A 288,358-nucleotide genomic window follows, 5' to 3' on the forward strand; every position below is an offset into this window, starting at 1 on the left:
TTTGCTCAGCTGGACCACAAGAACTCAAGACTGATTAAATGGTTCCTTACACTCACAAGTAAACAACTTTACAAAGTTGTGCCATATTGATATGGAATTCTGAATAGCTTGTTTTGTACTTCCAATAGACAACTTGGGTTATGTTCAGACTGTCAGTCAAAAAATTCGATTTATGATTTCTGTATGCAAGTCTGAACATCCAAAAATCACATCAATTTCAAATGAATTTTTACAAATCCGTTTAAAATAACATTTATATGTTAACATCTTGTATTTGTACCACTCTGGTCAGATTTCAAGTCTTGTTTTTGTCTGTGACTTTTGACATGACGTAAAGTTCTCGTGTACATCACACGAACAGGAAACATGCTAGTTTGGTGGCGGAGGGAGCCATTGATGAGCCACAATCCTCCTCTGTCTCTGATGCTGTCTCATTACTTGTGTATTATTATATATCTATGTTAGTTTGATTCATTTCAACATTACCTCTGGGTGCAATGTCGTTACTGTTACGTTACAGATAAGAAAAGAGGATTGCCACCCGGACACACACATTGGGTCGTATCACTTGCAATATATAATTTCAATAATGACAGTAAAGCAGGAAGATTGGATTCTGATGGGATATGCAATAAAATTGTATTTGGACTGACAGTGTGAACCTAGCCTTGGACAGAGGAGGTGAGCATGTTCACATGGTATACTGAACTCCCATTAGGGCAAGCACATTTGGTTTTCCATGTACTCTTTCAAGTCATTAGTTAAAAGTTCTGAGACTGATGAATACTGCATGTCCGTAGTTATTCTGAGAGGTCCTTCATTATAAGTAACTCCCAAATTGCTCTATGTCTCAGTCAGTGATTAATTCAAATTAATTTGGACTTACCCATTTATTTCCAGAATAGCTGGTGTTCCTCTCCACACAACGAACATCTGCATGAGCATCATCGATGAACTGCATTCAGAATGTTAACAAGACACATCGTTAACAAGTTGGTTACCTGTAAATATTTAATACACACAACAATCATCTCTGAGACATAAAACACTCATGCTAAGATTTTGAGCAATAGGCAAAGAAAAACATTATAACAAAAAAGGAAAACAGGAAGTTCAGTGGTGTGGAAATACGTTGTAATTTCAAAGTGCTCTCCAGACAGGGTGAAAAAGAAATCATCACTCCTAAAGAATAATTTCTGATTCACATCTAATTTTGTGTTGGAGGGAAAACTCCCGATCCCGAGCAGTGCTCGACTCATTTCCCCAGACTGATACCCCATAATCCCTGTGCATGGTTATATCATTAAGGCTGAAACGTGTCTTGTTGTCATGAACCTCGTACAGCACATCATGCTAACATGCACATATTCTGTTGCACTGACCCTGTATTTTCGGTCTCAGTTGACTGATACCACAGTGGTCAAACAGTTGAATGCTTACATATACAACCACTGCTACCTCTGCAGCATTTGTATTCCCTATAGCTATTTGAAGCCTAGGAGACGCAGGCTATGTTGGCGAGGCCTGTGGTGAGGCCGGTCACGGGTCCTACTCCACGCACTGCATCAATCATCCCTGCCAAAGCTGTTTGGGATTGTTTTTCAATCTGTGTCATGGGCCCCATTTTCCCCCTCCAAGAACTGATACATTGTATTTATGCACGTCCTCAAGGAGTTTGATCATTTATTTGACATTTCCGAACCGTTCCATTTATTACTGTTTAATAATGGGCTTCAGAGTAAGAGGAAGAATGTTTATGGAAGGCTTTTAAACTATACGGTAGATTGTGTTTCACCAACCTAATAAATCAGGGTGTCTGCTCTTTTTTTGCATGGCTTATGCTATCAGATCTAGCGTCCATGGCCCTCTGTGCAACAGCATCGCTCTGACGTCAGTTATGTAACCGTCATCAGAATTGTGTCGTAATACAGGCAATAAAGTAACGTGTGCCTTCGTGATGAGTCATGCTAACAGACAATTGGCGCTAAAACCTCAGTAGAACATTTGCCATTTCATCATGTAATTTATGTGCATGTGCTAACTGTGGTTTTTCTATAACCAGTTTATTATTTGACGAAAGTGGACATTAAAAGACATGGCACCTCTTGACAAGTGTTATGTTGTGTTAATGGCACTGTTAATGACACTGTCATTAAAGTGTCACAGCAGGCGTGTTAAATTAAGCATTACTCCAACAGTGGGAAAGTGATATAAAAATCACATCTTTACTGAGTGCTGAGATTCAAAAAAGTTTGTTGCAAGGAAGAAAAAAAATTCTCAATTAATCTGCCGTCTGTTCTCTGACATATGAAAGTGGACCTACAGCTTTGAACAGATAAGACAGATGTTTGACAAGCTATTACATAATTACGTGGAATGTGTCTTTCGGGAATAATCCTTTGGGTGCTTTCTTTTTTTCACTCAAAAGGGCACAGCAGATGCATTTTTTACTGGGAATGTTGGATGAAAGTCTTGCAGCTGGTCTGTCAGGTCCTGCTTTCATCTCATGTTTCTTACCTTGTCCAGAACGCCCTTCATGTGGATTGAGCCCGGAGGAACATGAGAGTTGTTGTGATGTGTTTGTTTTCATTGCCGATGTCTTAAAATAAAGGCCCAGAATTGCCCTGACGCAGTGCACTCAGGCTGCTTTTTTGCCTTCTTCCTGAGCCCTCCTGGGCAGGTTGCCGGGATCACTCTGATTCACGCAAGAGCCTCCTGACTGACTGACTGACTGCGGGCCCTGCCAGAGCGGAGCCATGGCAGCTGATACAGTTTAGTGTCCCTCCCCATTAGCCTTCTCATCACAGGCCCGGGGAGCTGGGACACGCCACTGGACCCGGCCTGTTTTCATGCGTCGGCCTCCCAATCTGACAGTCAGTCCCTCTCAGGAAGCCAATGATGCTCTGTGAAGCAACCGCCCAATGATTTACAGCTTTCACTTTCCTCAATCTATACTGCTCTCTCTCTCTCTTCTTGTTTCCCACTATTTTTACTTTTTTTAAATGTATTCTTTCTACCTTCTTTCAGCTTCCTTTTTAATGCTCTTTTATCTGCTCATTTGCACAAGCACCGCATCACAATTGTGTATGAATGGTGCTGTATAAATAAACTTGCCTTGCCTCCCTCATTCCTGTGTTCTGTCTTGTTCTTTACTGCTCTCTCTCCCAGTACCTTGGTCAGCCCTCAGTGGGATGCAGTCCATCTGAACTTATTACCATTTGGTTTTGGTTTCCTCCGGTTGCCACCGTGCCACACCTATTGCATGTTTCCCTCAATGAAAGAGGTATGGCTCCTCGCTATATAAAGAGGTCCTGTTTGCTCTCGCCTACCCCAGTACACTTGGCCCTGTTCTTTTTTTTCCCCCTCCGTGTCTTTCATCGTCCACTTCTCCCTCCATGCACGCTATGCTGTGTAGTGTTTCAGCTGCAGTGCTGTGCACTTTGGCCTCTAGCACAGAGCTTGGACCGGTATGAATAGAGGGAGCGTGTGTCTGCCTCCCCTGTTTGCAGATTACACCGGGAGTGCGGCGCTCCACATCCCCACTTCTCCACACACTCCGCTCCAGGCTAGAAGGGATCCGGTTTTGGGCTCCACTCTGCTGCGCCGTCTACGCCTGCAAATTACCTCTCTCTGACCCCCCCCACCCCCACACCCCATATACAAACAACAACAGCGTCAGTAACAATAACTCTCTCCAAATGTGAAGAGGAACTCACAGGAGACACTGATTAAGGTGAAACATGTGGCAAAGCTCACCCGTCACTGTCTGTTTGGGTAGCAACATCCTACAGCCTGTAATTACCCCGCTGGAGATGGGACAGCCCCATTATCTCTCACCTAGGGCGTGGTACTCTTGAAGAATTCATATACGGCAGGAGAAATTATGTGTATTTTTGGAAGCCCTTCATGTCTGTGGCTTCCCTGTGGCAAAGGTAATTTAGCAGTTAATCCACCACCCCCCACACACACACCCCTTATATTTAGTATGCAAGCATTTTGCCCCGGTACACATTCCTCTTGTGAATCGAAATGGAATTTGCCTTATAAAATATGTTCTCTGAATAACCTCTCCCCTCACAGACATAACCGGAGTTTGTGTTGAGTGTGAAGTTCAGGGCGAGTTTAATCAGGGAGGCAGCTCCGCGGAAAAAAAAAGAGATATTTAATTAAAACAGCACCGCAGCCACGTCTGTTTTTCATTTATTTGTATATGAACTCACAACCATGTTTAGTGTAATCATGTCCGAGTAAGCACTTGTGCTGATGCATTTCCTATTGCACAGCAAGTCATTTGCAAAGCCATGAAATCCACTGATAAAGGTAGGCTGAGCACAAATTAACTATGACTAAAGTAATTAGAGTCGGGGAGCTGAGGCTGGTTTATATCTCCGACTTGGCCAGATGGAGGAATCTGTCATTGAAACAGACATCACCCCAGAGCATTCTCCTACAGTTTAGCTGGAGAGGCACACAAGATGTGAATGCCATCAAGAGCATAATCCCACTTAAACCGTTTGGAGTGGTTTTGTGCATTCAGGAGAGCCATGAATATGTGTGTATGTGTCTATGAGGGGGAAAAAAAACAGATGGGGCGTAACCTAACATCAGTCTTTTTCTGCCGTGACACTGACTTGATGGCTGTACCTGTCGTGATACCACAAGTCACCACCCCCCCTTTTCTCTCTCTGTCTTGGGGCAGGCTGCTCAAGCTAGTCAAGAGACCTGAATCGCGTCTTAAACTGGGAGTTGCCAGTTTTGTCTCTTAAATTTCTCGCTTGACTTGTCAGAGGATTGAGAAGCTCAGAAGGTGCTTATTTGCACTAATTAGTCTTCATCAGGAGCGCCCTCTCATCTGCCCGCCAGCGAGGCTCTGGTGCAGCCTGTCCGGGCGGATTTGCCTGACAGATGGTAAAATCTTCTCCAGCTTCCAAGATATTAACTCATTTTGGCTGAGTATCCCCCTATAAAGGTGGAACGGCTAATCGCCCGTTCCCTGGCCTCCATCTGAAGAACTGCCGTGATTGAGTTAATCCTCACTGAAGCCAGCACGACTATGTCAATGTCTACAGTAAGGCAGCTCCCTCCAGATCTCTTGTAGAATTATGAGCCTCATGCGTGTGCCCTTCACCTGACATCTTTAGGAAACACAATCCTACTTTTGCTTTGGTTAATGTTTAACTGAAGTGTATGAGTGTTGATTACCAAAGAGTCACATTACTGACATGTTCCGTGGCGCAGTTGCCTGGACGACAAGTAAAAAAAGCATTTGCTTTGCTAAACATTATAACTGTGTATTTATTAATCTCTGAAACTGTATCTTGTACGAATTCTGCAGTTTGAACTTTAAACAGTAACTGTTTATAACTGTCAAAGACTGTAAGCAATCCTGTCTTATCCCTATGCGTGCCAGTGTACTTGGACTTTAAATGAATATAAGAGCATGCACTCGCATTCTTTTCTATGTACTATATGCAAAACTACATAGATAAGTGTGCGCATGCGCGTGTGTGTGTTTGTGTGTGCGTGTGTGTATGCACGGGGTCCATGGGGATCAGACAGATAAACAGCACTGCCTTACCGCAACAAGGAATTGTAGGGGCGGGCAAGACCTGTCTGTTGGGGAGCAGAGGGTAGACACTGTACGGGCATGACTTATTCCAGGACGATTCTCAGTTAATCTCTCAGCTGACAGTTCCTGTCATCCTTGAGCTGACATTGCTCCAACACCTTATAGACTGGTTTACCAGGTGCCCAAGGATAGGCTTACACTTCAATTAGACACTGCTTTCACTGACAACAGCCCATTACAAAATGACGATGTGCTATTAATAGATTTGATGGTAGTATTAGTATTATGAGTGTATGAAGTTATGTTACGCCAGTGTGTAGCACTAGAATGGTTCAGTAATCAAACCAGACCTTCTTAAACCTTTGATTATAAGAGACTACAAGAGCTAAACATACAGTGTGTACATATACAGAGTATATCAATGTTTCTTGAGATTAAGATAAAACATTTCTTTATCTTTTATGATTTAACCATGTTCAGTAGTCCAGTAGGGTACACACATTATTGACTTTGCTTGCTTGTTTGTTTGTTTGTCAGTTTTTTTAATCATGTGTATTCTTAGAGTTTTAACATTTTGCTGACCATTATTGAAACGAGAAGGCCAGCAGTCCTCCCACCCACAAGAGCAAGAAAGAAGTTAGCACTCGTCTTTAAAGGGAAAGGACAACATAGGAGGTAAATTGTGCTACATGTCCTGCCAACGGCACTGAAAAAAAGTGTGTTTCTAAAAATATTGCGGCCAACACACTTCACTTCCCAAGACACGAGTGCTCAAAGCTTGACCGCAATTACACAAAATTACTCTATTTTCTCTTTTTCTTCATAATTTCCAGTGAAGTTGTAATTCATCAGCAAGTTTGTGTCAGCATCAGGCAGGCAAGGAGGAAAAGGGTAACGCCTCGGGCTATTTAAAGACCACGGTATTCCAGGTAGACATCCAAAATTTGCTTACTCTACCATGCCAAACATTTACCAAAAGTCCCAACGCAGGACACCTGAGACCGTGTCATGCCAGCCTTTGAACTAGGGTCAAAGAGAAGCAAGACCTAACAGAAACACAACCTTCACTATCAAACTGCACATGCACAGATGCAAGGCCGGAGAATGTGAACGTAAATACCATGAATCACTTTTTTCTGGCAATTGTATTTCTTACAATTATAAATACCATTCTTTACAATCAAGAATCCTGTCCTCTCTCTTTCCCTCCTGTCTTGCTTTGTGTTCCCACAACACCAGTACTTCTCAGATGGTCATGCGACTTGCACTGGACACACATAAGAAGAGAAAGCTCTCTGACACAAGAGTTTGCTCTTTACACATTTGAACTATGAAGCAGACATGTTTTTGTGGTTCACTGAGAAAATAACTGTTAATGCAGTCTGACCAAAATTGTCTGCGAAACCAATGCCGGCTGTTAGAGTGCTAATAACGTTTCTGTTTGAAACCAAATGAAAGAACTTTCCTTTGCCTTTTTGTACATCTCTGTCTCCAATACATTGTCCAATGTCGCAACCCCATACAGTTTTCTTCCTACTTCTCTCCAGGCTTGAAACAGCTAGGGGCACGGAGTGCCAGCATTCCACAGGAACAACTGCCAGACCTGCTGCCACCTCTCTGATGTTTGGGGATGGCTCACAGTGGTCTGGCACAGGTGGTTCACATTTAGAGGTGAGCCTATATATAGTCTGAGAAAACAAAATCCAGGTGTTTTTTCTGTATTTCTTTTTCTTTTTTTTTTCCCCTCCCCACGGACTGAACAAAGAGGCCAGTGCACAGCCAAGTTGCCTTCACTGTGGGTTTGTTTTATGAACAGATTCCCTTGAGTGCACAGGCAAGTTCGAGCCTTGCCAAGTGGGCATAGACCAGTGCAGATTGCAGTGTGCATCAGTGGGAGTTGAGCAGTGCTGTCAAAAACACCCATAGCTTCTAGCTGCTCAAGGGACGAGGGAGGTTTCTTCAGAAACTGGATGGAACACAGGCATGTTGGCCGTGAATTTGTGTTAATCTTCACACTTCCAGTTAGAATATTTTACATCATGTAAAAACAGGATTTTTTGTGCGATTCACATCCTGGTTTGATATCCAACCAGTCGTGGCTGATAAATAATCCACCAGGTCTAATACAAAAGCAATGTTTGACTTTACCTCAGGAAACTGCATAGCATTGGCCAATATCATGTTAAGTAGCAAATAAATATTACAGTGTATGTTTTATCCAATGTCATGTTTTGTGTTTTTTTGTTGTTAGTAGTGGTATTAGATAAATGCTGTAACCAGGGACAAATGTCTTCAATCATGTTTTAGGGAGAAATCAGCTGACTACTTTTGGTCAGGAGACCATTCAGGCAATGCCACGCAGGCCACAGAATCCATTCCCCTGGCTGTCTCCTAAGGCTGTCTCCTAAGGAAGCCACTCACAGCTCCAACCAAGCCGCTAGCCCACACAGCTCTACCCACTTCCACACTCTATTTCTCTTTTAAGCTGATCCTAAAGTCTGGGGTTTTGGAGACCGTCGGGTCGACATGTTGCCTCCGCAGTCCTGGTCCAGATCCACCACAAATCAAAACTCACTTCTCCGCCACCTATGCTTTGCTCTTCAGGGGTAGACTACATGAGAGGGAGTAGAGGAGGAACACATGCTCGGCAGAACAGCTTTTCAGGATCTTTTCTCATTTTCTTTCCCCCCACTTTCAGCCCCTCTAGCCCCGAAATCCTCGAGAATACATCTCAAGTTTTCACTTTATGGCAGGGTGCAGCAATACCCTGTGCTGGTGTCTGGATCTCCTGTCAACCATATGTCTGATCCATGTCCAGATGGCTGGGACGCCATCTCACATTCTGAAGTGCTGTTATTTCTTCTTAACTTTCTCTGCGCTCTGCTTTCAAAGCCTGTGGACATTAGAATCAGATATGAAATTCTCCCATAATTTTAGCCTTTTCGCTGTGAGTGGCTGTGGATGGAGGAAATCTCACCAGTGCCTCAGTAAATTTAACCACTGCAGTTCCTTTGTGTTTTGACTACCTCAGTGTTAATTTTGTCCAGGTGTGCTGCAGTTCTAGGGCTCAGAAAACATTCAAATGGAAACTCGCAGCCTTTAGAACAATACCGACCAAGAACTGATGATAGACAGGTTTTCCACTTTGTCTCAAGGACTGTGTCACAAAAAAAAGGCCCACGACTTTATTAAGTGGTGTCTGTGACAAATTTGATGATTGGTGTCTGACATTCTTGTCTAACTAAACTGCTGGCATGATTTACCCGCAGACAATCTGCTCCACCCTGTCTAATACACCGGATTAGGGTTCTAATATTTGTACTTAAGCTTTAAAAAAGGTTGCAGTACTGAAGCACTGCATTAAAGGGCCGTGTAGATTTATATTTAACATCCTGATGGATCCATGATCCCTGTTTGGATTTTGTTTTCTTTTTAAAAACAGCTCACAAATTTATAGCCAAAGTGGCTCTTTAAGTGCTGTTATATTTTATGGATTTTATTGGAATACACACGGCAACCAAAAACTCATTGTTGGAAAAAAGGAAAACAAATTTTAGATATGTGAGAAATAAGGAATCCTCCATTGAAAGACTGCAGATCCACAGCAGATGTGCCTAATACACAGTGTAGTGAATACTAAGGCAGAACTCTAATATTCTCAAAGTCTACTATTTGATGCCTTTACCAACAGGTACTGGTACTCGCTCTGTACTGCACCAGCCTTTGATTAACACAGTATGTGCACAGTATAAAAAGGGTACGTGAAAAGAGTTTTAAACTGGACTCTGAAAATAACAAAGCAAATTTAAATGAGCATGTGTGCGTGGACTATGTATGGTTGTGCATATTCATGTGTTGGCATATAAATTCAGCCCTACTTTTTTGTGATGTCCTGCCCTCCCTCTTTGTCTCACTCCCCTTTCTTGTTTTCTTTTTCCAATTTTTTTTTTTTTTTGTTGCAAAAGCCCTTCAGGAGCCAGATGTCTAAGGTCGAGAGGAAACACTAGCCAGACGAGGTTGGGATGAAAAAAGTAGCAAATGAAAAGCAGGTGCATGCCTTTAGTGTTGTTAGTCATGCACATCAAGCTTGTTAACCACTTACTCCTTCAAACCCCTCACAGGCTTAGGCACACAGGCCCTAATCCACCCAGTGACCAGGGTCTTAGCCCGAGCTGGCTAGTGCTTTTAAGTTGTTGCCCAGACTGTCACTTCTCTCTTGTTAATTTCTTGTACAGTAGAAGCATGGTAGATGCAATCATACACACATCAGATTAAGAACTTGGTGTGACAAAAAAAAGCTTAACATTCCAACAAAATGACCATTGTGGCTCTGGTTACAGATCCCCTTCATGTGCGGGCTCAAATACTGCAGTTCATTAGTGTTAAAACCCAAATTCCATTTCTTCAAGCTCTTTGTTTTAATTTTCTTGGTGGTAACATTAGGAGCACACCCATTTTTATGCAGTTTAGGGAGCAAGACAATGGACACATGTAGAACAAAAATCCCTTCATTAAACCCTACTCTGTCATAAAGTTGCATTACATAATAAAGTTGTCTGTTAAATTTCAAACAGATGGTGAAGACATGGCAATGATGATGAAAAAAAGCAACACAGCTGCCAAAGACCGGGACACTCAGATGTAAATGTATAATCTTGAACGAGTGATAATGTTTTCCAGTGGCCATGATAAGCAGGGCTGCTGCTAACCATGTGGGTGCCCAAATGCTAAACGTCTTTGCAGCACACTCCCTTTGACCCATGTGCATGCCGCCTCTGATTCAACGCAGGAAATGAATGACTTCAGGTCATTTCAGAGCTGAAACTGCTCAACAATGTACAGGTGGCTTTAGCAGTCAATCATTCATTCATTCACAAAGTTGAGGAGCCTAATCTAATGAACCATTTTAATAACAACGTGGCGTTACATCGCAGATGTAAAGACAGCGGCTGATGTCAGTAGGCCTACGCAAGAGGAGACAACTAGAGTTCACAAACCAAAAGTTAAAGGGGCGATTTCTCAATAAGAAGTAGAGAAGAGCTGACTGGAGGGAGTTACTGGCTAGTTTTCGATGAGAGTAGACTAGTGAGTCAATGTTTTGCTCCCAGTGTTAGCATCACGCTAAGATAAACAACAGCTTTATTGTGGGCACCAAACATTTTTAATTGAAGGCTATCAAAGACAACAAAGCCTTCCGATGGCACAAGAAAGTGATCTGCATCGTACAAGAGAGATTGTGTGTGTGTGTTAGATTGTTAGTCCTGAGTCTGATGTTAAAGGTATGATTCGAAGTGTATGTGTGTGGTGTGAGAGAGAGAGAAACAAAAGTGCAATTACAAAATTGTGGCTGGTAGTGGCTAGTGAAAAAAAAAAGTGTATTTTCCATTCCATTCCATATAGTAACCCTGCCTTGGGACCCGCGATTTCCCATATTCATTAAGCTGCGACCCATATTTTGTACAATTCAAACCATGAAATAAACATAAACATAGGGCCTACTCTCTGTATCCATAGCACATTAGCTATTATTAGTACACAAGCCGGTTGTTCTTTATTTACCGTAGTGTGTGTCGGTGTGTTCATGCATTATTTTTCTCGATTAACATGCAATACATTTTTAATGTGTTTTTTTTTTTTTTTTATCTGTATGATTTCATGTATATGTCTGTATGTTTATGGGGGAATTGGGGATAATCCATATAATATACAGGCACTCCATATAAATTAACATGTAAGGGTACCACAATTCTTCATGTTATTATTTCAATAAAATATATAATGTATGTAAAGATGTAATAGTCTGAAAAGTAAATAGTAGATTGTTGTTATCCATTTAATTTATTTGTATGTAGGCCTGCGTGTATGTAGCGGTGACCCTGATGATAAGATGTCTTTTCTCATTAAGCTGTCTTTGTTTCAGCTATTGTGTCACCGATGATTACTGTGTGCCTTTGCCATTGCTGAGGGACTCCATGTTAGAGTTGCTTCACTTCAGAATCAGAGGCTACAGCCAAACTTTCTAAATCCTCCAGTTCACAAAGACAATCATAGTGACTGCCCATTAACTGTCCATAAACAATTTGGAAATAAATAAAGAGGGTGTTCCTGAATAGTTTGTGATTTAATTGGAAGTGGTCATCTGCAGTTGAGCACGTTCAAACAATGAAGCCATCCCCAATTGTGCGTCACTGGTCAGGCTGAAAAGGGAAAATCAAAGACAGGCAAAGATGCAAGGTGTTGGTTAATCTGGCACAAACAAAACGTAGCATTAATTCTCAAACTATGAGACACCTCCTTAACTCTCCTCCCTTTTTCTTCAGTTCTGCATGACCTAGATTTATAATGAGAGCACTGGGTAATGAAACTGTGTCAAAAGCTGTAAAAATCACCATACTTTTAAAATTACAGTTTCACACAGCGAGCAGAAACAATTGTTTTTTAGGTCTGGCAGTATCTTCCTTCTCTCTCTCTCTCTCTCTCTCTCTCTCTCTCTCTCTCTCCATGGAATTAGGCTCTTCTATGATGTCACATTTGGGGATTTGTCTTAATGTGAGGTTTATGTTGCCAGGGCACATTAAACCAGAAATCAACCCTGACAGACCATTGAAGTGATTATAGTGACGCAGAAAAAGCTCACAACTCTCTTATCTGAGTCGGCAAGAATGGCATTTAACAAGACCAGCATTAAACCAGCATGTCCTGATCTCTGGCGTGTGGTTCCAACAGTCCCAAGGTGGGTCTGGAGGCTACATACTGCATGGGCACGTGGAGCACTGCCTACCTGTGCCAGGTGCCAGACGCCCAGCTGCCAGCGTCTCTTGTTTCATATCTCAGCTCTCAGTGTCCCACTGCTGTACAGTGGCTGCTTGACAGCTGGAATGGCTCTCATTAATCACACCCCTAAAAGCCCAGGTGGTTTGCAGTGGAAGCAGCACAGCATGGCGTGGCGTAGCGTTGACCAAGAGGGGCCCACTGGCCTCACCAGTGCTCCTGCCAGGCACTCGGAGAGCAGGGAGGTCAACAGCGATAAGTGCCGCCGTGATGGCTGCTCTCCAATCTGAGTCCTCTGGCCACTGCGCACACAAACGACCTGTCCTCCAGTCACCTCTCCCTCGCTAACAGCCATTCTCTCACCATCTGCTTAAAGACCGTGTTTTGTGTTTTCTCACCATGTTTTCAGGCCGTCTCCCTTGCCAGGAAGCACTAATTGACCTCTCCTACCACTGCAAGCCAAGCCATTGACAACCCCACTGTCCCTGGGTCACAATAGGGGGTTCTGCACTGCTAAGGCAGCTAATTCACCGAGTCCTGCATGTCCTGCTGTCAAAGCTGTTACTGATGTCATCACAATTAGGTAAGTATCTAATTTTCTGTTGCACCACTAGCTGTAAAAAAAACCATTTGCAACTGTTTACTGTTTTACTGTGAGAGTGTAACTTTTGAACTCACACTTTTCAAGAATTTTGGGATGAGAAGGACCACAGAAAATGATGGTTTGTGTTGCTCGTGTAGCTTGGTCGTATTGAAGCCATATTTCTTGCATAATCAATATAAGTAACAACCTACAACTAAACAAGCGTATTATCAAAGCAATGGCACTACCTGTTTAAGCTTGAGATTGCCCTGTTTAAGCTTGAGAGTATTTACTGTTGAATGTTAAAACTGGCCGCTGATGTTTCCGATAAATGACACCCACGTCATACAGATAGAACAATTTCATTTGGTAAATCATGGGCCCTAATTTCAGAGATGCGCACCACAAATGTATACGCACAACAAAGAAGGGCATTGCATAAGGTTATTTTGATTACTAGGGCACATTTATTTGGTAATTTCATAACCTACGCACAGACTTAAGGGTCTTTGAGGGTGGACCGCCGCCTCATTTGGATGTCTCTGATCAAAAAGGTAGACGCTGCATGGAAATCATTCTGTCATTTCCTTCTTTGAAATGTAACCTGCATCTTGCTTTTCAACATCTGGCAGGCGCATCTAATCTAATCTCTACACAGTTTGGCATCATAACATTGAACACTGATCATTTAACTTAACAAAATATGTTACCAAATGGCTATGTAGGCACCAATAAAATAATCCAGCAGTCTATCATTCACTGGGGCCTTAATGCGCAACTAAAAGTGAAAAACGAAAAGTAATTTTTTTTTTTTTTTTTTTTACAGCAGTCAGCTTAGACCATAAGCAATGTGTTGTTCTCCCATTTACCGTTTGACTATAGCTTAACATCTTTCAGTACTGTGGCAATTAAGATGGGCTTAAAGTGTGAAGGAACACAACTTCTCTGTCTACAAATGGGATAATTCTGTCAAATATTTGTTTCAATTTCACTTTTTATTACATGTTTTGTAGCTAACACAGGCTACCGAAACTAACATATAAGTTGACATTTCACAGTGGATCTGTTCAAACTGAATTTTTTTAATGTAAAATACAACTAGAGTTGTTGTGTTAGTGATCGTGCAACAATCGCCATCATCATATGGGTAGTGTATAGTGATAATTATTCAATGTCTATATGATGTTGAAGGCCAGAAACCTTGTATGCAACTTATTGTATGAGATTAGGGCCCATTGTGTCTGACGCATGCATCAATGTTACTAAAGTAATAGTAATTCTTTTTGACATTTTAATCCGGATATCTGATTCCATAATTGATGGAAATCCATCTTTTTAATGTTCCAGGTGACTGAATACATCCATTTAAATATAAATATGTAGTGATCATTCAGATTAATTTAAAGAGGATCCAAATCCATTTCCCCATAGTACCTCAATCAATAAAACACACAGGGTTTGTTGCCCTGCATAAACTATTATACAGCTATATTTATAATTTCAGATCATATGCAATACTGTATAACTAGACAACATTGAGTTGTGGTCAGACAGGTCATTAAAAATCAAGTTTATTGGAGGCTATTTTAGGCTTGAAGGAAGTGGTGGGATGACAATGACTCAAGCCTTATCACAGACTCATTTGTTACGAAACACTGGGTTTACTGTCCCCACCACCTCCCCCAGACTGGCAGTGGACAGGATGTTTATAGGGTACAGTACACTGTTTGGATCTGGGCTATGTTTACAAACTGAGGATGTCACAGCAACACTGGCCTTGACCTTTTGTTTGTTCTATTCATCGGCTCCCCGTTCCCACGGTGAGCGGGAGAGGGCCGCCGCGGCGCTCCGGAGAGGGAGGGGGTTCCGGTGGGGTGCCGAGGACTTGCTCGTGAAACGAGCTCTGGTTTTATTGCAGCTGACAGTAATGATGTTGACACTGTCGGTGGCTGGTGGCGTCACACCAAAGGGCCAGACGCGTTCGGGGTGGTTTGGCCAGTCACCTTGCGAGCAGGTCCAAAGCCCTCTCCTGTGTTTACAGCCGTCTCAGTGCGCAGTATGTGTGGCCTTGCCAGGGCCTCCCGACGCTTCCACAATAAGCCACAGTCCTCCTGGAAATGAAGGCATCACTCTGAAAAGGGCCGCGCCCAGCTCGCCGGCCTGTTCGCCGAGGCTTTAGAGCGCTCGTTCAGGGTGTCCCGAAGCTGCCCCAGTCTGGCCCAGTCATGCTCTCAGGTCACAGGCTGGGCCAGGCCTGGGTTCCATAATGAGGATTCTGATTCATGTCTTTAGTAATATCTAAGGTGAAGAAATAATGAAGCCTTTCATTGATTCAGTGTGATTTCATAAATTAGGGTCCACTGGTGTGCTCTGAATTAATAATTAAGTTAAGTTAAGAATACGTTTATTCTCAAACTGTTGAGTCTATTTATGACAGATTTGTTGTTGATAACTATTAACAACTAAACACATTACTGGAGTTATTATTGCTCATTTGCCTTAGGCAATAATTATGGGCTTATTTTTACCACATTTCTATTATCTCAAGTGGCATATACTAATTTAACGAGTGATGCTGATTGTATGAGTTGTGAAATGTGAAATAGAATACAGGGAGTTGTACTCGAGGCTGGATTACCCTCGCCAAGTCATCTTCTGTGCAGTTCCAGGCCCAGGAGAACCATTGAATGGGTCGCTGTTTCATTTTCAGGGACTCAAGGAGTTGTAGGCTTGGCTACTGCCAGGTGAGCGAGTCAGGCTCTGATTGTGATTGGCTACTGCCAGGTGAGCGAGTCAGGCTCTGATTGTGATTGGCTACTGCCAGGTGAGCGAGTCAGGCTCTGATTGTGATTGGCTACTGCCAGGTGAGCGAGTCAGGCTCTGATTGTGATTGGCTACTGCCAGGTGAGTGAGTCAGGCTCTGATTGTGATTGGCTACTGCCAGGTGAGCGAGTCAGGCTCTGATTGTGATTGGCTACTGCCAGGTGAGTGAGTCAGGCTCTGATTGTGATTGGCTACTGACACACAAACTCTGTTAGATCATTTTTGTGTAGATGGGCTAATGTAGTTTATAGGCTATTATAATCAACGTGAGAGGGCCATCTTAACTGCAGCATTATGCGCTAGCATATCTGTCGTCAATGATTATGGGTTTATATTCACCACATTTCTATTATCTCTAGTGGCATATACAAGTTGAACAAGTGATGCTGACTGTATGAGTTGTGAGAATAGAATAGTTGTACTTGAGTGTGGATCAGTGGCAGGCTCTGTTATCCGTAATAGATGCACATAGTGCACAGGTGACTAAACCGCAGATTTGGCGACTACATCCAGTCAAGTGTAAGACAAATACTGCAATAAAGGCTAACACACAAACATTGTAGATTAAGCTCATTACGAAGCAAGCTGAATATAAATATTTTGAACTAAAGATGAAAATATGTTTCATTTCCTAAATCAAAAGTACACATACACCAACTGGAGAATGCCCCCTTCACTGTAGTTTTAATGTAGCTATTTGAGGTTTTGTAATGCGCGTGACTCAGAAAAACTGAGGTGAGTTGCCATCTCTGGTGGTTACAAGGCATGACGTGTCCTTAGGTAAAGATTTAGGAATGTGTGCCCAAGCTGAAATTCCCCTCCCCTTTTTTCCTATGATTTCTTAACATTTGGCCCCCTTGCCCTTCTTGAACACATTAACTCAGTGGTTGCCAGGGGATCTATTAACGATTCGACTTAAACATTTAGCGTCCATTACCACACGACACATAACACTAAATAAACGCTATGCAGGGCCGGACCTAGCACATTTGGTGCCCTAGGCAAGCTTCACCCCTGGTGCCCCCTATTGGCCATTTCTGATATGCAGCAGCTACTTAGGCTAGCTTCGTTTATTGTTTCCATGGTAACAGGAGCCGTCTCAGAATAATCATCAACATTTATCAGAACACGAGAACAGAGGGCAAAGAAAACGGTGCATGGTCTTGGTCTTGCATATTTTAAATTGTGTATATGTACACAAATTTGTATATTTGAATGTGTATATTTCACTGCTATAAAAAAATAGAAAGCAGGTGTTTGATGTTTGTTTACATTTGTCTTCTCTGTCAGTAGTTTGAATTGTATGCTAGGCTATTTGCAGATTCGGTTCCATTTTTCCTAATGATGGACAAATATTCAGGGCCGTTCCTTCCAACAGGCGACATAGGCGGTTACCTGGAGCGCCACCCAGAATGGGGGTCGACATATATGTCTATGGCGATTAAAGCCTAACTATCGAGATTCTAAGTAACAAACTTTTTTTGGTACTCCACGTAGATCATAAAACCTTGAATATAAAAACGACTTAGTGAAATCGGTTGAGAAATGTAAACGCAATTGTGTTTTTTAACCAGAACAACCACAGCTTCACCATTTACTTGGTCAGTTAAGCTTTTATCGTTGTAGGTTTCTCATTTAACAGTACCCTATTTCAGGCAGCCAAGGGATGCCAGACTTGGTTCACGCCCACTTGGGGTCTATCGCAATGTTTTGGGGAAAAATGTACCAATCAACGTTGAGTGTTATACTGCACTGACTGGACTGTGAATGAGAAATAAATGCCCAATGGGCATGTAGAGGAGGCTTCTATGAAAACACACAGTAAATTGTCAGTGGGATCAGATCAGAATCCAATCTGAATCAAAAATAGTGACTGTCTAACATGAACAGCTAATAAAAGGAATTTCAACCAGAGAGTAGTTGGTCAGAGATCATTGTCGTAGTAAGCAATGGATGTCAACTTCGATTTTTTGTTGCAAAACAATTGTGTTAGGTTGCCATTTGAGAAACAGTTAAAAATTAAAGAGAGGGAGGCCGACGCCAGCTATTTCTTTAGTGCAAAAAACAGCAATAAAGCAATAAAAGCAATAAAAAATGTTTTCTACCTGAGGCTAAGACTGCATGGTTAACTGCTGCTAGCAACCTGTGGGGTACCACAGGGTTTACAGATTGAACTAATTTGGTTAGAGCAATTGACGAACACAAGAAAGGTCCCACGTTACATCTAGTCTTAAATTAAAGCTTTTCGGCAAAGTAAGGATTGACCAATCAAGCAGTTGCCATAAGTGTCCAAAAGCACAATAGCCAGGTGACTAAAACCTGTGAGATAATGAAGAGGCTAATCAGTGAGGTGTTGTACATCGGAGAGCAAGAAGTGGTATTTCATGGGCATGATGAATCTGCTCTTAGTCTGAACAGGGGTGATAGATCGCCATAGATCGTTTCGCCTCATTGAAAGGGAGGAGAATGCTACTGTTGTACAAGTAAGCTGGGCAAGAGCTGTATATATGTATAGATTTTTAATACCAATCATCCAATGTTTGTGATAGAGATTGTTACTTGGACTACCATATTATGAGGAGATAGCCTGGTTCCCAATGTTCAGTTTGTGCCTTTTTATTGTGGCACAAAGTGATTAGACACACCATTACTGTGAAATGTACGTAACGTTTTGTAGCTGTTGAAGAAAATAAAGTGCCATGGGTATATTAAGCATGAACGTTATGTCTTTAAGACAGAGTTACACCAGAGACATAAGAACGACTTATTTACACGATGGCAGCGGTCAAAGTCTTTTTGCTTAGGAAGGTTGTGAAATGACCTAGAATTAGCGAAGTGGCATTCATGATAAGAGTTGGTCGAGTTCTCTAAATGCTGAAAGAAAGGTGTTTGAAAGTTTCCTTACGCGTCTCCTTCAGCATTAGGTACACTGCACCATCCTTTTGAAAGAAAAGGAGATAATGCCGTCCCACAATTCCTTGCGGCAGCAACAACAAAGGATCATCATGACCCAGTGCAGTTGGATTCTATTAACACCACAGTTGTCTTTTCCTAAGTCCTTATGAATTCTCCTTCACATCTTACCTTGACCTCATGACATTTTCCATCGAGGACAAGGAAAAGTGGCGATATAGCCAGAGAATGGGTGTGATATGATGATGGGGCTGTTGTTCAGCTACTCGGTACAACTGCCTTACTGTTTCACAAATAAACCAACAATCAAGTTGGCATTAACGTTAGTTGAGTGATAGAGGCTAACGTTATTTTGCAGTTGAATGTGGTACTAACAACTATAAGGTTACAGCAGCAAAACCAGGCATGGCTGACATGAATGTACTCAGGCGTTTTGAGGCTTAAAGAAGAACTTTACTATTATTGAAGTAATGCTTATCATGTGAAAATGAACACCCTACCATGAAGACACACGTCAGACTCCATTGTAACGTTACTACAGTGGTCAACTTATATTCGTAACCTAGGAAACAAGTGTGTTGCCTTGTGCCCTCTGGTGGACAAACTGCCAGGTTCCATTAGCTTTGATGATAACATTCAATAAACAGATATTGAATAACAGTGCCACATTAGTGACCTTAATTATATTATTGTTAATTCTTGTCTCATACCTTGTATGTCTTATATGTAATACACTAAATGACTTATGGTGTGCAGGGATAGATCATTATTCGTACAGTATGGCGTGAAAAAAAGGACACTATGTGATGAATTTCTACAATGAATTAATTTAGTTAATTGAGTTCATTAGTGTTGATCCATGTTATGATCCATGTTGGCATTTCGTTCTTTAATACCTATTTAGCCTCCAGGCTACGTTTGGAATCCACACAAATTAAACCGGGCTTTGCAGCACTTGCAACTTCACTTGTTCAGCCACTGATGGACAGTCAGTCCTAAAACACAGAGAGAAAGAACGTGTGAATTAGGTGTTACTATCAATTCAAAGGGCATACATTTTACATGAATGGGCAGGACGTTTCCATAATAAATGAGATAGGTAACACTCCTATGACGCAGTTGGCTGAGGCTATTTCCTGCTAAGAGAAGAATAGTGCCTTTATCAACGTGGGTTGACACTCCACCACACTATTCCCTTAATTCAGAGATCATGTTTTAGGAGCCTGCATTCTCCACCATCACCCACTCTTAACATCTAGGACAATCCTGTTTGATTCATCAGTAATTCAGGAGAATATGATGACCAGTATCTGATGTCATCCAAATCCAGACATGACTTCTAGTAAACAGTCAGTGACACATTGTGTAATGTAGGGAACAAAGCCTTGGAGATTGACAGCAAGGCCTTTCCTTTTCGCAGCTCCCTCATTAACCAAGTTTTCCTATTTGCACAAGTCTCTTTGTTCTCACTGCATTGATCTGACTCACTGGGCATTGGGCTGGCCATGGACCGCTGCCGCAATTCAGTGATGTTTCAAGTGGAGTCCGTTCAACTTTCCCCCCATGCCTTTTCAAAGTGTTGCCGTGACTGTTTTTCCTATGATAACAGCTGTCTGTGCAGACTAATTAAGAAGAAAAAAAAGGGAGTGGTTTGTGGGGGCCCTCACCTCACTGTGCAGACACGCTGATGTGAACCAGTCTCTTGCCCACAGAGCGGGAGTGGGAGAGGGGGGTGGCGGGGTGGGGAGAGGATTTGAAGGGTGAGCAGCCAGCTGCTTCATTCCATAGTGCTCACTCTCCATCCAGCCTGCTAGCCCCAGCATCCTGCCCAGCCCAGCTCTGGCGCTTCCCTCATTCCCCTGTGGAGGTACGTCTGCACTCAGCCCACTCACAGCATTCTCTCCGTTTCCTCTCCCTTCCTCTCACCCGGCCACTGCGCTCTTAGCTAACAACCTCACACTGCCTCACTGCCTCCCCCCTCCCCCTGCCACACGTTTGATGTGGTTGCATACACTCAGAGATAGCAGGAAATAGTGTTTTTGTTCTTTGCTTTTTCTCAGGGTATTCTTCCTTTAGTCTCACTGTAATGAATGAAGGCCTGTGAGCCAAGAGAGGGTCTGGGAAAAGAGGATGTGAAAGGGGCTTTCAGAAGCAATGGGATGTGACTCAGGTCTCCAATGCAGGTAGTAATCTGTCTGCTGGCTGCTTGCATGGCCATTAGTGCTAATCTGGAGCTTCCGACATTACTATAAAGCCAAGCATGGCATGACTACTTTCATGCTCCTATACAGTCTATAGTATAGCTTTGTTTTCTTTTCTTTTCATTTGTTTTGTTTGTGTTTTGTTGTTGTTGCTCAAGTGACATGTTTAGAAAACAGTTACGCAAAAAGACTGGTCTTCTATTTTAAGATACAAGGAAACCCGATGCTAATAGCTTTCGTGCACATTACACATGACATCACCTTGTTCACTCTCTAACTAAAACCTCAACCTTAACCTGAACGCCGTGGTTAGCACCACCTGAGTAAAACAACTTCAGTTCCAGGTACAGATAGTAGCCATAAAATAAGGCATGTATAACAAATAGCGATAGTATTAACAAGATAGTCAATGAGACAGGTTGTTTACAGAGGCGCCACCCCTCATAATCGTCTGCCAAACACATTACATAAAATAGGCAGAGGAAATATGCAAAGAATTAAAGCCATGGAGCAGGATGCGGTGTTAAGATCACAGACATACTACTCGTCTGCGTCTAATGACTAGGTTTTAGTGTGGTATTCATGGGAATATTAAGTACCGATTGGAAGGAATGTTAAGTGATGGGAGGGTGGAGACAGATTAATCTCCAGTGGTTGATTGTGTTGCTTTTCAAAACATCTACTTAAGACACACATGCAACCACCTCTTTTCTTCCCAAAGAGGTCTTATTACTGAGTTCTACCTTAAGTTGAGACAGGTGGTAAAGGTGGTACAGAACATTTTGTTCACTCTCACACAGAACACACTGGTAGCCTGGAAGAGACCGTAGTCTTAATAATTAAATAATTAAGAACTCTGCAGACACTGAGAAAGACTGACAAAGGCTGGAAGAGACCTTAGTCTTAATAATTAAATAATTAAGAACTCTGCAGACACTGAGAAAGACTGACAAAGGCAATATATAAAACTCCCACAAAAGAAATGCATTTTACAAGCATCCATAATATATACCAGCTCTATTTGTATATGTCAAAGTTGCATACATATACATCTAACAGAAACGTGTAAGACGGGGTTGTGTATGCATTCATATGAAAGGTTTTCCACTATAAATAATGATGTTGTGATTAATCCACATTAAGTGAAAAAGCTTGGTACAGCTTTGGTACCTGGCACTCAGGAAGATAATATTTCACAGAGATAAAGTCTTATGTGAGATATGACACTAAAATATAAATCTCATCTCAACATGTTTGGGAAAAGAATTAGCGAAGCGAACATGCAACTTGCATACTAAAATCACATACATTTTGTGTACATACAAAGCACAATACAGGGTGTATCCCATCTTTGTCCATAGATGGTGACTTTCAAAGAACTGTGAATGTGCGTTTCCTTAGTTACCCAGTCTCCAAGGTAACAGGTGCTTGAAATGGAAAATAGCCACCTCTCCCTGGCTGGAATGCAGCCGTGACTGAGGAAGTGAGAAGGCAGGCATGGAGTTGGCCTCAGGCAATATGTGGGTGCCACAGCAGTTTCCTACTTTGTATTTCATTCAAACCTGCAAAGTGTTGGGTACAGCACCAATAGTGTTATTTAATAGAAAAAAAAGTGTAATTTGACAACATTTGAATTTGAATTTTTCTTGGTGAGATTTTTCAGCCTGGATAACAAAAAAGACTGGCTGGCTCTTACACACTCATGTGTATGTTGTGACACAACAGAGTTTTCTTGGTATTTCTGGGCAATAACCTGAGCTGTGAGGTGGAGGTATGTTTTGCATCACAGAATCCCTCCTATAGAAGGTATAAAATCTAAAACACCAGCCGTTACTAATCACTTTATTATGTATATGTTGGTAATCACCGTGAAGGATACTAAACTACCTCTTATTGATAAATGGTGTTTTTTAAGTAATATGCCAAGTGTAGTCTTAATATGTTCAGTAAACAAGTATCGTAACGGTGTTCATTATCGGACGGTGTGTGTTATCGGCAAACGTTCGCATTGTCATGTTAATCCATTATTAAACTGAGCATATCGATTGTTAAGCCATTATTAAGCTTAGCATTTTGATTGTTTAACAGAATGGCCGATGTTGGACACTGTCCGATAACTGACATAGCTACGCTAGAGAACAAAATATCCTTCCAACCATAACAAGGCATGGGTTGGGCCATACTGAGAGGTGCTCCTTTTGTATGCTTATGATCTATCATTTTTATTGTAGCATTAATTAAGTCACAAGAGGTGGAATCTAGAAGTTAGAATCACGCCAGGGTCAGTACAAGGAGGAGTCTCTCTCTCTCTCTCTCTCTCTCTCTCTCTGGCTTCTTCCCTCTCCCTCTTCCCTTTCCACTCTCTTTCACACTCAGTCTGTGTGGGTGTTATGAGCAAATGTGTGCCGTACAGTGGAGAAAAGGTAACAGCACTTCACTGTTTAAGAGAGGGGATTGAGAGATCATCATCTAAGATCAGATAAACATTTACAGTGTTTAATCATATAACAACAGAAAACTCAGAAACCTCTAATGGCAGCAAAGTAAACTGTAACACAGTTGGTGTTTGCACTACATTTTACAGCTGTTTGCACATTGTCAGAAGTGCCTACTCAGTTACATAATATCTTCATTTCACACATTGAACATTTTGTACCCAGACACCCAGTGTACATACTGTACATAGTGTGTCTGTATGAGCCATTTCTGATATATTTATAACATAAATCAACTAAACATATTCTGTTTTGAAGGCATTTTTTAATTTATTTTGGACTGCCTCTGAGATACTTGAGAAAAAAAACCTAGAAAGGAAATGTAGCATTATATCAGTGACACTTGGCCTATTCCGGTGGAAAAAGTAGAATGGTGTTCGAAGTTCTTCATGGGACACAACAGATAGCAAGTGCGAAGGGGAAAATTCTTAGACTGTAAAAAAGACCGAATGTTCTCTCACTCGCACACATCTGGAGGATTCGCAGGCCAGTTTCTCTCCGACCTCTGACCTCCGCTGAGCTGCTGGATGTGGCCTAGATGTCATTGCAAAGGCTTTTGTGTCCCCTCTGCTGAAGTCATGCTCTAAATTATCATCAGATTTCACTGGCTGTGAATCCGCTCTCCAATGATGAACATAATGGTTGGTCAGATCTCAGCTATACTTACATCACCCACAAGAAACGATATCCTTTTTAAAGTGGACCTCCACGGAGTTGTCAGGAAAAAGCTGTCATTTGAGAGACCTCCTGTAAAAAGGGAGGACTTGAAAGCTTGCCCTTTCAATGAGTCAACCTGGTAAATGACTAATGTCAGTTGGACAGCTAGCTTTAACTCAATTTTTTTACGGGCCAGAGCACTGCATTAGAGGAAATTAGGAAAACAATCAGGCTCAGACATTAATCAACCTCCTTTGTCTTTCAGGCAGGAGAAGCCAGCTTCTTTCGCAAGGGTTTCTGTTTTCTAAGAAACAGACTACGACCACTCCTAAATGGAGATTTGATTATATCATTCTAATACAAATCATGATTTGGTATAAAGACCTGCAGAGCTTGGTCTATATTAGGTCTATAAATAAGAAACAGGATTACGATATGAAATATGCTATGTCCGGTAATAATTCATATGGAAATAAATAATGTTATAGGAATGTGAATGAATTGCCTTGGGGCTGAACACTGTTTCTTTTGATCAGGGGAAAAAAGGACAGGGGTAAATTTTTTAATGTTGTTTTATCACACAAATCTATAAATTACCTTAAATGAAATATAGCAGAAACCAGGTTTACACTGTGCCAAGCGCCAGGCCTGAATCCAAGATTCAAGCAGTCATTCCCTTCTTTAAGTGGCTCAGAGTTTCTGCCAGGGCATCTCCCACGCACTGTATATTTTACATTCCACATACCCAGCTTTATTCTCTGGTTCACTCCTTCCTTTTTGTATAATCACAGACTTATGTATTGTCTGGCAAAATCCCCAGTACTTATCCTGAAATGGTGAATAGTCAGTCATAAAGCTCTGAGTCTTGCTCAGGGAAACTCATGATTATGTTACACTCACTGACAAGCTAACCTATTGATCCACTCAGAGTCTGCTGTCCCAGCCAAATCAGTGCTGGCCTGGTGAAACACCTCCAAGGCCCTCGGCTTGAGTCCCACACTTTTTATATGTCTATTTAGGTTTGTAATTGTAAAACATATTGCAGGGTTGAGATGAAAGGTTTGAGTTAAGCATAAGGCTGTCCCGGTGAAGTCCCTTTGCATGAAAGGTCTGTTAACCTGGCAAGGGTACTTGTTAGAAAATAAAGAGGATCTGGACATTTCCTCTGTTCAGAGTATGTTTCCAAAGACGACGGTGTGACTGCTTCTCTCCTTGCGTACAGTAAAGGGAGAAGGAACTCCTACAGCACAATATCTCAGACAAGACATCTTAACGGTCCCTCTCCAGAGGACCAGTTGCTTAAGAGTTTGCATGGATTCTCCAACGTGTCAGTGTTTGTGAAGAGGACCGAGAAGAGACCCAGACTCAGAATCGAATTATGAAAGAACATCTCAAGAATTCACCACATTCAGCTGGCACATAAGTAACAATTATGGGTGGTTAACTTAATGCAATGGATATAGGATCGCTAAGTGTGAGGTCTGGCACACTGCAGCAATATGGAGGGGCGGGAAAGTATGAGACAGTATGTTTGCCATCCTGTATGGCTTTTAAACAAACACTCTGTAATTGTTTATGTAGGCAGAGCATAAACAGAGACATACATACATAATAAGTCACTAACACAGTTTGCATTTAAGCTTTGTCTGATCATATTTTCCCCCTACTCTCACTTCTGGAAAGATCCACACCGAGACATGCGGCTGAGTTTTTCATGAACTCACACTGTGAATGGCTGTGTCATTTATTGATGGAAAAATGCTATGGTAAATACAGAATGTTTTGGTCATTTTTTTCATCGCTTTTCAAAGTTCCTGGGAGTGCTAAATGTTTTCAAAGTATTACGTTTGAAAGGCTGAACAGCCCTTCAGACAGAAATGGAGTGGATGTGCTGGCAATTTGAGAGATTTTGTAAAGCATCTGTGCTAGTTAACATACCTTTCATTATTGCCCTTAGCTATGGAAGGAACAACGTTAAGAACCTTTCAGGCCTCAGATGTAAGGGCTAACTTCTGTGGGTTAAATGTGAGCCCAGATGTGCACACACCCCTTCAAGTCGAATTTACAATATGTAGATAGGTTCACAATAATGCTGCTATGAGGAGTGAATGTGAAGACTCCTTGCATAGCAACACACAATGACAGTTGTTTCTGCATCTGATTTGTGTATTTCCTTGGTTGTGTTCACACTGAATAGCAACCAGTTGTAATTTCAATTTGTGAAACACAGTTGCACATTGATAGACATCAGGGGTATTTGGCGAGCAAGACTGTGTGTGCTGTCAATTTTTAATTTGTTCCCATACCTTTGAAGTGTTTTAATGAGCTGAGTTTGTTGTTCATATCGGTTGTTTCTGCCTGAAATAAGATGTTATTGGACTGCTTAACCAGCCTGACCTAGTGGTTACAATATCAGTTTGTTTTAATGAGTGAAGTAATCACTGGGGTGCAGTCTCATCTTGTTTGGTAGAATTTGTTTTTGGTGTGAGCACAGAGAGGAATTGATATTGCAGCGGGTTGGGTTGGCGAAACTTGGGGCATGCTGCGGAGCGAGAGACTGTGGGTAGCTCCCAGCATTCAATGTGGGCAAGAAACTGATGTTCTACCAGTTTGTATTGTTCTTCCCAGGACAATTCAGTCCATGGCTCCCTTTTGTGTTTGATGGTAATGTGTGTGATTTTGTCTGTGTTATGCTGTTTAATGCCAGTGTTAGTCCCTTATATTAGTTTTACTTTATCTGTCCACCATTAATGTCTTTGTCACTGTGAGGTATGCCCTGCCCTCCTGTCTTCCATTGTGTTTGTGTTTTTCCTGTGTGTGAACTTCAAAATACAAGGCTTGCAATGCAAGAGAGGCTGTCAACACTCCCTAGAGAGAGAGACCCAGGACACTACAATATGAGGGCTTGGGAATGCAAATGAGAGGATTGATTTCCAGAATGTTTAGCAGATGTTTGGTTTGGATTACGTGTTTACAGCTATGTGATCTGGTGTCAGATTTTGGGGTTGGTGACAGAGAGGCCATGACAAAGGCTCAATGGCTGTTTTTAAATTGGATCGACAGAGAGTTGACGCTTAGTTGAGTAAGCAAATCAGGAGGACCTTGGCCATTTTATTTTGAACAATTTTGACTTCAGTGCAGCTCGTCCTTCATTGTAGTTTTCAACTCAAATTGGTAATGTGTGTTTATGTTCTATTAGCTTTTGTTTGTGTGCAAGGCATTTTTCAATCAGAAAGGGTTAGTATGCTGTGAAAATCATTCTGACACAAGACTTTACTGCTGAGTCACATGCTATGTAGTGCTTAGGCCGTTGAGATCCAAACCGAACCTATTGCTGACATTTAAACAGTAAGTGAGGGCACCTTCAAAACAGTGCCTTTAGTGGCCAAAATTAACAGATAAATTAAATTCTCTTTGGGCCTAACTCTACCATAGAAAAGTGATTTCTGGCAGGCCTCAGCAGTCTTACTCTTTATAGCTTTTCATGCCTGATCACTGAATACTCCCACTGCCGCGAAAAACACCACTTTCATTTTTCCAAAATATAATATTATTCTTTTCACATTACGTTCGCATTACTTTAATCTTGCTTTAGTCTTTAATAGTAAGTCATATGCTGTATGTAGGTTTATGAAGCAGTTAGGCTGTAAAACAGTCACCACACATCATTACCTCTGAAACATTGGTGAGCTTTATGTTGAGAGCAGAAAGAGTTCAGAGGAAACCAAATACAGTATGGGGATTCAGCTTCTCATTCCTCGCCCGACACAGGTTCCAGGGATCTGTTCAGAATGCCTGTGAGGCTGTGTGATTACTATCCATAGACAGTGGTACTCCCCTGGTCTATCCAAAAACCCTCTATTTCTCTTGGAACATCAGACCGAAACATGAGAGTTCTCAAAAGAGGACGCCATTGCCAGACACAGTTTAGATCTGATTTGGGTGGTATGGAATTCTCCCATCAGGCGTTTTTTGGAGACTGATTAATATCTTTGTATTCAGAAACATGGACATTCACTCAGTATTTTTTTCTAATGAAACAATATGAAAACAATGAAATGTTATACACATGGCTGAAATGGACGGATCCCAAAAGAGCATAGTAGAGTAGAGCACATAACACTGACTAACACTGTTAGAGGAACAGTCCACCAATACACTTTTTTATCAAATTCAGTGAATTGCTCCTCGCGGTCCTGTAGCTGTCCTGTAAGGTAGACCTACACCATGGGGTCAAAGTTATCTTATGTTGAACTTAATTAGTGTGATTGCTCAATCAGACTAAGCCATCACACTATTGCTCTTCTTAAGTATTAATAGTGTGATTGCATCAGCGCGCATGTTATGATACCCCACATTAGCTTGCTGATATCTATCAACGGATTTCAATCACTAACCTCATGAGTTTCAGTCATGTTAACTTGACAGGTATACAGGTGACAAAAATATAATATAATGTCTTCTTCTATTATATCATATAAAATAGTTTCATTACAACGTCAGTTTATTCAAGCAGACTATGATTTGTTGCAATCTCTCATGAGCTCATGAAAACACTCCATCGCAATGCATAGCTCAGAGCCTAAATTACCTTTTAATTAGGAACTGTGCGTATAGTTAACCAAGATTATAGTTATTTCAAAGGATTTATTTTTTCCTCTAATGAGCAATTAGATTATATACAAAAAGTGGATGAAATTCAAACCATATTAGTTTAGGCTTAAATCAGCTTAGAAACAGCTGAGTTCACCATTGAGTTCATGGTGATCTTGTGCCTTTGCTGAATGGAGGGTTGCTGTGTATCTTGTGTCACAATGGTAAACACAAGATTCATGCAGGCATTGTGAACGTGACGCACTCTGCCCCATAACTTGTCCAACAGGGGGGTAGTAGTACAAAAAATCACAGTCCTATGATGCTGCGACGCAATCACACTTTACATTTTCGCCAGAAAATGCATCTCTAGGGCCGTTTCTATTACCGCGCACTTGCACACTTCAAACTTTCAGTGCTTAGGGCGTTCACACTGAAAGAAACCAGCAGAATTCAGGGCACTGAAAGTACTCTGATGGCGCACTGCAAACGGTCAAAAAATGCAGTGTGAAACGATGGACACTACTCGCTCTAAACGGGCGCCATCTTGGCTACGTAGCGGAAGAGGAGAAGCCCTTTCGGCAGCTTTTCAGGAAAGTTGACTGACTGACGCCTCGCAAATCACTTCAACCATTATTGCTGGTTACAATAACTATGTTATCTGATAGTGCAGTGTCTATTTCTCGGTAACTTTTGAAAAATCTAAGTGAGAAAACGCTAAAAGATGTACATTTACATACAAAACACGGCCGTCTGCGGAGTTTGGTCCGCCATCTTTGTTTAAAATTTCCAGTTGGCCGGAGGAAGCTGGCGCACAGATTTATGGGTAAAAGGCTTGCACATTTGTGTCCGTCAGTGTTCCATTTGAGACAAAACTAATCAGCGACAGAACGCACTACAGATGTAAGTGCTTAGTGTGTACTACGCACTGTATTGCAGTGTACTTCGTAAAGTGTGCGGTAATAGAAACGGCCAAGTTGTCTTCTTTTCTTTATTCCACACGTTATTTGGCGCTGCTCCTGGTGCGTTTGAGATATCAACACTGCTCCAACTCTGACACGTCCCTCCTGAGCTCATGTAGTGCTTTTGGTTGCAATGGTTATGACAATGTAACTAAATTTAGCAAGCTCGCTAGCTAATGGTAGCTTAGGAAGCTAAATAAACGTTTGGAAAGATCAATGGCAACATGGCTAATGTGTGCTAACAAGAGCTTACTAGATAGGGGCTAAGGACTATATTATTATTATTTTATTTCAACTAAAACCAGTTATGTTAACGAGCATAAAAACGAAACGTCTACATTTAAAAAGTTACCTTACCTTTCTAGTTAGCTAAGCAAGCAACCAGGCTGCAAGTATAAAGAGATAATAGCCTGAAATAAAGTTAATTTTCCCAAATCAATTTATTGACAACTGACAGTCTCGATTTGAGCACAACTTTGTGAATTATGATAAATGGCTGCAAAAGACCCTTAACCACCATAGAGAAACAATGGCCAATGTTAAGGTGAAATCCCATTAGTCTCCTATTGACTTAAATTGGGGCATGGGCTTTCTCTGTTCTGCATAAAGGGGGATAAAACCCCTCTCTCCCTTGCAAACAGCTAACACAGATGTTGTCGTACCTTTGCGGTTCTCACTCTGCCTCAATTCTCTCTGGTTACACTGTCTATCTATTTATCAACATAACAGTTTTGAAGAAATACGTGTATCTAACTGATGTTGAAAATACTTACATTACCAACCAGATTTACCTGCAATATCCCAATGTTGAGGATGACTACAAACTCGTTAGTCAACTGGAAACAGCAAAACCTACATCCTTTTGACACACAGATAACACTCACTCCAATAATATCTTCTGCTTTTTATTCATGCTTGCTTAAAGTTTTGAAGACTTTTTGCTCTACCTATTAAAGTGCATCACCACTCATTGTCACAAGTCAGCTTTCTCACAGACAGCTAGAATGAATGTTAATGTACGGCCCATTCCATGTCTTTGTACTACCAAAGTGGACCTATTAGAAAACTACAAGATTAGAAGAAGACTATAGACTTCTAATTTGTTCTCTTCAAAGACAGTAATCTAAGTATTATTGGCATTTTTTACACTTAAAGCCACCCAGGGAGGATGGGTATATTTGATTACACAGTCTTTTAACACTTTAGATCTTAAATGTAATAAATGGAGAGAATTTTTTGTCTTGATCGGGGAAGTTATCTGGCTTATTGCTACACACTTAATGAAGACTGTAAACTCATTTTTAATACTGTTTTACTAATCATAAAGCCTATTGTGTGCTCTAAGCATATGTGTTAGAGCTGTATAATCTGTAATTTCCTGAGATTAGCGATCCTCTGTTGCTGTTTAGCATTGACACTTAACATTTTCTTGTGGAAATGCATCTCTAGTTGTTACTATAGATTGTCTATATATTTTAAAAAAATGTTTATTAAATGATGCTCTACTACCTTGCATGTCGATTGGGTCTAGAATGAATGGATGGGTCTGGAACCATAATAAAGGGCCATTTTTTTTACATGTAAATGCATCCAGTCACACTGTTTTCTAAAATATTAACAGAAAATCTGCATCACACATGTCTGGTAACCAGCAATACAAGCAGCTTGTATTTGTGAATGAAAGATGACTTAAGTAAAAAAACTATGATAATCTATCATAATTTTTGTATCCCACCAGAAAAGGTTTAAAACTAGTGTTTAAGTCCCTCCGTAAAAAAAAAAAAAGATTAGTTTATTTGGCATGGGATCTGTCCCTGCAAATAAACTGCAGACTTTCAACCTAGTCCAGTCCTTGCATGTCCCCTGGTCCATTGTGTGGTGAGTTTGAAAGTAAAAACAAACTGAATTACAAACTTGCTCATAGCAATAGTAGTTCATGGCCAGAATAGTAAGGCGGAGAGTGGACTTTTGGACTGAGATGGCAGAGCTGAGTGATGAGGGCTTTCTTGGACAATAAATCCTGTGAGAAGATAGACAAGATCATAAAAGACAGGATAGCTGAGGACCAGGAATTTAATAATAGAGAAATGACAGGATAGTAAAGCCAACGACATGCTTGAAACAACCTTACGGTGAAACCAAAGAACTTGAAAACTTGGAAACTTGAATTGAACCAGAGGTCAGTAAATAGGTGACCTGGGCCGGACTCAAACTTGGGCCTTCATAAGCACTCTGGCCCATGCGCCCGACTCCTCCAACAGGTAGACAGTGTTAAGAGGTCCTACCAGTCTTGTTAAGCCCTGAGTAAATGTGAACAGGGGTGTGAAGTGCTCAATAAGCGAAGAACCTTTGTCCATGCAGTGTGCATTGAGATTGGGAAAGAGGATTTCCCAATGAGAGTACCGTGGGACACAGAACTCCAGATTCGCTCTCATCTGGTAGGAGAATGTCTCTGAGGCCCTGCCAAGAAAACCGAATGAGCTCCTTGGAAGTCTGAGCCGTGACTTTCCTCGCTGGAGCTTCTGGAGCACTTCAAACAGCAGGCCCACGAAGAGCCATGTGACAGATGCGCACTATGGCTTGCCTTCCCACTGGCTCTTTCCAGCTCCCCCTGAATCAGCACGGCTCACAGTGAGTCTGGCTACACCTGCTAAGACTACACTGACCAAAAGAAAATCCAAAGATATTTCATCTGCTTATTTATCAGCATGTCATTTTAGAATCTCATGTGATTCACTTACGGCAAAATGAATCAACAGATGTCCTTGAATGGTGTGATTTTCTTAGTAAAGACCACTCTGTGTAAAAGTGGAGAAATTGCTCATATAGTCCTCCGGAGGGAATTAGGGAAAACCCTTACGGATGTATGCAGCTTTTCCATGAAGACTTTTTCTCCCAGTGAGGATAACTTGCTACCTTCATTAATTCCTATTGAGTCATGGAGAAGTAAATACCAGAGACTTGCTCCATTGATTGTTTGCATGGTTGCTTGGGATCCTAATATGCACATCTGTGTTAAAATGAAGATGATATTCAACTTATGGTCAACATCTTTATTTCAACTAGCTACTGCAGCGCTGAAATGAACAACAGGACACTGTTACAAAGTTAGATGCATGAAGTGGGTCTCTGAATAGTAACTATTTTGTTATCTGCAAGTGGCACCACTGTGAAGGAATTGAAAGTAAAGTAGACTTTGATCAAGTGCAATTTTAAAAAGCAGAATACAAACATAATTATGAAAGCATAGGGTATGGGATGGTTCTTTATGAAACCATAGGCTGTGTATGGTTATTTTGCACTGCCACTTCACTTCGGATAAATATGATAATTTTATGTCAGAATGGATTTGGACTCTAAAGTTTCCTTTCAAGGAGTGCTCGGGTATCATGGCTGTGTTTTGATCTGGGGTAACTTTTTCTCAAGGACACGGCTGTGCACTTCCTGACATGTCATCACCATATGTGTCCGTCACATGGCTTCTCTCCCTTGCATAGCTGTTCCGCAGACCTCTCTCTAAATGTGCTTTGACATGCGGGGGAAGAGTAACTGTCAAGTTTTCCCCCTTAGCTTCTGGACACAGCATTCTCATCAGACCACAGCTGCAAACTTAGCTGTCCAGCCACCTGTGCTTTATAGGGGAGCGCAGCAATGAGAACTAAACTTGAGATATATGCACTGGCCTTTACTACAGCCCATGACCACTCTTCATTATGTCTCTATAACATGAGCATATAAAAGGTTCCTCTGTCATAAAATACACAGACACTTATGCAACACACACACATACACACACACACACACACACATACACACACACAGATACACACATAGAGGGCGGGGAAAATGAGAAGAGCTGACCAGTTGAATGACAGTTATTCTGAAATACTTATTGCATATAATACCAAGCACATATATGGTAAATGCTTTCTGACAAGTAAAGATGAAACGTAAATGAAAATGTTCTGCACTTGATTTGCAGACAAAAGAATGGCAGCTGTAAAGCATCAAGGCCACTGACCCAAGGATTATCAATCAGGATTATTAGATTACAGTACTGAATAATCAACCATTTAGAGGTCAGTTGTATATCATCAAAAATACAATACACTACAGAGTTGTTAATAAATAAGAAAATGAAGGAGTAGACCTGAAAATTGATCTTTCTGTTTTATTGACTAAGATGATAGAAAGCGAATTAAATTCAGGGAATAAAGTTGTGTTTCATATGGATATCGTAATATGAAAAGTATCAAAGCATTCTATCCTGTCCAAAGAAATCCATTGGCAGATTTAGTAGCTGCCCTGTCTTCACCTCAGCTCCACTTTCAAGGCTTCTTTGATAGGAGAATTCTGTTCATGCTACCCAAATAGACTAAATGTGTTTATATACGTAGAGTTATAGACCAATACATGTATAACGGGTGGCTGAGACACATCGGAAAAACTGGTGAGATTGAATTAATGCCTGCGATAAATATGTTACATTTTTTATTGTACACCCCTTTGATTTCCTGAAACGTGAACAACCAGCTCGATACCATCTGAAAAAAACTGGCCAATTTCCAGGAAAAATTGACAAATCAGCTCTTCCCTGCCAACGGTATGTGTCATTTGTTTACTATTTGTAAGCCTCTCCCATTCTCCCATTGGTTGAAATCTTACCCTCAAATTCAGATTCTGAAATTTCTGAGGAGCTTTTGAACAGGTAACCATATAACATGACAGTGAGGTGGAGGGGTTCACCTATGAGGGGGAGGCGGGTGATAACAGAGGACAAAGGGTGATAGCAGGAAAGAGGCTATCTGCGGGGGGGGGGACAATTGTAGGGACAATTAAGCCCAGGCAGCTCCTCAAGTATGGACCATTAAGCCCATGCACCTCCCAAAAACTCTTGTTCTGCCACTGCTAGGCCCATGGCGGAGCAGAGGGGCATAACAGGCCAAGTCATATTTTTAAGTTTACAGTGTCATATTTTGGAGATGGATATATTATATATTAATGTTTTTAATGCAAAATTAGAAAAAAGGCAATGGCATTTTTTAGACGCACTCTCTTTTCAAATCACTTCATCTTGAATGAACTTTCTTGACACTGGGACTGATTTTGTCAGAATTATATTAGGCACAAAGGTGAAAAATGTCTGACCCCCATGTATATTGTCAGGCATGTGCACCATGTGGTGTTCAAACACCTGTCCATTTGCGCTCTGACTTAATAAGTGCCATTTTTGCAGGACAATTTACTATTATTAAATTGATTATGTTTTATTTTACACTAAAATATTTTTTTTATGGCATCGATATTCAATTAAAAGTGTGCTGTAACTATGCCGACAACTGCATTTGAGTTCTAATTCTGCAAGACTGCACAAGCCCCTGCGCCTCCCCCCCTCCAACTTCCCTTGCCACAGCAAACGCAGTTTACACGTGCATATCAAGTGCCATGCGAACACAGTTTACACGTGCATATCAAGTGCCATGCGAACACAGTTTACACGTGCATATCAAGTCCACATCTCCACTGATCTACCTTCCTTGGCGACAGCCAGGTAACGATTCTGAGCCCCAGGCCTTGGCATTGTTTGCCACTGTTACAAAATTAAACCACTTTTAAAACATCTCAATGGAGCTAATGGGCCAAGTAGCCTAACTGATAAAAGGCTTGCTAGCATGCTAACTCTTTGGTAATATACTGCAGATGTGTAGTGAAAGGGACGTCAGAACTGCATAGTGCATAGCTAATGCACCTAGTTGGAACAACGGGTGTGTTTATCTGTCCTTCACATGGCCATATATCATTAAAATTAATATGAAGATGACAACAGTACTAGTTGCTTCTACAAACATGGCGAATTGTTGCATAATGTCTCTGAAACAAATAAGTATGATTTAAGCTTACATGGTAAGTAGTCTGCTATGCATTCCTATTTGGATATCAGCAACATTAGCCTTTTGGTCACCCCTTTCTTCTGGAGCACAGATAAGAGCTGTGGTCATGGACAACTGAAAAAGGAGAAATATAGGACACAGGCTATAGCTCATAAGCCTACTTGAAACACCTAATTAGTTAAAGATGTGTTACTGTAGGTTCCTTTTTTTTTGCAAATAACTGTTGGTGAGTGGAGTGCCCTTTTTTTTAGTTTGAGCACCTGCCCCCCTAAACGTCTGTGCAAGGCCCTGTACCTTCTAATGATTTGGCTATAGCTATACACATACGCTATAACGCAATGAGTCCATTCCACAGTTAATTTCCTGACATGTAATGGGAACCAATTGCTCACTCACAATGTTCTTTGTTACAAGGTGGCAGGTGTCTTTTTATTCAATCCATAACAAATGACCTTTCCATGAACCTAACAAGAAAGACGTTTGTGATTCAAATGTCAATCTCACACGGATCAGCTTGAAAGTAAGCTTCTCGCGGCAGCAATGGGGTTAACAGAGAGAGTGCATTGGTTTAGACACTAGTGTTCTGCTTGAAACAACAGCATAGGGGTAAGATGAAAGGCTGAGGTGAAGACATGGTGTCATTAGCAAGCATCATTTTTTCTCTTCTTTCTTGTGTTTTTCTTCTTCTTGTATCGATCTAATCTGTACATAAACACAGCTGTTGTCAAGGAATTCCAATCCAACAAAACATAAGCTGGCTGTGTGAACTGACCTTTGACCCAGCGGAGGCCTTTCCCCTGTGAGAAACCTACAGCGGGGTTGTTGCGAAAGAAATGGATTATCATCGCTTCGGTATTAGATTTCACAGAAGGAAAAAAAGACATCAGGGTGCCAATGCCAACCGACAGGCCTGCGAGGCTGCACTGAAATATTCATATTCTGTCAGTCCTCAGCATGCCACCCTCACCAAAGCAACAGGCCATCTGGAGCGGGTGGAGGGGACTCAGTTGACTGAATAGAAAGATCCAGTACGAACAGAGAAAGTGCCACTCTTGCAAGCGAAAAAAAAAGAAAAAGTCTCTGAAAAGAAGAGCTGAAATCCTTTTTGTGCGATTGCTACAAATCAGGTGTTTCTCATGGACAACCATGAAAGTGTCTTTTTTTTGAGTGTGTGTGAAGATAGCGTAACCTCTGACAGATTGGCACGTTAGGTTGTGTTTATGTGCCTGTCCAAGCATCACGTGTCTAAACTCTCTCACAGCTTTGTGGAAAATGAAACGCATTCAGATTAGGGATACCAGTGCCAGTTGGTCTGAAATTTTCCCACAGCACTCAGATGTGAGAGGAGGGGAGTGAAACTCTCTTGCTAACTAGAGCTGATCCTGAATGTGTGTGATTACTTCGCCGGAGTCAGTGAGCAGGAGAGGAGCAGCGCTTCCAGTCAAGGGGAACACACAGCATGAGTCTGCATATCCAAACAAAGCACAAACCCAAGGAAATCCAAAACAAATCTGCCCCGAAGCTCGTTTAATGCCCAGTCCCAGATAGGAGGGATGGGAAAGTACGACAGTGAGAGGAGAGAGTGCCTCATCCCACGAAAGATGTGGTCCAGTTCTAATTTATTTGTATTGTTGTTTTGTCTTTAGATCTTGGACCCACCTTTTTTCTCTGTTGTTTCCTATTGTTTGTGGAGGAAGAAGCTTGGCCTCCATTGAGTAACATCTGAGAAAACTCTGTTTTTCCAGGAAATTGAATAATGTGATGAGGTGCCTACCTTCCCGGAATTTTAGTTTATGTTTTGATGACTTCAGATGAAAGCATCCAAGCTGACAGAAAGGCTATACTTTGCATGAATAAATAAAGTGTTTAATCAGGGGAGCTAAGGAAGTCTCTAAAATTCCCCTTTATGCCAGCCCAAAAACACTAAAATGTTGCCCTCTCTCTAGTAAAAATAACAGTGAGAAAAGGGTAGGTTCACATCATATAATCACTATGGTTACTTGAAAACATAGGAAAAGCATAGCCATTGCAATAATGGAGAATTGGGAAAATGACTTTTAAGGAGACTGTCAGGCTTGTTTGAGCTGCACATTCCAGCCCTCACATCAATGTGAAAGTGCTGGCTGAGGTCTATCGATATCTGTCATCTGGGTGTTTTCACTGCTGGAATATGTGCTGCACCCCTACCCTGCATTCTGCTCTGAGGCTACAGGAGAAGCCATCCAAATGTCAGCCCCCAGGCTGGGATTCCTTGCTGTCCGTGTGTTTCCATTCCAGGCAAGTCGAGCACTTGGCTTCCCTAGGACAAGGGAGAGAAAGACCGCGGCCAGATGCTCCGGCAAGGGGACTCAAACGCTGCCGGTCTCATCACCCCATTTAACTCACTGGCGTGGACTGCCAATGGGGTATAAGAATGGCATCCGTGTTCATGGAAATCGCCCTTATTTAAACCCTAAACCTGAGCCTCGGCTTAGACCGCACATCAACACAGGCTCTCAAAAGGCAGCATGGCCGGATTATATTAATGGCCACATGTCATTGTGGCTCACAGCCCATATAGCATGTGCGCTGCCTCCTATATCTTTATATTCTCACTCACACATCATGGCCATATATTTGCATGACAGTGATGGAAAGCACTGGTTCTTTACTTCTTCAACCATCACTCACTGATCTCCTTTTAAAGCACCATAGAGGACCATATTCTGCAATCTGATGGCTATCTGAGGCCGTAGTGCAGCATAACCATTAAAGACGAATTTGTTGGAGGTCCCAAGGTCTGAGCAGACTGAATTGTTTGGGTTGAATACTCGTCTGATTTATGCATACGCTCTGAATGCATCCATTAACTCATATCCGCGGGACGCTCAGATTACCGTGCAGAGTTGATGGGACTCCTTTTGGCCTGTGAGCGTTTTTCAGTAAAACTTAAAGGTTTGGTCTGATTTGTGTGCCTACTCTGATTTGGCCATATCTCTGTGACCTGACTATGTACAGACCAGTCATAGCTACAAAAATGTGAGCAATGCAAAACAAAAAGGTCAAATGTGAAACGTGTGGTGTATAATGACTCTTACGGAATATAGGGGTCTGCCTGACTGGCCCGAAATTGAACCTTCACTGACTAAGCCCTGAAAATAAGAGTGCTAATTTCAGTGTTGGATTACCACAGTCTGCAGAGATGCACATCTTTTCACACAATAGACTCAATGGTGAAACACTATATATATTGTTTTATTTTAGCAGCTGACAATAATAGGGGCAATGAGGGCTTGGATGCCAGTTTGATCCTGGGGAGAGATTAGACTTAGCCCTAGATGTCTATCTGAGTTTGGCTGTAAATTACTCTGGCTCCACATAATGGTGTTGTGTGAGTGCTTTTCTTGTTTGGTGGTGAAAAGGGTGAGAGCGTCTGGTTGGTTGCAAGGCAGCAAGTTTATTTTAACTGAACAACATTGTAACTAGCCAATAGGCAGGTTTGATAATCTATTGTTTTTGTCTGCATTTGTCCCTGATTATGGTAGAAAGGGAGCACTGAGATCCATTTGGTCATTCGTTAAGAAAACAGCAGTTAAAGGGCGGCAAAAGACATATCCCTTCATATTTCAGTCTTTTACTGGTCATGTTTACTTTTTTGGAGATTTAGTAAAAAAAAAAAAAAAAACGTTTGCCTGGTAGAATGTGGACTCTAATTGTATCAGGCAGTACTGCAAACCAGGCTATGAAAGGTGGGTACAGTCCAAATGGTTGGGTGGGTATCCCAAATGAAATATATTGCCAGGTATGCTGGGTCAAAGGCTGCTATGTGTTTCATGGAGCCAGTGTCTGAACCTATCATTCTTTAGAAAAGTAAGTCGACCAGAGGGATTGATTTACACAAAATGAAACACAGAACATTCTTAGGATCCCTAATCCCTTTGATTTACAGCTACGTGCAACATCCTATCATTCCATGTAATATAAATATGTATCCATAGGACATTTACAGAGTGGGGGTTATCCCAATGAGAGATGAATGGTGTTTTTTTTTTTTTTTGGCTAAAGGTGTATGTTATTTTTTTATTGGCCTACATGGAATGCTACTAGTAATGAGTTGTAAATTCCATGACTAAACGTTGTCCCTCTCTTGGTCAATTCACCAAAGCTTGACTAATTCCAAGTGAAGATGAGCATTTAGACACAGAACAAAATGTTCTGGACAACGGTGATTTGCATATGAATGAAATGATGAAAACAATTACCAGCACAGCCACATGACAATCTGGGTCAATTAAGTGAATCATTTAGCATGTTAAGTCAGTAATTATATCAGAATTTCGAAACGTTTCATTGTTGAAGATATTCATCAGTGACCTAAAATGAGCTATGATTTGCAAACTGTTTATGATTATTTTGTGTTATAATGCTGTAATAAGATAGTGCCAACAGCTAGTGAAAAGATATTTATTTCTCCCCATAGGGATATTTGCCGGCCTCAGTTACTGTATTTATTTTGAATCATTTGACATTTGTTTTGGTGATTGAACTGTTCATGTATATTCCAGTTTGGAATAAAAGTAAAGTAATAACAAGCATGAAAATTAAACCAGCCTCAAGAAGAAAAGTTATTGACCTTAACAGCTGAGTTTAGATAAGAAAGACTAATACTCAAGACGTAATAGGTCCTTTTGTTTTGTTTCTCTGGCCATCTTCCTTCAACAACTAAAACAGTATCTGTAATCCTACCACCACTGCAACCACAGAAAGACATATTCTGGAAAGCCATCAAACCCAACACTAAAGTAAACACTGCTTTCAAAGCTTCCTGAGGAGCCATATATTCTCTGAAAACAAACTCTTGAGAAAATAACCCTTTTCTCTCACTACACTTTTCTCACGCAGGGCCGTGATTTTTTTATTTGCCAGCTGATGCTGAGTAGTGGGCCCTACTGGCCAACGCTTTGATGACGTGGCTCTGGGAACCCAGAGATGAGCAGTGTGTTCAACAGAGCAATTCAGGAGGTTTCCAGGACACAGCAGGACAGGCAGGGCGTGATGTCATTGTGTTGTGTTTCAGAGGCACTTCAGAGCGCTAGCTTTTCTTTGGGAAAGGAACTGAGGTGTGGGTAGGGTTTTGCTTTCTTAACCCCGTCTGCAGCTCACCCGCTGACCCATACGCAGGACGCCTCCCTGTCCCAGGCCCATTTCATCATTGTTTGGTCGGCTCGCAAACTCATGCTCCCAGGTTTAGTGGTGATGCTTTATATCATGTGATACAATGTACATTAACTTATTTATATCCCTACTTATTTATAATTCCCATAATAAAATAATAGGGGTTATCTGTCAGCAGCCTCTTGCATCGGGCTAAGTCTATTTAAAAAACTACATGCTACTAACACTTTAACCCTTATGCATACAAAGTCTCATTAATATGGCCTCAAAATGGCTGATTTGCTTTCTGCTAAATAGGTGAAGAAGGTATTACACCATGGAATGGTGGCATAGTAGAGATAATTTGGGGAAATGACAAGATGCTCAACTGGAAGAGACAATTTAAAAGCAATTTTCTCTCCAGTTGATGACTTGCAATGTTTATCCTCCACACACTCCTCGAGATCGTGTCAGTGGTGTGTCTGTTAACCTAGTCCTTTAACATGCTCTCCCTGGTAATATCTACATGCTCTCAGTATTATACATCTCCAAATAGTGGAAACACCAGTACATTATTTTTAAAGAAAATAAAAAGGAATTTCTGTCAGTCAGTTTGTTGGCTTCTATGCTCTGCACTTGTAAATACTAGTATTTACTTCATGGTAATTATCCCCCTCATCTATATTGAAGGGGACATTGTCACAGTATGAGGTAGATAAACAAACAATGTTATGTCACTATTCCAATATCAATGTGGCTCAAAGAAGAAAATGGTAATACTAATGCCAGGATAGTAGTCACAGTCCATGGATGTCCAAGGAGCTTAACTAATTACGCTTGAATACCTTGGAGCCTTAAACAACAAAAGCTTCACTTTGTATTCATCCCTCAGTAAAAAAAGACCTTGAGAACCGCCAATGTCCATGCAATGTCTGCTGTTATGGATAATATATCTTCAGTCTGCCTCTCTACGTTTGGAGACAGCAGGATTCTCTCCTCACTGAATCTTTGATGGAAAGCGGTCTTGGCTGTGCTCTGTGGCCCCTCCCCGGACTCACGGAGGAATCACCACTCAAGAGGGTCTTTGTTTGCACACATGCTAACCCTGTTGTCTTTCAGAGCACATGTTCATGAGATTATGAAAGCATGCCGTGGCCCCAGCTCATGATGCTAAAGTACAGTTTGCATATTGTGTCGTATGGTACTTTCTAGAAACCAAAACAACAACCACTCAACAATCACACAGTCCATTTATACTGTTATTCTTAACCTTCACATTTTTAATTAGTTTGGATAGATCCCCTTTACTAAAGACACTTCAGACTGGGAAGTTAAAGGATACATGTGAAATTAAAGGTCTTGCCTTTGCATGCTCAAGTGGTGGTGTTTGACTTCAAAGCCACCTTAAAGGACTTTCCAGGGTCCATCAAAATGCAAGTCCTTGACACCGTCGGCTTGTTCAGCGTGCATGTGCTCTGTCTTGCCACTGTGTCACACTAATTAAAGTTGCTCTCTGCCTGAATGAAGGGGTTATATTTCCCCTGAGATACTCAGTGCCTCTTGGACCACCTTCACTTAAAGAGATAATAAATATACAAATGCACTCAGTCAGAACACATGTTTATAGAGATTTTTAAAGGCTGGAATGTTGATCTCGGCCAGATGTGCTTTTGGAGTGTCCGATTTAGAAAAGTCTATCCAACAGTAAAGCACACAATACGTTTTTCCCATGTTTTTTTTTTTGTTTGTTTGTTTTTTTCCCCCAAAGATGTATTGGGTTGTGGGAGTGCATAGTCCAGAGAACACCTCATGGAAGCAGCTTTCCCATATTCTCACTGGTAATCTTACTATGTCTGACCTCAGTGTCTGCTGAGGCCATTCCTGGCCAGATTCGCTGTGAGTGACTATCTCTTCAATTCCTAAGTGAGAACAAGCTGAAAGACTACTCATATTCCAGTGGTGACCTTTCAGATGTACAGACGTGCTGCTGCTGGGCTGTTATGACAATGCTGGAGGAAGGCAGACTCAAAACATTTCATCTCAAATTTAGACAATTATCTCGAAAGTGAGTACAGTGTCATGCCTTTTAGACCCAAGGAAAATAGAATCCATAAGCCCTGTTTTTGTTGAGTGTATGAACCCGTACTTGAGGTTTTCCTCGTTGACCACATTGACAGATGTAATTTGCCAGAATGAAACCCAACCAACTTAAACAATAGAAACCCCACTTTCCTGATTTTCAGACACCTGTCTTCAAAGTTACATATATCGTAGAATCAGTATTCTTGAAGGTTCCTTTCAAGTCACAATGTCTATTAACTGATTACTACATTTTGTCTAAGAAGCACTCGCCTGTGTTCATTTGGGGCAGTCTTTCATGTGTCGAGCCACAAAGACCATCCCAGACTAGGCCTGAATGACTTCCATGTGTGCCGTCATATCATGACAGCATAAGAATTGCTTATCCAAAACTTTCCTTTGAAGTGAATAAGGGAGGAGACATGGAAGCAGAATAGTTGGACACATGTGATTTGGAGTGGGTGTTTGCTTGTCAGCTGGAACATTATATAAAATGCATAAATGTCCATGATATTGAATAGTATTACCATTACCATTGCATTTCATCATGTCTGAATGTCGAGAACAAACTATGGTTATAAAGTCAAAGGGAACATTGACGTTAAGCTCCGTACACACAGAGAATGACTAGCAGTGATGAAGCGACCGGGACGTAAATTAAATTTGTCGTCTTGCAGTAATGGCAGGCTATATGACCATTGGCAATGTGAAGTGGGATGGTACTAATCTTTGGAGATAAAGTTATCTTTATCTTTAACTTAACTGAAGCTATTGAGGCCACTACCACTGGTAGTGAGGGATGCTATTGACTGAAAGAGCTGGATGCCAGGACTGAGTTCCACAAACATTTCTTGGAAGGAAACAATGTCCACGACAATAGTGTATGCCTTATACTGTTTGATACATCAAAAATAAATTAAGAATGGGTAAAATGTTCCCAGTTACTGTTGCAATGTGAGGTTAGACTAGTGATATGTTTATTATCTTGTATATGCAAATATCAAGCTAGCTAACTACTGCTTGTTTCACTTGGAGGATACCTTAGCAACCTTAGAGGTTGGAATGCCCACTCGCGACCAACGATCAGCTACAAAGCGATGGACGATGAATGAATCGCTTTATATGTGGACGGGACTTTACTTTCTACTTTCAGAGACCCTAACATTTTGCTAAGATAATAACCTCTTTACCCTGATTGTGCCAGTCTTGGACTATGACTTTTCACTCTAGTGAATACCTACAAATGTACTCAACAAATGTTCATATAATAATCTATGAGAGACTGCTGTTATGTAAAATGTGATATAAACTACACTATGAAGCAATTCCACACACACACACATACATGTATATATATTCAAGTATTTAAATCTTGGTTCGAGGGTGTGGTCTATGGTCTATTGGTCTATGGCGTCACCCTTTAACCAAGATTTTAATACTTTTATCTGAATCTGAAGGATTTCTTGAATTAACATTTAGAGGCCAGTTACTTACAGAACTATGAGATTTAATGAGGACCATGTGAAACCAGGACCATTTCATTATATTAGCATGGCAGAGCCTCAGAAGCAACTTGGTTTGGACAGTAGAATTGTGACGTATCTTGCATTGTAATAATCTGTGTGTGTGACTGAATTAAACTGGAAGATATACTGTATCAGGGAGAGTGTGGTATATCATAATGAGAACCTTCAGTCATACAGTGTTATATTGTTTCTTGTTGCTCTGACTCAGATGTTTGGCTTGCATTTTTTTTTCAAGAATGGAGTGCTCAGGAAATGAGTTCGCTCCAAAATTTATTGGGTGTTCCTTTTCAGCTAAAATGTGCAATTTCTTCCCTTTGGTTTTATTGCATTCCAGGGCAACCTCAAAATCATGTAATGTGCTGACTCTGATAAATGTGACACGGCACCAGTTCAGAAGAGGATCACATGGGATTTCATGTTCTTCCATCTCTAGTCTTTGTAACCAGCCCGTGCATCCTCTTGTCAACCAGTTATGCCCACAGTGCTCTTTTTCAGTCATTTCCCCATTGTTGTGATCAAACCTTGTGCTTCGGGCCCTATCCTCAAACCCATTGAGAAGATGATGATTGGTCCTGGCTATGATGGAGCAACCGCACCAAGATGCACGGAGATGGATTGTGAAGGGGAAAACAAACAGGCTGAGATTAAAAGGTGAAGATAACTCTTGTTCTTGGATCAGTGTGTTCCTGGTTTCAGGACACTGGCACCAGGCCCCACTGGCTGGGACTAGAGCCTCTCGCTCAGGCTCAGGGCTCAGGCTCACGCCACAGTCCATCACCACAGCACCACGCACACGCTGCCCCCCCACTGATTAAAGAGAACTCTGGCAGAGGCAAGGGCACAGTTCCAGGGATTGCATATCCCTGTGGCCTCTGATACGCACGCAGCCATGGGATGGAGCGCCTATGCTGATTTACTCCTGCTTCACACGATCAGTCATCCTGCAACAGCGCTGTCTCTCAAGTTATGATTCATCTCAGAGAGAGCGAGGGGAGGCCAGATGAATAGCCCACGCAATCCATCCTGAATAGGAAGACTATGTATGTGATCTGGCTAAAAGGATTCAGGTGTTAGTCAAATAAACAAAGGTGAAGTAGAACAAGGCTGTTGTAGATTCAGCTGCTTTACCCCGTGGAGTGCCACAATATCATGTCATCAATAGCTGTCATTCTTATAAACAGTTTTCCATGCAGCAGCGGTAGGCCTCTCATAGAACCCTCAAAAAAGAAGGCTCCACATATTGTTTGGTGAGTGCTGCATGTTTGAAGGTTTCAGGTTTCAAATCTGTTCCATGTTTAAAATCTAAAATTCTGATCAACAAATCACATTATTCATGATTTCTTAAGTAATACAAGTAGTAAGTATGAATGTATAGGGACACACAGTATGCAAGACAATATGTGACCAGCTTCATATACAGTTGTGCTTGAAGTTTATATGTATGTTATGTTATGTATGTATATATATATATATATATATATATATATATATATATATATATATATATATATATGTGTGTGTGTGTGTGTGTGTGTGTGTGTTATATATATGACCTAAAACATCAGATTCGCATAAAGAGAACCCAATTAAACAAATGGGACAAAAATATTGTCCTTGGTCATTTATTTATTGAGGTGTCAAAAGTATGTGCACCTTTGCTTTCCGTATCTGGTGTGACCCCGTTGTGCAGCAACAACTGCAACTGAACGTTTCCAATAACTGTTGATCTGTCCTGCACGTCGGCTCGGAGGAATTTGAGCCCATTCCGTCATCCAGCTTCGACTCTGGGATGATTGTGTGTTTCCTCTCATGAACTGCTCACTTCAGGACCTTCCACAACATTTCTATTTGGATTAAGGTCAGGACTTTGGCTTGGCCATTCCAGAACATTAACTTTATTTTTCTTTAACCATTCTTTGGGAGAACAACTTCTATGCTGAGGGTCGATGTCTCGCTGCATCTTTTGAGATTCAGTTCACAGACAGATGTGCTGACATTTTCCTTTAGAATTCACTGATATAATTAAGAATTCATTGTTCCATAAATGATGGCAAGCCATCCCAGCTAAGATGCAGCCAAACAGGCCCAAACCATGATACTACCAACACCACCATGTTTCACAGATGGGATAAGGTTCTTATGCTGGAATGCAGTGTTTTCCTTTCTGCAAACATAATACTTCTCATTTAAACGAAAGTTAAAGTTCTGGTCAAAACGTTTTTTCCAGCAGCCTTCTGGCTTGTCCACATGATCTTTAGTAAACTGCAGACAGGCAACAATGTACTTTTTGGAGAGCAGTGGTTTTCTCCTTGCAAACCCCTCCTTGCACACCAGAGTTGTTCAGTGTTCACAGTTGTACCAGACTTTGATAGATCCCTGCTCTTCAAACCAAACAGGGCGCCCACTCACACCTGATTGTCACCCCAACCCCAACTAATAGTCTAATTTCACCTTCAAAATGAACCGCGAATCCTAGAGATTCACATACTTTTGCCACTCACAGATATGTAATTCTTGATCATTTTTCTCAATAAATAAATGAGCAAGTATCATTTTTTGTCTCATTTGTTTAATTGGGTACAATTCTAACAAACTTTCAGGCGCCACTGTATAACCTAAAATGACTTGATACTGTGAGAACAGAAACAATACATTGTATCAAAGGTAATTTCATGGGTTCACAAGCAATTTATATGAATTAATGCAAAATTCTTAATACATTTGTATTTACGGTACCACATCAGCTAGAACCTAACAAGGAAGGGTAAATACATTTTGTAATCGACTAACTGCTTCCAGTGGAAGCAAGCACTTTTTAAAGAAAATTGACTTTCTGACACAGAAAACCTGTATCTAATGAGGCCTTTCTGCGCAATTTGCTGTTAAATCAAGCAGCTCAAATCAGATGTGTAGGTATCAACATAATTATATCCATTCCTTCATATGGTTTGAATTCTTTCAACTGTCAAGTTTGTGGCATACTCATTGTTAAATGGATGCTATGAGCTTTTAGATGGCCTAACATAAGTAGGAACATGTGTGTGCTTTAGTTAGAGTGTTCTGCTCTTTAGGAGGTTTTGACACTATACAGCCCCCCCCCCTTACACATGCCCTTCTTCTTAATAGTTTCAGAAGACTAATGTCATTATTCTAGGAGGCTCAACTTCATCTAAACAGGTCTGTGTGTGTGGGGGTCTGGGAACATGTCTCCACATAACAGTTTGTAAAACATGAAAGAAAGTCATGCCACAGAAAGAAATACCACAACTATCTGTGTGTACGTGGAGGGGGGTGGGCGGAAGGGTAGGGGAGAATATTCCATGGAACATCCTCCATGGGCTGCGGCCTCTTGAGTGATACGGCATCCCATTGTTGGGGAGGAATGCTGTTTTCCCTGTACATGTAGCTACAAGATACAATTGCACTTCCATCACTCACACTGCATCACATTCAAGTCTAGCCATGGCTATCATTCAATTTTCAAACGTTTGCCTATCAAACGAAAGCTTTTTTCTTTACACAGACACACACTCAGACTCATCCCCATAGCAACTTAATGTTCTTCAGTTATGCTCCTGAGCTGCCCGGGACGGATCCACTCCAGCTCCATGGTTGTGCTTCACTCGATCAATAGGCAGAAAAAAAGAGATCCTCCGGAGAGTAAGATGGCTTGGTCTGCGCTAAATGACCAAATATGGCACACTTTGAATTTTAGCCAGAAAAAAACACCAGAACTCCTACTCAGACGTCGATAAGCTAGTTGTGTGCTTCAACTCTGCATGCACTTATGATAGTGTGTAGACCCAAGCCTCGCTCTCAGCCCTGGTTTAACGACAATATACAAGCATTAAGAAAACTATGGAGAAGGGCTGAACATAATTGGGAAAAGGACAGACTGCAGGTGTCCTATGACATAATGCGTAACTGCTCTAAAAATGATCAGGAGGCCAGGTATGACTTTTTGGCAGAGGTTTGGTCTAAAAACCACCATAGGCCTAGGGTCTTGCTCAGTACCATTAATCATTTTTTAATTCTTAACCCTTATAATGGCTGCACAACTTCCTCTGCACTCTCCAGTAATTACTTTTTCAATTATTTTGTTGAAAAAAAGCAGCTACCAACTGTCACAATATATGTTATGCCTCTTATCCTCTAGATCATTTTAATGTAGTGCCACTTTCCTTCCTCACTGACCTGGTTTCCCATATGAAACTCACAACCTGCCCCACAGATTTTATTCCACCCTGTCTATTAAAGGAGATGTTCCATGTTGTGGGTATTAACACATAACTGTTGTACCTTTCTTACCATTTAAGCATGCGGTGGTGCAACCTTTGCTTAAAAATCCTAATCTGGATCCAGATTCTCCCTCTAATTTCATGACAAAAATACTTTTAATACTTAATAATTTACAAAGTTATTTGACCGAGAATAGGACCCTAGACATGTGCCAATCAGGGCTCTGCACAGCACTGAGTCTGCCCTCTTGAAAGGCACCAACGATCTGCGGCTTACATCTGACTCTAAGGGCTGTTCAGTTTGGGGTCTCTTAGATCTTACAGCTGCAATCGATACAGTGGACCAAAGAGTGTTACTTGAGCAGCTGAAGCATTGTGTTGGTATTAAGGGAATAGTACTTCAGAGGTACTGACCTTTGTGGTCAATACTGATGGCATCAGTTCTAGTCATGATGATTTATAGCCCCTTTTTGACTGCCTTGAGGATATCAAATACTGGATGAGAAATACCTTCCTCAAACTTAATGAAAACAAGACAGACGTGATTATCTTTAGTTTTGGTTTGATTATGATATCAAATTTGAAGAAGATACATTCTGTGGTTAGTGCCTCATGTGTGGAATTCCCTTTGCCCAATACACTGTAAGAATGTGGTCCATGCTTTTATATCTTAAAAACTGGACCAGTTTACTGCAATCTATTTAGGTGTTAACCAGGAATGCCCAAGCTACAAGTAGTTGCTCCAAGATCATAGAAAAATGTGAGCATATTCCACCTGTTTTAGTTGTACTTCATTGGCTCCCTGTGAGGTTTAGGCTAGATTTTTACTGTTTGTTTTAAAGGCTAGGACTGGTCTTACTGCAGCTTATATTTTATTTATATATATTTAAGTGTAAGAGCGGTAAACTAAATGATATGACTGAACTGTGATGAAACACATCAATGCTAGTGTTAATATTGACAAAATTCCAATTCCAACAAAGGGTGAACTTACACATCAAATCGAAGAGTGATCAAGCTTTTACTGTTATTGGTCATAAACTATGGAATAGTCACATTTCATGATTTTTAAAACCAGATTGAAAACTCACGTTAATACACTGGCATTCACTTCGTTGGGTGAGATAACTGTGTTTCAAATAAAGGGGACACTAACAGAATCATACATTATGTTCTACATGTAAAAAAATATGAGCATGCCAACCGACATAACATCTCATCTCGTCACCTCCACAAAGGTGTGAAAGACCACACCAAAAACAGCTAAATGCACCACAATGATTCATTAATGAAGGGATCGGAGTTAGAAAGGGCGTGGGAGATACAATGAGTTGGCTTGTGTGTAAAGAATCCAGAAGTGTTGGATGACCTGTGTAATTGGACTACTTTTTCATCTAAAAATACCTCGGCAACATTCTAAAATTAGAAGGGTTCACATTGTGGTTTGTAAATTGTTAAATAACCTATTACTTTGCACTTAATTACTTATTAATGAGAGTTTAGTCAAGTCTAGATACCCCCCCCCCCCCCATACACACACACACACACTTTAAATTAGACATACATAAAGGAGCCAAATCCACACACAAATGCTAAGTTTGCAGATGATGTTTCAAGTAGCCTATGACTGTGAAAACATTTTAGCCTGCATATTTTCACTAGCTTTCAAATAGAACAAGACATATAGGGAACCAGGAAAGAAACAGTAATACACATAACACCAGTACATCATGTGAGCCATTTATCACCCAGCAAAATGGCATTAAGAGTACCAGTTTCAAGCATACGCCCCATTCACAACATATTTCAAACTTGCTCCTCCGCAAATGCTGTTTCTACTAGACACTTCTTCATTGTGCTCAGCTGTTCGGCACACTGTCATCTAACAAAAAAAAATCCCTAAAACCTCTGTATCACCCGCTCTGGATTGAGCGACCAGCTCCTCTGAGACTGGCAGACCACTCTAGCCAGAGTTGGGCTGGGCCGCTGGCCGCTGTGGGGACGAGTGGCCAGTTGTGTGTTTGGCTGAGTCAGACGTTGAGCTCTGAAGCGCTGCGTTACAAGGCCAGGTGCGGCCCATTAGCCCCCATCTGGATGCTATAATGTTGTACCCGGGGCCGGTGGGGCCGGTGGGGGGCGGGGCAGCATGGGCCAAACACACAGGGCCCAAATTAGCTTTACGATGTAACACTGCGGCCCCCCTCACATGTCCCTGACACCAATTAGCCATGCAGTATTTTTTTCCATTTCTTGTTAGTCCACTTAGCTGGAGGCCTTAACCACGAGAGGTTTTACCCAATCAACACTTGCCATGCATACACTACACATACACATACACACTATTTACATGTCAGCCCGTTGGCATGGACTCAGACACATGTTACTGCAAGTACTGATATGCCATTTTTACGTGTATGATCTATTTTTACATGATACATCCAACATGCAAGTTTTCATCTGCATTTTCAGTCAGTTTGCATTCTTTAAACATCCTTTAGCGTGCCCTGCCGTCTACCAGCGGATGCAAAGGAGCCATACTGCTAGTCAATGCTCAGGGATCAGCTGGAATTCAAAGGGGACTAGTTTAATCTGAAATTTTCCCCAAATCTTTCTAGCAAATAAACTTTCGGAAAAGAGGCGAGAATATACTGCAGGACGAAGCCTTAAAAAAACTCTCTCAATGTTTTTGTTTTTTTATTAATTGGTGGTTGTCATGAGACATTGGTGGTTGTCATGCTCTCCACTGCCATTTTGACCCTCCTGTTGGAAGTTTGAACCACCAGAGTTCCTTGACTGCAGAGTGGAAACTGCTATACATCATGGCACAAAACTGTGCCTAAATTGTTCTGCCAAGCTCAAAAGCAGAAACTATTTCTGGAAACTCCACTGGCTAAAAATAAAGTCTGTCTGAGGTTTATGGATGTGAAGGATGTGGCAAAGAATTGAACAAAGTGAAATCAGACAAGATAAACAGATAACAGGGCGAAATGATTCCCTTGTCAATCCCTCCATTGTTCCGTGATCTTCAGGAGGTACACTACACACGTCCACACCCCTATATTCAAGAAAAGTGCCATTCCATTTTTTTTCCAGGTGACTGCTGCTGCGTTATTTCCCTCGTCTAGACAGCATGAGCACAGGGGGACTTAAGAAAACACTTCAAACACAACGCTTACATAGAGCTTTCTCACTGTTGATTGATGAATTTATTTTCTTAAATTTGTTATGCTTGATGTACCAAATTGATTATCTTTATAATATTCTTAAAGGTCTCAATATTTGGATAAACGGATAGCACACCACTTGACAGCCTAAACAGATTAAAATACCTGGACATCATTGTGTAATACCTGAGTTGTGTGGTTATCATTTTTTGTTTGTTTTAGTGAGTTTTTGGAACACTCCCCACAGTACTAAGGTGCAATGGTGTAGAATGATTACTGGCACCTTGTTTTGCTTTAAACAGTCTTCCTTCCAAAATTCTCAAGTGGTGCAACATGATGTGATATGGTCTGATGTAGTCAGCAATCTTTGCATACTAGTATTGAAATGTGAAATATTTTACACAATAGGTATGAGAGGTGGGTGAGTGATGACATGTCTCAATGTATTCATATCCGCTACTGATACATGTACCAATGATACTGAAAAGGTTTTATCTCCTCAATTGGCAGTGGTATTAGGACTTAATACGTTTACATTTATGTTTACACAAGTTATGTGGTGACAGTCTGAATTCCAAAATGATTGTCCAGAAAATCAGTGACATACATTAAGCATGAGCCAAAATGAATAGGACATCAATTAAGAATACGGCAACCATTGTTGCCTGACAACCACAAACACACTGACTACTAAATTGCTACAGCTGGATAATGATGTGTGAAAAGCTCATTAGATTTCATGTCCTTGATACGTTCCAGACCCATGTTGGCCAAATACTAAAATGATTTACCACTCTACTCTGGAAGGCAATATTTCAAGAAGTGTGATGTTCTGTCCTCAGCCCCACAATCAAATGTTGAAGGACTGTTGCATAACCCAGTGACAGCGCCATGTAAAAGGGAACTCGTGTACAAGCTTTCTAAAAAAACGTTCATGATTAAAAAGATAAATACTTGAGCGAGTAAGTGGGCCTGCCACTCGGTACCGTCTGGCGGACTGTTGTTTTTCTCCGACCTCCTTTTAAAAAATGGCCAGCGAGGGCTTTTATGCATGCCACACCTTGTTAAAGTCTCCCAGAACCAGAAATCTTTTAAAAGCAGACTTCAACTCAATGTATTACTTAACATCTAATTTATGGGAGCAGTAGCTTTAGAGTGCTACCCCATGTCAACCCCATGGTGGTGGCGGCTGACAGCTCCACTGCCGTGCCAGGCCTGGAGAGTTGTATTGACGGGGTGGAGGTGCGGTGAGGAGAGGGTGGGGGGGGGGAGCTGTGGTGGACTGCACTCGTCCTGTCACACGAATTACACCAGAGTTCTCCGCTGTGGCCTGGACTCGGCCAACCCAGTGGTCACAGAAATGCTGGGGTATATACACTATATTGAGAGCGCACACACACACACTCACACTCACACACAAATACTTGTACACACACTCACACGCACACACACACACACACACACACACACACCATTTCACACAAGCAAGCTTAAACATCTGTTTTAAAATAGACTTAAATAAGACAAGAAGAGAAGGAGAATGCTATTGGTTTGTGATAAGCAGATTGTCACTGACACTGAACACAAACCTTTTGACAGGGATCTTTTGGACACGTATATCTTCATTACAGAGGAATCTTAACTCTGTGTTTTGATTTGGCACATCAATGACCACACATAATTGGTGGTGAAAACTGCACCCTGTTTTAGACCCAGCCATTATTACCCCCGCCAAGGAGGTTATGTTTTCATTGCCGTTTGTCTGTCTGTCAGCAAGATTATTCAAAAACTACCAACATCGCTTTTCCTGAAACTTGGTGGAGGGGTTGAGAATGGGCCAAGAAAGAACCCATACAATTTTGGAGCAGATCGGATCAAGGGGCGGATCCATGAATTCTGTTTCACTTTCATTATAATTGATAAGAGATTTGGCCTTGGCGGAGGGCTACACTCTCCCAGTGCTATTCTAGTTACTATTTAGTCTATTTTCATTGAACAAATCACAGATAGGAAGTAACCTTGGCCTTTCAGCGAAATGGGAAAGAGAGGGGGACGTCCTGTCTGCCAGCCCCTCGGAGGAGCTGGACTCCTTTTCCAGGCCGTGTGGATCTGGCTGGCCTCCACAGAAGCAGCACACCACTGATTAAGGAAACCGCAGGCTCTGTGACAAATTCTCCCGGTGCCATATTTTGGTCATGGCAAAAGCTATGTTTAGCACTGTTTGGTAAATTAAAGACAAATGTGCTGAAGGCCTGTACTACACCCCCCTCCTGGCCCGTCACGTTACTTGATTATCAACATTTTATGATTGCTTCTCATGGCCGTTGATCTTATCGGAAGGTAGTAGAACTTCTTTGTTCTGTGACATTCCTGTAAAGGAATGGAAGTGGAAATGTTCTTGGATTGTCTGTTTTAAAATGCACTCAAGTGTATGATTGAGGAAAGGATGGGTCCTGAACTTCCACCATAAAATCGAAAGATAGAAATCATTGGGCCTCTGAGACACAGATACAACATGACACGTATTTCTGAATGGAATTAGTTTGTTATTATTCACAATATTTAAAAAGAACGCATGGGCCAAATTGGCAGTGATGCAGATTCTTTACAAATTCTGGCCTTCTTACAGTCAATTTTGTGGTTACTAAAGGTCCATTTTGAAAAGGAAATGTTTCCTTTTGTTTTTACAGAAAATATCTTTACAGACAATGGAATGGTTCTCCGAAGGAATTTAAAGGAGATGGTTGTATGTTTTAATGGGTGAATCTAACATTTAATAAAATAAAGTCCTTAAAGTATTTCCAAAAGTGATTTCAAACACGAGTGTATTTCAAACAAACACACTAAACAATAGTGTATTTCAGTACTTGGAGAAAGATATCTATAACATCCACTAGACACTACAGTATCACAGGGTGAAATCTTCTCTCATATACTGCTAATCATGTGTATATCACAGCTGCTTCATTACTGGGAGGTTTTAGTGCTTTGTTTCTTAGTCAGAAGTTGGAACATCTTTAACTAAATGTATGGAAGATTAATCATTTTCAATTACATTACAATCACATTAAATCAGCCTGACATAAGAAAAGCTTTCCAGATTTCTCAATTGATATTTTTAGTTATTCACCAAGATTTATCTTTTCAGATTTAATACTAACACACACACACACACACACGCGCGCGCGCGCGCGCACACACACACACACACACACACGCACACACACACACACACACACACACACACACACACACACACACACACACACACACACACACACACACACACACACACACACACTTTGAAGCAGTTCATGTCAACTTGGTTCCAGATTCATACATGGAAAAGCTTCCTCGTATGAGTTCTGAGAAAATATTTTGATTAATTAAATGCATGATGGATCTGAATAAATTAGTTTCTTTGGATTGGTTCTGATGTCAAATCACAGGACACATTACATTTTGAAAAACACTACCATAAGAATTATAGAAGATAAATTAAAAGCCAAGTTTAGAGGAGTACGAGTAACACATCACTGCACAACAGCATTTCACTCTGACAAATATTACATCATTAGAAACCAAAACAAGATTATAACACACTGCCTCTATCACTCTGCTTTCGTTGATTAAAACTCGTACAAAAAAACAAAAGGTGCAGTGGTCTTCTATAGGCTCCAAAGCCATGTCAATCAAAGGAGTTTAAGATTCTATGTTAACAGAGTCGGTCTAAAGGGAAAAATCCAACTTATTTTAATTTCCCCTTTTTTAAAACCATTTTTAAAATCAATGACCATGGTGGAGGTTTCCTGGAAAGCAGATGTTGCTGCACATCTGCTCTCAGACTGCCCTGATTCGGCAGGGGGGGGGGGACGCTGAACAAGTACATGCCCTTGTGGTGCACTGGAATGATTGCACACAATGCAAGTGAAATAACCATCTAATGCGGACCCCCATACCCTCATACTCTAATGTACAGACGGATGCACGGCCTCACTATGTGCTGAATCATCATGTGTAATTTGCGACATGACCCAAAAACAGCAACATTACACCATCGGCCTAACTGCACAACACAAAACAGCACGCTGCCACAACGTCTAACACAAAACACATTCATGCTTTCTAACCTCCCTAATGGACATTCACAAATCATAGCCATAAAAATGAAACAATACCACAGCGCTACTCTAGGGCCACGTTGGTTTCTACTTGGAATTTAATTGTTCTGTGGATGTTTGGGCACTGTGATTGATTTGCAAGAAAATGTGTTACACATTTACTCAGACAACAGATGGTCTTCTGACCCAAGCCTTTTCCCAAGGAAAATGGAGGCCATATTGAACTACCATTACACCTCCCGAGCCAACTCCCTAAATTAGCCTCTTGATACCTTTCTCTTCAAGCTTGTTACTGTCATTGTATGGTGTCATAGGAAATACGCATTTTCTTGCAGACCTGTCATGAGGTAAAACGTCCCGTACTAAAAAGGTTTTGTCTGGCATCCTTGCTTTATTGAGGCCCTCAGTGTTTAATTTGGAAAACACTCAGCCTCTATATATGTTCCCCCTAGGTTTAATGTGGGTTAATATTCCAGATCCCAGAGCTTCCTCAGATCTTCTTAAAATAGAACTGAACTCCATGAGAAAACTCCTCGCCGTGCCATTGCTGAATGCACAATGCGATTGTACTGTACCTTGAAACCACAACGGAGATACTAGTCTTAAAATAAGCCTGCTGTTTATGTCTGTTGGAAAGAAGAATGGCGGCATCAGCCACTTTTCTGTTTTCCCTCCATGTAAAGGGTGTCCTTTCCACAGTTTGCCATGCTGAATTTATGAAGTCATAAACATAGCTCAAGATGACTTTCAGCACATCAAAGTGTCAGTCCTGCACCTCTAAGTCAACGTAAAAAGAAAGACATTTCCTGACAACAAAGGCACTAAGCACATCCTGAGAGGAAATGTAGCAGAAATTATCTTTAAAAATAAATCAAACACAAGGATACTATGGGTGAACTTTTTTTTTGGTCTTCAATTTTGTCTTCCTATGAAAGCAGAACTTTTAACTACAATCCAATGACCCATCCAAACATTTCAGACCTCTATATTATTCTTTGCCATAGTTGTAAAATCATTTAAAGATGGTATTTCGGACATACCATCTAGATTTTATGATTCTTGGGATTGTGCACCAGGAAATTTCACTGAACCAATACATCCTGCTCGTCTGAAAAGATATTACTTAGATAATTACCTCATCCCAGCATATAAACACCGGTGACATTGACATCTCTGCCTCACAGTAAGGAACTGTATGGACGTTAAGACCTTTCGCTGGTCTGCGGCCGGCTGCGCTCCAGCCAACAATCCCGCAAACTGAGGAGGCACTGGCAGGAAATCAGTGTCCCTTTCATCTCTTTCAGGGTGTAATTTGCCAAGTAATCACACGTGGAAAAACAGGCCCTGCCGTCTGCCCGGCAGCCTATTCTCATAGGCAGGAAAGCACAGAGACGACAGTCACTTCGGTGGAGCCAGAGACGCCGTATTTCACTCCCATCGCTAGTGGTAGAAAGGAGTTTGAAAGCATGAAAAAAAACAATAAATCAATACGAAAGTTGGATCCTCAAACACAACATAATTCTACCGTGAGACACGATGCAGTAAAATGAGTAGCCACACAGGTCTTGGTAATACGGCAGTGGGTCACACCACCCTGCATGCAATTCCTCTGAGAGCAAACCGATTGCTTTTGACCATTCCCCTGATTTCTTTTGACAGTCTCTGTGAAAGAGGGGAGGGGGTTGAGGGTGAAGGCATATATTCTGATACTGGTGGTACTCTGACTAATAGTTTAAAGTATGCACTTCTGTTTGTTGTCTAAAAGTACGGAATACGGGGATTGCACAGAAACATACATAAAAAGAGAGGAGGCAAAGAGGAAGAAGAGACAGAGGGACAGAGCTAAAAACATGAGCGTGCTCTTTTCGGTCCATCGTGGGTAAAGCAGGCCCGAAGCGTGTCTTGCAATCAGAATCCTAAATGTATCAGGATAATGGCTCAGCAAATCGTTCCCAGGCACTCTCGCTAGGTTTGGGGAAGACAGGGATCCGGGAGTAAATAATCGGATTTGGTTTCCTTTATCTCCCTGACACAGGGAAAAAAACAGGGGCTTTGAAATGCCATGTCTCCTTGTCATGACCTTTTGTTTACTCCCTGCAGTCTGCAGACGGGAGCTTTCGAATGCATCCCCCTGTCCAAGCACTCGCTGGCAGAGGCTCAAGTAAGCCCACTGGTGATGTGTGCCCGCTTTTTTCATCTCCCTACTTGCCTCCTGTGTTTATCCGAACTTGAACCCTCCCGAAATGAGGAGTCTGAGACGGCACTGTGAAGTTCATGTGGAAGTTCTAAGAAAGTAAGAAAAGTGCCCCATGTGTTAAAGCTTAACATTTTCTTTTACAGCATTAGAGAAAACTAAAAAAGTGCGAGGAATTTGGATGGATTCTGCACTGGCTTCTGACTTGTGAGGAATACGTATGCACATGCAGTGGGCACTTCTATTTTGACAATGTTTTGTCTCCGGTGTCATCTAGGTTGAGGCCATGCCAGGTCTCCACAAAGACAAATTGTGCGTGTGGAATGTCCTGGAGAGTATCCTAAAACACTCTCATTGTTCAGGCGTTCTCTGTGGTGACTTGCGCAGGGCTGTTTAGTGGGCATACTTGATCCCTTTCTCCATGTGGCTCCACCAAAACAAGGTATGGCCCTGAGTGGCCAATGGCAGACTTCAGACTGGAGGAAAGAATGTGCTGCTGTATTAGATGCCAGGGATGGAGGTGAGACTCAACAGATGACAGCAAAACAGCAACAGATGACATGGTGTACACTTATGATGTGATGTTGGGGTGTGCTGACAAGGTTAAAGACACCATGAAGTTAACAGAGATGGGATAGGCTTATCAATTATTATGCAACTGCAGGCCCGTATTGTGGTGCAGGTCACATGTACCAGCAAGAATATCAGATCTGGTGGTTAGTCTTATTTATTATGTCTTACACAAGCTGCTTCACACCTTGGTGAGAGGTTAAGTCATACAATGCTTCCACCTCCTGTTGTGGATCCTTATTTCTTTGTATATTTTAGGGAGCTTCGTCAAGAGACCATTTACACCTTCACGTGAAACGTGAGGAGTGTGTTTTCAATATAAATGCGATAAGGACTATGAATGCCTCGGGAATGCAAAGCTTTATTTAATCAATTACTGTTATACTATGTGAGTGGACTGTGCTATTTTTCTTTTAAGGCGATTATAAAACTATTTAATTGTAGTTTACAACCCTCGTAAACATCCAAGCCCCAGTGGGCAGATATGTAAAATATATTTAAAAGTTGTTTTCACCCTTGATTATTCCGCATTAACAAATTCTCAAAAGGGACTCCAGCTTGCATATGCATGTTGCTGGGTGAATAGGGGAAAATAAACCCATGTGCAGTCTTGCGTGCCTCTTTGGCTGTGCCAACTGCCAACTGAGAGCATGAAATCAGCTTTAATACTCCCACTGACCTCAATCCTTCAATACCAAGTTTCTGTTTCTACTCCTTTTCTCTATCTTCCTCTCTTTCATCTCTTCGTCTCTCTCTCTCTCTCTCTCTCTTTCTTTCTCTGCCTGTCTCACTTTCTCTGTCTCTCTCTGCTTGTCTTCATCTCTCTGAGCAAGGGCATCCTGTCTACCTGCATCTGCACCGGCCTGCTCTGAATGTGAGCCTCTCTGACCTTCCAGTTTGCACTCGCGGCAGCTGCTGGCTTCCATTTCACTGCCCCGTGGCACATGGATAGATTTTCACATGCTCCGATCCACCATTAACTTTCCACTGCATCTGTGGATCTCCTTGACCCCAACCTCTCTGTTTACCCCGGCACAGCCCCACATGTCAGTGTGCAGCTAGTTTATGGTGTATAGGTTTCTCCACGTATCTAATCATCGGATCCACAGTATTTACCAACTGGAATATTTTGTATGGCACAGATTGGAAGTTAACTACTGCAACTTATGAATAATTTGGATCACTGTTGAGTGGTTCTAGTGGTTGGTTAAAGATTTCATAGTCTGATGTTGCTGAAAGATGTTACAAAAGTTGATTCTCCATTGCAAGTCAATTGTGTGGGTTTTCCATGTACGTTAAAATAATAAACCACAATTATCTACTTATCAACATAAAATAAATGCTTAAAACATCATGTGCATCGCAACTCAGACCATGTCTGGTTAGTAATCCACATGCTTAAGATTTGAAGGTTGTCACTGCACAGATGCAATAAACCAGACTGAAGGGTCTTATAGGAGGAACACTCTGTCCCACACTCCATGGCTCCTCAGAGGAGAAACACAGCTTTCACATCCCATGAAAAAAAAAGTAACTTTTCGCACACCAAAGTGACAAATGTGTTTCTTGTTAAATATCAGACAAAAAGCCAAGCAAAAAGCGTACATGTGATTCAAATAAAAGCAATGCTGGTTCCAAGATTATCTTTAATGTTGTTTGGCAGAGGTGGAGAGAAAGATGATTGTATTATAATAGAAGGTCTGATTCACAAACCCAGGCTGAGGAGGGCAAAAGTTCCCTGCGAAAGCAAAAAAAAAAAAGGGTTGCGGGTGGCTTCCAAAAGTCTTCCAAAATGACCAAACAGCATGTGACACACACTCCTCACACTCTCATGCTGAGTGAGGAAAAGCCCCAAACCAGAACTGGTGACCTGGGAATGGTGTAAATGGCCTACAAATCAACTGAATTAATTGCCGTCGGTGCGTACATATTACTGTGTCTGCGTTGGAGAGGAATGATGGCTCGGTGTACATTACACAGACAGTTGAGAATATACAGCATTTTGTCTGCCATCTCAGTTTTGGAGCATGAACGTACTTTCATCATATTTTATAATGATTTCATATGTGCTAAAAAGTCTCTGCCCTTGATACAAATATAAGTCTCTTTTGATAGAGCAGTTTGGTAAACGGGTATTTTCTGCGCTCGGCCGAACAATGAAAGCCCACCCAATTTCTCACCCATGACCCTGAAGTCTTCTCTCTCTTGATCATGAGTCATTTTTGGTTACCAATCAAATGTCCATCTTTTATTTATTAATCCACAGCACAGAATAACCCTTCTTACTGAAAAGGCCAGGCCTGGGTGGACAGGGACTCATGTCCCCCTTGAGTGCTGCATGCCTCAGGGATCATACACAGAGAGCATGGCCTGAGACTGACGCAGGAAGGATGGCTCCAGTTTTAAAAAAGATGCTCAAAGGCATTCATCTCTCATCACCGATATAGTGGGTGGTCTTGTCAGACTTCGCATGACCTTGCTTTTAATCTAGAGCCCATTGAAGGGTCCACCCCCTCTTTATTGCCCTCATACTTTCACCTTCTTTTTTCATCCTCCCTTTGTCTCTTCTTCCTGTGATCTCAGAGTGAGATGTTTGAGAAGCCCCGGTGCTGACTGGCTGTGAGTCAGGCTCCCTTGTGCCTGTTTGTCAGGCTTTTCCTACTGCAACCCCATCATCACACTGGAGAGAATCGTGAGCCGCTATTGGAAACGGATATCAAAACAGAGCACAACCTATCATCTTTACATGGGCCTAATAGGAGTATCGGAGGGGTGTTTCCAATAACAAACCCGCAGCGCAGCACGACCACACGGGTTCAGTGCTAGGGCACGGGCTCTCTGACAGACCAGTGAAAGGGAAGGAGAGGAGCGGAGAGAAGGACAGAGATGAGAGACAGAGAGAGAGACAGAGAGAGAGAGAAAGAGCAAAGGGTAAACTGGGATGAATAGAGGGACAGAGAAAGAGCTAGAGGAAGAGAAAAGAAATGGCCTTAGACTGTCAGACCACAGAGAGCTGGATGGAAATAACCCCGTCTGCTCTCTCTCTCGCTCACATCAGGGAGTGACAGTTTGCAGACCTCAGGGTTCACAACCCAGAATGCGTGGATGCCAGAAGCGGCTAATTATCTCAGTGAATGCTTGACGATAAGCAACCATAAACCACGAAAGGAAATAAAATGCGAGATGACACGGATCCTGCTTCTGAACAAATTACACATTTTTATTGCACTTTGCACATTATCACAATAGATCATGCACTTGAAAAAAGTGCCGGATGTTAACTTCACTGAACAATTGTCATTGCATGGATTGCTATCTCTGAATATCCACGTTCTTATGTAAAGTATACTGATGAAGTTTTTAGATACAGTAGTTACATAAGATATGAATGAGGAATCATATCACTGTTTCCATGGAGCTGAAACAGTTTCTTATACTCAACACACAAACATGGGGGCATTCATATTTATGTAATACTGCCATAAGGTAATTGAATAACACTTCCCAGATTGTATACTGCAACAATTTTTTTTTTCTCGCAGACCCGAGGACAAAGGCACTTTTCAGCTTGTGAAAGAGACAGCATGAGGCCACCAAGTTTATGCCATCTGCAGATGGGCACGAATCAGGGGAGCACCATGACCATTACATCATTGGGTATAATGTTACCCCCTCGTTTACCACAGTACAGAGCACATACATGTCTCATATGACTCCATCGCTCCTTCGCTCTTTCACTCTTGTCTGTGGGACCTACGACCATGAAAGAGGACGACTGTTTGGGTTTCACAAGTGCCTTGCACCTCTGATTGCGCCTCTATGCAGGTAGAGCGGAGAAGCGCATGAATGGCTTGCACTGTGCGGCACGCAGAGTCCTCGGCCCTGACAAGATCGCTTCCAGTCCCGTCCCGCATCCCACCAGCATGGCTCCTCTAGCAGTGCACCGGGTGAAATTAAATGACTGGTGTCATAAAGCCCACAAACAATGGAGGCTTTCACCGATCCCAGTTTCCGTCAAGCAAATGCAAACACGATACTTCTGATTCAGCGGTTTCGCCTCAATGTGCCCCATTCTTTATCTCCTCTGGCGGCCGCCTCGTTGACAGCGTAAATGACCTAACATCAATCTGAAATGCTCCCTTTTTTTTCAACGAGAGGTTACTAGTAGAATACATTATGAAGATTTAAAGTTGACAGAAAGCAGAACTGTGTTCCCAGATTTGATATTAATATGTGGTTTTGTATGTGATTCACACGCTACCTCTGTGCAAACCTTTATCACCACAAGGCAGCTTCTGGACACAATTGACATCTCTTGTTTAATTTTCAAACAGCCGAAGGTTGAGCCTGGTGAGAGATCAATACTGGTTTTGGCACGGCTTGTTGGTGCTTGAATAAATGTTTAGGTTTCAACAGGCCCTTTGTATTACCTGATACTAAAATCCCTTGCCTTTGAGTTTGGCCAAATAGCTCTTAGGGAGCCTTAACCTCACTCCAGGAGCCAGGAGTCTGCATTATACTGGAAGGCTATGGAATGTCCCCATCTCGCAAGTGTTGTGATGCAGAAACAGCTTGCAGGACATCAGTTTACTGTATTAAACATCAACAGACTATATCATTCAAACCTTGAAAAGCTTGGCTGAAATACATGTAAAACACTAGTCTGACAGGCACTCCTCACTATTCAGACTTCACAATAGCATTGGTGATGTAGATGACTAATAATAGATTCCACATGGAATTCATGGTTGAACCCAAAATATTCATTCAATGTTTACATGTATTTGTGTGCTGCAGTTTATCTCATTAAGTGCAATACAATATACAACCAAAAGGGGTTTCCTATCACGTGTTGAACTGGGATGGATTGTATCGCATTAGTTAACTTGCCAGTGCGCTCTCATTACTGTTGTAAATTTTCCATTTTAGTTTGGTTTGTTTCATTTTATTTTCACCAGAGCTTAGTCAATGGAGAAAACATCTGAGGCAAATATCTACAAGGTGCAACGTGTTTGGTGCTCCTAACAGATGTTTTCCTGGTAGAGGCTGACATTTGGAGCTCAGCCCAGGGGTCTATTGCTCTCTCTCCCTTCCTGCATTCTGTGACTACAATGACAGCAACCTGATTTCCAATCTTGCTACTCCCTTGCTAGATCTCAGGGATCAGGCCTCGCTCAGCTATTTTCCTCTTTTTTTTTTCTTTCTTCCTTCTACTTGGATGCAGCATTTTCCTTTTTTCCCCCACGCTTTCCTTTTTTTGGTTCCAAAAGTAAATTTGCGGCTCCCCAGGAAATGGATGTAGCATCTGTGAGGGATTGGCGGTGCTGTCATCAGCAGTCACTCAGAAGCTGAGGGTGTAATGTGTGGAGCAGCAGGTCCTGAAGGGGCTCTAACACCTCTGTCTGCAGCAGCCCTTCGCGGCCCACTATTTCGTCTGTTCCGCCCCCGAGCCTGCGTCAGCAGCGCTGGCCCCCTGCACCGCGCGCGCTCAGCCTCCTCCTGAATCCATCTCTCCGCTCCGCTGAACCCACTTCCTGCCAGGGTTACTTTTTCATGCTAAATGAAACTGTTAATCATGCTAGTCTTCCTAATAACTGTTCAACAACTATGCAAAGTCTTAAGCGTAGCAAGGGCAAGATTTTGGAAGCTCAGTGGACAGTGATTGCCCGTGATTCACGACACGATCCTCCCTCATCCTATACAGGCCCTAAACAACATCCAGTTGCACTTCTGGCCAAGTTTTCTAGTTCAAGTTTCCCTAGAAAAAGAGGCTGCAGGTCCCACAATTGAAAAAACAGAGACAGGAGTGAACAGGCAGTAAAGCATGTCAGCTGGACAGGCCAACCTAGAGATTTTGAAAGCTGACTTGCCTGTCCCTGCCAACAAGTGAACCCCACAATTACCCTGCAGTCTGCAGGAGACTACCCTGCTTCCTCTCCCGGCAACACTTGTTGTTTTGATGTGTATTAGGGGGACTGTAAGGCAGCCACGACGAAACCCAAGTCCATCTGCGCAGGTTCTTAATTAGGACTTCTGATGGAGTTACTCAACCATGACGCAAACATGTTTTGCACATGTAAAGATGCAGCAGCACCAACAGCAATTCATCTACCCCAGCTGGAGAGGCCATACCTGTGGAATCACATGCACCAGAATAAGAAGAAAAATAATTTCCAAATTAGATTTTCTTGTACTTACACCTTTAGTACCAGTTTGACGTGTGAAAACACTCCGACATGAGGTGGCATCTGAACTGCGTTTAACCATTTGGAAGGCCATATTGCCTTCCATCTGCAATGCACTGAGTCATTCTCACAGTTCCATATGCATTTTTCATGATGTAGATCAGTGCCCTCGTTGAACTGCTGCCTCGGTTGTTATGGGGTATGCTCTGATGATTGAATAAACTTGTTAGTTATCGAGGTCAGAGAAATCACACACAAACTGAAAGTCAAAGTAACTTAATCCCAAAATGAATGGACTGGGGTCAAACCGGCACCTGTCCCAGACTAAATGCAACCTTTAACCCTGACCCCTGACCTTTGGAGGCATTATATCATCTCCAAGCAAATGTTACATGAAGTACAAAATGCACAGCATCGCTTTGCCTACCAAGTGGGTGTGTGCTTGTGAAAGTGGTTTTGAACTATTTGGCAAAACGGTCCAAGGCCAATATTCACTGCACTGTATGTACCACAACTCTTGTTAAATTGATTGGGACAGAACAATTTTACAAACTGAACTGGTTTCAAATCCACATCCTCAAATTCTTTTAGTAGCTTTTATTATTTCTATTTTTCCACATAAAACCATTGGGAATTAAACACAAAAGCCAATGGCACATTTAACTGCAAGCACATTTTCCTGTCATTTCCAGAGCCTCCAAGATGATAGCCCTGAATCTAATTCCAAGAATCCCAGACTAAATTGCAACTTTAAAAAGGGAGTGGCACATATCCCACTGAAAGTACCCACTTCCAGAGCTTGTAAATGTCAGGTTTATCCATTTCCTGTTTCTGCTCACTTTTACAGGGGTTATTAAAATATTATTAGGCTTACTTTCAAAATAAACTTTAAAAAGTACATGGGGGGTGGGAGGTTCTCCGTGGGGTCCTATTCATTTTACATGTTCTGTTGAACTACCTTAATTAAAAAATTAGAATGTAGCAAATGGGAAAAAGGTGTGTAAAAGCATAAGGTCTGGATGGTATTCTGTATGGTCCTGAGGTGAAAAAAAGGAGAAAAAAAGGAGGATTTCTGTAGATTTCTGTATGAGCACGGAGCAGAAATTGCAATGATATCAGGAATATCATTTTCAATTGTTCAGTTGCTTCGGCCCACTGTGTCTGCGCACGTTCTCCAAATGTTCTGATTTGCCCCAAGGGCAATTGTTTGTGTTCGACACTCTCTGATAGGAGCAGAGCTAGATGGGTGTGTCAGCAATGGCAGTTGTTATATTCTATATTCACACCTTGAGAGCGCAACAGAGCAACATAGAAGGCAGAGTGTGCACCTGCGCACACTAAACACACAATTACAGAGACTGGGTGTCTGTGCACTGGGGTGCTGGCATGTGTGGGAGTGCTGACGTACAGATTGGCCTATGATTCATCTCTCTCTCTCTCTCTCTCTCTCTCTCTCTCTCTCTTTCTCTCTCTCTCTAGTGCCTTTTTTATTTTTTTAAGAAGTTTGGTAACCTCAAAATTGCTTTTGTGTTTATACCATTTCACCTTTGCAGTACTAAAATAACAGGGTTGGTTGTCAACCACAACATAATACTGTTAGCTTAATGAGAGCATCAGTATTCACTATGGGGTAAAAATAGCATATCATTATGATCATTACATGAAAAAAACATATTGTTATACAGCTCCCACATCAGTTAGGGAGTAACTGCATTCAGCAAGGCACATATTAAGCTACGGATGGATTGCCCATCAGACAAGATGGTAGTGTTCTCTTTTTTTTGTCTTACCCAGGTGCATTTGGGTTATATTACAGTGCAGCTGTCCAGCTGAGAAAACACAGGCAGCAGCAACTGGTCAGTGGGAGCAGTGGACTGGTTACTCTCACTGCACCTGGAGCTCAGCGGCAGTAGCTCGCTCCCTCCACTCTCACATGGGAGCTGTGGCTAACCAGACAGCAGATGTCTCTGGAACGGATCTGGCTGTGGCCACGGGGTCTTCTGGTGTCGACCCGCTGTAGCCTCTCACTCAGCTGCCGTCAGGGCAGGTCAGCAGCAGGAGAAGTGCTCTTGGGAAGTCCAGGAGCCAAAAGGATCCGAGAGACCAAATTATTTAATTATGCCCTCTCGTGAGGGGTACTCTGGTGCTGAACATATTTGGCTCTTTTCTGATCTGATAGTGACGTCCTTTCAAAAAAAGACAGTGAAGACATTAAATGGCTATTTCACCTCCGACAAAGCGAGCAAGGGCGTCATTGTTGAAGTATGTGATCCGTCAAATGGCACAGTCAAAAGACGGCAATTATGTGGGCCATAAGTGTCAGCATGGGTTTGTATAAAGTGTAAAATGAATCCAGAGGCAACCACCAATTAACTCATGCGTGCCAAAGGCGATAAAGGCACTCTAGGGTGCGCTGACTCCGTAGGTGTCCATTTATTACTCATCAAGAGATGGAGAGCAAAACAAAAACTCACGGACAATGGGCGCAGTGTTCATGTAAACAACCTGCCTGAGACATCTCCGCCCTCTGAACCTGTTGAACTCAAACAACAGCGACAAAAAAAAAGAAAAACGCTGTTAACTCAATCCATGCACGACGTGCTTCAATAAAGAATATACAGTCTGATTACAGTGCATCCAACCACCAATGACACACACGCGACCGAGGGGAAGAATGTGTCCACAGACAGAGGAGATGAGACCTAGGGAGGTTTGCAAATGTTTACAGAAGGGGAGCAAGCGAGCGGGGGAGAACTGCAGAGAAAAAGAAATGCACTTGTCAAACAACAGCTGCAGCATGGGACACCTCTGGTGCTTTCACTCCAGCAGACACTTCAAGAGGAGAATTAAAAACAGCACGAGTCAGCAAATACTGAGAGAATACTTGGGAACTGTGCTCACTGACTGGAGCAATACATCTCCCTGAGAGGGTTTGTTTTTAATGTAACACCCACCCAGGTGACATACTGGGCTCAGCAGACTCTCAGTCTCCACAGGCATTTTGGAGAGGACTGTCGTGTCGGTGTCGGGTCGTCTCTTGAGAATGTGTTATGGGTTTAGCACTGAGACAATGCTGATTTACTGGGAGGTTTTATTAGAGTGGCTCAGATGCAGATTTCAGTGAAGCGTTATTTCACCCACATTGAATAGCAAAGCTTCATAATCACAATGGTGCCTCACTTAAAGGCACTTAAAGTAGTACAGACGATTAAAGCACATTAACCTTTATTTATTAGTTACTTCATGGCATGCCTGTATGTGTCCTGTGGTACTTGTGTGTAGCTCTTAACCTTTCTAAAACATTGATGAATTTTATACTCTTATATCGCAATCACAATCATTGCTCAATTGTTTCAAATGGCGCTCTGCTTCAAAGTGTGATTAGTGCCTCTGATATCCACCAGCATTTGAAGGCTTTTAAAAGAGTAAAATAAAAGAATGACAGCATATAAGAGGAGTATTTGGGACAGACTCATTTAACATTGACATACTTTATAGGACACAATCATCTCGGTCATAAATCTAACTAGGTCAGATGTTAGATGCGGGCTGTATGTTCTGGCATGCATCGTTTTTACAGGCACCCCTCTTCACTACCCCTCGACATGACAAATGCAGGCACCAGGCCAAGAGTCATTTGTCTTGATTTAGGAGCTCCTCTCATGCTGATAGCACACTAAGTGACATGACTGACATTCACAACAATGCCTACACACACACACACACCAGCACCTCGAGGCATGAGGAATAATATTTAACTACTCTCAGCCTGGGAGTGACAAGCCATGCCTGGTGTTGTGTTGGTTTGCCTCCACCCCCTGGTGCCTCGTGCATGGTTAACCCTGTCCACCACAGCAGAGCCTGACTCACTAGAGATACAGTGGTGTGGGTCAGATATCCCTCAACCAGACTCTAAATCTCAACGTTTAGAATGTGCTCGCGTATAGCCTTTAGATGGAATTTTATATATCTGTATTCTTTCTGTAGGACTGTTGATGTGAGCCTTTCTGTAGGACTGTTGATGTGAGCCTTTCTGTAGTACTGTTGATGTGAGCCTGAGTCAGTGTAACACACACACTGCCTGCCTTTTACAAGGTACTTTTTCAAATTCACAAGGAGCCCATCTACCTCTCCATGTTTAGAGGGTGGGACAGCCTAAGTAAATAGCCATAAATCAGACTCTTATATTGATAGCAGATTTCTAATTTTCTTTTCCACATGGCCAACAGTGTTTAAAACGAACAGATTTGATTCACAAATCTGCAATGCGCGAGGTTGTTTTTAGTTTCCACCTACAACACACACACACACACCCACGCACATATGATGCCAAAAAGGGAAAACATCGAAATTCCTTGTACACTTTTAATACACCATCTATTGACTTTTAATGCATGCTTGTGCTAAGTTTCAGGTTCCTTGTGGTTGGATAAACGCTAGACCCAGACGTAACATATGGCCTGCCATACAGTCTTGTTTTGTTTTGACTTTGCATTTTTTTTCCCCTTTCTTCCTCTTTTCTATTCCAGTAGCCTGCCACAATGATATATTCATGTAGCCTTGCTGTGCAGAATCCATGTCCTTTTGTATTCGATGGTACAACACAGACATAGTAATTAGAGCGGTGGTTGACTCAAGAGGGCCGGCTTGGTCGGGAGCCTGCGCTGCGCAGCATGTCCACCTCCAGAGTAGCCGTTAACACCTCTGCAGCCTACTGGAGCACTAGTGAAGGCAAGGCGGAGGTGAGACCTCAAATTGTTCTCCTTCACACCTCATGATTTCAGTCGACGTACTGCTGTACCCACACTGGGTGCCCAGAGAGGGAAAGGGAAATGAACAAGTATGTGTGTCTGTGTGTGTGTGTGTGTGTGTGTGTGTGTGTGTCTGTGTGTGTGTCTGTGTGTGTGTGTGTGAGAGTGTGTGTGTGAGAGTGTGTGTGTGTGTGTGTGTGTGTGTGTGTGTGTGTGTGTGTGTTTGTCTGTGTGTGTCTGTATGTGTGTGGGAGACAGAGAGACAGAGAGAGAGAGAGAGAGAGAGAGAGCACCAAGTAAGTTGGCCATGGCTGTTAAACTTGGCTGTGAAAGGTCCCTTAAGCTGGCGATGGGATCTAATGTTATTCTAGCCGCACCCAGCTCAACCCGTCTTATACCCAGGCAACTCATTTCACAGACTGTTGAGCAGATGAAAGCTCCTGAGATGCATATAGCATCAGCTATGAAATCGATCAAGACAAGACAACCAACACACAGCCATTTGTTCAGATCTATCAGAGTAGTTCACTTAAAGACTCGTGTGTCTGTCGATGAGTCTGGTATGAGACACCAGAGAGCTCCCCTGCATGATGTCGTGTTGATGTCGTAAACTAGTGAGAGGAAAATATGTCATTTTGTGTGGGAACAAAGGCATTCTCATGGGTATGAAAGTACTGATAAGCTTGCATGGACTACAAACAGACACTTCATTCTTCCTCTATCACTGTCTCTCTCTCTCTCTCTCTCTCTGTCTCTCTCTCTCTGTACCTTTCAACTCCCTGGCTGTGAGCTATTTTGGGCACCCAGTCAAGTGTTAAGTATGAAAACCACAACTAACAGGAGGATGGGTAATACCAAGGTCTCACCCTGACGAGCGAAGGTGCATTCCCAGAACATGGTGTGAGTCAGGCAGCACAATGCCTCACATATCTCCAGCACCCTCCCAGCTTACGGAGGGCAGCTTCATTGGAGGATATTAATAGACATGCCTGTGGTGGATGGGTATCACTACAACCCTGCTCTGTCATGCAGAACTACATTCCTGCTACGGAGCATACTTTTGACCCCTGTCTCTTGTCTGTCTCTCCCACTGTCTCTCTTGTTCCCTGTCCCCTCTTGATGTCTGATTCCAGAGTGAGATGACAGTAGTCTTACTCATCAGAAGAGTGAAAAAGTAGAGCCAGCATGAATGACATGATAAGGATCCACCTGCAGGTATCATTATTCACTTTATTATTTCACATCTTTTTTCCCCGTTTTTCCCCGTAAAGGCTGTCTGAAACACATGCCTGTTTAGATGAGCGTTTGGGCCAGAGTGCTGCTTTATCTCAGTCTGCATCGACCATACGAGAGATGGGAGTGGTTAGTGGGCCATATTTACGAAGCGTGTTTATCGCTTAGCCGTGTCAGACTTGATCAGGTGTTCAAAATGAATCACCAAATTACAAAAGGGTGATTGTCCAAGAGGCATGTTAAATGTCAGTCGTCTGTGATTAATTACAATGGGAAAGTGTAGACGTCCCTGGGAGCCTGTTTAACGGGTGTCTAAAGGAGCTGTCTGACCAGTTGGCAAAATGGATGCATTGCGAATACTGGAGTTTGCTCAAGACAGGGTAGAATAATATCATAACCTCCAACAGGGGTTCAGAATATATTGACCGATGGGTGCAATCAGCTCGAAGAGTTTAATGATGTAAATTTCAGAACGCTATATAGGACTATATATTTTGCTGGTTTCTGAACCCTAATAAAATGTAAAACATTTCAACAATTCAAAACATGCACGTTGAAAGGTCTGGTTCACCTAACAGAATGAGGCCTATGCAGCAGGCGATCATTTTGAACACTTCTTCATCATGCGATTAGCCAACTTAGACGTAGACAGCTAAACGGGTGATGATCATCGTTTGTAAATCGCACTCATGACCGCTGTTTAGCTTAGCACGTAGTGCTAAAAGTGTTTAAGGCTTTAGATGTCGATCAGAAATAAAGCAGGCTAAACATCCTTTGTAAATGTCACCCAGCATGTTATATAATAATAATAATACTGAATGTAAAAGAGTTTTCCCTCCTAATGCCAGTACCCCTGCCTGATGCTGCCGCTGTACATTCTAGCCCGTCCCCCTCGTCAACGCAGCATTTACAGAACCAACTCCTCTCCTTCTCTGTGCAGACATTTACAGTAGGTGGGAAGTGTGTAAAGTTGTCAGTGATTTTCACAGGCATGTTCTTCAAATGCTTTATTGTGCAACGTGATCGCACTGAAATAAAGTACGTTTATGAGTGGTGTGTGTGTGTCTGTCTATGCCTGTGCACACACATTCTGTGACAGAGAGGGTAGTAAGAATGTGTGTATACATGTGGAGAGTGTGTGTGTACAGTATGTGTGTCTGGGCCAGTGGCGTCCAGGCCATGTATTTGCATGTTGTCACCACTGCGTTCCTGTCCTGTTAGTAATGTGTTTGGCCCTTGATGGACCTCCCCAGGCTTGAGAAAGGAGAAGGTCTGCTTACTGTCTGGTGGTGACACACATCATCCCCTTCACGTGCACCCAATTACAGAAGTATCCAATTTACCCCAGATGATTTACAAGCAGCATTTTCCCCCTGTGGTTCTGAGCGGTTAGAACCACGGTACCGTATAACACCGAGCTGTGATGGCATAACATTGGCAAGTGCCTCTGTGAACGCCCTCTAGTCTCCGACGCCCAGAATAATGCACTTGTTTTCACTCAGCATATGTTTGCAAATCAAGGGGTCAGGGGGTCAAGAGATGATCCTCCAGTGTTCCTCATAATCCATCCTCCAACATAATACCTCTGTGGGGCCTCCCCCTCCCTGCGCCTCCCTGCGAGTGGGACGCTGCGCTGACATGATGGAGCACACAGCTGAGCCAACCTGACACCCACTAATAAACAACTGCTGAGGCCAGGGAGGCAGCCGGCAGCAACACACTGCACCGGGGTGCCTGCGATGCACCGTCCTCCCTGTCTCAGAGCGAGCCTCCACCCCTTCTGTTTCCCTCACTCTGTCTTGCCCTTCTCTCTACCCCCCCCCTCCCCCCATCCCCTCCCTCCCACGTCCGGTAAACAGCAACAGCGCGGCTCTAACGCAGCCCATGTGAGTCGGAGCCCTAATCCCCAGATCGCTTTTCCCCTCATCCCACACAGCACAAACAGCCAGGGAGCTGCTGGCCTCTGGCTCAACTGTAAACACACACAGATTCATCTCCCTTCACACAACACCCCCCCCCCCCCCCCCCCCCCCTTTCCCCTCACAACCATCATCATCCACCCAGCGCTACTCCACCCCCCACAAAACTACTTCCACACCCACCACTTGGCCATTTGACTGCTATGACTCAGACGTAGCGCTCCAGCATAGGTAGGCCCATGCTGGTCACCTTCCCGGACTACAGCTGTTGTGTTTTTACAGAGCTGCTGGACAGCCTTCACCTCAGACAGCAGAGGTCAGGGCAAGTGCATTCAAAACAGGCCCGCGTTGGAGATTCTTCCTCCCTGTGAGGGTAGCATCACGTCTGAATGAGGGGGTAATGGGGTTATCAGAGAAAAAAGAACAGGCTGACGGTTGTGAGGTTGTGTGTGGGGGTGGGGGGGGGTGGGGGGGGGGGGGGGTGGGGGGGATTTGGTGACTGCGGGTGGGTGTGTGGGTGGCTAGTGAGTGTTGAGTGTAGACCTTGAAATCCATCCCAAACCACTGAGTACACAGACATCTGGACTTGAACAAGACCACAACACTGCCCTGGGAACTTGGCCCCGGGCCTGAGGAGCGGCTCCTCTGTTCAGGAGGAGCGGAGTGCAGCCGGGCCCCTTGAGTGAAGAGGTGACAGGGCTGTGGGCTTCTCACCTCGGCCTATTATAAAAAGGCAACTGGAAGATTTTTGTGGACCTATGGGGCCTCCTGTGAATGGTCCTGCTTTGGACAGCCACCTCGTCTGCCTGAGGCACGCTGAGGATGTTTCAAGTTGAAACTGCAATGTTTTCTGAGCACTCACGGAACAAACGAAAGGCTCTAGTATTTCATTGTTAATGAGACTCACGGCAGGTTCTAATGAGTTCATTTTTAAGGGCCATTCTAATGAACAGGGGCAGTCACTCGTTTCAAGAGAAAAAAAACGTTTTATGCTGTTGGGCTCACTGCTCAACAAAACAGTCATGAGTTTGGTGCTATATATCTGCCACGGAAAGGCTTGTTCATGGTGCCATTACAGCTTTGCTGTGTTTGTCTTGTTATTTATATGTGCATGACCCCCTCCCTCCCCCCACTTAAAGGGGAAGAGAAAAAAAAAACGACTGAGGGACTTCTGGTAAGAATTTATTACCTGCACATTAAACGTAGGCTGGAAGTGCTATTTTTTGAGTTTTAATTTCGTTTGTGTTTGTGCCAAAGTTAATGCCCGGGCATGAGGTCATGCTGAGACACATCGCCTAAAGGGAAATCTTGGACCTGGACAATTGAAGGTGATCCAAGATCCCTGTAAACGCACTCTTTTGAGATCACGTTTCAAAGTACCTCACACACACACACACACACACACACACACACACACACACATACACACACACACACACACACACACACACATTATTGCATGAAAAGAAAAAGCAGCTTTGATTGTTGCGCTTGTGTACTCAGCCAATGACCCTACCTCATCAAATTCCAGTGTAGCAATGCCCTATAATGATGAGAAACTAATGATAATTATAGAGATATCATTACAAATACACAAACACTCACATGATATTTAACCACCAAAATAAATAGCTCTCTTTCCACCACATTTAAAAGGCCTAGTCTAACTTTCAGATGGTTACATCATTAGTCTAAAAGCAGCAGAAAAAAAAGGCCATGCATTTCAGTGACTTGAATCTATTCACCATTGATTTCACTGTTGAAAAGGAACCAGTAAATGTAAAGGGGTTTGCATGGTGAGCTACTATGGGACACCTGGTATCAGCCTTCCAATGGAGTGACAAAGAAGCACAGCTTAGAGGTGAAGAAAAAGAGGAGGAGAGAGAGAGAGAGGTAGAGATGTACAGTAACTGTAACATTAACCGGTGCCTCGGATGGCCTGCTGATTCATATGGGAGCGTTCATCTGTGTGGGATTGGGTGACAGTAACACTACACCTGTGATTGCATGTGTTTTGTATAGAGGAAGACTGAGAAAGAAAGTTGCAGGGTAAGAGCTTTTGTTGAGGTTATCAGTCAGGGTGTGAGTGTGTGCATGTGTGCGAGTGGGGAGGTGGTTTGGTGTGTACTTGAGTGGTTAGATGGTTGGTGTGTGTGTGTGTGTGTGTGTGTGTGTGAGAGAGAGAAAGAGAGCGAGAGAGAGAGAGATAGAGAGAGCGAGCAACAAAGGAGAGATAAATGCGAGAGAACACAGTGTCTAAATGGCTCCTCCACCTAGTTTATTTGCACACTCCTTTGTTCTTGATCTTTAAGATGCCCATTGTAATTCCAATCTCAACATGGGGGACGTGAACTCAAGCAAGGAAACAACTGCCTGCGCCAGACAGAAACTGCAGGGGAGACACATTTTTCCTCCGCTCACTCCACAGTGTCCTTCTTCCTCGGCTTTGCACAGCGCTGCCCAGGGCCATCTCACCGTAATTAGACTGCTGAGATGCCTTCCCACCACCCACAGACGTCTAACTACAAGCCATGCATGTTCAAACGGAAACAACAGTGCAACAGGACTTTAGTTATCCCACCTTTATCTCTCTCTTGTTCCCTCTGTTTCTTATGTCTCTCTCTCTCTCTCTCTCTCTCTCTCTCTCTATCTATCTTCCTCTCTATGAATATGTATCAACACTAAGTACTGAGTTGATGAGAAGCAGTTGGGATCAGTGACCCCCACCCCCACCTCCTCCTTCTCTTCCCCTCCCTGTACTAGACGTCTCTCCTGGATAGAGGGGGGTGGGCGGTGGGTGGAGGCAAAGCGAAGCACGGGTCTTGGGATAGACAGCCTGGCCTCCACCACTGGCACCAGCCATAATTACAGACAGAAAGAGAGAGAGAGAGAGAGAGAGAGAGAGAGAGACAGACAGACAGAGAGAGAGGGGGGTTAACAGCAGGTCTCCCACAGGCTATGCTTGCACCATCTCATTCTGCAAACGGCTGTCTACTCCATCATTTGGTAGAGACTCCTGCCTCCTGTGGTTGGGAATGTAAACCACCACGTGGGCTACTTAGGGCAAGAGAAAGAAAAAAATGACACAAAGTGCACACAGGTCTCCAGAAGGAAGAAGAATGTTCCTGTGTGTTTTAGGATCTTATTTAAGTGGGGTGTGCGCCATTATGGGGAGGGGATACTGTATACATACTTCCCAGCTGGGATCCAGGGCTCGGGTTGAATGGTTTAGCGATTAGCTTGTGACGACTGAGTGTTCACGTTCCTCAGCCGAACCATTCTAAAGTGGTACTCACTCACTTCCCATGCCTTATGGGATTAGCTCACCTGTTACGTATACTGCACCCAGCAGTAAGTGAAACCTAGATAAGATGGGGAGATCTGAATCTTTGAGATAAAAGCCTCTGGCCTTGTCATCTTCAGCCAAGCCATAAAGACCTGTGACAGGAATAACACAATGCTATCAGTGTGCATCTCTCCCCAGATGCTGATAGCATACACGGCCATTAGCGTGGCGCAGTTCACATGATAGACTTAAATGCACTGCAATATTCACTGCCGTTGCTCTTAATATGATGTCCAAGTTTTTTGCAACCAATTTGTCAGCATGGCCCCAGCAAAGCTGAGCCAGAGGCCCACGCCAACAATAACACTGCTAATGTATTTAGCAAACACAAGGCAAGGAAGCCTGCCGACTCGTCTACACTGGGTTGTCGGGATTCCTGGACGCCGCGCCTGAAAACTGCTTCCGCGCTTGCACCACGCCTGTTGACGCTTGTTGCTGGGGCAACAATCTAAGATCTGAATTGCCATTTGTCTATGAATCAAACAGGCCATTAAAAGTGTGATTACCCTCACGCAGAGGGGTAAATAGTGTTTCTCGGCTCTAAAGCGCACATAAAAACTGTTCCAAACAAAAAAGCAGAGCCTAAACTCTGCCCCTAGGGCTGTTGAAATTAAACACTCAAATCTTGCAAATATTGACTTTACTTTGTGATAGTTTACTCTGTCACATCAGTAAATACTTTCAAGTATGTTTGGTTTCAGTTTGTGAGCATACTGAAGGGACTGAGGACAACAGTTATTGTGTTTGGCATCAAAGACTTTTTAAAACTGACACCCTGCAATTTTAACACATTCTACCAGCTGATGCATTGCATTCTTACAGCTCTTTCTCGCTTTCTCTCTCCCTCTCTCTCTCTCTCTCTCTCTCTCTCTCTCTCTGTGTTATTTGTGTATGTTCATCAGTTCAGATTTGAGTGCTTTGGGTGGGTGTGTTTATGTCTGTGCATTTGTGTACGCGTGAGCTTGTGCGAGTGGGAGTGTTTGTGTGTGAGTGAGGGGATGAGATGGTGTAATGTCAACCCCGGCTTACGTGTTTGGATAATCCTCAGGTATGAGGCAATTCCGCGTGCATCGACTGCATGGCTGCGCTACTATGCCAATGAGAGAGGGATTCTTTTGCCCTTCTGCCTTATCCCTCAACGGGACCTGGGTCTACTCAGATCAAACTCTCAGGAATGTGTGTGTCAGGTATCAGGGGACCACATTTAAACAGCTGAGCTTGTTGCTTTGGCTTTCTCTCAGATATATACACACACACACACACACACAAAGACAGACATACACACGATTGCAAACATACTTTATATCCACACAGGAACACACATATAAGATATATCAGCTGAGACACAATGTTTATGCTGTAAATACGTTGAAACACACACACACACACACACACAGAGAGATCAAGTTTAGATGTCTCTGTGTTGCACACAAACAACTCTACACATGCTTCACACACACTTGAATCTATGCCGTCACCCTTAGGCCTGCTGAGGCCCTGCTTGACCCGCTGTATAACAGCGCCAACAGCGTTGAGCAGACGGCGATGCTCAGACACACACATGTGCTTCTGTGATAAAGGAGCATTCCGTTCCCTGCATCTCACACCCCAGCATACCCTTCCCCGCCCTGAACATGAGCAGCACACAGAAGCAGCTCAGATCCTCAGCCCTCAATATTGTATGAGCTGCTTTCAGATTGCAGGTTTAACGTGAGGTCACTCAGCAAACGTTCTTGCCTGTGACTTTCTATTTTCCTCAAGACAGAAACAAATTTCTTGGAATAAAAGAGACAAGCTATCACCTAAGCCACTCAATGACTCAGTTCGCTATAATGGATACCTGCTCTGTGATGGATCGGCAAATAAACAGAGCAAGTTCAAGGTCAAGTATCATAAAAATGTTCTGTTTGTTAAACAAATATAGCCTAATCTCCAGTGTTGAATCAGCGAGTGGGAACAGTTTGGCCATTAATCATTGGCCAGCTGAATGCTAAGTGTGTTTGAGTAGCTCTGCCTTGGAGACACCATTGTCTGGTGCTGTTAAACAATTCTCTGTATGGTCTGTATGGTATCACACGTGCTGTTTCTACCACAGTATACACCAAGAGGTTGTGTAAGCAAATTGTGGCCAAGTGCAGGCAAATATGCAGCTTGACTGTGAGTGGGTGTTTGACATTATCACCTAAAGCACTTGGATGACCTTGGGACGAGTCCCTGAGAAGAAACCAGGGCAGATATCTCTGTGAGCACTGACCTATTTCACATTCGGCTACATGTTCAAAAAGTGCCATTTCAAACCACCAGTTTGCCTGGTTACAAGATTACTTGACTACCCTGCTACAGAACATATGTCACAGAGAATGACACAAATGTGTGACCTCCAGGGGACAAAAGAAGGGAAAAGAAAACACTGTACAGATCTGCATGGATGGTCACTGCATACAATGTTATTTTGCAGTATCATAAATACACAAGAGGAGCTGTCAGGGATGTTGAAGCCAGAGTGTCAACAGGTGATGAATGAAAGGACACAGTCCACATAAATATAGCCGAGGAGTCCCCAGAGCTGGGAAACAAGTCATCTTGGGAAAGCAGCCCAGGATCCACTTAAAGGACTCAGAGATTTATGCAGACGTCAGCAGGACAAGAGTAGAGGGTCCTGAGGTGAAAGTCGAGAGGGGAATGAAAAGAATAAGAGGGTAAGAGAGAAAGAGAAAGCGGGTGAGGAAGAGAGAGAGGGAGAGAAGGAGAGAGCTGACAAAGAGCAGCTGGGCCTGGCAAATGATCAGTTTCTGGATGTAGAGTGAGCAAATGCATGTTCCGTGGCCACATCTTAGGTGTATGGTGGGGAGAGAGAAGCCACATCTGAGATGAAAACCAATCAATGACCTCTTCCTGCTCCTTTCCCCCCCCCCCTCCTCCTCCCCCGTCTCCCACTGTGCCAGCTCTGGGCAGGTGTCTGCCAGGGTCTGCGGGCATCTCTCAGTGGGCAGCAGCTAAGCCTGGGAGGGCAAGAGGTAATACTTTCTGAGCGGTGTGCCAAACTGCATGACACCCAGCTCAGACGAATGCTCCTGTCCAATAAAGGAGCCTTGAGCTCAGCCTCATAAATCAGCCCAGCTGCCCACACCAGAGGGAAGCCCTCCCCGTCCCCATTAATGGAGCATTTAATAATCTCGTGATTTTGTCAAGGTCTTTCTCATGTCTTCTCTTTTTTTTAGGGCTTGTTTATGTCCTCTACTGCGTACTTGTCCAAGACGTTAGTGGAAACAGGAAAAAGGCTTGTTTTGATTTGCCATGTTTTTTCTCTCAGACTCAGTATATGCAAAAGGCATTTAGATTGTTGTTCCGGACTATACCAGTTTAACAGCGATAGTTATTTTTGAGCCAGAGGGACGCATAAACTGTAGATCTATTTCAAACAGGATTTGTCTTTAATGTAACACAGGATCACTGAGAGTATATGCCTTTTCCCTATCATATCTTCTCTCCAGAGTCCAAAGTCTCACACCTTGCACCAGTGTCCTTCGGCATGGGAACATAGCTGCAATTAGAGAGGACCAGGCACAGGTTCTGACACATTACACAGCACCAAAGATAACTGTAGGCAACACAGGGGCGAAGATAAGGTCAAATGTTGAACAACAAAGGCATTGGCCATGTAATTATATCCCTAAACACAATGTTGTCACGAACCGCCATGCAATTACACAGTGTAATTATTTCTAACTGCAACATGACTACCTGATCCTAAGTGGTTGACATAAGAGCGAAAGGCAGAGGGGGCAGAAACAGAGAGAAAGAGAGAGAGAAGGAGAGAGAGAAAGAGAGAGAGAAGGAGAGAGAAGGAGAGAGAGGCAGAGGGGCGGGAGTGGGAGCAGAGAGAGAGGAGAAATGTGATTGCATGTGACAATGTTTTAATTTCTGCTTGTTTTCTTTCATTTTGTTTTATTTACAACACATTTCCGGTAAGTCTGAAAGTACCTCTGCCCATAAGAATATAATTGTTGGAATAACCCTGGAATGCTTCCACGAACATACTGCCACCAATATATTGTAAAAAGACGAATGTATTATACTTCTGGCATAACAAATCAAGGAGGCAGAGAAACAAACATCCAAACCCATTTAAGCATTTTTTGCTGTCTCCAGTTATATTTATGAGCGCAAAATAAATGCTCTAATTATCTAACTCCTTTGGGATGGAAGAATCTTGTCAGGCATGTGGTGTTCCACTCAGAGAGAGTGTTTGCTTTTCAAGCCACCCTCGCTTTTTGAGTTGTAATTTTCCACATGTGATTTTCAGCGGGTGGTCGCAAAACCACACATCGTGATTGCATTTCATTGTTGTGTCAATCTAAGTTGAGCCCGATCCAGTTGTGGGCTACGAGAGTTGACAAACATGACTGGAAGAACAAACTTACAACGTGCGGTGCTCCGCCTCCTCTGCGCGCCAAGGCACATGCGGAACCGAGCGGGGCGACGCCTGCCTCGGGCCCAGCTAGCCACAGATTGACCTTCTGTGCCGAGGCGGCTCACACCCCAGCGGTCCATGCAGCGAGACCTCTATTGTTTTGGAGTGAGGAAACGCCACTTGAGGTCACAGTGAGAGCTTACATCTGATTATGATTACAGAGGAACAACACCAGCACGGAAGAACAGCCATTTGGGTACAACACGATACTGGGGAAAGCCCAGAACGAACACAAGCGACCATTAGAGGAGAGAAGGAAGGGGAGGACATAAAGAAACAGAAAGAAAGGTTTTTCTAAAAGCCCCCAGGGTCAGGGGTAAACCCAAAAGCTTGGCAACGAACCCCTTTGATTGTGGAGTCCAACCCCGGGTGAGCCTGGCCAGATCACTCCCGCTGACGAACGCCATTGTCTCATGCTGGGGCTTTAATCAAACCAACGTGGAGACTGAATCCACAGTCAGGGTCCCCAGCTTGGCCCAGGGAGAACTATGACTGCATTATCCTAAGGGACCTCAGTATCCAGTAATTACGGGATATCGGTCTGGCACAATAGGATTTTTTCAGCAATTTGATCCCCTCTGTAACTACATAAGATGCACATTTCTGACCATGCTCATTAATTGAAGAGGAACTGTCTATATTTACTGATGAGGCCCAAGTCAGAGCAGGCCAATCTCTCTCTCTCTCTCTCCCTCTCTCTCTCTCTCTCTCTGTCACTCTCTTCCATCGTCCTCCATATGACCTGTTCATAACCAACTGCAGCACTTTTGTTTTCCCAAGACGTTAGCTTGTCAAATCACTCTGTGTAAATGAAGAATGCCAACCGCTCTGCGGTCAGCATGTCCAGCAGGAAATCTCTTTTAGCTCTTCAATGTCCTTCCTTTCTTACATGTGTGACATCTGCTGGGACAAAAGGTTGTGTGGAAAGCATTGGGGCTGCCAAGATGATCATCCATGACAGCGACAGGATAACAAATCACCTATACATCCCTGACTCACTGGTACTCCATCACAGTCTGGATGATGGGAACCCTTTACTCATACAGTTTACTGGATCTGGCCAAAGAGACATCTTATGGGTGAGCGAGAGGCTTTGATCCACCACCCTATGGAGATACAGACTGATTGTATGCTTCTTCCCAGCAGAAGAGAAAGAGAGAGAGAGAGAGAGAGAGAGAGAGAGAGAGAAAGATAGATTGGGTGGGGGACAAAATGAAAGTAGCTTTGGAACGAGCTCAGGTCGGTGCATGTGTGCCTTTGAACTCCAGAGTTTAATTGAAGCCTCACCCATCTCCATTAAAACAAGTGGGCCCATAGAAGGGGGAACATAGGAGCGAGCGGAGGTCGAGGATGGGCCTTGTGAGAAGGCTCTGGAGCAAGCCACAAGTTTTCGTCTGATGATAGCATCTGATTTTCAGATTACAGAATCTATTAAAGGAAAGAGCCAGGGGAGCTTTTTTTAAATACTAATATAGATAAATAAATAAATAAATAAATAAAGCCACCCACATACTACCTTCCTCATGAGTCAAGGCAACCAACCTGTGGATCTTTTGATGTACTCTCAGATTTCATAACCAAAGGTGCTTAATTAACACTTTTTTTCTCTTTCTCTTCTCTGTACTGCTATGACACATGCTTTGTGACAGGAAGATCTCTACCGAAACCTGGCTCGAGGAAAGCCATCTGAAATACAGTTGAGCAGATTTGTGTTTGTGGCAAAACTCATTTCTAAACATAAACATATTGACCCATAAGAGCGGGCTTGTGAGGGGGGGAAAGGGTTAAGTACAACCAGATACAGGAAACCCTTCACAAAAGCTGAATTCAGAAAATAAGAGTCACAAATGTGCTATACACTACGTACAGTATTCGTCTTACACACACATATTCACACATACAAAGGGGCTATTAAAAATCCAGTTTCAAAAAGTACAAACAGATGACCCCACTAACTAACTGGCTTTGAATACATTTTCATACGATTTTGTATAGGCCTAGTCTCTTACAGGTCTTACAAGTCTCTGCTGAGCTTACCTAGTACCTCTAAGTTGATCTCTCCTTAAATGAGAGTTGACAAAGGATGCATACATGAACCTATGCTGGCTTTTCTGATGCAGGCCTGTTCATAGAGGCCAGTTTTAAAGGCAGTAAAGCAAAGAGATCTCCATCAGTGACGCTGAGTGCCAGAAGCCCCGAGAGGAGCTGTAACCTAGCCTGTGCAGGTGATGAAACCGGAGAGGCTTTTATTCAGCTCGAGCCAAGGTGCTTCGGCGCTCACATGGAAGGAGACCATGGCTGACAGGCCTCTTTTGAACAGCGCTCTGTCATTTTAAGAGTCACAGAGGTGTGATCCCCCTGCAGGGCACCGTGGTTGATCTGCCTGTTCTCGGCCTCCATTATGCCTCTCTTTATGACCTCTCGTTTGCAGTGTCTGCTGCTGCTGCTGCTGTTTTATGATGAGGAGAGGTGGGGCCAAGAGTAGGTGACTGAGGCCATATATATTAACATGGTGTTCTGGAGCCACCGCCTCTTTGAGATATGACAAATGGGCTCATGCTTTCTACATACGCCCAACCTTCAAAAGGGCCCATGTATGAAGATCTGGAGCACATATATGAAGGTTTATGGACATGATCATGTTAGTGTTAGTCATGGTGTATTTGGATTTCTCCCTTCTCTTTTTTTAAATTAAGCTTTTCTTCCAGACCGTTTTAGCTTGGCACACGGAACGTGTGAGGAGGTCACTGACACTATAATTCTTCAGGGAGGGTGTGTCTCGCGGAGCACAGCCTGATGTATTGATGCCACACGCAAAGACAGTGGCTAAGTGCCAAACCCTGTCAGCACACACTCCACACTCCACGCTTCCAGACTTTTCCATCCCTGGCTGGACAGGTACCCACATCAGCCTGGGACTTTTCAAACTCCCGGACCTATTTTACTTCATTGCCGTCTCACATGAGAGTCGAAACAGCAAAGCCTAGCAGTCCCTGCTGATGTTAGAGGTAGCAATTAAAACTATTCATCACCAGGAGCACATTTCTTATTTTGTACATAGATGATGGCATCTATATACATAAGTGTAGATGAATAAATATATTATCGCAAATTCCCCAAACACACTACTGACATTCCTTGGCCACCTGTTTCAATATATGATTTCACCCTGTATGGAAAAAGGGAGACGTTTGATTAATCATCAAGAGAAGCCACCGGCTGCAAAGACAGGGCTCTTCCCTCAGACCAAGGTCAACATCTCTGTATTTTCTCAAATTTATGACTGCAGGAAGCTGCTCAAAGCATCCAACATTCCACTATGCATCGCTCCTTTTAGTCGTCAGGTAAATTAAACCCTTTCTCTTCTGCTCAATCAGCCTAAAAGCAGCAGGAGTACAAGGTGTGTCTTCCTGATACAGCCTCAACAGTGAGCCATTCATCAGAAGTGCCAGCCCACATAATCTCAACGTGACCCTTTATTATTACAGGGGAGTACTATCAGGCTCCAGATCTCTGAAGTATCCCCATTCCTGAAGTCACCTTTATTATCCAGGCAAAATGATGCCTGCCCGAGACAACTGATCCCCTCTCCTTTTCTTCAGCACAGCCTTAGTCTTCACAACAGTGGTCGCACACCAGCTCCACAAGCCCTTGACCTCTCCCTGTCGGCCTGGAGAGCGTCTCCCTAATAAAAGCCACAAGCCTAATGAAAGCCTAATAAAAGCCACAGCGGGCTAGGCCAGCCTGATCTTTACCTGCCAGGTTAATGTGACATTTTTAAAGCTGTCTTTTCTTGGTGGTGCTGGAGTGGAGTGGTGCCAGTGGTTGGGGGGCTGAAAGCTCCATCTACCCCTCAACCCCCATTCCCCTTAGCTCGACCCCAAGATCCTTTTACAGTATTTGACATTTCCACAGTATCTGAAAGGCTCCTCACGTTAAGAGAGATGTGGGCTTTTATCTGTATCTCTGTACTCTCTATCTTAGTCCTCTGTCTCTATTTTCAGAGCACATGTCTGAGCTCGAGAGCAAGCAGATTTTCCTTCATCGACCGTAAAGTAAATAATGTGCTCAGTGAATAAAGAAAAACGCCCGATGATGAATTGTGAAATTGTGACGGTCACATTTTTCCTCTCAAGGGCTGGCCATATTATTTGAGGTGGAAACAGCTTCCTTTACTCCTTGGGTGTGTGATAACCACCCACCAACCCTCTCTGTCTATCTCTGCCAACAGCAGCTATTAAACAAAGTGACTCATACATTGATTTGACATTATTCAAGACTGACCTCAGCTGTGCGTCTGTAATCACAAATCTCACCATCTCTGTATCATTACTGCACTTGGAATGATTGCCATTAACTGTAATGTATTACGATAATGGAATTCAATCCATCATGACAAATCACCACTTGGACAGTCTCTCCTTTAAATCATTGGTTCATTTAATATAAGCTACAGGTTATTAACTACATGACTAATACATTGCTAGAACTGTTGAACTGATTTGACAGTTTTTGGCAGCTTTGTGAGTACAGCTATTCCAGAATCACTTCTCAGTATTCACATTCTGAAATAGAAATAATATAGTGTAGGTGTCCAGTACTTAATATTCCATCATATCATTACTTGCAAAAATTAGAAAGTAAAATAAATGACAACCAAATGTTAGTCCTGCAGTCCAGGAGATTGCGTTATGCATCACACACCGTTAGAATGATACAAAAATGAGGTTCAACATTTGATTAAACTGTATGATTATGCATGGTTTCATACTGAGTGCTCTCTATGAGAAAATAATAATAATTCATGTCTAAGCCCATTAAAATGTGCCCCTTAGTCCATGGCCCTGCACCGAGTAAACATATGGTTTGGTTCCACAACAGCAGTAAACACTGGGCTCACTTGCTGACACGAACCTTGGCACTTGGCTTTAATTGAGCTGTCCCAACACCATCTCCCAGCGCACCCCAAACCCTCCACAGCTGGAGTCAGGAGCCTAGACTTTCAGCTGCCGTGCCACAAATGGTACATGCGCCAAAATGACTTCATTATGAACACCGCACTGCAGGTTCTGCTAATTGCATAGTAGGCCCAATTGTATTCCTCCTTACCTCAAACATTTAAGTCAATGTACCACAAACACATGCTCTATTTGCTCAGTGGTAGGGGTAATGCTTTTTTGTTGTATTTATCTCATCTTGTTTTGTTCTCCCTTGATTGGGTCTGTGCTTTCAAACTCGTGTGCAGAAAGGTTGTAAAATGTTCTATTTGATCATTGAGTTCATGGGCTAGCGATGACCACAAGGAGTCATTCATTTATGCTGCTAAAATCAGTGAAGACACCTTTGGATGCCTAGGCTTAGGGCCATTCCAGCCATGGCCATGACCCTTCTGGTTCTAATTTGGAGTAGAGCACAAGAGCTGTGCCTCACTGTGGGCGGCATGACTGGCATAGAAGTCTGCAGACATACAGACAGGGAACAAAATGAACTTTTTGGCCAAAGTGGCTGGCAGATGACAAAAGTAACCAGCCAGGCACATTTTTCACGGACGGCCGCAAAGTTTGTAAACATAGGATTGGTGGCAGTGCGAGTCTCGATAGCCTCGACTTTCATAATGGACAAGCTGACAAAAACAAATCTTTGCCTTGCCTTGTCCCTCACAACTGCTCTACAAACACGTAGTGCTTTGTCCTAATACTTAAGCCATTCCCCTGGTTCACCAGAATCCATTGGGAGCCACCTCACACTGAATCTTCTCACCCTCTTAGCAGTAGTAGCTGTAGCAAGCTTAGCTGAGGTTAATACGTGTTGCCTCAGGTTTGATAACATTGGTGGTAGCTGTAGAAGTTTGGATTCTGGAGGGAGGTGCCACTCCAGGATCTCCACATGATGCTAAATGATAGAACTTGTACCCTCAGTGCCTAATTGTGTCGCTAGTGTTATGCCCGGAGTGCTCTGTTATGCCCGGAGTGCCCGGAGTGACTCTTCCGCCGGTCGCATAGCCATTCTAACATCACCAGACTGAAGAGGCCAAAGTGTTTTTCGAAGATGAACAGCACCCGTATTTTACACGCCACAGTGGCACAGTAAACGCCATCATTCCCCCACCAACACAGAAATCTACACACCATCGGCTCTTGGTGGGTGCTAATTTTCTTGCCTGCATACAGATGGTTTGCAAAAGAGTAAAAATGCTTCAGTGGCCACTTATTCGAAGACAATTTGGTGAACACAGCCCTGATTTCATATATTTACTTGGATGACCTCATGGCAAATGAATAATAGATAGCTCAGGTAGAAAAGTGACCTCAGAGACAGCCTTACCCAGAATGCACCTACAGTCTGCTCTAGATGTGCACTGGAGGATGTCAAGAGAGAGAGAGAGAAAGCCAGAGAGAGAGAGAGAGAGAAGCCTTTCAACAGTGTTTCCACACCAAAACCATTACGCAACTTTTCTTTTTAGACGTTATTTTAATATTTCATTACCTGGTGTTCCATTGCCAGAATTAATGGAAAATTGGAATTTGTCACTCATTGGAAATTGCTTTGAGCACTTTTTGCCATTCTGCCTGAACACATTTCAGAGTTGTTTTTCATATTTGATTAGAAGCCATGAAGAAACCGAGAAGAAATTAATACATACATTTGGAAACACAGAATGAATACATACATTTGGAAACACAGAATGAATACATACATTTGGAAACATGAAAGGCAACACAACTGATGTGTTCTGCCAATTGCATGTCATGCAATGTCAAAAATGTGTCATTATGATTGCATATCATATATACTCATACTGCAGTTATACCTATCACAACCAACAACCCCCTGTGCCAGTGGTCACTGGTCAGGGTGTCAATGCCAGATTCGAAGACGGGCACAACCTTTATTAGCCAACAATTTTTCTGATACAGTTCTGGTTTTGTCCTACAACTACAATGACAAGAGTGTAGGGAGCTCATAGGATAATCAAATCACTTTTTCAGTGAATAAACTGATGACATCTATGAATGTACGGCAATCTGAACTGTTTCAGCTATGAACACGCGAAACACTTTGCAACTCAATGTAGTTAAGTTTAAGAGGAGGACTCTGGAGTGTGAATGTTCTGAACTGAAAGACAGAAAAAACACTTTCAACTGTGTGGTTGCACGACTTTAAACAAATTAGTATTTGACTTCATGAGGTTCTCAGCTTCAATTGCCTACTTTGGACAAATAGATACATTGTATTTATGTCAGGATAATATCCACAATGCCTTGTAAACCGGTAGAGCTATTTACCTTTGAGTAGGCAATTTAGGCCAAAAAGATGATATACTTGCTCTTTTCTTACAGGTCAGTGAAAGATTCTTGATGAACTAAAAGGCAAACTCTTCAGAATGCTGCAGAATGTTCCATTGAATTGAACGGGCCATGTCAATGTTCGGAGGTCCGATATATCTTGATAATGACCACTGCCATTAGCAACGGGTTTTGTGCTGAGTCACATCTTTCATATCATTGCGCAAGTAGTCTATGCACTCATCGTCACAGAAATTAACTGTAAGTCAGCAGGCAATACATTGCTACTCAACACCTCAAACTTTAAAGTTCCATTTGCGTGAAGGACTATTTTCCAAATGTTTCCACAAACTTTCCCATGAAATGGCAATAAAACAATTAAAAAGAAAAGAATTTGGAGAAATGTCTTATATCGGTTTGGCAACTAACTGTATAATAAGCGAGATCACCAGTCATTCTTGAAAAACAAAAATCCTGACTGGATGAAGTGGAGGGGTCTTGTATCAAAGGGATTTATTTTTCAGGAATGACCAGCAGACTATAAATGATCCCTTACTTATAGGTTATACTACCATGATTATATTTCATATCTAGGCAACGTCATAACACAGTAGAATATATTTGAATCGAGTGGCCTTTCATGAAGCACAAGCCTGGCTCAAGTAGCTTGTCTAAATATAAACATTTTAAAGATGTTTGAATAAACAGCAATGGATCTAGCTGGTGATCAGCTAAGGGCAGACTGGCAGAGAATCGCATGATTAATGCCTTATAAGGCCAGATGTGAGCAGCACATCACTGTGGTCCTCCTCTGAAGTGCCACAAAACTCAGCTGCTTCATGATTTAAGTGGACCAGCTCATTTGATTTACTTCAGCATGGACGTCCTACACTAACTCGTTTAACTTGTCCTGAAAATACAAAAACAAAATAACAAATTCAAAAATGTGCTACATATCTCATGGATTCCATTGAGCCCAGAATTTAAGCATGCTGGAAAAGATTTTGCTCCAGCGTTTGTATACTGTATTATAAGCCTCCACTCATCCCTAGGGCAGGATGTTTGGGAAACTTGATTTCCATACTTTTGGCGCCGTGAGCCAAATTAACATAAAAACGCAAAGCATCTGAGCTGAATGGACGTGAAAAAAAAAAGTTGGTGGTTTGATCTGTGAACTGGCAACAGCAATGGCCTAACAATCAGCAGTCAGTGTCTGGACACACGTTTGTTTTGGTGGATCAGTCAATAGAAAAACAGTAGCCCCTCCCTCCCAATACCTCAGCTGTTCCTTTTTTGGTATGTAGGCTAGGCAGCAGGTGGATTGCCTGTACTGCTTTCAGTAAGGGAAAAGCTATAATCGACATGACATTATCTTTAAGAAACATTCAGTACCCTCGTGCAGCATCTGTGAAGAGAAGGCAGCAGGCTACAGTATAAAAGGCTAAGCTATTTAATTCATTTTAGTTTAAATTGTTTAAAAAAAAACTGCCTGTTCTTTATGAACCGTACATTATGAAAAATTTCAAAGCCAAATTTGCAAATGTACAGTAATTCATTTAGTAACATTAACAATCTTATTCCTTATTATTTATGCAGCAATTCATGCAGTGAGAGACCATGGGTTTTTATGTAACATACAATTAGCACTTCATGTGCCCAGGCAGTGCATATCTCAACATTGTACATGAAGTGAGATCTTGCATTTCAAATTCAATCTGGGAAGGCAGTAGCAGAATATTGCTTTAGACATGTTGAGCTTTTGCTTAGTTTATTTTTCCAGCTTCTGGTGAGTTACTTTAGAGTGCTTTTTAAATGTTAGTGAGGAGCACAAATCTTACAGCCTGTTGCACAGTGCCAAAAATAACTATGGTGCCAGTGTGGCCTCAAAGGTACTAAAAAAGGAGGTGACCATGTCAACTCCACTGGCTGGGAGTCCAGAATTTGCTAGAAGGCTAGAGTTCACACGGCAAGCTATGCCAAATAAAAAACGATAGCTAAGCTAAGTGATAATAGCCACTATAGCACTTTCTGTTTGCAGAACGGTATTCTGCATTAACATAAACAATACATAAAACTCCACTTGTACTTGTTTGGCATTTATCTCCCGAAAGTCAGCCAAAATACACCTCTCAAGGTCGCCTCCCTTTGGTAGCTTTCGTGGAGAAGAGTGTGGGCTTGATATGGAGCTCTACCAGCAGGTGATTCCTTAAGCGAGGGCCCAGCAGGTATGTGTGTGAAATAATAAAGGGTTTGTTCACATTTCAATACCAAAGAGAGTGGGCTGGCCAGGAGGAAGAGGACGTGACGTCTGATGTGGGCACACACTGGCACAATGTACACCGCCGACATAGTGACCATGGATAAGTGACAAGCGCCATCGGGGAAATGGGTAAAATGACCACTGCGCTGTTGTGCAAACTGCCTAATGCTGAGATGAATGAAGACCAATGTTAATATCAACAATATAAAACAAAAACATGCAAATCTAACCTTGTTCCACTTGCATCATTATATTTTGTTCATTCATCTGCAGTTGTATTTTTGCCTCCTCCCTGCCTCCAACTTTCCTTCCATGCCAGGTTTGCCTCCCCTTCTATAATGCACAGCAGTCTGTGCTTAGCTGCAATGTGCCCAGAGTTCTGGCTGGCAGCCCCTGGAGCTGCAGGTGACAATGTGGGATCCTGTGTCTTTCCCTGTAGGACCTGATGGGCTCCCGTTTGAACGTGCACCCAGGGCCACATCAAAACACTGGCACTTTGGCTGCTCCTGTGGTGTGGGCATTGTCTGCTGGCTGGGAGCTTGGACAATGGCACAGCATGGCTAGGATGGAGCTGTGCCCTGGCGGCAGCTGCACCACAACCCGTCCGCCCGGCAACTCGCCACAATGGCACAGCATGGCATTCCAAAGTGGCACACAATCTTTGCCTTAGCCTGCACTGTGCAGTCTCCTCAAAGACAGAAACAAAAGAAAATGTTCAAAAAATGTATATTGCACGGTAACACAAAATACACAATGGTTTCTAAAATCACCCTCTCTTCACCTTTTGGGGAGACTGACCCAATGTGCCATAGTGAGCTTCCTGCTGAGTCCATCTCATAGATAAATCACAGGCTGTGTATTTCGGGGCAACAGCTAGCCAGGCTTTGCCCAGAGGGCTCTCTGCTCCATCATTGAAAGCAGCTTCCATAAAAGGGCACATCTAAGTCAGATATGGTGATGTCATCCCCCCAGAGTTGAATGGAACAGCCTCTGGTGCAGCTGGGAATCAGTTTGACCCTTTATACCTACACACTTCCATTTGCTGTGAAAGCATTACCTCATTGGAGTACTTTTCTCGCGCTCTCTGTGCACCTGTTTCTTTATTTATACTGTTTGGGGTGAGGAGAAGATGTGCATTGGGTACGTGACGGCCACACTGAAAGGTTTCTGTGGTTTATCTACTCAAGTTTAAAATGATGTGGTGCAGGAGCATTATGCATTTGGTGGTGATGTAGTCGGAATCTCAGAGTTCAAACTTTTTCAGACTCTCTCTCTCTCTCTCTGTCTGGGCAAGGCAAATATCTGTCCTCTCTCTCTCTCTCTCTCTTTGGGCAAGGCAAAGGAGATCTGTCCTCTCTCTCTCTCTGTCTCTCTCTTTGGGCAAGGCAAAGGAGATCTGTCCTCTCTCTCCCTCCGTCTGGGCAAGGCAAAGGAGATCTGTCCTCTCTCCCTCCGTCTGGGCAAGGCAAAGGAGATCTGTCCTCTCTCTCCCTCCGTCTGGGCAAGGCAAAGGAGATCTGTCCTATGCACTTTGGCCACTTGTCTCGCCTGTCTCACTTCATTAGGGTAGCTGAGCTCAGCCAGGAATGGCAGCAGAAGAGGTCTCGCTTCCTGGAGCCCAACTCCGGCTCGTTAAGTGGGACTGTGCAAGAGGGACGCTGTTTTCGTATAATGGGAATTTCGATCCTTACTGCCCTGGGACGCCAGAGTGAACCTCATAAATCAAACTTTCATTTCCACTCGTTTCCCGTCTGATCCATCAGCACAGCAGGATTAGTCATATTTTTTATGTGTGTTCTTCTATGTATTAAAAAAAGGCTTTTTGGACATTTTTGGATAAAGCACACAGATTCTTACTTTCAGCTAAACAATTATGTGTAATTAGCCCACACCAGCATAAGAGACACAGCCCATCTCAATTTGAGCAGATTTGTGAGCTTCTAACCCTCAGCCCCATCTTCACTCACAAGCAGCCTCTCTCATCTTAAAGTCAGCCCTTTCATCCGACATAATTCCCTCCGTTCTTCAGTGTGCAGGAATATAAAATAGGGCTTCACTCAACCTCTCTAAAAACTCCTTCTGCCAATTAAAGACCAGCAAAGAAAAACGGAAGATCAAAAAGACAATTTATTTGTCAAAATCTGAGAGATTGCGATGGTGATGTACCAATGCTTAGAAAATGAGACATGAGAACAAGAATGAACCATTTAACCTCAGAATTCCATTTTGAAGATTCAATTCCTTTCTACTCTTTTTTTCCCCCAGATGAAATGATTGGGATTACAATAATGAGCTTAGACTTTCTAGTAGTTACTGGGGGAGTGACCAGCTGTGCAGGGAAGTCTTTGGGTGGAGCGAGACATTGGCAGCAGCATCATAATGAATGCTGTAACACTTCACTGAAATGTGTTGGACAGCTGGTGTACTGTTGCCATTCATTCTCTCAGCAAAAAGTGAGATTACATATATCTCCATCAACCACAGACACCAACAATGTGTATATAAAGACCTGTGTTCTGTTCTTCTGTCTTGTCTGGCTTGCTCTTTTATTCGGCCATGCCTGGTCTCCAGAATGTGTGTTGTATGTTTTGTGGCATGTTCATATCAGTTGAGAAGGTTCAGAACAGCCGATCATTTCTTAGCCTGGCTTGCCCCTGTTCATCACAAGTTTGCCTTAAAGATGTAGACTGTGATCCTGTATCAGTTTCGCGAAAGGTTGTTCATATTTGTGCTAAACTGCCAATTAAGTTACACCTCTGTTCTCCCGAAGCACCGTATTGATTGGCTGGGATTATTACTGGCTCGTTCCAAGCCGCTGTTTCCTATTTACAGAGCCAGGACTGTGTACGAACACAGGAGTTTTTTGGAGTGCACTGAACACTGAACGGACAGCAAGTGGACTGTGAGGAGCAATTTGCTTAATTAGATTCTATGGGAGTAGAATCGCAGACTGCACCTATAAAACTAATGCAAATAAATAAGACCGTATAAATTAGAAAACCACAGATCTACAATCAACTCCCGGGATGGCATAAGAAACACACAGGATAGGGCATATTGTTTTACGCACATTTTACAAAAAATCATCACAAAAGGGGTCTGTCAACAAAAAAAGTGTGAAACCTAGTTTGTCCTTGTTGTCATCTTACATAGGCTGCATTTGATCATTCATTATTAACACAAAACATTACATTTTCCTCCAAAAAAGAGAAAGGGATATTCGGTGAAAAAAAAGCCAGACAACAAAAACACCTGTTACGTCATGGATGACTCAAAACAGCCCACTGGAAACCATGACATGGGCTGCTGTCTCATTTATCTTTCTAGGCCCACACACGCTCACACACAAGAGAACAGAAATGAGTGGTAGCCACCTCAGATGCTGTCCCTCTCTTGAAACAGGCGTGTGTAGCTCCGGCCTGCCGTGCGCTGACCTCCCAGCCAAAAGGTCTCGGCCCATGCCACGTGTTTGGGCCGTTCTTTGGCGTGCGGCTGAAAGCCAGAGCTGGGACTCTGTTTATGTTTTTCTGGGAGGGAACGCGAGTCTCTTCCCCTAATTACGTACCACTAACGGGACCTCAATGAGCCGTAAAGCCTCCATTGTTTGAGGAGTGGTTCCCTTGTCAAAGGCTACAGCGAACCCTCTCCACAATGATTTAAGACTAGGAGAGCAAGCATGACCAAAACCAACATTCAGACAGGAGATGGAAAAAAAAGAAAAAAGAAGAGGAGGGAGAGAGAAAGCACTCCGTAATGTATAGTTATACTTGGGCCATTCAGTATGTTGCTCCGTGGTAGAAGGCTGGCAATTTGGGCCGTAGGTTTTTGGCTTTCTTTTTTCTCTCTAAAGGGTGAACAGTAAAGAGGAAATGCTTGTCCAGTGCACCACATGTCCAGTGCTCTAAGACACAACCCTTCATTCAGAGTAGAACAAACCCCCCATCTGCAGAATTATCAATGGCTACCTAAAGAACATGTGCATGCCAAATGCTCTGAAAAGGCCTTGCCTCAGCGGAGCCCCAAGCCATCACCCTCTCCTTATGGCTGCGATAAGGGAAGAAGTCATGTTCTCCTGCCAACAACTGAAATGCACAAAAGCGATTTTCCACTCCACAATGGTTAGAGTAGCTGGAGGTTGGATGCTTTATAGTTGACATATATGCAAGAAAACATATCTGACTGGGCAATGTTTTCTGGAGGGGGGGTTGACATAAACTTTGAAAGCTTGTGACATTAATAGGATAATCTGTCAATGGCTCTTTAACCAGTTCACTGGCTCAGATAATACCCTTAGACAAGATGGAAAAATCCATGTGTGTAACACATACAGTTTCAACCAGTGCTGAGAAATGGTCTGTAAGTCCAATTCTGGAATTTCTGGTGGCTTGAGTGATAAAACATTTGGATGAAGGATCACAAACTCCTGTATTTCTTATTTGAGACTCGGCTCTTCCTTTCCAAAGCAAAGAGGTCTCACAAATCTCAAAAAATATATATTCTTCCACTTCACTTTGATCAAAGTGGAGTTATTATTCACCTTAGGAGAGAGATATTTGATTACGCTTCCGATGTCTGTTGATTTTGGACATCAAAAAAGCTGATTGTGTGAGGTTTAACCAATCTAAACAGAACACACTGTCCCACTTCATGCTATTTTTGGATCGCAATGAATCAGAGGATGCCCATAGTGCTCAGGCAGACTATATGAATCCCAGGTCTTCTTGGATATGAATGTGCCATGAAGCTGTCAGTGCATTCTCAATGGTAAAATAACTGCTGCATTTTCATCCAGACAAATTGAGAGAAAAATGGCCCTTCAGTGACAAAAAGGTTGAATTTAATACACTTTAAAAGGCCACACACATATGCTGTAACAGAACCAACAAGCCATGAATATGGAGTAATGTGTCATACACACACATGCCCACAAGTGTACACACACACGGTACTTAAAGATAAATATGCACAAACGGGTTGAATATGGCTAGTTTAACATACTCTCTTGTAAAACAGAACGAGATCTGGGTTAAGGTTTTGTCAACGTCAGGCTCCAAAATGTGGAAAAACAATCAAAATATGACAACACCAGAAAGCTGATTACTGTAATATTTCATAGCATCAGACCCTTCACTGAACTGATATTTTTAGAGGGCTAGAAAACCAGACTAAATCCCATGACAGCAGTGGGTGCTGCTCAGGAAACATTACTGTATGACTCCATGGTACAAAGTATCCCTTAAAATGGCAACTGTGGTTCATTTTGCTGAGTACACTAGGGACTTGAATGTTTGGGGGGAAATAAGGTGGTGAGTTACTTACTAGGGTGGATACTTACTAGGGTGCTTTATCAAATATGTAGGCAAAAATGTAATCCTAAATACAATATGATAACTGCTTATTTGCATAGGCTTTAACACTTACACCATTTATTTTGCTATTGGGCTTAGAGCCATACCATTTCCATGTCTGAGCAATAGGAAAAGCTGAAGGGTGTTTGTTTTGTTTTGAACGGTTATTTCTTTCCACATATTTCTGTTACATGTTTATGAAACACTATCCAACAATATTAAACACATTTAGAGTGTTAAAACGAGAATACAACACAGCATGAATGCCCACATGAATGAAGTATGCGGTAATAACAATATCGTCAATATTCAATTACATACATTAATCATCCTTCCAGTGCACAAAAACATGCAAAATACTCACTGGCAAGGCATGGTGACACTCTCTGTGACCCAATGTGTGCTGAGCATAAGCAAATAGTTCGGCTATTGAGAAAATTGCAAATCAAGTGGTATTAACATTATGGCCCATTGGGAAAGATGATTTGACAGGCATTACAATAACAGTATGTGATGTCATCAAATCATCAGCTAAGAGGAAAGTCCAAATATTTGTCCCTCTCTCTGTTCCCAATTCATTTTTTATTTTAACAGCGCGGATTAAGCCTTGTGGGCTCGTACAAACGGAAAAATTGTGACTTTTTTTTTATGTGACACAATGGTGAAACTAATTTTGTAAGCATCGACCAACTCCAGTCAGGCTCTCTAATACTGTGAATACTGACGTCCACATGACTCGAATCTTGCAGGAAGGGTTTTGCATCATTTCAAAGCTTATTCTGTAGGGTGAGATGCAATTCCATGTTCATATTGAGAACTGATTTCAGGCAGGCACAGACACAGAATTAAACTCACGAACATCACTGAACTACTAATGCATACACTAGCATACACAAGCAGTGCCGCAAAAAAGTGGTCTGCCACTAATGCTGCATTCACGTACTCCTCGGATGGTCCCATTTCCCAAGTCGGGAAGTCGTTCATAACTGGAAAATAGCACTGCATGATATTTACTTTTGTATGTTACTGTAAAAAAACTGGTTACTAACTCGCCCAGATGACTCGAGTGAAGATTTAAAAGAATCTATCTAGAAAAAGGAAAGGGAAAAGGCAGGTGAAGGAAGGAAAGAAAAGTGACTATGTGGATGAATAAGAACAGGCAGATGTTAAAGTACGCTAAAATTCCATGGTAAGTTTGATAAGGCCAACATTTAATTCAGACTAGCTAGTTAGCTAGGTTTACACTGAAAATGTAAACATTTTCAGAACGTGTACAGACGACAATGAGGGAAACATCCTACTTTCTTTGTTTGTCATTTGCTTTTCCTTGTTATGAAATGTATTCTACTGTACTAGCAAGCTTCACTCAAACAGAGTGCCTCTTTCAAGTTCAGCCTTGGCTTGGTCAAATGAGCTTGCCTGAAATCTTCATGACTTAGAAACGCCGTAGTGGGCAGTGACAACAACCAACTTTTAACAACCAAAGGCATAGATCATAATGATCATTTCTCATCCTACCTCATGATTCAGGCACGAGGATAGAGAGGACAGGAAGGAAAACAAATCAGGTGAGGAGAGCAGGTGATATTCAGTTGTTAAAGTTTAGCTCAATATAAAAGAGATATTATGTATGTGAATGTAAAAGTGAATGTAATTGTGTAGTATCTAAATAATGGTTGGTTCACTATTTCAGTCAGTGGTGAAAAGAGTAGACTAGAGATTTTACTAAAATAGGGCCTGCTTCCATGAGTAAGGCAGGATGCCGCTCGCTGCCCAATAGGCCCATGTTGCTGCCTGCCACTGAGAGACAATGAGGCCAAATCTCCCAGTCATGCTAGTAAAGCAAGCTTCAATAAATGTGTGGTTGCGGCCCTCTACACCAGCAAGCATCAGCTGAGCTGCCACAAGTAATCAAAAGCAAACTCACTTTCTCAAAAGCCTCTTATGTAGTGTCAAGTATTACTCAAACCTCTAAACTGTTTTAACATACAGCACAAAGAAAAATCCCTGCAAAAAAAACCAGGTTAACAGCACAAAAATGAAGGGCCTAACTCAAAGCCTACTGAACTATACTATCTTCTCTCACTGGCAGTTCCTTATAGACATATATAGCTGTCGGATGGGAACTGGAGCTTCTGAGAGATTAAGGAAAGCGCTGCCGAGTAGTTAATTACAGGATTGTCTGCAGGTGCTCTGGGACCTCTTCAAGTTCTCTGCTTTTTCAGGGATGACATCATCACCCTCTCTGTTTGAGCACAACGTGTCCGTTTCCTCTCCACTGCGCTGCTCGGAACACTCTGTCCGAGGACCATGTAAATATTTCAGTTGCAGGAGGGGTGCATGCATCAGATTGTGTTGCACCGCTCTCGCTCCGTGTTTTGGCATTCTGACTCACTGGTTTGCATCATTACACGGCTGTGCCTCTCGGCACTCCCGTGGGGATAACTTGCACCGCACCGCGAGCAGAGCAAACGCGCCGTGCAAAAAGATTAGGTGTCTTTTTTTTCACACGTTGCAGACTTCGGAGAGACCCGCTTTGCATTCAAGTCAAGCAAACACAATCAGATAAAAGTGCTGCTGAGATCAGCAGCGATGGGACGAGAATGTTTGAGATAAATGCACTCAGGGGCAAAACATGTTTGTGTCAGGTAGATGTGTGGAGATAGATTCAAATCTGATATCTTCCTCCAGAAGGTGTCATATCAACACATTCCAGGAATTTCATTGAGAGCTTCCCGAAAGGCCCTTGACTAGAAATGGCCCAAATCAACATTACAGGTTCTCAGTGTCAAACAACTGTGTGGTGTCATAGCAGAATTACTGAAAATGAATCAAGTATGGATGGATTCAATCCCCCAAAAATCACCCTAACAACACCGGTCAGGATAACTACCAACATTAATGCGAGTAAAAATTTGGTTTGCTAGGAATGTAACGTGCTAAAGTGTTTAAAACTAGTCATCACATACTGCCTCTACTACAAGCTGTTTACTTGGCTCACTTTACTTGGCTGGACTTTTGTAATGCTTTGAGGAACCATCAATGTAAGGTTCATGACGTGAACGACAACTCAGTTTTTTCCTAAACTTTCAGCCTATAGGAACTTTGTTCCAATAAATATTGGCCTGCTGAACAAAGCTAGATAACATTTCACTGTGATTTGACTTCTGTTTTACCATGTAGCTTGTCTTACATTTACATGTGTAGTTTTATATTTTAGCTGCTAGCCTTGGTCAATTATTTATTGTTAAAAATATCTAAACTTTACTGAAACCTTACCCAACAAACTTGTGCATTCAAAACAAGAAGGCAGCAAGTGTTCTGATTGGTTACTACAGCTTCACAATACTGAATTGTTTAACCAGATCTCATCACAAGGACACATTTGTTTTGATAATAACTGTCAGTGTGAAAAAAAAAAACATTAAACCACCAAATATTCAAAAGAAAACATAGGCTAGTTAACAGCAGCTTAAAGTCAAACACATTACGTTTCTCCCTACCTATTATTCCTTCTTCACGTTTATCATACACACATGTTTTTCCAAGTGATTCAACAAATGGCCTGGCACTTTCATTCTATAAATATCTATGGGAATCAAAGAAAGTGAAACTCACCAAAATAACAATGACAGTTTCTGTACTTGAAATCACAGGACAAAAATAGATTCACAAGAAGACAGACTGCATTTTTTAAAAGGTAGGCTTGTTTGGATTTAGCCACAAACTTGGCTGAAGCTGTCTCCTTTGGTATAAGGGTCATCAGAAATGTGACTTCTTCTTTCACACCACAATGCATTACAACATCCCTAAACATAATCCAGTGTCTTTTATTACCGTGTGGAGACAGCTTCAATCATGACTAATGTGGATGAAATATTTCTGTGGTTTTACTTTCCATCTTGCACACTCTAGCATTTGCGGACGGTAATGATGCTTGCCTTACCTAATATAGAATGATGAACACGGTGCAAATACCACTTTTACTATTAAAAAAAAAAAGTCATCATTGTTGATGCTCACATTTTCAGATGGTGAAAAAATGCTCTACGTGACAGGACAAGACCACTGCGTATGCTATGAGATAAAAGATTAATTTATTTTCGCATGAGAACAACCCATCAGGCCATCACAGGATAAATACTTCTAACTCCATGCACAAACCACATGTATGTGTCTGTCTTGACAGATTTAGATAGATTAGGCCCATCAATCTCTATCAGAAAGATACAAAAGCAATAACTGTTTTCTGTGCTGAGCTGACAGCTCAGATGTTTTGGTTCTGCAACATATTTTGTAGGTGCTAAACAAACTGTCAAGTTAACCCTGTCAAGAGTCCATATCAAGCCTTTCAGTCTGCCATGATAAATACTTGGGGTGTGCACAGAATTTTCACTTGTCGGACAAACACTAATGGATATACACAATAAAAGCAAGTACTAAACCACAAAAAAACAATGTTGTTTCAGTATGGATCAATTTTTTTCCCCCAACTTATTTTTATTGAATGACTGTTTGGTTGTCTTTCAAAGCTTTGCATCTTGGCACTGCCTAAAAAGGGCAAATAAAAACATATTAGGCTACGTCAATCTGAATGAGTATCTGGTTGCATTGTATAGGGGCAGACAATGTAAAGCAAATGAAAATATTATGTGACTTAGCTGCCGTTGCTAGAGGAACGTTATGCTTGACAGCTGGAAAGTTCCACGTAAGTGCATTCAGTTATCTGCTTTGACTGTCAAAATGGACACGACCGTGTGCACTTTAAACACAAAAGAAGGGGAGCGTAAAGAAAAGCTCTGCAATCTTTTCATTAACCTCTGCCCTGACTTACTGTGTTTGGTATTTGGTTTCAAAATGATTGCTGGGAGAGAACCCAATACTGTTGTTGCAATCTAGTTAACCAAGCAGGAAAAATGAAAAGTCACAGGATAGATTTTCAGCGTTCAGAGTCCTGCCTCCTCAAAGGAACAGTGTAGCCACAGAGAGAAAGTGAATGATGATTGACCACTCAAATTTCTGCAGCAATCAACATCAGCACATTAAGATCCTGATAAGGCTATGACAGTAGAGGCCTTTGTAGCACTGCTCGTGGAGTTTGGAGATACACACCTTGGCTTATATCACTGCATGATGAGGCCAAAAAGACTCAGCAGTTAAATGACTAACTGAACCTGAGTTTGCACCTGTCCAAGCCACTGTTGTTTTTTGTTAGTCATTTGACATTACGTATCGGAAACTGTTGAGGATACACATGCTATTATACACTCAAACACGTGTGCACACCCACACAGACACACACTCAGTTCCCAACAACAACTACTTTTTCAATGCTCTCCATCTTACATTGTTTTATTTGGCATCTACTCAGGCCAACATCAAATATAAGTTCAGTCATGGTTTCTTTTTAAATCAGCTCATCAAAATGCCAAAGGAATGACAGCACAGCATTCCAAGATGCTTTTGGATCAACACCTCTATGCCTCCGTGATTCCAATGTCAATAGATTCCAAGTCCTCACCATAGCAAGAAAACCATAATGACGTTGCACATGTAATATTTCATACATGGCAATGAAGGGCGTGCGTGAACTGTCAACATGGCATTTACCTTTAAACAGGCCAAACTGCTCATTGGCAAGGGAGTCATAATCTTGGCCCTTCAGAAAGGCGTTCACAGCAAATTATCTTACTTTGTCCTAACAAGCCGAAAGCTTGTAACCCAAAAGAGTTTTAGTCAATGCAGTCAACAAAACAAGGCTTGATAAGACCATGATACCTTGATAATTACCATTTCAATACCGTTGCATACCCTAACTGTTGCAATTATGCAGATGCTAATACTTCACCCAATGAAAGAAGGTTTGACTCTCCTACCACCTGTTGGATGAGCAATAAATATCATCTAACAGAGAATTGCTGCGCTGCACCTTAACACTAATGACCCACTCACTGGCACACATAGGCAGACAACACACACTGCTATTAAAACACTAATCAATGTTTAAAATGAGTTGATTGTCTCCTTATCGAGATCTAGGAAGAACTCGACCACTTCATTCCTCTGAAGATAATCTATTGCCTTCTGTCCACAGCAAGACATGGCAATCAAGACTCTCCATTAGTGGTACCTCAGTAGTGGAATGACCTACCTAGTGCTATCCGATAAAGTGACAGCCATGGTACATTCAAAGAGTAACATAATCAATTTATCTATCATTCTAATGTATTTGTTACCTGTAATTTTATATTAGTATAGTTATCACTGTTAACCCATTCTATCCCGTCTATCACAATAGTGACGATAAAAACATGTTAAGTTATTAGGCTCTAAAAAGTGTCAATGCATTTCCAGCAAATAATTCAATTCAATTCAATTGTCTTTATATAGCGCCAAAACTAAATGGTCTCAAGGCGCTTTACTAAGCAAACTAGTTTGGTAGCTACAACACCATGCATTTAATATGTAGCTCCTTCTGCTGGCTATTTCCATAATATATGTATCTAACTTGAAAATTCCAACCTGCCAGCAACCTGACAGAGTTATGAAGCACAGTGATCCAGTCATAAAGCTGTCTTTTGTGATTTTGCCAGGACAAAATATCACCTAACCTTGCCAGACTTCATATGCCACCTTCTGCCTGCTATTGTGGTTGATGTTCATTGTTCCATGGCGAGGTTTACAACGGCTATATCTAGTTTGTGGGAGCAGTCTCTGAGGAGCTTTTGGAGGAGCTCACTTCTCACACATCTGTCTTTAATTTGGCCTAAGAGTTACTATACTCAGAACACAGAGCCCAACCAAAGCTCTGTTGAGTAAAATCAATTAGGCGTAAGCTCCTCTAAAATTGCTATATCAGCCGCAGAATGTTAACATCTAGTAAAGAGATTATCCAAAGTGGCAGCCTTTCCCCTTATCTTGTCTCTCACTTTTATCCAAGTATTAATCAAATCCACCTGATCAGGTCTGTTCTCTGAGGGGCTCCCTCTCAAGGTGGTGTTTTGATGACCTATGCTCCCAGGGAGTTTGTCAAGGCCCTATACTTTTTTTGGTATGTGACTAAACATTAAAAAGAAAACACACCAAAAGTAAACAAAGGAGCACCGCTATTTTTATTAGTCAAAGAAAAACCATGGAGATCAGGGTGGGGATCACCCTCTGGAGATGGATCCTCCTTATCGAAACCTGGCAAGCCCCAAATGGAAACTTGAAGGGATTTCTCGTCATCGTCATGGAACCTTCTGAACAATGTCAACATCGTGACTAAGTGAGGTCATAGACACAGGAAAAGATGTGCCTTTGTTATGAAATCCACCCTCAGAAAAACATTGAGGAGATGCAGAAAAATGACCCAAAAAATTAAGTATCCATTATCTTCAGGGTGGATACCTGTGAACTACTCAGATAAACAACTGCTCCCCTCTTTGTCTAAGGCAGAAGACTGAGGCAAAAGGAAGGTTCTGCCACTTAACTCCCCGTCTTCAGAGAACAATGGTACACCTGCTAAGGGTGAACTCCATGACCATTCTCTGCCACGAGAGTTTCTGCTTCAATCCAAAATGTCAATCTACAAACATGCTTCAACACTGAATGCTTGCATGTCAAAGGTTTACTTAAAAAAAGTAAAGAGTGATTAATGAGAAAGCTGTCACATTATAGATTTGGGGTCAGAGAATGAGCCGAAGCTCTATAATGTACGTGACACAACATAAGTGATCTCAACACAGAGGTCTAAGGGGTTCGTACTTTATCATTTTGATTGTTTTTCACATCCTTATGTACTTGTCAAAGCAATATCATAAGGTGAGGTCTAGGCGCTGTGCATAAATGGAACGGGTTGGGTCCTATATGCCCTTAAGGCACACTGCTGAGTTGCAGACTCTGCACACATGTGAATGCACAAAGCAGTGCACAGCACTTGGCTCTGATAGAAGGCACGCAGTGTGCCAAAGAAACTTGTCTTGTTTTGTATTTTTGTACAGCTAGTAACGTAAACAAAGCCATGCCAGAAAATACACATATTTGTTTTTTATCTTTTGTCAAGTCATTGGCACAAACTCCATGTGCTCTGATTCGGATAGGGAACACACACACACACACACACTCAAAATGCCCCTGAAGGTGAATTGGGAGGCAGCTGAACCGTGGTACATCATTCACTGACATTTAAATGTTTCTTTCGTAATTCATTATCATAATGGAAAAGGAAAAATGTCAGCTCCTTGTTGTAACGGCATGGTGGTCCATGTCCAGAGGGCACAATTGTCCAAATATGTACCATAAAGGATTCAGTACATGTGCTGTGGCTAGGCTGTAAACAGACCTGTAGTAGGTTTCCCATATTGACACGCAAGTAACAGCATATCTCTGTTTAACCATGCGGTGACTCCACCTCTCCTCAGAGCACTGGCACACCTCACAGGAGTCCCTGACTGTAGCTGGGAGGCACTGTTAGAACTTGCTTTAGAACTTGCCCTGTTTTCATGTGAGGAGAAAAGGTGAACAGAGCTGAGAGTGAGACAGAGATAGAAGCTTTTCTGCTAAAATGAAGAGAAAGGCCATTTACTGGTTTTAACTACGATAATAAAACACTTATTAGGGCTCTTAAACTCTCATGCAAGGACTCTCGTAATAGTACAGTTGCATACAAACAGAGACATGAGCATGCAGACGCACACACACTTGCATGTGCACACACGCACAAACACACATAATATGAATGCACACACTCTCATACTGCTTTAGGCTATAGGGCTTCCCTAATAAAAGCCAAACCCAACAGGTATCAAAATCATATTGAATTTGTCATCTGTGTAATTAAAGAACACCTTAACTTCTGACACTAGATCCTTGCAACATTGTTTTAGCCTGCCATTATTTGTTCTAAAATACTCATTTCACAAGACTCTCATAAGCTATATTATGATGATCACCATGGTTACTCTGCAAAAACTGTGCTAATGCTGAGTGGGATGGACCGTTCCTGGCACTGACGGGTTTTTATCACTGGCACTGATGCAGACTCAAAGCGCTTCACTCATGGGCCTGTTTTTTTTATTACAACTGCTGCCCTATGGAAACAGATAGAGGCACATTCAAAGTTAGAGAATAATTAATTAACTACAGCACTGAATACAAAAACAGGGATTTGCATCTGATGCAAACAAAGCCCAGGTATGTTGCTAAAAGGGGCAGGGAAGGATTGTCACATGAGCACAGGCAAAGCTGGATGTGAGTCACTGGGGAATCATGCTGCATTGGTTTTATAGCTCAGGTCTAATGTAAATCTGCCTAATGTTTGCTATGTGTGCTACAAACTGGTCAGGTCCTGATTATGCTTTTCAGCTCGAGCGAATGGGTGGAGCAGCACCCTACCTTTCAAAGGTCATTGTCTACTGTGGTTGCTGGCCGTGTTTCTAAGTATTATATTCATTATCTGCCACATGGGCACGGAGCTCTGCGAGCAATTTCATTTGCTTTGTGCACTTCACATTCCCACAATGCAACCTGACATGCCCAGTGCCTGTCACCACCCCTGTGGAGGCTTCGGTGGAGCACATGTGTGCCTGTGGCCTACTTCTTTAATCTGCTGCATGGTGGGCCTCAGGCTCTCAGCCACTGAGAGAAGCCATGCTCTCCTTGAGCGGGCCACATTCCTGCTGCTTCATTCGAGCTTGACACGGACTGCAAAAGCTTAGCCTCGCGTGGGCCCAAACATAGTGGAATCTCAGCCTGCCAGCATTGGCATTCTTCGGCTACCCAATAGCACGAGTCCCGAAACCATATATCACAAACACCCGTAACCCCCGAGCCGGCCAGCAACGTCTGCAACGGTTTCAGTGTGCTATGGAATAAATGTTTACCAACTCTGGTTTCAAATGCACAGGCATACACTCATCTCCCATTACCATTCCATGTCACCAGAATGCTAATATGCTTGCACAGCTTCATACGACGTGGAGAGGGTGACATGGACACCTGTCTGTTTCCAAACTGTCCTCCATGGAATTTTGTCCATGGTGTCATTACCACATTCTTACAGATATTACTGGACAGAAAGTAGATCAAAATGATTATCTTCATTCAACATTGTTTCATCCTCCATATTACATTTAAAATGTGAAAATTGACTTACATGATCAATAACCATCAACATGTCTTGGGTTAATGGGCAAAATCTGATATGCTTATGGATATAAAGTACAACTGGAGAAAAGTACTTCATACAAACAACATTATGCATGAAAATTCTGTAAAGTTCTGTAAGCCGTTATTTTTCTATGGCTAAAACCGAGCGCCCAAACAATGAACATTCTGGAGTGCCCAGGGTGACTTGATAGTCAATAGAAAGGCATAAGCAATGAAAGATGTAATTTGATCATATCAAAATACAGTTAAACTGTGTAATTGAATGAGCTTATGAGTCAAAGATGGTCTGTGTGGTTGTTGATGTTTACCTAATTTGCATATTCTGTCCTATAAAAGCTAATTTCACTGTAGCGTGTTATTGGCGATCACAGAGCAAGAGAATAGTGAGTGTTTCACGAAGTGAGTTTTTTAGTTGGGACAGGGACAGCGATAATGTTTTTGGTTTTGAAGAAGAGGAGCTTGAGGGGTTGCTGCAGACCAGCTCTGCACCTACTATGAATATGGACACCGCAGTGTGAAGTGCCTCAACCGGGTGTTCCACCATGTGGCCTTTGTAAATGCTTTAAGGAGGAAAGTGGTGGAGAGGCTTTTGCAGAGAGGGAGGTCCAAGGTGTATGCAGGGATCATCACTTGGCAGTAGTGCCTGAACGTCTTGTGGTGCACAGAATTCGGCATCTATACCAGGCTGCAAAGTTGGCTCTTAGAAGAGGACCAGTGATGGGTAGAATAGAAGGAAACAGACATCTTTCTTCTGCAAGACGCTTTGAGCTGTACCACACCACAAGAGGGTCTACAAACAGTGATTGGTGAGTTGTTTTTGTTTGAATGTTTATAATGTTTTCTGAATTGGATGGTGATATAGAATAGTAAGGTCATCTCTGCAGTAGGAATGACACTGTCTTAGTCACTGCCAATATGTTACATAATAATGGTTTATTTTTACAAATCTGTACAAATGACCAGAGGATGGTTAATCATGTGTGTGTAAATCTTCATTTCAACTAACTGAATGAGCAGTCCCTCATCCATGACACCTCGTCATGACCTTCAACGTGAGCGACAGGAAGCAATTAGAAGCAGGCAGCAAGTTAGGAAATTCCAGTAGAAAACAAAGCAATCAAACTGATTTTGTCTCTGGCGCTCGCTCGCGTCGCAAGTAGTCAGGACACTAAGTGACAACTGTAAGTGACAATTATATGAATGTTCACTCCATGCTAACTTACTAGCACCTGGGACTAGCAGTAGTACTTAGATTTTCTATCTGATGGATTAATCATTGTGCCAGTGCTTTTTAAACCATCTGCAATGAAAGAATAATACTTAATATACTGTAATGTTACCGTAATAATTCTATAATACTGTAAGGATTTGACTTATGTGTAGACCCCTTTTTCATCTTGTTAGTCATCGTTAGAAATATCTTTTTGTTACAGAAAATATATTTTTCTGACTATTTTACATCACATAATGCTGGAATATTGGGGCTAGAATTGGAGGTATGTGTGTCTTCATACATGTGGTTTTGCATTTTGAAGAAGACTTTGTAGAAAGGTTCATTTTCTCACTAAGAATGTTGGCGGCCATATTGGCTTGGCACTGTAGGGGGTCAGTTTTCCAGAACCCTCTGGCAGTTATTGGCCATCCAGAGAGCATGACAAATGCATAACACTGCTTGCAAGGCCTTCATGCAAGAAGAAAGAGATTTGCCTTTACTTTGAGGCATAGCAGAGGGTTTGCTAGGATGGAGGTCAGGCAGGCAGGCAACCAGTGATTTGAGCGTGATAATTCAACCGGATTGAGTCTACAAGAATTACAATATCTACAGTATATTACATGGAAACTGCTCTTAATCCATTCGTCAACATAAACAGACATAAAGAGACGAGCATTTGGAACTGGCAAGGTTCCGCATGGTTTTTAAGAAAAGCCCCCATTTTGAAGACATAACTGAAGGGTCATTATTTTACTGTTGGAGCCTTACTGTATAAATTGTTTTGGCACCAGAACTGGCCCTGTTTGAAATCTCATCATTGTCATAGGCAAACATGACAATGTTTCCAAATAGCTGTCTTCTCAATGGATTGCACCAACACGACAGAGATATAGAAAGAAAGAATTCCTCATTGTAATGTTAGTAACTGTTTAAAGTCATCATGTGAATCATCCAACATATTGCAGTGGCATGTATTATGGGTTAAGGTCAGGCTACTGAGACTAAGGCTGGAGAGGCAAATACATTTCCTCCCACAAAGAACAACGTATTATTTTCTCTTGGCTACATTTTTATTCAGTCGACAAGGCCACTTGTGTGTGTGAGTGTGTGTGTACATAGTTTAAGTTTCCTCCAAGGGCTTGGCTACAATATGTCAGCACAGGCCAGTCTTTTTTTGTGGCTTCCTTGACAGGCTAGTTAACGTTGTGCTTATGCTATTCTGTTTTTGATGAACTTCAGGGTTATAAAGCCACATTCCTGATTTTAATAATTGTTTCACAAGGCACATGGTGTTATTAGTCTCCTCTCTCAAATCCATTTTTTTCCCTCTTTGCTTTTGTAATGACTTTTCCAACCCTGCCATTAAATTGTTTTATATCTGTTTGTGCAATAATGTTTTGTTCTGCTTTAATCCCAGGGCCCAATCATAAACTCTTCAGCCAGAGGGGCAGGACGCCTGTGGCACCATCACTGTTGGATACAGCTTATGTCCATGACAGAAAGTCAGCCAGTACCAATTGCTCAAGTCCTATCAAAATGACATGCTGGAAAGATTTGAACAAACTCCCTCTCTCAATGGGTCAACGGATCATTCCACTGATCATAATGGGTGATCTTCCCTGGTGGCCATCCATTTTGAAATTTGGAATGTTTCTGTGTGATTCATGTCATATTTTCAAAACACTGTCAAATGCTTATGAATGTTTTGTCCAATCAGAGGTGTGATTACACTGGAAGTGTTTGATGCATCAATACGTTTTTGTTTTTTTACATTTGGAACTTTCAGGAACATCTGTCCTAGCCAAGAGACACATGATCCTTTGTGTGATTAACACTGTTGCCAATGGAGACACTGATTTGCACAGTGGACCTGCAAAACATGAGGTGATATGATCAAATCATCGTCCCTTCCTGTTTATCATTTAAATAACGATTCCTTTCAAAGAGTTGTGTGTATGCGTATATATGTTTGGACACAAAATCAAAATGAGGATTATCGGAAAAGCTGGAAGAAAAGTCACTCAATATCAACACCAGTACCACATTTTCTAATTAATCAACACACCCGATAGTATTAAAATGAAAGCCATGTTACAGTTGCATCTGTGCTAGACCAAAGACTGTTTGGTCTTTTGTAAGCAAGATGTTTTGAGGGCCAATTTGAGGTTGGAATACCAAAGAATAAAAAATAAAAAAAACCTTACAATCATTCAGAATATTCAGTTCTCCGGTAGCAAAGGTCTGGGTCTTTGATCATCCTCTAAAGTAAATCAGTAAGATGCAAGACTTTCATGAAGCCCCAAGGAGCCTTTGATGAGTAGGCTGCACATAAAATGCCGGGGCTATTGAGCAAAAGCCATTTTTGAAGTCTTTACGGTCTCTCTCGGTCTCTCTTTGAGAGGATCAAATAAAGGTCTGTCATTTATTCAAGGCATGTACTGTATACACAGGCCTTCTTCCTGACACTGCAGAAATGAAGCAAAATTAGTCTATATTTTGCAAGACTTTTAAAAGAAAAACCTGGTGGTCCATCCTTTAAGGCCATTCTAAATTAGTGTACAACATAAACATAAACAACACAAACAACGAAAGAGTGGGCAAGGTTTGGCCACCCTGTGCACCATTCACAGCCTATGAGTCCAACCAGCCTAATAAAAAATGCAGATGTTGCAATCAAGGCTTGGGCACCAGGACTCGTGGCACTTTAATAAAAGCCCTACCTGGACGCCAAGTAGGTCAGTGCATTCACAGCTGATATCTCCTCTACTCATAATACTGACAAACAGGCTGAGGAATCTCCAAGGTGGTGCGCTCGTGGCACTGTGGAACATTCCAGCTGGCACATTGGAAGTGTCTTGAATGACAGGGGGAGATGTGTGGCAGCTAGAGAGGGGGGGGGGGGGATAAAACAAGTGATTGTATTACCTTGTTCATTGCAGACTTCAAGGTCCCCCGTGTCACCATTTTGGGCATCTGGGTGTTTTCCTAATTCATAAATACATTTTGTAAGAAAAAAGAAACACTCAAAGTATGAAAAACCCTTGATCCTGTCTTTGATTTCATTCAATAGTACTTATGAAAAAAATTGAAAAGAAATCGTCTTGAGAAAATGACATGGTTGGGGTTAGGACGAGGTGTTGCAATGGCATCGCATGGCAGCGATCAGATGAGTCACACTGCTGTCAACCCTGCTGTTTGCTCTGGGTCCGGTTCCCCCCACAAGTATAGTGATCCTAATGTGAGCTGCTTACTGCATTTTATGACACAGGAGGTCCTGCCGAGCTCTACTCACGCCCCAGAGCTCTGCCACCCTGACAGGAATATCTCAACTTAACGTGCATCAGCAACTGACCCCAGAACAGTCAAGGGAGCCGGAGCTCCACACACTGTCCTACTAGCTGGGCAGACATTGGAGATGAATACCTGACAGATGACTTGACTCAGCGGTGGAAAAGACAGTCACCGTGGCCCCCTGCTCTAGATGCCACCAGAGCCGTGGTTTGTGGTGTTATGAGTTCATCTGTGTGTTGATCCCATGGTGCCAGGTGTCAGGAACCCCTGTGGAAGGGAGAGCGAAGTGTTTATGATGAAATCTGAACCTCTGCAGGCACAAGTCAATCTGCCTTGCAAAAATATATACACACAGACACATGCAGAAGCCCTCTGGGCTCATACGAAAACACACAAGGTAGGCAGTATCACAATTTTCATTTGGTATTTTGTTTTGCAAATACAGAAGCACTCAAAACGTCAATAATTGAAATGCATATTGCTATTGATGCTACGCCACCAATCAAACATTTCATTTCACAAGTTTTCTGAATTGTGGTTGTGGTTGTTTTTACTCGGCATTAATGCACATTTTCCATGCATTGCTGTGAACAGTGAGTTTGAAAGCATTTAGCCAGGTCTGGCTTGGTGTATTGGTCTGAAAACAAACTATCTCTGTTGTACTCTAGGGAGTTTTATGATATAGCCCATAGCTTGCTTTTACTCATTTGTTTTGTTTTCATGTATAAATCATATTTTGGGCTTTGGAAATAAATATGATGGCACAGTATGCCAAATAAAAGCATATCGATCATAGTTCATGCTAGTAATTATAGCACATACTACACCACCTCTCAGTTCTGTTACCTGGTAGCTAGGTTTGATCGAAAGGAAACATAGTTAATTTAATGAGAGACTAGTTTCAGTGGTTATGGTAAAGCTTGTAGCTATCTTCTACTGTGAAAAATAGCAGTTTTATACTTAGTGTTCAAACTCTGCCAAAACAGTACACTTGGTGGATTAAGTCGTGTTAAAATTAAAATGTTTCCCTTCCTCGTGCAAACTTGTATTTTAAGATTCAACATTTTGTACGAAATAGCATTAAAAATGCACTCTCTATCACTGACATTTTTGAATAAGCATTACAGAACACCTTATCTCAATCCTGTACAAGAGGGAAAATGTCCATCATTGCCAAATCACAGCTGGATGCAAACATTAAGCTTCATTTTTATGAGAGGTACAAGGAGAATGCATGCCATTACTTTCAGACTTTAAAAAGGCAAACAATTCCTCAATGTTATGTGGAAAACCAAGCCTTAAAACATCTGGATGATGTAATCAAATCAAAGACATGTATGCATATGCCTGTACCGAGGCCAACATCATTGCCACACAGAGTTCATTAATTGATTTAAGAGAATAGTTTTGCAAAATCGTGATGCACATGACAGACGAGACCAGTCTAAACTAGCACTAGACTCAAACATTAATATGGCATTGATGTCATTCATATGTTCTTATAAACTTCTACTCTAAAACAGCTAGTTGCTTCTAAGACAATCTGTTTGTCAAGTTTAAATATATAAAGAAACAATCAACTGAACTTTCAACTGGATGCCATTGCACTCGAGTCCATGGGGCAATAATCCTTTACTAAACAAACCATTACATGTTTGTCTATATGAATACCACTCTGTTGCAGAGGCCAGACTGATGCAGAACACCCTAGTTCCTCTAAAATATTTGCTTGTAAAATGGCCCTTTTTGTCCCAGAGCCCATCAAAAAACGTGAGGTGTTCAGCAAGAACATTGGAGACATATGAAAGGAAGCTCTTGTGGAGGGCCTGAATCACACTGAATTACATGGTGCACAGTTCCATCTGCGGGAGACCATCGCTTAAACAGAGCTTTATTTTCCACCAGCTCCCACGGTTGTTCCTCTTTTCCTCAACTTCCATCTGTCTTTCCTTCCTGCCCCCCCTCCCTCCCCTTCCCTTCCTATGACTTCTTCCCAAACCTTGATCTCAGCAGTGGGCCCCACCCCATCTCCTCAGACCCCCACCCACCTCGTCCCATCACACTTTTGTTCTGTGGATGACGTAATGCTGGAGCCAGCTCGCTGGAACCCAGAGTAATACATGCCTGAACAAAAGGGAAACAGAGCTCTTTTCACACGAGATCAAGATAGTCCAACATGTTCCAACAGAATGCATGGGAGCCTGACGAGATGCTGAGACCGCGAAGAGCTGGTGTGTCACATGCGTATAAATGGTGATCATGATGGTAATGATAATGATGATGGTAATATAATAAGGCCTTGATTAGTCTCATTATGTTCCTCATTACGCTGTCATGTCAGAAGAATCCTAAACATGTCCTGCGTTTTCTCTTTTTTTGGCAGTTGGTCACTGTCCTCTTGACGTGCAATTTATCCAACATCTATCGAGAGAGTGGTTTGTCTTTTTCTCTGAACCCCCTGATTTGTGACATATTCTGCATTTGTAGATTACTCATCTCCAATTATATAAAACAAGTAACTGGAGACTTGGATGAAACGGGATGTCTGAGACTGCGAGAGACACAAGTGCCAAAGTGGAATGCTTTAATCGTGCATGTATCCCAAACACCCTGCAATTCGTGACTAAGACAGTAATGCAAGTAGAAACCTTCACCGAGAAAATTGTAGAAGGGGCAAATATTAGGGTTAAATAGTGAAGGAGAAGAGAAATATCAAAACACCAGTAATGTCACAGACCAGACTACTGGGCCAAAGGGAAACCGTGCTGTAAGCATCCCAGTGCACTGTCTGATGCCTTTTTGATAGAGTCATTATTGGCACTGACTTTAATATGTTGCTTACACTGTGGAACGCATTCCACTAACTGGTCCCAGACTTGTAACTTCACTGTCTTGCTATTTGAACACACACCTACCAAGACAGACAGCCACCCGACGTCCCACCACTAGACCCCCATGTCCCGCAAGACTACTCACTTGGATTCATAAATCCTTGCTAAAACACTGAACTGCTTTTGAATGCAGTGCACTTTTTGCAGCCTGTGAAATAGGTGTTTTTTCTTTTCTGTGGTCACATATAACATTTTGTCTTTGCTGTGGTTTATTTGCTGTGGTTTATCTGGAATAATTGGATATGTCTCACTTGTGACTGAACGCTTTCACATATGGCTAAATAAGTTTGTATAGCATAGCACATAGTATGGCACATCACATCACATCACAATCAGTGTGACAGCAGACACACAATGCCGCTGTGACACCCAATTTCAGTTTGGAATGCAACTGTCACCCAGTTCTCTGCAAAGAAACATGCTTAAAACTCAGTGAAAAGGGGAGAGAATACCATCAGAGGTTTCAATTAGCAAGAGCAAGGTTCATGCTTTACCCGATTCACCGTTGCAAATCAGTTGTGCTGAGCCAAAGCAAATGGAGGTCAGCACAGGGCACGGGTGTCTAATGCAGATAAAGATACTTGATTTACTGACTAAAAGGCCTTGGCAAGCCTATAGTGGTTGGAGTTCCAATCTGTTTTCTGCCTCAAGTTGAAGAGTGAGAAAGGATGTCTGGCAGGCAGGCGGTCTCCCATACACTGGCACCGAAGACCGTAGCCAGAGGCTCATCTGCAGTTGGTCTTCACTCACTGAGTCACCTCCTTCTGACAAGTGAAGCGCTTTCACACCCATCAAGTTCGTGCCTGTCCTCCAGAAAATGGGTGTACGTATACATGCATGCAAGACATATTTCATCCGCAGCTTTTGCAAACCCGATGCCACTGACATCAGTCAATTAATTCAACGTTTCTGTTAGATTAAGTGTGGATTTGTGTAGCCTGTGTGGGTGGAGGCTTGCATTCATTCCCTTCTAGAGAGTTCCACAAGTGTGCAAAAGTAGGAAAGCAGTTTGGGGCCTTTTATTCTCCTGAATTCTGTCTGATTGGTCGACACAGGCATTAAAAAACTGCACTGTAGCATGCGGTGCATTGTCCTTCGCTGACTCACAGACACACAGACAGCATCTCCTGCAACATGCAGACAAGGACTCTGAATTATAGTGACGTGGGCAAGGGAAACAAAACAATCTAATGTGCTTCACTGTAAGCACCACTTCTCACCCTTGCCCCAGTTATTATGGCGTTGCTGCCAGGACGAGATGGAAGGAGTTGATAAATGAGCTATAAACAAGCAACAATCACACAGACTTGTTATTTAGTTTCCATCCCCTTTACATTGTCAAACTGAAACGTAATAAATATAATCCCGGTGTCTGTGCTGAACTTGGTGAACTGCCTCACAGCTTCTCCTCTTGCTGACTCTACACTCGCGACTGTCATGTTTAAGAGCTGAGAGGTATACCCTGAGGTCTTCATTTCACCTCACTGTAATAAGAGACGTCTAATCCAGTCCGTCCGCAGTTCCTCCCTAGAGCATTCCTACTCCAAATACCGCCCCATGTTACTGTTTATAAACACAGCAGGGATTGACTCATTTGTGAAGCTTCAAGCTCATTGCTTCATGCTGCACAGTGGCAGTGCATTACACACCGCACTGCATCGCATCAACTGCACTAAAGCAGCAATACGGAGTTCTGTTCCAAAACTAGTAAGCTAACTACCTAAAAAGGCATGCAAACACCGTGCAAACACCACCAACAGCCCAGCTGACACTGATAGAAGCTTGCCAATACACTAACTCTAACTGGTGTCTTTTGGCAGTATAGCTGGCAATGTCCTGCGTGTGAAAGCTTTCTTCCATTTTTGCAGGGGTTTCCAGCCTGTTACATAGGACTACATAGGGCATATCTTGGATGGCTAGTGGGGATGACACAGATGTTTTTCTGTCCTTCACATGACCATATGCTATCAAAATGAATTTGAGGATGGTACCAAAACTAGTTGCCTATAAAACCATACCTCAAGTGTCAAATTGTTGCATAGTGTTACTTTAATGTTCACTGAAGACATTGGATGGTAGTTTATGTTTTTCATTTAACTACCCAAACCGAAAAAATGCAATTGAAAGTTTTAAAAGTAAGAAAGTATACTATGGCATAGCAAAAACAAATGGATGGATAAACAATCCATAATTTATAACCTATATTACCTTCAGTGGGAATGGGTTTTGACAGAACACCCAGGCCTCAACCACCCTCTCTAATCCCATCGCATACTCCCACTTCCATCCTTCCCCGCCACACTCATGCCTCAACCCCACTGGCTCTGCTGCAATATGTCTGGGCCAGGCCTGGCACAGTGGGCACCCAGCAGCCCATTTCATTGTCATCAGTGGCAATGTTTGCTTTGGATACTGCCTGTATTAAATATCTGTCTCGAAAGACTAACTTTACTTTATAATTAGTGACAGGGAGGAGTTTTCGTTGGCATGGACTGAGGCCCTCGTTTTTGTAGTCTCAGTTTTGAAACAGACAAGTTTGCATGCACTGGAAGGATAGCGCTGGGGGAAAAAACGCCTCCCTTGGGGCACAGCGATCCCACAGCGACTGCAGCTCAGGCATTTTATGGCCACATCATTCATAATTTCAAATCCTCAATAAAGGACCTCAAGGACCATTTAAAGGCACAGTCTGGACAGACAATGGTAAAGAAACAAACGACAATAACAGGCCTGAAGTTTTTCATTCCTCTCACAAAAGGATGGATTATCTGTAAACTAGAACCATGGCTGATTCTTAAAAAAAAAAAAAAACGACTTGGTTGCTGGATGTTTCATATTACGGCTGCTCCTGTTGAATCCGGCGTTAGTGGTTGTGTAAGTATGATGGTTTGAGCGTGGGAGCCTGTGTGGCGGGTGTGGTGAAGTCTCCAGGCACAGAGAGGAGGTCAAGTTCTGCAGTCTGGACATAATCACTGCGGATCAGGTCAGCGTCACTGGCACATTGCGCAGTGTCTCCGGCTGGGCAGCGAGAGCAGACCCAGGGCTTCCATATGCAAGAGGTCTGGGCACAGCCAGAGGAATGTTGTTTTTTTTTCTCCTCCTATGGTTACAAATCCACTTGTCAGAATGGTATTCTATGTCTTGGACTCTGACTGATCCCCTATTTAGCATTTATTTACAGTGGCACAATCCTCTGAAATTTCCCTCAACATGTTAGCCATGAAAAATGCCATGGAGTATTCTCTCTTAGGAAGGATTTGAATGCCGTGCTATTGGGTTTGACTGCCTTGTTAAAAAACTGAATTCAAGAGAATCTGAAAAGATGTGCATCCACTACTGTTTATTCCCTGCATGCAATCTTACAAGACATGAAGTCTCAACAGACTCACAAACAAGGCCTGAGCGCCAGACTCTATTTTAGTTGAAATCAAAGCACCTGGCAAAAAGGCTGTGAGCTTGCCATTTTAATGGGTCTCTCAGTTGTAACAGTCTTCCCTTTGTAGTTCAACTGGAGGAGAGATAATCTGCATTGTGCTGCCTTTCTCAGGGCCAGGCATCAGGAGATCTGCTTTGAAGGCCAGTTTCCCGGGCCGGTTCAGGACCTGGCCCTTGTCCACCCTCTGTGTGAGTTTGGCACACTCTGTGTAAGGGGCAGAACCCTGTGTCTTGGCGGGCACACCAGCTTTGTTTATTCTTGCTAGGCAGAGTGACCGATCGAGGGAGTGAAAGGGAAAAGCCCAGAACTCACTCTCTTTCCCCTCATGCGCTGTGGGTGTTGTTACAGATTCAGCCCCGTCCACGATGGGGTGTCTTTCTCAGCCTTTCCCAGGTCAAAGGAGAGCAGTCGGTGAGGTTTTTTGGCATCCTGTTTGAGTGAACTCCCCCCAACATGCACGTCACAGGATGGGCTGTGTAGCAGTGTCCAAACACACATCTCCATTAGAATGACCCTACTGCAGGACCTTTGACGGCTGAGATTTATCAAATGCAATAATCAGACAAGCTCAGTGGGTTTGTCCAAAAAGTCAACTTCCCAAATATTCATTCATTGTTTTATGGTTTCCTTGGGCACAGCACCTGCTGTTTGGTTCCAGTCAATCTAATTCTAATGGATGAGAGTTTATGGACTGTGAATTCAGCTGAGAACATAGTCCTGAAAATGTGATGCGAGTAGGAAGCTTTTAGAACTTCTGCAATGGTCTAAAGGATTTGAAATGTGCAAAATTGTGTGTGTGTGTGTGATGTTATGTTATAATGCACTTAACAGTCTACAAGTCTACAAGCCTCTGGGAAAGAAATAACTCAAACTAATATCAGTAAAAAAAGTAAATTATATCCATCTATTTTCTCTATGAAAGTTTCAAGCAAATGCAACATAAATTATTCAGATGCATAAAACTTTGTGCATAAAAACTTCATCATCAAAGTTACCCTCACATGTTTTGTAAGTGTAAGTGTAAGTGTAAGCAAGTGTTTGGCTCCCGACAGGTTGGAGTTACACATGTCACCGACAATCCACAATAACTACAAAGCAATTTGACTGGCTTGTATACAAGATATTACTGCCTGTTTTGGGTGAAGTTTATTTTTATGACAGGCAATGATTCACTTGATATTTCCATAAACATTGACCTGAATCAGTGAAACTCAATTTCCATATCATTGGCCTTGTATGGGCCTGAGATGCTGCCAGACAGCACAGCACAGACTAAAGGAATTAGCACATAAACAAAGGGCTCTACCACATAAGTGAATGCCAAGTAATGAATAATGTACACGGCAGCAGTCAAAATTGAAATCAGGCAAACCCAACCAACATAGCAGGGCCGAATATATTTGTGTGATACAAACCCTGAGGGCATCCAAAGACCACACAGTTAGGTACATTCCACTGTATTCCCTAGACCAATATACTGTCATTACATTGTAATTACACAGTTGTTCCATTATGAAAGTCAAAACTTTGTTAAACAATTTGTGCAAATTCATTGAGGTTAAGTCCATGTTTCTTTGTTTAAATGACCGTATTTCATTTTCTACCCTTATCACAACACCAGTGGCTAATTAAATTTACCGTAACCCTATCTGTCTGACCTCTTATAGCTGTGTCTTACCCCACAGGACTGCTTATTTTAAACAGTTGCACCTGAACTCCCAGGGTTACATTAACACATCTATTCATCCTACTCAGAGACGCATTGATGGTGACAGCAACTAAAAAGAGCCACAACACAACTGAAACGCACTAACAAAATCTAAACACCAATTATGAAGCCGTAGTAAACATGTGTTTTACAGGAAAAAGGACCCTACGGGGAAAAGGGATAAATAGCCCAAGCATGTTCTTACAAGTGCAGTACAAACCAGAAATGAAGTCACCAAACCCTCAACCCCCCCCCCAAAAGGAATCATTGGAAGAGTTTGAGTTTGTGAGGCATGATTCCTTTGCCATATCGAACTTAAGCTTTACTACGTACATTTGCAATTCTGACCTGACCTCTCTACCTTCAAGAAGCTTTTGAAGACCCAACTCTTCAGAGAGCACCTCCCCTCCTAACTGGCACCTGACTAGCGCTTAACTTGCACTTCAGCAGTTACATTCCTGCACTTCTTTTTCCTCTTTTCTAGGTTGTTGTTTTTTCTAATTCTCATGTAAAGTAGTATTTATTGTTACACCATGCTTTTTTATTGCTCTTAGCTTGACTGTTCTCTCCCTTGTACGTCGCTTTGGACAAAAGTGTCTGCTAAATGACTAAATGTAAATGTAAATGTAAATGTAAAAAAAAGAACTACTTGCAAAACAAAGTGTCCCTGCCGAGTCACTTTGTTGCTGGGGCCTGGTTGCATGGGAAGTGACTGATGCCAAACTGGGATTGGCCAGGGGACACAACTCCCATCAGACCTCTCAGTTTGGCTACAGCATCGGTCTGACTTCACAGAACGCACCTGAGTACACAGATTTATACACAACCCTCGTGCCGGTGCCGGAATATTCTACTCACTGCCTACTGACATCATTACAGCTGTTGCGAATTTAAAAGAACTAAACTTGTCCAAAAATTCGCAGAGGGCTCTGATCACTTTCTCCCCTCCAGCTCTTTTTTTCCCTCCCTCCATCCCTCCCTCCCTCCCTCCCTCCCTCAAAAGCCCAGCTGATAGAAAACGGCCTGAAGCAGGGAGCCACACTTTATTAGAGTCCAGCAGCTCAGGACCACCAGGAATGAGTCAGGTCTCTCTGACATCACTGCGCATACTGAAATAGTTGTCATAGAGTTGGAGGCTTCGTAACACCCTGACCTTAACAAATGGGACACAGTGGTTTCCATTCCGTGCCTAGGCTTATACAGAGGTGTGACACTGCAAAGTTTTACCACAATCTGTTCTGTCTCTCTCTTTTGCCTCTTTGTTGATGTGTTAAAGCAATGTGAATGATAATGCAGTGTTACTTTTAATATATTATTCGTCCTGAAATGTTTTCCACTGAAAGCATACACATGATGAAAGTTTCTAGTGTCCAACTATTTTCACGATACAGGGAGGAAAGGTGTGCTATTTCAACCATAGTAGTTGGACCTTTGGGTGAGTTTATGGGCCTGAAAATAACTGTCCTACCTGGCAGCCAGAGAACTCCCTGGTTAATAACAAAATGTTGCCAACCATAAATTAAAGTGGTATCTGCTGATTTTGACATCAGAGCAAAAATATAAAAACAGGTAGGAGTGTGTATAGCCTAATTCTGAGACTAAAATCCTTTTCAAATACAGTATATATATATATATATATATTTAAGAGACACTGCTTGAAGAGTGATTTATTAAATCACATGAAATTCAGGAAAGTTCCTATCCATACAAAGGCAATCAGATACAGCCCATGGCCAGATGTGGAGTCTAAACTTGGCAGTATAATAATATTTAATCATCATCACAAATTCCAATATCAGGCAGCATGATGAGCTCCGCACCCATGAATCAATTTCCCCTAACATATGCTTTGTATTATGTTTTAGCATCGATGAAACAGCAATCTGTAAAAACCCAGTTACTGTCATTAATTTTGCCTTGTTTCATTGCGTTGCTTTGAAGAGAAACGACTTTGGTTCAGGTCTGTGCTGTTATCTGTCTGAAACATGCCAACTGGTTGATATATACATTGTTGTTTCATTGCCTGTCTCTGTCTCCGCCTCGGTTTCTTGTGCCACTGTTCTCGCTCCTTGTGTTCCTCCCTGGTTCCTTTGTTCATGTTAATTGATCCCTGCCTACCTGTTTCTTGTTACCAGTTCAGTTCCTTGTCTGTCAATGTCATGCATTGGGATCCAAGTCTTAAAAGGCAAGTTTTACAGATACCTTGGCAACCAGAGCTTGGAATGCCCACCAGCTACCAAGAGTCAGCAACCAAGAGATGGAGGACGAGCAAATCGCTTTATAGGTGTATGCCCCTTCATCACGTAGGTAGATAGCAAATGGGTATAAAAACACAGTGGCCTGTGTCCTTAGACAATTTATTTGGTTATATTAACACATTTCATAGTGCCATATAGAACTAGGAACCCAAAAGCCATGGTAGGCCATCAGGGCCTTAAGGATATCTCCTGACCCGTAAAAAGAAAAAGTACAAAAATGATAATCTATTACTCACTATTAGGCTCATGTTTTCGTGTGGGCTTCTCAGGGGCCTTGGACACAGACCACTCTTCGGCCCTGGTGTGGTGTGCTTTCCCACTGGACTGCAGGAAGCATCATGAAACCATAAGCAGACATATGTGATAAATTGCTATTTCGCCATAAACCTTCAGAAACTATCTTTATTTCAACCACTACATATGTAAGAATTGTGGAATTTGGTAATAAAAATTGCTTTGCGTTTTTTTTTTTTTTTTTTAAATGGTGCTTGTTGTATTCCGCTTAGCTCACGTTTAACCAATGGACATAGACCATCACTGTAAGCTGCACCCAGCTCTTCCAGGGCAAGGCTAAAACAAATTGTTGAAATGGCCCTGAAGGTCCCCTAAAAGTAAGTTCATGATTTCCTGCAGTGGGAGAGGGCCTAAAAGCAGCCATACATTGAAATGAAGCTTTGAATTGAAGCAAGGACTCACATTCACATCTACAGCTGCTGAAGCGTTCAACCCTGACAACTGAAAATAATGTTCATATTGTATGTTCACTCAATGTACTACTACTAAACTGGCTAGTGTATCTCTATTGACTATATTAGAGAGATGCGTCAGTAACAAGTAAGTACGTTTTAGTAAACGTCGATTTTTGGGACTTTGCGGGCTCTGTATATGTAATTTTCACTGAATTCACATAGTTTTCAATGGGTATGCTGTCATTACTACAAGATGACCCCACAAAAGCTGACTTCAACACTGAAACTCTCAGAGGGGGGCATTGTGTCATAAGGGCTAGACTTATTGGCAGACAAAAGCACCAAAGTATAACCATGGCATTTCTTATTTCAAGAAACAGAAATTAGCCAGATTACAGAAATGGATTTACCTGACCAAGACGCGCGTCCCTCCTACTTTAAATAGCCAATAGCAGATCAATCTGTGGGGAAAGGATAGGATATTGTTAAAGTGTAAACGTGTAAACCTAAGTACAAGCCCAAGCATAATTTTGAAAAATGCTAATAAGTAGGCAAATTGTGTAGGAACCCATTGTGTGAATAGATAACTCCCAGACAGTTGATTCTAACCTAGGTCAGCATGCAAGATTCATGATCATTTTAAACAGGAAATGATATATTGAGCTGTTTTAAATCCATAAAATGCATTGCAAGGTCACACGTGTAAGAGCAGGGGACATGAAGTAGGCAATGACCTGTTTTATAAACACTCTGACCTTGGTAGTAAATGAACCATGTAGCCTAGATTCTAAATAGCAAAAGGCCAGTGGACCACTGTCAGTCACTGTGGGCAGTGGCCCTCTGCTCATCAGTGTTCTTGCGGTCCACTGGTGAGTTACAGACAAACGTCCCACTGTTTTCTACTTCATTCATTTTCACCAACCCTTAACATTTTTACAGATGTTAAACAGATGGTAATAAGTCTATTGACCAAGTCATTTTCTAAGAAATCTAGTAGCCTACCATGAAAATAGACTATGCGGACTATATGGTTTAGAAATTCAAGGAATTGCTAACATTTTATGTTATTTTCTTAATATCCATGCCCAGTTAACTAAAAATGATGGAGCACTGATATCTGGTAAAGGTAATGCAGGCTACAGTACATGTAGGATTAGAGCAAAACTATGCCAGTAGGCTAACTAAGTTATCATATACCATCCAAGCACGACTACTTATCGCTACCTAATGTACGTTTTTTTGGTAATGGCAACAGTAGCTGCTTACAGTTATTTGAGATTAAGTAACATCAGCAACTGTCTTCGCTAACTGTTAGTACTGACAGTAAGACAAATATTCTTGGCTGTCACTTTATTTCACAGGTACTCTCAGTTTTCACATGCCTTTTATAGATACAAAACCTTATAGGCACAAAACCTTAAGTATAGAACCTAAAGAATTACGAACTAAGTGAAGTGGGCTAGCTCCACAAAATTAGCTTAGGATGAATGCCAACTCGAACATTTTCTTAAACCAATAAACTTAAACTTTATACAACTGAAACCGGAGTTGGTTAGGTCCACCTCCGAAACTCATTAGGTCCATCTGTGAATCTCAAATGAGGTGGATAAAGCAAAGGACTCACCAACATTTATATGCTTTACCTAGCATAAGGCTGTGAAGCTGTTCAACGCCTCAGCAGACTGCTGTTAATGGACAACCTTCTGCCTTTCAAAGCATTGATTTATAATGAGGCCTCAGCAAAACTCACACGGGGAAAAAAGCCATCACATATTTAACAAGCCCAAGCCCAGGTTAAATTGTCTTAAAGCAATAGAAAGCCAAATATAAAACTGAATATAGATCAAACCAAATATATTACATTCATTTATAAAAAATGTAATACTAATTTATGTATAATACACTACACTGATACAACAGCTAAGGACAAATCTGGACCAAGCAGCACAAATAGCCTACAACATGGAAATATAAAAAACATGCATTAAGATTACTTCACCTTTGTATAGAGTTTAACTAAGGGTATGTGAAAACACCCCATCCTTACTACGTGGGTAGCCTATCATCAGCTACCATCTCAAGCCCCTTTAAAACATTCAGAGAATGTCCAGAGAACATTTCATACTTGTGGTCTCAGTCAGCACATGGTCCAGGTGAGTTGCATTAACACCTGCAAGAAATGATTCAAGTAGTTTAGGCATTGGGGTGGAGTGAGCACTGAGACAGGTCATGATCTAAAAAGTAAAAAAAAAAAAGCTTTTGTTTGTTTACAGCAGTAACTTGAAGATGATGGGAGATGAAGACCTCAAAGCTCTCTTGTTCGATGCAAATGGTCTTGACAATTTCCTGCCCCTGTTCATACATGAATGCACCTGGGTAATGTCCAGACATTGTACTCAGGTGCTAACAGGGAAATGTCCGGATTTACTTTTCCAGGCATCCCCCACAGGCACGCATTCAGACATACCACTGATTCTTTGCAATGTCTGGACACTATTTGAAGTTCAGTTCAAGTTTGAAAGGGCAGTGTATAACAGATGTGATCACTCCACCATAGTTTTGTTTAGCTGTTGTTAGCCATACCCCCTGCGTAAACACATTATTGAAGGTTTTTCTCAGCCAATATGAAGAATAGTTCTATCCTTTTTTCTGCAATTGTTTCCCTAGACTCTCAGTGAGATTGATCGGATGTGGGTCCACAGGACAGCAATCCAACTCAGGCAGATGCCATCAGGGAAACATTAAAGTGAGCTTAATATTGGAACCTTTGCACAATTCAGAATGAATACGTTCAACAAGATCATTCAGGCCTTACACTGCTTTTTGTTTTTCAGACACCTATTTCAATCATGTTGTTTTGATTTTGTAGCTGCAATCAACAAACAATGCTGGAAGAAAGCTTAAGTAATACACCTCTCAGTAGCATTTTCCTTCCTAAAGCTGACTCTGTAAGGTCTCCGGTTTAAGAGGAAACAATACAATGAAGCCCTGAAATAAGAGTTAGATTTGCTTACTGGTTGCTGTAGCAACAGAGGAAGCAGTATCCCCCAACCAAGGGATTCAATTCACAAATGTGCTCCCTCAGGGTCATAGCATGTAATTTGTGTAGATAATTGGCTATCTTATCATAACATACAGTTAATCTGGTATAGCAATAAGGGTTTCCTTTTCACATTTTTTAGAACTTCAGCGAAGCACCCGTGTATCCATTCTTCTATTTTCTTTGGGGGGGGGGATTACTTTAACAGAGGCAGCCATATCCTGGTAACAATGTAATGTTGTCCTCTTGAGGCCAAAAACAAATAAGTTAATGAATATATTTCACGTGGAAGAGACAAGAAGACTCTGGACCATATTTAGTACCTACTGCTCAAGCTATTTATTTACCTTGTTGTATAAACATATCAAATGGCAATACTATAAAAGTATGCGTTTCCAGGCGTAATCAGATGATCAATATTTGCACACAATAATATACAGTGATAAATGTAAACATACCAAAAAGCTACAGTTCAGACTGAAAGACATATGAGAAACTTCAACAAATCCACAGGAAAATGTGATCCTTGTAATATTTGGTCTCTAAACATCCTAATAATAGTACTGAAATGTGGGCCACAGTAGTATCAAATAAAGGCTTTCATTTCATTGTCCATTTAGTCATCAACACATGTCATCACCCCTCTATGGTAACTATTTTCCATGGAGTGTTTTCAAGAGAAATAATGCTTGGCTGATTGATGATTCTGTTTCATTATATCAAATGTTGACATTTGACAACATGGCAGTTGGCATTATAGTTGAGATTGTATAAGGCACACGTTCATTGTAACACTGAACATATTGTTTGACCAGCTCCACCACATCAAATATTGAGTCATGTGGACATAGTCTTTTAGGTGCTCTCCAGAATTCCCTCGCAGCATTCCAATGGGCATTGTTAACCAACAAGACAGTATGATTCAGTCTTGAGTTCTGTCTTTCTCTCTTTTTTTTTTTTTTTTTTTGAGGTGTGAGATGTGAGTCTTGCGCCAAAGTCCTGGTCTTTTGTGCTGAACAACCGAAGCACTGAGGGAGGATGAAAGGTATACTGTGAATAACCCTGCCTAAAAGACAAAACCCTCTCCATAGGTCACCTCTTGGTCAAGGTGTTTGAGCGTTCAGGATAGGTTGCACATAAATATAAGATACCCTCTATATGAATTGCAAATATATATTCTTTATTTTTTCTTCTTGTTTTTTCTTTCCCCCTCCTTTTTTCCTTTTATTTTCTGTGAGTAAACTCACCCCATGCCCAAAATGGGAAGCTGCTTTGAAGAATAAACAAGTGTAAAACTTGAAATAACAGGACACCAACGTTACTGTAGAAAAAAGGCATATGAAAGAAGAGTCAATATTACCCCAAGTGTAATGTATTTGGCACAACAGAAACACTGGCCCAACTTGTTCTGTTCTCAAAACACAATTTACAAGTAATTTTTCTTATCTATATCTTTTCACACTAAGTTAACAGATTCAGCAGCACCACTGAAGATTATGATAATAGAAACCCTGGGAAACATTCACGGCTGTGTCCTTTGGGCAGTGTTCTTCATCCTGTTCCAACACATTTTAAGTAAGTTAGAGCTTACTAAATAGAAACATGATGTGCACCAAGACCTCTGGCTTGCAGTCAAAGGAAAATGATTGAATAAGAACAAGGGAAAGCATTTCTGGTGAGAGCTGTAAACTAAATTTGTAGTTAAGATCAATACGGTGCTTCTTATTGCATAAATAGACTTGTTTATGAAACAGTGAAATAGTTCCTTTCATGGCGTAGTCTCCTCTCATCCTCAAACCTACATGTTATTGAGCTTGCTGTGATGTATGGGTGAATGAGGAGTATGACGAGAAGAGAAAGAAGGGTGAGAACAAAGGGAACGTGGAGGAGAGACTTTTTCAAGTTCCAAGTACTTTCAAAGTCAAAAAAAGTTCTGGAACTGGGACAGGATTAGTGTACACCGCAAATACCTTCATTTAAAAAAGAACAAGGGAGGGAGGGGTTCAGAGAGATGGATTAAATTGAACAGCTTTAATATTGTAGTTTTTCTAGCTGGTCTTTTAACCGCAGGGCCCAAGCTTGCTAGTACCAGCCTGGGTGTAATCCCCTTTTTTTAACCAGTCCATCGTGATGGTGAACAGTAATAAACTGTGCATGTGCAATGCCTCACTTTCCGTCCCTCTCTGCTTCCCACTCTATCCCTCGAGAGGGAGAGAGAGAGAGAGAGAGAGAGAGAGAGAGAGAGAGCATTTTTAACATTCTCTGAACGCCTAGACAAATTCTGTGTCAAGTGTCTGAACACTTGGAGGAATAATAGCGTAGCTGGTGTTGGGGGGGAAAAAACAGCCTTAGGCCAAGCCTCAGTGGAAGCCTAATGCACAGTATGACAGATGGCCTCCACCCTGCCTGCCATCCTGAGAAGACAAGAACATAGACGGTGGCTGTTAAAAACACACAGCGAGAGAGGGGGCTCGGCTGCCAGGTTGAACACTTACTCAGGAGTTGTCATGGTGATTGATGGGTCAACAGGGCCTCTCGAGAGACAGGACAGCCCCTGAGGGGGTTTTGAGTTAGTCAGCAAGCCACTGCGTCACTCACCCCTCAGACAATACAGATGGACATGAATGCACAATGGGTATGTCATTCGGCCTCTGCTGCCTCTTTTTTGTCCTCTGCGTCATCCTCTTCTTCCTGGAATCGTTCTTCTGCCATTTTTTCACCTAATGATAGCTTGGTGCGGTTTTGTGAGTGAAATGGATTGTTTTATTTGTTTACCTGTTGTACTTGAAAGGGTCAGTTTAAAAAACATAATGTTGTATTGGTTGGGTTAGATTTCAGCTTTTGATTAAACTGAATGCCTTATCACTCTTTCAGGCTGACATAGCCATGGACCATCAGAGGATGAGATGAGATGGGATGGCTGTTGTGAAAATGGCTGTTCTTTTTCCTTGATGGACACACATGTGGAGAGCAGCCAATACCATTCTTGCCAAATACAAGTGGTTGATTTTTTTCTGGCAGGAAAGCATGCCTTCGGATGGCATGGTCTTTGGAGGAGTTGGTGACTGTTCATTAAGGTATTGAACTAATGCAGGGAGTTTCAGATGAAATCAGTCTACATAATAAACTTTGCAAAAACCTTTGCACAAAGTAATCAACAGTTGGAATAGCACTGGGCAATAATAAAGCTAAGCCGTATAAAAGACAATCGCTGCTTTATTTTTTAGTTTTTTTAAGTGCCAACAAATGCCAAGCTCAACATGATCAGTACACTGGTATCCTCTGTATTTAGACTTAGATGGACTATTGCCTAGCAACAGTGTTTTAAAAACAAATAGGCAGGCATGGAAGTGGTCCCAAAACCTGTTATCAGGGCCCAATTTTCACACACTTAAGCTCCATTCTGCCCGGCCCCATCACTCGCCATCCCCTCCTGAGTGTTGAGAGCCCTCTGCTTCTGGTTTCCAAAATACTTCATGAACAGGCCCCTGCTTTCGGCAGGATGAGTGCATCGTCAACTTCAGACGCATAATAAGGGGTCTGACGGCAGACTCGGAGCTCTTTCTCCATGACATTCACTGTTCTGCTGCAGCATCTCCAGACAGAAGAGCCTATTATCAATGTGGTTTGTCTCCTCCTTCTGAGGGGCTCTCTCTCTCTCCATCTGATGCCAGTCATCTCAGGCTTGCATCTTTCACTGCTTCATCATCGCTACTTATTTTGAGCAGAGGTGGGCATTATTTTATGAACTTAGAATGTAATTGTCTTTTGCGTACCATAAAATGATTCAATGATAAATAGAGTTACTAGAGATCAGGGATTGTCGACCCTGTGCCTGGAGCCCCTCTGCCCTGTATATCCTCTGTATATGCCTGCTGCTACCACCCCTGTATAAAGCCAGTGTCATTATAACCCTCTTGTCCAGCCAAATCTGGTGTTTTCAGTGTGCCACAGATGTTGAAGTTGTGTTTGGTATGCAGAGTTGGGAGGTCAGTATCTTTATTTAGAGCCTTTTTATGTCTAGAATGGTGTCACAGAGGAATTGCCCTCAAATGTTTGAGCAAAAGAGACAGTTCCTGTATCTATGATGTGATGTTTTAAAACACGCTAGATGTCCCTGTGGGTAGTTGTCAGTGGAGGGCTGTGTGGAATAGTGTTGCATTACCAGTCTGCAAGCAAATCTTTCCCACTGACTCCTTTGAATGCTTGGGACAGCAGGAAGTGAGGGATGGCAGAATAGCCTCTGAGAGAAAGTTCATGTTTTTTTCTGCGAAAATGCCATTATACAAATCACGGTGCAGCAGCAGTACAGACGGAAAAGTGCTTTTCTTCACCTCACCGTCAGCCTTGGAATCCTGCTCTTTTCCAGATGGCCGGGTAGCAAGCGCAAATCCCGCTTCCGCCAGCACCTCCAGCTGTTCGGCTTGACTGCGGGGGGAATGAGAATCATTCAGCATCCCACAGGAGACTCATTTGTAGGAACAGGTTGACGGAACTCCCTGTCCCTTGCCCAGCAAACGGCTTAATTGTTTTATTGTCAGCAAAGGAGGGCCCCTTGTCAGGCCCTCAATGTCTTAATCGCATGGGTGTTGATGCGGAGCAATGTTAGCTGGGATGTGTGGGGGAGTGGTGACTGTGGGGGCAGCATTGCTCCCGTTTCTCACTCTTCCCAAGGATCGGGGCCTCTGGACCCAGCAGGTTTACATGAGTGTGTTATGATGAATCGGGTCCCAATGCCTTTGTTTTACAAAAGCACAGTGTTATTTTCTTCATTAGAATCCAACAAAACAAGAACATTCTTTGGATAATGAACCACACTGAATATGATCCAGATGAGCATGTGCAAGAACTTTATTACAGAACTCTGTTTTAGATGTATTGACTCAAAGGAATTTTAAAAACATGCAAATGAAAAGGGGTTATTCCTGGTGTCACTGTTTTGTTTTGGGACCAGGGTGAAACACATTGTGGTTGCTACTTAATTTCCTGCAGGATGCAACAAAGAAAATTAAACATTTCAGGCACCACTTCTATTGCCATCTGTGAGCCTAAAGTGTCACTATTTGCACATTGCTTTATGTTTTAAATTTGTGTATGTCAGTTAAAACATATTTTTTCACCACATCTGTAGATCACGGAATTTTTTTTATGTCATGCTTTTGCAGCTATAAAATGCACTTTGGACTTTAAGGGAAGAAACTTCTTTATTTAAAAGATTTTAAATGAATGCAAAAAGAAATAAAAGGATTAAGGATAGTGGAAAAAGCCTGATTATATACATAGCCTTTCCCAAAGGGATGGTTAGGTATCCTTGTGTGGATGTGTGTGTGACTGAAAGTGATTCTACTGTATGTTCAATGGGTTCTTGTGGATGCGGGGAAAAAAACAGTGACAACAGAACTGTGGCACACGGACAGATGCCTGATTCACTTAAACAGAGCAGGACAGATAACACAATGGGACCCTTGCCAATCATTATGAAACAGGAGCTGTCAAATTGACTGGTCTTCATGAAAGGCCTGGTTCCACTTCTAATCTCCACGCACGAGGAATGGGATCATGTCTGCCTAAAGTCAGCTGTGTCACATTTCCTTCCTGTGCACTGAAGTGCTCTACCAGGGTGATAAAACTAAAAGTATGATAACAGCAAACAGTCCTTTGAGGCACTTTCATAGCTTTGGGCTTTCTTAGCCACAACTCTTTCTCTCTCACACACACACACTCTTTCAAAATCTTGAGCGACACTCTAATAAGGGTGTATATATCATGAATATTTAAACAAGCTATCCTCGTGGATGCCAAGATATCTGAGACCATTTACTGAGGTTAAGGGTGTACCATCTCAATTTCTTCCCTGGAACGCAGTCCAGGGTGATGGCAGTGGGCTGGATTTGGAGCCAAGTATCCAAGAGGCAAGTTCATCCCTTCCATTCAGCAAACGGGCGCCCTCCCAGCCAAAACAGCTGCTCCTGAATGCCTAATATGAAGGATAAATAATTGGGTCCAGGTGTTCAAGCATGATGTGAAATCCAAATCCTTTAACAGTTCACATTATTCTTTAGGAGAACAGCTCTAAATCTGCACTCATATCTTCTCTTGAAGACGGGCTCTAAGCAGTAATTGAAACCTAATGTTATGGCTACATGTGATTATTTGTTTGTGGTATGCACTGTGCTGGTGGGGGATTGGTACATGTTTGTTTGTGTGTGTGTGTGTGTGTGTGTGTGTGTGTGTGTATGTGTGTGTGTGCGTGCGTGCGTGCGTGCGTGCGTGCGTGCGTGCGTGCGTGTGTGTGTGTGTGTGTGTGTGTGTTTGAGTGAGTATGTGAGAGTGTGCATCTGCATGTGAATGCATATGTGAATTCATGTATGAATGTATTCTGAGTGAGATTTGTAGTGTCCTAGTCAAGGCATTGTTGAAACTAGTCGAGTGTTGAGAATGGTTGGGGTGGTTTAGATGGTTGAGTGGATGGTGAGTGTGTATGTGTATGTGTGTTGGGGGGGTGGTGAATGGGGGTAATGAGAAAAGTTCAACCAAAGTCCAACCTTTACAGATTCAATCTTCAGTAAGCACACAAAGGCAAAGAGAATTCACATCCAGGGAGGAGGTGAATGGAGAGGTAGGAAGTTCAAAAGTTCACTGGTTCTAGCTTTGCATGCCACCTTCATTTTGTAACTTCCAAATGTCAGGGGGCTTATTTACCACCCCTAATCAGGCGAAGTGTGCAGTAATCTGCAGAGAATACTTAATGAACAACTTCAAAAGACGTATCTGTCCCCCCCGTCTTATTGGGTGAATTGCAGAGGAGGATCAGAAATGTGTGAGAGAAGGCCGTCTGAACTCAAGAATCATTGAAGACGTGGAATCTGAAAACAATGTTGACTGTCATCATATGAGATAGTGTGAAATCAATTCCTTCACCTGTAACCTTCTCATTAAGAGGGCTATTTAAGTGTCACTCCAAGGGACAACAAAACATGTCAGTTCTTCTAGTTGCGCCATGGGGCGAAGGCCTTTTATGAGGATAAATAATGCGCCTTCAGCGAATCCTGGGAGCTGTATTTCAGGCTTTGCCTGACAGTGGGATCAAATCGCAGATTTAAAGTGCTGAAATCCAGAAGTCCTCTTCCACGAACACAATTGAAGGTGCCTTTAAAAGAATGTTTTTTTTTTCAAACAGTTGACTACAAAAATATGGACATCCATCATTTGACTTAAAAAGTTATCGCTGGGCATGTAATAGACGTGTGTGGATCTTGTAGTCTATAGCACGGGCACGTTGTGGGGTTGCATTTTGTTCTGGTTCTGGTTTGCGGGTCTGGGCCTGGCAACTCTCCAGGGTATGCTCTTGAATGCCCGGAGTATGTTGTGCCTACAGGGCAATGTTTTATTTGAATCCTCTGTCATGAAAGCAACATAGTCTTGTCATAAACATGTCAGCAGATGCCATATACAAGCTAAAGATTTGCGAGTGATCATTCTATTCCATCTATCTTTCAGAAGACACATCTAATTAAGCTAGAGGCTTACTTCCCCATCATGCCAATGGTCAGACTAACTGAACGCTGTCTCCAATTTTCAGACAGATAATACTGACAATTTGAAATCAGTTCTGTCAGTGGAGAGGCAACTGAGAAAGACAATTATTTTAAGTGCTTTGGAATGTATGTGGTTGGAAAGCCAATTGGATTGTGCATTGCATTGGTCATTATGGAGGCAGCAGCTGCACAATGACAGTAGCACATTTCCACCACAACTGACTGTGACGAAGGCTTGAAGCTAAAGCAATTAATCAGAGGTTAACCCAACAAACCTCAAATAGGATTTTTGATTTGTTGTACCTAACCTTCCTGAAAACGGACAAAGCACAGCAAAACCTTCCTTAAAAAGTGAATACGTTTACAGCACCGTCATGCCCAGGAATTTATCATAATGTTCTGAGGCATGGACACATACTGTACATGCCAACACTTTTCTTGGAAAGCAGAACTGAAGGATAGCACCAGAGTTCCACTGTAAACAGATCAAATTCTCATTCTGATTTTCCATTCAAACTTTCCATTAGGAAATCATAATAGCTATTACTATTGAATGGAAAACAGACAAAACCATTTGGGTGTAAGCATCACATTTAGCAAGGAAGGAGAGCCTTACAATTTGACAAAGTAAATCGTAATATGAGAAAAATTCACACATGCTACAGAAATGTATTTGGTAACACTTCACCACAATATATTCCTTGTAACGTGGTAAATATAGTATTGAACACAGTGGTAATAATCTGTGAATAACATGTTTCTGATCCAGTGCAACACAATAAATACTCCTGGGATGCCACATTGCTCTGAGGAGGTTTATCATGCTGTATGTCAAGCTGTTCCACCCTCAAAGTCAGGAATACTACACCTAGTATTGAAGCTCAGGTGACCTTCTCTCTGGCATGTAACCTCAGAGTTACACCGTTATCCTTGGAGGTACATGTTATTAAAAAGCATTTTTTTCACCTGTGCAGTAATGCTAGGAATAGGTTCCCCTTTGTCTTTACCAGGTGTGAATCACTGTTCCATGCTTTCATGACATCTGAAGCAGACTGTTAGAATGTATTTTCCAGTCAACTGGTTAAATCTCTAAATGAGTGATATGTGTCCTGAGATGTGCTTTTCTCTGATATGTCTCTCTGTTCTTGTAAATCTGTTGGTTTCATTTCCACTTCTAAACCAGTCCCAGGCTAAGGTGGTGCACCCTATCAAGTAGGCCTATTTATCTGTATAGAATAGGTATCATTTTGTGCCATCCCTTGGTGAAAGGCCACAGTCATAAATCAGAAGTGAGTCACTGGTTTCTTTTTGTAATAATTATATTCACCATTATGTACTAGGTAAAGAGGTCAACTAAAGGTTTTCTTACCCCAAGTAATATCAAAAACATGTTTTGAAATGCTATAATACTATGGCATAGATACTACTACATACTAATACATACTACTAGGCATCTCATCTAAATACTAAATGCATCACTAAAACAAGCACATACATTCAGAAAACTGACAACACTCTTTGCCAACAGGCTGTTTCTAATGCTTGAGGATGATATCTTTCTAGAATTGTGTTGTACGTATTGAGTTTTGCTTTTCTAGTCCACACCCTCACACTCACAAGCTAGGCTGGCATCTCAAAGTTTCCTCTCAACAGAGACTAGGAGTTTAGCCATAGCAACAACAGGTTGTAAATCTACGGCATTATTACATTTTTCCCCTTTGCTATTGAACCTGAAGCCACCACACCTTGCCAGAAGACATCTGATCGAACCTTGACGTGGCCGCAGAGCTTTTGATCTGCTGAGCCCGTGTGCTTTTCAGCGGAGGTATTTGCTATTTTGTGTAATAAGTCATAGAATTACCTGCCATCATATTTCAAATGGGCTCTCTGCATGGTTTCTGTGAGTTGTCATGAGTTATGACTTTGTGTTTCCACCTGAGTGACATGATGCAAGAGACAGACAACAGTTTTGGTCTCTCCCTCTCTCGCCTCCCTTTCTCTCTCTCTCTTTCACTTGCTTTTTCTGCCCCTCTCTCTTTCTCTCTCTCTCTCTCACCCCCAATCAGGTACAAAAATGTATAATTCTACTGTTGTTAGTATATGAGGTTTTCAGCATTCAGCCCTTGATCATATCCACTTCACTGGATTCTCAAATGTGTGATTAATAATGTTTTCCCTGGCCTGCATGGCATCTGCATTCTATTCTATTAAATCCTAAATAAATACTGGCAAATGCTAAAGTGTTGGCACGCACAGCAAGCTGCCAAACCATTAGTACTTTTACAATACACTCACAATACGCCAAGCCTCAAATTAGTTCATAATTACTCCAATACATGTTAATCATTCCAGTTTCACTCCACCCACCCTCAGACTGCATGCTGTTCTGTGATACGTCATTGTGTGTTGCTAACAGTGTAGCGGCCAACAGCAGCACACAGGGCAAACCCTAACGCCATACGTATGCATTCCTTCATTATGTCACCTGCAGTAAAAACCTGAGCTTCAAGTCATGACGCCTCACCACCAAACTATTTCCACTAATATGCAATTGTGTGCTCCTCTGGGGAAGTCGTCAGATCCACTCGCCTGATGTCAGCATGACATCATCCATTATGACATCAGTTAAGCATCACAGTGAATAACCTGGGTAACATTAACCCCTTTCTGATAGCCACTCCCACACATAAAAAACACCCATTCCATATGGTCTATGGTCACAGCCAGCAATATGTCAGTCAGGTTGTCCAGTAAGTGTGTAGTTGATACATACTGTTGATAATGTTGCAGTTGTTAAACAATCTAATGCCATTCTGAGGCTAAGTGTGTCATCACAAATCACACTATAAACGCATGTGGCCCAGGAGCCTGAGTTTAAGGGGGGAGACAGCTGCTGAGTATCTAAAGCCAAAATACAACAGAGCGATCTAACTGATGGGTTTCATTCGATTCATTCATTTCGATGTCATTTCCTTTCTTTTGTCCTGGAGGGAGCACGGCAGATACTAAAATGAACACAGTCAGGCGAATGGGAACCCAAGGCAAAAATGATAAATCACTGCTTCATACTGCAATGCTATCTTGGAGTCTGCAGCCTTTAGATAATAACAGGAAGGCAGCTATCAGACTTTATTTTCAACGGCAGGATTAGAATAATCCTCGTGGTGTTTCTCACCCCAGTTCTCTAGGTCTTTTGTGAATCTCAGCTTTGCTTTATGACAAACATAATTACATCCCACAGAGGCTGAACTCTGGATCACTTGAATGAAAACTTTTCTCTCTCTCTCTCTCTCTCCCTCATTTTATCACGGTCGCAGCTCACATAGTGCAGAGGCAGGCGCAGTGGGAGGCTAAAGACAAGAGCACTGTGGCTAGAAACTTTGCAGACGCGTGTTCTCTGGTTCAACTCTCACATCGCTCTCTGGTCCCTGTGTTCTGCCCTTCCTCATCAACTACCACAGTGTGTCCAGGTCCAAGGCAAATAGCCCCAGTTGCCCTTTCACAGAAGACTGGGGCAGACTGTTTAAGTCCCCTACATGTTACTTGCTATGACACACTGAGTTTAGCATGAATTTGACATTTTGCTAAAAATACAGTTCTCTCTTTTCGTCAAACCAGGATTGAAGTTATTCTTTTGGCTCATCTGAGAGGCATTACAGACAACAGACAGTCTCCTGCATCAAACAATACAGTTCAAATATTTTATGAACTAATTTGATGTAAAATAGGAAAATGACTTTGAGTGAAACAGGTGGTCTCCCCGAAACTGGTGCCGTGCTGGTAAACTGATATCCTCTCGATTTTAGGTACAGGTGATCTGACAGAGAGTGGGAGGGAACTCAACAAATACATGGAAAACCTTCTGCACGAAAAAAAATACCAAAGTCATGCAACAGATGAAATTAAATAAACGGTTGATGCAGCTAGAAATAGCTCAGCTTGCCTGAATGCTGAGTCTGGGACTTCACACAGACCCAGTACAATGACTCGATGTGTCCTATGAGAAAGGCTCACATTTAAGCCAGCTGTGCCAGGGCCCACATGGACTTCCATGGGTGTCTGATGAAAAACTGATGGAGTGACAAATCACCCATCAATCTAGACCAACACCTCAAAGCTGCTGAAACTGAATGCTTGTTTTCCTTTCATACCATCTGGTCATAAATAAAAGACACGGATCAAAACATGGTCATCCCACACACAGCATTGCCCAGTGCATTGTCAGAGTAAAAGTGAGTAAGATTAGCCACAGCTCTTACGGTTTCGAGTGTACTGCCCTTGTGCTCAAGGTCTGTTCATGCTTCCAGGAAGTGATGAGGAAACTGTTGTTGTGTACCAGAGCTTCACAGTTCTTCTATTATCCTAATGGTAAACTAAAACCTGGGTTTGTTGCCTTAGGGATATACTCTCAATCCCTGCCCCCAGATTCCAGCAGAGGTCACTGTTATTATCCCTCCCATGGATGGTGTGATATGGAGTTAAAGTGTGGGGGTGGTGATGATATGGATGGGGCCGGGCATTCAGTTGGGTTATCAGTATTCATGATTCAATAAGTTACACTAATTGGAAGGGGAAATGATAACAGAAATTGAGATGTCTGTTTATGAGGCTGTGATAAGGGCAGAGGGGTAGCATAAAGGGGGCCTATGCCGCTAGTAAATGGTGTCATGATGCTGAAGGAACACGGGTGTGTGGCGCTAATATGTGATCAACTTTGAGCTGGAAGCTAACTGAATGTCATATCATACAATTCTTTGTTATTGTGTTTATGGTCATAATGGGAGATTATGCTGCAAGCTATAATCAAGCCGTTCAAAACCACGTCATTCTTTGTAGTCGAGCGCACCAAACCAGACAGGCAGATTTTCTATGATGCAATCTGGAATCTGAGAAAGATTCAACACTGAACAGTATCTATATAATTAGTCTTATATTAAGAAGAGTACATATGAATTACTAATCTACTATATTAATCAAGTCAATATTTTTGTATTCCTTATTGCAGCAGCTGACACATAAAACATTCAGTGTTCTTAACAGCCTCATAGAAGATGTCTTAAATTTGAGTTATTTTAGTAAAAAACTCACTCTGCGACATCAAAGGCAATGTTTGCCAATAGGAAACCACTTAGTAAATCAATATGAGATGTTGGTGGGTTTAACCGTCCATACATAATTGCATGATATATTCTATTTTTAACTGAGATATTATATGTTAGGGTACATCTAACCATACACATTGGGTTGATTTTGATTAATTCATTTTGTGACAAACACACCGCGGCTATGAACCTCATCCAAAAGAAGGAGGGAAGGAGGGAAGGAGGGCATGAGGAGCGGAGCGCAGCTGTAATTGCACGCATGCTGTAACTGAGAAAATGAATAACAACTTGCAGATCGCAACTCTGTTCGGGGGGGGGGGGGGGGGGCGGGGACGTGAAGGCTCACTCATGGCAAAGGATGAGCCTCGTTTCAGCATTGAGGCTAGTTAGCATGGACAGTCATGCATAAACCGGGGCATGTGCCGCACCGTATTGACAAAGTTAAACTGCGTCGAGCCTACATATCCAAATTTAACTGACGTATTTAAAGCATTAATGCGCAACGAAACCCAGAGGCCCACAAGACCATGTGTTTCTAGTTCTGGTTTGAAACCACAGAGATGGATGGTGAGCAAGAGAGAGAGGGGGGGGGGGCACTTAAAATCTGGGGGTGAGAGACTAAGGAGAGAGAGAAAGTGATATTTCAGCGTGTCCCACTGCCAAGAGCACTTGTAGCGTTAATAGAAAGGCTGCCGCAGGTGGTAAGAATGAGAGCGGGACGCAGAGGCCAGAGAGGAGCGGGACAAGTCTAATCAGGTCTTATCTGGCTCCACAGCAATTTCATGCTTGTTTGCAACAAGTGGGCCATGTTCCTCTCCTCAATCGTTGGGGTTTCTATCTTTGCACACAAAGAAGGTTTTCGTGATACACTGCACGCTGGCAAGGGGGGTGGGGTGGGTATTGGTATGGAGGTGTAATGCAAGAGTGTTTACACTCATGAAACTCCTTAGTGTTTGCATGTAGAGTTACCTTACACTCTCCCCCTCCCCATACTCAATGCTCTGTCAATGTGCTATAGACTGCACATGAATACATAAAACATTCACAATTGTATGTTGATTTTGTTTGATTTTGTGTGAGAAACAAGAGAAAGAGAACACACTTTTTTTTTACCCTAGCTCAATGCATGGTGTTCTATTGTTACCAGTGTGACTCAATAAAAATAATCTGGAGTAGATCATTATGTGCTGCATTTTATTTGATAAAACATAGCTACTAAGCCTGCCCTAAATCGAAACCTCATGGAGACGAGTTCTTGGAAAAGTCCCTAGTGATCCATCAGCACTCCATTCACACAATCTTCTTAGCCTGGGAAAAGGCAGTCACAAAAGGTTACTTGCAAGATGATGCAACAGTCTGTCTGTATCATGCATTCAATCACAACTTGCTTGTGGGATAAAGGGTATTTCAGAACGTGTACGTCTGTTTTCTTTTTCAAGTGTTTTTCTGCATTTGGACCAGTCTTGTGGTTTGCTAAATCATTCTCAAGTTGGTGTACACACATTAACCGTTGTTGTGACTGTGAACCCGTTGACCCTGTCTGCGAGGTGACTCAGTCTCTCGGTGCTGTGTCTAGAAGACATTTGTTCTGTTTCGGCATAAGATACACAGAAAAATACTTTCAACTGGCAGCGCAGGTTTATAGTTGTTTTCCCTTCCTGATAACCCAGAGCTTGAGGTAGTTCTCAAAATATGTCATGATTTGTTGGGTCTATCTATTAAGGTGGAGTATTGCAAAAGTGCTTTTCCCTCAGGTTTAAGTAAATGTATTGACCTTTAGCTGCAAAATAAATCTTCTCAGGGAACTGACAAACTAGCTTGATGCGAACTGATGTGTTTGTAAAACTTTGTGGACTTTGATTTACAGCTGCCTGAAGACAACTGGGAACCTTTGCACAATGTTGTTTTTCACTGGCATAAATATTTCATCTCCATCAGTGATAGAATGTGACAGAGGTTGTGTCTTTTACGGAGAAGGTCAGTTAACTGGAACCTGTTCCCAGGGCAGGGGATGGGTGTTTCTAAGTATGTTGTAAAGTGATATAAATTTCCTATTCTCAACTGCCTGCTGGGAAAAAACACCACTCTGATCCCCTTTATCATTTCCTCAGCTCAGTTCATATCAAAACTATAGACAGAACGAAACTATAAAAGAACGAAAACATACACACCAAGCCCAAAAGCTTGAGCTTATCAAAAGACTCTAGAGCAATGACATCATCAGAAAAACCATATATGAGCCCCCCTCCACTGGCGACTGAAAAGTAATATCTGAAAGGTAAGGGATTACGTTATATTTACATAATACCCATTGTTGAGTGAATACTAATAACATTGTAATGTAATGTAATGAAAGCATGATTCAATATGCTTTGTAGTTCTTAACTCTTCTAAGAATTTTACCAATATTTCATATACTGTATGTTCAATGCTCAATGAAAATATCCACACTCTTCCTCATCTTTAGATCTCCAACTTTATCTCCCTACGCACCTCAACATCCTCCCCATAACCTGATCTCTCACGTCTGACACGTTGACTTTTTCATCCCTCCCCCTTTTTTTGGAGCCTGGAATGCAAGCATGCGTGACGGGGGGAAGGTGGAGGTTTATGTGTACTGCAGTAATATCACAGCCCTCGTGAGGATCCAAGCAGTACCTGTGCCAAGTCTCTCTGGGTCTTATCTGCGAGGGCTGCATGGCCTCCGCAGTGTGTTTCAGTTGTCCCCGGAGCGAGTGATCTGTGTCTCCCACCGCTCTGCTGACACATGGGTCCTGGAGGCAGCCAGTTCCTGGAAGCCAGCTCTACTCTGTAACCCTACCCCGGCGCATGCCCGCCGGCGTATTTTTATCGTGGGTATGGTGGCCCTGGCTGATGCAACCCTATGAGAGTGAAGAAGGAGGCATAGGCGGAGTCGACGACAGCCCCAGGGCTGAAGAGGGCCGAGGGGGGGTGTGGGGGGGGGGGGGGGGGGGGGGTAGGAGAGCCTGTGTTTGTGTCACTGAGATATCATGGGGTGAACATTATTTCCATCCCATGCTAAGACCTCAGTGGGATTACTCTGCTTCAGCACACATGCTGATGGGAGGAATCCTCTCTGACAAGCACATAGCACCAGTCAGGGCAGGCTGAGAGGGCTGGAGGTGACATGGATTGCTCAGGTACTCAATACCCCCATAGGTTTTTTTCACCACACCCTTGTTTTCAGGCTACTGTTACTGACAAATTCTTGGAATGGATTATCAAAATGGCAACGCAAACCACAGACAGACTCGCAAGATTTCCAGACAGCCAGCCGGTTGAGGGAGCCAATGGCAGTCAACAGGTCAAATATAAGCTGTCTTTCTATCACAATACTCTCAGCACTGCATCTGTCTCACTTCTGGAAAGCTGTTTACAAGAGAGTTTCTGTCAACATTATCACTCTCAACTTTACAGAGCCAATGTTATGAATAGAATGTAATTTCACAATTGAGTGTGAAAACAAATGAGGGGTTGAAATGGAAAGTTAACAAACCCCTGACATTCGCAAAAGAACAGAGTACAGAATGTATAAGAACAGTCATCTTCTTTCAGTAACTTTCTCAGTTATAGCACTTAGTGTGAATGAAAATACATCATTCACGACCACAAAAAGGCGCATGAAACGTGTACGACCCCTGACAGTAAATGTATCAGTATTGATTGATAAAACGTGAAACCATTTAAAACCGACAGTAAAAAAAATGGTATACTGGCAGCACATTGCATAACGTCTACCTCATTATCTACTTGATGGCAGTAATGTGGAATGATAAATCACTTCAATCATTTTGCCCATGTAAGTATAAACACAACCGTCACAGAAGTCAACTGAGACATATTCTATTGGAATGCAGTGCAAATAAAAAAAGCCATAAGTACAGGTCTATACAGAGACCTGTGTCCAAATATACACCCAAATCTAGGTGGGTCTGAGGCTTAAAACCCTATTCTTATTATCAACTCGTCACATGGGAGTTTACATTTACGTCATTCACTACATTGTTTACTTGTTTGTTTCAGTCATCTTTGGCACAGGCTGCCCTGGGACACCGCTCCTTTTATGGACATCTTCCTCTGGGTTCGACATCTCCTAATTAGTCACATCTCACAAACAGATGCAGGAGACCACACTTGCCTTACTTACACCAGCGAAGGGCTTCTCCTCTCTGGCTGCTGTGAAAATGTGGGTGGTTTTCTGTGTAAGAAACAGCAATGGTGTCGGTGCTCTCTGAGTATCAGTGCTTCAGACAAGACTGGACATAATAACCTGGGGCTGTTTTGTGTTTGGCGAGGTTGTCTCCATAGATTTCTCTCTCCAACAACATTCGTCACTCTGAATAAACTCTGTCTGGTATTTGTTTGGTTTAATCCTCCACACACTGCACCTTACCTTCGCAACATACTCTCTCTCGGAGAAAATGGCAGCAAAGAAACGGGAGGTAAAACACTGTAAGCAAAATGTGTCTCAAATCCATTTCACAACGATACGGCCTTCAAGGCACAGAGAAAAGCAGAGAGAGGCCGGTACACTGAGCAGCTGGGAAAACAGTGACAAAGAGAGAAGATTTTAAAACACATACAGTACGCTTCAGACTCTTGGAAAGTTATGGACCCCGGTTGTAAAAGGAAATTGCAGATTAATGCTTTTTGCATTTCACTGATCAGATAAAAAAAAAAATCTCCGGCACTTTCCTGTGAAATGATCATGGTTGCGTAGGCATTTGCATAACAAAGTGGAATTCACATGACAGTAAGGAATTCCCTCTCATTATCAATTGCGTCACACTGTGAATCTCAATGGGTGGAATTATGCATACATTTCTACGTAATAGAGTAAGTAAGGATTACAAAAAAGAAGGGAAGTAAAGATTATATCAATTCAAACTGTGAAGGCATAAATATTATAACCATTCTCTCATTGCCTCTTGTGAATTATTGTATTTATTTAAGAACGACACCACTGTTTCCTTGTCACACTGTGCACTATATATATATATATATGTACAGTATATATAGTATAGTATACTATACATGTATATAATATAAGCCTACAATCAAGTGCGTCTAGGAGGTTTCCTCTCAGTAAAGACTTAAATAGCTTGCCTACATGAATGGTGCTCCAATGACAGATGTTATGTGACTGCATCCCTTTAACTGAATACACATCACTACATGTTTATCAGGACATAAATCCAAAGCATGTACTTAAATTCAGTGCATGTGGTCGGCAGGACTGTCAGATCCTAGGACCGATGTCAGCAAACTAAATCCACGGAGAGATGTCTCATGGGCTCTGATGAATAAAATGATCAAATGTCTATGAGTCTTTGGAAGAAACGAATGCGGCTTACATCTGACGGCCTGATGGGTTCGTGCTAAAACCTTGGAAACGCATTCTGGTTACAGACACACCAAGAGGCTATATTTTGCTGAGCATCCTAAACAACCCTTTGCCAATGTCTTTCTCAGAAATGCTGTCATGACCATAGCTCGCTGTGCAGTTGATTTGGATGAATGAATGAGGAAACAGATTTGAACTCACACGAAAGCAAAAGGAACGTCACAGCTGATTCATTCTGGAAAGTTCAAATTCGGAGGGACTTTCCGTGTCCTGTTCTCTGCCTTTACACAGCAAGTCACAGTTTCAACGTGGTGCCACCTCGTAATAGATCAGGAAAGTAATTTGCATGGAAGTTGAAATTAGAGCACAGTAAAATCCCCCAGGCAATTATCAAGATTAATCGGTTATCACAGAATTCCCCTCCTGCTTAGCAGGGGTTCCTTGTTAGGCAGTGACAGGAACCAGTGATTCAGAAGATACACGGCTTACAGGAGGGACTTTTCCCCCCTCATGTAGACAAAGTGAAACGAGATGCCACCTTCTGACTGCTTATCATGGATTAGAGTCGAGTCTAAGACTACGGGAGCGTTTCCAGGCTTAGAATAGAATGTGAAGTACCAAGCAAAGCATTTGGCAAGAGGGAGTTTGCGTCACACGACTGATTCTTTACTACCAGTCCCAGTCATATGTCCTAATTTGATGACCTTGGTATCAATGGAGGAGGATGCAGCATCACTCGTCGCCCCCTCGCCACTGTGTAAACCTCCACAAAGAAATACGGATTGGCGCGGGCACCTGTTGTTGCCCAGCTTTGTTTTGCGAATTCCACACGTCAACGGACAGCAATTAATACCCGCTGTGTTCGTGGACTTGTTACACATGGTCACACCATTACCCTTGCACAATGGGGTAAAGAATTCCTCGGTCTTGGAACAAAGTGTTGACAAGCTTATGTGTAGGCTGGTGCAGCAGATCACCCATTGCTTCTTTTAATGGGTTTGCTCATTCCCTGGGCACTGAGGCATCCCCCCTATGCCACTGACCTATTCTTCTGGCTTCACTGAAGGAAAAAGCACAATATGGCAGTTGCATTAATTACAGACAATTGAAGTTGCATTGTTGTTCCAGCATGTTGTTCCAGCCTTCATATGGGACATGCAGATACAAAACACTGGCTTAAAAGATGGCTCAGAATATACAGTGTTTGATCATCAAATATAATCTGCCAAGACATCTGCAGAGTGCTTAACACATGCAACGCTGAAAACCACAACACTATAAACAAGTAGGTGTTCATGTCTATCAGAAATCATGATGATAGTTGCATTTCTGTGTAAAGGAGAGTTGCTTGGTTGCCATCTGTTTATTTTTGCCGTTTCCATTGATTAGCTACAGAGCAGAGCACTGGTATGTATGATGCCGTTATTGTGCGAAAGCAGCACGTAATCGGAGAAATCTGCCCAGATGATGCAAAATGTAATTCTTTCAAGAAGAGGTCAGCCCTTAATCGCATCAGACATGCACTGGTATGTTTTTGTTTAGTTATGAGGGGTCTGTATGAGGGCTCAGCTCACAGCTGGACCTCAGAATCACCATCTGTTGTGTACTGTACATTATGGCAACATCTTTAACAAGGCAATGTTCACAATCATCAAAAACTCTATTCTGCACGCCTTTGTAGTCTTTATGGAGTATAGGCACAACGGAGCGTGTGGAGGCCAGTATGACAGTGCTGACTCTGGGCAGGATCATTAGGACTGCTGGCGGACGCAGGCCCACCGTGGTTGTCCTGTTCATCTCCCCTGTAGTTTTATTGATCCCAGGGCCTCATGAATTTGATTTGCTGAGAGGTACATGTGAGTCAGGCCTCATTCTATGACCCATTAATTTGTTCCATACACAGACTTAGCCATTTGTTTTATGCACAGCGGTGCCCTGGTTGCATGTGAGGCCAAAGCAGACAGGTGGGTTGTGCTTGGTGCGCTGTGCTTAGGACTTCAGCACAGTCATTACATAACCCAGTTGATTGCTCCTTGGACACGACTGTGACGGGGCTGGTTATGGTTATTCATTAGGGAGATGATGTCGCTCTGGCTGTGACCCTCGCCACCAAAGCTGGAGCTCCTGCCTTGGATTGGAGGAAAACACAACTGATTCTAATCTATAAACCAGGCGAGGTGCTGATGATTTAAAACCCTTACAATAAACATCTCTACAGCGAGGACAAGACAGGGACAGTTAAATGAATGATGGTGATGGAAGGGGATGAAGGATATTTGAAGCAAATTCTAGTCTTTTAAAGTGATGTGGGTTGTGAGGCACGCTAACGAGAGAAGAGAAAAGATTGAAAGTGAAACAGCAAAAAACACATGGGGTATAAACTATAAAACGTGATATAAGGCCTGAGGAAGGCCCAGTTGTCCTGAAAAGGCCAGGCTCATGAGAGACGCCAAGGTTATGGTAAGGAAATTATCTCACATGAAGGACATGACAGAAGTGCCCTGTGGCAATTCCAGGCAGTTAGTGTAAAAACAACGTCCAAAACATCAAGACATTTGATTCTTTCAAAAGTTGGACATTCTCCATCAGGTCTTTAGATAATAAATTCAACAAATATGGGGCATATGTCTTTGCTCTCAAACGGAGTAAAACTTGAATATCTTTTTTATAAGTGGGATAGATGCCCTGGTGTATATTTTACCTGAGATCAAGACACTGACAAATAGAAATGAAATTGAAATAAATACTGAAAAGTTGTGGCTTACTGTATCAACTACTAAGAGAAACAATGGAATAGTTTGACAACATTTTGAGGTCCGTATTGCTCTGTGGGGTTTCATTGGGGTGGAGGAAAAGATAGAAATGGTGGATTTTCAAACATGACTCCCTGTGTGTCATCTGTTTATGAGACAATGTGTGGAATGTCAATGTGAGCGTGATTAAAGACAACACTGTCCTAGACGTGTTTCATCACCATGAACACACTCCCTCTCCTAAAACAATAACAAGGAGTTGTCAGTTTCATTTACATTGCCGGAGAGTACAACATGGAAACTTTTCCTCAGCCATTGTGGATGAACACGGCACTTAACATTTAATACTGATATTTCCGTTATTGTTTCCAGTATCGGCTATGACTCACAGAAGGTCAGCGGTGGGGATATTCGTCATCTCCTTGGCAACTGTCCTCTTCAGTCTTATCACTCCCAGTGCCAGGGGTGCAATCCCCCCACAGACTGCCCCCCATCCCCCCAACTCCACCCCACCTTTCAATTTACAGACGTTTTAGACTTTGGATACTTCTCTCTGCATGGGAAGGGTTGGTTACCACATCCACTCTTTGGGAGTATCAGGCTCTTTGCATCAGTGCAAATAGTCTGCTGTGCCAGAAGCACTGGTCTCACTTCTCCACCTTCACATTTTCCCACCAATATGGAATACATCAGCTTGATAAACATTACATATTCCTGTCAGGTACCATTTATGGATGCAAATATCTCAAAGACATGTGGTGAATGCGTGGTGGGAGACAGTTTAAGATCTTCAGAAGAGACACATACAGTAAAACTACTGTTATATACTATCACCGACCTCAACAATGAGATGGTGGCTAATTTCTTTCATTGATTGCTAAATCAAGCCACCCACGTGCTTAAAACAATACAATTGTTGTGCATTGAAAAATTGGATTGTGTACCTATGCTAATTCATACATATTTCATGGCTGTTTTAGTTGCAGTTCTCTCTGTGGTCAGATGAACTTTGTATTTCATAATTGCTCTTACACACTTTTGTATGCACACTGTTACTTTCAGTGTTTTACTGTACCCAGAGTGTGCCATTTTTGCTGTGATTTTTTTTCCTACACCAGTTACTGGGAAGTCACCATGAAGATCACTATCATTTGCAACTCTATACCTAGTTGGATTTATGTGAAAATGAACACCACTGGATTAAACTACACAGCCATTGTTCTGGAATCTCAGCATCTTAGACACAATGGGGATTGTGTTCTGCCCATTTATTGCACGATTGTGACATTTTAGTCTGTGATTTGTCAGTACAGGCGTATCTGCCTCAAGACGAAGAAACTCAATCCTGTGGCATCTGACTCCTGAAAGAATGAAACGAAAGACAATCGCTGTAAAATATCCGTCTGCGTGTTTGGGCAAAAGATAGCCTAACATGCTGATGTTCAACAGTATTTTTTCGCTGACATACCTTGAGGTGAAAAAATATAGCTATAGTTACTCTGATCTTTTGTAATTGTCTTTCACTGCCATCTGAATACAAAAATGTTTCACCCAGTCATGTCTAGTATTGGCAATGTACTGAACAATCCATCACCAACCAGGCCCCGTTATATGAGCTGGATCACACAAACCTCAAGCAGTTATGCACTGGAACACCCCTCTGTGTTCATATTACACACCTGTCTGCCAGTTCACAGCCTCAGCCCAAATGGACCACCAAACAGGTTCTGGTGTGTATTGTGTGATGGTGACACAGGAGGTCTCCTGGGATCGGGGCAGGACCTGGGACCGGGCGAAAGTGAGAGGCCCCGGGCGGGCAGCGCCTGTCTGAGTGTCGCACCGTGTCACACCGGCTCACCTTTCTGAGCTCCAGTGGCAACGTGTCTCAACCAGGACATCCTTATCTGATGGAGATTGCCAGCCCTATCACACTTCACGTTTCACGTAGCCCCAACACACTGATGTTGCCAACCGCACTTGGAAAGGAGGATTGGACGGGGTGGGGGGTGGGGTGTGGAGTGGAAGACCTGGCCAATGTTTTCACTGACGTGTCTGCTTATCTTCATGGCTTCCTCCTCTGTCCTCCCTGGCGAGGAGATCTTATCCTGGCATGTTTTAGCCTGTGCTTTGCCCAGACACTGCAGACTGCACCCACATACCCCATGCTTGTCACAAAGGAAAAAAGTTGGGCAGTGGGCTGTCCATCTCCGACAAGGTTTGTTTTCCTTTCACTTGTCCCTCCATCTAGTCAGATACTGAACCTCTGCTTATTGAACTGGAACCACCATCAAATAGCACAGACAAAAGGTTAACATTTTCATACAATACCCCATGCCTCCACGCTGCACGTGTCAGATACTGTGTAAGAACATTGTCCTACCAGATGGTGAAGACGAGACCAGATGAGAGAATATGAGCAGTGTGCTCTGCAGGATGTGTCGTAACTGCGAGGGGGAAATCTTTGGCGCTAATTGTGAAATCCTCATACGCTTGACTTAACGAGGACTTTGGCGTGACCTTTACAACCACACACGGCTGAAACGCACCCACTCCTGAAAGCTTTGTTTCATATGTTTTCGGCATTAGTATTGTGTCATTAAAGATGATCTAGTGCAGAGAGGAAACCTAATCGGAGACTGTAAGCCCTCACTTGCAGCGCAATATCACGAAGATGACAGCTTCTCTCTCCCAAACAACATCATGATGGCTAATCACATTACTTTCAACCCGGGCCATTGCCTCACAGTACCTGCTTGCCACCTCAGCCCATGGACCTCCTCCACAGTGGAAGGAACACATCCCCATATGCAAACACCCAGAGAGTAGTAATTGAACTGGGCACGTCCACTCCATGACATCACGCACAGTGATACTCCTCTAACTGCTAATTGTGTGTATCCTCTGTCACTGCTGTGCTGGTTAGCGGGCCAATTTGAGGGCTGTGCACGATACGTAATGCTGATCTCACCTCATGGAGGCTCACATGTGCACACTTGAGCACGCACACGCATAAACACTGGAATGCACATAGGCTACTGCATGACAGGCAGAGATGTAATGCATATAATGCGCAAGTACACGCAAAAAAAAAAGTGGGAATATGCTAAACTGAGACGGCTCAGAAGTGTTTAAGAGAAATATCATGATAAATGAAAGTATCACTGCATGCACAAATGGGTTTCTGATTATGATAAAAAACTTTCACGGTCAGTTTTATTCTTATAATTTGTTTTGGTTTACTATACCACAGGCTCCCACAACTCTGGTCGCAAGGAATGAGTTGGAATGAGATTTTGCACTTTGCTCAAAAAGAAAAATGTCTTCCCTTACTGTTTTAATCACCTCTAGTGGCCAACTGCAATTCTGTACCCCCACCCCTACAAACCACCACCAACAGTTCTGAAACAACAACTATAAAAGGCATTCAGATCCAAAACCTCATCTTATGACTGCAGAGGGAACAATATAAAAGACACCCTTAAATAGTGACATGAAAACTCAAGAGTTTAATAGATTGCTGATTCATTTTACGGGCAGAGTGACTCTCATCCTTTTCTGCAAGGATGAGAAAAGAAAAGAAGCATATCAGCACTTTTTCAGTGACTCATGCAGCCTCCACGTCACTGCCCATTTACCAGAAAGACGCCTGAGTCGAGACATCTGTCAGACGGCCAAAAGCCATCTGCAGAGGCCTGCTATAGCGCTGTACGATCCTTTAAATGATATTACGACACTGATGAATGCAAAATACACATAAACATAGAACATAAAAGTAAGCACTCAATGGGCAGAGAGGAGGGAAGAATGAAGTCCCCTCGTTTGATGCCTTTGATCCCTTTCTCCAAGCATAGGCATTGTGCTGCACCAGGGCTCTAGGGGTCAAGGGTTAATTTGGTGAGAGTCTATTTGCAGATGACAAATCTTCAAATGTCAAGTCACGAGCAGAGGAGTTTGGGTCAGGGTGTTGTTTTTGGGTAACACTGGGAAGAACCCTAACTCCTGCTCGACATATCATGCCAACTTGTGAAATACCCATTATCTCAAAGTACACAGTGATCCACACCGCAACCATGTGCAAAAGATAAAACAAACATCTGCTACAACTGCTGAAAAACCTGCACTAGTCATCACACTTGATCGTGACTATGCATACCACAAATGTGGGCTATGGTGGAGCCGCCATCCCTCATGCGAGGATACATGTTGTACACATGCTATGAAGTTTCAGCAGGCAAATGGAGAAAGAACTGATTCATTGAAATGTGAAACTGGTACATGATCTGCATTGCGTGAGCACATTTATAAGATAAACTGAAAAATGCACCTATAAATTTATACACTTTATTTAAAAAAAATCTTAATATACCCCTTTTATCACCTGTGCATGATACCAAAACCATTAACTTCATTTGGATATCAACGACTCACTCCAAAAGCATCGGAAAAGCTCAGTAAAGAGTGAAGTCTGCACAGCTGGCTACTGTATATATCCTGACACACACTGGTCACAGTGTGATGCCACTCTGATACCAGGCTTCCAGCCAAGATGATGGACAAGTCAGTGCTTCCCTGTAATGGCTACTGTGATGTGGCTGTCTGGAGCCATGGGTCTGGAGCAGAAATACCACATGGTGAACACCGAATGTGTCTCTTGGGTTCCTGAAGGTGAACAAGAGGGTTTAGGTTTGAAATGCTGAAGGCCCGTGTCTTGACCTTGTAAATAGCTGCGAGGTGATGTGGCAAAAGTAATGGCAAAGGTTATCAGCTGCTTGCTGAATATAGTCAAAGCCCTCGGCTGATTGGGGCCTCTGGCCAGGCTGTCGACATGTCAGAACAACAACACTCATGTAATGCAAGGGGCCCCGAGGGCCAAACGCTGATAGAGGGATAAAACCAGGCCAGTGAAAGACACCAGGGCCATGGCCAACAATGGACACTCTCTTCGGCAATGTCCTTGAGGCTTTCTTAAAGCCAGATCATCTGGATAATGTCACTGATAGTCAAATAACCTTAATATTATCAAGATTGCTTTATCCCCCAGAGAGGATTTAGACACTGCCCGAAGGAGCCAATTCAGATGGAATTTAGCACATGGCCACTGTCATCAGGGATGAATTGCAGGGACCTGTCCTGTGATGGCTGGTAGAGTAATGGGACACTAAAGGCCTCATTATTTAAAGGTGCAAAACTCAGCAGTAGCAGGGAGAATTGTAAAAAGCCTCGCTGAAACCACTCAACAGGCAGCCTAATTAGTGCCCAGGTGTAACTAATCTGTTTGTTTAGGACTCTTTATAAAATCCTGTTTGAGATTACATGGACTGAAGGGAGTAGTCAGGTTATGTATGTTATCATTTAGAATGTGTGCAATAGCATTTCTATTCAAGATAAGCAAATAATGTCCTGATATTTTAAACCAACTTTCTTGTGGGTTTCTCTATGTAAGGATCTGTCTAACTATCCAGTGATATTCTTTCCCTATGCTCTGTCCAAAACCATTTATTTTTGCTTCTAGCCTATTAAAAATGTTGTAATAGTTGGATGGAAAATTGGCCCTCATCCTAATTCCTCCAGTGATGATGAAATCCATTATCTTTCCATATCTGGGGGTAGATTACTGTATGTGTAACCACTAATTGGAAGCTCCATGGCAACTCATCACAAGCTTTGCTAATGTCAGGTCTGTGACATAAATCTTTCACAACAGTTCAGTTCTGAGAGGGAACAGATGCGCTGTAAACAATCCAAGACATCCCAACCAAACTGAACCATTTCTGACTCAATAATGTCAACACCAGCGCTGCAACCAGATGGGCCAGGTTTATTTACTATGGGTGTTTTGATTGCACCCAGTTAAATTGACCTCGCATAGGCAACAGTGTTTAGTATTCCTGAAGTTCCTAAGAATTAAGAAGCCCATGGGATTATTTCCATGACAGTACACTGTTGCTAAAAATATGTTGTCTTTAGGATTTATCAGTCAAAGCTTTCAGTGTTTTACACAGCCTTTCAAATAACATTTCCAAAGCTAAGTAAAGTTTGTCTGACATCCAAATATATTACAGAACTACAAGTTGAGGATTAGAAAAGTAATTTAACCACCATCAGTCAAAACTAATAGCCCAATTATTTGAGTCCAGATATCACTTTTTGTCATGGTTTTCCTATGGTTTTCCTGTAGGCTGTCTGTACAGTCACAAGAATGCAGATCATTTTTCCTAGTTTCCACAGAAAACCCTCAGCTTGTGCCAATAAGTGTTCATTTCTTCCGAGAGGAGCATTGTATCAAAGTCAAAGCTAAGTAGGACAGCATAACAGAAAGCAAGGCAACGAAAGAATGGTAAACTGAGATGAGAGATCATCCAGTGCGTGCTGTAAATCTGCAGGGATATGGCACTAATGCACTCATGTATACTTTGAGCACAGAATACATTTCAATTATGATCCTGTGCCTACCTTTTCCAGACTCTTAAACTGAAGACATAGCTGCTCTGAAATGTTGACCTCAGTGTTTCACTATGCTTGTTTTGGCACTAACACAAGAGAACAGACACAAAAATAGGGATTTGAAAAGCCTTCCTGAATGGGGGGGCTGCAATCTATGTAAACCCCCATACAGGCCAAACACATGCCGCTGGACAGAGCCATTGAAGCCCAGTCTAACAATGGAACTGGCTATGTCTCAAAGGGCACCTGGCATTGAAATAAAAAGCTTCAGCCCGTCCTGGCAAATACTGCAGTCCACACGATTAGCCATGTGTCATGTAATCAGGCACCGTGCCCAGTGAAGCAAGGGGCGCACATGACATCGCCATACCATACTGTTTCCACCAGTGCATCAGCGTACACTATATTGATCATCAGGGCTTTGACAACCTGATAAAAGGTGCTCCAAGTTGTGTTATTTCATGAGAACTTCTTGAGACATGATGTGAACATTTAACTCCTACACTTGTGACATCACCATGGTAACAAAAACTTTTCACCATGGATACTGCTAGCTTAATGTGAAAACATGCCAGAATTCATTGGCACCAGAAAAGGTGGTCCTACAAACATCAGTGACCATGACTACAGTGGACAAGACCAAAAAAGAAAATCCCTTTTCCTGATGAAGTGGGCCACTCAAGAGCAGGCTATCATGCCTCAGAATCAGCTGTAATGCAGCTTGTTTCACTGACTCTTACAAGTCCCCCACTGGGTAAAAAGCAAGACCAAACAAAAGAGGACAATTCAGGGCAGCCAAATAAAGTTAAGGCCTTCTACATCTCGGCATCTGACAACAATAGACTAGCCTCACCCTGCCATCTCAGCATGGAGATGTGGCAAGGGCTTTTAACTCCTCTCTGTATGGGGCAGGGGTTTGTGCGGGTGCGCTCTGATGGTGCGTCTCATTGTCATACTCTGGCATTCCACTGTGACATCAAAAGATGGTATGGAGGCCCAGCCTGTATGCACCCCTATAGTGAGTCCTGACATCATGTGTGCGGTATTGACACTTAGGTTGGCTCAGTGCTTTGCCACAGAGTAGGTCATCACCTCACTTGCCAGAGTACTTTTAGAAAGTCCATAATTTTGTCCAACTAACCACTGGCTGGTCCGAGTTCCTTAGAGTTGTTTTTGGTAAATATTCCCAAAAAATCTATAGCTTTTGTCAATGCTTGTAAAAAAGTCAGTGACATGCTGTTCTACTCACCCAGGTGAGGGTTTATGAGGCGAAGCAGGAGTGGATTCAATGTGTTGCTCTTCAACAGTGACAAATACAAATCAATCATTCTATCCTTAAAGAAGTGATACATCCCAAATTTAAATATTCAAAAACAACTTTAGAATTAAACCTCCCTCTAGTTGGTCAGTTTTTGAAGGGTGAACTGCAACATGATGCTACAATCTTCAGGACTTTCCAATGGCCCATTTCACCACAAACATACTTGAGAAAGACATAACACTTTTTTTTTACCATATCTGATGTAAAGTTAGCTGATATCACAAGATAGCAAATTAAGAAGTAGACGTGCCTGTAGCCTACCATTAAACTATGAAAACAACTAATCTGAATACTTTTTCTTGTCGAATCAAAATAATAGGCTAAACAGTTGTTTTGTGTATTTTATAGGTCCCTCTGGTGATGTGAGTAGGTAGGGAAGTGTCTCGTTTGTTAAAGAGATTGGTACAGTACCAAACAACTGTTGTAGTATTTCATAGAAACCTTCCTTGTCAGTTGTTTTAGAAGCCAAATAGTTCCATTCTCTCTTTGACTCCGGAATTACATTTCCATATCAAACGTCTTTATAGTGGTTTTAATTTGGGTAAGCATGCAGTTTGGTTGTTACCAAAGAACCAATGTACTGTACTTAGTCAGATCATTAGTGCTGAAGTTCCTATCTGATGCAAGCATTTTAACCAACAGTTGTCCATCATTTCAACAGCATTAAACCTTTCAAAGAAATCCAAAGACAAAAAAAAACGTGGCCAAGAATATGATTTAAAATGCTGTGCTTCAAAGATTGTGGGCTAGCGCCAGGAGGAGTGAAGCGATCTTGTAAGGTGGTTTGGAAAATGAAGGCCCTCTCCCTTTCTTTCTGAAGCCTCAGTGTAATTTACTGCTTAATTTCATACCCCTGAAAACCCTCGATATTCACTCTGGCCCAGTTTCGTCTCTCCACCATTGTGGACACGGGAATCAAATTTGAACTGACCTTTTAACTGGAGACAAGGAAAAAGCTCCCCTAGGAACCCTTCCAAAGATGATTTGGGCGTAATTTGCACATTTTACATTGGTCATAACTTTCATTTAGTCTTGGGGAAAGCATGGCCTTCTGCAGTGCATTGTTGCTGGAAAGCACGAGAGAAATCCCTTCATTATATCTGGCCTGGCCACTAAGAGAAAGCCCAGAGTACTACTGCAAAAGCCCCAGTTGCGGTCAAAGCACAACTACCTTTCTGAAAGAGAGAACACAGTCTTCAACAATACCACCATTGTGGTGCATTCGCTGCATAGTTTCAGCTGGGTGCTGTCAAATAAGACAGATTGCTGGAGAAAGAAAAAGCTATTGCGCTCAAAATGTGACGACACTGTGAATGACAGCAGGGCATGTCAAACATGCATCAGTTCCTTAGAGCTGGGTGGTTGACAATGGTGGAAAGAAAAGAACCAGCATGTCCAAAGAAACAAGCTGGCAAGTTATTTAGATGTTAAAGGGATAGAGGAGCCCAGTGGTTCAGCAGACTGACAGAAATACAACTTGGACTGCTGCCAACTTACTAATTAAGATAGCTGCACAAAACACTTTCAATGCCTTATTGGTGTAACAGGCCAACAAAAGCTCCACTGGTTAGTCTGATTTCAACTGCCGATACGCCAAGCTTGTTTCATTTTTCAGGGTTATTTTTAGGTTAGACTTGGCAACTTTTCAAGGTTAAGGTCTATATTCAGAAAATCAACTGAAAAGTTACTGTTGTTGCTCCTGCGTATCAGAGGAAAAATGAGTTGGAGTTTTATATGATTGAGGGCTATTATAACCTTGCAGCTATTAACCCCTCTTGTTATGGATGGTCATGGGCTATATTGTAATTGCCAAGTTTATGATATAAACTTAAATGTACAGAATGTGTTGTATATTCGGATCTATTTATTTTAAAATACTTTATATTATGTAGTCAATGTCTCTGTCTGTATGTACTAGTGAATCTGTTGAAATTTGTGGGACACTGTGCGAGTTCAAACTCCCACTTTTAACTTTTAACCTACTTTATACCTCAGAGAGGAGCTATAACATCTTTTGTTTACTGTACTGTCAGAACATTGTGCTTGCAACAGTTTATCAGTAAAGCCCAACACACACATAAACACCAGTACTGCCTTGCCTCTCCGCCTGTTTATTTAAGCTAGTGTGAGGAGGAACACATTTACATGTTAATTGGTACAATGCCAGAAACCTAACAGAAATGGCATATTTGAGATGAAGATACACTAGAAGAATAGAACTGTAATAAAATGCATTCTCTGCGCCAACTATGTGGGAAGCGGAAATTTTACCACAATTTTTGGTCACATTAGAATTTCATGAGTTGGTATTTGATAGGCCCAATGGTAGGGCTCCCTGAGCCTCTGACATCCATTTATCTTGCAAACTGCATCTTTAGAATAATGGCTGTAATTCAGAGTCAGGAAATGTGGAATGAAATTGTGAGAAAATGTGAAGGAAGATGGCAGAATGACAGATTATAAATATTACAAAATATGGTCTACAGCATTCAGTATGAAGAAGGAAACTTTCAGTGAGTGAATACAAAACTGAGAGATTTTTAGATCTGAATTTGGAGAGCGCACTTTTTCCCTTTTGTCATTGCTTGCACTCTCAAACCTTTCTGCTGAACTTCACATTCAAAATCCAGCAGCCATTGACAGAAGCAGTTTCCAAAATGCTTAAGTGTGGCAACCTAACAAATGTTGCCCAACAAGACATGAGGTCATATATTGGCAACATTTTTGCAGGCTGACACCAAACATGGCCCCTGTCTTTGTTGTCATGTGCTGAGGGTGCACAGGGGTTCAGACTCACCTCTAGAGAGACAGAGACAGTATACTGTAAATGCAAACAATCCTTGCTATTGTTATGCATTTTGGTGTGCATCATACTGAGGGCATCCTGAGTCAGTATTTACTCAAAATGAACCCAAAAGCCAAGCTTGCTGGAGAAAGTACCTCTGTTTTTGTGTTGGCACTAATTGACAGACCAGCCTGTCGAAGCTCTGCCTAATTATTTTGTTACAGTTGAAGTGTTATATATAGCTACATGTTAGGATAAACCAAACTGCCTGTAGTGATATTGTAGACCTTCAAAGTTTCTCAAAGGAGAAATTGATTTTCTCATGATTTGTATGGAATTTTTAAAAAATAAACCAAGGCTCATGGATCAAGTGGACTGTTCCCTGTAGACACAGCTTGTAATAGGAGGTACTGTGAAGCCTGGCCTCTTTCATGGTTGCTATTTGCTATTGCTGTTGTGATTCAAAACATAGACAAGTTTTCAATGAAGAATAGACAATATGGGTCATTATAGGATGGTGTTCTTTACATATAAATCAAAACCTTTTGCACAATCAGTAAGCATAAAATGTTACAACGCATCAAGTTCTGGCTTTGACTTTTGCACTCAGATCAGACTTCTTATTGTTGTCTTTTCACAAATCATCTATTTTTCAGTGAAACATATTGAAGACAGAAGAGTAAATATTTCTTAGAGAAGTAAATCCTCTGGACCTGAGAAATGAAAATATGTCAGTGTTGATGTCAATTTAGCATTCAAAGATCAGCCTACGGCTGTACAAGATTGTATTTGTTTGATTGATTTCTTATCATTTCAAAATAATTGGTTAAAAAAGAAAAAAGAAACATATCAGAACATTTGCAGAAAAGAAACAGTGATACGGAAAGTGCAATTTAAGGCATTAAAATGTCACTGCATCATATAAATACTGGACATTTAAACAAGGGATCTAATATTATACATTTAAAAAAAGCAGTACAGATTTGCCAATGCGTTTGACTCAACTGACTATTCTTACACAAATCTTCCTTTATAACATCCTATTACGTTTCAGAGAATGGAATGAATTATTTAAATTTAAATTGAATTTAAATTAAATGAAAAACATTTCAGCAAAGAACATTGTTGGCTGCATGTCTGGACCAAGACTATGTGACAGTTTATCTCCTCATTAGCAAGAGTATTATGTTTCCAGTGTGTTTCCAGAAACCTCTTCTCAGCTGTGCTGTGAGCAAGTTGGTTTTCTTTCCCAGGTAAAAAAGACCATTATAGATCAGGGTAATCTGACATTTCAAATGACTGAAAAGGTACATTGCAGTGGATTACAGCTGCTTGTGTGACAGGCTACGCATACACGTTTGTGTGTGTTTCAATCCAGGAGACAATCATGTTTAGAAACCAGGTATTTAACTGCCTCCAGGAGCTAGGATTAAACCAAGACCAGCTACCATACACGTTCACTGAAATGGTCTGTATTAACACAGGGGCACAGAATACAATAGCACTTGTACATTCTTGGTAGGATCCCTGCATGGCCACAGTGCCCTGTCTGTAGTGAGGCAGACGGACAGGTAAGAAGGAAGCAAACACAATATGAGTGGATATCTCCTCCTCCAAAGAAACAAAACATCTTGAAAAAGAATGAGCTGTTTCCATGAAAACCATAAGTCCATACAAAAATACACAAAAGTTCAAAAAATAAATGTAGCATTAAACTCTATCGTGCATCCAGCTCTGGTGTGGTGGTTGTTCGTTATATGCCTTGCTTCAATCTAACTCCAGCAACAACAACCAAAAAAATCATAATGTGAACTTTCACCACTTCAAAACCTCAGGTAGAGTGCTGTAAATGGAGAGTAAAGCATTAGCGCTGGTCTCCCGTGCAGTGAGCTTTTGTCGTTGTTAACAGCGCCTTCTAGTGGCCGATTTAAAATTGACTCAGGTTGTTGAGTGATCAAGTGTTGATTATCAATAAATAGACCATACAGAGAATACAATCTAATAATGTCAACCCTTTGGAAATCACATTTTGTATCTGTCTTTTCAAAGTTATGAAAAATATATTTGACAAGTATTTCAAACACAGCACAGTAAAGTGAAGATGGCAAAGGGGTAATAACTATGAGTGAAAGCTACACTTCAAGGTAGACGACAAAATATGTGCTACGAATTTAACTGCCAGAGTAAAGAAGACATTTATAAATTACTTGTGACCTTATCAGTCGAGCACCACATAAGTACAAGCAAACATGTAAACATTCCACACACATGCATGCATACATCCCCACCACACACACACACACACACACACACACACACACACACACACACACACACTTTCCCTCCTATACATGTCAGTAATTTGTCACAGTAATAAATAAGCCACCAAGAATAGCCATAAGTCATATTCGAATCCACTGAGTGGGTACAGGTTTATATACTATACTTAGATACGGTGTAAAACAAAAGGGATCTCATTCTTCATATAATGGTCTGAGTGTTGGGTGATGGCTCTCATCCCCTGGCTGTCATGTAATAGCTGTCTCTTCTATCCTTAGTCCAGGCTGCACGAACAGTGCTACACATTTACAGGAGGTGACTTGCTCCACACCCCCACTAAGCATATACCAAGTTACAGGGATGTCCTTTACACAATGAACCATGGTAATCGCGTAATACAGGTTACCAGGCTACGGCTAATACTGTCTACTAATACTGTCTGGACAGTATTGAGGTATTTCTCAAATGCATGTTTTACACATACATATCACGGTTATTCATTTGCCACTCAGAGACTGATAGTATGGCTTTAACAGACTGCAGTCTGCGTGAGGTAAACTTCATGATCAGTGGTTTAAAATACACTTTTCGAACACATTTAAATTACCTGGTACATTTCTATATCGCAACGTCTTACTGAAATCGTTTGGGCGGGTTTCTCTGCCACGCACATACGGAGTCAGATGAATGTGGTGTGTGCGAGTGTTGATACAGCACTCTAACAGCTATTAACCACCGCTGAATAGCATATTAACTGAGGCTGTGGTCTACAACCAGTTTACTTTTCTCACTTTTGCTGTTATATTTTTATCAAGATTTCGTAGGTTAGTTGGCATCACTTAGGCTGCGACATGAAAGACTGGAGAGACCTATAGCTTAAAAAAAAAATGCTGGCGCTCTGCCAGAAACAAGTGCGCCTCCCTTCACCGCAGTTTGGCTTATTCATAGTTAGGGGTTTGGGTTTGGCTGTTTTTAAAAAGGCAAGCCTGCTCTGAAGTTGATCAGTCTGCTCAGAAACTTCTCCAGAGGGGAAAGTATTTGGAATCGGTTTCAAAGGGGAAAAGACCTGATTTTTGAGCGCAACCAAATTGTATTGCACAGGCCGTACAAACTTTAAAATAATAATAATAATAAAATGGCAATGTTTTTTGTAGCAGAAAGCCCAATTTAGATCTTTGCACAGTTCGACCTGTTAATTGGATGTTTTCAAGAACATAATATTTCACGCTTTTGAAGTCTTACGGTGCAGTGTTTCAGCAGTTTGGATCTTTTTATAGTCTAATGACCTGAGAGAAGCATTTTAAAAAAGTCACTGGCGCCTATTTTTTTTTATCGGAAGTGAAGAAAAAAGAAAAGAAGATGACACACAGTTTTTTCTTGGTGGTTACATTTCTCTTGGGTTTGTCCCGGTGCTACTGTTCGTATGTCCCTTGCGAGCCCTGTGATCAGAAGGCGCTCTCGATGTGCCCTCCAGTGCCTGTCGGCTGCGAGCTAGTGAAGGAGCCGGGCTGCGGCTGCTGCCTGACCTGCGCTCTCTCGGAAGGTCAGGCGTGCGGCGTTTACACCGGAACATGCACACATGGGCTCCGGTGTTTGCCACGGAACGGCGAGGAGAAGCCGCTTCACGCCCTTCTTCACGGTAGAGGAGTGTGCACAAATGAAAAAGGATACAAGCCTCTCCATCCTCCGATAGGTGAGTGGTGGAACGTCCCTCTTCGTTTCATACTGCTGTAGTCATGTCTTTGTGTAAAAACGATTGAATATCATGTATGCGGTACGCATCTGAATAACTTGGGAGACATGAGTAAGCAGACAGAAAACTCTTATTAGCCTACTTCAGAAAAACTGTTCCTACATGAGGTATAGTGTGTCAACCCTTAACGTTATAAGCCAAGTTCCAAGGCTCTGCCGTTTGAAGCGCAAGGTTGAAAGTGTATTTACATGTAACCCTGCATCTTGTACTTCATAACATTCATATGATAACCGACGCAACAATAATGACTCACAGAGTCAAGTTGTATTATTCATGGCGGGCCAAACGGAAAGTGCCGTCTTAGATGTTATAGTTTGCTCTCGTGCTGCCTTCTGTTTCTCCCCGATTCGCGGTTGTGTTGTAGCCTACTCGCACGTGCATTAACAACTGTACGTATGAGTGTTTGGAGTAGTTTTGATGAGCCGGGGGTGGGTCGGAGTACACATTTTTGTAATGTTTATATCGTTCAAAAACGAGTCTTCTTGTATGAGCTATTGGGTGGATCCGAGTAAACATTTTGTGATGTTGATATTGTTTAAAAACGTTCTGTGACCTACATATTCTAGTTTTTGTTTTGTTTATTGACGGGCACGCTGCTGCAAAGTCATGATTTAGAACCACATAACTTACGGAAAACATTTAAAGGAAACGGCGGTAGCCTATGTGAGTTTTTTTTAGTTCATTTCACATCCCCAATTGACTGGACGGATACAATTCCCCTGTCCTGTTTCAGCCCTTATGCGCATCGTGTTTTGATATGTAAAACGTGTTTTACGTGGACAGGGACTCGCATAAGTCAAGATTTTTTTTCTTCCATTGAGCCATTCATCTAGCCGGTCAGACGACTGCAGACTTTTGTAGTTGTCCACTTGTTCTGCTTTCGCTGCCATTGCAACGTGAAGTCGTTTAAAGTAACAGCATATATACTTCTTGGTATGACTGATCGTAGTCGGCCTGAAATGAAGTTTATATTTGTGGGTGGTGTTGAGAGTAGGATTACTGTTCAAAGATTAAATGCAAGGGGAGGGAGTGTGACAAAACGCTTTGAGTTGAACTGAACGGTGCCCTGAGAGTTTAAAACGGCTTCTCTCAACTATTGTTTTTCAGTAATGTAATGTCTTGCTGGTTGCATACAGTTCAATTTGCTAAGGTAATCGAAGTTGTGAGTCGTTTTCAGATTTCAAAATGATCAAACCACTATCAATTCGAATGTGCTCACTGCAAACTGTACACCTCCCAACGTCCTATTTTCCTCCCTAGGGCAACATCAATCCATGAAACAGTATGAATGGAATTCGGTTTACTCTACAGGCATTGTTCTGAAAATAGAAGACTGTAGACCTACACAGTATTCTTAAAACACTGTCACAAATGCATCAGCGTCAAATAGCATCACCCTAGGTTTGGAGTTTGACATTGGTGCATATTTTTAGTGCTATCTCTCTGTCAGAATCCTGTCTTTTCCCTTGAAGTCAAGAAGAAATTAGAGCTTCTCTTCCGGCGTGCGCGGTATTGCAGTGGGCACTGAGTCGCGACACAGTGATTCAGCAGAATACTTTTGGAGCTGTTCTCTGAAGAGCCCTCTGCCAGGCTCTGGATGGATTTAGACGGGCACTTCTCATCAACCATAGTATTCAGTTTCAGCCTCGTTTCACCAGCTGGGTAAGGCAGACACAGAGAGTGGTCAAGTGTCCATGACCACATGGGGTTGAAAGGCTGCCATCTACTGTGTGCTACCCATTTTCTCACTCTAATAAAGTCATAAAGTCAAACCATACCATCAAGACACACTTGAGGGGGATTGAAATTCCGACCATTTCAAATTGTGCTGCTGCTATGCGATCCAGAGCTGATTTGGACTTTGTCTCATCTGGTAGTATCATGTTTTGTCACATGCTTAACTATGTAAAGTTTGATTTGTATGAGGAGGAATGGCATTCTGGACTCACTGTTGCAGAAGACTACTCTCTGCGCAATGTGTTGCATAGACCATCAGAGCCCCACAGTGGCTGCCAGCAGATCCAATAGCTTGTGAAAGAACCCTATGTTGTCTCTGAGCAGATTGCTCCTTGCCAAGATACAAAAAACCGAATAATTCAAGAAACGTTCAGAATTTACAACACTTGACTTGCACATGAACAAGTATTTTGTGCCTTGTAAACATAGCAATAATAAAAAGGACCCTCCGTGAGAGCCAAAAGAACATTTTTGAAGTTGTTTTTGTGACTTCAGTATTTCTCAGCTGATTACATTAGCCTGACATCTATAAGTGTTATCATAACATGATTGAATTCACTGTCTTCACATTGGTGCAGTTAGATCAGGGCGTAGGCATAGTTGTTATAACATGCTGGATTTCATGTAATCCACAATGCCATATGGCTTATAGATCACAAGATCTTGGTCAATAGTTGTCCATGAAGATGGTTGTAGTTTTGTAGATCAGCAAATGCAAATTAAATGACATGCTTAATAATGATACTTGATGTAGCCAGAACAAAATGTTATGTATACACAACTTCTGTTTAGGATGGCCCGCAACCTATTTAAAATGCATACATATTTCTTTTTAATGAGACTACTTTTTAATGAGACTAGATTCTTTACAAAATACAGCATATTTATTGTTTACACAAGGTAATGACAAATGGGACTTTCTGTAAAACATGAATGCACACAAAGGTCTGATCACCTGAGAGTCAATCTTCATGAGGCTGAGACCACTTCAGGAAGAAGGATCCATGTGGTCAGACGTGAAAATGCAGGAGAGCATTTTGTTTACATACAAACCACATATGCAGTGGCAAGTTCAATTGAAGCTGTAATCTTTCAGCATGACCAGTTGGTCTTGGCTTTAAACCAAGCTGGACCATGGCGCCGTCCACAAATCATGCCTCTCAAACCACCCCCCCCCCCCCCCAGTGAAATATGCAAGCAAAGAACCCATTTGGCATGCTTGAATGATTCCTCCCAATAAAGTTTTACTACAATCTATGTTGCATGTATTTGTCAATGACACCTGGAAGGCCTGTGGGTAACAGCTGTGGAGAAAATCAGCTCGCACAGTAGTCTCCTGTGTCAGGAACATGTGATTCTGAGGCAGCAACATCCTCATGCTGGGCTTTAAATGGGAACATGTGTGGCCTGACCAAACCAGTTTAGACTCAGTTACCCCACTGCCACCATCAACATTTGTGTCATCTACAGGTTCTTAGAATGCATTTGAATATAGAGAGATTACGGGGAGACATGGTTACTCCATGTGGTCAAATGGAAGATTCTAGCCTGTTGAAAACCCCCTGTCACGTATTCCAAGGAAAAGAGAAAGAGAGAGAGAGAGGGGGGGGGGGGGGGGGGGGGGATACGCGAGTGTCACGTTTCATTGCAGAGTGAGAACAAAAGGAGCCTAATTTCATGCCTGGAGCACTAGTTCAGTTGTGGCTCAGTTCAATGCAAGGTTTTGGATGCCTTCAAGACTTCACCAACAGATAGGGGAGCTTCAACACAAGCCAGAGCTCTTGTGCCTTGTCTTGTCACACCCAGCAATTGTTTTGAGGTGGTAAAGATCATGGGAAAGGCAGCGTCAGATTGTGTGTTTTTTTTTCCAAAACCCAAAACTCAGATGTTGGTGAGACCTCAGACCAAAATGAGGATTGCGCTGTACAGCAGAGGCTTGCATCTGCTCTGTATTTGCAGTTACACGTTGGAAGAGGTGTGCCACCCATAAGTGCTTTTTTTTATAACATGAACAATGCAAAGCTATTTTTGGCCTACTTATGATAAAGATACACTCCATTTTTATTAGAGCTATTGTATATTTGAAGGCATGATATTATGACAAACGTTATTGCCTAGCAGTTTCTGGCCACATAGGCTTAAAGCAGGAAACAGTAATGCTGATCCCCTGCATATGAGTTTTGGGGCCTTAAAGATTTGAATATTCCCAATTTTTGTTTTGTTACAGAAAGCCAACAAAAGTCATTAACGAATGATGGTATCTTCACAAATAACTCACATCTGACTCTCATATCCACTTCAATTCTCTAAAAATGTTTCAAAATGTTCTCTGATGCATTTCGTCAGCTGGAAAATGTGCTTGGTTTCATTCCTTTTCTGATGTCAGTCAGCAAAAATAAAACATTGATATATTACTTTGGTCGTCGACCCATCTCCTCTTGCAGTTGCACTTTAATGCTGCATTGCCTCAGTAGCGCAATCATGCCATGGATTGAGTCCAGGCTTAAAATATTAACTAGAATCAGGCTGCAGCGCGGTCAGTCAGAAGCCTGAACACATCATGTAATGCCAAAAGAAATGCTATGTGGTCATGCTGCCAGATAGTCCTGAACAGCTATTTCATTCAATAATGGAATGTGAGTTAATTCCCATGTTGTGTTGCACCAGTGTGTGTTTAGCTTGAATAGCTGTAATTTGGAAAGTGCTTTTCAGTAGAACCATCTTTGTGCAAAGAATGTGTATAGTGCAAGAGCCAGTGAGTCAGTAAGGCAGGACAGCATATGATACATAAGCATTTTAGAAACACCTTTTCATCATCTCCTTATATTATGTCTGTTATCTGCTTTAGATCAGTGGACCGGGGGGAAATAAATAGTTGAAAGAAAGATGGATTGGCTTTCATTATTAGCCCTTAGGCTGCAAGAAACTTGGGATATTCATGAAGTATAATTGTCCAATACACATATTAATAATTGAAGAGAGCCATATCAGATGCACCTCCTCAGGTCCTCTCGTCTTAATGAAAGCTTCATTGAAACCAAAGGGGAGAGACACCAATACCTATTTAGCTTTCCGTCCACAGCTCATTTGAATAGAGAGCTGCACGTGATACCACTCACTTGGCGTCGCTCCAGTGTCTTGGCAGTGTTTCAGATGTTAAACACAGTCCCGCTAAGCTTTCTTTACAAGCTGGGGACCCAGAGCATGGAAAAAGTGAGTTTTGTCCTCATATTGAAGAGCCTTGGCTCAGAAAAGATGGATTTGATGTTTTCCAAAAAAGAGGAGCTCCATTGTCTACAAATGGGCTTAGGCTACACTTTCCAATATTGCAATACTGAATTAAACAGAGTATACTCAGCCTGCATGGCCTTGACTTGCAGGACTAGCCAGAGACTGAAAAGCACCATAAAGATCTGCTATGGCCAGTGTCAATGCACTGACAGGGGACAGAGGCTGCTTGTGTTCTCTAAGGGAACTAAGGGACCTTAATCAGTAGTGCACTTCACAAAACCATGTCAAACATTCAGACCTCTTGCTTCAGAAAGACATGCCTGCAGGATGAAATAAATGGTTAAGGTTTTCTGTTGAAAACATAAATACAGACCCCCATCCCCTTCAGGCATGCATTTGGCCCACTTATTTAAAGACCTTTATAGCCCCATCAGCTGAAGAGAGTTACAGGGAAATTCTAGGTATCTGTGCAGAAATTATGCTCTGCCAAGTCATGAGTTGCGAGATTAATTTCAAAGAGACAACCAGAGCTCTGATTGCAACTTCAGAAGCCAGGAACCCAATTCCAGTAATCACCCCTCCCTCATGTGCCCATGTCTTCTGTCTCAGGCCCTTTCAACACCAGGCTGCTGATAATACCCCTCCCCTGTCTGCACTCCATATCAGAAGGTGGAGTGTAAGTGGTTTGCTCCATTATTTTTAATTGTCCCCTCAGCTGTCCCACAAGATCCCGTGGCGGTGTTCTCAACAATACTTGGCACACGCTTACCCGAACATCTGACCCTTACTCCATCTCCCTACTGCTATACTGTTGGATTTCCTTACTGGATAAATATAACCACAGGCATCCACTGGCACCATCAACAGTTCTTGGCCTGGCAGGTTCCCCAATTATTTCTGTGCTTACTATACAATAAAAACTTGGGGAAAAGCGGCAGTCATCCACACTGACTCTAAAAACCTCCAACTGGGGGTATTAAATCTCTCTTCTTAACATTTCTACTTAGGCTTTTGACCACTGGACTTGTCACATTACCAAACTTTTGACTTTGGTACTAAGACCCTGTTGAGAATCACATTGTTTGATGGCAAAATTATATCAAAGGAAATTATAACTTATGTTACTCTATGAATCAAGTCTGGAGATTTGTTGTGTGTACTATTTTTAGGACCAGTGCCAATTGAGGACCTATATTCATATAGAATGCGTGTTAGCCAATAGCCATGTTAGTTAGCTCTTGGCTCTGAAGCTTGCAAGTTGTCAGTATAATTTGCTTGATGTCTGTGTTCTTTTGAGCTTAATAAGCATGCACTACATTGTCAGCATATTCAAGTAAATAGTTGAAACTGTTGTCAGTACTGCATTGATTCTCACATTGCATTACTGCAAACACACTGAACTTTTAGTACATAATAATGCAACACAAGTCTGTGGAACAGAAGCATAAATCAGATATATACTTGTGCAGACCTGTTTTATGCCTAGAGGTGCAGGGTCCTGTTTGGTGGCAGTGGATGTAAGGGTATTTATTTTGTTTTATTTCACCAATCAAAACCTTGCTACCCACAATGCTAGTGCATTGATTAGCTACAAGCTACTGATAAACATTTGTAAGTATTTAGAAAGTTTTTCTAATAAATGTTTCCCCCTATCCTGTCACTATCTAGCCATGGATTCCTTCACTTTGAAGTAGGCTTGTGGTCTCCATGGTGCTATGGTTACTGTGGCTTCAAAGGTCCAAATATGACTTAAAGCAGAAAAAGGGCCTTTGAATCACTAGGTCCTATTTTCCCCTACAAAAGATTGTCAGACCAGTCTCTTATTATGAAATCAGTGGAGGAGCTTAGATGATTCAGTCTTAAGCCCCTGAGGTGACTCCGTAATATGAGCTGCTTCAGTCTGTGTAATGATTTTACCAATGTAGGGCAGATGTCTTCTCATTATGGCATTTTACATAGGTTGTCCAATACTTTCCCTTACAATATCAGTTTCAACCATATAGCCCGTTCACCATAGTCTATTTCATTTAACTCAGCGTTTCATTTGAGCAGAGGTCTTAATGGTGTAGAAGTTGTTTATATGATAATTAGCTGTCATGCATGGCTTTGCTTGTTTGAGTTTCATTAGGGGTTTGGGGATTTGTGGGGAGGGGGAAGGGGCGGGTCATCAGCTGTTGATCCTGCTCCCCCTCCATAAACAAATGCAAGGAAAACATTTGGTGGGAAAGCAGTTGGTTTTATGTTTATCTTCAGGCTTCAATTAGGCATTTGGGGAAAGAAAAGCATGACATATACAGTATATGTAATAAAGTTGTCTGTGCAGAATCACAGAGTATGCAACAGTCATGATTTGCCATATGTCGTCTAAAATTGATGTAAAGAGCTCTGATGCTGACCTCATCGTCCCGTTTTTTATGTGTGCTGCAGATCGTGAGTCCAAAGAACACGATGACACGATTAAGACAGACATGACTGAGGACCAGATGCATCCGGCCAAAGTCCCCCTGCTGAAGCAAGACATGATCAACAGCAAGAAGGCACAGGCCATGCAGAAGGACCGGAAGAAGCAGCAGGAGAAGCTGAGGTCCATGGGCCAGACAAACTACTCTCCACTTCCCATCGACAAACACGAACCAGAATATGTAAGTCCGAGTGGAGTGGCAGGAAGCTGGGACCATTGGAGAAGTCTGGCTTAATGGCTCTAGGGCTGTGATGTAACCCACTGTGTCTTGGTTCCCACAGGGTCCGTGCAGGAGAAAGCTGGACGGGATTATTCAGAGCATGAAGGACACTTCACGTGTCATGGCTCTCTCCCTGTACCTCCCCAACTGTGACAGAAAAGGCTTCTTTAAGCGCAAGCAGGTGAGGGCATTTATGGTCAGCTGTGTGCAGGAACCATGGCGTTGTTGAGCATGGGAAAAAAGCTTCGCTGGTTGTCTAGGTTTATTTCTCTCTTGAGTGGCTCGTGAAACCTAAGGCCCTTTTGTTGGTTGTTTGGTGAAGTTTCCCTTCTAACCCATTCTCTTTGTCCTGCCCCCCCCCCCCCTCCCCCCTCCTCTCACCCCTCAGTGCAAGCCCTCCCGTGGCCGGAAGCGAGGCATCTGCTGGTGCGTGGACAAATACGGGGTGCAGCTGCCGGGAACCGACTACAGCGGGGGCAACATCCAGTGCAAGGACCTGGAGAACAGCAACAACAACGAGTGAGGAGTGAGGAGATGCCCCCTCCCAGATCACCTGACCCTAGGGCCCGCCTCCTTCTCTCCTTCCCACCTGTTCACCCGCCAGTCACTTTGAGATTGTGATACAAAGCAAAACAAAAATCAAAGTAAACGAAAACAGAACAGAACAATAACGAAAATGAAAAAGCAGAAAAAAAGACAAAGGAATCCTTTTTTCGACTGAATGCTCATCTCTAACTCACGGGGCACAGCAAGTCAGAGTCTGTTTCTGTCTTGCCATTAAGGAATCCCCTGCTAGAATCTGGGTCCCAGCAAAAAAAAAATATATATACATGCAATTATATATTTTTTTATAGAAGCTGGGGTTTGAGCACCATACCATTTTGTTTAAAGTTAACATAAAGACAGAAAAGAATATATGGCATGTTTATTATTAACAGGGCTATCTTGTTTTTTTTTTTTACATCTATTGTTGTTGAGGTGACAGAAGAGATAGCACGAACTCCACTATTGGAAGAACTCTGTTTTTTTTTGTTTGTTTGTTTTCAAAAGAAACGAAAAAACACGATAGGTATCTGCTGATACGGTCGTCTCTATCTGGGTATTTGGTCCTGTCAGAGCACTTATTATAGGGAAGCCTGCTTGGAAATGTGTAACTTCACCAAGTTCAGTGTACATTTGTGTGAGTATGTGTATGAGCTTATTTTGTGTGTGTATGTATGTATGTATCTATGTATGTATGTATGTATGTGTTTGGATGTGAAAGAAAGGTAGAGCGAGAGAGAGAGAGAGCCTTTATGAAAGAATGTCCTTTATTTTCTTCCTGCCGCAGCTTATGCGGCAGATCTTCCTGTTCGGCACCTGACATAGGCTCCAGAAAGGTACTTTTACTTGCCTGTTCACTGTGTGTTTCAGGGAGTGGAAAATGTAAGAATCAAATTGTGTCAGACAAACCTGTTTCAGTGGCTCCATGACTCTGTAGCTAGCCTCATATGCCAACTGTGCCTATGTATACAGACGATGCCATGCTATGTGACAGAGGTAAACAGAGATTGCTGCTCCTGTTGGTGGACTGATGTCTTGGCATATTCTGTAGAGAGAATCCATGGTTTGACTTCATACCGTACCCACAAGGCACCAGTACCCTCCTTCTGCCGTATTTTGGGCATTAGGGCAGTGTTGGCCTGTAGAAGTGGTGACGAGGTATGTTACAGAGGTTTACCTATCTTTGGCCTTGCTGCCAGCATCAAAATTCTCACAATGAACTATCAATAGTCAGCTATTTCACTTTTCTGCTTTTTTCATGTTTTGCTAAAGTGCAGGATAAAGACAGATGTTCACCAGTCAGGACTGCAACTCCACTCTGTTTTTTGGTGTTTGAGGTGCAGTCTTGTATTTTTTTTTTTTCATTTTTGTGCTGTTTTAATTGCCTTCAGTGAAGTAATGACTGCCCACTTTTGAGCCATGTATCTAAACCAAGTCCCCTGACACTGAAATAGGTGTAACCTTGGTATATTACATTTAACTTTAGATTAATGAATGTTTTAACAAAAAGAAACTACAGTGTACTGGTGCTTGGAAAGAACTTGTGTATTTTAGCCTGTAAACAATTTGCATTGTTCCATCCAACCTGTCACAAGCGAGTCTAGTCGTTTGAATCCAAGGGTATTCAAATGAGCAGGCAGTGTACCAGCCAGTTCACCTCTAGCCACTCTCCTTCCAATTTGCTTGTATGCCACATCCCAAAATGGTTATCCACTTCAGACGACTTGTCTAGACTGTAATTCAACATGAGTTGTTTTACAAGACTGTGTTCTTTTTTTACTCGTTCTTGTTTCTTTTCTTTTCTTCTAAAGGGGCATCGTTAAAACAAAGGGCACATTTACTACAGGGTCAGCTGATGTGTAGTTTTATGTGAGTCTCAGTGCCTTTCTACATGCAAATACATTTGAATAGTGATGTGAACATTACACAGGAGCCAAGGGGACAAAGCAGGCAAACCCTTTTGTATTGACGAGGGACCTCACTCAAGCTCAGATAAAAGAGACGTACAATGAATATTATATCGACTTTGTTTTTGTCACAAAGCTACACACCCTCTTTAAATCATGCGCTGTGACTGGGGCTAAGATAGAGGGAGAGGCCTTTGTCACAACAGCTCAAACTTGTGGGTACTCTTCTGTCTCTTCTGTTCTTTTGAGAATAAGCTGAATATTGATTGTGCATGACTGCAAATGTTATGTGTACTAGCTGAAGAAAATATCACGTTGTTTTACAATCATCAGATATGTCAACCACAATGACATTGTGTCAATGTTAAGCTCTTGCTGTTTTTCTCAGTGGAAAGGAGACAGAAAAGCCATTCCCAGCCACTGTCGTTGTGCGCAGATCCGATTTCAGAGCCCAAGTGTTCATACTTCAAAACAATGGGATTTAGCAAGTGGAGCTGCTCTTCCGAGCCTGCCCCTAGCATGCTACCAAAATCCCATCTAATGAGCTCATAGCGCAAAAGAAAGAGAGAGGGAAGAAAAGAATGAAAAGAAGGAAGGAGAGGGAGGGGGAAAGCGATGAGTACAGCTCATATATCTGTAGTGGCCAAGGGAGTTTTTTTTTTTGCTTTTTTTAGTGGTTGCACGGTCAAACATCCATCTGCCCTCTGGGTTTCTGAAAAGTGAAGACATGTAGCTTGCACAAAAGGTCTCTGAAATGGTCTTCACGCAACAACCACATGGCAAACCTAAGTATATGGATGCTATCCAGGTCCTGAGCAACAAATTGCGCCCCCATCCCATTTATTAAAAAAAAAGCAGCTTGCACTTAAATGGCATCATAACTAAGTTATTGCCACATTACGCCCCTTTTTCTGTAGTGCTGTCAACAACAACACCGCATTCAACTCGTTTTCAGGTAGAGGAACAGTAGCATGACCTTGACGGAGCTGCTGCTCCCACAGTATCTTTGACAGGGGCTATGTGGCCCGAGCCTGAGACCCAGAACTATGACCATTAGGGAGATCCATATTCAGTTCATCCATCCACTCTCACACAGCCTATAGACAATGAGCCTCAGTGCCACTTGGGGAGAGGGAGAGAAGGTGAGCATCGTGGGCGGTGATCACATTCAGGGCCTCACCAGCCCCTGTTCATAGGGGGGGGGGGGGGGCCCACACACAATCCACAAACATAACACAGTAGACACAGTTAGCAGGGTAGACAACTGGGAGGGCTTCAGAATCCGAGGCACACATATAGGTAGCTAGGGTGAGCTGTAAATTTAGCCTACAATAGGCCAAAATCCGCTGAAGTAACAATTTTGATATTGCTGTACCATATTGGGTTTTACTCTGAACTGAAATTCTTTGCCAATTCTTTTGTCATGGATTAAAAAGAGAATTTGTAATCCTAGAGATAGTCACTAGTTGGGAAAACTTTTTAGGAGTGGACTAAGATCCTCTACTTCCTCTCAGTCACTGTATGCTGTTTCAAATCCTAGTGGTGCCTCAGTCCGATTCTGAAACCTTCTATCTGGTTAGACTAATGCAATAATCACAGCTCGGTATTTACAGGAACTACAGCCTGATTTTCTGAATGCGTAACAGTTTTATTTTCCGGTTGAGTTTAGACATGATGTTTGATCACCATAGCATATTGCATGAGCTGCCATGTGAAATGACCCATTTGTGGCAGGAGGACCATGGCAATGTTCAGCCTTTGGAATTGTTAAATGATACAAAACAAAACAAAACAAAAATCTCAAATTATTAAGAAAGTGAATATCACTGTGTAATATTTATTCAACTTGTAATTTATGTACTCTTTTAACCTTTGTCTTTTTTTGTTATGACAAAGCATTTATTTAAATAAAGTTATGTATTCATTTAATGGATTTGTATATTGTTTTTCTTAAAGTGTTTCATCATTTTCTCTGCACATACTTATGAGTTCCATTATACACAACACGACGAAGAGGAAAAAATACTGCATTGCACATGCACTCTCAGCATGCCCATGTTGGCATAGTCAAATAAGACACGCACACATAGCAATTTCCCTGTCATGGGCTCGTCATTAAAACAGATTCTGTATGCAAATGCAGCCATGAATGTCTGAGTAAACTGAGTGGGGGAAACAATATACGGCCCTTGGACAATGTCGTCCTTGAGAAAAATGTAAACTATATTATCATATGCTCTAACGTAAGGTAACTGCAGAACAATGTTCTTGGCCAGTCAGAAATAGCCAATACACGGTTCAAATATCTTTAGAGGCATAGTACGCTACACATTATACATACGGATAAGTGTGTTTGCATATGTGTATGTGTATATGTACTTTACTGATAAAACTGTAGCAACAGAGAAATATCAACAAGTTCCAGAAGGAACTAAATGTCACAGGATCTGGGTTTATTTTGGATGAAGAGTAGTGTAGTGCATTAAAGACCTGCCCAGAGGCTAGTCACCTGGTTTTCAACAGAAGTCAAAGAGATTGCACAGGAACAAGGAAGTCATTTACCATGGATATGAACATCAAGGGGGAACACTGACTGACACAAGGGGGACTAACTCCCCATTCAAATTACAGAGGAAGCCGAGCCACTCCACAGATTACACAGAGCCATGTCATGGAAATCATTCGTTTATCACTGACGAAAGGGCCAAGCTGAGCTAACCTCCGGAGAGCACAATATTGGCTTTGGAAGCCAGAGACTCAGCATGGACATTTCAACAACAGCATACCGACTTTACTGCAAGAGCGGATGGAATGGCCCATCTCATCTTGGCTGGCTCCAGCGTTTACAGAGCATACTGAACGTGTGATCATAAATACATAGTCTGTGCTGACACTACACAGTCGGCCAGCCGCTCTGACGCAGAACAATGCGGATGGTGGAAACCATCAGAGGGTCCTGTGTGTTTTCCTTGGGCATGTGGCATTGAGATGGCGGCTGTTTGCTCACCATGTGGAGGAGGGCGCCAAGCGGGATTCCAAGGTGAAGTCCTTCTTAGGATGGCTGATGGCTGAACACTTTTACAAAATCCAGATGTGGCAAGAAAGAGAGAAAGAGAGAGAGAGAGAGAGAAAGAAAGAGAGAGAGCACTGCCACTTGGCCTGGGATGAGGAGGTATTCATTCACAAAAGAGGCAGATCAAGGACAGGGAAGCGGCCCAGACTCAGGGAGGACCACGTGTAGGGGATTTGATTTGTGAGGTAGTGAACATGACAATTACTATTGCCTTCAAAGAAGCTGACAACTACACTTTGGACTTCAAAGCCCCTTTTAGTACATAATTAGGACTACAACTATGGATGCCAACATCATACATGTGCCACACCACACCAAACCTGCCTTAGAACATGGCAAACAAATCCATTTCATCTTCATATTCTTCAAAGAAGCAAATTCCTCTCCTAACTTAGTATTTATTTCATTCTAGGTAAGAAATAGGTCTTAAACATTCAGACATGTTGTCCACACCAGGAAACTATATCAAGACCAAAATAAATGAGTTTACAAGAGAGAGATACTGACCTTGGCTACACTCTCCACTCTCCCCCCCCGTTAAGGATGAGAGCTGCTCATGGCCGACGGAAGTTTGAAGTCTGAATGATGTGATCTTAGTGCAGAGAACAAAAGATACCCATAGGCCTTGAAGTGTCCAGGCGAGGCAGTGGCTTTGGTGCTCTTGAACATCAACCATAACCGGGGTGAAGGTGGGCCATTTCCACAGTCACACCGTGAGTTGAACGGATGTGTAAAAACAAATGAGCCAGAGATCTAAGGGGTAATATATGTTTAATTGTGCTGCAGTTTATCACAGACCTTAAAAATAGCAAATAACTTTTTGTGTTCCCATGTATTTACGATGTCCCACATTTTTTTAACAAGGTACAAGCTGTTTGTGGCTGTTCCAGTTCAGATAAAAGGCACAGGGCACATACAGATCTCACTAGTCACAAATAAAATGAGGGGGGAGTGAAAGCAGTGGTGCCCGGTGATAACCCAAACACACATGTAAATGGGGGTGAGGGATGGGTGGGGCACATGACTGGTTGGCATGGCACATGATGTTCTGATTTGCGGAAGAAATTCCCCTTGTCACTTGTGTGAGACTCTCAACACACAGAGAGCGGCTTTGACAGTTTTACACTACAGCAGATGGTAAACACTCATCCTGTCCGTCTCCCTGGCTCCAGGAAGTGGAGAGCCATCATTCTGCACAGCCCGCTCGCCCGCTCTCTTTCTCTCTCCCTCTCTCTCTCTCACACACACACATTCGTACACGCTATGCAACACACTCAGATAACACACTGAAAGGCCTACTCAAATAACACGCATTCAAATCCTCAAAGGCATAGCCAGTCACACACACACACAGACACACACACACACACACACACACAAGAACACACACTCTCTGTATCAACATTCCCACCTTCTTCAGAACCCTATCGCAGAAGTAAATATGCCCAGAAACTACAGGGATTGTTTTTTTTTTGCATTGTTTTCAAACTAGGCCAAACTCATCCTATCAAATAATGAGTTATCCAATCAGGGAGAGGTTGTATAAAGATCTTGAAGAAAAAATGAAACAAACTCAGGCTTGGGAACCTGTATCCACATGACTTGCAGCTCTTTTAAAACTGAAATCACCCTAGTGAATAGGGATCATTCAACAGGAACAGGCTCAGGTAGGATACGAAAGAATAGTTATATAAATGAGACATAGCATTTGCATTACATTTGTTATATCTAAGGGATTCACTGGGCTGGAAAGTTCAGCAGCTCCTGTTTCCTTTAAGAGATGCATCATAAAGTTACTGGAACCTTATTGTATTTGTCAAGATTGTTATACATGTTTCTTGTGCGAGAGCACAAGGGGACCAAACTTGTAACACAGGTTCCTGGTATGGGCCAGATCCCAGACAATTGTGATGACTGTCACCGAGGGCCTGTAGAATAAGGAAATGTACACTTTTGCCAGTATCTTAGGCACCACATGCTTTAGAAATGAAATTCTTTAAATCTTTGATTCTGAGAGAACCTTAGACCCATTAGCCTCCACCTGTCATTTAGATGTACTACCTTTGCAAACTCTTGTTAGGCCGCTCATCGGATTTACATGGAATTTGTTGTGTATCATCTCCAAACCCTGCTGCCAAGGAATTCTGGTTTCTCAAACAAAGAAACAAGCCACTATATATTTAGGGTGTGACACCTATTCACTCAATGGCCATTATCTTGATAATATAACATAATAATCAGGATATTTTCTAAAAGCGTGGCCAACTTTTGAAAGTGAAATTTTGTGAATAGAAGGTGCAAATAACAGATGTGTTGCAGAATCTGAAGAACTGCGACTTGCTGCAAATGCAACCGTGCTTGGACCCCGAGGCTTGCCACTCGCAGCTGGATCTATATTGGCTTCTGGATCCACAAGCGAAGTCATTGTCACTGGAGCACTACTATTCTCGATCTAATTTCAGTCAGTCTTGGCAAGAGGTCTCGTGTCTGTTGCTGGCAAACGCACATATGTGTTTCACTATAGGCGCCTGGAGAGACTGAGCATAACAGCATAGTTCTGTCAAAAGATCCCTAGATTGCACCAGGTGGGGAAATCTGCTGACAGAGCAACTTCAGCAAACTCACTCAACCTGTGAACCCCTTGGCATCCTTTTCATAGAGCTGCAACCATGCCTCCACCCAACCCCTCCACCCACCCCCACCCCACCTCCCTCCTTGATTCCCTTTAGGGAGATCCACAGAGGGTAGGTGCAGCCCAGAGGCATTGCAGGCATACATCCGCAAACCTGTGTTTATTTATAGGCACTTAACCCACTTAATATCACATTTGTCACTGTCAGCCCTGTGTCCTAATCTTGCCCTCTGTCAGCACTTCATTAGTAACCAATGAACACTCACCCCCTCTCTAACACACAAACACACGGGCCTCTGTGCTCAACAGACACATGGCTCTGGAGGGATGGAGAGCACCAGCGGATGAGAGAGAACAGCCAGCCTTCCAGCTGCCAACAGTGCCCTTACCTTTGGCCCCCTCTCACTCTCTCTTCCCTTCTCTCGATCAGTTTCCACTGTCTAGCACTTCAAACTGATACATATGATGCAGCAGGACACAGTGCTCACACTGCTAGCACAGGGAGTAGGAAAGAGAGAGAGAGAGAGAGAGAGAGAGGGGAGGGAGAGAAAGAAGGGGCGGAGACAGACAGGGGGGGAGGAGATCCAGAGGGAATGCATGCTGAGATCTGTGGCAATGGGAGCTTTGAGAGAAAAAAAATAAGAAGTATCCTTGAAAATCCTGGGAGAAATAGATGGATGCCTTCACTGGAGAAAAAAAAGACTCCAAAATATGCTATTCCTGCAGTTGGGAAACAATCTCTCTCTTTTTTATTATTTATACATTTCCATTTTATTCATTCATCAATGTATTAAAAGAGGCTGTACAGAATTCACAAGTTCAAAGCACACATTTGCCGAGCCTCCAAAAAAGAAAGCTTGAATAAATAGGAATGGAACTTGGCCTGAAAGCTAGCAGCTGCACACACTGTGCTGCCTGAAATACCGATGCTGCCGGACCAGATGCAGGGACGGCCACGAGATTAAAACAACATTCTCTCAGCCCCCCATGTCGTACAGGCCACTTAACCTATGAATAGGAGGAGACAAAGCCGCTCGCTCCATATTAAATTTAGCTAGTCGAAATCTGAATTTCAAACGTGGAAAGAGCTATGGCTGTCCTTGTCTCGTCCTTGCCGTCATGTGTCGTGGCAAGTCACACTTTCCAGTCGCTCCCTGTCACTGAAGATTAACTACGGGAGCCAGAACTGAACATTTACATACACACACGCACACACACGCACGCACACACACACAGCGCACAGAAGCACACCACACACGCACACACATGCACGCACACACAGCGCACAGAAGCACTCCACACACGCACACATACACACACACACAGACACGCACACACACAATCACATGGAGGCACACTCAGGCATGCGTGCACAGTCCTTATGTGCAAAGAGCATGCTCACACACCCACCACACACACACGAACATGAACACAAAGACCACACACGCATTATTTGACATGCTTAAAATGCAATCACTTGTGACTCTGGCCCCTTCAAGTTTTTGGCGAGAGGGTTTTGTGAGAGCACATTTATTTCTGCGCGTCCGTGGGGGGCTGGGTCTCCTGGCCGCTGAGGTACTGGCTGCAGTTGGGGTCCCCCCTCACTTTGGGAGACGACGGGAGCTGGAGGCCTGTGAGCGGGTCCACGCACCAGCACTCGCCCCTCTGGCCGTGGGTAGACATGTGACACTGAAACACAAGATGAGGAGAGATGGAGTAGGGGGGGTGGGTGTGGAGGTCAGGCTGGTTAGGCGGAGGCGGTGAGGTGGTGGGAACAAGGATTTTGAAGGGGTTAATGAGGCACTTGGTACAGTCATGGGCGGGGAGAGGAGCGGGTGGAGTAGGGCTCCAACAACAACCATCCGTGGCCCATTGGTCACAGCATGCCTCTGCGACCCCCACCGAGCGCTCCCGAAATGAGGTCATAATTGAACTGGACACAGCTTATGCGGGGACCCAAAATAGGCAAAAAAAAAAAAAAACAGACTTTCAATTTTTTCCTTCAGTGAGAAAGAACAAAAACTGACAGTTACAGTAATTGCAAGAGGAACAAGATGATTACGAAACAATCAGGAGCAGTGAGGTACAGTGTTTTTAAGGCCCTGGGAACAGAGCTTTCACATCAAAACAATGCATCCCGCCTGCCTCTCCCTGGGGTTTCTGTCCCCGTTTTACCTCCAAACGTGGAAGACTTGGTGTGCTTTCAGGATACAGATATGTCATATCATTGTTTTGACCTGTTCTAAAAATAATTGGGTCTTGCATCAAGGACATGGAAGTGGAGGAAACTAAAACTGTCTCGTAGCGGGCCATTGTTTATTAACTTTCTGTGGTAAAAAAAAAAAAAAAAAAAAAATATTTGTACTACCTTGGAACTCCTTTCTCAGACACTGTCCCCTCTGTGTTGACCAAATGTCCATTCATGAAGGAGGAAGTAGTGGTGTTCTGTTCCGCGTTCTCCTCTAAGCTCCACTACAATTCTCCACTGTTTTGGTTTTGCTGATTTTTAAAGACCATGGATTGAAGACAGTTACCTGTCCTCTTGTGCATACTTCACCTGTTGATTTAGTGCTGTGATCATTCATGGCATGTTCGTCGTCTTGTAACTTTCTCCTCTCAGAAACCGTGAGATATTTAGGAGTTCATTACCCTGAATTTGTACAGAATCCATCTATCCATGTCTGATCTGCGTTATGCACACAATTACAAAGGAGACTGTTCTGACTGTGTGTAGATGGAGCTCACCTGCTTCAAATTGTACTGTCCTTCCTTGTCACAGTTGGGGAACTTAAGCTCGTACAGGTTCTCCAGCGAGCCCTTATTGTTGAGGAAAGTCATCTGGGAGATCTCCTCTAGGACCATGTCCAGCTCCTGCTGACACGGGCTCTGTGGGCCCTGCAACAGAACAATAAGCTCTGGGGTCATAACTCATTGGAGATATTCATCTCTCTGGCCTGCTCTGCCAGTCCTCCTGCGTTTCTTTTTACTGTATGCCAGCCCCGGCCCCTGCCTTCAGCGCCCTTCTCCCCTGGACTAAAGGGGACACGCAGCTGCATCAAAGGGCCCTGGCCTCCGAAAGGGCTGCGCTCTGCTTGGCCCGAGATGAGAGGGCACGCTGCAGCGCCGGGATGCCAGGGATCTTATCCATATCATGTGAATGGAGAGTGCCCCCCTCGCAGAGAGCCATGGACGCTACGCTGCCCTGAAACTGGGCTGTGCTGTGCTGGGCTGGGCTACGCTAGCCTGTGTGCTGTGCCGCTTCAGGCGCCCCCAGACCTGACGTCATGCCTTGCTCCAGAATGGAATCTCTCTGGCGCATGTGGGGGACGCCGGAGTAGCACGTGAGTGAGTTCCATCCCCCCACCTCCCCCTACCTCCCCCACCTCCCCCCACCTCCACGCGGCCTCACGTACCCAAGAGAGGAGCCTCACGATTTTTCTGCCCGTCCAGCTATGACCCTTCCCATTCCACACTCATACCATTGTTGTCTCTGCTGTTGTTCACTAATGGTCTCATCGATTGTCTTTTTTCCTTGACTATTTCTTGTTTAATAGCTGCTATAGAGAGAGTTAAATGAGGGGGAAGATCTGGGCATGTATATCATTGTTTTTCAGGTCAAAACACTTATGGCTTCTGTTAATGTCTATAGAGGGCACGCTAATTTGTAAAGACTGAAGCTGGAGCTTCAGTTCACATGAGGTGGCAGTCATTTTCCCAGTCATATGTACAAACTGTGGTCAACTGTAATGCAGTGTTTTCTCCGCAGATTATTTGGACAAAGGACAAACAATGTGTCACGTTTCAACAAAGCAATATAGTCTTTCAAAGGCTTAGGACAGATAGTAATTTGAACTGATTTAAGAATTATTTATAAGTTTTAGCGTTGATGAGGACATGAGCATACTTTACTTTACTAATACTGTCTTTACATTTACACAATGGGCAAGCTCATTAACAACTGATTTGTTTGGAATGTAAGCAATGTCCAAATACATCATTTCCTTTTCACTGATGATTCTTTTCTTCCTTGCAACTGTAAATCATATACATAACTGCTTTGCATTCCTGTTAACAGCTAATTGTTAGTTGATGCAGACATATCAAAAAAAGTATCTCTAAAATGACCCTTCTGTAATCTTGGCAGTTAACAAAAGAATGTTTTATTGTTTAATAAAGAAGGAGTGAGTTACTAGTTAGAAGAGAGACCACAGAGATAACTAATTAAGACAGAAACACATTGAAACATTAAAGGCGGAGATGGTCTTCCTTGGTGGTCCTTTTCAGGGCCAGATGAAGAACACTAAGGGCCCTGGGGCTACACATATTCGAAGGGCTCCCTCAAAATGATCACACAATATTTGCCACCACAACAAAAAATGCTACATCCTGACTATCCCACCCTCAACACAACACAACAAATGCACACTTTGTGGTATAGCAGGATTTCGTCAATGACAACTCAGTTACACCAGTTGTGAGCCACTAGATGAGGTGATGCTCATTAGAATGGTAAAAACTTAACAATCAATAATCCTACTAATCTGAGTTGAGTACACTACAATTTTCAGAAAGATGTGTAGGTGTGATTAATTAGCAAACTATTTTGTTTTACCAATTATTTTAAACCTGAGACAAGGACAAAATCAAGGCTAAATGTACAGAAAACAATTATCACAGTTAAATCAGTCCAATCAACATCTTCGTATCAATTTACAATTGACTTTGTGCCTCCTCTATATAAACTCACACAGCAGATGTCTGCCAACCTGATTTTCTCTTTGTTAATGATGAAATAGACTGCAGACATCTGTATTTGTATTTGTGGGAATAACACACTGGATGGTCCAACAGTAGGCAGGATATCTCATTTTTCAGCCAGTTGATTTCTAGTCTGAGAGAATTCTCTACTCTGACATGCAGTTTGGTAACTTTCTGAAATCGTAGAAATCAGATTTTTGTATTTGTAATCGGACACCATGTAGGAGTACAGAGACATGGTATTGGCTGAGTAGGCTACTCGATACCAGTGCTTATAGTCTACTTGTTGCACCCACTCATGAACAAGGAATGGACTACAAATGACACGACTTCCTCTGTCAACCAGGCCCCTGCTACCCTGGGCCTTAAGTCCCCCTTAGCCCCATTGTTAATCCGGCCCTGGTGCTTTCAACCAAAATTTGACGACAGGATCTTTTGAAAAAAATGTCACAAAAAGTTATTTCATTAATAATTACTATTGTGTATTGCAAAGAATCCACCCATATACTGTAAAAGCAATCATTACATGACTGTGGTAAACTGCCTCTATCTTTATGTGTATGTCTGGATCTGTTTTACATTCATGACTGTGTTTATGTGAGTGTGCATGGTGTGTATGTGAGTTTGAGTGTGTGTGTGTGTGTGTGCGTGTGTGTGTGTGTGTGTGTGTGTGTGTGTGTGTGTGTGTGTGTGTGTGTGTGTGTGTGTGTGTGTGTGTGTGTGTGTGTGTGTGTGTGTGTGATAGCCAGAAGAGGGCACTGCCGTACTAAATTGAGTGCCAGCTCAGGTCAACGTAGACCTTTAGCTTGCCACAGAGCACAGTGTTTGCATGAAATGTGTGTCCTCTGTGAACAGGACCCAAGGGGATCGCTGGAGTGAAGAAAGACTCACAGGCCGAGTGTGCGCAGGCCGCGGCTCCTCTAACCGGTTGGTCATCATGGTCTTCCTCAAGTCGTTCTGGTGCTTCTGCACAGCGATCTCTTTGCTGAGTCTGGAGTTCTCCTTTGTTAGCTTTCTCTGAGGGGGGACCTTGGTTCCAGAGACTCGCCCTGGTTTGCACACAAAACACACAAAGGTTCACATTACTCCAAATCTGTAGAAAACAAAGCATACATTAGCAATACTATATAGGTCATTGCAATTTGCCTAAGTTCACCCACTGATTTGCAGGTAAAATAGCAGGCTGAGAATGGAGGCTTGATATACCAAGAGCAGCATCAGGGCTTTGGCAGACCATCAGAGACTAACGTAGCCATCAGAGACTAACGTAGACAAGCTAATAGCCTGTCCTTAATCACAGCTACTGACTGAGACAGAACAGCCCGTAAAACGATAGCTACCTTTAATCTCTGGCAAGCACTTTAAGGTAAATGCAGGTCTGACTAACATATCTCTGTGTCAGATTAAAATGGTTTGTAAATCTTTGAAACATGACCGAACGTCAAGGTAATCGTTGCTATTTTTAGCATATAGGGTGCTCAGGGTTTTATTTCAATGAGCTTGGAGATATACCTTTGATCAGTGAAGCCCAATGACGGTGAATTTCCTTCTATAATCTTTGCCATCAGATAGAATCAGCTGATTTATTCTGTGTCACAATGACTGAGAGTAAAATAGTTTGTTGTGTCACGTGAAACACTTGAATACTGGGTTCAGTACACCCTCTGACCATTTATGCCCTAGTCAGTGGCTGTCTACTAAGTCAAGTCAGCTTTTATTGTCATTTCTGGATGTCTATGTTGTACAATATACTATAATACAATATAATATAAAAAGGGCTATAAAGAGTAGTTACAAAATACATTTTGAACATTTAAACACACTACACAACCCACTGTACACATAAACACAATTTCCACAAAACACAGACTGCACACCTAACACAGTCAGAAGTTGTGCCATGTTCAGTGACTAAAAACTGCAATCGCACATGAAAATTCAATGTAACAAAATGATCAATGCTCCTGATTCTAAAATCCACTCAACAACAACAAAGTTTTGTTGAACATGACTGAAAATCACAAATGATGAAAACGTCTGAGTCTGACCTATAAGGATGGGTCTCCATCAGTCCATGCTTCACTACAGAATGTCCTACAGTGCTGCATCGCTTGTATTTATTTAGGAATATACTGTGACACAACGGGCATTTCAACACATACCGCCAACAGTATGAAATGTCTGTCTGTATTGTGCAGTTTAGGCAAATCAAGTATATAATCTGTCTAAATGCCCATCACTGATCTTAGTTTTGGTTCCATTTCCTCCTAGCTTCCCTCTGAATGACTCCAGGACACTGACATTGGACCTGTTGGTCAGAGCACCATGTGCTCCGCCAGATGTGTGTCGTCAGTCCCTGCCAACAAATGTTCCGCACAAACACCTTCATTTACTCTCCTTTAATCATGGCACCACATCCCATAATAATAATGGCGTGCCCCGAACATCCCTCTTCCCCTATTCATCCAGGACTGCTAATGCAGTAATACACAATCCCTTCGGGGGCACCGCTGGTGTATGTCACTCTCTGTAATGCCACTTCAATGAGTAGGTCACTGATCCCAGAGGAGAGGCCTGGTCTCCTCCCCCGCTGGGCCAGGGCTGTTAACGGTGGGTCCGAAACTGTGATCTCATCACTGTCTGAGCCGTCTGAGGCGGGCGGGCGAGGGAGCGAGCGAGCGAGGGAGCAGCGCACCAGAGGGCGAGAGAAGAAAGTGTTGAAAATCACCCCCTCAGGCCACGTGCCCAGAACAGACATGCGTATGATGTCACCGGCCCCGAGGGTGGCTGCTCTGCAAAAAGATCTGAAGGAGGATGATTGCCTGGGCGCATTGTCCAGCCACGGATCCAGCGCTATCCAGTTTCACGCCCAATATCCATGCGAGCAGGCCCTAAGAATAGTGTCAAACTCAGCGTGCATCCCTTTTCTAATAGTTTGCCTCATTTCAGAAATTGTTGGCAGCCAGGCGGACATGCTGCGCTATGATCCGGACACCTGCCATTACGTTCTCTCCCAGCTATCCCTTGCCTCTGCCATAATGGCCCTGGGCCCGCTCCAATAACACCTCCGTGTCCAAGTCTCTCGCCCCCTCTCTCCTCTCTCTTTCTGAGGGCTGACAGTGTGTGGGCCTTCCTCCGCAGTCCTGGGTGTGGACACTTGCTCCTCTCGGGGTCATTTTGGCCTCCGCTTGGTGCTCTTCCACCAGTGTCTTACTAGGAGCCGAGGTGCTGCTGCTGTAAAGCCTAGTACAGACAAAAGCCTTCATCTAGGCTGGGGTTCAAAAGAGCGCTTTATCAAACCAGGATGTCTCAGGTCAGAAATGGCAGAATCATTACTTCTTTTCACAGACAGTGTCACAGTGAGAATAGCAAAATATACATACGCAATTTGGTTTGGTCCTATCTGACATGGGTAAATACATAGGAAATGTATTTTTACTATTACTTTTTTTTTTAATGTATTTTTAAAACATTGTTAGATATTAAGTGTTAAATATTAACTCCTGGCCCCAGGGCCTACAGGACTACAGCAGATCCTTTGAATGCCATAAGTGAGACCCTCCATCTTGCTTTCAATAACTCTGCACTGAAAAAAATTACAGTGTAGCACAATGAGGACATTTTAGTAGCCACATTGCCAAAAAGCAATCAAATTCCTATTTTGGGTTAATGAATGTTTCGGTTAACTGGTTGGAATTTATAAACATATATGTACATAAAGTGGAATTATGGCCACCGCTGGCCTATGGAGCTCGTTGAAAGAGAGTTTGGTTGGCTCCGGCCCTGGGGTGATGACATAACCCCCCTCCCCCCCTGGGTCTATCAACATGCTCAAATGGAAAACCAACAAGACGACATTGGCATTGATTGAAATGTGTCCACAGTTTACCCTTATGGTTAAACATCTACTAAATAAATAGCAAGCCCAACCCCCTCCTAGTTCCACATACAGAAATAACAAGTAATGAGATGGGACTCTTTTTGTAGCAGGCAGCAGAAAGCCTGCAGAGAGGTCATAAGTTGCATGAAAAAGCAAAGTAATAAAAGACACAGACAGCTGAGACGGTTGAGTCGCTAGCTGGGACATGGTTATTTCAGTTACATAAGAGCAGGCCCTTTTTGCTATCGCTACAGCTCCGAAAGCCTACGGTGCCACAGCGGCACAAAATAACAGTACATAAAGTAATTTCATTTCCTTTCGCTGTTGAAATGAAACAGTCATCACCCCCGAGGCCACATGCTAGAGAGTCAGGAACGTTCTAGGGTATCTACACGGAACCCTTTGCTTCTCTTCAGACGTTCTAGGGTATCTACACGGAACCCTTCTCTTCAGGTCCTAGAATCACAGTATGTTTTGAGAGCATGTGACTGCTGTTCGCAAATGCCTCACCTAATGGGAAGCCAGAGTCAAATGTACGACGGCTGATATCTATATGATCATTTCATAGCAAATTACGGCAAATCTGAACATCCAGTAAGATTAACACATTGGGAGATAACTGCATTTCAGCATATTACCACCAAAGGCTTTCGATTGAATTTGGTCACATTCTACAAGTCTGAGAAAAGACTTTTGTGGAAATGGAACAGAATATCTCTGTTGACTTATGTGGAATGACACTTTACAGATGTACAACTTCATACTAGGAAACCTAAGCCAGTGTAGTTTTAGGGTGATAGTGAATGAACCTTTTGAGAAATGCAAAGACTCAAAGGACAGCATCACCTGTGTGAGTCATGGACTTCCATAGAAGTCAGTCAGCTCCTACTTGCTGACAAAGCTTTCCCAGCCCGCAGAATTATGGGAGGTAAACCTCCTGGCAAGAGATCTTCTCTCCATTAAAAGTTCCATGCCAAGACATCTCCCTGGGCTTTGTCCTATCTGTAATTACAAATGCAAAGCTCCCCCTATGTGCAAGCAAACCTGTGCAGGCACGCGCGTGTGTGTGCGCGCGTGTGTGTGTGTGTGTGTGTGTGTTTGTGTGTGTGTGTGTGTGTGTGTGTGTGTGTGTCTGAGTGCATTGCTGTGTAATGTGGTTGCGAGTGTTGAAATAAGTGTGTATGTGCAATAACATTAATTCAGCAAATATAATGAATATAGTTATGTCATTACAGTAGAAATTAAAAGTTATTTGTTCACCACCACTATCTATTGTTGCAACTAAATGACAGAAATTAAAGCTAAATAGGTCAAGTCTTCAAAAAAATCATGAAAAAAAATGTGATCTTGACTCCACATCGCCTGATATAGAAAAAACAGAGGACTTGTTTTCAAAGGGATGACTGCCGGCTACAGCCAAATGCTGTCAGCTTTCCATTTTCACTTTGTCAAGCAGTGTTGATCTTTTCCTGGAACCATAGAAACAGGGCTCTACCTGCCGAGGGTAGCATGAAATCTGGCATTAACAATGGATTGTGCAATGCCTCCAGGATGCTCTCCAAACACACAATACATACAGAATGTTGCTATTTTGGACAGCGGTTGCCATATACAAAAATCCGTTGCTTCAAATAACACGAGAGATATGTTCAGAACTTTTTCTCTTCTGGAGCATTTTTGCCGAACAAAATTGAATCTGTCAAGATACTGTTATAAAACTACATGTCTTGAAACCAAACCACCTCAAATCAAATCGACAAGTGCAGTAAAGCAAAAGATAATTGGGTGAGTTTTGTCTTGCAAAGCTCTGCTGTGTTACAGTGGCTTTGTGCCTCCAGCTGCTCAAAGCAACTCCTTTTTCTGTGAGCTCAACCCCAGATATGGGTAAATTAGACATGCATTTGTCATAGCCAGAAGAAATCTGTCACTTTCTGACATGACATGTCATTCTCTGACAAATATATCCCAGACTGTTCTAGGTTTACTGTATTTATGTATATAGTGTATGTACCCAATAATACCTTGGGAATACTCCACATAAAAAATATCCCTTCCTACATTGTTGAAACAAAAAGTAAAGTGATATATACAGTGTGCCCCAGTCTCTCATATGTCTACTCTTCAAGCTCCCCTCCAGGTCCTCGAGTCCCCTCTCTGAGAGGTGTGTCGTGTCAGTCTGGAATGGCCTCTTCCAAGTGCAGGTTGTCTCCGCTCCTGCCTCTCTTCTCCTCCCCCTCTCCAGCCTGTGGGGGGGAGGGGTTTGTTTAGGGCAAACCTGGGGGGTTCGTCCAGCCCTTCTTCCACCTCCGTGCGCCGTCTTGCCTGACACTGTCGACATCCCTGATGTCCGCAGGGCACCAGTTGGATCCCGCCGCCCATGCGGAGCCTCGCAGGGGTCGCAGGTCCTGACACGCCGCCGCCGCCACCAAAGACATCCCCCACACTAATTAAGCACCTGTAGTGGTGTCAGAGGGAGGGGAGGGAGGGAGGGAGGGAGGGAGGGAGGGAGGGGAGGCAGGAGCAAGCCCAAGCACATCTCTCCCCACAGGGCTTCAAGGGCAATCACAGTATACATGACACACAAAAAAACAGAGAGTGAAAGAAGAAGAGAGCGGACCCCAGATGAGATGGGGGAAGAAAGACGCAGACAATGAGTCGAGGCAGAACACTGAACAGTGACTCAGAGGATGTCAGGGGGAGAGACAGAGAGAAACACACACACAAAAGAACACCACAGAAAAGGACAGTTTGAGAGGAGAAAAAAGTCACACAAACCAAAGGCCAAAACTTGGGTCGTATAAACAGAGACAAAAAAACAAAGAAGTAGACATTACACACAAGGGTTCTCAAGGAGATTCCTTTAAAAAAAAAAACGGCTTTGCGGCATTAACGTCATAACTTGATGCCGACAAGAGTTCACTCGGGCTTAGAGCAGTCACGGCATGTGCGATGAGCAGCCAGGTAGAAAAGGACAAAAGTTCATCGACTTTATGCAAGCCAAACTGACAGCATGATTTCCTTCACACATCATCACATCATCATCATCATCAACAACAATAACATCGCCCTCATCAACATCACTGCTTATGGCTGTGGTTCATCTGAACAGAGTTTCCCTCGTCATCCAGAAAACACCATAATGAAAGCTATGCTCCAAAGATCACGGACGACCTTGCGTGGGAGTCCCTAGCAGTGAAAAACCAAACCACGAATCCCTCATCTGCTGCCATTTACCTTTTAACAGATACTGGGGGAAAGCAATATCAGAGTGAACCCATATGGACTCTGCGTGGCTGCAGCATCTGATGTGCCAACAGCAACAGCTATCAATTGCACAACAGGCCCACGTGCCGTGCCATCGCTTGACGAGCCAAGACTGCATGCCCCCCGAGCGCTTATGTTGGAGACGTATCTTATCTCCAAAACACAGCCGAGCGAGCGCCTGGCCAGGATCCGGATGACAAGGGAGCGTCGGGCGAGCCTCCACCTGGTCCCTGCTGGGCTTGGCGCCACGGCGGGGGCACCCATCACAGTCTGCTCAGGCTCCACGGTGCAGGGAGCCAGCTACAGGTGGAGTGATTCCCCCAGCCCGTTATTGTTTACGGGACGTGTTTGAACAGACCCTGAAAAGAGCCTTGAGTGACACAGAAGGGTCAATAGTGAAACAAGGTCTATAATAAACTGAAAATGAGAACAGCCATGACACGCTTTGGCTTTTCATCAGAGCGCTACCACAGCTAAAATGGGTGACGTGCTAATGAAGGCCTAATTGCTAAAATGAGATGGCCGCGCGCTATAAATAAAACCAAGTCAGGAAAAAAAAACATCATGTGCCTAACAATAAAGAGTTCATCTGGGCACAGAGAAACCGAATGACTGAACACAAACAAAGTCAAATGCAAGTCATAAACAAAGTCTCATGCAAGGTCCTGACCATTCTGTCTCCTTCCAATGCCCCATAATACCATCATTCATGCCGTTACACACGAGGCCCCTCTGCATGACTGAGCCATGTTCTAGCACCATGTAACAACCACTCAAGCCAAACATTAGCTCAGCTGCCCAAGAAGCCCTCGCATTGTTTGGGTCGTCAAAAGGCTGATGAGGGATCGTGTGAAGGGAACATGCCAAACTGGGTGTACTTTGCACCAGACTGGCATCAAAGGGCATTAAAGTCCCAAGATGGAAACAAGAAAAGGACATAAATGTCCACAGTAAGCAGTTTCTTTTAAATGTCCACTGCATTCTCCACTGTAAGGATAATCTAAACAGTGTATAGGATATCAATATTGAATAATGGCTATTAATTAAAAGTATTGACCTTTAAAATTCACATTTGAGAGGACACAGTTATCTCACTCGATCTTTCAAATGCATGAAGGACTTATTCATGGCTGCTGGCCTTGACCGTGTTGAGCCTGAGCACAGAACAGAAGCGGGGCACTGAGGCGGAACCATATCACAAGAGAGCAGAGGCAAAGTTCAAAAGGCTGTTGAATTTGCATGAGCCTATTCCCCTTTGGTACCCAACAACACAAATGGCCATTTGTTTGCAGCATGATTAGTAGCGAGATGGGGAGACAGAGGAACAAGATGGAAGAAGAGGAAGAATGGAGCCGGGTTTATAATCATGAGCCCTCCAGCAGGCAGTGTGTCTTACTCTAACTCAAATATGGTTGAAGCATATGGTGTGTGAAATGATGACTATGTGATTCAAAGGTAATGACATCAAAATGTGATGTAAATGTACTAAATGTGTTTTCAGGGGATAGTTTAGAGTTGCTCTACTTCCTATATTTGGGCATCTCAAGTGAAGGAATGTGGTGGGATTGAAGGCATGAGTGACTGACTGCCAGCTGATGCACATGAACTTGAGGAAGCTAATGTCAATATGTAAACTACACTAAAAAGAGCAATAGTGTTCTGGTCAACTTCATGGCCACCCGACACACTGTCAGCATGTTGTGATGTTTACATAAACTGGTGATTTTTGGGTTTCAGAGTGTAAAAATAATCTATTCTTTATTTTAGATATTACAGTTTACACCAAAATATTTTTAAATAAACACTTTGCAAAGCTTGCCATATAAGTCACCAGATTCATATCCAATCATGAATATTGCATTGTGTCTATTTACTCATGTGAAGTTCTGCACCCCTAAGCTTATATACAGAAATACCAGCTATGAAAAGACAGGGGATTTCATGACAATAAATCTAATTAAACGTTTAAAACAAATAACAAACTAATAGATGCAATCACCAAAAACATACGCAGATTATATTATGGAAGTGTTCCTCTCATGAATCCTGACAGAATGTCTGCTAATAAATCGAAAAAGCTGCCAACCATGGGACTGTTACTAATAATCAGAGACTGTTGGGGTCAATGGGAACACAATCCATCTTTAGGTAGGCTATTTAAAGTTTAGGTGTTTCTCTGTACGTTTGCAGAGGACAACTCACCGTTTTGTTCTGGATTCTCAAGACTGACAGTAGGCTCAACGTCCACTTTATGCCCACATTGTCCCAATCCTTTCACCAGCTGATCCAGGGGCATGTCGGAATCCGGAGTCGGGTAACACCTCAAACCGATGGAGCATCTTGGCGTGTACACGCCGCAGAATTCTCCCAACTGCCGGGCGCATACCGGACAGCAGCCACAGCCGGGCTCCCTCACAATCTCTGCACAAGTGGCCGCGAGCTTTGGGCATGCTGTTTGCCTCTCCGCGGTGCAGCTCGGGCAGCGAAATATCACCTCTCCCAGTAAGGTGCACGGTAGCACGAGTGATGCTAGCAACAAACGGCAATGAAAATAAGACACCATGGTGTCTTTCTCAAGTTGGATATTGCGTTTAATAAGTCACCAACTTCAAGTTGGAAAGTGGAACTGTCTGCGACCAGGTAAGGTCCGACTGGGATCTCTGCCGGGAACTATTAACTGTCAAGTTCCTCTGACATCACGTCAAAAAGGCTGCCAAAATGCTGGGACACCAAACATTTAAGTGAGCTGCCGTCAATTCTTGCTCCACATATAATGTAGCCCGCTTTCGAAGTTATAATGTGACTCATGTATTTAGTCCTACAGTTTTCGTTGTGTATGTAAAGTTCTGAATATATTAATGTATTCACAATTACACTATGAATAATTGCTGCTGGCTCTCTTTCTCGCCCCCTCTTTCTTTTCGGTTGCCCCCTCTCCCCTCTTTTCCTCTCTCTCAGTATGTGTTACGTGTAACCTATAAGAAAAACATATGTCAATCATTTCAAATATGATTTCATATCACTCTCAATATCTCAAAGGTATACAGTACAATGTTGCAGAAAAATACAGTTTGAATACCCCCTAGCACACCAAAAATGCAGCCTGCAGTAATGTTGGCAGATCATAAATAATTATCCTTAACTCATGCACATGCCAAGATCATTTAATTGCCTGTGTAAACTTACAGAATGTTCATATCCTTTAAGGTCAACAGTAAAAAAAAAAAATTGTTTAAAAAAACAAAAAAAAACAGAACTTGCCCTGGGAATATCACCGTTATGTGGCCTGCAATTTTTGACATGACCACTCTCCTTTCCTGTCATATCCATCGCCACTTAATTAAATCTGCACTTTTTTGCCAAATCTGGCCTCCTCGCTGTATGTGGCCTATTGATTACAGAGTGAGGGAGTGGAGGTGTCGTGCATACACATGGAGCAAGCCTCTGTTAACCCATGTAACGTGGCTGCCTCCGGGACTAACCCTTGTTGATTTTAGAGTACATAAATAGCCACTCACTGTGAAACCCTAGCCTGCAGTGCCAGGCAGGCAGATATAAATGAGGATTATTTTGTTTTGTGGGTGCTTTCTGATTTTATGGCCTTTATGTATATATGGCCAGCAGCCTGTCCCAGCGCAGTGGCTATGCCGGAGAGAGGGGGGTGCTTGAAAAGCCTGTTGTGAGCTGGGAGTTCAGCAGAAGCTGGCCTGTTTATATAGAACCTCATGTCATTTATAAAAAGCAACAGTGTGCAAGTAAGCCTGCAATGGTATAAATGCGGCTCATAGACAGAGTTTGAATACAGAGGCCAAAGTGTTTGTTAGTCGAGAGAATCCCTGAAATGCTACATTCATCAGACACGCCTCCGCAAGGTCACTGCACCTGAGTCAGTTTGTAGACCACATTCATCAGAAACGCCTCCGCAAGGTCAACTGCACCTGAGTCTGTTTGTAGCCCACATTCAACAGAATGTTTCAATCAATAATCAGAGTTTTGATCAAACTGCCACATCATCTGGGATAAATTTCCCTCACATCTAATCAGTTAGATGTCTGTGAGTTATGGGGGCTCCTATGAGTATTGTAAGAGTGAAATCATGCAAATCATACAAGACTGTCAGGTGATATGAAGTGGAGATGAAGTGAAGGCAGAGAGAGAAAGAGAGAGAGAGTGAAGAAGAGAGATCTTGCCTGTTTTTTGGAAGTATGTGTGATGGACCCTTCTTAAGATGTTACCATTCTGATGCGTGAATCTAAACCTTAAAGCCTTTTATTTATCATTGGACATCATTACATCATTGGACAGTTATTGATGATTCCCAATGATAGAGATGAAACCACTACTCATGATGAAGGGGTGGGAACTTTCCTGTTAAGCCAGTTATTTCTATCACTTGGGCAAACATATTTAGTTTTAGTTTGTTGGTTTTTGTGAATCACTTTTTTAAACTATCTTTAAACTGTTTATTTTTCACATAATTGTGTGGTAGATGAAGGCAGCCCCTGTGAGGGGAACTAAATATAATGAATTATGCAAAGTGTCAGAATCATTTTTCTTGGTTTGTGTCGAACCGAATATTCTATAATTAGAGTTAAAACTCAACAGACACGTGTGTGACCTGATAGAGTGTAAGGTGAATCAGAGATCGAGGAGGCAAACATGCCCTTTTCCTGAGTTGACAAACATCCCGTGTTTGACCTCTTGATCCGTGCTGGGGTTTCCTTGCAGCAGTTGGACCACGAGGCAGGAATCTGGAGTTTGGCCTGCGCCGGACTCGCCTGTGAGGTAACGTCTGACAGGTTGGTCCCTCAGCACGATTCCTGACCTTATCCCAACTCTCAGCCGCCCAGAGAGCACGCAGATTTGCATGCTAATTCCTGGATTGGCTGTTTGACGCTCGCTGGGGCTGAAATAGGGGAGGCTTTTGTTTAACCGTAATGGAGATCTACTCCTAACAGCTAATGCAGAGGAACAGACTCGCTCGTTGTGTCTTCCTGTGTGTTGGGTGAGAACCACTTGCATGGACCTAACCCAGGGTAACACAGGATATGAGTGTCTGCCTCCACTCTCTCAGTGCTCTCCGGTGGTTTTGTTATTGCAAGCCTTCCCTCCATGTCAATGCAGTACAATTGGATGTGACAAGACACAGCACATACAGGCGAGGTCGGTGACAACTCTGTCTGCTTGGATAAACTCATGTTCTCTGTTGTTAATTAGTGCTCGTGCTACCAGTAGCGGCTCGGAGCATGTTATCTACGTGCAGAATAACTGCACTGTGCTCGAGAAGAAAATGTGGCTGATTTGTTTATTAGCATTCATTAGCATTACTTCTCCTGCCCATTTTGCACTCGGTCCAGTGTGTCACACTGTATTCTGACATTGTGTGAAATAAATGAGGTTGAACACCATGTGTACAGTATGTGCAAACTCACGGACCTCTAATTGACCTCCCTGAAATACAACCCAGATTGTTTGACGTCACTAAACTGTGGCCACTGCAGTGCCTTTGAACTAGTCTCTGACCCAGAACGACATCCTCCACCATGCCAAAATACACAGTCGCCTTATTGTTGCACCGGTATAAAAATTCTGCTGAGTGAGGGGAACTGCCTGGACATCCTCTGTTCGGGGCTCTTTGGAGAGCCCTATCACAGACCATACATTGTTGCTGTGGTTCTGCGGAAGCCCCTGTGGAACCAGCACATCCAGAGGCCCATGCTTTGTCTGCCACTGCCACCTGGAGGCTTGAGCACAGGAGGCAGGGGCCGTCAGCCCAATATCTCTGGTGCAGGAGAGGATCAGGAGATGAAGTGAAACAGGGTTTCTTTCCTGTTAGCAATGCCCTCTCATCTCCTCACGCAGTTCTTGGCAGCGATCCTTGAGCTAATAATCCCAGGCAAAAGGGCAGAAAACAGTCACAGGTGGAACACTAGTATGTGTACCTGTGCCAGTAACACAAATACTAGAACAACACTGAGGTCATAGGTGTGATACCCTACTGCAAATAAAGACAAAATGTGCTGTATGTCGGTAAAGGTAAAGGGTTTGTTTGAAATAAAGAATAATAAAACATCAAATACATTGTGTTATTTTTTAACTTAAATATAAGTTGCTCTGCTGAAGTTAACATGAAAGAGTAGTAGCAATCATTGGAAGCATAGCACTTGTTCTTTTTTTTGTTTTTTTGTTTTTTGTACACTGTGTTAACCTGACGACTGGTTGAATCTGCAGCTCCGGCATCAGATCTCTTGAGTATTTGCAGATGGTACATCTTTGCTCCGAGCTGCCCCTTCTTCCAGCATTCTGTCAGGCAGAGCATCTGCCTGTCTTTGGATTGCAGCCTTGGTTTTCTTGGCATAGGTCACTTTCTGGCCTCTCTCTATAAGGCCTCAAGCATCCCCCTCGCCCTCCCCCAGTAGGGTCAGGAGAGTGAGGAGTCCACATGAGGCTTCTCTCATCTTTTCCACCCAGAGCTCAACCCTCTGTTCTCGCCAGGCCACCATCTTAAACTCTAAGGGAGAACATCCTCCGGGTTTGCCGGCCTTGTGTATTAACTAAGCAGACAGGATTTCATAGTTGGAGATGTTCATATTGTTTAGCCTCCTCGTTGGAACCAGGGTGTCTGAACTGCCCAGAGTAGTTTCAGTGAGTAGCTCCCAGTCACATTTCTCCCGTGTTTCTTCTCTGTTATTTGGAGAGTGTCTACATTACTGGTGTTTTACTGTTTGGGACTGTGCCCTAGGGGTGACATTGTCCTTGTTGAGGTAGACAAGAAGCGTGATATATGGCAGTTTTTCCCTCTCTCAGTGTCTACGTGTGAGACATGCTTTCCATTTTAGGACTCCGCGAGACACCCTGTTCAAACATCACATTCGCTGTCACAAAAGATCTTAATGTGAATCCAGCCAACCTATATGTTTGTTCTGGGGCTAACAGGATTATGCCTGCATATTAGTGAGATGGAAATGTTGTCATATAACTGCTGCTGGAAATTTCTTGAGTCACAAATGGATTATGATTGTATTATGTGTTTGTTGCTTGGCAACTTGAGATGGATATGCAGTAGCTAAATCACCAAAACATTTGATTTTTTTCTTTAAGATGAACAAAAAAGATTGAATGGTGGTGAAAAGTGTTTTCACAGGATTCAGCAAAGTCCATCTTTCAAGTGGTCTTTTACACAAGGCAAATTAAGCATAGCACAATAGCACAGGATATTTCCACTGCTCATTCTTCATTGTAATTGAAGGGAGTACAAAAAGAGAGAACAGAAAAAAAAGTCAAGAGAAGAGTTTGGACAAGCTAACACCCAGCACCCAAATTGAAAAGAGGAGTTGAAAGGATTGGGCAATGTTCCACTTTAATTGCTGCTCAAATTAAAAGAGAAAAAAAGACGATACAATAAGGGGCTCCTCTGTTTGGCCCTCCAAAAGCAACATTGGGAGTGGAAGGGGCAGAGACAGGCTGAGTTGGAGACTAAGTGTGGAGAAAGACTCGCCTCGGCGGAGCTGACTTCTCCCCAGCATTCCTAACGGCCCTGACAGCGTCCCATTCCATTAATAGCTGGGCTCCATGTCAATCTTCATTTCATCCAAAAAAACTGTTCCTAGACCACGGCAAATAAAAAATGAGACGAGAGAAAAGGAGCAGAAAGACGAGAGATGAGATAGAGAGATCTCAATTGGAAGGGAAAAGTCGAAAAAAAGACTTCCTTCACAAAATGGTGAGGGCACAAGGCACTGCAAAAAAAAAAAGCTAAATCAAAAAATAAAAATGTGTTAATGCATTCATGAGCATTAAAGTGTGCATGATTTCACTTTGAAAATTCTTTACAAAGAACAAATCTGAATCTGACTAGTTCATACGAACCAGAGATGTTTCTTAGAGACCCGAGACCAGTTCATACAAACAATCGAAAGCACAGCAGCCATAGAGTATCTATAGGTCTCCGCAAAGAAAGCATAAACTTTAGCCATCGCTGAAAGGGTAATAAAACCCAGCATGACTCGTACATGTCAGCCCGCTGTCTGACCCTTTCCAGGAGGGAGGCAACTGCTAATATTCGACGTTGCTTTTTATAGACTATATGTTGTTGACACACTGCTGGAAAAGCTTCAAGTGTGTGAAAGCAATCTAAAAGAATGTTTTTGCAGGCCCCTGGGTCACAGAGGCACTTTAAGTCATCGCGAGGATAAATGCATACAGTGGGAAAAAGTCTTACCAGTAGTTGGATTACAATAATGTTGGTTCTTTTGTCCCCTGGGGCAGAGAGAAAGAACAACAGCCAAGTGATGAAAAGTACATTGTAGTTTTTTGCCAAGCGTGCTGCTATGGTTTTGTGTTATGCTGTTGTCCCTGACATTATTTGGACTGAAGTCAGTCATGGAGATAAGATGTTTCCAACCTACTGTCACCATCTGAAAGCTGCACTAAAGCCTGTCGGTCCAGCTTTACCTGACTGCCTCCTCACATCACAAACATACCACACAAATGAAGGGAGGATTTCAGTCGCTGCGCATTCAGCCTTAGCGATGTTGGCAGCTTTAGGCCCGTTTTTTTATGATCTTGACCACGGAGCTGGGGAACATTTCTAATGAAATGGCTCTATCTCTGCCATGCACATTTTGCAACAAAGAGCGTCCGTCGCATTCCAAGCTGGTGGATTTTTTCTCCCATCAGCCCCTCCCGTGTCAGCATGCTCTGGCAGACCTCTCTCCTCCTTGAAGGTCACCCAGAGGTCTCCTATTTTGGTCAGATTTATGGAAAACTGTCATGTGCGGACTGCATTAATCACTGTTAGTTAAGCACAGACATCGCTTCACACTCTAAATGTGTCTTAGGCTGTTGCCATAATGACACTGTGTTTTGTTTTAACTTAACCCTCAGGTCTCTGTCTGTCTCTCTACCTGTCTGCTTCTCTGTCTCTCTGTCTCTCTGTCTCTCTGTCTCTCTGTCTCTCTACCTGTCTGCTTCTCTGTCTCTCTGTCTCTCTGCTTCTCTCAGTGCCTCATCCAAAATCAAGTCGGATCTGGGAGATTTTAGTGTATGCTCTTATGTTTTTTCAATCTCTTTCTCTCATACTGTGTGTGTGTGTGTGTGTGTGTGTGTGTGTCTGTGTGTGTGTGTGTGTGTGTGTGTGTGTGCGCATAGCGTGGGAGGATAGATGTGTGGGTTACCACCAGCTGTTGGAGTTGATGGATGCAGCAACAGCTCTTTACAGTTGTTCAGTATGCCCTCCTTCTCTGCAAAACTCTCTTTTTAAAAACGGCTAAATATTCTTACCAACCACGCACTCAAGGGGCCTGCTTGTCCTTGTCGCCTAGGAATTACTCCAGCCCCGGAACACATGCCTGGGAAATGGAGGGAAGGACGAGGAGCTGCATGGGAAAGGAAGCAGAAATCCAGAGGGCTAGCGCAGCGCGTTGCGTAACAGCTCTCCCAGTCCCATTGATAACACCCCAGATTGCCAGAGGGTTTAGCTAAATGTTATGGAACCCCGCTCACAACAAGCAGATTCAGACTAAGACTATGCAGTTTCTCCATTTTTGATGGATAGATCCTCGGAGCCCCATGCCGATTTAAAGCGACCGCAAATGTAAGGTATGTGAGAAAGAATCAGTTGAGAAATGCCATTATATGATGTGCTGTGATATGATACACTGATACACTGATACACTGAAAGCTGGTATTGTACACATAGATGTTGCAATAAAGCATTGGTGTTGGTAAACGTATGGTTTGGAAGCACTCCATTCACTCTGTTCTAATGGTGTACGCTCACGGTTTGGGGACATTAGTATGGTAGTATTAGGGCCAGTATATTCAATAGATTCTGTTGTGAAAATGGAACTAAAGTAATGTAATTCACACGTACAAGTGGATAATGCAGAACAGCACATCTGCTGATGCTCCACATCTGTTTTTAATGTGTAGTACTGCCCCAAGGGATGAATTCATTAACTGATATAATGTAAAAGCAGAGGGGGAAAACATAATGTGCTAGAACAATATGTACTGTTTGGAAAAAAAAAATGGAAATGGTAACATACAGTTTCTGATTATTCAAGAATGTGTGGCTTCAGCTGCTGTTATCTAGTTACTCTCAATTATATGAGACCATAGCCACAGTTCATCTTACATTATGTGGAAATTGAAATGTCAAAGATAGCACTGAGACATTCTGCTTAGAGCCAATACTGTGAGCAACCATGACATTAAATGAATGCTACCCTTTCAGATTTATGTTCCGTAACATTTTGAGCACAAACTCAGGCAAAGATCTGACTGGAAGAGGCCTGTGTGTGTGTGGAATGAACTGTGATTCATTTTCCAATGAGAGCTAATTTTCTTAACAGATGATAAATATTTATTCTGTTTCTTTAAAAAGAAATACACAGTATGAATTTATAGGCAAAGATAATTTACTATTTATTTTCTGCTTGAGTTGAAAAAGTCTTTTTTTGCTTTGTAAGACTTGAGTGTTTGGGCAAATGACCCTGGCCTCACTTCTAATGGCCTATAATTTATTATTTTGGAAAAACAAGGAATTGGCATTCAACTTGGGATTGTGTTCCAAACAAATGAAGAAATGCGTGCGGCCTTTGAAGAGAGCATGCCTTCCAGTTTATTATTCTGAAGTAAGATCATGCTTGAAAGTATTCCCCAGATAGTCATTACAGCTAGAGAAAACTTAATGGAGCTGTTCAAGCGATCATCATTTTGAGCCATACCAATGAGCTACATGGAGGAATATGGCCGAGCGTGATTGAGCTTCTACAAAGTAAACAAACAGCCCAAAATCCACTCTGATGGTTCCAAGGTCTTCGTCCCCACATTTAAGTCATGCTGGAACAAAGACTTCACAGACAAAGCCAAATGCATATCCTCACATTGTTTGTAGATGTCAGATCTACTTTCAATCTAACTCGCAGAAGCATGTAGACACACACTAAACAGAGGCCTCTCTGAAATGTGGTAACACTAGCTGATGGACTGCAGTCATAACATTGTCTGGACAGCTTAGAAATCATTTAAACACGCATCTTTATGAGCCTGCATAAGCATTCTTCCATGGTCAATTTTTTTTTTCCCGAACCGTACCTCCAGCTTTTGGACAGAGTCTCCTGCCAACTGCAGAGCGCAATCAAGCTGAAACTCTAGACAGCAACTTTGACCTATCTCATGCTAGTAAAAATAAACAATTTATTTAGATTTTTATTTACACTTTTTCAACATTCTCTATTGCAGATATCTCCTGGGATGGTGAATTATCTGTCTTCCCTGTCTGCACGTAGCCTCATCATCTGCTTGGCAATTATTGGTATGTTGTGACACATACTTACACCAGAGTGCAGAAATCACCAGAATAAAACATTTTTTTGTCTAAGACCAACCTTTAACAAACTTGCAAGGCAAAACTAAATGAATCACTGCATTCACCCAACAACTTGTCTGCCTTCTAACTTACTCTTTTTCTTTAAATGTTTATGTTTATTTGCAGTTGAGATATGTTAATAGGTAGATTTTAATTTATGTATATATATATATATATATATATATATATATATATGAGTATAAGTATAATAGGTGTATATATATATATATATACACACACATATTATACTTATACTCATATTTTTATGTACAAAACCTGTCCAGTAAACCAATCTAATTGTAGTCTGGTGTACTGTTGAGCAGTCGGATGTTGGTTTAAATCCCTTCATTTTCACTTCCTGTTGCTGCAGTCCCAGCATGCCTGTGAAACACCTCTGCCTCTGCCCCCTCCCTGGACTGTGATTTGCTCAGTCATTTGTTTATAGAGGAAATGGATATTTATCAGACATGAAATCACTCACTGTCCATTATTTATGGGTCTATCTAATAGCTGTTTTTCTAATACACTGGGGAAGCATTACTGCAGTTTGTTTAGTTATTCCAAGCTTTTTAAAAAGAAATAATGTCTTTTTCTCTTTCCCAATTTCCTCTCAGGGCTCGTGGAAGCCAAACACTTGGCATCATGTGACAGGGTGTTATTTCATACAACTGTGCATCACCATTGTATTTCTCACTTCAATCACTCCATGGAGGCCAGTGATTATCAGAAGAAGTGTCCTTGGCCCAGCACAAGAGTGTGAGTGTGTGATGCTCAGAGGTTATCTGTGGTCTGTTAATCCTGCCTGTCTGCACCAACATTAATATCAGCGAGGACCAGACTATGACCTCACTGATGACATCCTCAGGGGTGATGACTGAGGGCAGAGGACGGCCTAAAAATAACGCCACGCTGGCATATTTACGATGCCTCATCAAAGATATATGATCTTTAGTCATGGGAAAATCATGGATCTCTGTGGTCTGGGGTGTTTTTTTTTTTGTATCTCCCCCCTCCCTCATTACACCCCAGCTTTAACTGCAGGCTTTAATTACCAAGGACCACACCAAAACACATGACCGGGCATAAGACATGTACGTCATTTGTTGTTCGAAGCACAGACGTTATGCCTATGCTACTGGTCCTGTTCAGTACACTCAGGAGGTGACGCTGTTGCCATTTATTCAGTGGCTTGAACCGAGCAGGATGGTTTTGGGAGTGTGTGGAGGGTGTGGGCGGATTGGGTTCGGGTTTGGGGCAGAGACGGGCTCGTCAGTTCTAAGGAAGTCTACATGACACACACTTCTGATGTCTGATCTAGTTTCTGATTGTTGGATGTATGTGCTGATGGCGCATACATGACTAGCCCTTTAATTAACCCCCTGTGATTTCCGCTCCCCTCCCCTCCCCTCCCCTCCTCTCCCCCTCCCAGGCCCTACGTCATCCTGACTCAGTGTCTGGAGCAGGTGGCCAAGATCACCAGGTGTGTGGAGCCCTCCCTGAAGGATAAGATCTTCCTGGGGCTGCACCAGGCCTACTTCTCCCTGTGTACCCGGATGCAGGACCCGGCAGTGCCCGTGCTGCTGCTGCTCATCCTGCCCTGCATCGTCACCACGCTCCTGCTGCCCCTCTTCTGTTTCCACATCGCCACCAACCAGTAGCACACACGGCACCCAGAGGTCACCACATGCCGTGACAGCCATGCCAATGGCACACACGTCCACAAACACACAGACACACACAGATGCATGCAGTACGGACACATAGCACTAGCTCACGCAGACGTGAGACAAGCACACAGATTTATCATGTAAAAACACACACATATTCTGAATGTGCTTAAAGAAAAATATCCAACACAAAGCTGAGCCAATTACAGACACTTTTTTTGTTTGTTTGAAACACATAATAAATATTTATTTTCAGACAAAAAAATAACAATTTGTTTTACAGTGGTTTGAAAACTTTTTTACAATAATAGCACGTGTATCTGCTATTAGAATATCCACATAACATTAGTATTTCTGGTATTGCTAATGCTAAAGTAATACATTATTTACCATATATTAACTTACAAGAAATGTTTGTCTCTTTTACATTTTTTCTCACCAACAAACCACACCTCTTAACAGGTTGAGATTAACAAGAGTTCTGGCTGTCACTCACATGTTCAACAAGGTGTCAGACAGAAAACCAACACTGGTATTGCATGTAAAGCATAATGTTTTTCTACATAAAAGATCACCCTTTCTGGAGTGTTTGGAGTTTGTCCTTTGTGGGGAGAGGGTGGTCCTTAAGTGCTAACGCTATGGGCAGCCAATAGAAGACTTCAATCAAGGTGTAAGTTGCTAAATAGATAATAGTTATTCTCTGGCATACATTAACAATCAGAAGTCTAGGTCATCGGAAATAGGAAATACATATAATTTACAATTGTTATAACCTAGAGGACAAATTATTAATACCCCGCACACTACTTCGGGGCAGTGGGGTATCAAGTGGAGTGAGGTGCCAGTAAAACAACCGGACAAAAAAAAGGGGGAAAAGCCAAATCCTTGCTTTAGATAAAAAGCTGATGTATCTCGCAATTCCCTGTGTGTACACTGTAATGATGAATGGTAAGTGGACGATTAATGCAATCTAACTGCTAAAGTGTTTTTCTGATTGTCTATTTCTTACCAAACATATAAAAAATATAAATATATATATCACACGGAACAGTAGGGCGCACATTCCGTCTCCACAGTACTCAGTGAAATGAGAGGAAATGTGAAGACTGGCAGCTGATCCAGAGAGCAGAACAATAACACATCACTTCATCTCTTGGGTGGGTGGTCTCCGCTACCAGGGTGGTATGAGCCAACCAAACACAACTCATTCAGACTGTGTGCGTGCCAGCTCCTTTCACCAGGCTCACTCTTTTGCTTTTTATCTCCTGGTTCCAACATTTGCAAAAAAAAAAAAAAAAAAAAGAATCACACACACTTAGGAAGTGGCAATGCTATACCTTTTATTATCTCAAATAATAGCTCCACTTTTCTTGGGGCTATTTTTCTTTTATTTCTTGAAAAGGAGAAGGTATTTGCTTTGACGGGTGTTCATTTACACCGCCGCTCTGCACCGAGACCTTGACGTGACTGGAGCAGGTATGACTACTGCAGCTCCACACGCCCTCCAAAAACCAAAGACCCCTTAACCTCCCTGAGGAGCAGGACTCCCTGGGCTATTTCCCATTTTCGGCAAAAAGCAACCCGTCTACAGCCATGGCAACCACGACCACTGCTTAAGATGTGTCAGATGCAATGCCAACAGCTACCATTCTCTCAGAGAGAGCACCTAGACTGATCCAGCCCTCGTCCTGTTTACTCGGAAATTCTGTCGACATTTTGAGACATTTTCCTTGAAGTTGATGCATTCATACCTCGAGTTACACTGGGGCGGTGCTCGCAAATGCCATCTCTCAACATACTGCAAAGAGTGCCACAGCCTTGATGTGAAAGCCCAGGCAAAAAGTGACAGGTCAAGAATAACAATATCTGTATGTCTCTACTATATACATTCACTATGTCAGGCCTGCTGTGGACTTAACCACAGTCTCCTTGTTCAATGCCCACTTTAAAATGCTGCACTGTTCTTTTCTACTCTGCTACCCACTTTATTTTCATAAAAATATCAGGTGAAGTTACATCTCTCGAACAGTGGATGGGTGCTTTGTCAAAAGTAACATCGAAACAATAAATACTATAGATTAAATAATAGTGTAAAACAAATAAATAACTTCCTTAATTTCAACTCTACGATTCTAAAATGTGGTGATTCTCACCATATCCTACTAACTAGAAGGTCGGCGCTATAGATGCCAGGCTATATCATACCCCCTTCACATGTATACAAACCTGTTAAGTATAAAAAAATCTGCTTGCATTTTGTGTTGCTCCATGCGCAGAGGCTGATTTCGAAGTGAAAAGCTTGAGGTATTGTCTCTCCCAACCTGAATCTGTGCATAGTGGCTCACGCAGTGGAAAAAAATAAGTCCCCTACCAAACAGGATAATTCAATGGCAGTGTTGTGTCAGTAACAATGCACGTTTTCACCATCGCTATTTCTCAGTGCCTGTTCATCATGTTCCTGTCAAAGTGCGCAAACCAGATAGCCACTGAGGAAGCTTGCCACACTAGCCTAAGCCGTATCATTTATTTTCTGGTTTGGCAGGCGCTCTCCCAAACTTTGAGCTCATTCAAACATCATCGCAAGTCCATAAATCAACCAGTTGCAACAAACTCTCTCTGACCTCCATTATGGCATCAAAGTCGAACAGCGAACACAATGATCGGGGATCTTTTTGGCGTCCACGCCGTGCTCCGAATCCCAGTGGGAGAGAGTGCGGTCGCACAGCTGGAGGATGCTTTGTGGACCGATTGGCCTGGACCGTGAGCGGCACTGCCATACCCCGCTGTGTGCTCAGAGCAGCACACTAACACACAGAGGACACAAAGCAGTCCATTTTTTAAATGTGCTTCACCGAAACACCAACAGCCTCGTCCTCCCAACCAAATGTAATTCACTTCTAGCTCTGTCACCTCATAAAACAAATGCTCATTGCACAAGCTACCCAGGCGTTCTCTGCTCGGATGAAACAATAACACTTGGATGTGTAAAATGTTTTGCAGTCGATTGGATCAGTCTTTGTGCAACCTGAAAGATCCTCTGTCAGAGAGAGGTCCCGCGTTATGTACACAACCACTCAAAACAAACGACAGACCGATGGCTGGTCCAAAGGGCAGCTTTCTCCGATGCATTCCATCAGTCGTCACACCGAAAAGGGCAGATTGGTTTGTATCTCAAAACAAACCCACGCTACTGGCAGCAAAGTGGAGGGTTTTGAGAGGAAAGCAGCATCGAGACACAAAATGAAGTTTCTCAACGTCACGCTTTTTGACCACTAGACTGTGTGGAAATGACAAAACCACTCCGAAGGCCTCGTTTCACTCCACCCTGTGACATATTCATTTCTCACGCTCACACGTTGATGCTGACTTAATTCTGTCACTCATGCAGAGAGCAAAAAAGGTCTAGACACCACATCTCCTGAGGAGGCTGGGGGGGGCCGGGGGGGCTATGAGTGATTAATCAAGACACTACAATCGATACCCTATCGGGCTTGGCTACAGTGAAGGCTTCATTTTCCAGTAGCAGGGCTCTGCCTCCAGAATGCAAGACCATAAATCTCTTGGCTGTGCAGAACCAGGGCCTGGAATATGGCCACACACCTCCCGAAATGCAGTTAAAGTTTGACAGATTAGACGGACGCCAAACGTGTACCCTCAGTGGCCCCTTTCAGTGATCTGACAGGCTGGGTTCAGCGGAGCTCAGTGCCGAGGCAAGAGAGGCAGGCAAGAGAGAGGGAGCCATTCAGTGCATCGTTCAAAATGAATACAGAAATGAAAAAGCTATGGTAAGGACTGATGAGGCCAACCAAATCATCCACATAACATCACAACCCCCCCCCCCCCCCCCACCCCACCCCACCCTTGTATAACTATGGCTTCAAATTATTTTGGCAGGACAGTACTATCAAGTTATTTACTTAAGCATTAAAAAAAAAAACAATGGTAGTAACTTCAAAATCTCATGTGGAAATCTAAATGCTGACCTTTTTCTTAAAAATCAAGACATATCATATCTACCACACAAGAAGGTACTTCTCTAAAAAAACATGCAGTGCATTCGTTTTGGGTGGAGCTGCACTGTAATATAATGGCAGAGGAAATATAAATGCTCTATGGTGATTAAAAAAAGAGAAGCTTAAATCGTGTCAACCCTAAGGTAATGACCTCAGTAGAAATGCACAGCACTACTGCATAAAACCCACCAAACTGCACTAAGGCATACCGTCACAGGAATTGCACACAGAGGAGAGTGGCCTAGTCCATCCCTTTCCAATGGTATTACCATTAAATTCAAGTGCTACGGAGACATTCGAACCCTATGGCCAGTGCATACAGTACTTAAGAAAGCACAACTGGACTTTTGATTCAACAGACTCAACTGAAGAAACACACACACACACACACACACATAGAAACACGTCCAGTGTGTTCCAGTTCGCAAACTGCCTTACCTATATATGGTCAAACAAAATCAAACAAAACAAGAGTTGATTGAGAAGCTAAGTATTTTGTTTACATTGCCATGACTGCAAACTCACAGCTCCAAACAAATCTAGTCACTGACCAGAGAGAAGTGAGAGTCTGTTTGAACTATGGTGTAAGGAGTTTAAGGTGCATGGTCCATATCTAACACTTCTAGATTCAGAGGCCACTTCTTTGGACAAAATAAATATTTAAAAAACAAACAAACAGTAAAACAAGTAAAAAGACATAAGCAAAAAAAGGAACAGTGAAACATGGTACTTCTTTTTTTCTCTTCTGTGTTTTTTTTTATACAGAGACTAATTACAAGCTGTGAAGATTCACACCCAACTTCCCTGTGTGTAGGAGTGTTGCCACGGGCTTTGTTGGTAGTCGTCGCATACTTCCAGGAGATATACATACCCGAGTCGCAACGACTGAAAGAGTTCTCGTTCGGTGGCTCGCTCAGAGTGGTCAGTGTTGGTAGGAAAGAGGCTTGCTCACGAATGCTTAGGCTGTGACTATGACTGTGACTGTGTCTGTGGCTAAACAAGCATGTGAATCTCGTTATACTCATCGCGGCCGTCCTCGTCGAAGTTGGGTGACTCGTCGTCGTCGCCGTCCAACTGCAGAGAGGGCGAGATTAAAAGGGAAGAGCGGTGGCTTTTCATTATCCGATCCCGTGTGGGGCTGCATTTAACAAACACACTCCCCGTAATCACATAAGCATGCAGGCCTGACTCAAACTCACACCAGGGAACTGCCAGAATTATGTCACACACACACAAACACACACACACACACACACACACACACACACACACAGCCCCTCAGTCTCCCCATGTCATCAAGTGGCATGTTTTGTGCGAGAGTCACGGAGAGAGAGAGAGCGAGCGACAGAGAGAGACAGAGAGAGAGAGAGATGCCTGGACAGCTACTTAGCATGTGTCACGCTACCCACACGCACCCACCCGCCCTTCAGCCCGAAACCCACACCCAGCCACATGAAGACAGGACCCAGGGGGTTCCACCCACCGCCTGGAGCTCTCGCTCCTCGAAGATGCGCGAGAGGATGAGACGCCGCAGCGGCACAGTCATGATGAGGATGAAGGGGAAGGCCAGCGACGCCACCGTGGACTTCACCACCCACAGCAGCACGATGCATAGCAGCTGGATGATGGTGAACATGTTCATCCTCCAGGTCTTCACCTGTGGGGGAGGGGAGCACCGAGAGATGAGTCACGTGAAACATAGCCTGGAAATGGTGTCATTTAAAGGCAAAAAACCGCCCCAAGCCATCTGCTCAGATTGGGCGAGACATCCTTAATTAAGGGCTGAACGGAACTGGTCCTCGACTTGATAAAGAGAGAATGTCATGGATTGGGCACCACCTAGTGGGTCCACTGACAAAGTTTCCTCTCTGGTTGGGGCACGTTTCACACTGAAATAATTCATTTTTAAAGCGCCCGCAAAAGCAAAAGGGGCAAACAGTCATCAATCTTGCAACAAGCTTGCGCTGGTTCAGATTTCATAATATGTGTACAATCACAGCTCCGTGGTGAGAGATGTTAGTGTTTGCTTACACATGCTCTCACTAGTGAGTTGTGCCACCTACCTTGGTGACATAAAGGTGATCGGGGTGGTGCTTGGCGGGCGTGACCATTAGCGTGATGCGCTCATATAGCTGGATACCAGTCAGAGAAGTCACCCCCATGTAGAGGAAGATACCAAACAGCACAGCCAGGGGAATAATACGCAGCAGATCCGTCATCACAATGGACAAGCCTGTAACCAGGGAACAGTTAGGGAGTCACTGAAAGTCAGCTGATGTTCTGAGAAACGCTATAGCCAACACTCAAAAGGAATCATTTTCTGACTGGCTTACCCACTAGTATAGCTACACACATCCCCGTCACCCTCTGCTCTTTGACCTCCTGGATCATGGGCTTCTCCCCGGGAGCCGTGGCCTTGCTCATGACCGTCAGGGCGTTGACGTGGGTGACGGAGCGCACGGTGGCGGCGGTGAGCCAGGGCAGGCCGAACAGGGGGCAGAAGGCGCCCAGGATGACGATGAGCAGCAGGTCCAGGTGGAAGCCGGAGCCCTTCACCAGCCGCCGCTCCTTCTTGCTTACTATGAGCCTGAGGGGAGCAGCAGAGCAGTGTGGCAGAGAGCGTTCTGGTGGTCTTACAGCTAAAGGCTGTGTTTGTGCTTATGCATCACACATGATTAAATATACAGTAACATTACTGTAGGGGGGAGAGTGTGGCCACAGCTCAAGGCCAGAGACCCCACTATGATATGTACGACCTGGGTAACTTTGCTTTATCTGAAACTAAAGAAGTGGTCAGTAGTTTAAAAAAAGGCCCTACTGACCAAGCATGCAAAAACAGTTTCAAAACAGGCCAGCTAAGAGAGAAGTGGCCACAGCTGGTCAGGAAGGGCCTCCAAAGGGCTACTCACGTGGTGATCTGCGTCTCCATGAAGATGAGGATGAAGACGAGCAGGGCAGGCACCACCGAGGCTCCCATCATCCAGACGGGGAAGGGCTGCTTGTCGCCGAAAGGGCTGATAAACCAGCCTCGCTTGTCGGGAGATGTGACCGAGAAACCCGAGGGCACGTTGAGCTTCTGCAAACCGCAAGAACACAAGCACTCACATCCCAGGCCTCCAGGGCTAGCGCACTCGCCAAGCATTCAACCACAAACTAATACAAGCTAAAAAGAAAGGCTGGGTTCAATTACAGTGTTGTATTTAATAACAGTTGGAAGGAAAGAAACGACAGAGGGAAAGAGGAGCTCTGTGTGGACTGGCAGCTCAGTTTGATTTAAGAGGAGGTCAGTGCACAGCTGCATGGGGCCCCCAGGGGCCACAGAGCCCATAGGGCTGTTTACCTGTGTGTAGGTGTCAGGGAGGAAGTAGTCCACTATTACAGAGAAAAGGATGGAAATGGGAATGCCAAAGTCTCCGATGATTCTTCTTGCCTTCAAAAACAACAAAAAATCCCTTTTAAAAAAATATTCATTAGCAGGACCTTGAGTGCTTTGAGAACATTAAAGAGCCTCTGAATTTACAGAGGAAGAAAAGGAGAAAGAAAAGGTTCTTGCTGCTTTTTTACCTTCCCTCCCAGGAATCTGCTGTTCCTCAACTTTCTGAGAAAGAAGGCCACAAAAAAGGTGCCGAGCATGAGCACCAGGGAGAGCAGTGCAGTGTTGGGCTGGTTGAGCAGGGGCTCCCCGATCTCTGGATGGTCCGGGTCAAAGACACTTGCCCCTGGCAGGCCGGAGGGGTAGCTTCTCATCAGAGGGTGCTCCTGAAACACCTGTAAATACCCCAACCATAGCAATTACAACCAAGGAATGTTACACGTATCAAATGAGGGCCATCACTAAAACCTCACCATCCTAGAGTTTTTTTTACAGTAACAATTCATTGAGAAGACAACAAAAGGTTCATGCCAGTGCTCTACTGGAGAGCTGAAACTCTACCTTGCTGAGTTTGACGAAGGTTTCGTAGATAAAGATGAGGGAGATGAGGAAGGCGAATATCTCCTGGGTGAAGGGGGAGATATAGCGCACTAGGAAGCTGCCCTCCGCTGCCACCATCACCAGCACTATGAAGATGAGCCAGAAGCCAATCCAGACCCGACCTGTGAGGTACTCAAAGCCCTGAGCCTGACAGAACTGGGGAAGAGAAAGACAGCGAGACTGAAGAGTAGTAGCGAGGGAAACGTTCAAAGATTCTGTGGTTTATCTTGCATGAACACAGCCTTTTGGAATCAATAACCCATGTTTCATACCTTATAGAATGCCTCCTCAAAGACCAGCAGAGGTCCAGAGAAACCAATGATGAGCAATGGCTGACCAGCTAACAGGGAGAATAATATCCCAACAGTTGCCGTGGAGATGATGAGCTCAGACACTCCCATCATGCCCTGCGTTTTCTCCCCTATATTAGTGACAACAAGTTTCATATTGGATACATTTTTTTTCTTGGAAAATGTGACCACTTTTAAAAGAAAACATGATCTGCCACTCACCCAGTAGACCCCCAAAAGTGATGGTGGGTGACAGGGCAGCAAAGTAGATGAAGATGACAGCAGCCAGGCACTGGGTGTCCACAGCGTCCTTCAGGTCACTCTTGTAGTGAGGGTAGCGCCGGCGGATGTCATGGATCAGGCCTCCGAATGGAATCCCAGAGCGCTTGAGCGGGTCCACATCCAGCTCCTCTTCTTCCTGCTCATCTGTGCTCAGTTCTGAAACCAAATCCCATGTCATGATCAGTGCACAGAGTGGAGAGAAGAACCCGGTCTCCATTTGAAACCTGGTGACATCCATAGCTGACTAAAAACACACTGGTAATATACAATGAAACTGAGTGTACTGACAGCATGCCCGAAAAATATAGTTGCACCGTGGCGCGATAAATAAAAAATGAATAAATAAATAAATAAATATGTTCATGTCTGTCCAAATGCATCTACAGAGATGAGGGTCATCCTGTGGTTTATTGATCACTCTGAATAGGAGTAAAAGCCATTGAGGTTGAAGAGGTCATGCTCACCTTTAGCATCTTGCTCAGTTCTGGGTGCAGCGTTCATACCCTTCTTCTGCTCCCTCTCTTTCCTCTTACGAAGCATGGCCTTCTGGAAGGAGGCCACAGTCTTCAGGAGGTCTTTGCCCTCCACGTCTGAGGGGGGAATCACGATACTGCAGTCGAGGAACTCATTGATGCCATTTAACAGGTCCTGACGATCATCAGCAAAGTAGGCTACTTCATGGAAATTCTGGAATGTTAAAATGGCATAATCAGGCTTGGAGAGAGGAAACATGGTACAATTTTCAAGCCTCATAAAATTCTAGTGCATTACATAAAAGTGACCGGAAGGTTCCCTTGCCTTGTCGGACATGAGGGTGGAAAAGGACCGTCCAATCTCATGGTAGTCCATATTGGATTGACTTGGGCCCAGCAGCACAAATAAGAACCGCACAGGGACTGGCACCTCCAGAACTGACTCCAGGAGAACCGATTCGCTGAGCCGAACGAAAGCCATGGCAGGCTGTTCGAGGAACTCCATGCAGCCTGTGCACAGAGAGAAGAACCAGCACTCACCCAGGTGAAGTAAGGATACAGCCTGCAGGCAGCCAGTCCGAGTGAGCACACTAACAATACTTAATTACATGACTTATGACTTCCACTTAAATAGCTTTTGGGTTATGGTCAGGCCCGTTTCCCAAACTTGTTTCAGACTTCAAAACCACTGTGACTCTTAATGCTGTGCATTGTTACCGCTACTACGCGCTCATGACCAAACGCTCTATAAGTCGGACATACTGGAGCCCCATAAACAACCTGAGATGACAGCATGAACCCTTTGTCCTGGAGACTGACGTGAGATGGAGGGAAAGCGTGAAAGGACTTACCCACGAGGACCACAGTGGCCTCAGCATCTTTGGGGATCTTTGCCATGAGCTTCATGGACCTGGCGGCGGCGTGGCTCTCGGCGGGGAGAGGGTGGAGCGATTTCTTTTGATAATAAAAATCGAGCGGTCAGGGAAAAAATGTGTGACATTCAGATTTTTTGTAGAGGCAGTAGCAATGGAAAGCTTAGGCAAGCAGCGCAAGCAAAGGCTCCCTCCCTACAACAAAGCGGGAGAAGCAGCACGTATGCTACCTCTGAGTGTGGGGTTAAGGAGGCTCCTTCTATGTGTCCTAATGAGGCCACACACCTGCCTCCTATCGGGACATGAATCTACAGCACCAGGTGACAAAGGCACCGAATGGTAAATCACTTTCAATCAATTTAATACGACCAGATTTTTTCATTTTTTATGATTTTTACGAGCTGTTCCAAATTTGCCAACAGTTTTAGCCATGGGGAACATTAAATGTTTCACAGCTAATGCATCAAGAAGTTTTAACAAGAAGCACCTGTAGACTGACAAAGAGCTCTAATGTAGCACATGTGGGGAGCCCAGGCTTTCCGCCGCGGGCCAAGCACTACCGGCCTTCTAAGCACGACCACTTACAGTACATCTCAGCGCAAGGCTGCGGATCTCCAGTGTGTGTTAATGCATGAATGCCAGGCACATAGCACCAAGAGATCCCTCCCGTTACGCCGGTCTGGAACAGAGGCACCACCGTTAAGCCGGTCGTGGGGCACCGATGCCCTTGATGCCAGTGCCGGTAACGTGGCATTGTCCTGCGTGACTACATGCCTGCTCATTCCACACTCCCAGCGTTAACTCTCTGGAGCTCTGAGCCCCTATGTAACACATAGAATACTGCGCAAACAGCCAAGCCACTCACAAATAAGCTGACAAACACCTCTTTATCGTGGTCCGGCGCCTTGCTCCCGCGCCTCTCGGTATGGTCCTCGGAGACCAGGGGCAAGGCAGTGTCCGGCATGTGGTTATGGTTTCGGAAGCTGCCCAGGCTGGTGACCGAATGGTTGCGGTGGAAAAGGCCCTCTTTTTCATCGTTTGGGTGGCTGTGGAGGAGGAACACATGGATGGTCTGATGAGATGATTACATTGAGGAATGGACTGCTGTCAACTCTGCATCAACTCTCTATCTCTTATGTACTAACGGCACTAGGCCAGTAATAAAGCATTCTTTCACTCTTTCCAGAGCGAGACCAAGATCTGTGTTGATTTAAGTCCTACGAGAAGGAAAAAAATCTCCTTGATTATGCATAATAGATATTGAAAAAAGGCAGGCTTCCATCTCTGGTAAAGAGATTTGCAAACCAAACAGCAAACTATATCTCCCAATATAAATAGTGAAACTGCAAACCAAACCACATATCTCGAGTCGTTTCAGGACAAATGGGCCAAAGCAATCAATAAATACATCCTAAAAACAACAAATATAAATGCGCGTTTCGACTGCATCAAAGACTGTTTGATGGGGGAAAATAAGTCCTCTAAGTAACAGGCAGACCTCAGAGACATAACTTAAGAGCGTGAGAGGCCCTGTCTGAGCGGTGCTTGATACGTGTTTTTGCGGGGAGCTCGGCTAAGTCTCCCTCTCCCTCTCTGTCTCTCTCTCTCTCCCTCAGAGTCTGGCTCTGTCCAAGGCATGAGGGGGACCAGATGGAGCAGAGTGTTCCTACGGGCTGACGCCTCGCACAGACAGTTTCATCACTCCGCCGCTCTCCAAAGCAGTGACATCAGCGGGACTCATTAAGGCTCCTCGGGTCCCTGTTAGGAGCAGGTCTACAGGCGCTCGGCACTGCAGGTTCACAAAAGCGTGAGAGAGAGAGAAAAAAGGAAACAAAAAAAAAGAAGAAAAAAAAAACAAAGAGGCAAGGTGTGACACAAAAAAGGAATTGTGTTCACCCAAATTCCAGGAGATCTTTTAAAGAGGAATGACTAACCGCCATGCTAAGTTATACTGCACCTTGAAGTATTTCTTTCCACATCATAAATACATATCTTGGAATCGGGGGCTAATTAGACACTTTTTCCCATGGAAAGGCGTTGATGAGATGATGGGAAATGTTGCAAATTGAGTTGTCACTGATGGCTTGTGTGTACACTACACATTGGCTTCGTGTTTCTCTATATGCGAGGGGGCGCATTTGAGTGCAAGCGTGTCAGTGTGTCTCTCTCTGTGTGTGTGTGTGTGTGTGTGTGTGTGTGTGTGTGTGTGTGTGTGTGTAAGAGAGAGAGAGAGAGTGTGTCTGTGTGTGCACATGTGATTGCGTGGGACTGTTTTATTGCTGGGCAGTGCAGCCCTTTGCAGTGATCCCCTCTAAATGAGCACAGGTGCTGCCATCTGGCCCAGAGTGGGTTGGCGGGCTGAAGACGGCCAAATCGCCCTCGTAAATGAGTCTATGTCTGGGAGGAGGGGGACCAGGGAGGAAAGAGGTGGCACTTTGATGCCACCACCGATTCTCAGTAAGGCCCAAACCCTTTCAAACCTAACAAACTTCTCTTAGAGAACCTATTCAAAGTTATCATATGGACTCACCGTCTAAGTAAGACCCAAGCTCTTTCAAACCTGTCAAAGTTCTTCTTATACACTCACCACTATCTTCTAAGTTCTCATATGGACTCTAAGCAAGGCCCATTTGATTCTAGTAACGCTCCCATATGGACAGAACATTGGTACTAAGCGACCCACCCCTTTTCAAGCCTATCAGAATGCTTGTAACGCAGACTGACCTCCATCCGATGGAAAAGTGGAGAAAAAAGCAGTGACAACGACACTACCAAAGCGCTTACATCAGTCTTAACACAGTTCTGCACCCCATGACTAAGTCAGTCTCCAACTGCTTAGTCGTTATAGATCTATGGCACAATAGCTATTCCAGAAATGTCAAGCCAGAGAACTTTTGATTAACCTCACACACACACAAGCTGTATGTTATTAATGGGCTTTATTAATTTCCCAAAGGTATGCCATAATCAAAACCAGCATTCCCCCACATCATCGACAAACCATGAATGCATCCCGCCGAGCTCAGTGGGGTAGGGCTATGCACTGTTATTGCTGTTAGTGCACACCACACCACACACACACACACACACACACACACACAAACACAAACACACACATGCACACACACATGCGCACACACAGATACCATTTAGATGGCACTGCAGGGTCCAGTGTGGCCACCCGGACAAAATGCTCACAGCTGAGCACAAAAACAGAAAAAGAGGGAGAGAGAGAGAGAGAGAGAGAGAGAGAGAGAGAGCAGTTCACAAGACTTCACAGTTCACAGATGTGCAGAAACAGACTTCCATCTCTGGAAACAAAAGCTGCACTACTCCATCCCCCTCCCCAGTCCAGTTTATCGCTGTCAGCTGGACATATATATATATATGTACGTATATATATATATATATATATATTTTTTTTTAAGCAGAAGATAGATTATTTCTGACAAAGATTGGACTAACCCCACTGCGGAACAGTTTTAAAAGAGAGTATATAAATACTGATCGTAACTCTTTCATTTATTTACAAGCATCGCAGGTTGTGTAATCTCTTTTTCGATCCATCAGGAAGCCAGTGCAGGCAGGCCTCCTGGCCAATGGCATCAGCAGTGCAGTGCTCGACATGGTGAATCGATAAGGGCTATTGATGTGTGCCCCTTTCTGACCTGTGTTTGAGCAGCAAGGCCCGCAGAACATTAGCTCGGTCTTCAGCCCTTATTTGGTCCGAGATGATCATGGTCTCCACCACCAAGTGGGCAACGCCTGGCAGAGTGGTCTGCTCCAGGTCCAGCAGTATGGCACCTGTGGAAAGACCCAGTAGGCTTGAGACACTAAGCAGGCAAGGGCATTTACACTATATTCTGTGACTGATGACTTTGACCTGATTTAAAATACCACGCTCGAAAACCACAAAAGCGATAAAGCATGCATATGCGTCAGTGCATGCCTGTGATATTTGTTAAACTAACAGCCATAATGGGTATGCAAATATAGCGGGGAAGTCATTGCGGTAAGTGAGAATGCAATATTCTTGTCAAATGGTGATGCCATATCTACTAGATTTATGAGTCAACTATAAAGGTGGCATGCAGCCAACAAATGTAAGATGAAATCAAGTGTGGGAGGTAAACAATCATAGAGTCCTGAATGTTTTGGAAGGTAAATGTGTCTAGCATCTACCAATACCCCTTAACTTTATAAGCATTAAGTCCATTATTTAACATCTTAAAATCTATATGTTTATCTACGTTGGATTCAGAGTCCAGTCAACTCAGTATCAACCTGAGTGTCAACAGATACATTACTGGCATGTTAGGATGCTCAACACTGAACATCAACAGCAGGCCTTGGAGGCTTCACTGCCCCTTTAAGGGCCGCTGACATGGCTGCCGCTCCTCACCGTGAGTGATGGTTCTGCGGAGCTCCAGGAGACTGCGGAATGTAAGCGAGGCCACGTGGGGTTTGCCCCAGCGGTCCGTCTCCGTCTCCACGTCCTCCTCGAACTTGATCCAGCGAGCCGTCTCCTTCCAGCGCATCTCCTGGTTCTTGTCAGTGATCAGCTCGTTAAGTTCCACAAAGACCTGACCCCAAAACACACACACACCGACCACAGGGAGAACAGGACTTCAGAATGTGCCTTGTTATAAATCCATCTGTATGATGCTTTCGCCAACAGATTTGACAGCTTCTGAAGGCCAGTGGTTCTCCATGTTGGAGAGTGGTCCAATCCTAAAGGAAGTCATTAGTGTAATGGGTGCTGCTTAAATATCTAATGCACACAGAAGGAGGAATGAGCCCACAGTTTTGATTGATTTAGGACTTAGTGGAACCTGAGATTCTCAAGCACACACTTGTAAATGGAGCTTCTACTGCTGACTGACAGGGAGTTTATGTAAGTAGGCTATATTTTATATCTTACACTGACTCAAGAGGGATCACTCTCCCTCGCTCTCACGTTCTACAGCGTATGTGTGTGTGTGTGTGAGCGTATGTGTGTGTGTGTGAAAGAGAGAAAGAGAGAGAGAGAGAGAGAGAGAGAGAGAGAGAGAGAGAGAAAGGAAGAGGATCAATAAAGACCTACCAGAAAAGGAAAGATAGCAAACGGAGAAACGTTCCCACGTCTTACAGTCCATATCTCTATTAGCACACCTAATCTCAAATATTGACGTTGGATTACAGACACTGAGACCTATTAAGTTAAGTCCACACGTAGCCAGGGGAAGATGGATGTCTGCACAGGGACATGTTTGCATCCATCAGAGCAGGCCAGTCGTCCGCCACTCACCTCGTGGGTCTTCTTCTCGGCTACCTTCTTCCTCTTCTTCTGACTGCAGAGAGGAGGCGAGCTGTTGCTGCTCCGGGGAACCTGGCATCTTGAAGACTTCTTCACCAGGTGACGCCTCACCCCGGGATTGTCCTCAAATCGGTGACCTGTGGGACAAACAATAAAACAAAAGAAAAGAAAATCTGTACACAAACGCAAACAAAGGCAGAACAATGGAGGGACATGACAATGGAACAAAAGAGTGATGAATTACACTGTTTAGATTGGCCTCTCCAATTATGTTTCCACATTTGCACTTAAGTAACACTAAACATCAGCTAAGTTGGTGATGAGCAATCTTAGGGCAAAGCTAAAGTAATCGACAGAGGGAATTACTTTGGGTGGTTGAGCCCTGAGGCCACTCCAGCTTCTTTTTTCTTTTTTTCACCGGAGCCATGATTTAATACTGTATCATTTCAACCCACAAACCAGGGCTTTTATTGAATTTGAGATAATTGAAGGCGTGTGTTCCTGGGAGCCCCTCTCTCCTCAGCTTCTCAGCTTCTCCCAGTGCCAAGCTTCGAGGCCTGGGGACTCTGGGGAGAGGAGAGGCCCTTGCCAGGCTGCCTCGGGGCCCCAGCTGGTTCGTGTTGTCACAGTAGTCACAGGACATGGGGTAAACAAAGCAGAAAGAAAAAACGTAGTCCTGTCGCTCTCTTTTCCCTCATCTCTCTGACTGCGGGTTTCACGCTAGCGCTCGCGCTCTGGTTCGCCTGCTGCGTTTTACAGTACATGCTCCGCTCCCACGGCGGAGGCTCCTGACTGCATGGAGGAGATGGCTTTTGGCTGTACTCTGGTTGAGCCTTTCCATCATGGCAGTGCAACAGCAATCCTGGCGAGGGCCGGGCCAGCCAACATTCAGCTCAGAACGTTGAGCAGAAAAAAAGTCTATAACAGCAAATTAAATTCGCTGAAGTATTGGTTTTTGAACGACTGAACAATCCCTCATTCTACATAATTGCAGAAGTGGCAACAGCAGGTCATTGATGGAACAACATGTCCCTCTCTGAGAACACACGCTTGTACGTATGCTGCGTGAACAAGTTCAAACATTTTTATATGTTTAAAACAAAATAAAATAAGTATTAGATGTATTTTCCTTATGGTCTTGACATATTTCTCAGAGTGTAGACACAGGACAAGACGACAGGACTCTACTCTTCCCCAGCGAGAGCTGTGATCTCCCCGAGGAGCCAGAGAGCGGCTCAGAGGCTGATGATGTGTCGAGAGAGGAAACATTCCTCATTAATTCTCTCAACTGGCTAAAAAGAAGCAGCTCTTACTCTAGGTAACACTAAAGCAGGGGAGCAAACTTTCTCGTTTTTGCATTGCCGCAGCAAAGCCGGCCAGGGCCCAAAGCCTCAGTTCCATAACCTTCAGAGCCTCTAAAGCTTTCATGGTAATGTCGGTCAGATTCTGGCTCATCAACACTTGTCAATGGCATATCTTAACGCTTGGCTGGAGCAGCAGAGAGGCCCAGGGCCCGGTGATGGGGCCGCAGGATCAATATCTGAGCTGAGCACAGCAGTGCCCTCACCCTGAGCCCAGAACACAACTTTGATTGTCATATCACTGAGCTGGGCACAGTGGGTGGGGTCTGGCTTTAATTAGCTTGTGTTACTCTACAAGATCGATGCAGCAACTCGATTCAAAACTCCCACTAGTCGATCATCAACATCAGACACATCCATAAGGGTGTGGGTGGAGTGGGGAGCTCGATCAACCACAGTGTCATAATCACAGTCTTCTAAACAGTTATAGGCCATTAGATTACTTTGAGTGATGTGCCACAACAGTAAACCTCAAATGATGTTTGTGCAGGGCTCGCCAAACTTGTCAATGTTTTCTGCCACCCAAATGCAAATTCACTAAAGAGCTGTACAGTTAACCCCTTACGTTCTAAATGGACTGATCCTGTTTACTAATACCTGCATTCGTTTATTTAACTAGTTTATGCATTCAAAGAGATAACGTAACTAACGATGTATATACCTTCTTTCTCCTTTGGCTTACGAATAGGTTCAACTGGTTCTCCGAGATGAGTGTGGATTGATTCCAACAAATCATAGTCATCAAAGTCCAAAGCAAAATCCTCAAAATCCACTAAGCCCTCCATGGAGAAGAGACCCCCGTGGTGCCCTTCCTCGTGTCCGCTCCCAGCGTTGGGCTGGTGGGATGGAGTCGCGTTGGAGGAGCCCCCCTGGGCGTTCTGCTCCTTCGCCTCCTTGTCTGTCATCTTTTCGGCCCGTGCCTCCACCCCTCCCCGCTGCAGGTGGGTGCCCTGCTCATCCAGGGTGCGCCACTCCCGCTCCCACTCGCCGTCCTTCGCGTCCCGTCGGTGTTAGCAGCCCAGCCAATCCCTTTGGCTTTCCATGGAGAGGTTCACCACACTCCAGAAAAAAAGCTACCAAAAAGTAGAAATTGGGAAAATGAACAGTAGTCTCCAGAGAGCCTGACCTCTGCGGATGGGCTCGGTCCAACAGATATCGGTGTTCTAGTAAGTTCTAGGATATCCACGGACGAATCCAAAAGCAACGTCAACGAAGGGCTGCCCCTGAAAGCCCCTTCATTTGTCAATTTAGCGGTGCGAGGCGGTCAACTCCCTTTGGTCAGGCAGAACGGACAGCAGCCATTCCAAGAACTGGAATGAATCCTGAGGTGAAAGGAAATGGAGAAATAAGACAGCACCCAGAGAGGATCGCCAGACAAAAAAGATGCGCTGCTTTGTCCAACAACGCTTTTGGTCCACACTGAATAATAACCAGAGCGAGGGGTCTGGTCCTGACGTGAAGTTCCCAGCCAGGCACACAAGGCCCCAGTATGGTGAGGGAGGCCTGAGGCTTTCCTATCCAGCCAGCCGCAAACACTGGGACAGAACACAGGTTCCAGGTGACAAAACAGCAGGGACACCAGAGTTGCTTAACAGTCGACGGGGGAACTGCGTATGCAAGCGCTTTTTTTTTGGTTCACCACTAATCTATTGGCAGCATGGCATGGTTTTTCCGTGACGTTGCTGATTGATTCTGTAGCTGAAGCTGGGACTGGTCGGCAAACCCCCTCCCCCCAAACCACCTTCCCCCAGCAATGGCGACTCCCTCTTGCCTCGCACCCCCTTTTGCAGCCAGACTGTCGTTGGCACACAGCGAGCAACCGGGCGATGAGTCACGCGCTGAAAAAGCAACACCCACACCTCCAGTCTTGGTTGAGGAGAGAGGAGGGCAGCAGCAGCTCCAGAAATATGGACGCTCGCACACACACACACACACACACACAGACAGAGAGCACATCCGCACACGGTGACGAAAGACGACCGCAGGGCCTAGATTGGGCCCAAAATGTCCTAGCCACGGCGACAGCCAAACGCAGGAAATGAGGACAGCCGTCGTCTCAGCATCACACTTAGTCAAAGTACGTCCAGATGCACAATGCGGTGCTTGGCGATAGGCTGCACTGTCTCTAGATCCCACGTCTCCATGGAAACCGTGATTGCTACTGGAGCGCTCCCCTCACTCACTCGGCTGGTACCTGCACGGCACCGAGCCTCTTCAGGCCACATCACAGCCAGAGATGCACCATGCCTCAGGCACAGACACACACATGTGTGATCATTTAGAATACTACCAGATACCACAGAGAGCCTCAAACTCAAACACACACACACACACACACTCAAACACACACACACACACACGCACACGCACACGCACGCACACGCACACACACACACACACACACACAGATGTGTGATCATTTATAATACTACCAGATACCACAGAGAGCCTCAAACTCAAATACACCTAAACACACACACACACACACACACACACACACACACACCACACACACACACACACACACAGACACACAGATGTGTGATCATTTATAATACTACCAGATACCACAGAGAGCCTCAAACTCAAACTCAAACACACACACACACACAGACACATGTGCGCACGCACGCACGCACACACTCACACACACACACACACGCACACATATCATGATGATGGGAGATGGGCATCTTTCACTCCAAGATGTAATATTTGGGTTAAACACTGCAAAAGGGATTTAGAATTGCGCAATGCAATGGAATTTATAAACGCTCCCATATTTCAAATAATTTTCAAAAATTGGCAGCAACATCCCTCAAGTAAATCACTGAATTATCAGGCTTAAATGGTACATTCATTTCTTATTTACTATGTGCTCATGCAACTCCCATAAAAATGAAACAGACGATCCAACATGAAATGCAAATGTGTGGAAGTGTGAAGAGAGTGTGCCAGTCAGCCCCACCCCACACCCCACGCCCAACACCCCACGCCCCACGCCCACTGATGCATGAGCTGCAGAGTCACTGGGGTGGAAGGCGGGGGGGGGGCGTAGTAGAGCGGCAAATAGCCATCCTTCCATCCCGCACAACCGAAATTCAATCGCTTGTTCCAGAGCAAGGTCCCAGTTTCCGATTCCATTTGGCAGGGCAGTCGATGAGGCCTGCGCTCTAAAAGCAGGAAAGGCCACGAGCAGGGTCGCTGCCCGCGATAATCGATCCAAGCTACTGTGTTAATTACAGCCCGAGGCTGGGCCACTGAACTCCCATCCGCTCACCTAAGAGAGTGAGGGGAAGCGAGAGAAAGAGGGGCCGCTCTCCCCATTCACAACCCACTCTAACACACGTCTCCTGTGCAGCCGCTCACGTATAGATGATGGCCATGTAGAGGGAGGCGATGTCACACAAGCACACCACTGCCCCCACTCCTGTGAGTGTGCGTCAGGGGTCAGGGGGTCAGGGGATGCATGTGTGGGTCAACCTTCACTCTGACCTGCTCCCTCCCAGGGCACACCTGGGCTCTAGGCATGATGAATAGGCTAGTTATTATGTGATAATTGATGGCAGTGAGTGATGGGCATGTGTGGGTTGAGGAGGGATAATCCTAATTTATTCCAGCATGTCAGGCATCTGGTTGCACAGAACATATTATGGGCTGCCTGACAGGTGTGGAGCCACTGGAGGGCAGCGATGGGACTACATTTAAAATCATTAAAATACATTAAAATACATTTTTGCCCTGTGTTCTAGATTAAAACGCCATGTTGTAAACATTATGTGTGCAGGATTATTATCAATTAAACATCTGCAGTGCTTTCTTGATCAGCAATCCAGATGTTTTTAATCGGAAGAGGAGAAGCATGATTTCCTGCAGGTAAAACTTGACGTATATGTTTTTGGGGGGAGCGGTTTCCCAGATCAGCGACGCAGCAGGACAGGACCATATGGCCGGCTAATGACGAGTTGTTTGTGACTGTTCCCATGGCAGACATGCCACCACAAATCTCACAGAGCTCACAACAGCTGGGAGGGCAAGTGGAGGAGCCTGGGATCCATACCCCCCCTCCGCCTCTCTCTCTCCCCCTCCCATCAGACTGAGGGAATGCTGACGAAGGCTTTGCTGCAAAATCCCTGGAAAGAAAACCAGCAGCGCTGGGGTGGAATACGTGGCATTTAACGCATAGCAGTGGTTTATCATGGAGCTTAATCCAGATCCCATCTGATGAGCATACATTAAATTTAGCAACCTATTTAGTCCACCATGACTTTTAAAGCTCGAGGGGTCAGTGATAGGGTCCGCTGATTATAGCCTATCGCTCAGCATTTCATTACTTGAGCACAACATTTGAGGTTTGTTTGGCTATGCCCAGGGTCCAAATGAGACTTTTTTATTACAGGCGATCATGGGAGGAAAATAGCTGAAAGTCCAATTGCCATATGGACACAGTGGCCCTTGGTGACCCTGACCGCAGTTTAAAAAATCTCGGGGTTTGTTTACTCTTGTTTAATAAGGCTGGGATGAGTCGAGGGCCTGCTGACTGGCTGACCCACGCCAAGGAGATGAGGCTGCAGTTACTCTCACCGCCACAACACATACATGAAGGACGTGCCCACAAACCACAAACCCATCACTCCCCTTTCCCAAACAAAACCAAATGGCTGCCAATCTGGCCTCTAAGTTAACAAACAAATAGCCGGCAGACCACTGCTGTCTTTGCTCTGCTTCTCAGTTCGTAATGAGTCTTCGAGCAGCAGGGCCTGACGTTCCTCGTTCCAGCCTTCCTAGAATTGCTCGGTATGACTTATAAAGTGATCCCCCGGAGATGAGACCCAACTACTGCGGCCATCCTACTTTGTCATCAACGCCGACAGAAAAAAATGCGAAAGATTAAGAGTAGATTAAAGATGTAATATTCTTGGCATGCTCTACACTAATCCTCACAACCACACTGCCTCCTCAAACCACAATGATGACTCTTTCAGAGCAGCAGTAGCTGAGCAGAATTTAACTGAACTTGAAAAACACAGGAACCAGAACTCTAACCGCACATTAATACATCCCACAAATCTGAACTATAGTTACTTTGTCTATATTAAATTCCGAACAATCACTGTAATTAAATCAGGAGGTGCAAGTCATGATGAATGCAATCAGCTGACACAGTGGCAGAGGAGGAGAGGAAGTGAGGCGGGGGAGGACTTTTATTATGTTTCTGTGAGCCTTTTTCTCTTTGACCCTCCTGCCCCCTGCTGGCCTCCTTACTCTTCATGTCGTCCAGGTCGGCGCTAGCCAGCATCTGGGCCTCGGCCTCGTCCGTGGGCACCTTCTGGTAGACTGCCGTCTCCATGGCGGTCATGCTGCCGATGCAGATGCGCTCCCTCAGGTCATAGCTGGTGCGCTGGGCCCCCGGCGGCCGGTGCAGAGGCTTCCTGCGGAACCAGCCCCGCGTGCTCATGCTGGCTGGCTCCACAGAAGGACTGAACCTGTAGACACACCGCAGACCAGAGATATTTGACTATATGCACTGCCAAGGTGATTGATGATCATACAACTGTATGGTAATTGTAATACAACAACTATACTTAACAGCTTGAAAACAACTCTAGGAATCTAGGTGGTTAAAAGAAACATCCTCCTTGGGCTTGAAATAGTTCACTATGGCCTGCACCTGCATGTGTGTGTGTGTGTGTGGGGGGGGTAAACAAACTCCAGAACTACTAATTCCAGATGTTATGGGTCCAGATAAACAAGTGAACAGAAAAAAAAACCTTGAGACAGGCTAACAAGGATGGGAATGTTGGGAAAGACTGTTAATCATACTTACAGAATTATATTATAGTTGAAACTATAAACCACATTATGCAGTACACTGTTTTGTCTTTGACAAACAAATAAAAAGACATACGCTATGATCGAATAGTAAAAAAAAATGATGTTTTATGTCCTTTCCTAACCGCTTGTCTTTCACCTCAATAGAAAACGTCATGAGGTCAAGGAAGGATATTATGGAGAATTCATAAGGACTTAGGAAAAGACAACCGTGGTGCTAAGAGAATCTGACTGCACTTACACTACGCTACGTAATTATACAATGGCGAATGTTATTGACATGGATCATGTTGATTGTTTGTTGTTGCTGCTGCAAGGAATTGTGGGACGGCCTTTCCTTTCATAAAAGATGGTCCAGTGTACCCTGTGCTAAAGGAGATAGGAAAGGAAGTATTGAAGCACATTTCCTTCAGCATTTAGAACATTTGACCAGCTCTTATCATGGCTGCCACTTAGATACTTCCTGGTCCTTACTAAGCAAAAAAGACTATTCGACCAGAGCCATCCTCCTCCTTTAACCCTCTAAATGAGATTCCACAAAAAAACAGCAGATGGCGCTACAGTACAGACGTCCTCTCACATCACAGCTGCATTTGCAAATCCACACGCCGCTTTCGCTCACATTATTATACCGTAGCACTGCATCCTGGTGCCCTAATTTTCTTCTCTGCATCAAAAAAAGCGAAAACAAATCGATACCGAATGTGTGGATTAGTGTATTCAGATATGAGAACAGACAAGTACCTGAGCATCACTGCGGACTGGAGATCCACAGCTTGCCCTATACATTATTCATAGCCTTAAGCAATAATTTATATCCTGATTGCCATGTGTTTTTATAGGCCAGATGGGTTTCCAGACAGAGCTCACATGTATGCCTCTGGGCAATTACAACTATGAACATCATTTATATCCACACAGATCTGCCTGACCATAAAACACTCTCACCTCAGGTCCAAAATGTATTATATTCAAAAATAATATGTCGGCTGGCTTAACAGGCAGTAGTCCTTAATAAGGAAACCATAAACAGAGAGATGAAATGACCACATTTTTTAGGCAAACTAATATTTTTTTTCATCAAAGCCTATTGTTATGTGTCTAGTTAGAAGATAAGGGATGAAACCATGCCAGCTACCAGGTCACGAGGCCTGGATTTCGGCCATTATTTCAGATTCAAAACTTAAATTTGAAGCTTAATACAACGGAATGAAAAATACACAGAATGAGTTCGAGTGTCTGTATGCACAGCGTGTTAGTTAGTGTCTGACGCAGGTGACAGTTGAGAGGACGTGGGTGTGCAGCCCTCCCTCCCAATACTTTCTGATTTGCCAGATTTGAAACTGACAGCAGTTCAGATTTTGGAGGCAGATAGGCAGCAGGTGGATGGCTCATTAGCTGGCAACATACCGCATTCGGCAAGACAAAAGCAATGATTGACATGACAATGACATGTTCAAGAATACCAGCCTGGCACAACATCTGGAGTAGGCCTACAGGCTACAGTATGAAACATGTTAAATATGCAAACACTGGTGAACATCATTGGTTAAAAAAAAGAATTACCTGCCTGGTATCAAGAACAAGTACAGTATCAAACCAAGTGGTCTAGGTCCTGTTTAGTATTATATGTACTTTCCAGAACATTCTTAACCCCTTCCCCCAATCACCCACCCATCCCCCACCCCCACCCTACCGACCTCACTGTTTTTCAAACCCTGGTTTACGGCCCTGGACGAAATATTTATGAAGAGGGAAAGGAGAGAGAGGAGAAAATGTAAATGTTGCACAATCAAAAGTTTCCAGATCCAATGTCAAACATTTCTCACCTCTCTCAAGCTCCCCTCACTCAATGTCTGAATCCAACTAGTACATTTCATTACCAGCTTTTATTTTGACATAGTGGAGACCCACCTGCTGGTTGCTTCCTCCTCCTCTTCCTCCTCCTGTCGCTCCAGCGTCTCCTCCTGCTCCTCTGGGTCGTCCTTGGAGGACACGGGCTCCTGGGGACCCAGGGGCTGCTCGCTCTCCATGTGGAAGCTGCTGGAAGGCAGAGGAGCCGCCAGGTCCTCCTCACTGCCCAAGCTAAACTGAGAGGACCAAACACACCATTACCCTCACCGCACTCAACACCAGCCCTCTCACTCACACTACAGCGTTTCAAATTTTCTCAGTATTTCACTGAGGTCATATTTATACTCCCGTCTCCCTCTCTGTCACTCTATAGTGCTCTCCCTCTCACTCTTTCTGGGCAGTTACCTGTTACACTTACACTCAGCAGATTGTTATCTATTCCGTGTCAGCTCTTTGTTCAGTTCTCATCTTACTGGCAGGGAAAGGTGATTCTTCACTCCCCTGAATCCTCCCTCAAAGCTTGTTCCAAACTCTCTGAAGATGGGGGTTACACTAACTTACTGAGGGTAAAATGACCCATTAAACTGTGTACTGACTTTTTCTGATTCATCTCTAAACAATGGCATGCCATAATATTCTCTGCAAATATACAGGAAAAAAACCGAATAAGAAAAACACGCAATATAAACAGACGTTGTGTTTGAATGCAACATTCAGACCTAAGACAATCTCCCACGTGGACCTACCTGTGGCTGATCCTCTGGTGCCTCGGTGGGTGTGGTCACAGGGCCCTGCCCCTCCGTCTCGGACTCCGCCTCCTCCTCGTCGACCTCGTGGATGGTGGGCGTCACCTCGGAGGGGGGCATGGAGGTCTTCTTTTTCTTCCGCTTCTTCTTGCGCCTCCGGTCCATGCTGAGCACCCTCTTGCGGAAGCGCTGGGGCGGGGGGAGATGGGTGGAGAGCGGGTGGTGGGTGTGGTGGAACATGTGCCGGTGATCTGGGGAGCACACAGGTGGGTTGGGAGAACATGGGAAGCTTCGTGAACATGGGAAGCTTTGTGAACTGCCCACTCCAGGGCGTTTATCAGAGGGAAACTGCTCAACACTGGGAGAGAAACGACAAAACAAACATGAGAAACGAAAAAGAGAATCTCTTGGGCTAACAATGAGAGACTGTAAATGGGAGTATTGTGTGTGTGAACACTTTTGTGAGTCGTTGCAACACTGTAACATGACCATACAGTCTCAAAGACTCTTCAGACTGAATCCTGATGATTGCTTTCACCTCATATCTTTGAGAAATGGCTAACATGTTTCAAACAGAAGTGCCTTGCTATACTGCATTACATTCCTTGATGCTTCCCTGGCCAATGTAGCAGCTTCAACCGCTTGATGACTTCATCTCTGACGATGATTAAATACCCAGAGCTACAGATTTGTTTTAAATATGCTCAAAAGCATATCGTAATGCCAATATGCATCCCCAAAGGCTTCAGGAGGCTTGGTATTTTAAGCAGCCCAAGAGGCAAAACACAGATATTCTGTCCTGAACTTTTTCGGCTCCTTGGGTTGTCAGAGCACAGAGACACAGAGGCACAGAGACACAGAGGCACAGAGAGACACAGAGAGACACAGAGACACAGAGACACAGAGACACAGAGGCACAGAGACACAGAGACACAGAGAGACAGAGACACACAGAGACACACAGAGAGACACAGAGACACACAGAGACACAGAGGCATAGAGACACACAGAGACACAGAGACACAGAGAGAGAGAGACACAGATGCTGTCCTGAGGCACAGAGACACAGAGAGACACAGAGACACAGAGACACAGAGGCACAGAGACACAGAGACACAGAGACACAGAGACACAGAGACACACAGAGACACAGAGACACAGACACAGAGACTGTACTGAGACACAGAGACACAGAGACACACAGAGACACAGAGACACAGAGACTGTACTGAGACACAGAGACACAGAGACACTGAGACACACAGACACAGAGACACAGAGACACAGAGGCACAGAGACACAGAGACACAGAGACACAGATGCTGTACTGAGACACAGAGACACAGAGACACTGAGACACAGAGACACAGAGAGACACAGAGACACAGAGACACAGATACAGAGACACAGAGACACACAGACACACAGACACACAGACACAGAGACACAGAGACACAGAGACACAGAGACACACACACACAGAGACACACAGACACAGACACAGAGACACAGAGACACAGAGACACAGAGACACACAGACACACAGAGACACACAGACACACAGACACACAGACACACAGACACAGAGACACAGAGGATGTACAGACACAGAGACAGAGAGACACAGAGACACACAGACACAGAGACACAGAGACACACAGAGGAGACACAGAGACACAGAAGCTGTACTGAGACACAGAGGCACAGAGACACAGAGACACAGAGACACAGAGACACAGAGACACAGAGGCACAGAGACACAGAGACACAGACACACAGAGAGACACAGAGACACAGAGACACACACAGACACACAGAGACACACACACACAGAGAGACACAGAGACACAGAGACACAGAGACAGAGAGACACAGAGACACAAATACAGAGAGACAGAGAGACACAGAGACACTGAGACACAGAGACACAGAGACACAGAGACACACAGAGGAGACACAGAGACACACAGAGGAGACACACAGAGGAGACACACAGAGGAGACACAGAGACACAGAGACACAGAGGAACAGAGACACAGAGACACACAGACACACAGACACAGAGACACAGAGGCACTACAAACTGTAGCTGTTATTAGGCGTGCTCTACTCCAGGAGTCAGTGTGAAGTCTGGTGGAAGACAGACCAAACTCTTAAACATCAGGGACGGTGTGTGGATAAAGAGTATCACCACTGTATAAACCATCTGCAGGCTGTAATACATACATGTATATGTGTGCTAGTCTTTGCTAATCATTAACTGCTTATTTCTTGGCGGAACACATTCTGTGGATTTCACACTTATAAATGATTATGATTGTTATTACAATTGTCAGTAATGTTTTATGAAGCACCATTGCCTGTTATGTGCTATAATTCATTTTTTGATGACTAATGTAACACTTTGTGATGCACAGCTGATAATGTCTGGTGGCACCCTGCACTATTGCTATGACTCACAAGGGTGTAACCACACCTATACAGAATCTTCAATTAATAAAATGATCAAAACATTTAAAAAGTTATATGATCACTAAGTAAGAGATAAAGTGTTGATATTTGCAAATTGTTCCTCATTATACATATGCATAAACAAATACTGTTTGTACTGAGCGATGTTGTAATTCATGTAATTTAGGATTTTGTACTAAATCGTTTTTGTTTGTGTGCACAGGATAGTATACCTGTGATGTGATATGCGTAATATATGTGCCTGGTTACAGACATTTTATTTCAACTAACTATCCATCTATCTTCTGACATAGTGACAAAAACACCTGCATGTGAGCACCACAGCACCACAGACTCACAAACTCCTTTCCATAAAAGTGCCTTGGCGTCAACTCAACTACAAGGACGAGATTTACAATATCTGCAGCTGGAAGTAGCTTAGCGAGTAGCTCTGAGGGGGTCAGCAGAACGGAGCAGGGCCATTAAAACGAGGCTCGGCGCCTTAGAGGCCGGGCTTTGACAAGTGGCTCTCATGGAGACAGCGCCATTAATCTCACCCAGGCAAGTTTAAGGAGTGAGACTCACTGAGCACACCCTTAAGAAGGTCCACTCGGCCATGAGTGATGATGCTTATAAAACAAAGATGGCAGCTTATTTGCAAGTTTTTGAAAGTCAAGTGTGTGTGTGTGTGTGTGTGTGTGTGTGTGTGTGTGTGTGTGTGTGTTTTCACTCGATTGGAGTAGGAAAATACTGAGTCGCCATTGACTTTAGTGTTCCTTTCCCTGTAGCCCTATTCACATGCCTCGTGGAAGAAATCAGTGTCCCCTCCGGCCGATGTCACAACACCACTTACACTCGAAGTCTTTCTCGTTGTAGCTGCGGCCCATTTTCTCTGCACCATTGGCTGCCGATTCAGAGATGATGTCCCCAAAGCGCTCCACAGACAGAGCCTTCTCCAAGTCCTCATCTTCCTCTACTTCGGCGGGATCCCTCTCCTCTTCAGCCAAAACCTGAGGTCAGAGGTCACAGAGTGTTAGCACGCTAGCTTGAGAGGCACTGAAAACATCACGTTTCCTTACCTAGCAGTGTAAACCTGCTTCTGGAATGACAAATATCTACAATATCTTTCAAAATGCATATGTAGCCTTAAACAAGGTTAAACTAGGTTTAATCTGTCTTTGCATGACAAGCCTACACCGTAAGCACTATGTTATGTTGTGAAGGGTGCAGAGGGGAGGGGTATGAAATGCCAAGCTCCTCATGGGAAATGTCTCAGCTGCCTTCTGTTGCTGTCTATCACACACACACACAGAGACACACACACATCAACAACTCCACTTTCCCCTGGTGCCGAGGCAACCCCACCCCTGCGCCCGCGCTCGGGTGAGGACCATCCCTAACCCCCTGCATCTCCAGAGACCCCCGCCTCACACAGTAGTGCCTTGGCAACCGAGCAGCAGTCTGACGGCGAGCTCCTCCACACCACAGATCCATCATTCGGTGCTTTGAAGAGCAAGGAAGGGGAGGCACGATGGGCGGAGAAGGAGAGCTGGAGGATCAGTGAGGAGGAAATGTCACACGCCCAGCTGGAGACTGACAGCAGCCCTGGAGCTCATTCGCCAACGCCCACAATCATGGCCAAACCAGCTCCACACTGGCAACCCCACGACAGTGGTCCACCTCACCGGTGGTGATGCTGCCGACTACAGCCCAAAGCAGCACGTCATAGAGCCCAATCTTGGAGCCCAAACATAGAGCACTGTCATCCCGACACATTTGGGCGTTGAGGTGAGACATTTAAAGTCTTTAAAGATGTCTGACTGTCGGGCGAAAGCAACAAGTCTGTAGTCTCTGGGCAGTTCCTGCTTCGCCTCCCACAAAAGGAGGCTCTTCAGGGGGAAGATTTCAGCGCGTGTGGAGTGGAGATCAGCAGCTCTCTTTAAGTGCCGGAGGATAATTAGCCAGCAGCAGATGGGCCAAACATGACAAAACGGGGGAGTGATGGGGGCACAGGAAGCCACTAATTAAAGGAGACAAAGTCCTCTTTGTCAATTGTGTCCCTTGGCTTTGCAGGAATTAATGGGGACAACATTTCATTAAGTGTCGGGCTCTGGTGTCCGCGTGCCGTCCCTCTCATCTCTATTCAAACGGGTGACTTTAATGAGGATGCCTGACCAGTGAAGCCCAATGATAAATGACTGCTTCTGTAATAAACAAGAAATGGAGGCCAGCCAAATCAGTGGCATTCGCCAAGGGGGAGAGTGACAAAATAAAGTGTATGTGTGGGAATGAAAAAGAGAGGGATGGATAGATGGGGGTGTCCCGTTTTGTTAAGCAATCATAGCATAGCAGATCCTTAACAAAAAATCATACAAGTGGAGGAGAGAGCGCAGCTGCAGGTGATAGATGACGTAAAGCTTTTGTGTTGCTTTAACGGGCTGACAGTATGATCTCATTCTCTCTGGAACGACAGAAGAAAGGGCACCACTGCTCTATTTCCTGCTCTCAGGAGGAATGAGTGTGTGCAGCTGTAATAGCATCTCTCTCTCTCTCTCTCTCTCCCTCTCTCTCTCCCTCTCTCTCGCTCTTTCTCTCTCTCTTTCTCTCTCCCTCTTTCTCTCTCTCTCCCTCTCCCCCTCTTTCTCTTTCTCTCTGTCATACATACATACATACATACATACATACATACATACACACACACACACACACAAAGACACACACACACACACCCACACACACCCACACACACACACACACACACACACACACACACACAAACACACATTCTCGCTCCCTTTCTGGCTCTTTCACTTTCAATTGTCTTTGATAATCACAGCACAATGGCAATGGTAACGGGGCTCTTTTTTGCCGTCACGTAGCTGCATCTCTTTTATCATTACTGATCGCATCACTGGCCCAATTGCCCCACCTCACTGAATGACAAACAGGGCAAGGGGGCCGAGAAGAGCATTTGTCCAGCCCCTGTTTAAGGCAACGCTTTGTGCAAATGTTAATAGCCCACACAAACGTAGCGGAGCTCACCCGCACCATAAAGGTTATGGATGGCATCTCTATTCAGTGTGGCACCAAAGCAAACAGAGGTGGTGCAAATGGGAAATCAGTGTGGGCCAGCAGATGTGTGTGTTTGTCGGCCTTTCATCGGCGTCCTGGGTAAACGGCAGATACAGCTGGGCATATCCCAGCAAGGTGAATGGAGCAGGCAAGCTCACAATTCCACCCACTCACCTAGTGCCCCCTAACCTCAGATCTCGTGCACCTGATCCTGGGTCTGTCTCTCAGGTAAGAGGCAGGTTTCCCCAGTGTGCCCTACGCAGGAGGAGAAAGAGCGGCTTTTTCAAGGCTTCCACTCGATTCAATCCAATTCATTTCATTCTATTCAGGGCACGGCCCAGAGCGGGCGCCAGAAGAGTGCTGAGCCATGGGGGAGGCTGTACAGTGGCACGAGAGGAGAGTGGAGTAGAGTAGAGGCCTCTTGTTCAGGGGATTTTGTGTCTCACCCAGGCAACCCACCTGAAGGCTTTGTGTCAACACTGCAAGCGGTGCAGTCAGCCGCCTCTTTTTATCACCGGCAAAGACGGGGGTCATTGGTCTCTCCAAAATAAGAGAGTCTCACCCAAGCCCAGGTCAGCAGGAGGGGGGGGGGGGGGGGGGGGGGGCTCCCTGCCTGGGCTCTCACTCAGGTGGCACTGATCTCCTTCCACAGGGGGGGACACGGCTCAGGAGACAGCTGCAGCGGGCAGCGGGCACAAGGGCAAGGGGGCCCTGCTGTGTCACAGCCGCTTAGTAAGGTGGAGTGTGGAGCAGTGAGCCGGAGCACACACTGGGGTACTGCAGGACGCAGGACACAGACAATCAGTCAAGCCGAAGGGCGAGTGGCCACTCCTCAGGCCCTGAGCTCCTGATCTGCTCTCGTTAGCCGGGGCTGACGCAAGGCTCCAGCTGGTGACTGGCAATAATGGTGACGTTGCCATGCCAACCCTGTCCAAGCTGGACCCCGGGGGTCACGGCTCCACAGCTTGCTGTTTATGTAAAACCTCAGGAATGGAGCATGCAGAGGTTTGGCGTCAGCCAGAGCGGAATGATGGAGAGGGACGGCTGTGCAGCGGCACTAAACCAGATCTACGGCATCAGATTTATGTCATATGCCACGAGCGCAATACAGCATGCTCACAGAATTATATTATTGCACCGGCTCAGATATTAACTGCCACTCACACAATATATGTTATCGCACACATATTCCACAACCAAGAGTAGTGCAGGCAGTGATCCACGAAAAACAAAACATAGGGAGAGGCAAAGACTGCCACTTGCGAGTGTATAACTATACAGTAAGTACACAAAGCAGCCGAGTGTATCACTATACAGTAAGTACACAAAGAATGCCACTTGCGAGTGTATCACTATACAGTAAGTACACAAAGCAGCCGAGTGTATCACTATACAGTAAGTACACAAAGAATGCCACTTGCGAGTGTATCACTATACAGTTAGTACACAAAGAATGCCACTTGCCAGTGTATCACTATACAGTAAGTACACAAAGAATGCCACTTGCGAGTGTATCACTATACAGTTAGTACACAAAGAATGCCACTTGCGAGTGTATAACTATACAGTAAGCACACAAAGCAGCCGAGTGTATAACTATATAGTAAGTACACAAAGCAGCCGAGTGTATAACTATATAGTAAGTACACAAAGTAGCCACCACGCATGAGGGACTTTCTGCTTGGCGAGCGCAAGAGGCCACATGCACTCTCAAAGGTTAACTGTGCTCTTCAAGTTGAATTCTTCTCGCACGAATCACCTGACTTTTGACAATTTGGGGGCAATCACACCCACACAGACCCTCTTTGAACCTAGGCTGGAAGCTATAGGTCATGGAAGCCCTTCAGGTTGATTTACGCAGGCAGAATTCAACTTCAAGAGCTCAGTTCATATCTTTGCCGTTAATACCTGAGCATGTGGAATAATATAATTTGCTCGTAAGCATGTCTTATCGTGCTCGCAACATATGACATAAAACGGACGCCATACCCACCTGCCACACCAGGGCAAACAGCCACCAGACTAATATGAGGAACACCATGGGAATTGGGCTTATCAGAAGGGCAATTAGCTTGATGAGCACCAATTATAATAATAAAGTCATTAAACTCCCTCGAGAGGAGAATGATTCCTTGACCATTTTTTCCCCTCCATTTCCCTACACATGCCCCTTACTGCACACACAGCTGCCCCGCACTGGGAGGGCAGGAGAGCTGAGAGTCACAGGAAATGACATTTTCCACAGGGCAGGATGACTCATCGTTCCACCGCAATATTTCATGTCTGTACCTTTGGTCAGACGGCACACAGTAAAAAGCATAATTAAATACAAACACGGGGTTTGTCCTCCTCACTTTTGAAGACAATGGAGCTATGGTAACGGAGGAGATGGGAGGGGATGGTTGCTGTGCGTGGTGGGGAAATTCTAATCGGCTGGTAACCAATGGTTACTGTTGAGCAGGTGCTGAGACTGAGAATGACTCCTGCTCTCAAAGATTGGAGTGTGAGTATAAATCAGGACATATGGTCAGATGAGAGAGTGTCTCGGTGCAAGTTACAAACGGGTTTGCCTTCCTCCAGTATGTTGCTACGTCGACACACTCAAGTCAATATGTAGATATCAAAATGTGGCTTTACATAAGAAAACTAAATATTACAAACCACTGCTGATCACAGAGAGATATAGTGTAATGCATAAAATGTTGCTGTGTTCATGATATACATGCAATATCCTCTAACATGTATAACTCTAGTTAATGTAGTACTCTATAATCATATGGATCTAAGGTATGATCGACTAACTCAACAGGTGTGCAGACCTAATGCTCTCTAAAGAGACCTGTGTCTCAGTCCTAGCCAACCATAACTGATGGTCAACAGTGACCCTCCCCAAAAGTGTAGATGAAGGCAATACGGCATACAACCTGGTGTACTAGCAAATTAGCGGCAGCCATCCCAGGTCATCCACCGACCACAGAACCATCTGCAGCCTCTCCAGTGAGAGTAGGTCAGAACAGCGACACTCCAAGATAAGACTTGGTGATATGAAGACATGGGGGAGTTGTGAGTCAGAATAGCAGTGACTTCTCCAGAACAAAACATTTGAAAAATTATCATCATGACTGATGGCAAGATCCCCAGCATAGCATGATAAAATATGCTAAAATCATGATAAATCTGCTAGGTTTCAAGTAAAGGACCAAATCGGCAGATTCTGCACATGAATACATTCATGCATTTTGCATACAATGTGTGATACATTATATGGAGAAAACGATATGGTTTTCTGTGCTTTTCCAAGTTGAAACAGTTGTCTCCCGTGGGAATGGCTCGGAAGAGCAGATGTTACCTTAGTCAAGGATGTGGCTGTCACAGGTTTAGTGATCTGTATTTCCCTTAGTTCCGAGGGTGATACCCTGATGGTTGAAGTGCTTTTATTTCAGAGTTCAAAAATGTTCCCTCTGGCTCTTCAGAATTACTTTTTTTTGTTTCTTAATTGGTCTGCTTTTTTAGAAGTACAATTCTGTGGGTGATCAACTGAAGACGAAACAGAAGTTTTAAATTGGTGGTAGTCACTTGGAAAGAAGAACACTTGGAAGGAATCTTTGAAAGAAGAGAGCTTAAAAAAAAAAGACTGAGTAACTAATTTTGTCTTTTTTAGAAAGACACCTGTCTGTCATTTGAATAATGTCTTTTTTAAATAGCATCCTTAATGCTTAGAGCAATCCACTGCCTTTTGTAATACTCTTAGGCCAATTAATCACAACACATTTTCATCTTTGGCCCAATCACTTGACCACAGCAAACTCCCGATAATCCCAACAGCTAAAATAAACCAACCGACTGACTAGAACAGACCTCAGGCTATAACTCTTCACAAACCTAATATTGTCCAAATGTTGACACAACCTTCAGGAGATCCCCCAACCTCAATAATATGATCTATACTAGCGGGATCATTCATCCCTAGCCTAAGCCCAGGGTAAGCCCACCGGAGCTATACTCAGAGTATGACAGGCCCAGTGGCACCTTTTATGACCAGCATGGAATGAAGGTATTTTTGTTGTGTCTCATGTCCAGCCCCAGTCTCTGCCAATGTAAAGAAGCAAACAGGGTTTAGGAATTCATGCTGTTAAGTGAGTGGCCAGCTCAATTCCAGGCAGCTTTCTGGAGTCTTTGCTCCGTCATATATATGGACAAAGATCACAGACATGGTGATTTGAGGGCATACTGTTCCCCCATGCACCTCTCACCACTGTCAGAGGGGCGAAGCGCCATTCATTTCCCGAGGAAGAGTGACATCAATATGAGGGATGGTGGCAATCCCCCATCGGCCGACTCTCTGTTGCTCTCTCGCTCTTGCTTCTTTCATCATTAATACACACACAGACTACAGAAGACTGAGAGCCTGCAATAAAGTCACCATTTTTCAGCTGTTGAGGTATGAGGTTGAGGAGAAGCAGAGAAATAGACACACACTTCTGGCGAATAGTACACCTTCAAAGAACACACTCTCTCCAGGTCCTAGTATCTTATACCCACAATCCGTAGATGAATGTGTTTGACTAATTTTACAAAAGTATATGTGATGCTATTAAAGATCTTTGTCTTTTCTGTTATAAATCACATTGGGTGTTATAGATCATACTGGGTGTTACTTCAGACATTTTACCCATCTCTGCTGCTTCTCAGCCTGCTTCTCGAAATATTTTCAACACATGCAAATGTTGCTGCATTACAGATCAAATATATTTGATTACAAATCATTACAGATCATAAGTTCGAGCTTTTTCAGTTAATTAAACCTAATTACAGGATTTGGGGGAAATCAGCTAAAGTTAGCTACTTTGGGTATATTAGCCTATTGGCTAATGATCAGTATTGGTTTACACTGACTAATGTATTAAAGTAAAACTTCCTCATTCATATATTCTGACTGTCTAACCAAAGAAAGATATTTGTTTCCAGCATGCTGTGACAATAAGTAAAATCTAACAGCAGTTACAATTTTTACACACTCCTTCAGAGGTTTTTGTCATTGTTCTAAAGGTCAACCATAGGTGCTCTTGGTGCTTATAAAGATGCCAGAAAGCTCACAGTGTTTCAGGAAGCCAAAACAAGTGCTAACAGCTAGTAGCAAAGGGCAACCAATCGTTTTGTGCTGTTTCACAATGTTTCTTTCATAGCCCGTGAGGCCAATAGTGTCCTTAGCTGAGAATGAGCTTTTCAACTCCCCAAACAAAACAGAACCTCGCTCAATGCAGAGGGGCCTGGTCTTCTCGTGGTTCTCTTAGTGCCACCGTATATCACAGTCATGCATCAACAGGTCCATTAAGCCTGTGTCAGGGCCAAGAGCTGAGGGACAGGGTGGCTACTCCCGGCTCCCAGACCCAACAGGCCAGGACGCCTCTCACGTGGAGGCTAAACTGAGGGCTCTGTGATAGTGTCACTTCTACTCTTACATAAGTCCCTAACACAGTCAATAAGAAACCCACGCTCCAGTGAGTTAGAAACCTCTGCTCTCCTCTCAGGTTTCCCCAAGTCCATTAAAGGTCACTCACTCTCGCTCTGATGAACTGATACACTGAATCACCAATTCATAGACATTCCACTCCCTATTCTTCATTAGAAGACAGAATAGTTTAACATTTAAAGGGATTTGGTGAACACAAATAAACATCGTCAGATATGATGAGAGGTTAGGAAATAGTATCGCCAACATCTTCACTGAACAACTCTCAATAAACGTATACTTTTAAAATAATCTCAACCAAAGTTACCAAGCTTTACTGAAAAGTATTTTCTCCTGACCTGACACGAAACATGCCAATTATGACCAAGCATGCTTTCTTTCCTCAAGCCAATATTATCTTGTTTCCCAAACATTAGACCAACTGATTTGCTTCATGTTAGCCCTGACAGATTCTGATGACGTGGCCATCATCTGTACACACATATGTAGTCTGCAGTATTCCCACGCGCATATGACCGAGCCCAGAGCACAGAGCTGACAAGTTACTCAGGCAGATGGCATAGTTCTCTGCATGGCTTCCTCCTTCACTCTCTCTCTCTCTCTCTCTCTCTCTCTCTCTCTCTCTCTATCTTGTTTTCTCTATCCTTCTCTCAAAACATGTAACTCACCCACCTCAGCCCTACATGCTGGGCACTGAGCCACTGGCTTTCACTTCACTCAGCTGTTGCCCAGGAGACCGTGTGGCAACCAAGGCTAATTATTCAGTATATTTCACTGTATATTTCACTTTATCATCACCAACACTGCTGCACGTTCAGTGCGTTGCTCCGAGTATCACTTAACCCTTATAACAGAGTTCACCTCTTCAAAAGAGTGCGCGGTGAGCAGTTTCTTCCTCTCTCTTCAATTAACCATGACGGGAAATAAAAACACAAACATACATTTCCCCCCTCTCTTCTGTCTGGCTTTTTAAAAGAGCAGTGTGATGGTGTTGCTAGATGAGGTCTGAACAGGAAGGTGGGGGGATGGGGTGGGATGTGGTGGGTGCTTTGTTGGCTCATTACCTGATGCAGGTTGATCAACACATCTGTCTCGGGGGCATGGCCTCCTGTGGCCATGGGGACCGTGAGGGGCGCGGCGGCGGTGGGAGCTCAGGGGTGGGGGGATCAGCCCTTCTCTTTCACAGTTGGGTTTCCAGTCAACCTGTGGGGTGGCATAACCTGCAGGAGCACACAGACAGGAACAGGTGAGCAGGGAGCTATTCCTAGCAGGCCCAGGTCACTGACCTCTAATAGATGCAAACCAGCCAGCACAGAGCAGTAGCAGCTCTCACTCTTGCACCGTAAAACAAGCATGGCAGCAGCAAGGTGAGTGGACATGCTTATTTCGCTGAGCGCGACTCACACTCTTTTCCGAGAGCTTGAAGAGGGTGAACACACTCCTGCTACACTTGCGCCATGAACCAGATTGAGCAAGATGAATAAGCCGTGGTGAATGGAAAGGTTTTGAAGAAGCAACATAGTAAACCTCAATGCTGAACTGTCAGAGAAGGAACACGACCAAGATTAGATACCAGATTTATTTAGCATTGCAGTTCAAGAGCTTGACTTCCAATGCCAAGGCTGCGGGCTTAAGCAAACGCACTCCCTTTAAACCAGACTCCACAGTGAGGGAAGGAATGAGGACAAACTGAGCTGTTCCTCTTATGCTGAGTCACAGTGGATGTGCTTGGGACCCATTTTTAAACAGTTCCACTCTGCTATGCACATTTCATTTTTTTTATCTCCTACTCTAAACCCACTGGCCTTGAAACAATTGGGTGAAAGCAACCCAGATGCAACGAGATTCTAAAAACAGCACTTCAAAAACCCACTGCCTTGAAATGCTGTTAGTGGATTAAGTGAAATACAACAGGGTTGAGACGCCGGAGGACACCCAGCCTCTGAGATCCATGAGGCAGATGAAGCCCGTCTCCTGGTGCTGACCCAAAGTTAAGCTCCGGCGCCGCTGCGCTACCTGGCCAGGTGTTCACCAGCAGGATCTGATCCGGCACCGGCAGATCACAGAACACAAGGCAAATCTGCAGCTCTAAGCTGCCAGGGAAAGCAAAGGGACACACTTGCTCTCTCTCTGATACAATTTAGTGGAGGAAGGGATTATAACCAGGAGAGGATGAGGGGAAACACAGCGCTCTCTCTCTCCATCATACAAACACATGTGAATAAGCCTTTGGTTTACTCACATCCAATGCAAACCAATAATGTGCCCACACACACACACACACACACACACACACACACACACACACACACACACACACACACACACACACACACACACACACACACACACACACACACACAGAGAGAGAGAGAGAGACACACACACACACACACACACACACACACATGAACCTCAAAGATCCACCACTGACCAGTGAGCTCTGGGTGCAACGGGCTGACCACCATTACACAGAGGACCACGGGATGCTGCAGGGAACAGCTGCGGTCGCCATGGCGCAGGCCGGCTGAATGATTCAGGGGTGCAATGCCTGTGATTCTGGTGACAGCGTGAGCGCTTAGCGAGGATTCTGCTTCTGCTTCATCACAAACAGCGCTGATGAAGGACCTGGTGACTCATTTCTCCATCTCAGCCTCCGTCAGCTGCAGCTCAGTGGCTGCGGCAGGAAAGAAAGCCAGCACCATGCCAGCACTGAGATTAGCCATAGATGTTGGCACTTTTCATCATGTTTCTCCATTTCGGGAGGTGGGAGGGATTGAGGGAGGGGAAAAAAAGGAGAGAATCCCTCTATTTCATGGCTGTTTTTCAATCAGAGTGCAATCAGCAGCATAAAAGGAACAATCAGCCTCTCGCTTGAGCCACAAATAAACCACAGAAATGCTGCAGCAGAGAGGACATTATACCTTCCTGGACATTCCCTCAAATACAGCCGTGAGTACAGTTACAAACTGAGTGACTGACAGTATAAATTCCATATTTTGCATATAAATGACTGAGGTTATTAAGGTCACTGAGCAGTGATTAACAACTGGGAGCAACTGATTTACATGAAATTAAATTGTCCTTTATTTTTATTTATTTTCCTTTATTATTACAGGAAAAACAGGTTTATTATAGGCCTTTCTCGGCTGCATTGATGATGCCACTGGAAATTGTCTATACAGGGGTATTTATAGACCCGCTATTCTTCAGGATGATTCATTTGCCCTCTGCAATTAGCCCACGTCTAAGTGGAAAACTGCTATTAATGTAGCGCTACACACACAAGGCATCCTGGGAACACTTAATAATCCCAACGTTGCCAAAACAGACCGGGCTGACTGGCACTGGCCTGGGAGAGCAACAGGTGCCTCTCATCCATGTACACATGCCAGGCATGACTGCTCTGCAATTATACCCGGGGCAGTGGGCGAGAGGGCAGGCCACAACTAATCGCCCCTCCTTCCAAGATTGACTCCAGGGAGCCAGAGAGCGGTGGCCTCCTGGTCAGCCTTGGTGTGTGCTGGTCTTGTGGCCTTGAGGCAAGCTTTTGCTCTTTGAAACAGACTGGTAACTGCAGAGATGAGTAATTGGTAAGAGTAGCAGCTGCTTTCTTGGACTGTCAGATGTCATCCACTTGCTCCTCTGTCAGATGAACCCTCAAAGAACTCAGATTACTAGCATTTGGCTTCTTGTGGAGAGTGAAAAGTAGTCACAAGCACACAATGAGTCGAATAGCAGGAAGTCTCTGTCATATTTGAAAATATCAGAAGAGTCAGTAACATAATCAACAGAAGAGCCCTTCTCCCTTGGATCTGCATGCACGGCATTCCTTGTCATGTGTCAGCATCTGCGCCTTCCATCAAGACTCTCAATTGGCTTTTACACTGACAGATAGACACACACACACACACACACACACACACACACACGCGTACACACGCACGCACGCACACGCGCATATGCACACGCACGCACACACACACACATGCACACACACACATGCACAAACACACATGCACACACACATACACATACACACACGCACACACACGCACACATGCACACACGCACACACACACGCACACACACACACACACATGCACACACACACACATGCACACACACACATGCACACACACACATGCACATACACACACGCACACACACAAGCACACACACACACACACACACACACACGAAAGCACACACAAACAAACGCACACGAACACACACACACACGCACGCACACACGCATGCACACACACACACAAACAGAGTTAGAGTGATATTAAGGCCAGTTTTATAGCTTCCAGTCATACCAAGAGGAGCCTTAAGTAACATTTCAAACCAAATGCCACAGTATACTCACATCACTTCCCAATCGTAGTCCTGAATGACTACAACCCAACCTCAGCACCAACAGCAGCAGGAGCAGCAGCAGCAGCAGGAGTTGTATAAAAGACCATATTGAAACACGACCTGTCACAGACTGCCACAGATATTCCACTGTAGCCTTGGCACACGAGCGTCACGTTCATGCTTCCCTCAAATCATCGCTCTCCACTGCAGGTGCTTGTTTTCCTTTCCAGCCCGTGGGTCAATCTCTTATCACTAATGGCTCCTTTACACTAGTGCTCAGGCACATTAACACAAGGACACAATCCCCATGATGATTTACAAGAGGGGCTGGACAGTGGGCAGAGGCTTGTACTGAAATGAATGTGTTTCCACACTGTAAACAAAACACAATCTCCACCCCCAAGTGCCCTTCAGGATCCACTCTGACTTAGGCTGCAAAGCTGCCCACTCAGACTGAGGACCTCATTACAGCTCTGAATGACAGGCAAGCATGTTTCACTGATCTTTAAAAAAACAAAAAAAAAACAGGGAGGCCCATAATGTTCCAATGGCGCCACACATTCCCCTGCACTGGAATCCCCCAGTCTACTGTTACCCTGGTGGCCAGGGCTTCCTGCATGCATCTCCATGACTACTTATTGTGCAAACATGTCTGGTCTCCTACCCCCCAAAAGCCTTTAGCAGCTTTTAAGCCAGCCAAAGCACTTCAGTTAACCTACCTTGTCTTCTGATGGACAAGAGCTTCCTCCTAGTTATTGACCAGTGGACAGTTTATCTGTGATGTCCACTGTAGCCCCTACTGCCCTTCAGTAGTGCTGACGCCTTCTCCACCCCTCCCCACATCCACCTTAACCCCGACCACAAACACGTATCAAATGTTCTCCCACTCACTATCACTTGCTGACAGGAGGATGGTGCAGGCTATGAAGCAGTCAATCCTGTGTAGAGAGACTGAGAGAGAGAGTTGGAATTTATAAACCAGACAAACATTAACACCAGATAAACATATATAAGGTAGCCCAAGGAATAACAGATGCCAAAGAAAAAGTACAGTACCTCTCTAAACATTGCCTCGTTGCCAACATTACTATTACAACTAACCTAATCAATGTCAGTGGGCGAAAATAGCTGGTGGAAACAACACTGCATGCCTACTGTTGCACAAACATGACACGCTTCAGAGAGAGCGGTAAAGGTGTGGTCAAAGGCACAAACATGACACGCTTCAGAGAGAGCGGTAAAGGTGTGGTCAAAGGCACAAACATGACACGCTTCAGAGAGAGCGGTAAAGGTGTGGTCGACGGCACAAAGTGGCTGTATTGAGCCGTCCCTTTAAACCGAATGCGTCAGAAGAGATTCCGATGTAAAAAGATGGCAATATCGCTGCGGGTTCTGGACAGTGTTCTCGAAGAGAACCGTAGAGCTTCTTCTGTTATACAAAACAATTACATTTATTGACATAAAATTGTCAGACATGTTTTAAAATGCCTTAGCCACATCCCATCGAACTGCCTGTTGTATTGTTAATAAGGGTATGTGATTTTGAGCCTATATATAAATAAAGAAACTTTGATTCCCACTTAAATTCCAAGAAAAGCTAACGTTATTTTTTGTCGAGATCGATATAGCTCATCTCACGTCATTCTGGAGAATTTATGTAGGCCAAGAATGCAAAACGTCCAAATATGCGTAACATGTTATACCTATTCAATTTAATAATCTAAATTCGTCTAAGGGAACACATTTTCAACTTCAGAGCTAGGTAGGCTACTGAAACGAAAAATGCATAGCTTACATCTTTGCTGAAATGTAAAATGTTTCAGCAGACATTCTGGCACTTGCTGCGGTGCAACTAGGAGCAGAAGATAACGGGAAAATAAAAGATTTCTGATAGAGACTCAGATTTTCGTAGTAAGCTACTTTCACTCATTTCCCAAATAGCATAGCTGCAACAGTATATTAGGTTCGTCTCAGGTAACTATGGTTTTCGACGTTAATTAGATTAAACTGTTATCCTTGGTGAAAGCCTGTTTAGCCGAGTATTGCATCAATGGCATTCATTTACAGGGCTACTGTTGACTATGTGTAGATATACAGACGATATCGATAAGAAACGGGACGTTGCGAGCCACCGGGACCAACCTGAATGCAAGAATCTTTTTTTGCTTGCCGTTACAGCCATGGAGATAGATATTTTGTGGGAAATTAATATATGAATAGAAAACAAGAAGAAATGTCATTATTGTGTATTTACATCATGGATGACATTATTTTACTGCTGACAAATCGGACAAACCAACCCTCTTTCCCCGCGCTCGAGCTTAAACTTTTTAAAAGAAACAATGTATTCTTTTTTTAAAGTCTGCCAGAAGATGTGCTAACTTTATATCTGCGGCCATGTTTGTTCCTACTTCCTTGCTATTACAGAAATATGTTGGCATTACGCGCCACTCTTCCAATAAATGGAACACGAAATGTTTTTCCTGATAGATAAATTAGACTTGGGCAGTGATGGTTTGTGATTGGGGAGCATGCAAATGTTTCCTGTCAGAGAAGAGTCGCCACGCCTTTATCCAAAATCCTCGGCGGCCTTTTTAATTTTTCACCGGCGTTTAAGACAACCCGCCCAGGAGGAATCGGCCATTTTTGCCCAAGATTCCACCGTCAAACTAGGGCCCAATAACTTCTTTTTTTCAGAGCACTATCTAATACCTCAACTATGTCCTTGGGTTTCTGCTACACTCATAATACAGGTTGGACAAAACCTCTCTACTCTATGCTAGAACTATTGTTCAGCGAATAAACTATTCACTGTGACTACTGTGAATACTGTCTATTGTCCAAATACATTAAATCAGTGCATACAGTGAACAATCAAATAACCTTGTGTATGTGTTCGCTACACACACAAGGCATCCTGGGAACACTTAATAATCCCAACGTTGCCAAAACAGACAGGGCTGGCTGGCACTGGCCTGGGAGAGCAACAGGTGTCTCTTATATATTATTTACTTATACATTAAATCAATGCATACATTGAACAATCAAATAACCTTTAGCTTCACTGTTTAGTCTCATTTCAGGTCATACATTGTGCAAGCGTAATGGTTTACCGAGAGAGGAGAGCACATTGCTGACAAGATTCACATTCCTCCATGGATCCCAGTTCTAAATGTGTCACTAGTGTGTGTGCAACACTTAAGTAATTAAGGGGACAACATACTGTGAGTGCTACAGCACACACCACACACACACACACACACACACACACACACATACACACAAACACACACACACACACACACACACACACACACAGACACACACACACACTAGAGCACAATGGCAATAACTATACACCGAGTCGTAAATGCATATGAGACTGAACATCAGAACATTGTTGCTTCTGTAATCCGACTCCAGCCATGCTTGGTACTTAATTAAGCCCTTTTCAAACCAAAGTGCACACTGTCCGACAACAAAAGAGTTCCTGATGCTCACAGGCATCATATGTCCTGACTGTCTGTCAGAGACCCAGAGCGCTCCTGTGCACCTCCACCACAGGTGTGATCACAGCACAGGACCTAGAGACCTGCAGACTGCAGCATCTCTGTTTCACAGCTGACCCTGTGGCAGCAGCCCTGTCTGGGTGGGGATGAGTGATAATGGGTGTGTGTGTGTGTGTGTGTGTGTGTGTGTGTGTGTGTGTGTGTGTGTGTGTGTGTGTGTGTGTGTGTGTGTGTGTGTGTGTGTGTGTGTGTGTGTGTGTGTGTGTGTGCCTGAGAATGAGGGACAGCTCCACTGCCAGGTGACAACCGGCTGACAACATCTGCCTATAGCTGCATTTCCTACTGAGATACACAGCATTCACTTCACTCACTCATTTTATTAATATTACCTGAGAGTGTAAAAGTAAAAAAGACTCAGATCCTGATGCGGACACCTGCTAAGTTTACCCACCTAACTAACCAGAAAGGCAGCCAGTGCAGTATGCATCACGTGAATTTCCATTAAAATGTTGCCATGACTTCAAGGTGCATTCCATTGCATTTCTCAGAATGTGTGAATCTTAGGTGGCGTCTCTGAAGTTCAACATGGCATTGAAATGGTTGGACTAGAAGAGGCAAAATGCATCAGCAAACAGCAGATAATCATAGTAGATGATCATGGCCAGTAGCAAACACGCACTGTACGCATTCACCTCATCCATTCAATTGATTAGAGAAGCATTAATGAAATTACGGTTCAGGATAAAGTGCTTTAACAGTGTACTTCCACATTGATGTACAATTGGATTCAGATGCTACTTAGAGTAGTTCCCCTACACCGAGTAAATAATAAACAATCAGTCAGTAGAGTAAGATGCAGGGTGTAGTGGTAGGATCAGCAGATGTCCCCACTCCCCATCCTAAACAAATAAATAAAAAAATAGATAATGTTTATCTTATTGCATATTTTACGTATTACTGCAAGACACAAAATCCGCCCACTTCCTACTCCCATTAAACAGTGCGGGAACAGAGAGTGAGGGCAGAACACAGATTTGATCCAGTTTCGATTCGTTCTCTGTGAAGCTTCAGTCTGAGCTCCGCCCTCCAAAGCCTTCACTACATCTTCAGAATTTAATGGGACATCTAATTTTGCTTGTCAAACACATCACGGCGATCAAGTTGTTCTACGTTCTACAAAGTGGGCATAACCTATCGAAAACTTCAGTGGCCAAAGCCTTCTTCTGGATTAGTCTGACACAATGTGACTGACAGTAAATGCTAGCTATCTTTTTCATCAAGGGCCAAACCCCTAAAACCCACAGCCCTCCACTGTAGTCACGGTTGCAATCTGTGATTTGATCAAAAACAGCTAAAGTTTAGTTTCTCTTCATGTCTACGATTTTTATGAAACCAGTTTTGACTGTTTTGATTGCATGAAATCATAATAATTTGGTTTTGAAGCACGGCCCTGTTGTGAAGTTGCTGCTGCAGCCTACACTATGGCATGTCGGTGGGTAGGTCTGAACATTTTCTATTCATGGTGAATTTAGCTGCTCACCCTATGTATTCAAATGCCCCATTTCATTTCATCAACTGAGGTAACGTTACCCCCCACCCCCCCACCCGGCAGTATTTGAAATTCCATTCAATGAAATTAAATTCATATAGTGCCAAAACAATCAAATTGTCTCAAGGCGCTTTACAGAGCCCAGGGCCTGAACCCCTCTATTCTATGTTTCTCTCCTAGTAGAGTGGTCAGTGTTGGGCTGAAACCCCTCTATTCTATGTTTCACTCCTAGTAGAGTGGTCAGTGTTGGGCTGAAACCCCTCTATTCTATGTTTCACTCCTAGTAGAGTGGTCAGTGTTGGGCTGAAACCCCTCTATTCTATGTTTCACTCCTAGTAGAGTGGTGAGTGTTGGGCTGAAACCCCTCTATTCTATGTTTCATTCCTAGTAGAGTGGTCAGTGTTGGGCTGCAGCACGCTATGCATCCCATGTTTTGGGCGTGGCATCTGGCAACTTCTCTGTTGTTTATTTAGCTTTTTCAGATATCCCAGATATCTCTTCTAAACGTATTTCATGGGCACATTTCAAATCGTCTGTTCAGGCCTGATCTATGTGGAGGGCCTGTGACGATAAGGCAAAAGTTAGTGTAGGAGACTATGGTGATTGGCCAACAGAGACACATGCTCTTGTATCGTGTGGAATTTACAAGGAGGGGGTAGCAGTCGTGGGCTCCTGTGTCACTCCAGGTTTGGTCTATCCCTGCAGACTGTCCAAGTGGTCGAACTGGTGTGAAATAACAGTTGGTCACATGAAGCATTTATGAACATGCTTCCATAGCCCATGGCTGACGCTAGCATCCCATGCTGAAAGGATTGGACTGTGAAGCATGAGCCACACAGTACAACTGCACTTTGAATGAAAATCCAGCTATGAGGGTCCAATAAAGCATGCTTAGACATCCAACATCCAATGCTGGTATAGCCTACACCTGTACACTAACTGACTGACTGACTGACTCACGGGACTTGGTTTCCTAGTCCACATGATAGATCTGTGCGAGTCATTTTCAGTTTCATTTTCAGCACATAGACCCATCTGTTGATGTATGGATCTATTTTTAGAGAAATGTGTGGGTAGCAGACACAATGTAAGTGCTCATCAGCTGTGACCCTAGACACACAAGGGAGAGAGAATGTCCCGTTGGCACATCAAAAAGGAAATCATATGCACTGACTGGACACCTATGATTGGCGGGACGCAGCTGATGAGCACTTACATTGTGTCTGCTACCCACACAGCTGATGAATAAAGTGGCATATCACTGAATGGATTTTTGTAAATCTCACCAAGACCATATGATGCACACCTTTAAAAACACAACCCCCCCCCCACTAACATGATCATGTGTGAAAACTGTATATCAGCGTACATCTAAATATGTGCCTCTGTTGTTGTGCACTATGACTGAAATGATTAATAATTGATACAGATGTTTCTCAAGTACACGAAACATAGCAAGCTCCCTGGTGTAGCCTTCGTCTTACCCCCCTGGGCTCACCTACGTCGTCATAATAAATTGGCTTCGCCATGTGTGCAGATGACAGTTGCATTTGACAAGGCACCATAGGAAAACTGTCAACGTCTTATCAAACTAATGGGTTCGATGCCTATATGTGCATTCTTTTTGCGGCGATTTAGGATGGCTATTTCTGTTTAGGATGACTCTACAGTCTACCCCTGCAGGCATTAAGGCTACAATGTGCTTTTACTCCAAATTAGTCGTGCTTTGTTTTTACCTAACATGGGACAGTCGCACCATGTACCATTTTGCTATTTGTTCATCGTCACTTTCGTAAAGATTGCCATTAATTGCATCGCGTCGCAGAATACATAGTTAGGATACTGATACATCATTCTTAATGATTACACCAAAAAAACCTCCCCCGCAGCTAAGCATGCTTCACCTGCTTCCGATTTCCTGTAAGCATATTATCCACTGCACATCTCCGGGTGTGTGCATTTACATGCACAAACCTTTACGCTCGTCTCGGGCGTTCTCGAATCTAAACTGGACATTAGCGAGTCTGTAAGCCATCCCTACGACAACGCTCATGTTTCTAGTTCCTGCCTTTCACGCTGACACACATTTCCGCTATGAGGGTCTTGAAAGGAGGGAGAGTCAGTATCCATTCTAGGCAACTTGATGGCAGTGTTCCTTTTGTGCCGTGCCAAGCAGCGCGTCCATTTCCCATCCGTAGTATGTGTGCATCTTCAATCACAGCTTCCATGCCTCACTGTCTGATCTGGAGTCAGCTTGCTTACCTGTGCGTTTGGAGTGTTGTTTGAGCAGAATGAGTCGGAGGCGGTGTGGTCAGACAGGGCTGCAGCCGCGATGATCCATAGTGAAGGCTCTCTCCACTTTCCAGCTGCTTGCTGGCATCTACGAGGATGCTAGCTTTGGCCACGTGATGCTGAGGACCAACCTCCCCGTCCAAGAAGTCCAGCAGAAAATAGAAGGATGGCACTCGTCATTGAGTTCAATGTTATTCAGGGGTGTGTGTGTGTGTGTGTGTGTGTGTGTGTTTGTGTGTGAAAGATACCTGGATCAAATCCAATCACTCAGATTAGAATTTAGTGATTACTTATTTCAAAGAATAATATTTGTTTTCAGTTATAATTGATTATATCAACAATGTAAACAATATATATTAGCTTTATAAAATATACTGGATTGAAATAACGGGCAATACTGCAAGCACACCCCTGGTTACTCTGGCTAGAGGTCTACTACAGATGTCTGAACATTTCTGTTAGGCTGCAAATTAGGCTGCAAACTTTAAGCCATTCTCTATTTTCTCACGATTCTGTATACTGGAGCTCAATCAGAGTAGACTGTCAGTAGCTGAACTCTAGATTCTGAGCTCATCCTACACTCCGAGGGGAATGCACCTCTCAGATGTAATGAGAATGATTTATTGATGAGCTGGCTGACAGAGGATGCATTCACTCTGGAGCTTCTCTCTAAAGTAGGACGCAGAGAATTGCACTGACCATTAAGTAGTGTCCACCACAGCCTTACTCTTGAAATCATCATGTGTGTGGGTTTCCTTATGCTTATCCATATGCTTGCAGATTACAATGATTTATTGTTTTGAATGAATTGTATTCATCGTTTCACCATTGCAGCCACTATATTACAGTTTGTGTCACTACTGTGACTTTTATTCATGCTTTATAAGCCAATAAGCCCATAAAAACCAAAAAGCATTTTAAACTTCCGGAAGAGAAGTGTGAGCTTAGGTCCAATGCGTTCAGAATAATGGTTGTTATATATGAGGCTATTTGCAGCATGAATGCAGGTGTTGAGCACCTGAACACTCTGCAGTAAGTGGACTTGCCCCAGGCCTGCTAATGGAATCATTCCAGCTCACCTCTCACAACCTCTTAGATTTAAACTTATACTGCCCCCTAGTGGCAATAAGAAGATACTGCTGCGTTTTGTCCAAAGAATTTTTAAATGTCTTGAGTTTGTGGGATTGAAAGACAATACATATCTGATTTTACAAAACAAAACCTTTGTTTACATTATGATTTGATCACCAAAATACATTATGTGTGTTCTTAAACCCACTGGATATGATAAAATAATGACGAGAACACTTTTCAGGGGTGTTTTATAGCTTGTTTACATCTGATCAACAGGAAAACAAGCTGACACAGAACACACATTGACATATAATATTTCCATTTATGGAACAGCGTATCCTAGTGTGTTAAGTTATAAATAATGGGTTATTAAAGAACACAGCGACACAGCAATCATTATTTGTATCTCCATTTTTGATTCTTACTTTTGCTGGACAGAGAAACAATCTGTCTAGCCTTATGGACTTTTCATAACATTTTCATAACAGGACTAAACCTGATTGCAGTTGTAGCACACAATGAATTAGGAAGATATACTAGAGTCACAACCATCCATTGTATTTAACTACCCTGTCGCTGGGTGCTTGCATGATGAAATGTGCAGGCTCTGGTGCATATGATTATCACCAACCCGGTGAGATAAAGCAGTACCTCTTCTTTAATCTCCTTTAAAAAGTGTCTCTTTAAATATTTATCAGATTTGAAGGGCGAGTCCCAACACTGTCGGTCATGGAACTCATTTAAATTCACTTTGTGTCAGCAACTGCAATGTCAGAAAGGTCACTGAGCAGAGAGTCCTTAAATTAAATGGATCCAGTAACAGGATGGAGTTTCCTGACAAAGCAATGAGGTGTTGGCCATGGTAGAATATCAATACAATCTGTAAAATATTGTGCTATGATATTTGTAGTCTCAGTTCAAATGTAGATCAAATTCTATTTCAAACAGTAGGCTGTGCTCTGTGCTGTGGTCTATCTGAACACAGCAGCGTCTGGTAACACACATGCGTGGCTGCGTGTGTGCACGTGTTTTTGTTTTGTCTCCGTCCTGTCGGTGCATTGGCTCCAAGAGCTCCTGTCTTAACTGATCCCTTCCTGAGCTCTGTGCTCCAGCAGCAGCAGCGGCAGCAGCGGCTGCGTTCCATCGGGGCAGGAGCACTGGGTTGAGGGAGTGCAGGAGGCTCGGGTCGTTCCTCAGCCTGACCGTCTGCCTGATAAGCCTGTAATTCACTGGCAGGGGAGGCTGGGGATGTCCCGCAGAGACCCCCCCACCCACCCCCCCCACACACACCCACGGTCGGGGCAGGCGGGGGGGTTGTTGGATGAGTAAGGGGAGGCTACTCCCACCTACCGGCTGGTGCCTGGAATCCTAGTCCCTGCTTGCCTCTGGCCCTGTTATCTAGCAGCCATGTCAAATACCCCTGCTGTTGTTGACATCAGGACAATAGGAGTAGATGAGAGGCTGCCTCTAATGGCTGCGTCTATGTTGACAAATTGCCTGCTCATACTTGTCGTAAAAATGCCCTGAAGTGTTCAGCTGTGTTAGAGTCGAATCCGCTGAGTCCGAATGTTTTGCTGGGGAGTGGCAGGTCAGATAAGGCTGGATAAGAGGAGGTCTGTGACTGCCACCTGGACCGAAGAGGACAGCAGAGGTCAGAACAACAGGTGTAATGGCCAGGCAAGCGCCACCCTTGCTCTTTCTATTTTCTGTTCTAAGCAGCCATCGAGTCTGGGTTGTGTCAGGTGTCCCTTTGCCACTGAAGAGTAGCTTCTGCTCATGTGTCCCTTTTGTGAGCCTATGGAAGCATCACAAATACCCTCCAGGCAAGCATGTTGGAAACTAACTATCTGTTTGCTGGTCCTCTATTATATTATGGCTCTAGGTATCCAAGTAAGACATAAAGCGAAGCCCAAAACAGTTGCAATATGAAATATATCCACTAGAGGTCACTGCAGGTAGCAAATAATGTCTCAATTCTGCCGGTGATGTACTTTGTGTCTGCCACACAGATGACTGATAATAAGTCCAGAGGGGATGAATCAACACCAGAAACATTCATGAGTAAGCCTCAGGATCAGATCCGAGCATCCCTCTGCTGTTTCCAATTTGAAAGGAAAAAAAGAATTCCTCCTTTGTGATTCACATCTTTCTGGGAGCCAAATTTCTCTGTGAGTAAACATACGCTAGACAACTAATTTGCCATGTCATGATGACGACTGGAGTGTGGACTTGTACAGACATGACTACCGCCTTGACTTTTGTGGGTAGGTCAAGGCGGTAGAGAGGAGGAATACAAATTCTTTATATGCTGGTGTATTCCAATCCAATGGCCCACCCTTATTTGGGGTGTGCTATGGTTTTGCTCTTCTCCTTTGATAAGAAACCCTGAGTGTCCGTTGAGAACGGAAGTGAATCTGACAAAGGTTTGTCTGTCAGCTTGTCTTGTCAGTGTCATGCATACAGTATATCAGGAATGTTAACACTTGTCAGATAACTCTGGAGCTCTGGCTGCCATCCTTCTGAGCCTGGAGAAGTCAACTTACCTCACTGTCAACTACATTAGTCATTTTGAATTTAAAATCTCTGTTCATCCACTTGTACTTTGTACTGTCTTTTTTACATCATGTTATGACTGTAGAGAGTTGTGCACTGTCATTGCCCTTCCTGGGGGAAATAAAAGAATGTTTATAGTCACAATTCTGAGTTTACGGCACAAACAAACAGCCCTGGGATTGTCTTTGGCCAACACAAACCACTAAGCCCTGGGGGGAGGTGTTTACGTGTTAAGGAAGGCCTCCTCTACTTAAAAAAAGTAGAATTTAAGAAAAGGGGACTTAAGCACTTTGAAACTTTTTGCTGGCAATCCCCCTCACTGTGAGCACATATGCCTGTTCAGAAACCAGTAATAAAAATTCTGTCCAAATCAGGCATGTACTTATATTTTTATAGACATGTTCCTGTTTCCCTCAGGCTGGTGAGGGCTGGCAGTAGGCTTCTGCTATTTGTCTCCGGTAGGGGGATGGGACCAAGAAACATATGGGCAGCCTAGTAAGACAACAACACTTCTTTATCTCGGTGTCTCTCGTTACGACAGTCAGGACTCACGAGACCCAGCGCAATCTTCCACAACCACACTGACGCTTGGCAGGTTTACAAGGGAGGAACAGGAAGTGGCAATAGAAATGCCCAGCATCATTAGGAGCCCTATTGTTTCCCGTGGGCCCTTTTCTTGTTTGCTGAGAAACTTCTGGAGCACTGATCAGCTCAAACAGTTCTGCTCCCAGAGAGTGTGGGAGGAGGCAGGAGACAGGAAGGGCCCACATGAGTGGCTCCACACCTGTCTATGGCGCCGGTGTATACTTAGGTGCATTCCTTCTGGGCTCAATTGACCGTGTTGGGGCACTTTTTTTCTAGGCAAACTGTACAGCAGAAAAATAGAATTCTAGTGGGTGAAAATGACAGGGTGAAAAAGCAGTCAGACTCACATTTGATTCTAAAGTTTTAAAGTTATGATGCTGTATGTTATAGAATTATATTGTACCCTACAGTCATAGGACAAACAATGAATAACCACAAGTGTGATAATCCCTGATTGTGATATCATACTGATAAGACGCGGGTGAAAATAAGTGAAAGTAAGTGATCTGATCATATAGGCAGAGATCAATAGGAGACTTTGATGAGCAGAGGTCAACAGAAGGAGGCCATTTGTGTTTGGTTTGTGAAGAGTTGTCTTTACTCATTGTGTTAGTAAGACTGTGACCCTCAATTTGCTTTTACTGTCATGCATCTAGAAAAGCCCACCAATGTTGGACAAAATAGAATCGTTTTTTTTTTCATAAATCTGACCTTACCCAGAGTGTGAACTGTTTAGTGTTAAGTGTTTAAAAGTAGAGTTTGTGACAGAACCAGTGAACACCGTGTACATTGACCAGGACGTATGTTCAGAATCCATTGCCCCTCATGTAGAACAATGTATTTTCTCCAGAAGTGAAGATGCCTGTTTGTTGCAAAACAATATTTTCATCTGAAGGATTGAAAAGGAAAGTTGGTCCACTTACACCTACTTACCCTGATTCAGCACTGTGTGGGCTTTCAGTCAAAGGGAGCTTTAACTGCCTGTAAAGGACAGATAAAGCGATCAGATTAATCACTGTATTGATTACCCCATAAATTCACTGAAACCACATGTCAGCATGAGCTTGAGTTGCTTTGTGTTTACTATACTCTACAGAACAATTCAATGAGAGTTTTATTTTGTCTTCTGTGACGTACATTTTTGCAATGCTTGGAAGGAATCAACAAGCTCTGAAGCCAAAACTCTACAAGGACACCCAGATGACTGAACGCCAGAGACAGGGGGTGGGGTACCGGACTGAGACATTGCAACACTCTCGGGCTGCGGCGGATGTGTTTGCTTTGCTCTGCTCCTCTCCATTATAGGCGATAAGCTTGTGGACACACTCCTAAGAACAACAGTGGCTGTGACAAGCTCCCGCCAGGCACACGTCACAGAACAAACACACACACACACACACCACCCCCCCCTTCCCTACACGCATACACGCTCGCACGCACGCACGCACACACGCACGCACACACTCACTCACTCACTCACTCACTCACTCACTCACTCCCTCGATCACTCACTCACTCACTCACTCACACACACACACACACACACACACACACACACACACACACACACACACACACACACACACACTCACACACACACACACACACACTTACACATTCACACACACACACACACACACACACACACTCACAAATACACACACACTCACACACACTCTCACTCACAAATGTACACACACACACACACACACACACACACACACACACACACACTCACACACACACACACACACACACACACATTCACACACACACACACACACACACTCACAAATACACACTCACAAATACACACACACTCACACACTCTCACTCACACACATACATACACACACACACACACACACACACACACACACACACACACACACACACACACAATGGCCATTGTTGTGAGCCACTATGATCTGCTACTCATTGACCACAGAATTAGGTCCATGCATATTTAGTTTAATTAGGGCTGTGTATCTTATTGACATCTGAACACTGAGTCATATGTGAAGTCATGTTGTCTCAAGATTCAGCCAAATAGACAATAAATAAATCAATAGCCAATCATGTCTGGCGCCCAATCGTCTGATCGTAACAAAACTAAGAAAGCATGCAAACATTTCTTTTTCTGTATCTGTGTAAACATTTTAGTTACAGTTTTTTCCAATAATTTTCACTCTTGTCTCAATACCATGAACACTTTTCCCAAACACTTCACACAGTGGACTTTACAGACACACACCTCAGCATAGCAGTTAACCTTTGGTGCAAAATGGTGTTGGTACAACAACCACCAAAAGACAACTCATGCTGCCGTAACTTTAGCACATGTTCTCTCTCAGAGTACAATGACCTAAAAAATACTAACAACTTGAAGCATTGCCAATTGCATATAAAACATGTTGCTGTGTCCTCCAGTTTGGCATAGATTATTGTAGTGTTGCATTGCAAAAAAAGAGAAAAAACACACACAGAAAAACACTTCTTTGGACTACAGTAATAAAGTTTGTAATATTACAGTGAACAAATCATTCTAAAATGCTGCAATATGTTTCATTACAGCCATATGCTAAAATTGCACGTTTTACTGCACTATATAGGCTTACTACATTACAACAAAAAGGCATGAATATGCTACGTATTTACTGCAGTATTTCCAATGCAGTAAATTACATACATCAACACAAGATACAGTCTACCAAAGTACTGTAATACCACTAGAAGTCTGCTGTAGCCCTACAGTAATGCTGATCCATTCTGTCCTCTGCATTTGGTGTCAAACTTTTACATGTTTGAACTTCGCATTTACGGTAACATTCTCCTCCGCATTGCATCTTGGAAATACGTCAATCCAAGCCAAGTATCTGAAGACAGTGTTGATATGTCGGTTTGCCTCTCACAATAGATGTCAAAATTGAGTGTGGCAAATTTACTGTAATTACTGTAAATAGAAGAATTGCATTCTTCAATAACTGTCTTTTACTGATAGCCTATGAATTACATAAAGAGCAGTACTGTAATAGTGGAAACAACTTTTCAGGAACAGTAACATCTATGTTTGCCTTCTATAGACTCTATTACTATTAGAGATAGTGAGAAGTCTGCAAGCCAAAACAAACTAAATAATCTAAATAAACTTTCTGCTAAAAGTTTCTGCATTTCAAGCATATCATTTACAGTAATTTGTCTGTCTAAACGAAGCATCTTTCCATCTACAGTGATCTAAATTACTGTAAGTAAGGTTTTGAACTGAAAGTTAACTGTTCTGAACAGAGTATCTAAACATTGGCAAAAAATGCTGTAGTTCCACAGTGTTTTGCTGGTAGTGAACATTGAAGGGGACAGGTATCCATGAATTTTGGAAGAAGGTGTCATTGCCAGCATTTGTATCAAAGCATAGGGGCAAGTATCCACAGTTTGGTTCACATGGTCTACTGGTGTGCTCCATGTGTTAAGTGTTTTGGGAATGTGAACATGGTACATGGTACAAGAACTAAAATGATTGGAAAAAACTGTAAAGGTTTATAGTTATTCCTTTGTGGAGTTGGGAGTGACACACTGTTCATCTCTTTTGGAATCACACACAGACAAAAACATGCAGTGAAGTCAAGAAATATCAAGAAGACATACCTCTTCTCAACAGACTGGACGGGGACTTTAAGCACCTTGTAAACATTTCAGGTGACACTGAAAGACAGTGAGACTTGTTGGTCAACAAAGCTGACATTCACTCCTCAGAACACTCTTCCATTCACTCCTCAGAACACTCTTACATTCACTCCTCAGAACACTCTTACATTCACTCCTCAGAACACTCTTCCATTCCCTCATAACACTCTTACATTCACTCCTCAGAACACTCTTCCATTCCCTCCTCAGAACACTCTTCCATTCACTCCTCAGAACACTCTTCCATTCACTCAGAACACTCTTACATTCACTCCTCAGAACACTCTTCCATTCACTCAGAACACTCTTACATTCACTCCTCAGAACACTCTTCCATTCCCTCAGAACACTCTTCCATTCACTCCTCAGAACACTCTTACATTCCCTCAGAACACTCTTACATTCCCTCAGAACACTCTTCCATTCACTCCTCAGAACACTCTTCCATTCCCTCAGAACACTCTTACATTCACTCCTCAGAACACCCATGAGCATCCTGGGGAGCAGTGGCCTTCTCCCAATCTCATGTCCCGTGTGCTCATTTACAGACTCGTTTTACAGAATGTCTCAACTTTTACCTTCACTTTATTTCCTCCTTTTCAGATCCAGTACATCAAGGTATCAAAGGGGTTAAGTTCACATTTTTTCCCGGCAGCATTGCTGATAGGATTTAAAGTAATGGAAAATGTGGTGCCTGCAGGCTGCGACTTTAATCTTGTGCTAATAGTTGTTTATCAGATTCCTCAGTAGTGGAGGAATTCAAAAGAACGAATGGTTATAGTTATTACCCTAACCTATGTATTTACAAAATTCATTTTTACAAATACAGTTTTTTTCGATTGCTTTGGCACATTTTTCCATTCACTGTTTACTTTTTCAAAACAGCTCACACACAGCCCTTAACAGAAGCTGAAACGACCAAAACACTTTATGATGTTTGCAGAATGACACCACCTTCTCAAAACTTATCACACACCCATCAAAACCAAACATTTCCATCAAAACCTACAAATTGTGCTCAATTGAAAATGTATGTTTTCTCATTTATTTAACAATGGATAACAAAACTTAAACTACAGCTATCAATATCAACCTCTGAAACCATCACTTCAACTTTTGTGCAACACCCTCACAGTATTGACTATTTTACCACTGACAACATACTACAATTTGGGTTTTGTACTGAGCACTCTTACTTAGGGAATATACTGTCAGAAAGTATTTGAAATCTGAAAATTTGTATACAGAAAAATATTGTAGTTCTGTTTTTGTATTGCTAAATACTATAAAAGATATTCTAAACAAAGACCTGTCAACACCATTGATTTACATTTGTTCTACTGTGTACAAAATGGCAAAGATTCTGACACAAAAATATTTATTGCAGTCATTTTTCCACATTACATGTATATACTGCAAGAAGTCAAAATGACAGGTTTCAATTTACAGTAAAAAGGTCAAATCTGTTCTGCAGTGAACGTTCTCCCCCTGCCACCAGTGTGGGCCAGTGTGTTGATTCTGTAAAAATAGTGCAATAGGCTGTAAATATACAGTAATCAGAATTCTACCGTATATGTTGTAAATTACTTTAGTGAAACTATAGTACTACATTGTATTGTGGCAACACACTTTACAAAAGTATAGAAATGGTTGTTGCCAAGAGTGCAAATACAGTGAAACACAGTACAGTAAATTGACTGCAAAGGCCAGCAAAGTGTCATTGTCATTGCCGAACGTACAAACAATTGATGCCACAGTATGACGGCTCAGGTATGGCTAAACCCTTTGGCCAGCATGTCTCATGGAGAGGTAATGATTGACTACGTGATCAATGACTGTTGCCCTACTGTAATTTCATTAGAGCATCTTACATGAATACCACGTCCCCTGACAGGGGCCCCTCTACCCTACCACGGCCTCTTCCTTGTCCTCATCCTTGTCCTTGCTGAGGTTGTTGGTGGTGGCCTCCTTGATCCATGCTTGGTATCAACTTCAATCTTTTGACCTCTTTTAGAGGTTGAGAACTACTTGATTAGTTGTGCACAGAGAGTTCACACAGGTGCTGACGATATTTAGAATATAGAGAGCAGTTTCAGTTGGCTGCTACTAGGTGTTTGCAATGTGTTGACATGGTTATTCAGTTAGGTTTTGTGTCTTTCTCTGAGAAGTGTGTTAACTGTTTTGAAAAGTGTGTTTAAACTCAAAGAAATTTGTGTGAAAGCAATGAGAAATAGTTAACCCATTCGCCAGAGAAGACTCTTGCTGTGCAAAGAAGATGTGAGCATTAGATTACAGTTTTTCTCGAATGCTTTGGCACATTTTTCCATTCACTGTTTACATTTTCAAAACAGCTCACACACAGCCCTTAACAGAAGCTGAAACGACCAAAACACTTTATGATGTTTGCAGAATGACACCACCTTCTCAAAACTTATCACACACCCATCAAAACCAAACATTTCCATCAAAACCTACAATTTGTGCTCAATTGAAAATGTATGTTTTCTCATTTATTTAACAATGGATAACAAAACTCAAACTACAGCTACCAATATCAACCTCTGAAACCATCACTTCAACTTTTGTGCAACACCCTCACAGTATTGACTATTTTACCACTGACAACATACTACAATTTGGGTTTTGTACTGAGCACTCTTACTTAGGGAATATACTGTCAGAAAGTATTTGAAATCTGAAAATTTGTATACAGAAAAATATTGTTGTTCTGTTTTTGTATTGCTAAATACTATACATGTAAAAGATATTCTAAACAAGGACCTGTCAACACCATTGATTTACATTTGTTCTACTGTGTACAAAATGGCAAAGATTCTGACACAAAAATATTTATTGCAGTCATTTTTCCACATTACATGTATATACTGTAAGAAGACAAAATGACAGGTTTCAATTTACAGTAAAAAGGTCAAATCTGTTCTGCAGTGAACATTCTCTCCCTGCCACCAGTGTGGGCCAGTGTGTTGATTCTGTAAAAATAGTGCAATAGGCTGTAAATATACAGTAATCAGACTTCTACTATGTGTTGTACTATTCTATATGTTGTAAATTACTTTAGTGAAACTATAGTACTACATTGTATTGTGGCAACACACTTTACAAAAGTATAGAAATGGTTGTTGCCAAGAGTGCAAATACAGTGAAACACAGTACAGTAAATTGACTGCAAAGGCCAGCAAAGTGTCATTGTCATTGCCGAACGTACAAACAATTGATGCCACAGTATGACGGCTCAGGTATGGCTGAACCCTTTGGCCAGCCTCTCTCATGGAGAGGTCATGATTGACTACGTGATCAATGACTGTTGCCCTACTGTAATTTCATTAGAGCATCTTACACGAACGCCACGTCCCCTGACAGGGGCCCCTCTACCCTACCACGGCCTCTTCCTTGTCCTCGTCCTTGTCCTTGCTGAGGTTGTTGGTGGTGGCCTCCTCGATCCATGCTTGGTATCAACTTCAATCTTTTGACCTCTTTTATAGGTTGAGAACTACTTGATTAGTTGTGCACAGAGAGTTCACACAGGTGCTGACGATATTTAGAATATAGAGAGCAGTTTCAGTTGGCTGCTACTAGGTGTTTGCAATGTGTTGACATCGTTATTCAATTAGGTTTTGTGTCTTTCTCTGAGAAGTGTGTTAACTGTTTTGAAAAGTGTGTTAAAACTCAAAGAAATTTGTGTGAAAGCAATGAGAAATAGTTAACCCATTCGCCAGAGAAGACTCTTGCTGTGCAAAGAAGATGTGAGCATTAGATTAAGTTGACCCATGATTCGCTAAATGTGTGAAAGCAATCGAGAAAAACTGTAAGTTGACCCATGATTCGCTAAATGTGTGAAAGCAATCGAGAAAAACTGTATGATCCAGCACATGATCACTGCAACCCCACTTATGCTTTTTCTTTTGTCAATCTTCCTTTATGAGACCTCTGCCAGAAAACTCTGTTTGTGACATTAATAAGAAACGTGATGGTTGTGACAACTGGTGATGTCAAACAGACGCAAGAGACGATCTGACTGTTCTGACTGTTCTGACTGTTCTGACCAGGAATGCAAACCCCATTCCCCCTTAGGGACTCTGGCAAGCAGACCTCACTACACAATAACAGTTTGCAGGAAAGAAGTGTACACCACCAACAGATAATATACAAAAAACTATTATTACTAGATGTGTGTTTTCCTTGGTATTTCTCTTAGCAGCCGTCTTGAGTCGAGCACTTTCGATGACATGCATGCCCAAACCATCTACTGTACCTAACCTGTCCTCCTGAACACATTTATGAGTGCTTAACACTATCCAAGTTACCTTGGAATGTAGAATACAGAAAACTCTCATTCTAATTCTAACAAGGACAGTTTTTTCCAATAATTTTCACTCTTGTCTCAATACCATGTACACATTCCCAAAACACTTAACACATCGAGCATACCAGTAGACTATGTGAACCAAACTGTGGATACTTGCCCTATGCTTAGATACAAATGTAGTCAATGACACCTTCTTCCGAAATTCATGGATACCTGTCTCAGTCAATGTTCACTAGTACGCTGTGCAACTACAGCATTTATTGCCGATGTTTAGATACTCTGTTCAAAACAGTTAACTTTCAGTTCAAAACCTAACTTACAGTAATTTAGATCACTGTAGATGGAAAGATGCTGTATACAAATGAAGTTATATGCTTGAATAAGAAAAGTATTCTTATTTTAGCAGAACTTTTATTTAGATTATTCATTTGTTTTGGCTTGCAGTCTTCTTACTATCTCTACAGAAGGCAAACATAGATGTAGCTGTTCCTGAAGAGTTGTTTCCACTATTACAGTACTGCTCTATACAGTATGTAAGTCATAGGCTATCAGTGAATGACAGTGATTGAAGAATGCAATTACAGTAAATGTACCACACTCAATTGTGACATCTATTGGGAAAGGCAAACCGGCATATGAATATTGTCTTCAGATACTTGGCAAGGAATTGACGTATTTCCCAGATGCAATGCAGAGGAGAATGTTACGGTAAATGTGAAGTTCAAACATGTAAAAGTTTGACACCAAATGCAGAGGACAGAATGGATCAGCATTACTGTAGGGCTACAGCAGACTTCTAGTAGTATTACAGTACTTTGGTAGACTGTATCTTGTGTTGATGTATGTAAATATTGGAAATACTGCAGTAAATACGTAAAATATTTATGCATTTTTGTTGTCCTGTAAGCCTATATAATGCAGTAACACGTGCAATTTTAGCATATGACTGTAATGAAACATATTGCAGCATTTTAGAATTATTTGTTCACTGTAATATTACAATATTTACTGTAGTTTTTTCTCTTTTTTGCAATGCAACACTACAGTAATCTATGCCAAACTGGAGGATACAGCAACATGTTATATATGCAATTGGCAATGCTTCAAATATTTAGAGTTTTTTAGGTCATTGTACTCTGAGAGAGAACATTTGCTAAAGTTACGGCAGCATGACTCACTTTTGGGTGAAGTATGAAGTGTTTTGGTGGTTGTAGAGCATTTTGCACCAAAGGTTAACTGATATGCTGAGGTGTGTGTCTGTAAAGTCCACTGTGTGAAGTGTTTGGGTAGTGTTCATGGTATTGAGATCAAAGTAAAAATGATTGGAAAAAACTGTAAATTAGTTTTCCATAGAGTTAAATGAATCCTTGGAATATGATGACTCTCACCCACACATGCTCACACACTCTCACCACCTCATCACCTCATACCCAAACCCCGACTAAGCATTCAATCCATCATCATATCTTCTGAGTCATACTTGCTTTAGTTGCTTACAGTAAGTACCCATGGCATTGCAACAAACTGTCAGGGGGGGTTAGTGAAGTTATCTGCGTGATGCAGATTGCAGGGCCACAGGAACGACTGTTGAGCCGAGTTGCCCACTTCTTCCTGTCTCTGATAGGGAGCCCCTGGCCATCGTGCAGTGGAGGATCAGCGGCTGCCAGCCCAAATCATAACTGCTAACATGACCCATGTGAGGTCTTGCATGTGATTGCCAATGACACAACCCCATTGGCAGATATCTCAGCAGGGCACACCTCACCCTGCTTATCAGTGCAGCAAGTGGCGGTTATGGGCTTTTTGTTTTGGTTCCCACAGTTTCTGCTCACATTTTACACGGTTTGTGGACAATATTTTACCCACAATGAAGAGTTTGTAAACATCTGACACTGGAGCCGAGTTGGGGCACGTCAGTGTGGAAAAGTGAAAAAAGCTGTAAGTTCAGATGTTCTGGTTCTGGAGTTCTGAGTAAAGGCTTTGCTGCTGCAACTTTACCCTACACACACAAGGTGTGTTCAGAGTCTCTCATTCACATCAACACATTCCCAGCAGATTAAACAGGAGATCTGGGGCCTGTTCTGGATTAACTGTCTTGTTTTTCCAATATGCAAACATCTATGTAAGGCAGGTCTCACGACACCTGACCTGGGCGGGTGTTTAAAGCTTGAAGGAACCATGATTCTCAGCACTTAAAGTGTGTTAGACAGGGATGTTCTTGGATTCATTTTCCCACTCAGATTTCATGGGAGTTAACGATGAGAGTATCTGACTGACGGACTAAGAGCATTTACGTAATTCGCCATTAATCAAAAACAAGTTCAGCATGTTCTTGTCAGGCAGAGCCTAGCAGCCATGATCTGTTGTGGGTATCAGAAGTGTCCGTTTCATTTAGCAAGTTTATGTCTGTAGGATCAATATAGTCTAGGTTGTCAGTAGGCATACTACAAATGTCATTTTAAAAATGGTGGTTTAATGTGAACATTCACAGAGTGCTTTCCTTGCATGTGTCTCGCTCATCTGGTTCTAGGTACTAATTTGACAGATTTATATTCTTGCTGCATCTGGCTTAGGTGAATTAATTTACTGACGTTCAATCTTATTTGGTGCTCACCATCTTTTTCTTCTATCAAAAAGATGGGCCAAGATCTGTTTTAATCATCATTCTGTTTGGTTGCATGAAACGAAACGAGAATTTGAATCACCATGGCAAGATTCCAAAACCAAACTCTGAATGAATGGTCATTTTAGTGGAGGTTACAGCGGCTGTATTTTCAGGCATCAGCGGCGATCCCAAAATATCTTGTGTTTTTCTTTCTGAGGGAAAAAGGGAAACCACTGAAAATGTCAAGGCAACTCCTTAGCGGAGGGATATAGGTTACAGACAGAGGACTTGTGCTCTCCAAGAGTCTGTGAAGGAGTTCAGAAGCCTTAGCCCCAGATCTGCCAGATCTGAAAGCGCAGTAGTCAGCTTTAACGGACCTATTAACTATTTACAACATACAACAAAATGTGTTTACAGTTGCTAGCGTTGTTACACTGCAGCTGTTATGATATCTTTCCTGTGGTTGATCTAATTGGATTATTTCTCTGTGGCAAAACAGTTATTTACTCCTTTGCTAGATTCACCACAGTGGTTTTAGACTGGCATATAATATTTGAGATGCAGTTTATTTCAGATAAAAAAAATGCCGTCAATTTTTTTTCCCAACCTCAATGCGCAAGGAAATGCCTGGGCAGACCAATCACTGGGAAAGTGTTGTGGACCAAATGTGTGTCTATGGTGCACATCCAACCCAGGGCTTATGCAGACAGAATGAGGCCTCCACAGCTGTTGGCCCTCTGGATTTGGTGTCAGTCAAGTGATCCCACAGCTGTGTGCAGAGTGAGTAAACCAACGGCTGGACAACTTCCCCTCTTCACCGCTAATGACGGATGGTCTGTCACTGGTGTGTTGCACATCCCACTCACGACCTCATTGGTCACTTTGAAAAACATTGAAATATTTTTGTAGTTGTAATTTTAGGGTGGTGGCATTATGTTGTAAAAGCAGAACTGTCCATCTGTAGCAGAACACTGAAAAAGCGAGAGCGGAGCGCTGTAGTTCTGTGGCACTTTCTCATTCGCTTGCACTGATTCCTGGATTCTTAGAAATCTCTGTCTCAATCTCTGTCATGTCAGTCAATAACATTTACACTAGCGGGGAAAACAGATACAGATGGTTGTGTTTAAAAGCATTTCATGCACACACAACAGCTGCTTGGAAAGAACGGCGCGTTTACACATGGCCTTCTGTAATAAGCAAATGGTGAGTACAAATGACACCGAGATTGGCAAACTAAGCACAACTAATTCAACTGTATGTTTTCACATTCCTCCACCTTACATTCCAGGATAAAGTGTCCCTGGTCTACTCTTATAAAACAGGCCTGGATGTAAAAACATCAAGAAAAAGAAAACAGCCTCATTCACTATGGTCCTGAAACTAGCAGAATCACAATGGACCCAAAAGATCATCTTTTAATATTGCCCTCGAGGGATAAATCTCAGGCCTTGGGGCATGTGGGCCCAGGATCAGCTTTCGTGAATGCCTAATGGAATTCTCAAATAAAGAATGGGAGTCTTTGAACCTTCCAGGGAAACAGTGATCCCTCTTTGAGCTTGTGAAAACAACTGCCTCGTGAAAAGGAAATATCATGCCTGTTATATGTATCTCACAGGGACCCGACCGGAGCATACACGGGACTGAATACAATCTGAAAACAAGGAAAACTGTAAAAGAGAGTCTAAAGATCGAACCGCCGTCACAAAGCACCTAAGCAAATACCCAACTCCTCAGGCAAATACAGTGTGCTTTCTTTAAAGAACACTTTGACCATTTGCATTGAATATATCTGTGAACTAGTTCTTCTACACAGTGTTAAGTTACAGTTAATATCTCAATACTACTTTGATCGTTCAGAAATCTTCATAATGGTCTATTATCTATATTAAGTAAAAAACAGTTTCCTGCCACGTAGATATTTTTGTAATATCAGTATCTTCTCTGTGTCCTAGAAGACAATATGAAGTTAAAGGGTGTGGGGTGGATTTTCTGTCATGCACATTGTGTTCGCCTCTAAAGGGTTCCTATTTCTTCTGAACAAAACTGGGCCTAGTTTTGGGAATCATGAAAAAGGATAGGGTTGTCACAGTTCTAGGCTTTGTTCTGTGGCCTGGCAAAAGTATTTCCTTTCAGTCTTTTGCATCTAAACAATACAGTGGGAACACAACACAAGCCCCCTCGGGCACCCCCACATCATCTCGGAGCACTGCTGGGTCGGCAGTGGAGGAAACAAGATGAAAACAACATGAACACAAGATGAAATGGATATGCTCCAAACTATATTTAATATCTTTAGTCATACAGCCATTTAAAATAGAACACAATAGTGTCCAAAGCTGGTTTCTGGATACTGTGACTCATGATCCTCTGTATTTAAATTATTATAAAGTCCACATAAGGTTACTTTTTTTAAATCTCTGAGTAAGTTATCTTACATGTTAATGATCTGACATTTGAAATGTTGACCATGCTCCAAATATTCCATTCACGACGTGCACAGAGCATTACATGATCATGGACAATCTTCCACTGACCCCTGGTTGGTGCACTTTATGACATGTCCGGAACATCAGGCTCACTGACTGACCCACTGTCATCCCAGCATCTCTCCACAGTCCCGCACACTGTGCTCTATTGTGTCCTGCGCTAGGAGGAGGGCAAGCGAGGCACAGCACACGCACAGAGGGAGCTTCACTGTGCACCATAGGGTGTAGCCCAGCCAACACCCAGCCAAACAGAGGGCTCTCCAGTGCACACAGGCACCAGGGCAAGGCCCAGACCCCAGGGTCAGGCAATGAGCAGCAAGGGTAAAGACCCTGCCGTTGAAACAGCTCTTCATCGTCAACACACGCTGCCATTCCAGAGGAACCGCTCCAGTTCAGGAATTTTGCGTGCTTGGCTAATTGTTCAGACTTGCAGAAAGAGCAAGCAAGAAAGTAAATAGAGCTAGGCATTCCTAAGCGAACAGTTTTTGAATACAACTTTTTTTTTACATTTTGTGCGTTGCCAGACCCCCCATATAAATCAGCATTTCATGCAGTCCTGGAGGCTTAAAGCACAGCTGTTTTTCTTCTTTAAAATCTCTCACTAAATGGACAGAGCTTTGTGTTCTTTCAGTGAGGTTTGAGCTTCTCCACTGTCACAGATCTGAAATGTAGCTGTGTTCCGTGTGGTTAGAGACTGCTGCACGCAGTCCATTTAGTTGGTTTGTGACTTTGAGTTTCTAGTGATATATGAAGCACAGAATTATGCACATACAAAGAGAGTTTATCTGCTTGGGGTGGATATGTTTCCATTGCCTTTGACGCTGTCATTCTGTAGCATGTCATTTCTGGCTTTCAGAATGCCACAAAAAAGAATGTTTTCTTTGTGCCATCAAGCTTACAGTCAGCATGATTCTAGCAAAAAACAAGGTTATTTAAATCCTTCTTCCAACCACAGGGTTCCCTGCATGTCTGCTTCTTTTCCAAAGCAACTGAAAGGGTGAAAGGGTACATTCTCGTAGAAATATTACATACTTTATTTCTGTGAACAATATGAATAATATCAAGTCAAATTAATTATGTGGTGCTCCTTTGCAGCAACTAGGTGTTACTGTACCTCTGTATTTATTCACTAACTTTGTTTACAGTTCACGATTCATAATTCCTTTCATCACGAACCTTGGCCGATTCATCATCCTTTGATCTCCCACTCATTAATAGTTTGACATGTTTTCCTCACATGGTTTTCATCATCAAGCGTGAGGAGAATATTTAGTCTTTCCTAAACTTGCAGGATAGTTATTTGAGTATGACACAACAGATTAGAAACAAAACCAATTTGATTCCTTTTTCAAACCATACAATGACTAAACTGCATTTTACTAAAGTACATGTGTTGGGTTGTATTTAAAGCAGCTTCATGGAGTTTTGATCTAAAAATAGCAAGCTAATTACGTAAAAGGATACAAAATCCTTGCAAATGCCACCAAAAGACCAGTTGGCACAGACAAAAGCTTGCTAAGTGGTGCAATTTGGCAATATAGTTAGTGCAGTCACACTTTGAAGACTTTTAGTGTTCCTTCCCAAACTACATAGAGCATAGCCTGGAGGGCTTATGGGAACGGCAGGTGTATTTATCTGTCCTTCACATGATCATGTACCATCTAAATTAATTTGAAGACGATACCAAAAGTAATTGCCTATAAAAACAAATTGTTGCATAATGTTACTTTAAATTCTCATGAGATCCTATATAAACTATGAAACAAAAATAACAGTATATGACATGTGTATCTATAACCTCTATTTGACATAAATGCACAGAATTAAACGTACTTATAGTTCACTATCAGAGTGGTTGTTGTTGGCATCATTGTTTGTCTAAGGTGCCACAGTACCCTGGTCCAATCTCTCATGAGTGGCATGTTTATGTTGCAGACCGTTTGATTGTTTTTGATAACACCGTGTATCACGTCAGAAATCTAATGTCACCCAATTGTAAAACAAACACTTGAATGTTATTATCTGCAAGGTTACTGGTGTGCGCTATCTGGCTCCGTTGTAGTTATGAAACACTCAACTCTGTTATGACTGCCCTTGGCTGAAATAACCTGGTTGGACTTTACTGTATAAACTTTGCCTTGCATATTCATAAGACAAATGAGGAGTAACTGAAAATGTTTTGTTGAAAGAATGTACCGCAGCAGTATACTGTATACTTCTCATCTAAGCATCTCATCAGTTGTCACTAGAATGCCAAAAGATCACTCTGTACCCAAGTGTCCTGATCGACCTACTAAGAGGATGCAATATATTTGAAAGGAACATTGATTAACATCACCTGGCAAAAAATGTCTGTTGGACAGGGACAAAGCCAAGAGCATTGCTGAGAAACTGCTTATCTAGGAGAAAATAGTAGGAATTAGATAAGATGAATATGTCTAATAGCTACTGAAGAGGGGTTAGTGAATGATCCCAGTGCACAGAGGGGGGGGGGTCTAAAAACCAAGTCCTGTGCTCCACAGAGCTGCTGGTTCTATTTCCTCTCTAATCACCCTGAGTGGAATGTGCGCTTGGAATAAGTCTGAAACCTGAAGTGACAGGCCTTAGCTGTTGCCAGTGAACTGTTTCCAAATAAACTGCCATGTTTCCATAAAAAAAAAACTGTTAATTAGATTTTCAAAAATAGATTTTTAGTTTTGATTTTAAAATCCTCCGCCTCAAAGGTTGAAATATGTCCCGCACACACTGACGCATAAGTCATTTTCCATACTCCACTGACCGTTAGAAATGACATCATTTCCCTCTTGGGCTAAAGTGCACGCTGTCTCACCAATCCCTCCGTTATCTTGGAAACTAGCGGAGCAACACAACACTACCCTATCCCACACACAGCCATTCATTATGTGCTCTCTCTCTGCCTGTGGGTCCAGAACATTAAGTAGCTCTCTCTCTCTCTCTCTCTCTCTCTCTCTCTCTCTCACGCTCTCTCTCTCTCTCTCTGACTGTCTCTCTCTCGTCTCTCTCTCTCTCTCCCTCTCCCTCTCCCTCTCCCTCTCTCTCTCTCTCTCTCTCTCTCTCTCTCTCTCTCTCTCTCTCTCTCTCTCTCTCTCTCTCTCTCTCTCTGTCTCTGTCTCTGTCTCTGTCTCTGTCTCTGTCTCTGTCTCTGTCTCTGTCTCTCTCCTCTCTCCTCTCTCCTCTCTCCCTCTCCCTCTCCCTCTCCCTCTCCCTCTCTCTCTCTCTCTCTCTCTCTCCCTCTCTCCCTCTCTCTCTCTCTCTCCTCTCTCCCTCTCCCTCTCTCTCCTCTCTCTCTCTCTCCTCTCTCTCTCTTGCTCTGTCTCTCTCTCTCTCCTCTCTCCCTCTCTCTCTCCTCTCTCTCTCTCTCTCTCTCTCTCTGCCCATAGATCTCTGCTCAGCACCTGACTCAGCCCAGGCCAGGCCAGCTCAGCACAGCACAGCATTTCCCACTCCGCCACTCCTCTCCCTGGGCCGTGCCAGGCTGCACTCACATCTGGAGGCACACTAGTCAACTATGCACCACTGATTGGACTGCAGTAAATAAAAACAGCCTGCGCGCTATTTGCTCTCTCATCATGTAAATTAGATGCTAAACCGCATGGTAATCTTTGGCATACTGGCTGGAGTTGAGTCAGGCAATGAATGCAAACACGAAGAGTAAGATCTGTTCAGACTTGAGGACAGTTTGTTTTACACCTGTTCCGCAGGTGCTGGCTCCTCCTATTGCAGAAGCCTTTGGTGGGAATTCAAAACTACTCGAACCTCATCTAAAAGGTTTTATTCAGAATGAAGGGAGAGTGTTTTTTTTTGTATAAAGGTCTTTTACCTGTTGTCATCACTTGAGAGTTTTGCTCAGACTTCAGACACACTGAAATGGGTGAATTAATGAGCGAGTTCCTTTGATGGTGCAGCAGCTGCTCCCATCTGTCCTCAGTGCAAATTAAAACAACTCTGTGTCCCACAACCTGCCTGTCAGGAATGAGACGTTATGGTTGGATTTCACCGCTCTCTGGCATCATTCACCTTTGGTGCACATGTGGCTCTCAGGAAATTGTATTCTATGTTTCTGTCTGTATTTTTTAGGCCCAACAAGTGAGCCAGAATCACTGCTTACATTGAATCTACTCCAACTACTTTTTTCCTTCAGGCTGAAAGTGGGATGACTTAGCCTTTGTACAGCCAAATGCCAGGGCCTCCTTGTGTAAATACATGACTCTATTCCTGCTCTTATTCAACCCATTAGACTGTGTGCTCACATTGATAGCCGTTGACACTACACTTGTCAAGGATGCGTTTGATTTGCCTGGCAATCTGCATATTAGTAGCAAACATACCTGGCCACAACACCCAGCGCCCGAACTAAACTCCTTGGGTTTAGTTTATGTCTGTCCCTCCCATGTTCTGTGTGACGGTACTGAAAAACCACCCTAAGCACTTGATAAACACAAACCTCAGAAGACACAAAGCTGACGTCTGTTATTGTCTGGAACAACAAAAGCCTTGGATTGTAAAGACGCAAACAGTAGCACTGCCCACCTTGGTTAAACAAGTCCAGCGTCATGACAAAACAGCAGATGTCTATGGTCAACAAGGAGAGCGTGCAGGAGCGGCACGGGTGTAACCTGATCTCTGTGTTTGTCTCAAAGGCCGGAGCAGGATGGGAGCATGAAACCAGACTGAGTCCAGCTCCACCGTCACGGTGGTCTGGATAGGCTGTGCTGTCTGTTGGGCGGTGGGCCTGGATCGCATGAGCTGAGACAGATCAAACCAACTTACAGCGTTGCCTCAGGCCTTGAGTACTAGTGATTGGAGGGCCTGAAGTAATGGGGACATGCCTTCACTTGTTGACGTGCATCTTAATTAGTGGTGAAAGGCAAAGGGGAGGCTTGGAGCCCTTCTGGTTGCAGCAGCCAAAGCAAACATATCGTCTGTTTCTTGCGAGCACGACTCAATGATCTTCACAACTGAAGTTTATGTGTGAGGGTAATTGAAGGGGATTTTTAAGTAAACACTCAGAAAAATGATATATACATTGTCACAATCCTGTGTGATAAAATGACCAGGAAAATGGATTTTCACCCAGAATGGGGTTAAAACCTCATCACGTGTAAAGTTCAGAGCAGCTCACCATGATCTACACATTCATAATTGCCTTTTTAAGACCATTGATCACGGCCATGTGAATGAAAACTCTGTGTCAAACTTCCAGAAAGCTAAACCTCTTACTCTCATTAACATTCAGGACCAATGCGGATACATTTGTCACAGTAAGAATTTGGGGCCAATTGTTTGGCCCATTTTTCAAATGTGGCCATGTTCTTACTATCAGCTGACTTTAAATTAATTTAAGGCATTGTGGTAGGGGCAAAATCAGCTGAAAGGTCGGCCAAGAGTCACCTTCAAGACAATAAGAAGTATTATGTGATTGCATAAGTAATCACATACTGTTTTTCTGAGGTTGTACTATTGGAGGGATTGCGTCAGCATGACATATATGCTGCATACGTCAGCATGACGCAATCACAGTCATGTTCTTCTTAAGTCTTCTTCCTGTTTTTTGGCGTCACTTCTGCTCTTAGAGCTTTTGAGATATTGACACCGCTCCAACGCTAACACGTTCGCCCTGATCCCATGCAGTGTTCTTGTAAAAATGTTTGCAATCCCCCTCAGTCGTTTTTTTTTTTTTTTTAAATCATTTATCATCCTTTTTTTCCCATTGAAATGAATGGGGAAACCCTTCAGAGAACTTTTGAAATCTTCGCTGCAATTCAAGAACATCCGGGTTTCCGAAAGCAGCGACAATCGAAGAACATCCAATATGGCAGAGCAACCTCACTGTGTTGGTAGTGTAATGAAGTGCCATTAAACGGAGCCATCCAAACATATTACTGCTCCTCTGCTGCACTTTTCAAATAAATTATGATAGTACCACCAATGGGAATAAATAACAGTCTATATTTCAGCAGATGTTTTGCTTGTGTTAATTCAAAGTGACAAGGTAACTTAATATCTATGATAGCCATTCAACTAATGTTGGCTCCAGCCAACAGCTAAAAAAGTAACATAACTTGGGCGCTATCAACATAGGGCACTAACGTTAATGTAATGTAAAGCTTACATGGTATCTAACATTTCAACCGACTTCATGGACAGTCATCTGCTGTATTTTTTTAAACCATGCATTAAGTAGCTAGCATAGCTAGTAGGCCTAAGCAGTGCTATATTAGTTTGTGTTGACATATCTGCTCCTACATTGCCTTTTACGCACTACAACACAGGTCAGTTATGAATCTAAACATGTCTGTCAATATCATTTTTATGTATTATTTAACTAATATCAACTGTGCTCAAAACACAAACAATGGAAATGGTATTGGTGTTAAGTGGACACTTTTTGTGGGGGAAAAAACAAACAGTCAAAAACAATGTGCACAATACAACAAAATGCTTAAAACAGTATTGTACTGTATATCAGTTCGTAGCAAAATTGCCAATAATAAGAATAACTATAATAACATAGAAATTGTACAACTTGTAACAAATACATTAGAATGACAAACAAGTTCTAAAGAGCTGAGTCTTTAAACACTTAGTGATACAGATGTTCCTCATAGGAACTAAGTGGTCGAGTTCTTCCTACGTAGATCTCGGTAAGGTCATTGCACACAATGAATGGAGACCCATCAACTCATTTTGAACATTGACTGATTAATGTTTCTAATAGCAGAGTGTGTGTTGTCTGCCTATGTGTGCAAGAATATTAGTGGATTATTGGTGTCAGAGAGTCGCTGTGCCTCGTTAGATCATAGTTATTGCTCATCCAACAGGTGGTAAGAGAGTCAATCACCATTATCTGGTCTCAGTGGATAGAGTGCAAGGAGAGTGCAATACTGGAAAAGGAGCAAGCGTGATAATCAGAAGACCCAAGTGTCCCAACTAAACCACTATTCACTGAGAATAAAGAAATTCCAAAAAATGGCCACACGGATCAACCCTGACCTCTGTCCATCTGCTCCTGTCTGAACTTTGCTTTCTGGCCATAAAACTTTATGATGGGTTGAGCACAATATATCAGATTTACCAGACATTCCTCGCACAGCTCCTCTGCTCAAATAATGACTTCAATACAAGAGGAAATCTCTGAAGAATGTAGTAACTCTTTTATATGTCTGCTTGCACTGAACCTCAGCAAAGGCGCTTGACAATGGCCAAAGGTGCGCTCTAAGCTTGTTTTGCCAATGGGGCCTCACCATGATTTAGAGTGCAGACAAATGATTTGATACATATGAGCCACAACTATGAACCGCATGCACAGTATAATAGAATACAAATCTGTACATTCAATCACATGCTGGGCTTGGACTACTTACCTTGAATTATACACTTTATTATGACAACCGCTGTGTGCATTCATTGAGGGGTTATTTATCTACCTCTCCAAAGTGGAGTAGGGTCAAAGCACATTACCCTAGCACTATACTAGCCAATGTCTTGTGATGTAAAGGTTCAAGCTTCACAAAATTTGACACCCTGTATCACTACCACATTGTTTGGATGCAAGCCAAAGTTTGTGAAATTTTGTTTGTGGAATTCTGCTTGGACCCCGATGATCGCTGCTTGTGGCTATATTTAAACGTATTATTATGATAGTGTATATTCATATTGTATCTTATGTATGCATACAGTCTAGCACAAGAATATATAAAGTCACACTTACCTTCATATTCACTAGACATGTCGCAAAACCGCAGCACGTAACTCACGGGTACTGCTTCACACCCCATCAGTGTAAAGCCACCACATCCACACACTATAGTTGCTTACATTTTCACTCAGAATGAGAAATAAAGCATACTTTTTAGTCTATTGTCACCAGAAATGTAATCATTCAAGATAAAACACTTTTTTTGGAATGGAAAATATCTTGTCATTTCACCTAATTCTTGCTCATTTTCTCACTTAATGCGGCGGTCATATTATGCACGGATATGTGCTCGGCAGTATGTTTAGTTTAGTTTAGTTTATTTACTGCTCAAAAGTGACTAACTGTACACGTATGGAACATATTTAGGCAATAAAAGTTCTCCCTGGGAATCAAACCCATAACACATAACCCATTTGGCCTTGCTCTGCTAATTAGTCTACAGGCACACTCATGTATCTTATGTATGCATACAGTCTAGCACAAGAATATATAAAGTCACACTTACCTTCATATTCACTAGACATGTGTTTTATCTTGAATGATTACATTTCTGGTGTAGTACTTATTGTGTTTGTGTAGTACTTACTGTGTTTTTGTGTTTTATGTTATGTGTAGTACTTTCTGTGTTTGTATGTTTTTATGTTTACTGTATGCACCTATACATCAGAACAAATTCCAGGTAGGTGTAAACCTACTTGGCAATAAATACTATTCTGATTCTGATTCTGATTCTGATTCTGATAAACGAGCCAATAACGTATACACGTATTGTGCCAAAGGTGCAGTACAGGTCTGATTATTTGAAGTGGTATATTAAATATAGATGGTGAAACACATGAAGTGTAAAATGGTGAAGACCTGGCCTGCAACCCAACAGTGTGCTATGTCAAGCCGCTGACCTGGTCTTTCAGTTGAGGTCTTTTGTGCACCACTGATTCTTTGTCATGTTAAGGTTCAATTCCATCCCCCTATGGCTTGAGAGCCAAAGGTCACAGAAGGCCAAAGCTGACACACACACAAAAGGTCCTTGCAAACATCATTTATGGATTGGTCATGGTCAAGTGTAGTGAAAGTCCCAAAGGTCAGCTTACACTAAAGTTTGCCAAACGTGTTGTGAGGGCAGAACTTGTAAAGGTGATAGGCAGATGGGTCAACATTAGGGAGGACTACTTCCAGTCCAGTAGAGGTGTGATCACCAGGCCACCAGGCCAAGGGTATGTCTTGAGACCCATCACACGGTTGTCACCAGTTTCTCATGAAACCAGAGGGTCTTTGTTCAGAGCCATTGTTTGCCTGCATCCATGAAACTCGTGGTTACATCCCAGTAGTTTCTCAACAGGTCAGTACAACATTGGAGAAACTGAAACAAAGAAAGAAAGAGACATGACCAGCCTTTTGATATCCATGCTGTGTTTATCTTCCCTTTGTTAAAATATATTTTAAGTCTATATGTTATAGCTAATTAACATTCAATGCACTACTTTGTCAAATCATTTCAATTGTGGAACTACTTTTCTTTTTTACACTGAATTGCACGCCTTAAACATGTAACGAAAATAAAATGTCCACCAAATGCGTACAGCAAACCATCACGAGAAGTCATTGAGACATTATTTCTGTCAGAAATGGCCGACCTCTTCTCTAAAACAGCATGACCAGCGTCCAGAAGCCAGCCCACAGTAGACTCACACCCACTCTCTCAGCACATTGTGTACCAGATGGAAGTCATCAACTTTTCCATGAGAAGCCCTCTCAGTGGCATTCTCTATGTGTCCAAGTGTTTTGGGCTGTTTTGTGTTCTTGTTTGTTGGCTTCGTTGTTTGTCTGTTTGTGGCTGGGGAGGCATGAGTTCTTGCTATGGACAATGCACAGACCATAGACAAGGCAGTTGTGCATTGTCATCTCGTTATTCACTGTTATCATCCCTACGGCTCCTCCTGGTCTGCCATCAGCAATCCCATCAGGCCACCTGGACTGAGAGTATACTTGTCTTTGTTTTCATGACATACTTGGTCACAGGTCTACCTACAATCCATACTTCCCAACAGCGTTCTACAAGCACCCACTGCAGCCAGTCGAGAAAGAGAGAGAGAGAGAGAGAGGTTGAGTAGATGACCTCATCACCCAGGCATGAATGGGGAGGGAATCAACATGGAGAAATGCTATTCACACAGGGAGACCCCGAGACCCCTTGAGCACTAGCGTTGTGCACATGTCTGGATACCTGGCACTGTTTGCCATCTCTCAGGTTTTTTCTAGCCAGATAAACATGCAAGTGAAACAGAGGCCTCTGTGATAATTAAACACATTCTCTGTTGACCCTTGTTGTTTTTGTCAGTGATGCATGTAAGCAGGATCGTGCACACATACCTCCCTCACTCAAAGCTAGTGGGCTGTGGGCTACTTGTGCATCTCTTGCTCATAATTTGAAGGCCTTTATTTTGCAATAACCAACATGACTGGAGGAACTCCTCATAAAATACACATTTGGGTCTATACATATTTTACATTTTTTGCATTGTGCTTGGTTAGTGGTTTATCTTCTGGTTAGAGAGGAGTGTCTGATCAAAATATCTACCCTTCAAGTGAAACAGTAAGGTGAAATAAATAAGGATAAGTCAAGAGCAAAGAAATAAAATCTTCAATAATTTCCCTCATAAAAAACAGGCTTTTAAATATACTAATTTACTATGTATTTTTTCCACTAGACAAATAGTTAGTATGCTAAAGTAGTGGTTAAAAAAAAAATAAACCTGATAATGAGAACATTACATGTAGCTCTTCTCAGTCTAATGCAAAGCTACCCTTTTAGGCGGGAAACTTCTCAACAATCGATATAACTCGAAAAATATTACCCTAACCAACCCCCGAACTCCCTTTACCTCTTACCATCTGTTAGAGCTTCTGGGGGGAGGAACTGGGTGGATCGGTCTGTTTCCATGGCAACCTCCTACCCTTTTCCCTAAATGTGTTGGGGGGCCTTTGTGTCCTGTGCCCTTCACTCCCTGTAACTCGAGCAGTCTTACGAGGAAAACAGGACAGGGCAAAAAAAAAACAGCTATAAAATCAGCTTCATCACAGCCACCATTCCCTGATATCCACCATAGCAGCAAGTCTTCCAAACAGCCAACCTCTGTGCCCAACCCCCATCCTTAAGCCTGTACCCCCACCCCCCAACGTACGTACCAACCCCCACATTGACACACATACACACACACACACTGAACTGCTTCACCCGGCGGGAATCTTTCACCCTCACCCCCTGCTCTTTTTTGCATTACTATTTCTCTTTCAAGACCCTGTCCTCATTCCCAGTCACCTCCAATCAACTAATCTATATAATTTACCTTCAATGCTTTAGTATAGTCTGCCTGCGAGTACCTTACAGCTTTAAAATGGCAATGTTATATCAAAACATTGAAAAACTGCCTCAGTAATCACCCCAGAAAACTAGCCTCCAATACAGCATTAGCCATGTTTTTCCACTTAGTTGGTTACTCCCCATTTTGCCAGCATATCATTGATTTTTATGACAATTATATGAATTATATTGTTGCCGTTTAAACAAACAATAGCTCATATGTATCCGTAGATCAAACTATAGTACTAATAAACACAAAACAAACAATAGCTCATATGTATCCGTTGATCAAACTATAGTACTAATAAACACAAAACAGGCCATAAAACGCATTGTAATTGAGGTCTGCCCAATGTCTGGATATTCGTCGAATGTAAAGACCAACCGAAAGAGTTTGTGAAATAATTTGTAAGCCTGTGCATCTGAGTCAGAGATCATGAATCAGTACAGAGATATATGTGAGGCAGGCTGCAACTGGGTGCATGCATAATACTCTCAGAGACACATGGTAAATATTAAGACGATTGGCACCTGACTCCACTTCCCCGTAGAACTGTGAATGAACAGTAACAATGGGGGGAATGTTTACTATGCAAGTTAATTACTCTAATATGTAGACAGACTCTCTATCCAAAAGCTGCAGGTGTTGCCCAGCACACGTGTGTTTCATAAGCGCTAACTGACCACAGAAGTTCACTGGTATTCACTTCCTTCCCGATCAGAGACATGTACAACTTGTGGAATTACATGGTTTCTTTTAGAAAACAACAGGGGTAGCAGTAAAAAAAAAGCCACAAGACTACTACTGGTGTAGGCTACTCATCTGACTGAAGAGGGTAATTGGATAACCCAGTTCCACCACAAATACATACTTAGGCTACATCATGTCTTGTTGGGACAAAATCAGACATATGACGCCTGGTAAAGAGAGACAGAAAAGGAATTTAAAAATTGATGAGGAAGCCCCCGTCTTCACTCCACGCGACTACTCTTGGTATGTGGTGAACACAAATGGAACCCAACAGTGGGATTAATATGACAAAGCCTCATAGTTCATGTTGGCATGGTGATAGCTTCAGGTATGTGCCAGTAGCATTAGCGCTTTCAGACCACCCGCTCATCTCTGCTGCTTCAAATGAACCTCAGAGTGGTGCGAGTATTTTCACAAGTAGTCACAAAAGGAGGGTGCTGCAATTCCTCAGCTTTGTGCTTTTCCATCCCCACAAGTGACGCAGAAAACACACAGTCATCAGGGGCCAAATAACACGAATGCACAAAAGATCTCCTCAGTAAACATACACACACAGCTGGTATTTCATACCCTTCAAACATAAAATGACAACTAGTACATTCTTAAATTCAATCTTGCATAAACCGGATGCTATCGTAGAGAGATTTCCTCTATTATTGAGACATTTTTTTTGGCTTGCATTTGGCTCTGACTTTCAGGGGTGCCTCCAAAACTGCTGAGCCCGGCTCCTTAATGAGGAAGCTGTGTTGTCACGCAGAGCCAACGTCGAACATGTTCTGTTGCAGAAGGAACTTTGTGGCATATGAGGTTGTGTAAAAGTCTGCACTTTTCTCTCAGATATTCCTGGGAAGACACCACGAGTGGACATTTGTGCTGAACCCGAGACATCACTCTCGGTCATGGCATTTGACCTGATTTCTCATCTCTGAAGACACAGCCTGCCAGTTCTGCTAGTGCTTGCAGAGTGGGGGAAGCCATCAAGGTTAAAGTAGAGCTACGTGTGTGTATGTGACGAGGGACCTCCCGACAAGTACCACTATTAACCAATGCATGATTTTAACATAATAAAGCTCCACGTGATGCTGCACAATAGAGCTCTGCCAACAGGGGGAAGGGGTGTAGAAATTCTTTTGTTGCCGAGTGCGAACAGTGGATATTAAACACTACAGTGTAGCTGCATGATTTTGGCTAGATATCAAAGACTGAAGCAAAGGCACAGATGACTACAAGCATATTAAATCATATCACAGGCAATTGATGACATCCATTAATGTTGGTTTGCACGAAGTTCCTACAGTATTACATTTCACTGTGAATAATGTGCTAATTCACTTCAAATGTCTACCAAACGAACAGCACCTGCTTCATATTTCTGAGAAATGCTGCTGCTGCAGCCACACATAAAGCCCCATGCCTGATAAGATTCCCATGCACTGCAAGAGATTCATATAGTGAACTATTGGCATCGCAGAGGAATTCCAGTAGTTAAATAGGTAATCAGCAGGTGGTGTGAATGCCTGTCTTTGTTACTGTTGATGTCAATGGCATCCACACATTTAGGGGCTTTAGCCACCTCTATTAACACTTCTCCATGTTTTGCAGTAATTACGATTGCCTGTAATTCTTCCTCTGACTGCTGGCATGCTTATGTAGAACTGGGAGGAAAGGAAGTGGTTTTGTAAGCGAAACGGAACAAAAGGCCAAGCTCCATAAACCACTCCACTGCCCTGGCCGACACCATCCCCAAAATATGAGGGTGGCAAGAGGAAAAGACACTCTCCAACAACTTCCGAACATCCGCTCAACAGGAAGAGGGTCTGCTCCCATTCAACCACATAGCCTAATGAAAAACAGTGCACATCCCAGCTGGCACAACACTCTAATCATTAAATCCTCCATTGGCTTGTATTTCTACTGCTGCTCTCTATGTTATAACATTTTACGTGCGTTTATTGCTTAAAGTAGGCCTGCCTTTCAGCTAAATAAGCATGTTTTGTCTGTAAATACCGTCTTTCACAAATCACACAATATGCCGAAACAATAGCAGATGTCCTACAAATGCCACACAAGAGCCTAGCCTATGATATAAACGAGCGTTAAGGTATGAGATCTGTATTACTCTTGAAAACGTCACATTTTGTATTCAAAAGTTTTACTTTAGGCTATTGAAAACTGACTCCACTAATAAACCATCATTTCTTAAAACCGACGTGAATATCGTATACATTAATGGAAATAAAATGAACACCAACCCAGCTGCGTTCAAAATTGCTTGCCATGAATCGGCACTATTTAGACTCATTTCGTCGTTTAGTGGGTTAGGAAATCGGGATTGCATCAGGAGTGGGATTGAAGAAGGAACGAATCGCAACGCAGATCGCGCTATCAGGTTTCTTGGGCCCCAAAAGGGGTGGGGTGCTCCAGACAGAGGGGGAGGAGGAAAAGGGATTTGGGGATATTCTTTGTTTCCCCCGTATTTAGGAGCCTGCCTCTATAAGGATGGTCACATGGTACCACATTGGACTGAATGGGTTAACAGAAGCTAACGCTTTTGTTCAATACGGAGAAAGTGGCGAGACATTTCTAATATTTAACTGGGGAACACAGCTACCGAAGAAAATCCTCAGCATAAGGACGGACTATTTTGTTTTAAGGTAACGTTAAGTCATACTTCTCGCCTTTCCCGCAATGGCCTATGTTAAACTTGGGTAACGTTAGTAAGGAACAGAATTAAACAGCCAGTATGAGAGTAAGTGTCTTTGATTGACTGTCGATTTAAAATGATGTAGCGTTAATTTTTTTTAACTTAAATGTATGTCAGCAAAGCCTAAAACCTTCCGCCTGAATTGCCTGTCGCATTAAAAAAAAATGTTAAATGGTTGGAGTCAGCATTGGGAATGAAATTGCACGCTCGTTTGCATCTGGTTGAGGACAATAGTTAATGTTGTGAATTCTCTATAGGTAGTTACGCGGGACTTTGGGGGTTCAATTTGGGAAATTAATGTTTTTCCGTGTTGAAAAGGGCACAACGTTTTACATTTTCGTTAAGTCGCAGCCTATATGAACCTATTACTTAGAAGGCACCTCTCCATCACCTCGTGGCTGATAGTTGTTTTCTAAGAAACGCAGCATGCGTGAAGGATACTGCGAGCTCATTCCATGGTTTTCCCAGGTAGGTTAGCTAACACTAGCGTTACGTTTAGCCTACTAGTGGAGGCGACACGTTGCACTTTTCGGGGACAACGCTAGGAAGTTTGATTAACGGCAAACGCTTGCCCGTTTGCCAGCTTTTTGCTCTCGTCTTGAAGTTGATACACACTTCTGTACTTCAGTGTTGCTTTTTAGCAGCTCTTATTAGCATTTGATAGGCATCCGTCCTCAACCACATTCCTGATTTGGAATCTCGAATCGTGGTCGCCCATCTTTGCAAATAACATACCTCAATAGATACCTACTGTTTAGAGTTAAAACTTGCGGAACGAATCTTATTCGTTGTTAAATTCAAAATATCTGTTGGTAGATCAGTTAATGTTGAAGATACAGTACACTGGTAGTACAGTCTACTAGTAAGGATGCCACAGAATATTTTCCGCATGTAAGAATTTTTTTTAACCCAACCATTCAAATCCTCGCAACAATTTTATCTCCCTTTTGTCAGAAAATAGTAGGCCGTTCAGACTCTTCCTTGCAACGTTGTGAAGTTTCGTGCCTGGAGTAGAACCACTCTCCCAAATGGCACTTTACAAAGACTTTCTGTTCTGAAGGCCAATACAGCCACCCTGTTAAAAAAACCGGCAGCACTGTTTAGTTCTGCTGAAGTCCCACATGTGTAGGCTGTTTTGGAGTGGTGCTTTTAGATCAAAGCTAGCCTTTTATTGAAATTGAGAATTTACATGAGAAATGCGAATGACTGGATTAAAGCTTTAATGCACGTTCCCTTTCTTGATTTTGAGCTTAAACAGAAGTGTGAAAAGCGGGACATCGTTTACTTTTCAGGTTGAATTCAGTTTGGTAAAACACAGAGCTTCACCTATTGTTAGTGGAAATACGAAAGAATTCCCAGCAGAGGAAATTAGTATCCCCCCCTTGCCTCTCACACTGGCCCAAGTGTGAAGTAGCAACAGCTTGTAGTAAGAGGACACAGCTGGAACCAAGATGGGGCAGCATGGAGGTTATGGAGAGAGAGCTGGACAGGGCCACATAGCATGACTAAAAGGGAGCTGTGAGGTGTCTGGATGACTGCTGAAACCCAGTCATACAGTGGGCCTGAAAGAAGGGCTTGTTTTCTCCCCGGATTACAAATTGCATTTGGTAGTTGTCATATCTTTGGGTAGCAATGCTGGTTGGGAACAAGATACATGTTCGCAGGACCAATCAGTGAACTGATGAACTGTAGTCCTGGTGCGGTCTTGTCTAGGTGATATATTTCGCATCAGGAGAGTTCATTTCTTACCCTAGTCACGGCAATGAAAATGTCTTTTTTTTTTTTTAACTGTCCATTGCTGGTCTCTTACTCATCTCTAAGTACTCTTTGGAAACAGTCTTCCGTTGTTATGCCCGTCGTGTCATGCCTCAGCAGAGCAGGCACCCTCATAGCCCAGTGTCTGGCATGCTGCTGCATGTCTGCTCATTGAGAAGAGGGCACTGTTTCACAACCACCGTGGCCTTTGCATGCCACCACACTCTAGGCTCTGGCGCCGACCCAGTAAGTAGTACTATGAAAACTAGTAGCGATGTTGTCCGAGGGCTCATAAGAAACGGGTTGTTTTGTCCCATTGAGCCTTGTGCTGGGAACATGTTATGTGATAACCGAGCCCCACGACCTGGGGAGTATTCCCAAGTTCATGGTTTAGTTATGACACCTGGGTCAGTTAACTCAAGAGTAAGAAATGAAGATCCTAAAATAACAGCCCCATGGCTTTGTCTTGCTAGGAGAAGGAAGCCATAGGACCCTTCTATTAGGAGATTTGCCACTTACTCTGCGTTAAGTTGTCCATGTTTGTCAACCACATACGTGGAATCCCCCCATGGTGTTTGTCTGATGGTTAAACCAGGTGAATGGGTGTGTTATTTTAGTGTAGGTTACCTGTCCATGCGGTCAGTTACTCCTACTGTCCAGTTCCCTAACATTTAGTCACCTAACATTATCTCCCACAGTGACTATCTTAAATGGTCCTGTAGAGAGTACCTTCAATTTTAAGTCTAGCAATTGACGGTACGTGGGAGTATTATCTTTGGGTCAGGTTGTTTTCAGCCTGAGTTAATCATTGTGTCTGTGGTTTCCCTCTTAATGTGCTCTGTGTGTTGCTCAGTACGGTCAACTTGTGAATGGGTGAATGTGTTCTGTATGGCACCCGATGGGCCAAACTGTTCTCGAAGATCTGGCAGTTTGGTGTGCGGTGAAGGCATTCTTGTCTTTGATGTTGGCACATAGCTGCGGATGGCATGGTGATGTAGTAACTAGTAAGTAGGTGCTAAACCCCCAGGGGTCAGGATGCAGCTAATAGAGCCAGCCCTGTTCGCCCTCACAGCAGTTTGAAATCAGTGTCGGAATGTGGATTTGAATGGCTTTGAGTTTATGGAAGCTTCTTAAGTTGATTTAAGAAGTCGAAGTCGTGCCTTCTTTTGACTTTCCAGTGATTAGGAATTTTCTTGTGACTCTATAATGAGCTGGGCCTGCCTTGTGAGAAGTCACAGCTGCCAATTGCTAGAGCTTGCCCTGTCACAGTCTAGTCGTTTGACTGCACATTACAATGGAGTAATTGAAAGCTGATTTAGAGATTTGAACCCCTGGTTTAAGCTAGCCTTCCTCTGCCCAACAATAGCCCCTGAACCATGCCTGCTGCTTGGGTGCAGTATGATTGAACTGTTATGGGAGTTTTCTGGGAGAGGTGTGAAAACAAAACAAAAAAACACCCAGGCTTAGGGAAGAGTCATTTGTATAGGCTTAGTCACCTTAATGTTTCTCCAGCTGGGTGATCAAGAAGCTTTGGGCTGTTTCTCACCTGGTGAACAGGTCTGTTCTGAGTCATCGCTTCCTTAGTTCTCTATCTCTTAAAGTTAATTTCAATATTGCCCTTTCTCCTGTAATGAGGTATAATATCAATCCTAGGTGTTCAATCAGTATTTTATACAACTTATCATTTTTAGTCCTGCTTTTAGCCTCCTGAGCGCAGCACTGGCTCCCTCTAGTGGATTAAACATACAGAACTGTTTTCATCAGCTGAAGTGGGCTATTTCCAGAAGATGTTCACTTAAATTGTCGCCAGAGCTATATCCTACTTGATATGTCATGGAATTGATGGCGGTAATAGCTAAACTATTATGCCTTGACTCCATAGCAACTCACCTTTAGCATGTGATCAGTGACCCACTGTGCTTCTTAGAGATATACTGAGAAGCTGCTTTAAATCACGTTATAAAAATGAGGGAATTCTATGTCTGCAGAAAACATGACTGTGGGCCCTAATTCTACTGACAAATTCAAAGTCTGCTGCAAAGCTCCTGAAGCTAAATTAATGACTTGGCAAAATCATTTAGCTAATTTCATAACAGATGAAGTGCAGATTTTAAGTGCAAACATGGGTCGGCCCAATTCTGGGGTGTGTCTGTAGGCGGAATGTGGAAGGCGGATGTGTGAATTCCGTGTATAAATGAGTACCTTCAAAGTAACACCTTTTCTTGTGAAACTTCCAAACGATTTCATATCGGGGAGACCTTCAGCACAAGAACCTCCATCACCTCTGGTGTAAACCGCTCTGTTTGTGACCGGAAATTTGTTGTTTTCTCTATTGTAGAACAATTAGTGAGCCCTGTGTAAATCTAATAAGGTATGGTTGAATCGTTATGAATTATGATGATAAAGAGTGACCTTAATTCTTTCATTCACATCCAGTAATTAGTTAACCCATATATGCTTGATTGGCAAACATAGGTATCCCTGTCTTCTCACGGCACGGTTGCTGATGCGCGAAGCCCGTTTGCTGTGCTCGTTGCCCCATGAAATGATGGTCCTGTGTCTTTTTGCCCTTTTGAGCAGCACGGCTCCCCTCCTCACTGGTCTGGGAGCTGTGAAGCTTTGTTAAATGCCTATATGGCACGATTCAGAATTCTCTGTTATGTAAAGAGTTGTTTGAGAGTTTCCCTTGTTTTGAAGCCTAACTGTGTGTATCTGTTTTACCTGGCAGTGTTGAGAGGCCTCACGATCCACCAGCACCATGAGCTGGAGCTTCCTGACGCGCCTGCTGGAGGAGATCTCCAACCACTCCACCTTTGTGGGAAAGGTGTGGCTCACCATGCTCATCGTCTTCCGGATCGTGCTGACGGTGGTGGGTGGGGAGTCCATCTACTACGATGAACAGAGCAAGTTTGTGTGCAACACGCAACAGCCCGGGTGTGAGAACGTGTGCTACGACGCCTTTGCACCGCTCTCGCACGTGCGATTCTGGATCTTCCAGATCATCTCCATCAGCACGCCCACCATAATGTACCTGGGATTCGCCATGCACCGCATCGCCCGAATGGGTGACGGCGAGTACCAGCCACGGCCGCGCAAGCGCATGCCCATGGTCCACCGGGGGGCTGCGCGTGACTACGAGGAGGCAGAGGACAACGGCGAGGAGGACCCCATGATCAACGAGGAGATCGAGCTTGAGAAGGACAAGGACAAAGAGACCGAGAAGCCCTGCAAGAAGCACGACGGACGCAGGCGGATTAAGAGGGACGGCCTGATGAAGGTGTACGTGATGCAGCTCCTGTTTCGCACCGGCTTGGAAGTGGCCTTCCTGTTCGGCCAGTACATCCTGTACGGCCTGGAGGTGATCCCGTCCTACGTGTGCACCCGCAGCCCCTGCCCACACACAGTCGACTGCTTCGTGTCGCGACCCACCGAGAAGACCATCTTCCTGCTCATCATGTACGGCGTCAGCTGCCTCTGTCTGCTGCTCACCGTGCTGGAAATCCTACACCTGGGCATCAGCGGGCTCCGCGATGCCTTCCGCCAGCGCTCGGCGTCCCACAACCGCAGCCAAGTAGCCATGTCCAGCCAGCGGCCCTCCATCTGCCGGCAGGTGCCCACTGCTCCGCCAGGCTACCACACAGCCGTCAAGAAGGATGGCGGAAAGCTGCCCGCCGGCATGAAGCCATCTGACTTCCGCGATAACTTGGTCGACTCGGGCCGGGAGTCGTTTGATAACGAGACATCGTCCCGAGAGCTGGACCGGCTGCGTCGGCACTTGAAGCTGGCCCAGCAGCACCTGGACCTGGCCTACCAGAATGGAGAGAGCAGCCCGTCGCGGAGCAGCAGCCCGGAGTCTAACGGCACGGCCGTGGAACAGAATCGACTCAACTTTGCTCAAGAGAAACAGGGAGGAACCTGTGAAAAAGGTTAGTAGAACATGCTATGCTATGCTAACATGTATAACCAGAGATGGAATGATGTTGCAATTACACTGCACTGATGACCATAGAACATTTTGAAGATGATATGAACTTCACACAAACCTGTCCGCTGTTCTTTTTTACTTTAGGAATCAGAGCCTGAACTCCTCAAAGTCTTCCTCACCGTCTGCCCAAACGACCCCCGCGGAGAAGGAGCGTGGACATAAACACATTCTGAGGGGACGTTTGTGTGGGTGTGAATGTGTCTGAGTGATAAAAACTGTGTGTGTGTGTGTGTGTGTGTGCGCGCGCACTGGTGGAGAGACTATGCTCACAGTATTATGGCAAGTGAAGACGAAGGAAACATGCCAAACCCTGGAAAGCAACATTGCCCAGCAGCCATACTTGAGAGCCAGTACGCCTGACTAGCCAAAGTGCCCAAGAGCCGATGGTAGAGGAGCTGCTTTCAATACCTAAGTCTCATCCAGAAGGCCACTGTGCAGTACTTTAGACTTTTTTTAAGTGTCGTAGTAATTGATAGGCAGTTTTTTTTTTTTACCTCTCTTCTGGTGAAGTACTGAGGTTTGCATCTCAAAATGCCTTAAACTTTAACTGGAGTTTACATTTTTTTTGTCATTCCAAAAGAAAAGCGAAAAGGCTGGGCTTGGGTAGAGCCACATGGTCATTCAAGTATGTGTATGTCATAGGACTAAAGGTCATTTGTGTTTAGTCTAGAGAACCATAGTGAGTATATGCTTATTAGCTGTGATCTGGTACCAAACGTGGCTTTTCTTAAGTGGATGGTGACTCTCTCTCCCACTCCCACTCCCCTCTGTAAGGAAGAACAGATGCCTGGTGGTTCAGTCCAACAGGGAACGGCATCCTGGGATGTACATAAGAGCATCTTTTTTTTTTAAACCTTGTTAAAAGGTCAGTGACCATGGCCTTTGTTACATCTTATGTAAGGAAGCCACGTTTTGGTGCCTTTGTCCAAAATGAATGAATCAAAAAAACCTGGGAAATGCTTGAAATACATGTGAATCTTAAATGTTTAACTGAAGTTTCTGAGATGTTCGTGACCTATTTCTTATCTTTTGTACGATTTTCTTTCCCTTTTTTTGTATATGAGGAGCATATCTGTGGACTGTATCCCAAAAAGCTTTTGATAGGTTAGTAGTCAGGAGTCTGCTCTGACATTCGTTTTCTTTTTGTGAGTTTTCCCTATTTCAGAACAGTCTTTCATCTTATGATGTTCACATGTGCCAGTTATGCCCAGGGGTTTGGTGTGATGCAGCTGCCTGTCTTGTAAATTCAAAGCACTAGGAAGACTACAAGGGGAGCAAGCCATATGCCTGGTGTATTGACTTCCTTGGTCATTTTGTATGTATACCTGATTTATTAAGTGTTTCTATGCAACACCATTATAAAATAAAATGTGCTCCATCTTAAATATCGGTACTTGACCTGCGGCAATATACATTTTGTATCTGGCAACAGCAAAGCTTGACACAATATGACTGGGGCAATAAAGAAGATCTTGGAAAAGAAACATTAGAAGCTATTGGTTCATTGATACATTTCATCACGTTTTGTCAGCCTTGAGGCAAAAATGTCATCTCATGGTATTTTTGATATTTGTCCTGTTTTTAAAAAAATACCTTTTGTACAAATAGTATTTTTTTGTGCGGTTTCAAGAAATAAAAAAACACTTTTGAACTCGGACTAGTGTAATTTTTTTCACATCTGAATATTTGGCGGCTTTGACAAAGTGATGTGCCTTTTGTTAAACTTTATCTAGCTTATCACCAAGGGGATGACCTGGGCAGATTCACTGGGCTATAAAAAACACAAAGCAAATTAACCAATCCACTGGCTCAATGGACTGAGATTTTCCCTTTTCATTGAAGCGATTCACTTTTTGAGGACTTAATTGTAAGTCATCATGCTGTGATCATGTAGTTGCCATGCCGTCTATGTTGGATAATTGAATCAGCATATCTCCTGTAATTAGTGTCTCTATCTGAGGGCAGAGTCTACGCAAGGTGCAGTAAAACATTAGTTGTAACCGCAGGTTATATTGCATGGTCATTTCATTATCACTTCACATGTGTCTGCAAATTATGGCTATAAATTGTGTGTGAGAGCTGTGGGTCTTCATTCTTGCTGTGTGAAAATGAAGATGCTGCTAAGGATCCTGTTTTTGGGCATACTGAGTTTTTGGGATTGTAGCAGTGAAACGGAAAACCAAAATGAGTTCATGCTTCTCGCAGGGCCTTTGACAAACAACCTTCTGAAGGACCTTAGCACAAATCATGCAGCCAGTCAATCTTGGGTTTCAGGAGTTTTGGAAAGAGATCATATCTTTGACTGCAGTCACACGCTACCCTCGCAGATTATTGACCACTTCGAGTATCTTCATAGCCGGGGGGTGACACACTTTAAGGTGCCTCTCTCCTGGTCTCACATCCTCCCCACAGGAGACCCCAGCCAGCCCCATCAGGACACCGTGATGTGCTACAGGACCCTTCTGGAGCAGCTGACTGAATCAGGCCTGCAGCCTCTGGTGGTCCTACACCGCTCAACTGTACCAGAGGGCCTCAGAACCACACTTGGGGACTGGGAGAGTCCTGAGCTGCCAGAGGTCTTTGAGCGTTATGCAGAATTTGTGTTCTCACAGTTTGGAAATCTGGTCAAGTCCTGGATCACATTCAGTCAAATTGACGAGTTGAAGGGAGATAGATCCGTCCGAAATGTCCTACAAGCTCATACCAGTGTGTACCAGCTCTACCACAACATGTTCAGTGAGAAAGGTAAAAATATGAATGCATGTGTTTTATCATCTGTGTTACTCAGGTATCCTCTCTAATAATCACTCTTGGTGCTTAGCTAAATACTGAAAGAGATTAGCCTTATTATATATTTGTCTAATAATGTATCATAATTCATTCCATGTCTTTCTTGACACTTCTGTAGACTTGTTTTTGTATTTTTGTAATACAATTCTGCCTGAATTCAATGCAATTTTCAAGTATAAAGATTTCCATGTATAATTGAATTGTCTATTACTCCATTCTCTTTATAGTTAGTT

General features: G+C 43.1%; 6 protein-coding genes and 2 long non-coding RNA genes across 11 annotated transcripts in view; 4 read left to right on the top strand and 4 right to left on the bottom strand.

The window, feature by feature from the left end:
* Positions 1–19,090: 19,090 nt before the first annotated feature.
* On the bottom strand, positions 19,091–110,236 carry LOC116218393. The gene is made up of 3 exons (XR_004162822.1): positions 110,071–110,236; positions 109,573–109,632; positions 19,091–19,654 (listed from the first exon to the last, which is right to left on the bottom strand). It is a non-coding gene; the product is annotated as an uncharacterized LOC116218393 (long non-coding RNA).
* A 10,068-nt stretch (positions 110,237–120,304) lies between these two features.
* LOC116218394 lies at positions 120,305–142,471 on the bottom strand. The gene is made up of 3 exons (XR_004162823.2): positions 142,167–142,471; positions 121,331–121,381; positions 120,305–120,555 (listed from the first exon to the last, which is right to left on the bottom strand). It is a non-coding gene; the product is annotated as an uncharacterized LOC116218394 (long non-coding RNA).
* Positions 142,472–158,530: 16,059 nt separating this feature from the next.
* On the top strand, positions 158,531–171,329 carry igfbp5b (insulin-like growth factor binding protein 5b). Its single transcript, XM_012836446.3, has 4 exons — positions 158,531–159,241; positions 166,697–166,911; positions 167,012–167,131; positions 167,339–171,329. The coding sequence occupies exons 1-4, from the start codon at positions 158,908–158,910 to the stop codon at positions 167,471–167,473; spliced, it is 804 nt and encodes a 267-aa protein (XP_012691900.1). The 5' UTR covers positions 158,531–158,907; the 3' UTR covers positions 167,474–171,329.
* Positions 171,330–175,826: 4,497 nt separating this feature from the next.
* Positions 175,827–189,733, bottom strand: igfbp2b (insulin-like growth factor binding protein 2b). Its single transcript, XM_031579372.2, has 4 exons — positions 189,210–189,733; positions 180,755–180,912; positions 177,851–178,000; positions 175,827–176,794 (listed from the first exon to the last, which is right to left on the bottom strand). Exons 1-4 carry the CDS (start codon positions 189,568–189,570, stop codon positions 176,636–176,638), a joined length of 828 nt encoding a protein of 275 aa, XP_031435232.1. The 5' UTR covers positions 189,571–189,733; the 3' UTR covers positions 175,827–176,635.
* A 6,407-nt stretch (positions 189,734–196,140) lies between these two features.
* Positions 196,141–200,634, top strand: LOC105907980 (receptor activity-modifying protein 1-like). Of its 2 annotated transcripts, none has more exons than XM_012836391.3 (4): positions 196,141–196,607; positions 198,255–198,327; positions 198,996–199,137; positions 199,811–200,634. In XM_012836391.3, the coding sequence occupies exons 2-4, from the start codon at positions 198,267–198,269 to the stop codon at positions 200,037–200,039; spliced, it is 432 nt and encodes a 143-aa protein (XP_012691845.1). In that variant the 5' UTR covers positions 196,141–196,607; positions 198,255–198,266; the 3' UTR covers positions 200,040–200,634. The 2 variants fall into 2 exon arrangements, with proteins under 2 accessions (XP_012691845.1, XP_031415860.1); XM_031560000.2 differs by having other exon boundaries at positions 196,141–196,602.
* Positions 200,635–204,186: 3,552 nt separating this feature from the next.
* On the bottom strand, positions 204,187–247,923 carry slc4a3 (solute carrier family 4 member 3). Of its 3 annotated transcripts, none has more exons than XM_012836356.3 (23): positions 247,719–247,923; positions 237,101–237,256; positions 228,345–228,501; positions 225,041–225,291; positions 224,355–224,530; positions 221,874–222,094; positions 215,239–215,384; positions 214,354–214,534; positions 213,620–213,755; positions 210,835–210,997; positions 209,931–210,033; positions 209,405–209,589; positions 209,071–209,293; positions 208,547–208,762; positions 208,307–208,455; positions 207,996–208,190; positions 207,626–207,829; positions 207,402–207,491; positions 206,971–207,137; positions 206,395–206,648; positions 206,125–206,294; positions 205,545–205,718; positions 204,187–205,135 (listed from the first exon to the last, which is right to left on the bottom strand). In XM_012836356.3, exons 2-23 carry the CDS (start codon positions 237,152–237,154, stop codon positions 205,055–205,057), a joined length of 3,696 nt encoding a protein of 1,231 aa, XP_012691810.2. In that variant the 5' UTR covers positions 237,155–237,256; positions 247,719–247,923; the 3' UTR covers positions 204,187–205,054. The 3 variants fall into 3 exon arrangements, with proteins under 3 accessions (XP_012691810.2, XP_031415836.1, XP_031415847.1); XM_031559976.2 differs by having other exon boundaries at positions 210,817–210,997; XM_031559987.2 differs by lacking the exons at positions 221,874–222,094; positions 224,355–224,530; positions 225,041–225,291; ... (1 more) ...; positions 237,101–237,256; positions 247,719–247,923 and adding an exon at positions 217,270–218,340 and having other exon boundaries at positions 210,817–210,997.
* Positions 247,924–279,387: 31,464 nt separating this feature from the next.
* Positions 279,388–286,796, top strand: gjc4b (gap junction protein gamma 4b). The gene is made up of 3 exons (XM_012836489.3): positions 279,388–279,545; positions 284,079–285,276; positions 285,420–286,796. Exons 2-3 carry the CDS (start codon positions 284,109–284,111, stop codon positions 285,431–285,433), a joined length of 1,182 nt encoding a protein of 393 aa, XP_012691943.1. The 5' UTR covers positions 279,388–279,545; positions 284,079–284,108; the 3' UTR covers positions 285,434–286,796.
* A 333-nt stretch (positions 286,797–287,129) lies between these two features.
* Positions 287,130–288,358, top strand: part of LOC105907899 (lactase-phlorizin hydrolase-like) — a 9,702-nt gene continuing 8,473 nt past the window's right edge. Inside the window, exon 1 of the mRNA XM_031560011.2 lies at positions 287,130–288,080. Coding sequence (XP_031415871.1) covers positions 287,444–288,080 — 637 coding nt within the window. The 5' untranslated portion in view covers positions 287,130–287,443. The remainder of the gene's footprint in view (positions 288,081–288,358) is intronic.

This window comes from Clupea harengus, chromosome 2, assembly GCF_900700415.2.
Source record: "Clupea harengus chromosome 2, Ch_v2.0.2, whole genome shotgun sequence".
Classification (NCBI taxonomy): Eukaryota; Metazoa; Chordata; class Actinopteri; order Clupeiformes; family Clupeidae; genus Clupea; species Clupea harengus.

Coding starts and splice junctions, on each gene's coding strand:
- igfbp5b (XM_012836446.3), top strand. CDS start 158,908: ATGACACACAGTTTTTTCTTGGTGGTTACATTTCTCTTGGGTTTGTCC. Junction 166,912..167,011: donor ACAAACACGAACCAGAATAT/GTAAGTCCGAGT, acceptor TGGTTCCCACAG/GGTCCGTGCAGGAGAAAGCT. Junction 167,132..167,338: donor GCTTCTTTAAGCGCAAGCAG/GTGAGGGCATTT, acceptor CTCACCCCTCAG/TGCAAGCCCTCCCGTGGCCG.
- igfbp2b (XM_031579372.2), bottom strand. CDS start 189,570: ATGGTGTCTTATTTTCATTGCCGTTTGTTGCTAGCATCACTCGTGCTA. Junction 180,913..189,209: donor TGAGAATCCAGAACAAAACG/GTGAGTTGTCCT, acceptor TGTGCAAACCAG/GGCGAGTCTCTGGAACCAAG. Junction 176,795..177,850: donor GACAGTACAATTTGAAGCAG/GTGAGCTCCATC, acceptor CTTGTGTTTCAG/TGTCACATGTCTACCCACGG.
- LOC105907980 (XM_012836391.3), top strand. CDS start 198,267: ATGGTGAATTATCTGTCTTCCCTGTCTGCACGTAGCCTCATCATCTGC. Junction 198,328..198,995: donor CATCTGCTTGGCAATTATTG/GTATGTTGTGAC, acceptor ATTTCCTCTCAG/GGCTCGTGGAAGCCAAACAC. Junction 199,138..199,810: donor CCTTGGCCCAGCACAAGAGT/GTGAGTGTGTGA, acceptor TCCCCCTCCCAG/GCCCTACGTCATCCTGACTC.
- slc4a3 (XM_031559976.2), bottom strand. CDS start 237,154: ATGGCCACAGGAGGCCATGCCCCCGAGACAGATGTGTTGATCAACCTG. Junction 208,456..208,546: donor CACTTTTGGGGGTCTACTGG/GTGAGTGGCAGA, acceptor TCACTAATATAG/GGGAGAAAACGCAGGGCATG. Junction 207,830..207,995: donor CCTTCGTCAAACTCAGCAAG/GTAGAGTTTCAG, acceptor GGGTATTTACAG/GTGTTTCAGGAGCACCCTCT.
- gjc4b (XM_012836489.3), top strand. CDS start 284,109: ATGAGCTGGAGCTTCCTGACGCGCCTGCTGGAGGAGATCTCCAACCAC.